The sequence below is a fragment of the Dipodomys merriami genome, unplaced genomic scaffold, assembly GCF_024711535.1.
Source record: "Dipodomys merriami isolate MVZ:Mamm:240054 unplaced genomic scaffold, mDipMer1.0.p SCAF_63, whole genome shotgun sequence".
In the NCBI taxonomy this organism is placed as follows: Eukaryota; Metazoa; Chordata; class Mammalia; order Rodentia; family Heteromyidae; genus Dipodomys; species Dipodomys merriami.
This window is the reverse complement of record NW_027206213.1, coordinates 7,341,512-7,574,146: the sequence shown is the minus strand read 5'-3', so window position 1 is coordinate 7,574,146 and position 232,635 is coordinate 7,341,512. Positions and strand designations below refer to the sequence as shown.

Sequence of the window (232,635 nt, the reverse complement as noted above, 5' to 3'; positions counted from 1 at the left end):
CTACTTAGGAGGCTGATGCAAGGAGGATCATTTGAATCCATAAGTTTGAGGCCAGTCTAAGCAACATAATAAGAATTCATCTTGAAATGGAGAGGCAGACAGACAGACAGACAGACAGATGGAGAACAGGAAGGAGGAGGGAAGAGAGGAGAGAAAGGAAATTAGGGAAGGAGATAAGTTTCCTGTCCTTGTCCAGAATATGATAGTACATATCAAACCACTGTAGTATTTATGATACATTTATGAACTTTGTCAGGGGCTATGACAAATAAAAAAACAGAAAATATAGCTTTTGACTCAGAGGCTTAGCATATTGTCATGTATATGGGCTATAATTCATTAATGTTTATTGATGATTGGGATAATATGTGCTATAACTAGAATGTGTGACTAATACCTATTGGGAACTAATGACATGCTTTAAGGAGAGGAAGCCCCATATTCTGGAACCATACTGCTAAGAAGAAGAATAGTAGCTTAACCAAAGGGAAGGAGTTGATAATAAAAGATCAGCAGACATAAGGCAAGGCAGATGTTGTGTGTGTAGTGTGTGGTGGGCAAAAGTGAGCTAAAGCTCTAGACCTGGCAGTTGCTACGGGGAAGAGTTGAGTAGCATCCCATTTATATGTATCTGTACATATATCTATATCCACATATATGTCACATCTTGTCTCTTCATTTGTCTATGGACACTTCCGTTGCTTCCATCTTGTGAATAATGCTGCTAGGAATATTAAAAGTTGTTGCTGTTGTTGTTACGGGGCTTGAACTCAGGGCCTGGGCACTGTTCCTGAGCTTTTCTGCTCAAGGCTAGCTCTCTACCACTATGAGCCACAGCTCTACTTCTGGTTTTCTGGTGGTTAATCAGAGATGAAAGTTGCCCAGACCTTTCTGCCTAGGCTAATTTTTTTTTTTTTTATTTTTGGTCATGGGGCTTGAACTCTGGGCCTTGGCACTGTTCCTCAGCTCTTCAGCTCAAGGCAAGAGCTCTACCACTTGAGTCACAGTGCCACTTCTGGTTTTCTGGTGATTAATGGAGATAAGAGTCTCATGGAAAGCCAGTGGCTTACGCCTGTAATCCTAGCTACTTAGGAGGTTAAGATCTGGGTATCACAATTCAAAGCCAGCTTGGGCAGGAAAGTCTGTGAGACTCATCTCCAATTAACCACCAGAAAACTGGACCAAAAAAAAAAAAAGTCTCAAGGACTTTCCTGCCTGGGCTGGCTTTGAACCATGATCCTCAGATCTCAGCCTCCTGAGTAGCTAGGATTACAGGCATGAGCCAGCAGCACCTGACATTAAAAGTTTCTGATCTAAGAAAGTTCAGACTTATCTAGATAACCATTTATAGCTGTGGGTTGAAATATAATTTAGTTGCCTAGATCCTTGGTATTTATGGAACCAAGTTATTTTGTCATACAGGGAGGAAGTACTACTTAAATGATGTGTTTGTGTCAAGGGAAAGCCAATTTCCTGGTGACTGAGAGTACTGAACATAACAGAGGTAAAGGGTGGAGAAACTGACTACTAGTACCTGTACAGGCTCACGGACTTGGACTTCTGGATTGTTCACATAACTGTAATGTGAATCTTAGTGTAGTGAACAGAACAATCTGATGATTTTTTTCCCTTATAAACAAAAGCTCCAAGTGTCAATACCAAGTTACATGTGTCTACACTGTTTTAAGTAGCACTTCCCCTTACCCCTCCTTGCCCCTTTACTTTAGAGTTTAGTTACTGAAGAGTAGAAACTAGGAAGTCAGTTGAGATGAATCTAGTGGTAATTCAGGTATGAAGAATGTGGATCAGCAGGTGGGAGATGACAAAATTGCAATGAGAATATGAAGTACACATTCTCATTGTGAATGTGAAATACACACCACACTTTTTTGTTAGAGGTAGGAATAATGAAAGGAGGACAGAAAGGTTTGGGTATGTGATTAACAGAGATAGCAAATTCCAGTGAAATGACTGGATAAAAAATTGTCATAAGTATGGGGTGGGAATGGGGCTTAGTGGTAGAGTGCTTGCCTAGCATGCATGAGGCCCTGGGTCCAATTCCTCAGTATCACATAAACTGAAAGAGCCAGAGTGGCACTGTGGCTCAAATGGTAGAGTGTTACCCTTGAGCAAAAGCAGCTCAGAGACTGTGCTCAGGCCCTGAGTTCAGGCCCCAGGACTGGCAAAAAAAATGTGATGGAATGGCACTGTGGTTCAAGTGGTAGAGCACTCACCTTGAGTTGAAGAGCTCAGGGACAGCTCCCAGGCCCAAAGTTAAAAAGAAAGAAAGAAAGAAAGAAAAAAGCCTACAAAAAATGTGATATTAGCTCTGTTTATTTTGAAGTGTTGTTAAAAGGTTCAACTAAAGATGCTTAGTAAAGTCTAGGCATGATGATGTATACCTTGAATCCTAGCACTTAAGAGGCTGAGATGGGAGGATCTCCAGTTCAAGGCCACTCTCGAGTATGTAGTGAGACCTTCTTCACCCCCCATCCCCGACAGTCTTGGGGCTTGAACTCAGGGCCTGAGCACTGTCTCTGAGCTACTTTTGCTCAAGGCTAGCACTCTACCAGTTGAGCCATAGCACCACTTCTGGCTTTTTCTGTTTATGTGGTACTGAGGAATTGAACCCAGGGCTTCATGCATGCTAGTCAAGCACTCTACTAGACCACATTCCCAGCCCATAGTGAGACCTTTTTAAATGCTCATTCTGACTTCATAAACAAATCAAAATCAAAACAATAAGGTAGGATTTTCCCTCTATCAAACTGTCAGATATTGGAAATATGATACTTTTAAAGGATAAAGAGGTGTGTAAAAGGTATTCTCATGAGCTAGAAGTATATAACTGGAGGATAACTTATCAAAATTAAAAGTATACATACCAGTCAGGGGCTGGTAGCTCACACTTATAATCCTAGCTACTCATGAGACTAAGATCTGATGATTGTGGTTTAAAGCCACCTGGGCAGGAAAATCTATGAGACTCATTGCTCCAATTAGCCTCCAAAAAGCCAGAAGCAGAGCTATGGCAAAAATGGTAGAGTGCTAGCCTGAAGTTAACTAAAACCCCAAAATGAAACAAAACAAAAAAACCCCAAGCAACTCAGGAACAGAGCCCAAGGCCCTGAGTTCAAGTCCCAGGACCCATACACACACATACACACACACACCAAGTGTACACACGCTTAGGCCCAGTAATCCCTCTGCCTGGGATTTCCCCCATGATATACTTTCATACTTTATGACTGTGTCAGCTGCCTGCTTCCTCCATAGCAAGGCTCTGGAGGAACAACAAGAGGGAACATGTGGGCTTGCACACTAGTAAAACGGTGGGTGTTTGGGGGTAGCCTCACCCTGAAATGACACCTTCACTGCTGCAGTGTTTTGTTCATTAAAAGTGAGTTCCTAGGTTGGCCCACATTCAGAGAGGGACCATGCATGGGCATCAAATCCAAGAGTCAGGGAAAGGGGAGGCCAGCCAAGAAGCACCTCCCATGGAGATTCATGTGGGCACTGCCCAGGTGACTGGGAAAGATAAATATGAACCCTTGCCTAGAGAACTTGGCTTTCACAGAGGTCAGGAGAGCTTGTGAGACACTGTCTGTCTCAGATACCCTTTTATCAAAGCTACTGAAATGTCTACTATACGGTACTAACAGAGGGAAGCTTGACTCTGAGATGTGAAGGAGACATGAAGGAGGTTTTCCAGAGAAAGGATTTGAGTAAGTGTTGGTGATGGAGACAAAGCAGGGAAAAGCCCACCAGGTAGATGGATCTGAAAGTGAAAAGGTCCAGGTGTGCTGGGGAGCAGCAGCTGTCTGCTGGGCAGGGTGCAAGCGGTAGAGTGGCTGTAGATGTGAGGCTGGAAAGCTAGGATGGACCAAATTCCCAGGGAGCCTTGCCAAAAGGTGTTCATGAGGGGCCATTGAAGGATGTAAACTAAGACAATTCTGTTAGGTGTGTTGGAGATTGCGGGGCCAGAGGACCACTAGGAAGACTGAACAAGATCTAAGAAGTAACACATGAATAGTTGAAGTCAAATGAGATGGAACAGAGCAGAGAAGACTGAAATACACAAGAGGGACTCGATGGGGTAAGCAAGATTGCACTACTGCACATCTAAAAAAATATGCTGGGTATAGTGGTGTGCACACCTGTAATCCTAGTTATAAGAGGTGTTGAAATAGGAATATTACCATCAGTGACTGAGGGAAAACCACAAGAGCCTGCATGGAAAATTGAAAGCAAACAGGGCTGGAGGCATAGCTCAAGTGGTAGAGCACTTGTTTAGCGAGTACAAGGCCCTGAGCACAAACCTCAGCACTACCAAAAGAGTGAGGTGGCGCTGGTGGCTCATGCCTGTAATCCTAGCTACTCAGGAGGCTGAGATCTGAGGATCCTGGCTCAAACCCAGCCCAGGCAGGAAAGTCCATGAGACTCTGATCTCCAATTAACCAGCAAAAAGCCCGAAGTAGAGATGGGGCTCAAGTGGTAGAGTACCAGCCTTGGGTGAGAGAGCCAAATAGGAGCATGAGTCCAAGTTCAAGCCTCAGTACTGGCGCGCGTGCGTGCCCGCACACATACACACACGGAGTAGGTTGGGAAGTGATGGAAAAAATGTGCCTCTCACATCTCCTGCCAGAGGGTATTACTGAAGGAGGACAAGGGCTGCTGTGCTCTGAGTCCTATACTGAATTTGTGCCAAGGTCACTTCCAGGTCATCTTATCCTTTGACTGAGGATTGTATGGATACTACAACCCCCTTTCTGAAAAACAGGACTATACTGGTGGGCAGCACTCATTCTAGGAGTCACCTTTGGCTTGGTGGGAAAGTGCATCCTCCGTGGGGGAGGGAGGGTAAAAGAACATTATATGCTTGGCGATGTTCTAAGGTTTATTTGTATGGATTCAATGAACCACCTATGTGTTTGGGTGTCAGACTCTGCTAGTTGTTTCCGATATCCATGCTTCCTTACTTTATGGGTAATAGAATTCCCAATGTTAGCTGTGCCCATCACTGACCAAAATGAGAACCACATTTCCAAGACTTCTTAACTGATATTGCCACGTGTTAAGTTCTGGCCAGTGAGATTTAAGGAGAAATATTGTGCTGGAGGTGTGTGTGTGTGTGTGTGTGTGTGTGTGTGTGTGTGTGTGTGTGTGTGTGTGTGATGTTGGGGTATACTCTTCTCCAGTCCTTTCTCCTTGCTGCTGGTTAAGTGAGAAATATTGTGCTGGAGGTGTGTGTGTGTGTGTGTGTGTGTGTGTGTGTGTGTGTGTGTGTGTGTGTGTGTGTGTGTGTGTGTGTGTGTGTGTGTGTGTGTGTGTGTGTGTGTGTGTGTGTGTGTGTGTGTGTGTGTGTGTGTGATGTTGGGGTATACTCTTCTCCAGTCCTTTCTCCTTGCTGCTGGTTAAGTGAGGACACCCTGACTGGAAGCAGGAAGAGCACGATGCACTCTGATGGAGTCTTGTGTTCAGGATTGTTGTTAGGAGCCCAGATCCCTAATGACTATATGTCTCCCATACTTGCCACAGGCTGTCAATTTTTATGTGGGATAGTAAAGCTATCTCATTTCTCTATTCCTACTCTCAATGGTATTACTTGGTTATGTAGGGGAAAAGTAACCCTCATGGGCTCTTAGTTGGAATGGAGCCCATAAGGAAAAACACTGGGACAAAGTTTATTAATGTATATTTCATGTTTTTTTGGGTTTTTTTTTTTTGGGTCCTGTCGTGGGGCCTGAACTCTGGGCCTGGGTGCTGTCCCTCAGCTCTTCAGCTCAAGGCTAGCGCTCTACCACTTGAGCCACAGTGCCACTTCCGGCTTTTTTTTTCTGTTTATGTGGTGCTGAGGAATCGAACCCAGGGCCTTAGGCATGCAAGGGGAGCACTCTACCACTGAGCCACCTTCCCAGCCCCTAATGTATATTTCATAGATGTCTGGAAGATACCTAGAGAATGAATAGCTATGAAACCCTACTTCAACAAATCGCATCTTCAACAAATCACAGAGAAGTGAAATGATGAAAAGGACTCAATCTCTTGGACTGGCAACTTGTAGAAAGTCAAGTAAAAGGCAGATAAAGGCTGATTAGTAAAGCTTGTGATGCAAGTTCCTCAGTGCTGTTTCCAGGCTTGTAAAGACTCAGTTCATCTGAGTGCTCAGCCTTTGTTCTCCCTGGTGGGAGGGCGACAGGATACCTTTGTCTTCATAAATCCATGCCCTGTTTTGGGGAAATAAGCTTTCCTGTATTTTTTTTCCAACCCTGGGGCTTGAACTCAGGGCCTGAACACTGTCCCTATGCTTCTTTTGCTCAAGGCTAGTGCTCACTTGAGCCACAATGCCACTCTGGTTTTCTTTTTTTTTTTTTTTTTTAGTGTGAAAACACCGTACAGAGGGGTTACAATTATATGAGCAAGGTAATGAGTACATTTCTTTTTTTTTTTTTTTTTTGGGTCCGGTTGTGGGGCCTGAACTCTGGGCCTGAGCGCTGTCCCTCAGCTCTTCAGCTCAAGGCTAGCGCTCTACCATTTGAGCCACAGCTCCACTTCCGGCTTTTTTCTTTTTGCTTATGTGGTGCTGAGGAATCGAACCCAGGGCCTTGAGCATGCAAGGCAAGCGTTCTACCACTGAGCCACCTTCCCAGCCCATGAGTACATTTCTTATCAAGCATTGTTGCCTCCTCCTCTGTTTCCCCTTCCCATCCCTTCCCGTCTCTGCCCCCCTCCCCCCGCACCAAAGTTGTAAAGTTCATTTTTCGACATAACGTCTTGTACATCTCATTGTTGCAATGGGTCCACCTGTATCCCTATTTAAACAATTTTTTTTTTCCCTTCCTCTCCCCAAATTATACCAACATCAAATACAGTGAAAACAGGAGTTATACCATGGGGGAGGGACATACAAAGCAACAAAGAAATCATCTTATAAATATGTTAGAAACAATAGCAAGAAAGAAAAACCATTTGAGTCCTTATCTTGGGGTTTGTTTTGCCTAACATCAACTTATCTGACCATTTCTGCTGGTCTCAGACATATATTAAGTTGGTTGGAAATAAGAGCCTCATAGCCTTTCCTGCCTGGGCTGGCTTTGAACCATGATCATCAGATATCAGCCTCCCTAGGAGCTAGGATTATAGGTGTGAGCCACCAGCTGGCTCTGTGTCTGTTTTGTCTTTAGCTCTACAATTCTTCCTGTTTAGGGAGGTATATTCTGGTTTCCCAGTTAGTAGCAGTTGCATCTAGTTATTCAGGTAGGTGGTCGAGCCCAGAGAGAGCCAAGTACTGGACTTTAAAGCCTGCCACATGGTCTGAAGTTTAAATGGGAGACACTTAGCCATATTTACTTCCTTGATGGTGGTACAAAACTCTTCATGTTGGCTTTCTACATTCTCATTGCCTCATCTAAGTGTCCCCATTATTCTTGCCCATCTGCTTTGTGCAGACCCTATATCCCATACTATTTCTTTCCTACCTTGCACATGCCTCTCCGCATTGGGGACTGAACCCAGGACCCTGAACTTGAGCCTCTTCTTCAATCCCTTTGCTATTGTTTTTGAGGTAGTGTTTCACTCCCTTTTCCCAGACTGGCCTCAAATCTGTGATCCTCATGCCATGCAGCTGGGATCAGGGGTGCGTGCTCTTTCAATAAGGCATGTGGTCAGCCCTGCTATTTTTGAGATAGGGTCTTGCAATGTAGTGCAGCAAGCTGCAAACCTTTAGATCGTTATAGCCTCAGCTTCTGAAATGCTGGAATCGCCAGCAGGCACCAGGTGTAGGCTCAGTCATGTTTTTCTGAATTAGATAAAAAAAATGTTGCCCATTAATTGCCATTCCTTTAACCAGCTGCCCAGGTCTTAGGTGAAATAAAGCGTGCAGGGTGAAATGCGCATGAAAGGCTCCTTGGTTCATTTGGGAGTCAAAGCATAGATTTTTCCACAGTTGGTTTACATGGTTCTTTGGACGATTTTGGATTACAGCAGCTCTAACCATAAATGGAGAAAAACGTTCTTGACCCATTATCTTATTTCATGCACGGGTCCACACCGGTAGACAGAGCCAGGTAACGCCAACCTCCCATTGTCTGGTACCCATTTCCCTGCTCATAACCCCTGCCGTCCCGCCCCCAACACACTTCAAACATGGCCGGTGCCAAGTTGTGTAGGTGAAAGCCCGTGGACGGGGCTATTTACTACCCACTTACTGTAAAGTGCTAGAACTGCATCCCCATACCCGGTCCCCTCCGGGGTGAGTACTGTTCTTGACCTGCCCTGCCCGGAGCTGGGAAGCCAGGGCTCCGCGGCCCCGCGCCATCTTTCAGCCCAACCTGCACGGCGGCGGGAGCAGCAGCGTCCCGAGGGGCCGGCACCAGTGTCTGCGGCCAGCGCGGAGGTCCCTCGGCTGAGCCTTGTCCCCGGCCCTCCGTCCCCTCGGCCGGGCCCGGTCCCCGGTCCCTCCGTCCCCTCGGCCGGGCCCGGTCCCCGGTCCCTCCGTCCCCTCGGCCGGGCTCTGTCCCCGGTCCCTCCGGTCCTCCGTCCCCTCGGCCGGACCCCCTGTCCTCGGCCCTCCGTCCCCTAGGCCGGACCCCTGTCCCCGGCCCTCCGGTCCCTCGGCCGGGTTCTATCCCCGGCCCTCCGTCCCCTCGGCCGTACCCCTGTGCCCGGCCCTCCGTCCCCTCGGCCGAGCCTTGTTCCCGGTCCCTCCGTCCCCTCGGCCGGGCCCTGTCCCCGGTCCCTCCGTCCCCTCGGCCGGCCCCGTCCCCGGCGTCCCCTCGGCCGGGCCCTGTCCCAGTATCGGGAAGTCGGGCGGTAGGCCCGGTTCTCTCCGCGGCCCGGCTCCGCTGGGTCCCGCAGGGCTGGGCTGGGCCTGCGGCGGGGCGGGGCGGGGCGGGGCGGGGCGGAGGCCCGGGGGCGGGGATTTCTGGCACTTTCTGGGCGCTGCGAGCTGCTCCCAGGCGCGGAGGCCGGAAGCGCCCGCCCGGAGCCGCCGCGGCCCGTCCTTGTTCGGCGCGGAGGCCGCGCCGCCCGCGCCGCCATGGCCAAGTGGGGCCAGGGGGACCCGCGCTGGATCGTGGAGGAGCGGGAGGACGGGACCAACGTGAACAACTGGCACTGGTGCGGCGGGCGCGGGCGCGGCGGGGGCTGGGCCCCGGGCCCCGCGGGCCTCCGGTGCCCCTGGGGCCTCGCGGCGGCGGGGGGCTGGGTCCGCCCTGGGCGGGGGCCGCGGGGAACGGCTGCCCCCGGCCCGGGGCCCCCGCTCCGAGCTGCCCCAGCCTCCCGGGCTCCGCGCTCCTCTGAAAGTTGAGCTAGGCCCCACGAGTGACTTCTGACGCACCCTGTCGCTCCCCGCGGCCCGGGACCTGTGCCCCGCCTGGGGTCCCACACTCCTGGGTCCCGGGCTGGCGCAGGCGCGGGGGGCCGGGGTCAGTGGCTGGAGACGCAGGAATGGGGATCTCACCGCCCCATCAACCGGCCTTCTTTGTGACCGAACTCTTGCCCGTCCTTCTTGCGTTCTCCGCTGACTCGGGGAGACAGGTTCCCGGGGCCAGGTCCCCCCACGGCCAGCAAAGGGCTGCTGAGGAATCTGGAAAGGCAGCGCCGGGGCCGGGCCCTGCGGGGGGATGACATGGCTATCCTGGCCGGGCCCGGCCTGTGCACCCTGACTGATCTCTTAGGTCCGTTCCTGCCCCCCTTCCCAGGTGGGAATATGAATTAGGGAGAATGGTGTGGCCGAGTGACGATGTGGGAAGGCTTGCCAGGTGGGAGGGTCAGCATGATGGGGGCGCATTACCACTTTCCCGCAGCTCCTCAGCGTTGCCTACCCATTTTCTAGGGGTGATGAGGGTGGGAACCTCTCCCCCAAGTATCTTTTTTTTTTTTTTAATGGTGTCTTAAGGAACGGAGTAAGAGGACTAGAATATGCCTGAGAGAAGCCTAGTTGCCCAAGTGCCAGAGTGGTGGGGCTTTGGAGGCCACTTGAGAGCCCTGGGTCTGACCTGGCCCGGGCGCCCTCGCCGGGTAGGATACCAGCGGCGCTTTCCATTCACAACTGTGCTCTTGCTTTCCTGGACAGGACAGAGCGAGATGCCACCAGCTGGTCCAAGGGGAAGCTCCGAGAGCTGCTCGTGGGCATCGTGGTGGAGAATGAGGCCGGCAGGTGTGAGATTGGCGAGCTGAAGCAGGTGGAAGGCGAGGCATCTTGTAGCAGCCGCAAAGGAAAGCTGATTTTCTTCTATGAGTGGAACATTAAGCTGGGCTGGAAAGGTAACTGGGGACTCAGGGTACAGGCAGGGCTGTGAGAAGTCAGTCCATTCAGTCGGTGTTAGTGGTTCTTGACAAGCACTTGGAGCGGCTTAGTTTCAGAAGCTGAAGCTGTGCTTTCTCCCAGCACTCAAGCTCCACGGAGGTCAGAGCGCTCAGCTGGACCTTTTTCCATCACTACCTGTGGACTAGGGCAACCTGGAGCTGAAGCCTGGAGCTCTCTCTGTGCAGCCATCTCTCTCCAACCTGTACCTCATTGCTTCCTACTTCATTTTGCCTAAAGCGCTGATACTTGGTATACCATTTATGATTTCCTAACGACTTTTTCCCCCTACCTCCGTCTTCATCAGGGCAGGAATGAAAAAACAAGTATATACTTCAGTGATTATTCCGTATATGCACCGTTTTGCAACGGTCATGCAGTCGATTTTAGGGCATTTTATTACCCCAGAAAAAAGCCCTGTACTATTAGCAGTCACTTCCATTTTTCTCTTTCCCCAAATCCCTAGCAGCTATTCTTCATCTTTTTGTCTCTTTGGATTTGCCTCTGGGCATTTCATATAAATGAAATCCTGTATTATCTGGTGTTTGATGTCCGTCACTTCATTTTTCAAAGCATTTATGTAGCATATATATCACTTTATTTTGTAGCTGCTTGATATTGTATGGATATTTGTCTATTAATCCATCCATTGATGGACATTTCAGTTGTTAATAGTTTGGGGTCTTTTGCTAAATTCTGTAGTGATACAATTTATGTTCAGTAAATATTGTTAAATAACCAAGGGGCTAGTGACATGGGCAAAGAGAAGGAGGAAAAAGAGAGAGATCTGGTTGTGGAGGACTGTGCACTGTTAAAATTTGAGACTTAAGTTGGGCACTGGTGGTTCACGCCTGTAGTCCTACCTACTCAGAAGGCTGAGATCAGAGGATCGTGGTTTGAAGCCAGCTAGGCAGGGGTCTATGAGACTGTCATCTCCAATTAATCACCAGAAAACCAGAAGTGACCCTGTGGTTCAAAGTAGTAAAGTATTACCCTTGAGCAAAAAGGGCTCAGGGACAGTGCCTAGGCCCCAAGTTCAAGCCCCATAACTCCCACCCCCCCATGCATACACACACATGCACACACATACACACACACACAAATATTGGGACATCCCTGGAGTCTTTCTGGAGAGTTTGTCTTAGAAACTCAGTGAGCTGGCCTTTGCCTCTGCTCTTGGCTGTCTTGGTGTCAGGAGCCAGTCCAGAGTCCAGGAAACTATTCAGCAAGCATCAAAAACAGTCCCACAATGCTAGGCATCATGGCATAGGCCTATAATGCCTGTAATCCCAGCACTAGGGAAGCTGAGGCAGGAGGATTGTGAATTCAAGAGCAGTGTGGATTACAAAGCAAGATCCAGTCTCAGGAAAAAAAAATCCCACCCTTTTCTAGGGTCTCCCAGCTGATAGTTTGTCCTCAGTTACTCCTCTGGTAGCTACTGCTGGCTGGATTATATCAGGGTCTGCCTTTATTCTCCCCAGGACAGGGCTCCAGGAACTTCATGGACAATGTCTCTTCATCTCCCTTGGCTTAAAACAAACAGGTCCTTTCTGGGATGAAGAAATAGATTTCCAGACCAGGAGGGAAAGCGGGCACTGATAACTGCTGTGGCAGCAGCTTTGGGGACACCATTAAACAACTGGAAATATTTTTCTGAAGTGGCTGTCATGGAACTGGACCAGCTATTTGGTATTCTCAGTGTCCCTGAAGTTGCCAAGAACTTGAGGTCCAACAAACCCAGGCAGAGATAGAGACCAGACTGCATGAAGTTGTGGAAGCCGTGGCTGCCTAGGGCAGGGCTGAGAAGTGAAGACAGCAGGCAGGGTCCTGTCCTGAGGACTGTCCTCCTGTGCGCTTGCACCTCTTCCCGTCCGCATGTGTCATACCCCCTGGTTTGTAGGCATGTTAGGTCATAACTGAAGATGCGGTCTTCTTGCTCCATTTTCATTTTAACATTTCATCTCCTGTACCCACATGCTTCAGAAAAATCTTGTTGTTTGCATTCTGGGCCATAAACTCTGAGTCCAGGGAGAGCTCTTATCCCAGCAAGTTGAGAGGTGCTAACAAGTTTTGCTAGTGTTTGTTGATGAAGGACCTACTTAAAAGGGGATGGGAGGATCCACACTAAGGCTGAAGGGGAAGAGAAGCCCAAGCACCCATTTGTTCTCTGGAAGCTAGTCAGTCCTGTACTTTCTGTACTCAGGTCTCGCTTAGGGTCTCTAGTCATTCCAGTGAAGATGAATGTGTAATTTAAAGGTGCGTGGTAATTTAAAACAACAATTTCCTTCCACACCCTAGAGGAGCTGGGGCAGAAAAGCCCTTGAGATACTGTTTTCACTTAACTACCAAAATGCCATACTGTGAATGTGGTTTGAGTGGAAGAGCCTCAGCTGTGAGTAAGAAAGCTCATTGAGAACACAAAACCCAGAGTTCAAACCTTTGGTATTAGCCATGCATACACATACATACCATTTCTGATGGTCATGTGGAATATACTCCTTGACCTTTAGAGGGCAGGAGTGTAGCCTGCTGTTTCTCTTTGAACTTTTTCTACCTGTTTTGTGGCAGTAAAATGCCCCTAGATGGTGTCCAAATGTGTCTGATTTCTGAATCATATTCTGGTTGCTTGGTCCTGCCACTCAAACCCCGTACTCAATATATTGAATGTTTTTTCCAGATAAGTATAATAAAGGAGTGATGTGCTATTAGAACAACAGCAGAAGTCCTAGGCACAGTCTGAAGGCAAGCTATGAGGGCTTGTCCTGACCCCCTCCTGTTCCAGAGGTGCAGCACTCTAGTCCTGGAAGAAATACAACTGCATGGAGTCTACATGAACTTCCCTAAGCCATAGCCTCCCCTTTGCTTTCCATGATGAGAATTCATTGTCCCTTCTGTCCTCCCATCCCTTCTATGAGTTGTCCCCTTACATACCTTTCATCTTGGTTTGACCTGGCAGACAGCACTGTGGGACAAGATGAGAAACATGGGTTATAGACCAACTTCCCCTAGGGTTCTCACTTCCTAAGCTCTGTGTCTGGCTGCTCTTGCCTGACCTGTCTTGGCCAATCCCCTTGGATGTGGCCACTGCTCTGGGAGGGAGGTTTAATCCTGTGTGCACTATCCAGGGCATAATACCAATTTTTTTTTAATTGAACCCATTTTCACTTTAGGTACAACCAAAGAATCTAGTGCAAAGCACAAGGGATTGATTGAAATACCCAACCTTTCTGAAGAAAATGAAGTAGATGACACTGAGGTATTTGACGGAGTTTCTTTTTTTCTAATCAAGCTTCTGTGACAGATATTGGGTGTTTCTAAACTGTGTAATTCTGGTGTGGTAGTTATAAATTGTGGAGGGTTATTTGACAGGAAGGATCACTTTACTGTGAGGACAGCATGGTGTGTGGCTCCCCAGTGATGTGGGAAAAGGAGGAAGCCTTGGGCCAGAGTTGTCACCTGGGCAGGTGACTACACCCTCCATAGCTACCTCATTTGTAAAGTGAGGTCAGTTCATTCTTCGTGGTGGTCAGCAGGTTAAATGTTACCAGGTATGTGCTATTCAGTGCTCAGGCTGCTTGCAGGCCTTGCCAACTATGATTTTGTTTCTCTTCCCCTGTTTCCCCTTTAATGGTGACATTTCTCAGCTTTGGTATGTCTCATAGTAAATGTTGCTGTTTTCTGGCTCTTTTCAGCCACCTGGGAGATAGAACTGGTGTAATTCTTATGCCTGGCTTGCCTTTTCATGTAGAAAGCTTTGTTTGGGGGTGAGACCATTTGTACAGCTGTATTTTCCAGATCAAGGTGGTCTTTTGTGCATATATTTAACACAAAGGCTTCAAGATATAAGAACTTAATAGTAAGCAGTAGGTCTTGGGATTCACCTTTAAGTGAAGGTTATCTATCAAACTGCTGTAATGGTGGATCTATCTTACACCTTCAGACTGTGGTTGCTAAACTCAAGGACTGTGATTTCACTTTGCTAAATTCAGATCATCTGCTAAGAAGCTTATGAACAGCATATTAACCTAGTCTTTTAGAGTTTCCCCTCAGCTTTCTGGAACAGACTAGATGCAAATGAGATTTGAGTCAGGCTCAGCTCAATTAAATCACTGGGCCCCAGCAAATCTTCATTCTGACAATATCAGAATACTTGATTCTTCCCTCTCCCTCTGGCTCCTCCTTACTCTGTTCTTCTCTGTCCTTTCCCTTACTGAATTTTTAATTCTTGTGCCTACGAGGGACTCCAGGCTATAAAGGAATTTGATTTTCATAATTATGGTGGCTTTGGGGTTTTACAGTAGTGCTGTTCAGTATAAATATTTACAGGACTCATATTTGTTCCAGATTTTTTTGGGGGGCATCAGTCATGGGGCTTGAACTCTGGGCCTGGGCACTGTCCTCAGCTCTTCAGCTAGGCAAAAAAGTCCATGAGACTCTTATCTCCAATAAATAACTTAGTAAAAGCTGGAAGTGGCACTGTGGCTTAAGTGATTGAGTGCTAGCCTTGAGCAAAAGAAGCTCAGGGACAATGCCTAGGCCCTTAGTTCAAGTCTCAGGACCAGCCAAAAAGAAAAAAAGAAAAAAAAATTAACCCTTATGCTGGCTGCTGATGTTTTATACCTGTAATCCTAGCTACTCAGGAGGCTGAGATATAAGGATTGTGGTTCAAAGCCAGATCAAGCAGGAAAGTTCGTGAGACTCTTATCTCCAAGTAACCACCAGAAAATGAGAAGTGGAGCTGTAGTTCAAAGTGATAGAACACTAATATTGAGCAAAAGGGACAGTGCCCAGGACCTGAGTTCAGGCCCCATAATTTCCAAAAAGAATTTTTCTACTCTTGCATCCTTTACAATCACATTATGAAGAAACCTGTACATGTCCAATGCTATCTCCTCTTCTCTGCCATTTTCACATATCTCTATCCACAGGACCCAGTGTTGTAAGAGTACATGAAACCAGATTTTTCTTAGGTTTTTATTTTTCTGATTTGTAGGTGAACGTGAGTAAAAAGAAAGGAGATGGGGATTTACTGAAGGATCTTATGAAAACTGCAGGCACCGCCAAGGTCAGGGAGGCCCTGGGAGAGTACCTGAAGGCACTTAAGACGGGTAAAGAAGGCATCCTTGTGAATAAGAGGGTCCTTTTTCTGTTTACCCAAGTTATGCTTTGCACTGTGGTCTGGATTCACAGGTCTTTATACGGTAGAATAAATTGTAGTCTGGATGTCTAGAGCTAGTCATGTGATTAGTGATCTTCAGTATGTATACAACATGAACTATTTTGCTCTCAAGATGCTAAGTAGTTTTCTGGAATGAAATTTTTCAGTTGTTTGTGTAATTACTTGTTTAATGTCTGTCTTTTCTGCTAGACTATAATCTCCATGAGAACATGGAAGTTGTCTGTCTTATTCACTGCTGTATCTCCAGCATCTAGCACAATGCCTGGCACATAGTAGGTGCTTAATAAGTCTTTGTTGAATGAATGTATGAAAGTGACTGCAGGTATTACAGGTGTAGTTGAGATATACATCTAGATGATTCCGATACTGCATGGAAGCAAGGTTATTAGAGAATTAGAGAAGCTACCAGACAGGCACTATGTCCAGCAGGGCCCTTTCTGTGCACCTCATCCTTGTACCCTCTTGCTGAGTGTCTGGGTGCTGGCATAGAGTTTTGGGATTGCCACTCTTCCCACAGTGAGGCCACATGGTATGGATGGCATACAAAGACTAAGATTCTTTGTGAGGTATGGGGAAGCAGTAAGAGAGGGCCACAATGCTATTAGTTATTCATACAACATTGTTACTTGGAACTTCTGTAAACTTTACACTTTTCTTTTTTTTTAGTTGCATGATAGAAAGTGTAAGGTATTTGAAAAAAGAATAAAAGGCCTTTGTTACTGTGGAACATGGAATGATTTTGAAGTCCTCTAAATGCTAATAGAAATTCTTTAAACATTTTTATTAAATGCCAGTTCTTTATTTTCTTATGTGATTTTGTTTTCTACTTTATCCTCTGTGCTTCAGAGGAAATTGTTTTATTGTTTTAATAAAACCATTTTTTGCCTTTATAGAATTTACAACAGGAATGATTTTACCAACAAAAGCTGTGGCAAGTCAGGAACTGACAGTTAAAAGGAAACTGAGTGAGAACACCTTGCAGGTATGAGTTTTGGTGGCCAAAATAAGTCAGAGCTCTACACAGCCTTTCCATGAGCAACTGAAGGATAGTGAGGAAGGGTGTTAATCTGCACTTGCATCTTCTGTGAGCCTTTGAAATTTTCCATTTGGTTATAGAAATATCATGAGACATCTTTTGTATGTTGCTGGGAGTAAACCCAGGGCCTTGTGCATGTTAGCCCTACCACTGAGCTGTATGCCCAGCCTTAAACTTCCATTCTTTTATTTTGGGTCCAGTCGTGGGGCCTGAACTCTGGGCCTGGGCGCTGTCCCTCAGCTCTTCATCTCAAGGCTAGCGCTCTACCACTTGAACCACAGCGCCACTTCGGCTTTTTTCTTTTTGTTTATGTGGTGCTGAGGAATCGAACCCAGGGCCTCATGCATGCAAGGCAAACGCTCTACCACTTAGCCACCTTCCCAGCCCCAAGACTTCCATTCTTGATAGAAGGGAATGTATAAACAGGCCTTTTTTTTTTCCCCCCCGATACTAAATTTAACTCAAGACTGTCCTAAAGGCTGTGCATTTGGTAGGTAAGAATACAAATGGAATAACTTTCTCTCCTATCTTTGGGGAGATTTTAGATCTTATTATTGGGACTGAGGAACATGGGTATGTCTGTGTTTATAACGATAGCCTTCAGCAGTCATCTTCCATTATATCATCTGGCCATATTTACCATGTCCAAATAGGATTAAGGGTGCTCCATTGAGCCTGGTAATAGATCAGTTAATGAGCTCATAGGAACAAGAGCACTGTTGCTGAAGGATTAGAATAGCACTTTAGAGCTAAGTGGGAAGGCCTTTCACTCTTTTCTTGGGTGTGAAATAGTGTGGAATTTGTGGCATGTTTCGCTCAAAAGCATTTTATTGAGAAGACTTGACTTCATCCTAGCATTGTTCTCTTCTGGTATGCTTACTATCCTCTGGAACCTCTTCTTGAGGTTCAGGCCTCATCTCCAGTGGCTTTGGGTGTGAGGATTCCCACTGTGGCTGTACACATGACGGAGCTGTTTGACACAACAGTAGACCAGCTATATAGCATCTTCACTGTGAAAGATGTAAGTAACTTCCTGAGCTAATGTCCTAAATTCTCACCCTGGGAACAGATGTGTCATAAAGAACGGGCTGGATTTTGTTCTTTCTTTTTTTTGTTGGCCATGGGGCTTGAACTCAGGGTTTGGGTGCTATCTCTGAGCTTTTTCACTTAAGGCTAGTGCTCTACCACTTCAGCCACAGCACTACTTCTGGCTCTTTCTGAATAGCAATAAACTATAAATAAAGAGAGAAGAGTCTCCAATAAAGAGAGGAGTCTTGTGGACTTGTCTAGGCCTGGTTTCAAACGATGATCCTGAGATCTCAGATTCCTGAGTAGCTATGATTATAGGCATGAGCCACTGGCACCTGGCTGTTGTCTCTTTTGGTCATATTTTATGAGAACTCTGAGATGGTAGGGATATCAACCAACAAGGGCTTCTGGATAATTTGAGGGGAGAGATGAGTATTGTTTTCTCCTTGAGAACAAAAAGCTACATATTAAAACAAAAGCCTGAAACTCCATGATGTTCTATTACACATTTTATGTTTAGATTAAAAAGGTAATAGGGATGGGGATGTAGCTCAGTGGTAAAGCACATGCCTAGCATGACCAAGGCTGAATTTGAGCACACACTGTCTCTCTCTCTCTCTGATGAAATGTCTTCATTTTGTTTGGATAGCTGGTGCAGAAATTCTCCAAATCTCCTGCTGTATTGGAAGCTGAAAAGGGAGGGAGATTCCAAATGTTTGATGGGAATATCACTGGTGAATACATAGAATTGGTAAGTATCACAGGACAGGGTTAAAGTATAAACATGTAACTAACTCTTCTTTTGGTTAATAAAGTTTTTGTCAATGCTATTTTGAGTTCATAGATCAAAAAATACATGAAAACACCGCATAAGCAAAAAAGAAAAAAAGCCGGAAGTGGCTCTGTGACTCAAGTGGTAGAGCGCTAACCTTGAACTGAAGAGCTGAGGGACAGCGCCCAGGCCCAGAGTTCAGGCCCCATGACCGGATCCCAAAAAACAAACAAACAAAAAATATGTTACTCTGATAGAAATTGTGCAAATGAGTAGTATTTGAAGATGGGTCTTGCCAGATGCTGGTGGCTCACACCTCTAATCCTAGGTGTTCAGGAGGCTGAGATCTGAGGATTGAAGTTCAAAGGCAACCTAGGCAGAAAAGTACATGTGGCGCCGTGGCTCAAGTTGTTAGGGCACTAGCCTTGAGCTGAAGAGCTGAGGGACAGCGAGCGCCCAGGCCGAGTTCAGGCCCCACGACCGGACCAAAAAAAAAAAAAAAAAAGCTCAGGGACAGTGCCCAGACCCTGAGCTCAAGCCCCCAGCAGGACCAGCACATAGGACAGACAGAAGGAAGAAAAGGAAGGAAAGAAATGGGTCTAACCTCTTACCCATTTTAAATTCCAGGTTTAGCCTATCAAAATGTCCTGGTTCTGCTACTTAAATTATTCAAAGTGTTAGTGCCTCCCCTTGACACTGGCTTTCTGTTGTTGGTATTCTGTCCTTGGTATTAATGTTGTGAGTGAATATTTGGCAGTAAAGACTATGCTGTTCAAAGGATTCATTTCTTCTGTGTTTTCTGTGGGAAGTTTCATACTATGTTTTCAATGGAATTTCCCCTTTGCTTTCAGTTAACAAATAGAAAGATCATCATGAAATGGAGATGTAGGAACTGGCCAGAAGGTATGTGATGTGACCTTCGTGTATAGAGAACCAGTAACATAGAAGCTAGTATGGGTAAGTCTTCCTTTTCCTAATGTAATAATAAAGCTCCTGTTTTTTCTTCTAGAACACTATGCAACTGTTGCACTGAGTTTTGTGCCTACTCTAGGGCGGACGGAATTACAATTGGACTGTAAAGGAGTTCCTGTCTGTAAGGAAGAAAACATGCGATCCTGTTGGCAGAAGCAGCACTTTGAAGAAATAAAAGGTTTACTACAGCCGACCACCCTAAGTGGTTGAATTAGGTTTTATAACGGCATTGCTTTTTATAAGCTGTCATGTTTACCTCTTCCTTAAAAAACAAATCGCTGTAATTTATTTTATATTGGATGGAATCCATGAACCTATAATTAGACTCTGCATTGAGTTAAAAGTAGGAAAAACCTGAAATTAGGTATTAATCTCCCCTTCCTCCATAGATGTTCCTCTGAAAGTAGATCAAGTCTGTGTGTTCAGATAGTTGATGTGTCCCAAGCTAAAGCTTGTCCTAGTAAGCTTACTTTCAGCTGTACTTTAAATCTGAAGAAGACAAAAAAGAAATGGCATGTATTCTATTACTTTAGGGTTTTTAAGATGTAGCTCATAGGTATGTAGGTCTATTTGTGGCATGTTTCACTTGAAAAGATGTTAAAGTGAGGCTAGCTGGTTGTATTCTTATATTCCTCTGGTCCACTTTGGGATGGAGTGGATTGAGATGGGGTAAGTTGCTTTTTTTGGACTGCCACTAATTCTTGTACTGAACTAGACAACTGCTTATTCCCCTTCTTCAGTTAACTCATTACTTTAATCTGAGAAGACTGAAGCAACGTATGTAAACAAATGAAAAGTCATCACAATCAATTTAATTAAGTGCACAGAATAGCAGTCATGTCAATAAAAATAAAACAATTATTTTTACATCAAGTGTGCTTTATTTCCTCCACAGGTATTCTGTTAAATAAAGCACCATTTATATACTGCCAGGCCACAGCTAAAGAGGATTCTTTACAGAATCAAATTTCTTGTGGTTGTTCCGTATACAAGTAAACTTAATTTTGATAATAAGAACCACAGCGATTGGAGGCAATCTGCCTCTATTATAAGGTACAAAACTGGCACAGAGGACACCATATTATACACAGTAAAAATGCTGTAAGTTTAAATTACATTTTACAGGGCTAGGGAACCCTGTTTCTCCCAGACAGCCATATTAAACAAAAGCCACTACAGTGAACTCTTAATTACATAAAACATATTCATTATCTGATTGCCCTTTAGAAAGTTACTGAAGATGCAAGTTTTGTTTTTTTTTTTTTTTCATCTGGAGTTCTGCCTGACCAAGAATTAAGCCTATAATAAATCTATCTTGCCATTCAAGCAGAGAGCACTGGACAAACTGAAGCACAAAAACAAATAAGCAAAACTTATACAAACAGCATCAGGAGAAGGGACTTAAAAGTAGACATGCTACATCTAATGTCAAGAAGCAGCTTGGTTTCCTTTGCCAGATATCCTTGTGACCATATGGATTGTAGATTCAATGGTCCTACACAGGGTATCTAAAATGTCATGTTGCTGCATGTGACTAAAGTGTCCTCTGGAATGGCCACAACTGAGTGACAAAGCAGCTTCAGGGTCTGGGGAGGACAAAGCTTGACCATCACAGCTTCTCAAGTCAGCTAAGTCAGACAGAACAGCAGAGATGGAAGTAGAAGGGAACTCAGGTTCTTCTTCAGCTATGGTAGAATCCTTGGAACAGTGGAGGTCTTTAAATTCTTTACAATCTTCAAATCTACCATTGTTGGACTGTTCTTCTGTATGCTGTGACCTGATGTTTGCTATGTCTTCTGAAAACGAAGATGGAACTTCCATTCGGTATTCTTTAACAGAACTATTTTCAGGGGAAGGAAGATCTTGCTCAGTGCCTGGATCAATAATTGAAGAGTCTCTTGTCTCATTGTCTGAAGTGCTGGTTGGGGTCAGGACCTCCCTCGTTTCTGTTTTGATGTCGCTGATGCAGCTGTCTACAGTGTGTTCCTCATCACTGCTAACGCGCCTTCTTTTAACAGGAGTTGCCCCTTCATCATCTGTGAACACAAACATCCAAGTAGAAACTTCTCTCAAAGGGGCCATTTAATATCATACTGGAGGGTAGCAATGGAGAAGCCAAATCTTAAACTATATGTATGTGTGTGTGTATATTATATATATTATATATATATGTGTGTATACGCACACACACACACATACACACACACACACATATAAAATAAAGTCAGTTACACCAAATGTATTCTTTCATCTCTAACCCAAAGTAATATTAATCCGTAAGACTAACCTTTAGTTTTTCTTTCTTTGGCTTCTTGCTCTTGGAGTGAGTTTCTCTGTTGTAGACACATTCTACATTTGCTTAAAAGCTCTTGCAGAGTTGGGATTAGAGCTGGGTTTAATTGTTTGGGAGTGTGTACTGACAGGAGTAAAGCAAGTGCCCGTAGGTCCTACAAAAATCCAAATAGGAATATCATTTTAAAGCTAACATTTTGACAAAGCATTTCCGTTAAATGAACACATTTACTTTCCTCGGGGTCTGAACTAAGGGTCTTGTGCTTGTAGGACTTGTGCTTTTGATTCATTGCATCCCTCCCATCAGCTGAGGCACGAAAGCACTTCCACTTGAAACACAACTTGGAGTAAGAGTCTTGGATCTGTCTGCCCCAGCTGGCTTCTCAATATGATTCTCAGCTAGGATTTATAGGCATGAGCCACCAGCACTGGGCCCTGTTTTTTTTTTTTTTGGGGGGGTGTGGGGGGAAGTGTTGCTGTCAGTCATGGGGCTTGAACTTGGAGCCTGAGAGCTGTCCCTGAGATCTTTGGCTCAAGGCTAGCCCCCTACCACTTTGAGCCACACTGCCACTCTGGTTTTCTGGTAGTTAACTGGAGATGAGTCTGATGGACCTTCCTGCCATGGCTGGCTTTGAACCATGACCCTCATTCTTAGCTTCCTGAATAGCTAGGATTATAGGCATGAACCTCTTACCCCTGGCCACTGGTTTGTTTTGATAGGTACTGCTAACTTTTTGACCAACCTGGCCTATAAATTATCCTCCTATCTTTGCTTCCTAAGTAGATAGGAATATAGGTGTGGGCCACCATACCTGGCCTAATTCCCTAGTTTCTCTCATTTTTCTTGTCGGTCGTGGGGCTTGAACTCTGGGCCTGGGTACTGTCCCTAGGACTACATGCATGAGCCACTGACCCCCCCCCCCCCCCGGCCTAATTCCCTAGTTTCAACTGCCCTTGTAATCAGTAAGTCATTTGTCTATTTGTTCTGGTTATTAAGGAGCTACAGGCAACAACAAACATCACAAGTGTTCTAAACATACAAGTGAAAAAGGGAATGATTCTTACTGGCCTTCCTGCCCCTTAACATACTTAAAGCCATGATCTCAGATCTTCTAAGGTAATAGAAAATATGTGTTGTTGGACGTTGGTGTCTCATGCCTGTAACCTTTAGCTATTCAGGAGGCTGTGATTGGAGGATCAAGTTCAAAGCCAGCCCAGGCAGGAAAGTCTGTGAGACTCTTATCTCCAATTAACCAGAAAATGGGAAGTGGCACTGTGGCTCAAAGTGCTTAAGAGCTCACGGAGCGCTCAGGCCTAGAGTTCAAGCCCTATGACCAACAAAACAAGAAAAAAAGAATTAGTTATATACATGCAAGTCATATTAAAAACCTTTTTGAAAATTTGTTATTTTTTCATCCTATGTGACTTCCAAGAAAGTGAATGTAGCTCAAGTGGTAGAGTACCAGCCTTGAGCACAAAAGCCAAATGAAATTGCAAGGCCCCCAAGTTCAAGCCCCAGTACCCATATAAGAAACAAACAGCCAGGTCTGGTGGCTTATGCCTATAATGGTAGCTACTCAGGAGGCTGAGATCTGAGGATCATGACTCAAAATTCCATGAGACTCTTATCTCCAATAAATTCCCCAAAAAGCTGGAAGTGGAACTGTGGCTCAAGTGACAGTGCGATAGCCAAGGGACAGCGCCCAGGCCGTGAGTTCCAGCCCTAGACCAGCCAAACAAAACCTCCACAACGGTAAGCTGATGGCCCCGAGTTTTTTAGTAGTTACAGTCACAATAGTAAAATATAAGGGCCAAATATAGAGTTGGCTTAAGGAAACTTTAGAAGTTTCCTTGAATAGTTCTTACCCCATTTAAAGAAGCACTTGCTTTGGAAATTTCAACTCGGTTGGTAAAATCAGACTGTAGGTTTTGATACTGATTTATCAAGTTTGTAATAAGGGTACTGATCAAATTGGCACAGTTTGCTTCAGAAAACACTTGACTTTGAACCTGAAAAAGAAACATTTTTAAAAGAAGCTACCAACATAATAAAGATGAAAATGAGACATGATAGTTTCTGAAGTACCACATACCTTTAGAAGGAAATGTGTCATGAATGTGTAGACTATATTGTTGTTTAGGAAGGTTCTTTCATCCATTAGGATACATTTAATATATTCAGCGAAAACAGGATCTTCACACAAAAGTTTGATGCAGTTTTTTGACATGGCAGACTAAAATAAGGGAGAAGAAGCACTGGTAGTTGAGCCCTGAAGTAATCAGACTTAAAACATTTTGGATGTCAGGACATCCTGAAATCACTTTTTGAATAGCCACTTACAACTTAAAAAGTCTGTTCAACTTTTCTTACAATAATCACCATATATTAAATAGATGAATGCTAGGTGAAGATATGAATACCAAAAGTAGACAAATATATTAAAAAAATATGCAGCTCTGTTACCCAGCACTGAGTTACCTAGAACTAGAAAATAACAGTAACAAAATAGGTTGAGAATAGGGATCCAATTAATAGGAAACCAAACTGTAGAGAAAATTTAGGAACTGAAATATGTTCTATATATAGTTGTATTATTCTCTGACAATTATGATTTGGTGAATAACTACCCTCTATAAGTACTGAAATGTTAAACCGCAATAGCCTTTTCTGTGTATCTCAGATATTTCTGTGTTCGAATGGTCATAGCTCTTACACAGATATAATTCCCTGGAGTGCCTTTTCTAATTAGACTTTTTATGGAAAATGAAAATTAAAAATAGGGTAACTTTTAACTAGTACACATATGTGTATTTATTTATTTATTTATTTTTTTTGTCGGTCGTGGGGCTTGAACTCTGGGCCTGAGCGCTGTCCCTCAGCTCTTCAGCTCAAGGCGAGCGCTCTACCACTTGAGCTACAGCGCCACTTCCGGTTTTCTGGTGGTTTATTGGAGATAGGAGTCTCACAGTCTTTCCTGCCCGGGCTGGCTTTGAACCACGATCCTCAGATCTCAGCCTCCTGAGTAGCTAGGATTACAGGCGTGAGCCACCAGCGCCCGGCACATATGTGTATTTGTTATAGTACGCAAAAAATTTTTTCTTGTGGTACTGATACTGGGGCCTAAACTCAGGGCTAGCTGCTGTCCTTGGCTTTTTCACTCAAGGCTAGCACTCTACCACTTGAGTCACAGCTCCATTTCTGGCTTTTTGCTGGTTAACTGGAGATAAGTCTCATTGATTTTCCTGCCTGGGCTGGAATCCTTGGATCCCAGCCTCCTGAATAATTAGGATTACAGTTCTGAGCCACCAGTTACCAGCCTGCTATATAAGCTATTGTTAAAAAAAGGAAAAAAATGTTCAATGTCACTTGAGTACTAGGAGTATGGACCAGGACCCAAGTCTTCACATCCTTATTGCTATGAAAATCTGTAGTGTCTGTGTAAAGAATAGCAGCAGTAGAAAGGGAAAAGCAGAATTCCCCAATTTACTAAATAGACCACACAGTTCAAAAGTCAAACAGGAGCTGGGAATGTGGTTTAGTGGTAAAGTGCTTGCCTAGCATGCATAAAGCCCTGGTTTTGATTCCTTAGTACCACTAAACAGAAAAAGCTGAAAGTGGTGCTGGGGCTCAAGTGGTAGAGTGTTAGCCTTGAGCACAAAGAGGCTCAGGGATAGAGCCCAGGACCTGAGTTCAAACCCCAGGTCTGGAAAAAAAAATATCAACCAGTAACTCAGCCAAGTGAAATCAATGACTTTTAAAGATTCCTCCTGTAGAAAGCATTTCTTCAGGGCTGGGATTGTGGCTTAAGTGGTAGAGTATCTGCCTTACTGGCATGAGGCTCTGATTTCAAACCTTAGTACTGTCCACTCTCCGCCCCCCACACCAAAAAAAATTCCTCAGTGGATAAGAGATAATTATAAAAGGCCTCTGTTTGAGAAAAGGAGATAGAAAGCCACCATTACATTTAGTAAGAAGTAGATAAACTAGAATGTGGGTAAAGGTTTGTGCCCAAGAGTGGTTAACAAACTCATCTTTGTCTCTGGGGAAGAGGAACAGGCAGAAACCAATTAGTTTCATGTTTTAAAGGGTAAGTAGGATTCTTTTAGGTCAGACCCAAGGACTAAGCCAAGCCTTAAGAGTCCATTGCTTTTCTCCTCTCTTCCCATTCTTCCTAATTCTTTCTCTACAACAGCTAAGATGACTCTTAGAAACATGAATAGATCAGGTAGTTTTGCCTGTTCTCATTGAGACTGTTGATCAAACAGCCTGTGCACCTTAAAAAACTACACATCAGAGTTAAAGGACAACTAACATAGTAACTGCTAGACATTGTGGAATAGTAGTGTGTGAGACAGCTGGAAGCAGCATATGCTTTCTTTTTTTTTTTTTTTTTTTTGGGTCTGGTCATGGGGCCTGAACTCTGGGCCTGGGCTCTGTCCCTCAGCTCTTCAGCTCAAGGCTAGCGCTCTACCACTTGAGCCACAGCACCACTTCCGGTTTTTTTCTTTTTGCTTATGTGGTGCTGAGCAATTGAACCCAGGGCCTCATGCATGCAAGGCAAGTGCTCTACCACTGAGCCACCTTTCCAGCCCGCAGCATATGCTTTCTTTCTCTAGAATCTCTGTCTGGGAACTTTCCCCCAAAACTGTTGACACTAAATTATGTATGAGAAATTCAACTATAAACAACGTTTTGAAATATCTTCTGTGATACATATACATCTTAAGTAAAAGGACCCCTTTAACCAAAGAAATGAAAAGCCCAAGGTTTGGTACCTAATATTTCCATTAATTCTAAAATATATTCCATTTCTAGTAAGCCTGTTTTCAAACCACTGTCCCTAAAATTCTTGACTCACTTGGTCATATGAGATAAAGACCAAATCATTTAAAATTAATTTATTTTACCTGAGTCTGGCACAGCTCAGTCCAAAGTTTGGGAAACAGTGCAAGATGAAGTGGCAAGCCTTCATAGGCAACTAGGACACCTAATATTTGAAAAGAAATCAGGAGAGGTTATAATTATAAATTACATTATTAAGGTTCTAAACTTGGTACATTATCGTAGCTGCTTCTGGTTGTAACTATGCGGTCTATATTTTTAGATATAATTCCAGTGATTTAACCAGTGAAATTTAAAATGCAGTATTCTATATTGTTCTTCACTCCTTTAAAAACGTCGTTTCTCCAAAGACAGAAGGGGATTAATCACAGGACTTACATGTTCTAGGGAAGCGCTCTACCACTGAGCTGCATCCCTAACCCTGGAATCTCTATTGGATTTAGTCTCATTTTCTGCTTTCCAGACATCAAATATGCTAATGTTCCTCTTTCACCCTCATACCTCAATAAACTTCCTATCTTGCACATCTCTCCACCCCTGTTTAATCATGAAAGACGAATATAAGCTATCCTCCAATTAAAACTAAAAAGTGTAGGTAAACCAAGAGTTTAAAAACTTTGTCATATGATGTCTGCTTCAGATATTTATTTCCCAGGTTGTGGAGAAGCAGCATAGGCAATACTAAATGAATGTGGCTATCCTAAAGTAAAACTGTATATAAACATTGAAATTTGAATCTTGTACAGTTTCCCAAAATATTATTTTATTCAGGTTTTTTTTTTACTATTTAAAAACATGAAGCCTACTCTTAGTAAGTATACAAGAACACACAGTGGGTAGGTTAGACCTAGGATTTGATACAGTATTAAGATGGCAAATGGGATTCTGTGGATCCTTTTTTGGGATAGGTCCATGTATTTTTCTGTCAAAACTGTTCCCTTTGTAAAGACGCAAGGAAAATTTCAACTTTACCCTAACCTAATCTGGTTGGGGCTGGAAACTTACTCACCATAACATTATAATATATGTAAGTCTGAGATGGTATCAAACCAAGACTACAGGGAAAAGTTTCTTGCTCCATATTCCTGTATTATAATATTCCATAAAAACAAGAGAAGAGATTGGCAAACTATATAGAGCTTTTGGTCCAAGACTACCCCCATTATCTATTTTTCAGTGACCCACTGAGCCAAGAACAGCATAACTTTTTAATGACTAAAAAGACAACAACCAAACTCAACCTAGCAGAGCACCAGTCGCTCACACCTGTAATCCTATCTATTCAAAGAAGGCTTAGATCTGAAGATCGAGTTTGAAGCCAGCTCAGGCAGAAAAAAATCTGTGAGATCCTTATTCCAATTAACCAGAAAAATTCAGACTGGAGGTGTGGCCCAAATGGCAGAGTGCCAACAGTGGGTGTGAAAACGGAGAGGCCATGAGTTCAACCATCCGTATTGGAATGTATGAGCATACAAAAAAAGAAGCCAAAAGCTGGGGCCAGTGCCTCAGGCCTACTACTAACTACTCAGGAGGCTGAGATCTGAGGATCGCGGTTCAAAGCCAGCCGGGCAAAAATCTCTGTGAGACTCTTATCTCCAATAAACCACTAGAAAACTGGAAGTGGGGCTGTGACTCAAGCGGTAGAGCACTTGCCTTGAGCAAAAGAGTGCAGGGACAGTGCCCAGGCCCAGAGTTCAAGCTCCACAACCTACCAAAACAAAAATAAAAACAAAAAACCCCAAATAACACAACAGATATGGCCTAAAGTTGAAAATATTACTACTGTCCAATTCCTTACAGAACTAATCTGCCAGTCTTCTCAACTAGAGGCTGCTCCAACATAAATTCTGTTTCTTTGGTCAATGAATCCACAAACTGAAACGGTCTATTTCTAATTTCTATAACTACCAAAAGGAACTGCCATAACAAACAAAAACTCACGAAGGCCTTTTATGATCTAAAAAAACTAAGTGATTTCCTGATGTAAGTACGTCTTTTGTACAAATAAAGCATAAATCTCTACTAGAATCCAATGTGTTAGCTATGTCAGAAAATCACATTAGATTTTTCTCATCAACTTTGGGAGGGTATTTTATCCTCAATTTGTATCATTTATTTGAATGGGACAATAAGTTCAAAGAAAAATAATCTGCTGAAGTCCATCCCAAAATCAGTTCAGAAGTTTATCCCAGATTTATCTGATTCAAAAGTCTAGAATCTTTCCAGTAATTAGTGTTTGCCCAAACTTCAGTAATTCATGCATTATTTTGAAAATCTTCACATTACCTGTACTTCCATTACCTGTACTACTGTTTTCTTGATACTTTACTTACTTGAGAGGTTAGTGTCATGTTAGCCTTATTTATGTAATATAAACATCTAGAAAACCATTTTATTTGCTAATTTGTAATAGAAAAATCATACATATTGCTAATAAAAATATTTTGCTGGACCACCTCATATAGTTCACTAGAAAACACTGTATCATTCATGGGAAGCTGAAGACCTTTTCTTTTCTTTTTTTGGTCGGTCGTAGGGCTTGAATTCTGGGCCTGAGCGTTGTCTCTGTACTCTTCAGCTCAAGGCAAGCACTCTACTAGTTGAGCCACAGTGCCACTTCTGGTTTTCTGGTGGTTTACTGGAGATAAGAGTTTCACTGATTTGCTGGGAAGGTGGCTCAGTGGTAGAATGCCTGCCTCACATGCATGAGGCCCTGGGTTTGATTCTCAGCACCACATAAACAAACAAACAAACAAACAAAAAAGAGGTTCACTGATTTTCCTGCCTGGGCTGGCTTTGAACTTCGATCCTCAGATCTCTTCCTCCTGAGTAGCTTGGATTATAGGTGTGAACCACTAACACCTGGCTCTAAAGACCTTTTCATAGTCCTTCTTATTCCTTTCAAGCTATGCCACTCTCCTCTGGAGAGTTTTCTCTAGTATCTTCATAATCCAACTGTGGATGAGAAGCCCCTTAGTCTATGACTCAAACCAGAAACCAATGTCCTCTTAACTCCCACCAGACTCCTCTTTGAGTATTAGATGATGTAATCACTAGAGCTCTCAGACAAGCTTGTAGTTTTTACCTCCATAAACGAGAGTGGACACCTCTAAAATAAAACACATTAAAGCCAGCCAGGCAGGAAGTCAATGAGGCTCTTTATCTCCAATTAACCACAAGAAAACTGGAAGTGGTGCAGTGGCTCAAAATGGTAAAAGTGCTAGCCTTGAGCAAAAGAGATCAGGGACAAGCCAAGTCTGAGTTCAAGCCCCATGACTGGACAAAAACAAAACAAAACACCCAACAGCAACAAATAAACACACAGAATTTCATACCACTGATCTTTCTTTATCCTGTGATATCAGGCATCCTTTTTAAGGTCTGTATCCTGATAACATCCCACCCATGAAGGAACTAATAAAAAAAACCACCACAGAAACCATTCCAAATACATCCTTTCCTCACTACTAACTCATAAGCTCATACTGTAGAAGCTGCTGGATAATGTTATTAAAAGAAATGTTATATTAGCTGATTTTCTATCTGAACTATATTATGATTCTTTGTCTACTTTTTGTTTAAGGGAAGGAAATACTGGGTGAAGCTCAAAAACTCCCAATTACCAGGCAGAGGCTCTACAATTATTTTTTGGATAGGGTTTTACATTTTTTGTTAGTGGCAGCCTCAGACGGTGATGCATTGACCTATTCTTGCCATGTTGTTAGTATTACAGATGCAAACCATCATGCTCAACTTACTTGTTAAGACTCACAAATATTGCCAGGGTGGGCTTTAACTGCATTCCTCCTACTCTGCCCAAGTAGCTGATATTACAGCTAAGGGCTACCATGCCCAGCCTCTTTTGTGTACTCTTCTATAAAACTAGAAGTGTCTACCCCATCCACACATTATTCAGGGGAAAGTGGTGGCACTGACAGATAATAGAAAGCCCAAAAGTAATAGGACTGAATCATCAAGACAGCCTAGGAATACCAAATACTGAATCACCCTAAGTAACAAACCATTGCTTATCTGGCTTTTCTTATAGGTTCCTAAAATAGAATATGATGCTCCCTTTATAGAACATTCAGGTTCCTATGTCAGTTTTTCCTTTATGAATGAACTGACAACTCTGGAATTATAAATACGTATCTTAAATATGATTAATATGGATTTGCTCTTGGTGGACTATAGGGCTGGCTTCTGTGGATGTCTGAAATACACGTCCCTTGGAGCCTTTTAGGAAGTAATAAACCAGTTACATCTCTAGTCAACACCACTCTGATATCCCAGAGAAAGCTGACTTTTCTTTTTGGGTTAGTACTGGCGTTTGAACTCAGGGTCTTGCACTTTTGTTAGGCAGGTGCTTTACTACTTGAGCCATATCCTAAGCAAAAGTTTTGATGTTTACATAATGAAAATGTTCGATTTCTTATTGTTTCTAGTTTTTTTGTTTTTTTTTTTGGGTCCGGTCGTGGAGCCTGAACTCTGGGCCTGGGTGCTGTCCCTCAGCTCTTCAGCTCAAGGCTAGCGCTCTACCACTTGAGCCACAGCGCCACTTCCGGCTTTTTTCTTATGTGGTGCTGAGGAATCGAACCCAGGGCCTTGAGCATGCAAGGCAAGCGCTCTACCACAGAGCCACCTTCCCAGCCCCTTGTTTCTAGTTTTGTTTCTTCCTTGACACAGTGTTCCTTTGTATCTCAAGGTGTTATCCACATAATCTCATGGTTTTAATACTTCAACAGATTTCTCAATTAGATGTTTCACTGGAATTGATTTTGGTTAAAGGACTAATAAGTATCAGAGATTTGCTTTCCAATTCCCAGGAAGCTAACCAATTATCTCAATGTTCCACCTATTTTTTGATATAATTCTTATTAGAATTTACTTTTTTTTGGGGTCCAGTCATGGGGCCTGAACTCTGGGCCTGGGCGCTGTCCCTCAGCTCTTCAGCTCAAGGATAGCACTCTACCACTTGAGCCACAGTGCCACTTCCGGCTTTTTTCTTTTTGCTAATGTGGTGCTGAGGAATCGAACCCAGGGCCTCAGGCATGCAAGGCAAGCGCTCTACCACTGAGCCACCTTCCCAGCCCCTAGAATTTACTTTATATAAGGGAGAAAAAAATGCACTTACAATGAAAAAGTGATAAGAGAAACAGATCTGTGAGTAATACCTGTTTTTGTTTGTTTACAATTTTAGGGTTTGAATTCAAGGCTTTCTACCACTTGTTAGGCAGGCACTCTATGACTTAAGCCCTATCTGCTTTCTCCCTACCCTTGCTTTTTCCTTGGCTAGCTTCAAACCATGATTATCCTACATTTTCCTTCTGAGTAAGCTGGGATTATGGGCATGTGCTGTCATGCTTCACCCTTGTGAATGATATTTTGATGTGTATCTTTTTTGGATAGTGTTGTGAATTGTGTATATTAAAAAAACTAAACTTCTAGGGCTGGGAAGGTGGCTCAGTGGTAGAGTGCTTGCCTTGCATGCATGAGGCCCTGGGTTTGATTCCTCATCATCACATAAGCAGAAAAAGCCAGAAGTGGTACTGTGTCTTAAGTGGTAGAGCGCCAGCCTTGAGCTGTGAGGGACAGTGCCCAGGCACAGAGTTCAGGCCCATGACTGACAAAAAAACAAACACCCCCCCCCCCAAAGAAACAAAAACAAAAACTGGAATTTCTAGAGATCAGCAGTGAAATCTTTTCTATTTTTTGGCTAAACTCTGCTGTTCTTAAATATCAAAATACTGTGGTTCCACACATACATTGTACTTTCTGATAGTAGCAAGCAGCTATGCTCCCTTTCCTATTTCTTTGTTTCTTCTAACTCCATTCCTGACAGGCCTCTTTTTAAGGGACTCTACCTTTCCCTTTTGTTTACTATTTAGTACCTACAGCTCTGTTGCCCTCTGGAATTCTAATCTGTAATTACTATATAATTTCCCTTTATCTTGTAATAAATCTGTGTGTGTGTGTGTGTGTGTATGCGCGTCCGTCAGTACTAGACTTGAACTCAGGGCCTCACACTCACTTAGTTTTTTTCACTCAAGGCTGGTGCTTTACAACCTCAGCCACATGCACTTCTGGCTTTTGCTAGCTAGTTAGAGAGAATCTCACAGACTTTCTTGCCCAGGTTAGCAACCAAGATCCTCAGATCTGAGCCCCTTGAGTAGTTAGATTAGAAATGTCAGTGCTTGGCCTAATAAATCTTGAAAGGCTTGGTTGTCTATATAAAAACCATAAAGAATTTTTTTCCTAAGTAGAAACTACAAACATAGGTTCCAATATAATTCTACTTATGGTTAAAGTATTTTAATAACCTCATCTTTGAATTAATTAATTCAAGCAAGATTCAAAAGCATAAGGAAGTAGCCAATTTAAATTTACCCTACTTTTTCTTGAAGAAATCACACAAATCAAAACTAGAACTGGGTGCAAATGGATCACACCTGCAATCCTAACTATTCAGAAGGCTGAGATCCGAGGATTGTGCTTTGAAGCTAACCTGATTAAAAAAAAAATCTGAAATGCTAATCTACCACCAAAAAGCTATAACACAAGCTGCTGCTCAAGTGGTATGGTGCAAAGCTTGAGCTAAAAAGCTCAGGAATAGTGTCCAGGCCCAGAGTTCAAGCCCTAGGACTGGCACAAAACAAACAAAAAACACTTGTGGGTGGGGATAGGAGAAAGAAAATGAAGAAAAGAGTGACATTGTCCAAGAAGCATTATACTCATAACCTGACACCTGGAATTGCAACCCCTTTGTACAACTATTTAAAGTAGAACAAAAACAAAAATTCTTATCAATTCTCTGCTCACCACTGCAGTGTATCAATGTAGGCTTTATTTTTTTTCAAGTCTCCCCTTGGAAACAGTCATTTTAGTTCCAGGAGGGAGTTAATGTCAAAGTCTGGGACATAATCTTTCCATGTTTGGTAAAGTAGATAGGATAGCATTGCTTTTAGGTTATTTTCTAACTTCACATCTGAGGTGGTATGGTTTGGTTTATATCTAGTGCTAAACCACCCACCACATTTGGTTATTTACATATAGTTCCTTAATTATATTTCATGTTCCCAGCACTCACATATGGCAACACTCACGTACTGTGGTAGTGGTGCAGTGAGAGATAGTGTTGATACAGAGAATAGAGTCAATACTGCTACAAGATTACAAAAGTAATTTTAGTACAAAATATGCAAGTTAATTCGGTGTGATAGGTGTATGTTCTGCTTCTCCCCTCCATGTTTAATTACCCTTGTTCACAAAAAGGAAGAACATGAATTACCTGATCAAAGCTGTTCAAATAAGATTAAAATATCCTCCCATTAACTTTTGGCATACATTATGTGAACACAATTACCAGCAAGTCTGTACTACCTACCGGAACTCCTGAATGGCATCTCATACCTGAGTATTGTTACTGCTAGGTTTTAGGTTTTGCCAAGTGCACAACCGAGATGCATTTGCTGTTTCCTGAAACAGCAAATCTGAGGATATTCTTAATCCCCCTATCCTGGCATTTTAGCCATATATTATATATGCATAATTTGCTAATAATAACAGGTGGGAGGAACAGTTTTCAAATTTGAATTTGCTCTAATCACTTACCAATAAGATAGTTCTTGAAGATGTTTTCCCTGACAGCTGTTAACCACTGCCTTCCTCTTGGATAATGAAATCTACTTTACTCTATCAGGAATGGATCAAAATCTTTCCCGTAGAAGGAACTGGGAACTGGGATTGAGATGGAGTACAAAGAGGACTGCTAGGGTATAATACTATTCTATTTCTTGACCTATGTAGTAGTTTCATGAGTATGTTACAACTACAGAGAGTAGCTAGGCTCCTGGGCCATCCCTGATGAAGTGAGAAGGTAGAACATAGAGTCTCAGAACTTGGAAGTTGCGTGGATTAGGGACACTGCAGGGGAGGGGGATGTCCCTTCTAAAGACGTACTAGGTAGTGTAAAGTCACCCATTAGGAACGGTTCTCTTGATAATACCTCAGGCACATCCTTGGAAAATTCACTGAAGGGTTTTCTTTTTCCTACATTTCCCCTTCCAAATTTCTCTTCTTCTCACTCACCTATTTTAGAAGACTTACCTCCTAATTACTCACATATGCACCTCTGCTTCACACTGGTGAGCCCACTTGCTTGCTACTGGCACTGCCAGCTCCAAAGCACAGCTGGCACTATAGAGCTCATCTTACCCTCAAGGTCATGGCTGGGGAAGTCCATCTCTAAGCCTGTCTCCCTAAGCAGAGCAGTTTTCTGTTTGTTTTATTTTACAGTTCTGCTGGGCAGATGGTGGACATGGGCTTCTATGTGCAAATGGGATCAGCCCTATTCCACACTCCTTTTATAGGCCAGCTGAAACTCTGGGCAGGAATAGTCAATGGAAACCAGTAAGTTGGTGTTTTCTTAATAAAAATTAAATGTTCCCAAGAATACGAACTAATATTTTTAAACATTCACTTTAAAAAATAAAAAAAAGTATTGTCTCATATATTTTTTTCCCCTTCCTGAATGGCTAGGGTCTTCAAATAATTCAGTGGAATTTACTGCTCATCTTTTATACTTACTCAGCTTAACTAATGTTTCAGTAAATTTTTCACAGTTGATTGCAACTCGGCATAATAGATGGATGAACTGATGATAAGAAAAGAAGTAGTCTAGCAGCATACGATCATAAACGTCATCTTTGCCCTGAAGGTTAAAGATGATAAAATGGTTGCACTTAAATTGTATAATAAATTAAAGAGCATATTTTGTGCAAATGTAATAAGTTTAACTAAAAATGATTAAATATTTAAATTCTATAAGAATCTAGTTTTAAATTCTAAATTAGTAATGTTATTAAGATCTTAATTGTCATAAGTTTATTTTCAATGTGCAAATGCTATTAAAATGACCCATTATTTCTATATACTTTGATAGAATAAAATTACTGTAGGATTTTAACATGTGACACTTTGGTTCTATAGACATATCAAAAAGAATATGACTTTTGAAATAAATGTGAAGTTATTTGTGTAAGACTATAGAATCATTTTAAATATTTTATCTTATGAGAATCTCTCAAGTATACTTAAGATCTAAAGATGGAGAGAGAGTGTGAATGAAGTGTGAGTGAAGAAATACAAAAGGAAAAATTGTTAAAAAAAACCCATAAAAACCCTTTGTCAATGTATCTTGTTTCTATAATTTAGAATTGGCATTATTTTAGAATAAGCATTAGAGGACAGACTAAAATGATGATAAAACAATCAGTGATATTATATATTATGCATAGGTCAAGAAGAATGTGATTTAAGGGCAATAAAAGAGGTCTTGATTATATGGTGAAATTTAAAAAATAGTTAAGTACCTAACTTAACTTTTCAGATTTAGATATATGACCCAGTTATAATTTAGTCTAGTGACAAACACTAAGGCTTACTATTAAGCTATTTTTTTTCAGGGGAAGAAAAACTTATTCCTTAAGCTTATTGTTGATTTTGTAAATATTTAACCAGTATTTCAGAGCACTGAATGGAAAAAGTCCAATGAGTCCATTCTTAGGATCCACAAAATGATCACTTAAGTCTAATGTACTCATAACTGCCAGGGGGAAATTTCAAATTACTCTACTATAGAAACATGACTTTCCTGGCATCCCAACATACCTTACTGGTTTCCACCATTGTGGGCAAGAGGCACATATTGAGTTCAGGGCGCGGAGGCCGAATATTGCTTTTCCCTCCTATTAGCTTGATATTTTCTCGACAAGGGAAATAAGGTCCAAGAGACACTAAGACATTAAAAGTATACAATAAGAATAAATGGAAAAATAAATCTCCAAGATTCAGTGTGCAGAATGATTCATTGCCAACCATATTCAAAATATTGTGCTAGATGAATACGTACTTGGTATGTTACTGTGATGGTAAGTACAATGGTTGTGTTGTAGAAATGGAACCAGAGTATGAAGAAAATCATGGGGACTCAAAAGCACAAGTTCCTTGAGGACATCTGAAAATTAAAACACAACTGAGTATTAAAGTACTGGATTTAAAGCAACCTGTTATTTTCAAACTTCTAAGTCTTGATGAAATTGTAGTGTAGCAACCTTTGCAAACTGTCTTTCCCACAAAAAAATTAGTATCAGAATCCCAGATGGCAATTCTGTAGCTGTATTTACTTAGATCTTACTCACTAGCCTGTTGGAACGGTTCCTTTTTCTGAAACATAGACACTATCCAAAATTTTAACTGTTGTTGCTTGCTGAATCAAAGCAGCTGAATCTGAAACAGGTTCACTGCATTTCTTTTAAGGATTAACTTCATTATTCTGGGCTTGAGATATTGAACAACAACACTTGTCCTCATCTAAACTCTTTGGATGTATTTTCATGCAGGGAGTTTCAGATTTCAAGTAGAGACCCCCTCCAGAATAACAATGATGATGGGGAAGTAACTATACACAGAAGCCCAGTAACACTATCATGTTCTGTAAGATTCTAGTTCCTATTTACCACTATTTGTCACCCCAGATCCACTTCTTTTTCTTACCAAGGAGATTGAGTTCTACACTGATATGGTTCAAGACCTCAGGAGGGTTCCTCTGGAACAACCAATGGAACAATCACTATGCATCCTTTCAGAGTGATGTCAACACTTTCTGGCAGGTTAACAATCCAATTGTTAACCACAACATACATATCTATATGATTCAGCTTTGCTTTTATAGAATCAAGAGGATTTCAGAGCTACAAATTAGGTCATTAAAGGTCAAAGAGCTCAGATATATTGAGTAACCACATGAGTAATTACTGTTAGATGAAAAAAAATTTAATTTTCTTAAGACCTGACAATGTGAACTACACATAAAAGTATACTTGTATTCCAAACCCTATAGGAATACTATCACTTTTCAAAAACACAAACCTCACAGAAATAATTTCTGGGTTTTTGCACATGTGGTTATTTCAAATAACTTACCTATACAGGCATTTCTTAGCTCTGGGGGGCTATAGGAATTAAGAAGAGTTAACAGTTTATGGGCAAATTCAATTCGTTCCTGCCACTGGATTAACGCTTGTTTCACATCTGCAAATATAAAAGCATACATAAAATAGCTTTTGAGAGATGACAATTTCTCACAATTTTTTATTTTGTAAACTACAGAATACTAACTCTAAGTGACTCAAATTTAATCATATTAAAAACATGTTTGGTGAAAACTAAGTGATTATGCCCTCAGTGTCTTTGTGCACTAGTTATTTTCTGAGTTTTGCTTTATGCCTGGGCCATGATTATACTTGTGTTTCCACACATCACTGGAGATGACAGGTGGGCACCACAGCATGGAGCCATTGTGCTTCCCTAGTAGCCAGAATAACAGGTATGTGCCATGAACTTTTTGCTTGATCTGGCCTCAAACCAAGATCTCCTAATCCCGCTTTCCCATGTAGCTAGAACTACAGGCCTGCTGAGCCACTATGCGTGGCTAAGTTTGATAGATTTTCTTATTTTCTTCTTTCAGGTCTTAGGCTCTTGAGTAGCCAGGATTACAGACTTGAGCTACTGGTGTGCAACATAGAATTCTTAAAGTACATTGTCTAGTGATAAATATATGCCACTTATTTGTTGTTGCTGTTGCCCAAGTGGGTCTCCAACTCCTCAATCAAAGTAGTTTTCCTTGTCTCTCAAGGACTAGGGCAGAAAGCAGCATGTATCTGTCCCATGTTGGAACTACAGGTAGCAATTATGTTCCTCTTTTTTTAGGAATATATATGATATTCAGTGTTCATACTGTCTTATATAAATGTAAGAGTTGGGTTTTATAGTTAACTTTCCTTGAAACAAAATAATGGTCATTTGAGCCATGGAGGTTTCTAGGCCAGAAAACCTTCACGAAGGAAACTTAACTTTGGTTACTGTGCTTAGAATTGTTTATCTAGCTCCTAAATCTTAAACAGTTGTGGTATATTTGCCTGTTTTTCAGACAGATATAGAGAATTCACCAGAACATTCCGGGACAGGACAAAAATTTCCTGCTTAGCAAGCTTAAGCAACTTTCTGCACAGAATCTAGAAGACAATTTCTTTCCGGTTTGGCTCTCCTGCAATTGACATTTTTTTTTTTTTTTTGGTCGGTCATGAGGCCTGAACTCTGGGCCTGGGCGCTATCCCTCAGCTCTTCAGCTAAAGGCTAGCGCTTTACCACTTGATCCACAGCATCACTTCCCACTTTTTCTGCTTATGTGGTGCTGAACCCAGGGCCTTAGGCATGCAAGGCAAGCGCTCTACCACTAAGCCACCTTCCCAGCCCTTATCTCTCTCTCTCTCTCTCTCTCCCTCCCTTCCTTCCTCCCTCTCTCTCTCCCTCCCTCTTTCTTTTTCTTTTTTCTTCTTTTTGTCTGTTGTGGGGCTTGAACTCTGGGCCTGAGTACAGTCCCTGAGCTCTTCAGCTCAAGGCAAGCATTCTAGCTCCTAAGCCACAGTGCCACTTCCAGTCTTCTAGTGGTTTATTGGAAATCAGAGGCTCACAGACTTTTCTATCCAGGCTGGCTTTGAACCATGATCCTCAGATCTCAGCCTTCTGAGCAGCTAGGATTATAGGCGCCTGGCTTATCTTTCTTTCTTTAACAGTAGCATTAACAAAAGAAGTAGGAATGACCAAACCTTTTCTCTGAAGATATGGGCGTGTAGACTTCAAAACCGAAAGGAATATTGAAAGAAGTTCTACTAAGTCTCCAGTCACATGGCAAGCTGTAGCTTCATGATACATCATGTGCAATGTGTTGAAAGACTACAAGTGATTAAAAAAATTGAAACTTAATTTTGCTTTTACTTTATTAAGCCACAGAATGGTAATGCTCAACCTGAGAGCTATTTTTAGATGCAAACTGTAAGTCTGTGCACATATATGCAAAGCAAATGTTATCTAATTTCTAACCAAGTCAAAGCCTCCTATTCAGCTCTTTGAAAATATATGAAAAGTTCTCACCTTCAGAGCCCTGTTTGTTGTAAACATTTTAGTGTGCAGAGAATGTAACCTAGTGTGCAGAGACTGTAACCAGCTTTAAAAACAAATAAATAAGATCTATTTTAATTCCCATAACCTTAGAAATTACAAAGATTATGGAAAATAGGTAACTTTTAAATAATTTTCCCAGGCTTAGATAGAAAGACAATAGTGAAATGGCCACTAATCATACTCAAAAAATAGGTCTGAAATAGGTAAAAGAGCTCCAAAGATATGGATTAAATTCCTTAAAATGTATTGACTTGTCAAGTCTTCTAATACCTTTACCTATAACCTATACTATAATCTATATTAACAAAATCCTTACACATTTTTCCATTTTGCTATATTATAAAGCATCCCTCCTTCTAATCCTTGAGTCAGGTCAGTCTATTACACTATTCATAATTCAAAGTCCAAAATTCTGAGCTTAGAATCTGTGGCAGTGCATTATCTAAGTAACATATGGAGGCAATATTTAGCCTGTAAACTGTGAGACCAGGATCTGTGTATATATGTCTTGTCAGTGCCTAGAGAAAGTATGGCATAGAGTAGACATTCAAACATCTGTTAAATGAAAGACTTAAAATTCTCACTAATCTTTTCAGATGCTGTTTTTTTTTTTGGGGTGGGGTGGGGGTGGGGGTCCGGTCATGAGGCCTGAACTCTGGGCTTGAGCGCTGTCCCTCAACTCTTCAGCTCAAGGCTAGCGCTCTACCACTTGAGCCACAGCGCCACTTCTGGCTTTTTTCTTTTTGCTTATGTGGTGCTGAGGAATCGAACCCAGGGCCTCGGGCATGCAAGGCAAGCGCTCTACCACTGAGCCACCTTCCCAGCCCCCTAGATGTTTTTTCTTTTAACCTAAACGAAATAGCCATTCCTCAAACAGAACCAGTAGTTCCATACCTCTGTACTCATGTCATTGATCTGAATGTTCCCCCACTTAACCTTCAAAGCACAGTTCAAACATGCTTTGTTTCTACTCAATAATCTCATTAATTGAAAAAGTTATTCTACTTTATTCTTGCTATACTCTTGACACACATTGTTTTATCTTCATTAAGAGATTAAAGGTTATAATGTACCACTGGTGGCTTTCAAATCATCTCACCATCTGTGGATGTGGAATTATGGGAAGAAATGACAGCAGATTCTAACCATCGGTAACAACCTAAATAGCTTCCTTTGATGATGTTAATTTTATTTTCCCTACTCTGTCAAATCAGCCAACTATTGTGAAATAATGTGTGCCCTTGATTAAATCATGTGAATTTTATTTATGCTCTTACAAATAATAAAGCTGGTTTATTTCAAATGCCTTTTCTAAATACAAAACAAAGGAAAAGAAAGGATGCTCTAAAATTCTGATCTTATTGTTAAGCATAAACTAGCATTTATTAATCTAATTAAAATTTTGCCACATACAAAATAGACTACCATAAATTTTACACATTCATAAAACAAGTAAGTAGTTTTGGTGAGAACATTAAGATGAGAGAAATCCAGAATATGATAAAGTATTTACCTCAGTCATCAAGATCAACCCTCGGTTAAATATAACAAGAAGCCTGTCTTCATCAGATTCTAATAGTATTCTGAAGGCACTAGAAGAATACATATAAAGTCCAGTGTGAGAATTCTGAATCATAACAACACTTAGGTTGTGAAAAAAATTAAGAAGTAAAACTGTCATTTACTCTCCACTTTCCAACCAACATCAAAGCGACTACTACATTTGTTTCTTAGTGATACAGGGCAAGATGAGCATCCCAAATCTGAGTCTAAAATTTTAAACCCAAATATTAGAACATTACAAACTTCCAGATTACCAATACGCAAATGATAAAATATAGGCAAATATTCCAAAATATAAATTCAAAAATCTACAATCTGAAACACTACTGCTTCCCAGCACTTTGTATAAAGATTACTCAAACCTGTAAAGGAAATAATGTTAAATAGAAAATTTTGGTGGGCAAAGTAGTTCAAGTGGTAGAATACTTGAACCCCAGTACCAAAAAACAACAACGAAGTAAAAAAGGATAATTTCCAAATCTTCTAAGTAACTTAGGGAAACATTATGCCTATTAAGAGTTAATCAATTCTTAATTATTCACAGTGGCAGAAAAAGTGAAAATATTTTAAAAGTTTTAATACAAAAAATATTGATTTTTAGCTGGGTGCCAGTTGTTCACGCCTGTACTCAGGGGGCTGAGATAAGAGGATTATGATGCAAAGCCAGCCCTGGAAGTCTGTGAGACTTATCTCCAACTAACCACTAGAAAATCAGAAGTGGCGCTGTGGTTCAAATGGCGAACTAAGCCTTGAACTGAAGAGCTCAGGGACAGCACCTAGGCCCAGAGTTCAAGTTCTACAACTGACAAAATAAATAAATAAAATTAAAAAAGGGATTTTAAACAATAGGTCTATAGTCTAATTAAGTGCTAAATAAATAATATACTGAATTATCAAAGCATGCATTAACTAACATCAAGGGAAAATGACTATGAAAATAAGTTATTATTTATTACCACAGTATTTGTATTATTGTTAAGAAACCTTAATTCATTAAGTACCTAGAAGTATTATTATAAAACCCTTCTACATCTGTGGGAATCTTCCTCTTGTTTTTCAAAAAATAATTAAGAAAACTGGGGCTAAGTAAAGCCTGAGAAAACAATGTATTGAAAATTGATGCCAATAATTCCTTAGAGTCTTGGCAAAGGTATTTTTCTCAGACTGTGGAATAATGAACATTACAATACAAAAGCTTCTAAAGCAAATAATCTGAAACAATCTCAGGTGGATCAGTTTAAGATAGTACAGTGAAGTCTTTAGATCTCAACTACCTGAGTAGCTAGGATTACAGATATGAGCCACCAGCACCAGTCTGTTATTTATTTTTTTTAAAGAAGTTTAATAAATTAGCTTAACTTTATTTCTACAGACAAAGGGAATTGTTACCTATAGCAGCTTCATTCATTTATTTTATTCAGACACTGAGTTATTTCTGTAGCCCTGAACAACTAAGTATATGTATATTACCTCATTTTATTTATGTATTGTTTGTTTATTTATTTATGTTGTGGTCGTGGGGCTTGAACTCTGGGCTTGGGCGCTGTCCCTGTGCTCTTCAGCTCAAGGCGAGCTCTACCGCTTGAGCCACAGCACGCTTCCGGTTTTCTAGGGGGGGAGGGATGGGGATGGGTGGTGGTGGTTTATTGGAGATCAGAGTCTCACGAACTTTCCTGCCCAGGCTGGCTTTGAACCTCGATCCTCAGATCTCAGCCTCCTGAGTAGCTAGGATTACAGGCATGAGCCACCAGTGCCCGGCTTTATTTAGTTATTTTATTGTGAGAATACCATACAGAGGGGTTACAATTACATGGGCAAGATAACGAGTACATTTCTTATCAAGCATTATTGCTTCCTCTTTGTTTCCCCTTTACCTCATTTTTTAAAATGATTAATGCCCTAAAGTGTTTTTTATATCTACTAAGGGTCTTTTTTTCCCCCTTAAAAAAATTATCTTTAAGTAGCTGGACAAAGAAGTTCCCATTCTACAAAACAGTATATGAATACAAAGTGTCTGACAGCAGTGTCACCCATCTCTCATAACCTATCCCTTTTCTCACTCTTTTCTTTAATTGAGATTAGGTGATTACATAAATTTCACAGTATTACAGAATAGTGATAGAGTCACAAACACATTTTAACTTTCACAAGGCAAATTGTCATTATCATGGTCTATACAGTTTGTGAATTCTATGAGCTTTGATAATACAAGTTATTCTTTCCTATTACCTCATGTTTAGCTATGATCCCTAAGATTCTAAAAAATACACAAATCTATAGAAGAAATAGAAAATTTCAGCGCCTCAAACTCTTCCAACATAATCTAAGTACCTAATTTTTCACCAATAGTCTTAAAGAATTAGCTTTTGAGGGGGCTGGGAAGGTGGCTCAGTGGTAGAGCGCTTGCCTTGCATGCCTGAGGCCCTGGGTTTGATTCCTCAGCACCACATAAGCAAAAAGAAAAAAAAAAAGCCGCAAGTGGCGCTGTGGCTCAAGTGGTAGAGTGCTAGCCTTGAGCTGAAGAGCTGAGGGACAGCGCCCAGGCCCAGAGTTCAGGCCCTACGACCAGACCCCCCCCCCAAAAAAAAATTAGCTTTTGAGTATAAACAATATAATTTGTCTTTTACTGTCAAAAGGTTAAGTCTTCATTCATCCCCTTACCTAGTAAAATAAGCCAAAACTAACAAAAGAACACCACAAAACATCTTTTTACCTTATTAAAGTAGTCCAGCAGGAACGGCCATCTAAACAACGTAAGTAACAACTTATGGTTGTTTTCTTAAACTGTTTAATATCTTCTAATTCTTCTTCTCTCAGGTCAGGCCTCTGAGCTATAAATAGCTGCATCAAATTAAACAATTCTTCTACTGCCTAAAAAAACAGCAAATAAGAAACACAATGATCTTTTAAACCTGCATCACTTTAGAAGGTATGTTTCTCATTTCTAAATGGTCTATATGCTCATTAGCTAACTCAGAAAAAACCACACAATACATACTACTAAAAAATTGGTTCAGGAATGGTTATTAAAAAATTAGCAATAAATTCTATTTCAAAAACTGAGTATGTTATATACTAAAAGAAATGAATAAATTTTAAACATACTAGTTCAAAACGATTAAAACCTACTGATAAATAATATATATAAAACTCACTAAAGAACTATATTGTATGGCAGAAAATGGGGCTTAGTGGTAGAGTGCTTGCCTAGCATGCATGAAGCCCTGGGTTCATTTCCTCAGTACCACATAAACAGAAAAGGCTGGAAGTGGCACTGTGGCTCAAGTGGTAGAGTGCTAACTTTGAGCAAAAGTGGCTCAGGAACAGTGCCCAGAACCAGCATTTGAGCCCCAATATTGGAAAAAAAAACAAAACACACACACACACACACACACACAAAACTATTTTGTAACTCAGAGGCAAGCTACACTTTTTATCAATACTGGGGATTGAATTTAGAGCCAAGAACTCTACCACCACACTTTGTTCTTTTTGCTTTTTACTTTGTTTTCCGTCTAGACAGGGTAGTCTGCTAACTTTGCCCAGACTGGTTGATATCATGGTCCTCCTATTTCTTCCTCTAAGTACCTGGGATTATAGGCATGAACCATATCCACCCCCATTTCTTTAAAAAGAAGAAAGCATTACTTTGCAACAATAAATTAAGTGTTTACTTAAATTATACTGGAGATAATCAGAGATAATCCTGTATGGCAATATTTGGAATAATCTTTGTAGACTGAGGGTTAATTCAGGTATCTGATGGATAAAATGTGGGAATAATTTAGTAAAGTTACTAAGGTTTTAAAATTTTTCTTTTGTGCATGTTAGGTAAGGGTTATGCTTTTAATGTCAATGAAATTAAATCCCCGCTTTCTACTTTTCATGGCAAAATTCACTTAATTACTGTTTTTGGGACTATCTCCAAAGGTAAGTTGCACAATAAAAGGTATATTTCATTTGTCAATGGCAAGAAAAATAATAGAGATGACATGTTCTACCTCTACTAGTACTTGTCAAAGACAAACTTAACCTTGGATATAATATTTAGTTGTGAAATTAAATATTTACATGAACTATACTAGACTAGATCAATGGAAACATAACAAATTATGCTATAACTCCTTCAAAAGAAAGTTAGACCTATTCTCCCCCCCCGCCCTGTATTTTTATAACCATGAATTCAATTTCTTGGTTTTTTTTTTTGGTTAGTCCTTGGATTTGAACTCAGGGCCTAGGCCACTGTCCCTGATCTCTTTTGTTCAAGGCTCACCGCGCCCGGCATTCAATTTCTTCTTCTTCTTTTTTTTTTTTGTCAGTCGTGGGGCCTGAACTCTGGGCCTGGTGCTGTCCCTCAGCTCTTCAGCTCAAGGCTAGTGTTCTGCCATTTGAGCCGTAGCGCCACTTTTGGTTTTCTAGTGGTTAAATGGAGATAAGTCTCATGGATGTTCCTGCCCAAGGCTGGCTTTGAACCCTGATCCTCCGATCTCAGCCTCTTAGTAGCTAGAATTACAGGCATGAGCCACCAGCACCCAGCTGTATGTACTATTATTCTTTTTTTGGGGGGGGTTGGGGAGTGAGCCTGAACTCTGGGTCTGGGCACAGTACCTCAGCTCTTCAGCTTATAGCGAATGCTCCACCACTTGAACCACAGTGCCACTTTCGGCTATTTCTGCTTGTGTGCAGCTGAGGAATTGAACCCAGGGCCTCATGCATGCAAGGCAAGCACTGTACCACAGAGTCACCTTCCCAGCCCCCACCCTCCAATCTGTTACTGAATGCCCTGTCTTCCTTCCTTCCTTCCTCCAGTCTTCCTTGCCCCACACTTTCTTGTCCTTTCTTTTTAGGCATTCTAATTTCCTCATTTGGAAATTAAGTTTTTATTGTGGGCAAGGAAATCTTTGCAACGTAATAAGAAGGAACAGTGAAAATAATATCCAGAAATAGTAGCCTCAAATAAAGGGAAAATTTAATATGAAACCAACAAATCAAGCTTAAAAAGGACTCAGATTTAAACTATGCATCTTTGTAAATTAATGGATCTCTTAACCATTATAATCCACTCTCCTGTAAGTTTCAGAAAAAACAACTAGATTAAGATAAAATATTGTGCAGTCTAGAATAGTATGCAGATCTTGAAAACCAATTATCTAATTCTTAAATAGTGTTTACATGCCTAACGCTGCCTTTTTCAGTAGGCACCTATATTTTAAAGCCCCAAGAGAAATAAAATTTTATCTTTATGAGAAAATTAAGCCACATGCTTGTCAAATTTTATAACAATATATACCAACCTCACCTTATTCACAGACTTATTACACTGAGTTTTGACCAATGGTGGTAAAAGAGAAAAGTGAATTAAAAAAAGAAATTTCAAAAACAAAAAACTAAAATTCCTACAACTCTGTTGTCCCATGTTATCATTTGTCATTTTACATGTGATCTGTTTCCTTGCCCTTAATTTTGTGAAAACATGCCTCCCGAAAAGCATATGGTGTCACAAAAATCAATGTGCTTTACTGACATAAGGTAATAATTTTGGATTTGTTCAAAAGTGGCATGTGTATAGTGAAAGGTAGATGGCATTGTAGGAAAAATGAACTAAACATCAGTACTGAATTCTTCTGTGCCAGTCATGAGGTTTGAACTCAGGGACTGGGCGCTGTCCCTGACCTTTTTTCACTCAAGGCTAACACTCTATCATTTGAGCCACAGCTACTGTCAACTCTTTAATGGTTAACTGGAGATTAGAATCTCACAGACTTGTTCTGCCCATGCTGGCTCTGAACTGGGATCCTCAGATCTTGGCCTCTTGAATACCTAGGATTACAGGTGCGAGCCACAAGCGTCCAGTGGTACAGAACTCTTATATATGTTTAGAACATTTGTGTTTTTTCTCAGTGAGAATCTCTTTGAAACCATATACACAAAGATGCCAAGGGTAAAATTATATGTGGATGTTTGAGAATGCACATTTATGTTAAATCCTGAAGAAAGGATGATGGTCTGGGGTATATTTCAGTAGTAAAGTCTTTGATTAGCATATGCAAAGCCATGGGTTTGATCCCTAGGACTGAAAAGCAAAACAAAAGAAAAAAATCACCAAGAAAGAATGCTTAAAGTTAATTACTTTTAAGTTTTTAAGAATACAGATAAGAGTGTCATTTTTACTCACTCCAGGGTATTGGCTGGCATGTGGTGTAAGATTCTTAAAGGCCCACTGGATGTTCTGGTGAGAAGCCAGCTGTCGTGTGAATGCAGGAGATTGCTCACAGCAGAGCCTCAGAATGCCGTAGTAGGCAGGCAGCATCCCACGGTTAAAAAGCACCACATCCTGATCATCATGGTCAGCAAGGATGTAATTGAAGGCAATGTTCTTGGTTACCACTGGGTTTTGAACAATAAGGCGGATATTCTCTGGACAGTCAGCACACACATTGTACCAAAATGAAAGCAAAGCCTGTTTATTGTGATTTGTAGCTATTGCTGGCTCAGAAAGTTTAGGCTGGAAAAGGTTCCACAAATCCATGAAATATGTGGAAAACATCAGCTTCTCAGTTTTGGAAATTAAACAGTAAGTCATAAAGCTAAAATAGGGCACTAACTTTGTAGTGCCATGAACAGCAGCATCAACATAAAGTTTGGCTCTTGAGAGCAAACCAAGGAGTACGTTGTAGACCTGATGTAGGACTACTGTTGTGTCTGGACTGAGTGGAAGGTCACGGGTTGGGATGTGCAAAGACCTTGTTGACCGGAACATCTGGCGGAATGAATTGCTTGGTATAAGGGACACCAGAAGATAAGCTGCAGCTATAAAATGTAAAACAACACTGTCAGATTCTTATAAGATATAGACTGAAGAGCAGTCATTAATCACAAATTCACTCAGCCCTTTAATAATGAAAATGAAGAAAAATTAAGAGACATAACATCTCTTTAAATGTCTGCTTTAACTTGGCTCCACAGAAAGACTCCTAAGAGGTGATAGAAACACACCTTCCATTCTGCTGTTATATTTTAAATAGCAACCACAATCACATTAGCAGAACTAGTTTTCAAACTCTTGTTTAGCCTTCTCCCATGATATAGTCTTATTTAATAAAGAGAACTCAGCATTTAGAGGAAAGACCTACCCAAAGGTGCCTAATATGGTCAAACCAGTTAACTTATTTTATGGTCTCAATTTTCTTGTTACTTAAAAAAAAATAGTGGTAAATTACTTTGAAATAATATACTGATGTTTTAAAATTAGATATAAAGTATTTTTTTTCTTTTCCTTTCTGAAATAGTCTTGAATTTATTCCTGCCTCTGCATTCAAAGTGCTGGGACTACAGGAAAGCATCATCATACATAAAGAGCAAATCTTTATGTTTGAAGGCTAACCTGGAACATAATGAATTTCTCATTCAACATATCTAAAAACTGTCATTAAGCCTATGTTATAAATGTGAGAGGTTAATGAGTTTCTATTTAAGTCCACTTATCTGAGCACAACATGAAAGTAGACACTATAAATATCTCACTCAACTTTCACAATCATACTAGAGATAGGTGATGTTACAGTAGAAAAATCTGAATCTCAGATAACCAGTTAAAAGTCATACAGGTAAGAGAGGTAAAGGCTAGATTAGACCTTAAAAAAAACAATGATGAAAGCAATAATAATAGGAAAAAATAGTAACTATTAAAAATAAGAAATTGCTAATATTTCAGAACATATATTTTGACATAACTTTATATGGTAAGACACTGCTTTTATTACCTTATTTTTATTCAAACTAACAATGGTAAAACCACCTCAGATTACAGGGACATGATAAAAGTAGGATTCAAACCCAAGCTCAACTAACATTTGCAACTAAACCCTTTTAAAAGATTACAACAACAGGGGATGTATACACTTGTTGATTTTTTGATGGGGAGACAGCAGTACTGGAGTTCAATCTCAGGGTCTTTGCTAGGTACTACCTGAGACACACCCATTGTCCTAGATATGCTCTTAATTTGGTAATTTCTACTACATTATCACAGCAGATATTGAAATGATGCTTTGTGCATAATACCCCATTTTCAAAATAGTTCTTTATCAATAAGCTATTATAGTTAGTTTAACTTTTTAGACTCATTTTGGTATGTGTTCAGGTTTTGCATAAGCCTGGAATTGAACAAAGTGATTTGTGATTTCAAAAGGCACTAGGTTTAAATTTTACTTTTACATCAACATTTCATTGGGGTTGGAGGCAAGCCTCAGTTGGTAGAGCACTAGCCAATGAGCAAAAGCATCAGGTATCAAGTTCAAGTCCCAGTCTTGGACCAACAAAAAGAGAAAAACATTTTATTAAGAAAAAATTTGGTAGGGCCTAGGTTTAATTTGCAGCTCCCTCCCCCATCAAATAAAACACAATAAAGGAGGAAATGAAACCTTTACTGAGCCTGTGGGCCTATCCACTAATTTCTGTAATTAGCATTCTGCTTTGCTATGTATGTACTAAACAAAACTATCTTGTCATTTCTAGAAAAGTAGTTTGCTTTTAAATTTTTGCTAGTAAGGAAAAAAATGTACGTTTACCTTGGAAAACAAAGTTCATTTGGAAGAGTAGGCTATCTGATTATAAACTGCCTTTCTTTTTTTTTTTTTTTTTTTGGTCAGTCGTGGGGCCTGAACTCTGGGCCTGGGCGCTGTCCCTCAGCTCTTCAGCTCAAGGCGAGTGCTCTACCACTGGAGCCACAGTGCCACTTCTGGCTTTTTCTGCTTAGGTGGTGATAAGGAATCGAACCCAGGGCCTCATGCTTGCAAGGCATGCACTCTACCACTGAGCCACCTTCCTAGCCCATTCTTTCTTTTCTTTCTTTTTTTTTCCTTTTTTAGTACTGGGGATCGAACCCGGGACGCTGCACTTGCTAGGCAAGCGCTTTGCCACTGAGCTACATAGCAGCCCCAAACTGCCTTTCTATAATGTAAGATGCCCTGGGTCTTGTTTCATACTGTGCAACTTAGAACACATCTACTTCCATTGATACCTGGCAAGTATTTAAATACTTTAAGACACCTAGTGATTCCATTTTGATACCTTTCTCAAAACAGGCTTTTTTTTTTTTTTTGGTGCCAGTCCTGGGGCGTGAACGCAGGGCCTGGGCACTGTCCCTGAGCTCTTTGCTCAAGACTAGTGCTCTACCCCTTGAGCCTCTGCTCCACTTTTGGCTTTTTGCTAGTTAAATGCAGAATAAAGTCTTATTGACTTTCCTGCCCAAGCTACAATGCTTAGATCTTAGCCTTAAGTAGCTAAGACTGTATGAGCCAACAGTCATTTCTTACAAGCCAGACTATCAGTAGCTTTTCTTTAATATATGTTAATTTATTCTATGATATACTTATTCTATACCAAATGCACTTACTACAGAATCTTATTACCACAATGTACAAATAAGTACCTAACAATCTGTCTTGTTTTAAGGGACACCATCTCACTATTTTGCCCCAGGTGACTTTGAACTCGAGCTTAAGTGATCCTCCTGGCTCATTCTCAAAGGAGGTGCATACTAGCATGCCTGGCATGTGAGTCTTTAAAAAAATTAGCCCATGGAGCTGGGAATGTGGCTTAGTGGTAGATTGCTTGCCTAGCATGCATGAAGCCCTGGGTTCAATTCCTCAGTACCACATAAACAGAAAAAGCTGGAAGTGGTGCTGTGGCCCAAGTGGTAGAATGCTAGCCTTGAGCAAAAGAAAGCTCAGGGACAGTGCCTAGGCCCTGAGGTCAAGCCCCAGGACTGGCAAAAAAATGAAATAAATAAATACACACACTCACATAGAAAAAATATATATATACACACACATATATGTATATATTAGCCCTTTTAAAACTTTAGGAAACTGCTCAGGAGCCAAGTTTGCTACATACTATTAACTACCATCCATAAAGGTACACTATCAATTATATATGAGCTGGCCTGGACAATAATCTTCCTATCTGTTCATATCTCTGGTGATTAAAAAGCACATCTCTGTATCCAGCCATGGGATGGGATGAAACCTCATGAACTCGTAGGCTGGACTCCAATGGTGAATCCCCCTATCTCTACCTCCCATGCAGATAGGATTATAGGCTTAAACCAGTGGGTCCAACTCCCCATAGGTTCTTTTTTCATTATTTTGTGCTCAGGAGTCAAGACACAAATGCCAACCAACAGACATTTTAGGATATCTATCTATTTACCTACCTACCTGCATATCTACCTACCTACCTGCATATCTACCTACCTACCTACATATCTACCTACCTACATATCTACCTACCTACATATCTATCTATCTATCTATCTATCTATCTATCTATCTATCTATCTATCTATCTTCCATTACTGTAGGATTATTAAACTGATAAAAAAAAAAAAGCAGTAGCAAACTGCCTATGTATGTCTAGCATGCAATCTACTGTACCATGTATCTCTCAAACATTTTATTTCAGAATATACCCATTCTGAATTGTCTGAAAATGCCCATAAATCCCTCACCCAGTTGCCTCCATTTTTTTTTTTTTGGGTCCAGTCATGGGGCCTGAAACTCTGGGCCTGGGCGCTGTCCCTCAACTCTTCAGCTCAAGGCTAGCACTCTACCATTTTGAGCGTCAGCCCCACTTCCGGCTTTTTTCTTTTTGTTTATGTGGTGCTGAGGAATTGAATGCAGGGCCTCAGGTATACAAGGCAAGCGCTCTACCACTGAGCCACCTTCCCAGTCCTCCCTCCAATTTTTTTGTGCCAGCACTAGGACTTGAACTCAAGGCCTTTCACTCTCAATCAGCTTCCCTGCTCTCAACTGTCACTCTCTATTTTAATCATGCCAGTCAGTCTAGCATTTTGTTGGTTAATTAGAGATGCAGTCTTATGGATTTTTCTGTCCACGCTGGCTTTAAATAACTGTCTTTCAAGTCTTAGCATCCCAAATAGCTAAGATTATAGGCACCTGGACAGTTTCTTCATTTTTAACATTTACTTTTACTAAACAGTATATGTTAGAATAAAGGAACAATACTGGCACCGTAATACTAACTGAAGTCTAAACTTTAGTTTTCAATAGGTGAAGCACTCTTTGTATTATATACCCATGTCAAGCGTACATGCTAATTACTTGTCTGACATAGTGATATTAACCTTAACCACTTGCCCGAATTAGTTGTCAAATTTCTTTTCTTTTTTTTTTTTGGGGGGGGGGTCCGGTCATGGGCCTCAACTCTGGGCTTGGGCACTGTCCCTCAGCTCTTCAGCTCAAGGTTAGCACTCTACCACTTGAGCCATAGCGCCACTTCTGGCTTTTTTTCCCTGCTTATGTGGTGCTGAGGAATCGAACCCAGGGCCTCATGCATGCAAGGCAAGTGCTCTACCACTGAGCTACCTTCCCAGCCCCCAAATTTCTTTTGTCAGTCATGGGGCTTGAACTTTGGGCCTGGGCGCTGTCCCTCAGCTCTTCACCTCAAGGTAAGCGCTCTACCACTTGGGCCATAGCACCACTTCCGGTTTTTCAGGTGGTTCACTGAAGATAAGAGTCTCACAGACTTTCTTGCCCTGTCTGGCTTTGAACTGAGATCCCAGATCTCAGCCTCCTGAGTAGCTAGGATAGTTGTCAAATTTCTTAATTGTCAAGTTATTTCCCACATCTTCAGGCTCTACTCTTTGAAGTTAGCTTAGACTCATAGACTAAGCAGTTATGCTCAGCCTTTGGGATGTATTTATTGGGAATTTTGTCATGTGGATTTCTATCAGTGTGGACTTATAGATGTTTATTTTGTATTTCTGATTATAATAAAATATCATCTTTGTTTCTCAAATTGTCCCAGGTTTAGCAACTAGAAGCTTTCAAGTTAATTCTATATGTCCCTTTGAAATATCCCTATCAGATCATTCTGATTTTTTAATATATTTCTTCCCTTTATGGTTCTAACTCATCTTGTACATTTACTGCCTTAGCTCTAAAATCAGTCCTTTCTCTATGGAACTGTAAATTTTTTTAAAATTGGAGAATGGTATTTAGAAACATCTGGGTACTTGTGTTTGTCACTGATTTTAGTCAGACAGCTAGGAAACAAATTCATTTTTGTAAAATTGTCAAAAAATGCATTATACTTAGAGTCTCATATTTGCTAGGCAGATACTTTTACCATTTACCTATACCTGTCTTACTCTTTTGCCAGTTTTTATATTTTTATTTTTGTGCCCATCCTGGGGCTTGAACTCAAGGGCCTAGGCACTGTTTCTAAGCTTTGTTTGCTCAAGGCTAGCATTCTAACAATTGAGCTACAGCTCCATTCCTGCCTGTTTTTGTAATTTAGTGGAGATAATGAATCTTACCGAGGGCTGGGAAGGTGGATCAGTGGTAGAGTGCTTGCCTTGCATGCCTGAGGCCCTGGGTTTGATCAGCTCCACATAAGCAAAAAGAAAAAAGTCGGAAGTGGTGCTATGGCTCAAGTGGTAGAGTACTAACTAGCCTTGAGCTGAAGAGCTGAGGGATAGTGCTCAGGCTCAGAGTTCAGGCCCCACGACCGGACCAAAAAAAAAAAAAAAATCTTACTGACTCTTTCTGCCCAGGCTGGCTTCCAAACATGAAGCCAGAGATCTTAGCCTCCTGAGTAGCTAGGATTACAGGCATAAGCCACCAGCACTGGGCTGCCAATTATTTTGAAGGTCTTGTTTCCTTCCTGAGTTTGTGCCTAGGCATAATTCACTTATGTTAGGCTTCCTGTCACAGGTCACACCAAACATGTCTAGATCTCCACTTAGAAGTAGGTCTTGTAAACTTTTTCCCAGACTGGCCTGAGGTGATGCTCCTCCCAATCTTAGCCTCCCAAGTAGCTAGAATTACACATGTGAGAATTAACTACTTTGGTTTTAATTTTCTTTGAACTCTCAAAAGTAATATTTTACATTTTATGCTTATTTACAAGAAATTTCTTGCTCTGTAAAAAAAATCTACTATTGGTATTTGTCCATCTGTCTCCCAAGGTCTCTGTTTATTCTCTACTTACTTGTACATGAGATTGGTTTTATCTAATTCTTCTAATTCCAGTCAGTATTTTCTGCGTTAATTACTACTTTCAGCCTCCTGTCGTGGGCTTGACCTCAGGGCTTAGGCACTGTCCCTAAGCATTTGTGCTCAAGGCTAACACTCTACCATCCTCTGATCTCAGCCTACTAAGTAGGATTACATGTATGAGCCACTAGCACCCAGCAATTACATGTTATTCTTTTCCCCTTGGGTGCTGGTCCTGGGCTTGACAGAGTCTGTGCACAGTTCCTTTCCCTGAGCTTTTTTGCTCATGGCTAGCATTCTCCATTTCTGGCTTCTTGGGTTAATAGGATAAGTCTCATGGACTTTTCTGTCTTGGCTAGCTTTCAACTGTGATCCTTAGATCACAGCCTTGTGAACAGCTAGGAATATGGGCATAAGCCACCAATGCTGGCAAGGTTAGAAAGAAAGGCTGGGTAGAGGGTGGGAGGGAGGGAAGAAGGAAGGGAAGGGAAGAGAGAGAAAAAAAAGGGAAAGAGGAGACAGAAAGAGAAAGGAGAAAGAAAAGGGAAAAGAAAGGGAATAGTTAAGGGGTAAAGGGGGAAGGGGGAAAGGAAAGGGAAAAAGGGAAGGGGGAAAGGAAAGGGAAAAAGGATAATAAGAACAGACCAACAACAGCTGGGCAATGGTGGTGACTCAGCCTGTAATTCTAGCTACTTAGAAGGCTAATTGTAAGGATTGAGGTTCAAGGCCAGCCTGGGCAGAAAAATTTACAAGACACCCTTTCTCAGGGAAAAGCTGGATGGTGGCTGCAACATGCTTCTTATCCTAGCTACACAAAAAAATCAAACATAGGCAGATTAAGCCTGGGTACATGCCTGAGTAGAAAGTGTTAACTGTATTGTAAAAATAAGCAAGAATCATGGCTGGCAACATAGCTCAGCAATAGGGGTCTCTCTCTAGAAAACATGAGAATCTGAGTTCAAAGCCTCAGTATCACCAAAACAAACTACTAAATATTTATAAAACCCTGTCACAAGTTTCCAAATATTAGTAAACTTCGGTCTTTAAGACAAACTCTAAGAGCTTTGCATTATACAATGGCCATAACTTCACTTAAAAGGCAGAAAACAGAAAATGCTAAAAATTAGAACATCAATAAATGGTTTGCTAAATTCTAAACATTTGACTTACAAGTCCTGACTCTAGGATAATTGTGAGCCAAAAGAAAACGCTCAACCCAGTTTTCCATATTCTGTAGGACCCAGCTGTGTGCCAGTTTATTTCGGGGTGTCTGTACTGCCAACCAATCCAGACACTGAGAAGGATTGTATTCAATCACCTATAAATACAATGACAAGAACATAATACAATACAAGGTCAACTAATGAACAATTACTTTACATTCTTTTCTACATTCCACTAAATAGTTAAAGCTAAAATAATTTAAAAAAAACTAGGATTGTTAAGTTTTAGCTTTAATTTTAAGCTACTTTTATTAACAAGGCATGCTCAGAACAATTTATTTCATCACAAAATTTAAAACAAAGACTTTAACACATAGAACTCAGTGGCTTTTATGTATTGTTTAGAATTTAAAATATATTTATCTAGCTGTATATTTCAGTAGAACACTTGTTAGCACATGCAAGGCCCTGGGTCTGACCTCCAACACTACATACACAAAAAAGTACTTTGCATTTTCTAATTTTATTATTTTATTTAAACAGTATTAAGAATTGAATTCAGAGGTTTGTGCTTGCAATACACAACACTTTTTGTTCCTACTTGTCTAATATATTTTACCCTTACTTTTACTGTATATTTAGCCAATTACTATTATATAAGAATATGAAGTTGTTCTTTGCATTGGGAAAAGCGAATAGTAGGAACCTAGAGAAGTAGTTGGCAAACATGGCCTGTAGGTAAAATTCTGTGGCTACCTAGTTTGTCATTTTATGGGACAGCAGCCATGCCCACTCTTCCACTCATTTATTGTCTGTGGCAACTGTCAGGCTAAAAATAACCCATCTAAATCATTTCAAGAAGGATTATAGGGCCTACAAATCCTAAAGTTTTTTCCATTTGGCCTTTGGAGAAAAAGAATGCTGACTATTATTCTAGAGCTTTTCCAGAAGACACTAAGGAGCAATTCTAGAAGTGACTGATGCTTCCTCTATCATTTTTGTCAAAAGTTGAAAGCAATTTGTATTTCTAGGTTTTTAGTTGTTGTATGACATTGTTTTTGAGGGTAGAATATGAGATCTTCCCCTTGGCTAAAGCTGTTTGACTCTATAGGAAAAAAAATTAAAAACATCTGAAGGCTACCTAGAGAGAGGGGGAGGTCAAAGGGAGGGAGAGCTGAAAAATGCAGGGCAAAGGTAGATGAACATAGACATGGTAAGCAATGTTCATATTTGAAAACAGAATCGGTAACCTGAAGGGATAAGTAGGGTTGGGAGAGAAGGGGAAACTGATTAAGAAGCAATGAACTCATAATGACATGTTGAATTAAAACCCCTACAAATATTTAGAGATAATATATTTAAAGAGAGAGAGAGAGAGTGACAGAGTGGGGAGAGGAGGGCACACTAGCTTTTTCTCCCTGAATCTGACTAGAAGTTGTTTGGATCTATAACTTACTGAAACAATTTTAGGGTATCTAAATAAGGAGAACTGGTAGTAACTGTATAAAAAACTTGAAAAGATAAATATAAAAACTTGGTGCTTTAAAACTTACCTCCCATATCCTTTGCAGAATGTAAGATGCAAAGGGAGGCATGCCTGGAGGACCACCAGCAAATTCCATTAGCATAGTTAACAATTTAAAGAAAGGATTGGCAGCCTGTAAGACAAGCATTCATTGGTTTTTAGATCAAGCTGAATCAATGTCTTTCAGTAGAAAAGAACCACATCCTCTTGTACATATCACATTTAATCTACTATGAGGATGAGACAGCTGTCAGTAGTCATGCATACAAACTGTAAGTACCATAAAACAGTAGGATTAGCTTGGTGGTACAAAGTTAACTTGTATAACTAGTGCATGCAAAAAAAAAAGTCAATTGCAGGGCTGGGAAGGTGGCTCAGTGGTAGAGTGCTTGCCTTGCATGCATGAGACCCTGGGTTCGATTCCTCAGCATCACATAAGCTGAAGAGTTGAGGGACAGTGCCCAGGCCCAGAGTTCAGGCCCCATGACTGACCAAAAAAAAAAAAAAAAAAAAAGTCAATTGCAGGAGAGCCACATCTAGTATATTTTTGGGGATGTCAAATATAGTTGGAAAAGCTTTTTGTTTTTCTTTTCTGAAACTTGAACTCAGGGCCCGGGCGCTGTCCCTGAGCCTCTTGTGCTCAAGGCTTGCGCTCTACCATTTGAGCCAAGCACCACTTCCAGCTTTTTTGAGTAGTTTATTAGAGATAAGAGTCTCATGGGGATCTTTTGGCCTAGGCTGGCTTTGAACTGTGATCCTCAGACCTCAGCCTCCTGAATTCCTAGGGTTACAGGTATGTGCCAGTGGTGCCCGGCTAAACTTTTATTTTTAAGTGCACAAATAATCATCATATATATTTATGAGGTACATCACAATGTTCTGAAACATACGTACAAAGTGCAATGGCAAAATTCAGTTAACTGACATGCATTATCTCATCTACTTAACATTTTTAAGGTGAGAACACAAAATCTATTTTTTTTTCCTGGTGCCAGGATCTGAACTCAGGGCCTTATTAAGGCTAACTCCAGCCATGTCTCCAGCTCTGCTTTTTGCCAGTTATTTTAGAGAAGGGAATCTAGTGAACTTTCTGCTTGGACTGGCTTTGAACTACAAATCTCTGGACCTTTGCCTCCTGAGTAGCTAGGATTATAGGCATGAGACACTAATATCTGGTTTAAAATCTCTTTTTAGCAGTTTTCAAATACAGAGTATATTCTTGGAGAAGTTATGTTGTACATAGATCTCTCAAACTTATAATTGAAAAATTTTATCCTTTATCAACATATCCCCAAATTCCAAATTAATTTTATTTTTCTTAGGGGGCCCGGTCGTGGGGCCTGAACTCTGGGCCTGGACACTGTCCCTCAGCTCTTCAGCTCAAGGTGAGTGCTCTACCACTTGAGCCACAATGCCACTTCGGGCCTTTTTTTTTCTGCTTATGTGGTGATGAGGAATCGAACCCAGGGCCTCATGTATGCAAGGTAAGCACTCTACCTCTGAGCCACCTTCTCAGCCCTCCAAATAATTTTAACAAAGCAGTTCTAATGAAAAATCTAAATTAAAAATTTTCCAGAACAACTTTTGACAATGTTCTATATGATTGTTAAATTAAGTACTATTTCTTTTATAAACACACTCACATTGGCAGGGTATTCATGCCTATAATCCTAGTTACACAGGAGACTAAGATCTGAGGATCATAGTACAGGCAGTCTGGGCAGGGAAGTCCTTGAAACTTTTTTGGGGGGGGAATCCAGTTGTGGGGCCTGAGCTCTGGGCCTGGGCGCTGTCCCTCAGCATTTCAGCTCAAGGCTATCGCTCTACCACTTGAGCCACAGCACCACTTCCGGCTTTTTTCTTTTTGCTTATGTGGTGCTGAGGAATCGAACCCAGGGCCTCATGCATGCAAGGCAAGCACTCTACCACTGAGCCACCTTCCCAGCCCAACACTCAGTAGATACTATATTGTGTTTTCCATATATACAGAGATCTATCTTCTGTTTTTCCTAGTACATAGTTAGGATACAGGCTTGAAACCAAACAATTTCAAAAATTATGAGCCAGGCACTGGTGGCTCATGCCTGTAATCCTAGCTACTCAGGAGGCTGAGATCTGAGGATCATGGTTCAAAGCCAGCCTGGGCAGGAAAGTCTGTGAGACTCTTATCTCCAATTAACCACCAGAAAACTGGAAGACATGCTGTGGCCCAAGTGGTAGAGTGCTTGAGCTGAAGAGCTGAAGGACAGCGCCCAGGCCCACAGTTCAAGCCCCACAACCGAAAAAAGAAAAAAAAAAATAGTGTTACTCTGATTTACTGATTAGACATTTATATTTTAATGAACATTTAAAGTTAAGGCAGTTCATTTTTTACTTTTTTGCCAGTCCTGGGGCTTGAACTCAGAACCTAGGCACTATCCTTAGCCTGTTTTTGTTCAAGGCTAGTGCTCTTCCACTTGACCACAGTGCCATTTGTGGCATTTTCTGAGTAGTTTACTAGATCTAAGAGTCTCATGGACTCTACTGCCTGGGCTGGCTTTGAACCATGACCTCAGATCTCAGCCTCCTGAGTAGCAAGAACTATAGTCATCAGCTGGCAGTCCCCAGTGGTAATGCCACTTACGCATATTATTTACTTAAAATAGATAAATTACAGTGGGATGGGAAAAACCTGAAGAATCAGAAGGGCTCAAATGAAAGCACTGCCAGTGCTGATAGTCATTTGAAAAACATAATTAACAAATGTTTACATACCTCTGGAGTCAACTTTGCTATTGATGTGAAAAGCATAGATACAATCTAAGAAAGAAAAAGGACGATGTGATTTTTTTTAAAATTTTGAAGTAGGCTTTCTACCACAGGAGTCATGCTCCCACCCCTTTAAAACTTAATGAAATAGTTTAATTACCAAATCTTTTTAGCACTTACATGTTCGGCAAGTCGATTATTGTATCGACACAGGCTGAAAATTAGATTACAAGTTTGTCTTATATTGATGCCATCACGAATATGTTGAAATAAGAAGGGAAATCCCTGTTAAAAACAAAAGAAGTTCATTTAAAAACTTATTATTGTCATTATGATGATCAAATTGTTTAATATCAGAGAAGGTATTACCTTTCCTCCTGTTAATGATGCCATGTCAGTCTGTGATAATGTCAAATGCCTAAAAGAAAATATTAGTGGAAATAAATCTTTTCCATGTGCACTACTTTATAGCTATTTACATCATGACATGCATGAAAATTGTCCATTCTATAACTGTACAAATTTTTTTTGGAAAGCTCTTAGTACCTATACTTGTTTGCTAAATATCTCTTAATTTTACGAGATTCTTGGATTAGTAAGTGATGTCAAATCAACTTTATTTCCATTTGATTAAATCAAAAATTTTGGTATAATCAAAAATTTTGGTATAATCAAAAATTTTGGTATAATCAAAATGCTAGGGTGGGTTTAATTTTACTTAGGAAGTTGCTTTTCTGTTTTTTTTTTTTTTTTAAACAGGTCAATATTTAAAACCAAATGGGCTTTCAAGAAATACTAGTTTTACTTCCTAGTTTTAAGTTATTATCTATTTAACTTATTATAGAAAAATTCAGATATAGAGTAAATGTATCCAAACCAAAGATGGTCATTTTTACCACAGCCACTCAGAATGTACTATGCTGAGGCATAATCCAGATAATTTAGTATATACCCATAGATCTTATTACATATCTTAGGTAAGATTTAAAAACAACCACAGTGCCATATTCATGCCTAAAATTAACAATTTCTTAATATCTTACAAAATCCAGTGTACACATTTCATGTTTCTAAAAAATTCTATCATTTGTCTCAAACCAGACCTGAATAGTCTTTTGCTGTGAATAGTCTTTAGTTTGAGTGTCTATTAACTTTTAATCTATTGGTTTCCCTTCTCATATTTATCTTGAAATTTGCTGAAGAAAGTAGGTTGCTTGTTCTGTAGTTTTCCAGATTGCTAACTGTATGCGGGTGATGCTGTTTTTACATGTTCCTCTGTTCTGTATTTCCTGTAAACTACCAGGTAGATCTAGAGAATTCATCAGATCTAGCTTTGACTTTGTTGTTTTTATGTGCCAGTACTGGGGCTTGAACTCAGGGCCTGGGTGCTATCCCTGAGCTTTTTTGCTCGAGGCTAGCCCTCTACCACTTGAGTCACAGCTCCACTTCCAGCTTTTTGATGGTTAATTGGATCTAAGAGTTTCACATATCACAGGCTTTCCTGTCCCAGCTGGCTTCGAATCATGATCCTCAGATCTCAGCCTTGTGAGTAGCTAGGATAACAGGTGTAAGTCACTGGTACCCAGCTAAGTTTAACTTTTTAATAAAGTACATTTTGTAGGTGATAAGTGTGGATTTTCATCAGCAGGTACACAATGAGGGATTAATGTTTTTTTGTAACATTTTTCCACCAATGATCATTCAAGCTCACAGAATACCTACAGTCTAATTCCAACAATCCTTTCTCATTTATTAACTCAAATATCTTTATGATGACAAACTTTCCTTCATCCATCACTTGGTTGCCATGACCTTTAAGTTCTTCCAGGTAGAATAAATAAATCCTTCACTCATTTCGTTTATCAGTTTTCAAAATAAAGATTCGATTTTCCAATGTACTCCAAAAGTTGACAACGTATTTTTCAATTTTTCTTTTAGTTATCATTTAGAGCTTATTAATTTCATCATCTTGATGTGTTTCACATTTCATTGTAGTTATTCTTACTTGTGGTGTGCAAGTTGTCCAATCTATGACCAGCAGAAACTCCTTAAGTAAGCTGTTGAGTTCTTTTAACATGACCTAAATAGTTTTAGATAGCCTTTGTGCTTCCCAAAATAAAAAATTCAGATTCTCATTCATTTCTTGCCCCAAACCTGGGCACAAAATAATTTCAGAACAGTAATTCTATTAGTGACAATATGATTGCTGAAACATTTTAGGACGATTTATGTCTTTCCCAAACATCCACAGTTAATGTGTTCTAAGAATACTTTAATTCCTCTCCAGTACTGTATCACCTACTTAATATAGATTAAGGTTCAGTTATTTCATTATACTTATAAATTTTAGGAATTAAAAAATATATTTATTAATAATTATGCAGAACATTTACACGATTCCAAGGTTAAACTATAAAGCAAAGTAATTTTGTCAAACTTTCACTTTGTCCCATTTCACCTCATTTTCCCTCCCACTTCAATTGGAAACCATTTTTTAAAAGATATTTTTGATTTATAGTTAATTCGTGATAATTTTGGTAGTTACATCCTGTGAAGTGTTATAAACACAGAGAAAAAAAAGAAAGCAAATATTCCTCCTATGGGAAATACAGAATTATGTGCCTATGAGCCTTTTATCCACAACAATTCCATCAAGTAATAAACACATTACCGCACTTTACAGGTGTTTCTGTTTAAAGACACCTTATTTAATATATATTTTTTATGCATTAACATTGAACTTATGGCCAACAGCATTACAACTCATACCTGAATCTAACATGTTTATTTTCACCCTAACGCACATCACAGCCTTCCTTGAATTTAGGAATACTAGACAGCACTTCAATACTGTTTGGGGGGCTATTTTAAACAGTGAAATCACCAACAGAAAATATAAATATTTGAAAAATGTGGCATACATTATGGAAAATACAATTGGTTACAACATGAAATGTGAAACAAGATGGCACACTGTTGCCTTGATGGACTTTAGCTGGGGAAATATATATTAGGCAACTTAAATTCACCAATCTACATAAGCACATTATCTGAGAATAATTCTGAAAACTCCACAAATACTATTTTTGCAATTACAAAAAAACTTTAGTAAGTAGGTGAATTTTCAAATAGGAATGTATGAATAGTGATAAGCTGTGTACACATTCTCTCTCAGCTTTCCTTTTCCTTTTATCCTTTTTATTCTTTTGCAGTGGTATCAGAATTTGAAGTCAGGACCTTGTGATTGCTTGCTTGCTCAGCTGATGCACTACCACCTGAGCCACACCTCCAGCACTATTTTTTGTGCATTATTTTGGGAGTCTAGTGGATGTTTTACCCAGGCTGGCTTCAAACCTCAATGCTCCAGATCTCAGCCTCCTTTGTTAACATCACAGCCATGAGTCATTGACACCAAGCCTTAGACTTCCTTCTCTAACAAACTACCATGCTACAAATATTCTTCTCCACCTGATTTTTTAATGAAAAGGGGGACGGGAGGACACATGTGTATTATAAAGACTTCTCTGTGGTAGTACATATAAATTCCACATTTTGTTCATTTTTTTAAGCTACAGAGTACTCGAGTGGATACCTTGATTTTTCAATGTTGATCCCCCTTTGATGCACATTTGGCTGTTGCTATTTGAAATAATATTTCAATAAATAACTGTCTATCTTTCTGCACTTTGTTGCAGATCTCTAGAAGTATAGATGTTAGGTTAAAGAATGAATGTACAATGTACATGTAATTTTGCTAGACATTTTACTGTAATTTTTATCAATGACGATTTCTAACATGACTAAGAAATAAGAGTTTAGTAGAAAGTACTGAAATTTTTGAGCCACAAGAATTGATGAATAAGATATTATTATTTGAAAAAATTTGTAACAAAAACTCAAGTATAATAAAACAATTATGTAAAAAGAGTAAAACCAAACACACTTTAAGCATTTTGAATGTTGAAACATTTCACCTTTCTGAGCGAGACTGTTCAACCAAAAGAGCAACTAAAGCTATCATCTTTTCAAGGGCAGCTGGTCTGTATTTTTCTTCTGCCAGAGAGAGGATATCTTCTTCTTCTTCTTCTTCTTCTCCTTCTTCTTCTGACAGTACTTCAACTTGAGGCTAAGTGAAACAAATTTAATTTTAATGTGCTATTACTTTTAAATAAATTGTGGAACAATTGACTCATTTTGGTATACTTATTGAGGTGGCAAGAGTATGTATCATGAAAAACCACTATTCAAAGGTCTAACAAACAATATTCAGGACAATTTTAGAGTAAGCTGGCAGAAATGTACAGAAAAGTGATTCTTAACATTATTTACCTTAACTACATACTTCAATAATTTTTGTTTACATTTTAGCAAGACCCTGAGATCAATAAACAAGATAAATAATAAAAGTATGCACTGAGCATAAGTGGCTCATGGTTATAATCCTACCTATTCAGGAGGCTGAGGTCTGAGAATTGGAAGTTCAAATTCAGTCCAGGCAGACAAATCACATATCATACCAATAGCCAACAAAAAAACAGAATTAGAGATGTGGCTCAAATGGTAGAACACTGGCCATGAGTTGAAAAAGCTGAGTAAAGTGTTCAAGCCTGAGTTCAAGCCATAGTACCAAAAAAACCCCAAAGTTTAAGTATGATAAAATGACATTTCTTATTTAATAAAAATGCCAGTTACACAGAGAAGAAATCCTTATTTCTAGTTTCCAGCTAATGTAAACCGTAGGTTTTCAAACTCAGTTGGCTTCTAAAATGTTAAGATACTGGTAAGATTTTATCATCTAGAAAAGGAAGAGACCTAGGCATAGTGGCACATGACAATTATCATAGCATTTGGGAGGCTGAAATAAGAAAATTTGACTTTGAGGCCAGGATAGACAGAGAGATCTTAAAGACAAAATATAGAAAACAATGGTGTCTCCTGCCTATACTACTAGCTATTCAGGATGTGAATAACTGGAGGCTCTGTTACAACAGCCTTGTATAAAAGTTCTAAAGCAACAGCTGAATTTGGTAGCATATGCCTGTTATCATAGCTATGGAAAAATGTGTAACAGGAGATTAGAGGTTCAGGCTATCATGAATAAAAAGTGAGACTAAAGCAAAAGAGCCAGAGGCAAGGCTCAATCAGTAAAGCACCTGGCTAGCAATCTTTAAGTCCTTAGTTCTAACACTAATATTGCTCCCCACTCCCAAAAAAACTGAGGCCAAGAGAAAAAGAAAAAAAGTAAAATGGATAGCCATATACACTGGAATATATTAGTCCATGTATTTTAAGAAGCATGCCAGAATAATAGTTAAGAGAATATTAGGTCAATTATCACAGATTAAACCCTACTTAACTATGTGCTGTCTAAAACAAGTCAACTTCTCTAAGTACTTATCTGTAGAATACACTTATCTCTTAGGATTAAGAAAACAATTAAATATGCTGGGCACCAGAGGCTCATGCCTATAATCCTAGCTACTCAGGAGGCTGAGATCTGAGGATTATGATTCAAAGCCAGCCCAGAGAGACAAGTCCAAGAGACTCTTATCTCCAATTAACCACCAGAAAACCAGAAGTGGTGCTGTGGCTCAAGTGGTAGAGCAGAAGAGCTCAGGGACAGGACCCAGGCCCAGAGTTCAAGCCCCATGACTGGCAGGGGAAAAAAAAAAAGTATAAATAGATGTTGAAATCCAATGTAGTTGTCACAAATAATACGAAAGTTATATCATACTTTAATCAGCCATTTAAGATTTTTGGAAGACTCTGACAAACGTAGTAATAAAGAGCTTGAAAAAACATAAGCAGCAAAAATTTGCAAAATTACTTAATAGACTGCAAAGTTGGTGGTGGCTACTTCCATTAAATTTATTTGCTTTGGCACAGTACTTTCCCAGTGTAACGTTATACTCAAATTGTTAATTAGCTTACTGCATCCATTAAAATAACATTAACATCATTTGACAATCAGAGATCCTTACCATAATCTAATAAAAAGGATACAAGGGACTTTAAGGGTTTTTATTATCTTATGACTTTGCATAATGCAAACTATTGGAAATATGGTTTCCCTCTATATCTGATACAGAATTGTACTTACATTTTCAGGTCCTTTGGTTCCCATATAAAAATGTACCATTGTAGATATGGCTTGCAAGGAAAGCAAAAACTGGCTCTAAAAAACATTAATTTAAAATTTAAAATGATATCAAATACAAAAAAGTACATAATCCAAGAAATAAAAAAAGTAATCCTCACCTCTTCTTCACCCATTTTGGCAAATTCGTAAAGGAAGGCAAAATACTCTGTAAGATGTTTACTATGAGGTTTTACACCATGTTCCATAATTAATAACAGAGTTCTCACAAATCGAGTGACACAAGAACGACCACCAATATCTTCTACTGAGGCATCCATATCATCAGACCTGAAAAGAAAAATACATCTTAGAGATTGTACTAGATTTGAGAGCAAATATTGCCTGAAAAACATTTTTAAACCCCTAAATTTATTTTTCATTTATACCTATAATCGTATATATAGAGTATATCTACAGGTATATATTTTTATGTATGTGCCAGTCCTGGGGCTTGAACTCCAGATCTGGGTACGGTCTCTGAGCTTTATTGTTTAAGGCTACTAATCTACAACTTGCACTATAGTTCCATGGGCTTCCTGTCCCAGATGGCTTTGAAGTGCAATCCTTAGATCTCAGCCTCCTGAGTAGCTAGGATTATAGGTAGGAGTCACCAGTGCATGGCTATTTTTCCCATATTTTGGTGATAATTTATAGTAGCTGAAATGAATACTCTAATTATTGTGACTAAATCAATCCAAATAAAAGACGACCCTTAAAGTTATTTGTAGATGATTTTATAGATGTAGTTAATTAAAATATAAAACAAAAATAGTTATCTCTTCTTGATATATGTAACTTCAAATCATTTTTAAACCTAACAACATGAATATTAACAGTATTTAAAAATATTTTGTCAGGGGCTGGGAAGGTGGCTCAGTGGTAGAGTGCTTGCCTTGCATGCATGAAGCCCTGGGTTCAATTCCTCAGCAGCACATAAGCAGAAAAAAGCTGGAAGTGGCGCTGTGGCTTAAGTGGTAGAGTGCTAGCCTTGAAGAGCTCAGGGACAACACTAAGGCCCAGAGGTTCAGGCCCATGAATGACAAAAAAAAAAAAAAAAAGCATACCATCAGAGAAGTTAAAAAAGGAACTTCTTACCCATCTTCCATTCCTGGCTGCAGATAGAAATGAGCATGCACAGGTCTCAACCTCTGAATCACATGTATACATAAGCGTTGAAACATCTATAAAGGAAAAGATGTAATAATTAAAAAACATCACATGGCTAAAAAAATTAACATATTTGATGGATATAATGGTACATTCTGTAATTCAAATAAGCAAGTGGCAGAGTCAGGAGGATCACAAGTTTTTTAGCTTAGCTAGGTATCATACATAGTAAGATCCTGTCTGAAACAACACCACCACAACATTTTTGGAGAAAGATACAAAGTAGATTTGTAGTTGTGAAGGACTGCGAAGAAGATAAAATAAGAAATGATTGCTAATACAAATGCGAGTCATTTTGAGGATGAATATCTTTTTTTTTTTTTTTTTTTGGGTCCGGTTATGGGGCCTGAACTCTGGGCCTGGGCATTGTCCCTCAGCTCTTCAGCTCAAGGCTAGCGCTCTACCACTTGAGCCACAGCGCCACCTCCGGCTTTTTTCTTTTTGCTTATATGGTGTTAAGGAATTGAACCCAGGGCCTCAGGCATGCAAGGCAAGCGCTCTACCACTGAGCCATCTTCCCAGCCCTGAGGATGAATATTTTAAACCTCTGAATTCTATACTTTGAAAGATTTGGGTGAATTTTATTAAGAATATATTAGAATATATATTAGATTTTATAAAACTTAAGAGAAACAATTTGATAAAAACTTAGTTGAAACATAAAGTAGAAATACAAGCCTATGTAATTGTTATCTCATTTTTACAAATGTTGGTTAAATATTAAAATTGATGCTCTTGTTTTCTTTTTTTGGGGGGGGGGTCAGTTGGGGGCTTAAACTCTGGGCTTGGGCGCTGTCCCTCTGCTCTTCAGCTCAAGGGGAGAGCTCTACAACTTGAGCCACAGCGCCACTTCCGGGTTTTCTAGTGGTTTCTTGGAGATAAGAGTCTCACAGACTTTCCTGCCTGGGCTGGCTTTGAACTGTGATTCTCAGATCTCAGCCTCCAGAGTAACTAGGATTATAGGCGTAAGCCACTAGACTGAATGTAGAAATTCTTATGACCGTAACCTAATGCTTGTGCTGGATATCCAGCAGTCAGTATTAGTTCTTGTTTTCTTACAGTGGTTTTTATGGTTCTAAAGTCTGTGAGACTCTTGTCTTGAATTAACCACCAAAAAGCTGAAAGTAGCTAAAGTGGTAAAGCATTAGCCTTAAGCAAAAAAGCTCAGAGACAAGGCCCAGGCCTTGAGTTCAAGCCTCGGGACAGATGAGCTCACACCCTTGCCCACATACAGACCCATGTATGTGCTCTATTTCAGTAACTAAAAAATAACGTAAGTCAGATTAAGTTTTTGATTTTGTCATTAAATGACTATAAAGGCATGCTTAAAATTGCTTTGTGTAATTTTTTCTCGTAATTAAAGGAAAGCAAACTGATCCACGTGATAGATGTTATCAAAGAAATAAATTACACCCTCCTCATTTAACTTTCTAGGCCACTGAACAGTACTCTACTAGTCAAAATAGCTAGAACATGAAAAAAAAAATTGGGATTTATAGCTTATCTTGTTATAGCACAAAACGTCCATAATTTTTAATTGCTTGCTTAACAGTGACAGCTGATGTTAAAAGTGGCTGAGAAAAAAATAACAGCAAAATGACTTTTAAGGTAGGAAGCAGATCTTTTAAAATTATTTACTTAAATTAAAAACTGCTTATTTTTCTTTTCTTTTCATTTTTTGGGGTCCGGTCGTGGGCCTGAACTCTGGGCCTGGGCGTTGTCCCTCAGCTCTTCAGCTCAAGGCTAGTGCTCTACCACTTGAGCCACAGCGCCACTTCCAGCTTTTTTTGCTTATGTGGTGCTGAGGAATCGAACCCAGGGCCTGATGCGTGCAAGGCAAGTACTCTACCACTGAGCCACCTTCCCAGCCCCCCAAAACTGCTTATTTTTCTAAGGTTTTTCAATTACATGTTTTCCTTACCTGTCTCACAATTTGATTAGGACACTTAATTAGGATTTGCATTGGCCACCAGTCATCATCAGCCATGCGATCTAAAAACCACTGTAAGAAAACAAGAGCATCGATTTTAATATTTAACCAAAATTTGCTAAAATGAGATAACAATTACGTAGGCTAGTATTTCTATTTGATGTTTCAACTAGTTTTTATTAAACTGCTTCTCTAATTTTTACAGAATCTAAAATCTAAATAGGCACTGCCTCATTATACAACTTCCCAGTTGACATTTATGTTACAAGACAAAACCTACAGAACGACAGCCTGAGGAAGATGAAGAATCGCTTTTTACTTTGTCACACTGAGAAATCTTTTATTCCTGTGAGTTATATGATGAATATGACTCAACTTCCTTCTGCTTAAAAATAAAAAAAATTGTAACTCTGGAGAGAGTGAGAGAAAGGGTGACACTGTCCAAAAAAAATGTTCCCTTTACCTAACATGTAACTGAAACTCCTCTGTACATCACCTTTATAATAGCAATAAATAAACTTTAAAAATTATAACCTAATTATGGCTCTGAATCTTTCATATAGCCAAGGGTAAATTGAGAGACCTAGCAGTATAGGTTAAATAACAAGTTGAAGATATTATCAGACAAAGCCAGTAGTGGCAATTTCTTGAAAAGTAAATGACAAAAAAGCATGGAAGAAAAAAAAAAGGCAGACATGAAAGATTTAAGAAACAAATACAAACTGTGTATCATTTCTGAACACGAATTCAAGCCAATAGAAAAAGCATTTTTGCAACAGTGAAAACTTATTAAAAACTTATTTCTAGGCCTGGTGCAGTGCCTCACGCCTGTAGTCCTAGCTACTCAGGAGGCTGAGATCTGAGCATCAGGTTCAAAGCCATCCCAGGCAGGAAAGTCCGTGAGACTCTTTTTTTTTTTTGTCGGTCGTGGGGCTTGAACTCTGGGCCTTGGCGTTGTCCCTCAGCTCTTCAGCTCAAGGCGAGCGCTCTACCACTTTAGCTACAGCGCCACTTCCGGTTTTCTGGTGGTTTATTGGAGATGGGAGTCTCATGGTCTCTCCTGCCCGGGCTGGCTTTGAACTGCGATCCTCAGATCTCAGCCTCCTGAGTAGCTAGGATTACAGGCGTGAGCCACCAGCGCCCAGCTCCGTGAGACTCTTATCTCCAATAAATTACCAGAAAACTGGAAGTAGCACTATTGCTCAAGTGGTAGAGCATTTGCCTTGAGCTGAAGAGAACTGAGGGACAGTGCCCAGGCCCAGAGTTCAAGCCCCAGGACCAAGCTCCCTCGCCAAAAAAAAATTCATTTCTAGTTTTACTAGAAGTAAATGAAATTACGGTTAGATATTTTTCTGAAGTTCTCATTGCCTAAAAGCATATATATTTATGTTATGGATATAAAACATGACTTCTGGGTTTGCTTTAAAACAAACTGCACAAAAGGCAGAAAGAAATAGATAAAACAAGAATGAAAAAATACTGGCTTTAAATATTATACCTTTGTGTATAAAATTTCTTTTACTCCACTGTCATAAGGTAAAATAAAACTACCTTCTAAATAAGACATCATCAACTAATTTGGACACTATGCTACTACCATCTCTCACATTTGGAAAATCCTAAGACTTCCAAGCTCAGGACCTCTATAGTTGTTAAAAGTATTATTAAAATTAGTACATTAATACTATAATTGTCACTACCTGGATTACCTTTAGGAGTACATGTCTTAAAATGACAAATAAAAATTGACATATATTGATATATTGGAATACATGCAGTTTGTATGGTGGGAGAGGGATAGTATTTTCTGCTAACATTCAAATGTGGTAAATTAACATGAAATTAGGGATGATGAGGAATTGTTGGCAAAAGTATACAACGTTTCAGTTGTAACATGTATACAATCTTGAAGATCTCATATATAGCATTTAATAAAATGGTTTTGTTTTTGCTTTGGTGCCAGTCTGGGGACTTGAACTCGGGGCCTGGGTGCTGTCGCTGAGCTTTTCTGTTCAAAGTTACTGCTCTACCATCTGAGCCACAGCTCCACTTCTGGCTTTTTGCTTGTTAATTAAAGATAAGAGCTACACAGACTGTCCTGCCTAGGATGGCTTTGAACTGTGATTCTCAAATCTCAACCAACTGAGTAGCTAGGATTACAGGTGTAGGTCATCAATATCCAGGTATATAATACTCTATATAAGTATAGTTATTAAATCTCTTCACTTAGAGCTGGGAATGTGGCTTAGTGGTAGAGTGCTTGCCTCTCATGCATGAAGCCTTGGGTTCAATTCCTCAGTACCACATAAATAGAAAAAGCCAGAAGTGGTGCTGTGGCTCACATGGTAGAGTGTTAGCCTTGACCAAAAGAAGCTCATGGACAGTGCCCAGGCCCTGAGTTCAAGCCGAAGGACTGGCAAAAAACAACAACAAACAAAACACTCTTCACTTACACATACATACAACACAAGTAGTATCGAAGTGGTAGTAGATTTAACTGTGGTAAATATTTCAAAAATATGTATGTATACATACAAGTATCACATTGTACATCTTCAATACATACAATTTTCCTTTTTTATTTGTGATACTGAAGGTTGAGTTCAGGGTCTTATACTTGCTAGGTAGGTGCTCTACTGCTTAAGCCACAGCTCAGCTGTCTCTGCTTTATTTTTCAGATAGGACCTTGGCTTCCCCTGTCTAGGCCAGCCTGGACTGTGATCCTCCTACTGTACACCTACTACATAGTTGGGAAAACAGGTGTATGCCACGATGCCCAGATTTTTTTGTTGTTGTTGCATAGAGGTCTTACCCAGGCTAGTCTAGAACCTCAATCTGCTGTGTGTAGAATTACAAGTCTAAGTCACTATGCCCATCAGTATTGACTTTTGTACTCAAGACATTTCTCTTTATTTTTATTTATTTATTTTTAATTGTGAAAATACTGTACAGAGGAGTTACAATTACATGGGCAAGAAGACCTTTCTCTTCATGAGGAAGATGCCCTATTAGTTCAGCATATTCCAAGCATTACAATTTTCTGTCAACTATACCTTAATAAGGTTAGAGGGGGAAAAAAAAAATCAAAACAAAATTTAAAAAGTAGTTAAGAATTATTTTGGACTGGTAGAGTTAAGCATTTGTAATCCCCTGAGTAAAGTTAGTTAAGCGTAAGTAAGCCCTTGAGTAAAATCTTCAGCATAACAAAAATAAATGGGGAGACGGTGGGGGGGGGTAGAGAAGGGGAGAAACTTCCAGAATTTGAAAGTAATTAATATGTATAATAGATTTGATATATAAATATTAACTTCTTCAACAGACATAGGTGGCTCACGCCTATAATCCTAGTTACTCAAGAGGCTGATATCTGAGGATCACAGTTCAAAGCAGGAAAGTTCCTGTGAGACTCATTTTTTTGGGGGGGGAGGGGGGGAGGGTCGGTCATGGGGCTTGAACTCTGGGCTTGGGCAATGTCCTGGCGCTCTTCAGCTAAAGGTGAGCTCTACTGCTTGAACCACAGCACCACTTCCAACCAGACTCTTATCTCCAGTGAACAACCAGAAAACTGGAAGTACTGCTGAGGCTCAAAGTGGTAGAATGCTAGCCTTGAGCAAAAGAACTCAGAGACAGTGACCAGGCCTTGAGGTCAAGCCCCTTGACCAATAAAAATAAACAAACAAAAACACCCAAAAAACTAAAAACAATTTGAGCCAGATGACTATAATACTAGCTACTCTGGAGGCTGAAATCTGCTAACTGTAGTTCAAAGCTAGCCCAGACAGATAAGTCCTTGAGACTTTTATCTTCAGTTAACAGTGAAAAACTGAAAACAAAACTGTGGCTCAAGCTGTAAAATACTAGCTTTGAGCAAAACCAGCTCAGGGACAGCACTTTGGCCTTGAGTTCAAGGCCCAGGACCAGCACCAAAAAATAATTAACTTAAAAAATTGCTATAGTACCTTTTTTTGTTGCTGTTTTTTTGTTTTTGGGTCCGGTAGTGGGGCCTGAACTCTGGGCTTGGGCGCTGTCCCTCAGCTCTTCAGCTCAAGGCTAGCACTCTACCACTTGAGCCATAGCGCCACTTCTGGCTTTTTTTTTTCCTGCTTATGTGGTGCTGAGGAATCGAATCCAGGGCCTCAAACATGTGAGGCAAGCGCTCTACCACTGAGCCATCTTCCCAGCCCCCAAAATTGCTATAGTACCTTAACGAAGAAAAAACAGTAATACAATATAAAACAGAATCTCAAGCTATCAACCATTTTTTTTTTCCTTTGGTTGGTCGTGGGGCCTGAACTCGGGCTGAGCGCTGTCCCTCAGCAACTCAGCTCACGTCTAGCACTCTACCACTTGCGCCACAGCACCACTTCCAGCTTTTTCTGTTTATGTGGTGCTGGGATAGAACCCAGGGCCTCATGCATGCAAGGCAAGCGCTCTACCTACCACTGAGCCATCTTCCCAGTCCAATTAAACCATTTTTTTGAATTAGTTACCTTACCTCACAAGCTGCTTGGCTATTATTAAACTGTTTGGTCAATAATTCAATCCACTGAAGCATTGTAGGCTAAAAAAGGAAAAGCAGTCAGTCAAGATGCAGGGATTTTTGAGCCAATGATAATAAAACCCAAGAGATAACATAGATAATACATAACACAAAAACAGAAGAAAACACATACCTTCTCTTTTGAATGAATAAATGTCTCTAGGACAAAGGAAGTGCTTAACTGTAAGAAAAGATACAACAAGTAAGTAAGATTCAATATTTTAAAGTTAAAAATCTGACAAAGTTATGTAAGTTTATATATTACCTTTGCTGTCATTAGGGATACAGCTTTAGGATCAGGTAATGTACTTGGAATACAACTACACAACTGCCACATAAACCTACAATTTAAAAAGAGTAACTTAAAATTCATAAAGAATTTAAAATATTACTAAAATATACTAAATTTAACTAACTTACCCAAAATATGTGTGTTCAAAAATGTTTTTGTCTTGAAGAAACTGCATATTATCATGCCAAATCCACTGAAGAAAAGAAATGTTAAGATTAGCTATCAGAAAGCAATTTCGTATTTTACCACTATCTCATTTTTGTTTTTGTTGGTCACAGAGCTTGAAACCAGGGCCTGGGTGTTGTCTCTGAGCTTTTCCCTCAAGGCTTTGAGCCACAGCATTACTTCTAGTTTTCTGGTAGTTTACTGGACATAGGAATCTCACAGACTTTTCCCCCCTGGTTGGTTTTGAACCATGATCCTCAGATCTCAGCCTCCTGAGTAGCTAGGATTACAGGTATGTGCCACCAGTGCCTGGCTTTCCCAATACTTTTATTGGATAAAGAGATACACTATAAAAAGCTGAACAAGAAGCAACCAAAAAATATATTCACTTAAAATTCATGCTTATCTGTCCTCCAAGTATAAGGAATATAAAAGCAGTTACTAAACCTTTTGCATTTTTTATTATTTCATATATTGCTATTATCTGGCAATTTCCAAGTGATTCCGAGTTTTTTTTTTGGTCCGGTCGTGGAGCCTGAACTCTGGGCCTGGGTGCTATCCCTCAGCTCTTCAGCTCAAGGCTAGCGCTCTACCACTTGAGCCACAGTGCCACTTTAGTGTATATGTTTGGAATTAGAGATAATGGTTTCATTTCTTCAATTTATGTTTCCAATACTACAATTAATTCTTCACTAAAAGTTTTCAATTACCTCTACCTGCTTATCCCAGAGCACTAGAGTAGAATTGAGTTTTATAATTGTGTATGTAGGGTAATACTTGGGAGATTACAAGCTTAGTCACTGATTGGTCTATTTCAGAATTCTTGAGTATTTAAAAATTCTGGCTTCCATGCCAGGTGCTGGTGGCTCATGCCTGTTTTCCTAGCTACTCAGGAGGCTGAGATCTGAGGATCATGGTTCAAAGCCAGACCAAGCAGAAAAAGTCCATGAGATTCATCTCCAATAAACCACCAGAAAATCAGAAGTGGCACTATGGCTTAAGCGGTACATTAGCCTTGAGTGGAGGGACAGTACCCAGGTCTGGAGTTTAAGCCCCATGACTGATTAAAAAAAAAAAAATCTAGCTTCCAGACTGATGGCATTCTGCCCATTTCATTCCATATCAAAGGAGTCCTAGTATAAATTTCTTCCTACCAGTTATAAGCTGAGTTCTGGATTTGGTATCCAATTTTTTTTTTTTTGGGGTCCAGTCGTGGGGCCTGAACTCTGGGCCTGGGCGCTGTCCCTCAGCTCTTCAGCTCAAGGCTAGTGCTCTACCACTTGAGCTACAGTGCCACTGCCGGCTTTTTTCTTTTTGCTTATGTGGTGCTGAGGAATCGAACCCAGGGCCTCAGGCATGCATGACAAGCGCTCTACCACTGAGCCACCTTCCCAGTCCCATGGTATCCAAATTTTTATTTCCTTTACTCCATGAAAGTCTCCCTCTTGACTACTATTATCTGTTCCAGCACCTAAAGACTGGTAAGTCTCTTGGTCTTTACCATAGTTAGTGCTTTTAGTTCTACCATAGAAACATTTTTTTAAGTATGGTCCTTTTTACATTTTAAGAGCACAATTATATTTTTGTCAGTTGTGGGACTCGAAAGCACCTGGGCACTGAGTTTTTTTGCTCAAGGTTACCACTTTACCACAGGGCCACTAACACAATGTATTTTGACATCTTCTCTAGCTGCGTTTATTTATTTATTTGCAGTGGTGAGGACCAAACTCGGGGCCTTAAATTTGCTAGACAATAACTCTTCCACTAAGTTAAATGCCCAACTCTCTTAGCTATATTTTCTATAACTGTTTAACTTGGGTCACTTTTCCTTCAACTTGCTAAGTATCACTGCCAGACACTAAAACATCAACAATCCTATCTTTCTTAGGACAGGAGAAATTAAAAAAAATTCTTTTTAGAAAACTGCTAGTTTGCCCTAACTGCCTTATACTCAGAACTCATGGGCACTGTTCTTCGAGATGTTTTCTGCTCTACCAGTTTTATTCTGAATTCCACTTCAAGTTTTAGGGTGGTTATTCAGATATCAGAGTCTCATGGACTCCTTGCTCAGACTGCCCTGAATAGAGATCCTCAGATCTCAGCCTCCTGAATAGCTAGGATTATAAGTGTGAGTCACCAGAGCCCAACCTCAAGCAAATCTTGAACAAGTTACAATTCTCTTTTCAGCCTGATCTATATGCCGACATGTCTTAAATACTTGGTAGCTATCTATTTTTTAATGATTTAAATTGCAACTTTATTTTAAATGTAGTTACAAATTCTATACAATGAAGAAAAAGAGAATATTGTAAGTCCATCATCCAATCCAAAAAACAATACTACAAAGCACACAAAATTACTTGTGAACTTAATCTAATTTGATCAATCCATCCAGCTTCCTTAATTTTTTCACTGTTATTTTCCATATACATTACTCTACCCATTTCTCATTCACATGTCTTATGTTGTTATTTATGAATTGTAAATACTCTCTAGATTTAGCTGGGCCTATAAATCTTAATGTTGTATAACCAGTTCTTATGTTGTAGTATTCCTTACATAAATACTTAATGTGTTTTAAACTGTTACTAAAGTCAAATTAACATATACCTCCAGTAACTCTGATGAAACATCAAATTTATATTCTCTACCATTTTCTTCTTCTGGTTCCATGCGTTTGTAAAACAGCATATATGCACTATGTGTCTTTAAAGACAAGAAAAAAAAAGTATTATTTTCATTTTGATAAGATATATTCTAAAGTTAGACCACATACAAGAAAGAACACAATATAAATTACATAATTAAACAATTACCTTTTCAAAGGAGAAATCCATGAATTTATCTGTGACAGAATCGTAAGTCTTCGTCTGTTTAAAACATAGAAAATTTCTTCTTTAACGAAATGGATTTATTCAGCTGTATTTACACATAAAATTACTTCGTCAATATTATTTGTATTTCAAAGTAATGTTGTGGGTTGGGAAGGTGGCTCAGTGGTAAGAGTGCTTGCCTTACATGCATGAGACCCTGGGCTCGATTCCTCAGCACCACATAAGCAGAAAAAGCTGGAAGTAGCGCTGTGGCTGAAGTGGTAGAGTGCTAGCCTTGAGCTGAAGAGCTGAGGGATAGCACTCAGGCCCAGATTCCAAGCCCTATGACTGACTAAAAAAATAAATTAATAAATAAAATAATAAAATAAAAATAAAAAGTCAAAGTAATGTTGTAAAATCCAAATAACATTGCACTCATAAAAATCCCATGTACTGCTGGGTACTAGTGGCTCACACCTGTAATCCTAGATACTCGGGAGGCTGAGATCTGAGGATTGATGTTCAAAGCCTGCCTGGGCAGGACATCTGTGAGACTTATCTCCAATTAAACAAGAAAGTCAGATGTGGAACTATGGCTCAAGTAGAGTGCTAGCTCTGATTTAAAAAAAAAAAAAAAAAAAGCCAAAGGACAGTGCCAAAGCCTTAAGTTTCAATTTAAAAAAATCAGTGAGAATTCTATCCCAATAAAGCTGCTTTGTGAAATAAACAAAGAAATGCAAAAAGAATTATTTGAAAGTTAATGATGATTAAGAGACAGAAGTACAAGTTTTTTTGAAAACAAAGGCTCAAAAACATGTAAAAGGATAAGACCTGCAATGGGAAAACTGCCTTTCAAAAGAAAGGCCTTAGCTGGGCACCAATGGCTCATGCCTTAAATCTTAGCTACTCAGGAGGCTCAGATCTGAGGATCATGATTCAAAGCCAACCCGGATAGAAAGTCTGTGAGACTCTTATCTCAAACTATTCAGAAAAAGCTGGGAGTGGAGCTGTGGCTCACTGGTAGAGTGCTCACCTTGAGTTGATAAGCTCAGGAACCAGTGCCCAGACCCAGAGTTCAAGTCCAACAACCGACCGACCGACCGACCAACAGACAGACACCCGCACACCCACACCCACACCCACAGAGTCTTTCAATAAAATCTAGAAGCTGGGTGCTGGTGGCTCACATCTGCAATCTTATCTATTCAGGAGGCTGAGATCTGAGGATCACAGTTCAAAGCCATCCCAGGCAGCAAAATCTGTGAGACTCTTATCTCCAATAAACTACCAGAAAACCGGAAGTGGCACTGTGGCTCAAGTGGTACAGTGCTAGCCTTGAGCTGAAGAGCTGAGGGACAGTGCCCAAGCCCAGAGTTCAAGTCTCACAATTGACAAAAAAAAACAAAAACACAACAACAAAAAAAAGAAAAAGAAAAACAAAAACAAAAAAACCACACAAAAAACTAGACTAATTCTAGAGAATTTTTAAAATAATAAGCATGGTTCTCAAATTTAATTTTATTATCAAAGATTCTTTGAGAAATGGAGATTATTAACTGATCAAAACCAACAGGATTTCATGCTAGTTTATGTGTGTTTTCTTTATTTTGTAGTGCTAAAGTTAATTCATCCCAAGGCTCTGTACAGTTTGGTAATTAAGCATACCTCATTCTAATACTTTTTAAAAAGTTAAAAAAAAATACTGTATCAGGATAAATGAAAAGGAAAATGTCTTTTTCTATGTCCTATTGCAAATTATCTAACAAAGATGTTCTTTTGCTACCCAATAAATAGTAATCAGGTTGTTGCTACTTTACAAAAGGCACTAAAGGAATAAAATACTTCTTAGTATCTAGTGTATACTGTGAACACACTAAACTTTCAGAGTCCAGAGTGCTAACCATTACACACTAAACTTTCAAAACTTTACAACTAAACTTTAAATTTAATAATAGTGATTCTAAGAATATTACTCTATTATTAGATTTTATGATATCCAGAAATAATGATACTTACTGTCATCTCACCACCAAAACATTCAGAAGCAAGTTGTGCGGAATCAAAAGGTTTTACCTCAGCATCATTAAAAAGATACCTAAAATAGAGCACATAATACCAACCAATCACAAATATACTGAATATTTCATTATTGTGTTTATTATTTTCAAAATTCTTAGATTGTATACCACAAAGTTACAAATACTGAGCCATTAATTTCTAATAAGCTGTTTTCTACAGCTGTAATTTACAAGGAATCAAAAATATAATTCAGTAACCATTGCAACCACTTTAAATCTCACAGGTCCCTGGGATGGAGATGCATGTCTCTGTGCCTAGTATATTCAAGGCCTTAAGTTCCACCCTCAGAATGGTAAAAGAAAAATAAATCTGACAGATCCATGTCCATCTACAATCTAACAGCAAAAATCAAGAATAAAAACTTTGCTTAGATATGTAACTTGTAAAAGTACTAGGGAAAAATTAAGATACATAAGGATTTTCAAAGATTCAAGTTATACTTATAAATTATATACAAAAGATATGAAAAGTAAAAGATACCATATAGATAACCACTGAAGTCAAAATTAAGAGCTGAATGAAATTATTCTGCTAACTGGAATTCAATGTATAACTGTATTTTATTCAAAGCAATATTCTCAATACTTAGAAAAGTGTCTAAGCACACTTAGTACCTAGACTGAGATGCTTTCTAAGGTATCTGAAAATCACTGCAGCTATTAGAGACTGATTTAGCAACTGTTAACCTGATAAATAATGATAAAAACAAAATGTGTGGGCTGGGAAGTTGGCTCAGTGGTAGAATGCTTGCCTTGCATGCCTGAGGCCCTGGGTTCAATTCCTCAGCACCACATAAGCAAAAAGAAAAAACCTGGAAGTGGTGCTGTGACTCAAGTGGTAGAGCAATAGTCTTGAGCTGAAGAGCTGAGGGACAGCGCCCAGGCCCAGAGTACAGGCCCCACGACCGGACCCAAAAACAAAACAAAACAAAACAAAACAAAACAAAACAAAACAAAAACCCCAAAATGTGTGTAGAAGGAAAAAGGCAAAATGAACAGAAGACTGCATGCAAGTAAATCTAAATAGCATATAAAAGACTTCATGACTACTCTACTAAAGGTAATTAAGGAAACAGTTTCTGAGTGAATGATGGTTTAGCCTTCATGTTTTAAGAACAATGGATTTATGTTTTGCAAAGTCACTCTGATTTTAATATTCTCATTTTCTAATACTATAATTTTATCAAGAGAAAACTATCATAAATTTACATCTAGAAGAAAAAAAGATTTTTATAAATACACTAAAAATACCTAAAACTCACCACTTGTTGTTTTTATATGCATGTGGATTGACTATATCTCTAATGAAGCTGTAATAGTGTCCACCGTCTGCCGTTCCTGTGTGAACTGTCACTCCTATTAAGTCATACTCATAGCTCTCTGTGTCTTTTGACTGATCACTGACTTCCTTAAAACCTGCAATGATCACATAAAATAATGGCAGTAATTTTGAAAATCATACAACAGTGACGTCTTATAATCACTTTTGATACAAATGAAATAGGCACACATATATGAAATAAGTATAAATATTGGCTAGGCCACAGTCAACTATTTCAAGGAACATAATAAACAAGTAACTGGGTATTATCATTTTATCACAGATAACTCTCATATATAAATATAAAATATCTTTGTTAAATCCAGCTACCCTTTTGAAATAATTTCAAATGCTTCATTCAACTGTATCTTCATTATGAGCAAATATAAGAAATACCTAAAAAAGGCAAATTATTGTCTTTCAGTATCATGTTAAGGAAAATGGAACATTGATAGCATGCTTCCACATTAGGAGATTTCTGTAGATAGAAATAAGACACAATTCCCATCCACAAAGATTTAAAATCAAAAGATAATAACATACACAGAAGAAATTAGTATAAGAAGTTTGAAGGATATAAATGATTATGATCTCTATTTTCAAACTACAGAATAGAAAAAGGAGAGTAAGGAGTAAGGCATAACAGATGTGTCTAAATGCACAATCAGAATTCCAAAGTAAAGTTATACTTAGGCAAAGAGAAGATAAGCTGGGTGCTGGCGGCTCATGTCTGTAAGGATAGCTTCTCAGGAGGCTGAGATCTGAGGATTGTGGTTCAAAGCCAGCCCAGGGGGAAAAAAAATCTACGAGACTCTTATCTCCAATTAACCACCAAAAAAATGGAAGCAGATCTGTGGCTCAAGTGATAGAGTGCTAGACTTGCACACAAAAGCTCAGGGATAGTGCCGAAGCCTGGAGTTCAGGCCCCAGGATGGGCACCAAAAAAAAAAAAAAGAAAGAAAGAGATAAATGAAGATTCTATTTTATTTTAGGCCTATTTTTACTGGAACAGTTCCTTAACACACTTGTAACTTGTGTTCAATTCAAGAATCACTCACCTAGATCTAAGCTGAACAAGGGTAGCAAACATGTTTATTTTATTCATCATTATGTCTAGAAAAATACTTAGAGCATGGGTCTTAGAAGATATTAAATATTTACTAGTTAAATCAATGTGCTACATTATTTTTACTAATATTTTCCATTCTAAAATTTTATTAACTATATAGAGAATGACATATTTATGATTTCCCTATTAGTGGAGGTTTATAATAAATGCAGACAAGAGAAGGAAAAATTACCTTCTTTCCTGTCACTCTTTCCCATAAGAAAATCTTCTGTATATGGTGTCATATCCAAACGTAAGGGGAAGGAAAAGTGTGTATTCACTTTCTCTTTCATCATCGTGACCATATTAAATGTATACCTCATAGTATTGAAACTCAGAATTCGAGGTAATTTCTTAAAACATGCCCTGAGAGGTAAACAACAACAAAGAAACTTTTAAAATACTTGTTTGTTCATAAAATGTTTCAACAGCAAAGGTTCCCTTCAAGTTGATTCAGGTTCCATGCAAAGCCCACCAAGATGAGACTGATTGAAATACAATGCAAACACATGTGGAGATGTAACAATGACCACTCCTGTGTATAACTAATATAATATTGCCTCTATACCACCCCAGGAAAAAACCACACTAAGGACACAGAGGACATCAGTCATTGCAGTGAGTTTGATAGTATGCCCAGTAATCTCAGCACATGGAAGTGTGAGCCTATGTCAGCCTAGGCTACATAATGAGATCCCATGTAAAAAATAAAAATTATATATATCCCCTACAGAACTGCAAACTTTCAGAAAGGTAACAATCTATTTACTCTAACTCAATTCTCATCAGAAAAATTTGTCATCTTTCAATAATACATTAAAAAGCTGTATTTCCATTTGACTATATCCATGCATAGTTTTTTTCTCATAGAAACCAACTTGATTTACTGACAAAAAAAATTCCTTTCAAATGCATACTAACCTAAAATAATGAAGACTCTTAAGCAATTTTAATATTGTATACTGGTTTTTCATTCTCTGCCTTCAAACATGCTCAGTTCTCTTAAGAAAATTCTTTAATCATAAAGTCCCTTTTTGCTTCCAACTTACTGTTTTTTAATGCTCAACTTCTAAAATGGTCACTTACTGATTGCCATGTTCCCTTAAAGAGCGGCTTCTATTCTTTTAAGCTGAAAAAAAACATACCACTAAAATATCTTCTTCAAAGAAGACATTTTTTTGGTGCTGTATTGGAGCTTGAAGTAAGGGTCTAGTGTTGTGCTTTAGCTTTTTCACCCAAGGCTAGTGCTTTGCCACTTGAACTTTAACCCATAGCCCCACTTGAAGATTCTTGGTAGTTACTTGGAAATAAGTCTCATGAGCTGGGTGCTGGTGGCTCACACATCTGTAATCCTAGCTAGTCAGTAGGTTGAAATCTGAGGATCGTCGTTTTAAGTCAGTCCAGGCAGAATAGTTCATGTGAGACTGTTTCCTCTAATTAACCACTCAAAAACCAGAATGACATTATGGTTCTAGTGGTACAATGCTAGCCTTGAGCACGAAAAGGCTCAGGGAAAGCACACCAGACCCTGAGTTCAAGCCCCACAACTGACCCCCACCCCCCGCCCGAAAAAAACGTCTCATGGATTTTCTTGCCAGAGCTGGCTTCCATTAGGATTCTCAAATCTCAGCCTCCTGAGTAGTTAGGATTACAAGGCAGGTGTGAGTCACCAGGGCCCAGCTTCAAAATTGATTATTCAGTCTTTCTTCCTCATGGCGTTCCCCTCCCCGCCCCCACTTTCATCTCTGGGAAGGATGTCACGTTGAGTATCTTCTTGTAGAAATTCTCTTTCTAATTTGTAGATTACCATATCCTCATTTCCTTTATTCCCTTCCTTATGTCATGTTTTCATCTGAACTTTTAGGTTAGTATCAATTTTAGTTCTTTTGCAAGTTATATTCCTTCTCAGAAATATATTTTCATGACTCCAATGAATTGATAGCTGCATGTCAACCATGTGATGCAACACACATATATTACTAGTATTATTTTCCATTATTAGTTTATGTAAATACTCTACTTCAGAGATTTCTAACCCTGGATTTCTTTTAAGTTCAAAGTCATTTCTGTTTCTTTGCCCTTGCTCCTAATAAATAATTGCATAAGCTGGGTACTGGTGGCTCACATCTGTAATCTTAACTACAGAAGGCTGAGATCTGAGGACTGTGGTTCAAAGTCAACCTGGAAGAAAAATTTGTGAGACTCTTATCTCCAATAAACTATTCAAAAAAAAGCCGGAACTGGCACCATGGCAAGTAGTAGAGTGCTAGCTAGCCTGGAGCAAAAGCAGCGAAGGGATAGCACCAAGGTCCTGGGTTCAATCCCCAAGATCAGCTGAAAATAATAATTCCATAAGATGGTCCTTACGTCCTAGTGATTATTCAATGTATCTGTAGAACAAAAATCAAGAATCATAACCGGATATATTGATGCACCTGTGACACTAATACCTGGAAAGGCTGAAGCAGGAAGATCACATGTTTGAGGCAAACCTGAGCATCACAGCAAGACCCATCTTTAACAAAGAAACTTAAAAACAAACAAAAACCTTTCCCTATAGAGGTAGAGGTAAGCAATCAGGAAGACCTTAAATAGGCCAAAAAGAAAAATATGAAAAAGTATGCTTTTAAAAGTACAGTGAGGAGCTGGGAATGTGGCTTAGTGGTAAAGTGCTTAGCTAGCATGTATGAGGCCCTGGGTTTGATTCCTCAGTAGCACATAAAACAAACAAAAATTTAAAAAGCCTTGATATCAACCAATCTATTAATTTTGTATCATTTGATATATATAATTCTTTTTTACTCATAAAAACATTCTGTAAAAAAATGAGATTTAACATTAATGATTTTATCAATGTAAATGTGAGTCATAAAACAACTGTAATATATGAAAATTTAAAAAGTCTCATGAATTAGTAATGAAAAGAGCTATTTACATTTGAGGATAGCTTAACTACTAATTTTCAAAAAGGTGTCCAACAAACTTAAATAAAGAAAAGTATTTATAGGAAGTGGAGGTATGGCTCAAGTGGTAGAGCACCAGCCTTCAGCAGAAAAAGCCAAGGTGGAGTAGAGGCCATCAGTCCGTGCTACATTATATTACCAGCACAGACACTCATGCACACCCATGATTAACTTATCAAAATATAAACATACCAAGTGGCTATTGTGGCTTCTAGTCCTCACTACTCAGAGGAAGCTGAGGTCTAGAGGATTGCAGTTTGAAGACAGTCTAGGCAAAAAAGTCCAAAACAGTCTGGCTTTTTTGACAGGCTGAAAGTGGGGCTCAAATGGTAGAGTGCCAGCCAAGCAAGCATGCAAGCTGTGTCAGAGCATGAGGCTCCCAAAAAAAGCCCAAATGCAAATACCCCTAAATGCAATTAATACATATGGTACAAGGGAAAGAAAAAACATCTGGAATGTAGAATAAAATCAACACAATATTCTTCAACTCAAAAGTTAACTTTTAAGTCTAACTCCAACCCAGATCTCCTTCTAAGCCCCAATCATCATAATACACTGTCTGCAGAACAAGTCTTAAAGAGCTCAGGGCTGGAAATGTGGCTTAGTGGTAGAGTGCTTGCCTTGAATGAAGATGGGTTCAACTCCTCAGTACCACATAAACAGAAAAAGATGGAAGTGATGCTGTAACTCAAGTGGTAGAGTGCTAGCCTTGAGCAAAAGAAGCTCAGGGATGGTGTCCAGACCCTGAGTTCAAGTCCCAGGACTGGCAAAAAAGAAAAAAAGAGCTCTAATCTATCTAGATTATTTCCCTGAAATCTGCTCATCTTGCATCTTTTACTTAAGAGATCAGCATTTGGGTACTGTCTATACTTTCTGTATCCCCATTTTCACCTAGCAGATGGGAATAACACTATTATCTACCACAAGGGAATGTCATGACGACAAACTTGAATTAAATTACAGCAAATTCAGAGAGCTAGGCTTGCTATATATGAAGTCCTATGTAAAAGAGAAGTATTTGTTATCCAAAAATAAATCATCAAAGCTAGACATCTGAGATTCAATATAGAGCAATAAATACACTGTCCTTTTTTCTATCACTTCTTTAACAAAGTCTTACAAGCTAGAGATTCCCACTTTCTTTTTCTTCTTCTTCTTTTTGGTCGCCACAGCACCATTTCCAAGATTTCCACTTTCTAAGTCTATTTATGTGTAAAAATGTAACACGATGAAATAAATGAAAAACTGCTACATACGATTGAGCTCCAAACAGCAGTTTTTTACAGCAAAGACATATTTAATACTCCTATTATTGCTTAAATACAATTTTCCTAAAAGTTTAATCCTTAGTTTCCTTTCACTTCCATTGGATGACTTTTCAAAATGATAAAAATTACATTTCAAAAAACATACCTTTTCTCAGCTCGGACTTTCTTCCCACAGTGAGAACAAGTATACATGTTGTCACCTTCTAAAGTGTCTTTAATAGTAACTTCATCAAGAGATTCCTATGTATTAAAATGGCATTGAAAAGTTCACATTACTTATAATATCTTAATAACAAAAAGTAATTTGGTCAAAAGCACAGAGAAAACTATTTTTTTTAATGTAAAATCTAAAGTTTAGCAAAAAATTGTTTTCTACTTATGTGCATTTTAATAAAAAATTCAAATATTTTTACCTTGGTGGAGGCAATAACAGAGTTTGAACTCAGGGCCTTAAATATATGAAACAAATATTCTACCACCTCAGTTAACACTACCCACCTCCAGCATTTTTTGGCTTTTATTACTTTTCAGGTAAGGTCTCATGTTTATGTATGGAATGGTCTTGGACCAGAATCATTGTGCCTATGGCATCCAATATGGCTGGGATGACAAGCACCTATCACCACGCTATACTATTTGTTGAGATGTCAAACTGGCATCATCCTGAACCCTACACCTCCTGAGTCAAGAAAACACAGCAGCTAAATATTTACATTTTGATTGGGGAAAATCTGGTTTGGGGAGGGGAGCAATCTTTTTTATTTCAGTAGCAGAGCAAGAACAAAACACATAAAACAGTTAATTATCTTCAATCACACTATATATAAATAGCTTAAATCACTGGTGGCTCGTACCTATAATCCTAGCTACTCAGGAAGTTGAGATCTGAGGATCGAGGTTCAAAGTCAGTCTGGGCAGAAAAGTCCCCATGAGACTCTTATCTCCAATTAATTACACAAAAAAACCCAGAAGTATCACTGTGGCTCAAAGTGGTAGAACAGAGCCTTCAGCAAAAAAAGTGCAGGACAGAGCCCAGACCCTGAGTTCAAGCCCCATAACCAAAAACAAAACAAAACAAAACACCTAAAACATGTACAGCTAGGCACCAAAGGCTTCATGCCTATAATCCTAAGTACTCAGGAGGCTGAGATCTGAGGATTATGGTTTGAAGTTAGCCCAGGAAAGTCTGTGAGATTCCTATCTTCAATAAACCACTAGAAAACTGGAAGTAGAGCTGTGTGTCAAGTTGTAAGAGTACTAACCTTGGGGGGAAAAGCAGCTCAGAGTAGCACCCAGGCTCTTGAGTTCAAGCCCCAGGTTGGAGACAGACAGACAGACAGACACACACACACATACTGCGCCATCCCCACCCCCAGTACTGTATTACTCACATAAATATTTTTCATATCGGCCACCTGGCACCTCACAGTATAAAACTCTTCAGCAGTTTGACTAACATGTTCACAATCCTGATGAATCAATAAGCAAATATTAGTATTTATTGTAATAAAACATATTAAGACCTCCCAAAAGGAAAAAAAAAACAAATACAATACTTACTAAGGACACAACATTGTTGGTAATTACACCTCCAAATAAACTTTTCACGGTATTTTTCTTTAATATAAAACAAACAAAAGTCAGTAAATGGAGACAAACTTGTACAAACATCAAAGAAGCTTTCCAACATTCAGATACTAACCAGTTCTGGAGACATTTCTTCAATTTTAGTGATCAGATCAGTAAAAAATTCTGTCATATCCTTCTGCTCTCCAGTATTCAGAGGCTGTTTATCCATTGTGTATGTTTTACAAAACGGCCGAGGATTATATGCTTTGCATTCACTCTCCTATAATGAAAAAAGGGGATTCTATGAAATAAATATTAAAAAACAAAACAACCAAACAGTGAAAACAGCTGAGTGCCACAAGCTCATAACTGTTATCCTAGCTACTCAGGAGGATGATATCTGGAGATCACAGTTTGAGGCCAGCCCAGACAGAAAAGACCAAGAGATTTCATTTATAAGAAAAAATAACCAGCAGAAAACACTGGAGATGTCACTCAAAAGGTGTCAGCTGAGCAAGTATGAGAACCCTGAGTTCAAACTCCAGTACTAACAAGAAAGAAAAATAAGGCCAGGTATTCATGGCTCACAGCTGTAACCCTAGAGACCCAGGAGGCTGAGATCTGAGGATCCCAGTTAAAAACCAGGCAAGGCAAGAAAGTCCATGAGTTTTTTGTTTGTTTTTTTTTTAAATCTCCAATTAACCACCAGAAAACTAGAAGTGGAGGTGTGGCTCTAAATGGGAGAGGTCAGTGACAGTGCCCAGGCCTTGAATTGAAGCCTTACAACCACCTTAAGGCAAGGCCTTAAGTAAACAAACAAACAAAACCAACTCCCAGGTGTTAGTAGTAAATCTACATAGGAAGTTCCCCTCCCCCCTCTAGTCATTTTTTTGAGATGGGGCTCAGTACATAGCCTACATAGGCCTACATGGCCTCAAACTCAATCCTTTTGCCGCAGCATCCTGAACTCTGGGATTACAGGCTTGTACACCACACCAAGCTGAGCAAATAAGGGGAAGGGGGTGACCAGCAGCCTACTCACTTTGAATTCAAGACTTCCCACTTGCTAAGTGGGCATTCAATCAACTGCTTGAGCCACATCTCCACCCATTTTGCTCTGCTTATTTTATAGATTAGGTTTTGCTTTTGCTTGAACCAGCTAAGACAGTAATCTATTAATGCTTCCCATAGAATCTGCAATGATAGGTGCATGCTACTATTCTTATGTTTATCTGGTGAGATGGGACCTCTCAAACTATTTCTCAGTTGGGGCTGGGAAGGTGGCTCAGTGGTAGTGCACTTGCCTTGCATGCATGAGGCTCTGGGTTCGATTCCTCAGCACCACATAAGCAAAAAGAAAAAACCTGTAAGTGGCGTTGTGGCTCAAGTGGTAGAGTACTAGCCTTGAGCTGAAGAGCTGAGGGACAGTGCCCAGGCCTAGAGTTCAGGCCCCATGACTGGACCCCTCCCCCCAAAAAAACAAAAAAACCTATTTCTCAGGACTGGCCTTGAACTGAATGTAATCTTTCTTGTTAATCTCCACCAATACAGTAGCTAGAATTACAAAAGTGAACCAATGGTGGTTGAGCCTAAGGATAGTTTTTTTTAATGCTTTATTTCATCCTTTGGGTTTTCATACCATTTTCATTTTAATGGACTTCATGTAAGAAGATGCTTACAACATCAAGAAACAGTAAGATCGGTAACTTTTGCAGTAACAATACATTTTTCAAAAGTTTAAACCGTCTTTAAATAGTTCTTTTTTTTCTTTTTTTTAATTTTTATTTTTTATTGTGAAAATACTGTACAAAGGGGTTACAATTACATGGGCAAGATAATGAGTACATTTCTTATCATAAATAGCTCTATATAAAGTAACTAAAACTAGTACTGGTTGCTCACACCTGTAATCCTAGCTACTCAAGAGGGTGAGTTGAAAATCATGGTCTGAAGCCAGCCTGGGCAGAAAATACTTTTTTTTTTTTTGGGTCCGGTTGTGGGGCCTGAACTCGGCCTGGGAGCTGTCCCTCAGATCTTCAGCTCAAGGCTACCACTCTACCACTTGAGCCACAGCGCCACTTCCGGGTGTTTTCTTTTTGCTTATGTGGTGCTAAGGAATCGAACCCAGGGCCTCATGCATGCAAGGCAAGCGCTCTACCACTGAGCCACCTTCCCAGCCCCAGAAAAATATTTTAGAATCTTATTTCTAATTAACCAGTAAAATGCCAGATTGTAGTTGTAGCTCATGTGGTAAAGTACCAGTTGTGAGCAAAACAGGTGAGTGAGTGGGAGGTAACAAGTTCAAGGCCTAGTCTTCCTCTGCACATCTGCATACAGACACCAAAGTAGTTACAGATCTCCAGGCACTGGTGCCTGTAATCCTAGCTACTCAGGAGGCTGAGACTTGAGGATTGTGGTTCAAAGCCAGCTTGGGCAGAAAAGTCCCCGTGAGACTCTTATTTCCAATTAACCACTATCCTAGGCCCTGAGTTCAAGCCTCAAAACCAGGGGGGACAAAAGTAATATAAATGGTAGCTTGCTATGTACTGGTGGCTAATGGCTATAATCCTGGAAGATCTAGGACTGCAGTTCAAAAGCTAGCCCAGGCAGGAAAGTACCTAGACTCTTAACTCCAATCAACTACCAAAAACTTGGAGCTGTGGCTCAAGTGGTAGAATGCCAGGCTCTGAGGTTAAACCCTAGTATGGCATGCATACACCCCAAACAAAAAACAAACATTAGCTTTCAGTTTTTCAGTTCAGATGAAAATTAGATTCTCTCTTAAAATTTAGAGTTTCTCTCTTAAAAATCAGATTAGGGTTGGAGGTATGGTTCAAGTGGTAGAATACTTGCCTTTACAAGTAAGAGGCCCTGAGTTCAAATCCCATGATCACTTCTAGTGCCCTCTTAAAAAACCACTTACAAATGAAATTAAAATCAGAATCAGGGGATAACAAACAAATCTTTAAAATTATTTTAAAAACATTTATCAGACCCTACTTAATATTTGAAATTGGTAATAATAGAAATACAGTAACATAATTTTTTTTTGGTCAGTCCTGAGACTTGAATTCTGGGCCTGGGTGCTGTCTCTCAGCTCTTCAGCTCAAGGCTAGTACCCTGCCACTTGAGCCACAGCACCACTTCTGGTTTTCTGAGTGGTTTATTGGAGATAAGAATCTCACAGAGTTCCCTGCTCAGACTGGCTCTGAACTGCAATCCTCAGATCTCAGCCTCCTGAGTAGCTTGGATTACAAGCATGAGGCACTGACCCTCGGCAAGTAACATAATTTTTGACCTCAAGATTATAACCAGGAAGGCAAGTAACCTCAATAGAGAAAACAGGAATGACAGAGAAGCAAAGAGACTTAGAAACATTTGCAGTAGTAGTCTGATAGAGGGGGCAATAAAGCAAGAATGTCAGTAGTATGAAAATGAAGAAAAAGTGCCATAAGTACAATGGTGGCATAAATAACTGTACCAAGAGAAATAGCAAAAAAGAAAAAAGTGATGGGTTCCAAAGGACTTACTGATGCTCCTGGGTAAAAGTGGAAAGGTTGAGGAATAGATGAGAATAAAGGTAGAGGTAAAATTATGCACAACATATACTATGCAGATGTCATGAATAGTACTCTATTCATAATAAAGACCCAATGAAATGCCTTAAGCAGGAGATCAATATTGTAAGAGTTTCTATCTTCTTCTTTTTTTTTTTTTTTGTCAGTCATGGGGCCTGAACTCTGGGCCTGGGCACTGTCCCTCAGCAATTCAGCTCAAGGCTAGCACTCTACCACTTGAGCCACAGCATCACTTCTGGCCATTTCTGCTTATGTGGTGCTGAGGAATCGAACCCACACAAGGCAAGCACTCTACTACTGAGTCACCTTCCCAGCCCCAGATTTTCTATCTTCTTAAAATTGATTGTGTTGATAGTTTGAAGAATGAGAATTATGAGGGACAAAGATCAAAGTATTATCAAAGAGTAAGTTAACAGAATATAGATAACTGGGATAGACCAGTAAGGCCTTATGACATAACTAGGTGCTGGTGGCTCATGACTATAATCCTAGTTACTCAGGAGGCTGAAATACAGAGATTCAAAGACAGCCTGAGCAGAAAAGTCTGGGTATCTAAAATAATAAGAAAATACCAGTGCTGGAGACATGGCTGAAGCAGAAGAAGACAGGTAATTAAAAAGCTCAATTTAAAAACAATAGTACAAACCCCTGCTTTCACTATATATGTTGGTATATGTGGAGGGGAAGGGAAAAAACAAATTGTTAAAACAGGAATACAGGAGGACCCATTGCTACAATGAGATGCACAAGTCGTTATGTTGAAAAATGAACTCTACAACGTTGGTGGGGGGGTTCGGGGGGAGGATACGAAGGGATGGGAAGGGGAAACAAAGCAGGAGGCTACAATGCTTGATAAGAAATGTGCTCATTATCTTACCCATGTAATTGTAACCCCTCTGTACAGTATTTTCACAATAAAAATATATTTAAAAAAAATACCACTAGTACATCAAGCTGTAAGAAAGCCAGTACATGTGACAGTTCTTAGTTTTGTTAAAGGGTATATATAATTAGTATCCTTTCCACGACTCTCAAACATACCATTAAATATGTAAACATTTTCTGAAGCTCCAGAAGAGTAGTTTTGTGCTTCATATCTTCTGAATACTAAAAATCAAGAGAAAACTTTCTGTCAGAACATATATACAGTGGTAAAATGGAAATTCTAGCAAACAAAATCTTGCGATGTGCTTAAAACTATTTTATTTTTATCTCTAGATAGGAAATATATCTTTACATTTTATTCTTTTTTTTTTTTTTTTTTTTTTTTTTTGTCGGTCGTGGGGCTTGAACTCTGGGCCTGGGCGTTGTCCCTCAGCTCTTCAGCTCAAGGTGAGCGCTCTACCACTTGAGCTACAGCGCCACTTCCGGTTTTCTGGTGGTTTACTGGAGATAGGAGTCTCACGGTCTTTCTTGCCCGGGCTGGCTTTGAACCGCGATCCTCAGATCTCAGCCTCCTGAGTAGCTAGGATTACAGGCGTGAGCCACCAGCGCCTGGCTACATTTTATTCTTTTAGAAATTATAGGATTAAAAATTCAAATAGTTTTTCTTTATGATAATAAATATAGTGACCTCTATTACTTTAGGAAACTATAGAAAACTTAAAAAAATCATTTTCTATATCAACACTCATTTGGTATAATATTGACAAGAACGAAAAACATCCAAGTATGTAATACATCACTTCCTACAAAATGCATCCAATAAAAAAAAACACACTTGAGTGCTGAAGTATGGTACCAATGGTAGAGTGCTTGCTTAGCAAGCAGAAGGTATGAGTTTAAATGCCAGTATCATCAAAAAACTAAAACACAAAGAAACATACATGGAAAAAATTCATTTGAGACACCTATTATTTCATCCTCATACAATCCTATTTCTAGCCAGTTGTGAAATAGTACATTCTTGGCACTGAAGACAAATAACAGCTATGATGTTTGAAAATCGTCTATTAAAATGCAGTAACTCTGACTGAGGAACTTGGATAAATATACCGGAGACTTAATGGAATATTAAACCTCCTAACTGCCAGCAGTATGTATACCAGTTATCTATTCCAATCTTGTAGGGAGTACAAATAACATGCATGGTCTGCTGTTCAGTAACTTGTAATCAAATAAGTTCACAAAATAAAAACAAATAGAGATCGGCTTATCAAATACAACATATACATAACATATAACATACATACATATAACATATAACATACACATAACATATAATATACATAACATATAACATACATACACATAACATATATAACATATAGAAAATGTACATCCTCAAAAAATTAAACAGAAGCCAAGCACTGATAGTTTATGCATGTAATCCTAGCTAATCAGGAAACAGACCTGAGACTCCTGATTCAAATCCAGCCAGTGAAGGACAGCTCATGAGACTCTTATCTCCAACTAACATCAAAAAGCCAAAAGTAGAGCTGTGGCTCAAGCAGCAGAGCCCACGCTTTGAGCAAAAAAGCTAAGGGATATAGCTGAGGCCCTAAGTTCAAGCCTCAGTACCAGCATGTTCATGCACATGTACAGACAGACACATAGACAAGCATTAGACTTAGGGGTATATGCCCCAAAGAAGTAAATGTAAAGACTAAAGCATGTATTTATACATCCATGTTCAAAACAGCACTACATTATTCAGAAAAGTCAGAAGAACAACCCATGTGTTTCAAAAGATGAATTAACAAAATGTAGCATGTTTTTGTTTTTTTGGGTCTGGTCGTGGGGCCTGAACTCTGGGCCTGGGCGCTGTCCCTCAGATCTTCAGCTCAAGGCTAGCGCTCTACCACTTGAGCCACAACGCCACTTACGGGTTTTTTCTTTTTGCTTATGTGGTGCTGAGGAATTGAACCCAGGGCCTCATGCATGCAAGGCAAGTGCTCTACCACTGAGCCACCTTCCCAGCCCTGTAGCATGTATTTGACACATATATATGTAGAATTATTATTCAGCTATAAGAAGGAAATTCTAATGCATGGTATGATACAGGGAAACCCTAAAAGCATTATATTAAACAAAAATGCCACTCATAACTAGTCACAGGGTATTGTTCTATAATTAAAATTTTATTACAAATAAAATAATTACTGTATATACTGAGTATTTATGGCCCTCTAGTGGTTTTCTTTCAGAAATATTGCAATATTATCTAAAATATAAAATTAAAATAATCAAATTACCTATTTTATGTAATTAAACTTTCTCATATTTACTCACATATTTCTTTTTCAAAACAATATTTTAAATGTCAAATTAGGACATAAACAAAAATTCTAAATTCGCTCTAGAATTATAGTTTCAATTTGTGTGTGTGCGCCAGTACTGGGGCTTGAACTCAGGGCCTAAGCATTGTCCTGAGCTTTCTTTTTTTTTTTTTTTAATTTTTAGTCAGCTGTGGGGCCTGAACTCTGTGCCTGCGCGCTGTCCCTTAGCTCTTCAGCTCAAGGTGAGTGCTCTACCACTTGAGCCACAGCACCACTTCCGGTTTTCTAGTGGTTTATTGCAGATAAGAGTCTCATGGACTTTCCTGCCCGGCCTGGCTTTGAACTGCAATCCTCAGATCTCAGCCTCCTGAGTAGCTAGGATTACAGGCGTGAGCCACTGGTGCCCGGCCACAGTTTCAATTTTTAAGGTGAAGAAAACTCTACCTTAGCAGTAAAGACAGCCTGTCTTGCTTCAGGAATCATATACAGTTGTTGAATGGTGGAAGCCAAGTAACAAGTAGCTCCAAGGTTAGTCAGGCCAACAAATCTACATTCTGCACGAACATCCTCATGAGGCCAATAGTCCCACTTATAAGGTGCATGGGCTGCTGAAGAAAGAGGGAGAAAAAGATGCCCCCAAACAAATTATTAAGCAATGTATTTAGCTTTAAATTAACAAATATACCTCCAGTAACCAATACATATACAGCATTATACATAGTAACTTTTATAATCAGGTAAGAATATATTTTTATAAATTCAAAGAACTATCAACCTTGGAAGTATTAATTTAGTAGCAATTTTTTTTAACCAAATGATGGGTAAAATTACTTGGTAGTATTAATAATTGGCAAATGCATTACTATTAAGATTATCATAATACTGGTATTGATAATATTTATTGGCAGTAAATAATTTATTATTTGGTAATAACATTTTACTACCTTGCCAAAATGAATCATTAAACTATTCATTACTACTGAATTTATTACTACTGATTACTACTAAATCACTTTACAAAAAAGCCAACGTATTCAGAGTATCTATTAAAAGGTTTTCATTTTATTAAAAGCTAGTGTTTACTCTTTAAATATCCTATCAACAGTGGTTAATAATGTTAAAGTCAATAAAAAGTGGATACTTTAAAAAAGTATTGCTGGGCTAGGAAGGTGGCTCAGCGGTAGAGCGCTTGCCTTGCATGCCTGAGGCCCTGGGTTCGATTCCTCAGCACCACATAAGCAAAAAAGAAAAAAGCCGGAAGTGGAGCTGTGGCTCAAGTGGTAGAGTGCTAGCCTTGAGCTGAAGAGCTGAGGGACAGCACCCAGGCCCAGAGTTCAGGCCCACGACCAGACCCAAAAAATAAATAAATAAAAAATAAAAAAGTATTGCTTAAAAAGCAGTAACACCCAAAATCTCCTTTCTGTATTCAAATTTGTAAAAAAAAAAAAAAAAAGAAAGACAAAAGAATACTTACACTGCATGTGTTGTGCCATAACCCAGTTGTGTATTAGCCTGTAGTTTTCAACAGAACCCTTCACCATTTCTACTAATAAATCATAAGCAGCTGCTCTCGAAGAATGTGATTTGCATTTTGGCTGTTGTCTATCTTTGAGACTGGGCAATAAAAACAAGAGATTGAAGATATCTCTTAAAAACTCCTAGAAAGAAAAAAGAAGAAATTCGGGTATGTTATTTAAACTGGATGTTAATTACATTTGCTAATAATGTACAACATAAAACAGAACTATAATTTGCTAAGACTATTCAAAAAGTTAAAGCAGCATCAACACCATTATAAGTCTAACCAATGTTCTTTTCAGCTAAAGATAATGGAACCGAACAGCTCATTTTTACAGATTATCCATGTACAATGTTATTTTTTTTCTACTGAATTACGTGATAAAAAGGTTTTGGCAAAGTCTTGTTACTCCTTCTCTTGACTGTCTACAAGTCCTACAAGTGCTTCTGCATTTATTTAGTGGCAATAAGAGCAAAAGTAACAAACCATTCACAATGACCACTGTTAAATGCTAGGAAACTGCTGAAAGAAAAAGCAAAGCAATTAAAATCTTGCCAGTCATAAAGTTCATAGGTGCCAGAGTCAATATTTCAAATCACCACACTTTTATTTAACTTCTGTAACAGTGAAATTCAAAGTGAACTAAAAGATTTACTGTGAGATTTAAATACTTTTTAAAAAATTATTATTAGCTTGGAGTTTGAAGGCAGGTGCTTCCAGCCCTTTCTGTGTTAGTTATTTTATTTTTGTCAGTTGTGGGGCCTCAACTCTGGGCCTGGGCACTATCCCTCAACTCTTCAGCTCAAGGCTAGCTTCATTCAGCCTAAAGTAGTTGCTGGAGGTACAAAAGCTCCTCGAGTACTGTGTAGAAAACCGATCATGTAGTAAAGCTGATATATACTCACCCTTAGTAACACTGCCCCTCATTGTGATCTGGAAACTTGTGTGGTAAACAGTTCCTTATACTGATATAAAACTTAAGTAACAAAAGTGGCTTATTGTGCCTAACTGAATGCAGTTTATGCCAAACATGTTTTTCTTTTGAAATGTAGTATTTATTGATTGTAGTCAATTATATGGGCATATGTACCTGTAAACCGAACCTATGACAAAAAACTGGACTCTAGACTCGAGTGTTTACCTAGTGAACAACACTCACATACTTATCTACACTAACTGTTGAGAGATTTAAGCATGCCTTTCACAACTTCATTAGGAGAAGACACTAGGAAATTTAGTTTCCTTTGTACCTTTTTCTATTATTTCATTGCAACAAATATCAGCCATGAGTACACCTATATGCTGAGTCCTGGGAGCAGAAAGAACCAATCATTAAACCCGGAAGTTGCCTAAGGAACTGAGAACAAAAAGAAGCCCTCGGAGTCTATCTTCTATAAAAGGCAATTTAAAATACCTTGCCATTATGGACCTTTATCCTTCCATCTCACTATTGTCAAAGAACATTATAACTCAGATCTCAGCTAGGATTATAAGCGTGAACCACCAGGCCTGGCTAAGAAAAGTTTGAATAATAAATAATGCAAGTAATTAGGGGATTATTTCATGTAACTGAACCAATGATGGTAGGACTTTTACTTTAGAATTTGAAAATGCGAAAATTAAGGAGACACAAAAGCAACACATTTACTTTCTTTGGAAAATAAAGTCAGCATTCAAATAAAGTTAGAATTGGCTAAGAGCTAAGCTAATAATGAACCATCATTGCCAATTAGTTTAGATTTATAAACTAAATGAGCTAAACAGCCTCAGTATTTTGGCAAAGACCTTTTATCAGAAATACTAGATTGGTAAAGCATGCTAAAATGAAGGGTATGTGTGTGTGTGTGCATGCGTGTGTGTGCGTGCGTGCGTGTGTGCCTAGGGCTTGAACTACAGGCCTGGATTGTGAACCTTTAGATTTTTACTCAAGTTTGGCACTCTAGTACTTGAGCCACAGCTCCACTTCTGGCATTTTGTTGGTTAGTTGGAGGCAAGACTATTCCTGGGCTGGCTCTGAACCATGATCTTCAGATCTCATCCTCCTTAAGCAAGGTAGGATTATAGGTATGACAAAGGTACCCATGGAATCAAAACAATTAAAATACATTTAATAGTCCCAAAACTTCTACAAAAGTATTACCTTATGGCTCAAGCACATAATATGAAACACAAAGTAAAAAAGGCTGGTGTGGTTGTGTATACTTGATATCCCAGCTCTGGTAGGAAGTGTAAATAGGAGGATCAAGACCCAAGGTAAAAAGTAGAACTCTATCTCAAAAATGAACACAAGGCTGAACGCTAATTGCTCACACCTAGCTACATGGGAAGGTGAAAATAGGAGGGTCACAGTTAGACTAATCCAGGCAGAAAAGCTGATGAGACCCCTTCTCAACCCACATGTGGGTATAATGTAATGCACCTGTCATTCCAAGCTATAAGTAAGGCTGAGATTAAGAGGATAGTGGTGCCAGGCCAGTTTAAATAAAAAGCCACAGAAACTCTGTAAGAAGGGAAGATGGATGCAGTGGTATCCAACTGGAATGGAAGGAAGCAACAATAGGAAGCTTAAAAGTATGTGGTGTTCATGGCTAAGGTGCAGGTGGGAGAAAGGGCAGAAGTGTTGGCCCAGTGGTATTGCACGAGACTAGCAAGTACAAGATCTTAAACTTAAACATAGTGATAAAAAAAAAGGGGGGGAGGAGTGGAGAGGAGGAAAGAAAGGGGATAAAAAAGAAAAGGAAAAGGAAAAGGGAAAGGGAAAGGAAAGGGAAAGCAAGGAGAAAAATCAGAAGAAAAAAAAGCAAGGAGAAAAAGCCAAAAGGACTGGAGATGTGGCTCAAGAACACCTCTCTGGCAAGTGCAAAGTCCAGAGATCTTAGTACCAACGCAAAGCTAGTAAATAAATAATCTTGTGTGTATAGTCTATGCTCGTATAATCATTGTATTATTCCTTTGGCTACTTTTTTTTTTTTTGAGCCAGTACCCAGAACCTGATCATTGTTCCTTATGGGTTTTGTTTTTGTTTTTCATTGCTCAAGGCAGATGCTCTACCATTTGAGCCACAGCTTCACTTTCAGATTTTTTGGTGGCTAACTGGAAATAGTCACAAAGACTTTCCTACATTAGCTGACTTTCAAACCAGGATGCTCTGATCTCTGTCCCCCAAGTAATGAGTATTACAGGCAGGAACCACCAGTGCCTGGCTTGGCTAATGGTTGTTTTTTTTTTTTAAATCAAAGAAACACTGTTGTTGTTGTTGTTTTAAAATTTGTTATGACAGGAATAAGTGTTCCCAAAGCAGAGGCCAAGTTCCTCCTTAATGGGCTATGGCCCCACCAGGACCTGAGGCAGGAACAACAGTACCTAGGGACCAAAGGCTGTCACCGTCAAAGGGGGGCTTGGGAATGGCCACAACCGAAAATTATTCGCAAATTTTTTAACACAACCAGTAACCTTGCGATAACAAACTCCAAACCACAATTAATTACCTTAATTAATTACCTTAATGAGGGAAATGACAAAAATGCTATCAGCAGGGCAACAAGATAACTACACATTTGTTTAGTATGGTTATTATTTCAAATACTCAACACACTTAAATAAACCTTTAAATATAAAATTTACAACCCAGCCAGGCACTGGTGGCTCACGCCTGTAATCCTAGCTACTCAGAAGGCTGCGATCTGAGGATCACGGTTCAAACCCAGCCCAGGCAGAAAACTCCATGACTCTTATCTCCAATAAACTACTCGAAAAAGCCAGAAGTGGCACTGTGGCTCAAGTGGTAGAGTGCTAAAGTTGAGCAAAAGCAGCTCTGGGACAGCGCTCAGGCCCAGAGTCCAAGCCCCAGGCCAGACAAAACAAAAATCAACTTACAATCCTAGAGCTACTTATTATTTCCATTATATGGTATTAATTCACACTTTAAAGATAGTTAAGATACTGAATCTTACAAAAACTATACCATTAAAGAAGAGGTCATCTTTTCTTTATTTCTGTCCCAGTCCTGGGGCTCTTGAACTCAGGGCATGGACACCATTCCTAACGTTTTGTGCTCAAGGCTAGCCCTCTACCATTTGAGCCACAGCTCTATTATGAACTTTTTGGTAGCTTATTGGAGACAAGGGACTCCTATAAAGTACCAAAAAGACTTGCCTGTCTGTACTGGCTTCCAATTGTTATCCTTAGATCTCAGCTCCTGAATAGCTAGGATTATAGGCATGAGCCACTAGTGTTCAGCAGAGGTGAACTTTTGGTATTACAGTAATAGAAATTAAAACTTGTTTTTATATTTTGAAATGAGTCAAAAGTTTTCTATTCACAGGGTTCAAATTATTGAAATTTCTCCAGTTCTGCCAACATTAAATTCAAGCACAATTTAAATGTTTCAAAACCATAATGTTTCAATCATTTTTCACACAGGCAGTGGATGTTTTAAGACATACCTGTCCTTCCCTTGAAAATTTAAAAGGAGGTTTGTGTTTAATAACACTTGTTGCAAGCCGCAGAAGTCCGGTAAGCCCATCATCTTCTATATTACCATCTTGATGATCAAGGATCTCCCTACTACAAAATAACAAGAACACAAGCAAAACAAAATGGTTATATCATTTATCTTTCCTTAATAATATAACTTCCAATTTCATATCAAATTTTACCTTCGAATACAGTCAGCCAAATGTCTTGCCAAAGCATCTAAGTCGAGGAGTGTTGTCTTAATACAAAAAGAAAATACAAAATTCAAATATAGTTTTTTTTATATTTAGTGTTACAGTATTTCTTATAAAATCATTTGACTAGGGGTAAGGGGAATTTGAGTCCTCTAAACTTATTAATTCAATGATCAACTTAATACAACTATTTTTAAACATGGTATAACATAAAATTATGAGTCCTATAAAAGTCAATTAATGTTGGTAATAATTTAGGATAAAAGAATATATTGAGAAGATACTAGAGTCTGATATTTTATTTAATACATTTACTAAAATGTAATTTATATAAAAGGGAATGCAAGTTACTAGTTGTGGTGCGGGGATTGAACCCAGGGAGTTCAATGTGTTGTACCACTGAAATACATCTCCAACCCTAAAGGACTGTTTTCATTACCATCCTTTTCTTTTGTTTTGAGAACCTGTCTCAGTGCTATCCTGTTACTCCCTATGTAGAGTAGGTTGTCCTTAAACATAAGGTCTCCCTAACTCTGCCTCCTAAATGCCTAGCACCACCTTTAAACTGGCTTTCATAATGTTACCCTGGAAAGTTTACTTCAAAAGCTTTAATTTTCATAATTTTCATAACTGAAGAGCACAATCAAAATAGCCTTCACAAATAATAGTACACTCAACAACCCCCCCCTCCCCCCGAACAACAAAAACAGTAACAACAAACAAAAACCACAGCCAGATCTCTAAGGAAAAGTACTTTGCCAATAGTGATTAGAATCATACTTTTGTATAAACATGCAAACCTGGGCTTAAAAGGGGGAAAAAAATGTGTTTATCTGGTAAGGTAACTGTATTTTAATAAACAGTAATTAAGTAAATAAAAAGGAGATTTTAACAATTAATATGTAAACTTAAAGCTAGACAGCACAAAAACTTTAAGATTTGTGTGTGTGTGTGTGTGTGTGTGCACGCGCGCGCATGCACGTATGCACACACACACTGCTCCTAGTGCTAACTCAGGGCCTGAATGCTGACCTTGAGCTTTTTTGATCAAGGTTAGTGCTCTATCTCTTGAACCACAGCACCAATTTTGGCTTTTTCAGTGGTTAAAGAGTCTCATGAACTTTCCTGCCTGGGCTGGCTTCAAACTGCAATCTTTATATTTCAGCTTCCTGAGTAGATAAGATTACAGTCAACTGGTGCCTGGCCAAAGATTTTTTTTTTTGGGGGGGTGGGGGGGTGGGGAGGGTCCGGTCGTGGCGCCTGAACTCTGGGCCTGGGCCCTGTCCCTCAGCTCTTCAGCTCAAAGCTAGCACTCTACCACTTGAGCCATAGCGCCACTTACGGGTTTTTTCTTTTTGCTTATGTGGTGCCGAGGAATCAAACCCAGGGCCTCATGCATGCAAGGCAAGTGCTCTACCACTGAGCCACCTTCCCAGCCCTGGCCAAAAGATTTTTAATGTCAAATTTGTACATTATGAAGTGACTAATTATAAAATTTTTTAATGTGTTCCCTATTTAAACAGACCCTCATCATATACTCTAATTTTTTTGAAATTACCACTGATATATTACACCCTAAGTTAATATAAAGAAAGAAAATTAAAAAGTCTATGTTACAAGTTTATCTTTAGTGATCAGAACTAGTGTTTCTTTAGCTTAAAATAATTTCAATTTTCTTTTACACATTCAAGACTCCAAATCCATATGCTCTTATAAAGAACTATATATTTAAACTTCAATCTAAATTTTACTTTTCAAATAAGGTTTTATAATCATAAATCTAGTTGACAGTTAAGGTAAAAGTAAAAATAGAAAGAGCACACCAGAAAAGTACAAATAAAACAAAAAATATGACAGTACCAACTAATTATAAATTAGTAAGTCTTTTTAACTCTAAGGACTAATCATAAACTGTGTAAAATTTATGTATATTAACAAGTTAGTGTATAATTTTGAACATACCTGACTAGCATCCTTTATATGTATGTTATCAACTAATTTGCACAGCAACCAAAAATATTCTTTGCATCCAGGTTTTAACATTGGTTCTTCCTCATAATCATCTATCTATTAAAAAAATATACTTTGTTACAACATTTTAAAATAAACTTAAGTAACACATTAAACAACTTCAAAAATCTAACAAAAATGAGTATAATTCTACTTTGTATAAAATCAGAATAGTTGTGTACATCAATGAGTAAAAGCAAGACGACTAGAAAAGGTTTCAAAATTACTTATACTTGGAAGGATACAAGTAAAAAGGGAGATCATGCAAAGCCAATAACACACAGTATTTTTTAATGGTTTCTGGATTTATCATGTGGTATATACCTTTACAAGGACAATATACACAATGGGCAAACAAAATATTCGTAACTCATAAGTATCTTTAAAAAGTGATATAAATGAATGGAAAAGAGCTCCACTTATGGTATTTTTACACCATCATAAACTCATTAACCAAAGGCACTATTTTTGAAACATCTTACTAGTGCATGCACACAGACTTGAAATAAACACACACTGATTCTTTTACTAGTTGTATAATGGACACCATATGTCACAATGTTGTCACTTTAAGAACTATGACTATTATCTTCTAGGGTAGAACTATAGGGAATAATCTCAAGGATACAGTACAAAATTAAATATGGAGGAAAAAAATTACAAAAATAGAAATCACTGCTAAACACAGTAAAACCTTACCCTGATAGGTTTGAGTGCTTGAGCATCAGGAAGAAATTTCAACAATGTTGAGGCAGCCAAAAGAAGAAAAGAGCGATGGATTGAGTCTCCTCCATCTAGGCCTGACAAAGATAACTTATAGAGACCATTGCAAGATTCATGACGAACTGCAGTCTAAGTGAGAAAAAGCAAGTTCCACAGTCAGTCTGAGTTAGTATAAAAAAAGCTTGCACTGGGCTAGGGATGCAATTAAGAGGTAAAGCACTTGCTTAGCATGTACAACACTATGGGTTTGATCACTATCAGAAGAAGAAGAAAAGCTAATTTAGTTATGTTAGCACAAATGAATGTAAACTGACTTCTTCAGCTGTTTTTCTTTAAAAAGAAACATTTTAAGTGCTTTAAAAATACATACAAAAAATACACACAAATGCAAAAATTCACAGTAGAGTTAGAAGTGTGATTCTCTTACTCTCTTTTCTATTTTTGGTCAGTTGTGAACTGAACTCTGGGCCTGGGCACCGTCCCTCAACTCTTCAGCTCAAGGCTAGCACTCTACCACTTGAGCCACAGTGCCACTTCCAGCTTTTTTTTTTCTTTTTGCTTATGTGGTGCTGAGGAATCGAACCCAGGGCCTTATGCATGCAAGGCAAGCACTCTACCAATGAGTCACCTTCCCAGCCCTCTTACTCTCTTCTCTCTCTCTCATGCCAGGCCTGGGGCTTGAACTCAGACTTTGGGCACTGTCCCTAAGCTTTTTTGCTCAAGGCTAGTGCTCTACCACTTGAGGCAAAGCTCTACTTCCAGCCTTTTGCTGGTTAATTAATGAAAAGAGTCTCATTGTCCTTCCTGCCTGGACTCATTTCAAACCATGATTTGCCAGAGCTTAGCCTCTAGGACTACAGGCTTAAGCCACAAGCATCTAGCTTTTTTTTTTTTTTTTTTTTTTTTTTTTAAAGTTAAGGTATCTATCTTGAAGTAGCTGTACAAAGGGGTTACCATTCAACATGCCCATTCACCTTCTTTAGCTAAAAGTTTTAATGCTGGCTATAAAAACTAGGAAGTTGTGTATTCAGGGAAACATGCTTAGCACAGAGCTACATTCCCAGATACAGCAATGTATTTTACACATAAAATTCTCATGTCTATACCAATGTAAAAACACTATGATCATATAATGTGTATCACAAAATATGCTATAATACACACATTTATTTTTCCAGAAAGTCCTAAGTATGGCCACAAAAACAGATAACCACACAAACATAAAACAAAACTATGAAAAGGGATGAAAGAAAGGATATTCATACCAAGAAATAAGTAACAAGACGAACTACTGAGAAAAGAAAGCAACAGATAGAGTTAGTCTGGTTAAATATAAGCGCATATGGGGCTGGGAAGGTGGCTCAGTGGTAGAGCGCGTGCCTTGCATGCCTGAGGCCCTGGGTTTTATTCCTCAGCACCACATAAGCAAAAAGAAAAAACCCAGAAGTGGCGCTATGGCCAAGTGGTAGCTAGCCTTGAGCTAAAGAGCTGAGGGACAGCGCCCAAGCTCAGAGTTCAGGCCCCACGACTAGACCCAAAAAAAAAAAAAAATATATATATATATATATATATATATATATATATATATATATATATAAGCACATATGAATTACCATGGTACAACTCCTTTGTATAATACATGAAAAAAAGACAGGAAAGTAAAAACAGGTTATTTCAAGGGGACTGGTAGAGGCAAGAGTGGGGGGGACTAAGAGAGTGGGTGAACAGGGCAAATATGGTCTTATGTGCATGTATATATAACAAGGAAGGGCAGGTGATGCTGGCTTACACCTATAATCCTAGCTACTCAGGAGGCTGAGATCTAAGGATCTCAATTTGAATCCAACCAAGGCAGAAGTCTGAGAGACTCTTATCTTTAATTAACCAACAAAAAAGAAACTGGATGTGTAGTTGAGGTAGAAGAACACTAGACATAAGGGAAAATGCAGAATGAGTGTGGAGCCCTGAGTTCAAGTCTTGATTCCAGTACAAGAAAACAGGAGAGAGAAGAAGGGTGAGAGAAGAAAGGGAGAGGAAGAAGGAGAAAAGGGGACGGGAGGGGAAGGGAGAGAAAGGGAGGAGAGGAGAGGAGGTGGGGAGGAGAGGGGAGGGGAAGAGAAGAATGGAGAAGAGAGGAGGAGAGGGGAGGGGAGGGGGAGAAAGAAAAGGAAAGAGGGAAGATGAGGGAAAAGGGAAGGGGAAAGGAAAGAGGAAGACTAGACCTTGTTAAAACTATTTTAAGGGTGAAAAAGAATGAGCAAGAGAAGGGTGAGTTTGAGGTTCATTGTATCTATGTGAAGGATATAAAAACTCCCTTGTACAACTAACATATTTAATACACAGTAAGAGCTGGGGGGTATAACTCAAGTGGTATATTGCCTGCCTAGCAAGCATGAAGCCTTTAGTTCAAACCTTAATTCTCCAGAAAAGAAAATGTTTACAAAAAAAAGGTGGGGGGGTTGAGACATCAAACTCAGGGTTTAGTTCAGGCTAGGTTAGCATTTTACCGCTGAACTCTACTCCTAGCCCCTGGGGGGGGGGGGGGGAGAACCAAAAAACTCAGTGTTTACTGCAGGCTAGATATATATTTTTACTACTGAGCTATATTACCAGCTCCTGGAAAAGGCAATTAAAAATAAATCTAAAGCATTTGTCTTTCAGAAAAGGACAAATACAAGTAATTTAACATTTATATTTCTGCAATATTACACCTTACACCAAATGTGATAGACTGAAAAGAACTAGATAATGTGAAATATTTATAGAATTATGAATATTCACTCCCATTTGGTCTTTTTAAGTTAACAATGCTAAAAGTATGAAAAGGTATGAAGAGTAAAAGCACTAACCTTCAATCTGTATCTTACCTCAGGAATAAGGAGAGTCAGTTTTTTCAGCCAATCTTGTAAATAATCACTATCAGCAAGGCTAGATTTCACTAAAGAACAGCAATGGGCCCAGCTGACCAGGAGCCACATTGAATAATGTGAAACTAAAGATACAAAGAAAAAACAAAAACAAAAACAAAAAACAATGACTATATAGTATGGGCTAAGAAGAAGGTACAATGCTTATCATTATAAAACACACAACCAGTGGGGCACTGGTAGCTCATGTCTGTAATCCTAACTACTCAATAGGCTGAGATATAAGGATAATGGTTTGAAGATGGCCCAGGCAGAAAATTCCATTAAACTCTTATCTACAATTAACCACCCAAAATGCCAGAAGTATAGATGTAGCTCAATTGTAGAGTACTAACCTTAAGCAAATAGCTCAGAGACAGTGCCCAGGCTCTGGGTTTTAGCCCCAAGACTGGCACTTAATACATACATAAATATGTATTTAAAAATATACGTAAGTCCCGCCGGGCGCTGGTGGCTCACGCCTGTAATCCTAGCTACTCAGGAGGCTGAGATCTGAGGATCTCGGTTCAAAGCCAGCCCGGGCAGGAGAGACCGTGAGACTCCTATCTCCAATAAACCACCAGAAAGCTGGAAGTGGTGCTGTAGCTCAAGTGGTAGAGCGCTAGCCTTGAGCTGAAGAGCTGAGGGACAGCACCCAGGGCCCAGAGTTCAAGCCCCACGGCCGGAAAAAAAAAAATATATATATATAAGTCCTATCTATTATTACCACTTTTTTTATTAAAAATAAATTTTGGGAAACCCTTACCTTCATGCCTGGATCTGTGATCAGTCTGAGCTTTCAAAACTCTGTGAAGTAAAAACATACCACCAAGACAAATTAAATCAACAATAATGACAACTAATAAATTAAACTTATGGAGAGAACAAGAATGGTTGTTTCCATAAATAAAATGAATAAATACAACATAAAAGTGAATACACAAAAGGACTCATCAGTTAAGAGATGTATAATACAGGCATAGGCTATCTTGGTTTAGAGTTTAAACTTGAAAAAAGTCATGGGGACATTACCTTGCCCATGTAAATTTGTAACCCCTCTGTATGGTAGTTTCACAAAGGAAAAAAAAAAAAAAAAAAAAACAAAAAGGAAAAAAAGTCATGGGGACTCAGTATTGGTGGCTCATGCCTGTTATCCTATCTACTCAGGAGGCTGAGAACTGAGGATTACAGTTTGAAGCTAGCCTGGATAGGAAAGTCCATGAGATTCTTATCTTCAATTGACTAGTAAAAAAAAGCCAGAAATAGAGTTGTGGCTCAAGTGGTAGACTGCCAGCCTTGAGCAAAAGAAGCTCAGTAATAGTGGCCATGCCCTGAGTTCAAGTCCCATGACCAGCACAAAGTCATGAAGATAGGCGTGGTGGTACATGTCTGTAATCCCAACTTCTCCCAAGGCAGAACAAGTTAAGTCCAAATTTTGAAGCTGGCCCAGAAAAGAAGTTACTGAGACTCCATCTCCACAAAGTAGCCACCATGAAAGGCTAGCACCAATCAAAAATAAGATATCTGAGAAATAATTTAAAAAGCGCTAGGGTTAGGAGTATTGGCTTATCAAGTATAAGGTCCCAAGTTCATATCCCAGTACCACCCCCCCCCAAAAAAACCCACCTTTGTTGGCATAAAATATCCTTCTATATTTATAATGCCAATTTTTTTTACTTTTATTTTTTTATTGTGAAAATACCATATAGGGGCTAGGAAGGTGGCTCAGTGGTAGAGCACTTGCCTTGCATGCATGAGGCTCTGGGTTCGATTCCTCAGCACCACATAAGCAAAAAGAAAAAAGCCGGAAGTGGCGCTGTGGCTCAATAGGTAGAGCACTAGCCTTGAGCTGAAGAGCTGAGGGACAGCGCCCAGGCCCAGAGTTCAGGCCCCATGAACAGAACCCCCCACCCAGAAAATATAAAAAAAGAAAAAAGAAAATACCATACAGAGGGGTTACAATTATATGGGGAAGATAATGAGTACATCAAGCATTGTTGCCTCCTCCTTTGTTTCCCCTTCCCATCCCTTCCCATTACTACCCTCCTCCCATAATGCCAATTTTTTAACAGGAATAGTAAAAGAAATTTTTTGTAAGACAGAAATGCATAGCTGTATATTACTTCTACTTTTCCTCAGAGGAGTATGAGGAAAAAAGTATTTTTCCATTATACTTTAAATAACTTCAATGAAAGATTACTTCAACTTAGAAAACTAAATAAGAAATTTTTTCATTTTCATAAACCAAGATGTAAGGATTATCTGCCTCACAAATAATCCACTAATCTGCAGAGTTTCTATTTTGTAGCAATTAAAAATGTAGCTATCAAAATTCCAAAAGTCAGATGGACTCAATTGTGCTAGCCAATAATCTCAGTACTCAGTCAATCGGGGGAAGGAGGCTCTTAAATTTGAGGCCAACCTAGATTATATAGTGAGATCCTGTCTCAAAACCAAACAAAATTCATTTTATTGGTTTAAAGTAATAAAAAGTAGCTCAAGTACACAAAGCATTTGGCCACATTTCATGGTTCCTTTTTGTATAATGGTACAATATAATTAACTTTACCAAAAGAAACATATACTCACATACCTTTTAAACTTAGTGTTGAATCATTAGAATATTTTTAATAACACAGGCAAAAGATTCAATGTAGCTACTTTAGGGGAAGACATGAAAACATTATGCCACTGAGTAGGACCTCAGACAGCAAAAGAAATTGAGAAAGGTGAACTAATATTGCCAAGATTGTAATGTTTACATTAGTTTTATGAATCATTTTGGTACAATAGCCAAGTTTAGCCAAATAAAAATATAGAATATGCTGGGCAACCGTGGCTCACACCTCTAATCCTAGCTACTCAGGAGGCTGAGATCTGAGGATCACGGTTCAAAGCCAGCTTGGGTAGAAAAGTTCCCATGAGACTTTTATCTCCAATTAACCACTCAAAAACTAGAAGTGGCACTGTGGCTTCAGTGGTAGATAGCTAGCCTTGAGCACAAAAAGGCTTAGGGATAGTGCCTAGGCCCTGAGTTTAAGCCCCACAACCAACAAAAAAGAAAAAAAGTACAGAAAACATGGAATTAATTTGTAACAGACTAATGTAATTTATTCTACTATGTAAGTTGACAGTAAGCCCAAGTCAAGTATCGATCAGATACTATTTTATATAACAGTATTATTAGCATTTTCTACATTTTACAGACTTATTATTTGTTGTCCTGTTTACTGTGCTGGTACCAGTGCTTAAACTCAAGTCCTGATACTCTTGTTTGGCATTTTGTGTCCAAGGCTAGCACTCTACCACGTTAGCCACATCGCCACTTCTAGCTTTTTGGTGTTTAATTTAGAATGAGAGTCTCACAGTCTTTCTTACCCCGAGTGGCTTTGAACCTCAGCCCTCAAATTTCACCCTTCTGAGTAGCTAAGATTACAGGAATATGCTACCAAGGCCCAGTCATTTTTTATATTTTAAACTACAAACTGGCCCAAATAAATGGCATCATATGATGTTTAAACTTTTCTTAAACATATGAGGTTAAAGGGGTGTCAAGTAACAAGATGTCAACTAATAAATATGAACAGTAATAGGAAGATAACATTTACAAATACATTTTAATATTTAAAAAACAAATCAACGGTAAAAGCTAATATCGTAAATGAATATTGTAAAAGAGTTTTGTGAGAAGCAGATAATTCAGTTTTAAAACATCTTCTTCCCCAGCCAGGCACTTGTGGCTTACCCCTGTAATCCTAGCTACTCAGGAAGCTAAGATTAAACCTCGGTTCAAAGCCAGTCCAGGCAAGAAAGTCTTTGAGACTTTTATCTCTAATAAACTACTCAGAAAATGCTGGAATGGCGCTGTGGCTGAAATGGTAAGAGTGTTATCCTTTGGACAGCACCCAGGCCCAGATTTTAAGCCTCAGGACCAGCAAAAATAAATTAAAAAAAAAAAAAAAACTGGCTTGGAAAAAGAAGAATTAGCTCACACTATTCAAGATGCTAGTATCATGAATAAGCTGAGAAAACTGTCTCTGTTGAGGAAAGGAAGTATGACAACTAAAGGAAATATGTGACCTTAGATTAAAAAAAAAAGTTATAAGTAATATCAATAGGGTCTCATGTCAGTAGCTACTTGGAAGGCTGAGACTGGGAGATACATGCATCAAAAATAGCCTAGGCAGATAAGCCCAAGAGACTCTATCTATCTAGAAAAAATGCTGGATGCACACGCCTTATGATTCTAGCAATGACAAGAAGCCCAAATTAGGGGCATTGCAATACAACTGTGTGCCTGGGTAGGAAATGATGCCCTATCTCATGCCAGTGGCTCACGCCTGTAATCCTAGCTACTCAGGAGGCTGAGATCTGAGGATCTCGGTTCAAAGCCAGCCTGGGCAGGAAAGTCCATGAAACTCTTATCTCCAATAAACCACCAGAAAAACTGGAAGTAGCACTGTAGCTCAAGTGCTAGTGCGCTAGCCTTGAGCTGAAGAGCTGAGGGACAGTGCTCAGGCCCAGAGTTCAAGCCCCATGACAGACAAAACAAAACAAAACAAACAAACAAAATGGTGAAAAACAAGGCTGGAGGTATGTCTTAAGTAGTTTAAAACTAGCTGAGTTTACTAAGTACAAGGCTCTGAGCTCAAATCCCAGTACTGCCAGATTAAAAAATAAAAAATAAGATTCTAACACTTGTTATGGCTAAAAGTCTATTATTTAAAAAAAAAGATTAATGGGACAATTTAGGTGAAGAGCATTTATCTCATAATATATCAATATCAGATTATGTAAATTAAGTTTTTTTCTCTGAGGAAAATACAGAAGACTGATAAGACGGGTTGAAGGTGGCTATCTAAACTGCCTAAGTACAGAAATGTCCAATGAAACCCCTCCTGTATAATTAATCTACACCAATACAGTCTTAAAATGAAGTATATTTACTCTAGTTATTAACAAAATGGCCTAGACCCAAATCAAAGTATTTTTAAGTCTGAAACATATTCTCTTCAGATTCAGAAAAAGACATACTACAACACAATTCATGAATGCATGATATATTTTGGCAAGCTGTTAACGATATATAAAAATCGAGAGGAAAGGTTTGATAGTCATGCAATCTTAATATTTAGGTTAAATTACAAATTTTCAAAATTAAATTTCAAAACACCATATTCTTACTATAACATTTACATATAAACATAAAAAATGCATACCTAGGAGCCAGATTATCATATGTATAAGCAACAGACATAAGTCGCTGAATCAAACTGGTTCCTTGGACAAGAACAAGAAACACCTTTAAGATAAAAACATTAAAAATAATTTTAAATATAGCAAAACACAAACTGAACCTTTAATATCTATTTTTTGAGAGTTTCACAATGTATCAGAGACTGGCCTTTAGCTCATCATCCTCCTACCTTAGCCTCCCAGACACTGGGATTGCAGGTGTATACCACCATGCCTGGCTAGAAAGTATATTTTTAACACAAAATTCCATATTTTTTTACAGCATAAAGAATATCCACACAATTATTTGAAAATACTTTCAAAATATCAAACATTTAGAAAATCAGAATTTTGTAACCATACTAAGAGTAGCAATTTAAAATTAAAATACTGAAAAATTTAAAATGGAAGCAAAAATTATTCTTTTCTTTTAATCCAAAGATTCACTGTTAACTGAACTGGCTGAAAATGATTATACATTACATGTTAGTGGTTTGAGAGGATAAATGAAAAGTTAAACATTTTTTAAACTCTTTTTTTTTGGGGGGGGGGTGGTAGATCTGAGATTGGAATTCAAACCTGTTACTTTCCCTCACTGGCTAGTGATCTACCAGCTCAGTCAGGACACCAACTCTTCCCTGCAACCATCTCTTTTATTTTCTAATTTTTTTTAAAGTCTTGAAATAAGAAAACATAATCTTAAGCAGTAACAGAGATCTCATTTGTTTTAAAATACCCACACACTTTTTTTTTTTTTTAATATTATGTCAGGCACCAGTGGTTCACACCTGTAATAACCCTAGCTACTCAGGAGGCTAAGTATCTAAGCATGGTGGTTCCTAGCCAGTCGGGGCAGGAAAGTTCATGAGACTTATTTCCAATAAACTACAAAAAGGGCCAGAAGTGGAGCTGCGGTAGTGGAAGAGTACTAGCCCTGAGCTTTCTTGCTCAAAGCTAGCACCCTCCTGCTTGAGCCATAGCTCTACTTACAGCTTTTTCTAAAGTTGGAGGAGTCTCATGGACTTTCCTGCTGGACTGGCTTTGAACCAAAATCCTCAGATCTCAGCCCCTGAGTAGCTAGGATTACAGGCGTGAGCCACCAGTGCCTCACTAATAAATTTTTTAGAGCTGACTTCCATGTCTAATTCTTCATCCATATATTGGAACAAAAGTAATTCCCTAACAATAATATTATTGAACTCCTTCCTTGGGAGTTGTTAGACCCGTGGAGCACAGCTGCAGAAAGCAATGTTGACACAAGAATACACCGTGTTAAATGAGTAAAAGAAGGGAGTACCAACCAAACTGAAGCTAGAAAGTCTCACAAAACGCCAATGTTTAGGATGAGATTTGAAAGCAACATCCCAAAAGGCTATTACGGAGATCAAATGGACTAAGGTGTGACAATAAATATTTAATGAATTAGCATTCTTCCTTACTATCTATAGTATATCAAAGATAAGAATGAAGAAAACCCTTTGAGGAGGGCAAAGCCAAACAAAACATGGAACCAGCAGGTGGCTTGAGATAGGAAATCATACAATTAGGACCAGGAAATATGCTCAACTTATCCACCTCTCAGAAGGTGTGTTCCCAAAGGCCAGAAGGAAGCCAAAGGCAACAGTCTTTATTTTAAAATATCAAGGAGTGTCAATTTAAGTAATAGTATAACACTGGACAAAACAGAAAGGAAAAAGGATTTCTGACCTGGAAAGTGATTGAAAGAAAAACTGGGAGCTGGGTATATATCTCAAGTGGTAGAGCACTTGATATCATGTGCTGAATTCAATCCATCATCAACACACACACACACACACACACACACACACACACACACACACACGAGAGGGGAGGGGAGAGAAGGGGAGAGGAGGGGAGATCACAGAATGAAACAATAGCTATGAAGCTGAAGACCTGGCATGAGGGAAAAATAGAACTGGACACAGCCCTCAACCTCTATTCATTCTAAGGGAAGTAGCACTGGGAGTTAAGTGGACTGCCCAACAGAACCAAAAGAAACACTATAGAAGAAAAGATAATCAGTTTCAGTAATGTTTCAGTCAGAAGAATATACCCATCAGAAAGGAGTATACAACATTTACCTATTAGACTCCCAAAGAACTATGGAAGCATGAAAACTGTCAGTTAATAGCTACTATTTATGGGCAAGATCTTGAAAGGGTACATTATGTTTCAGAATGTAAGAAAATTATGTCATAAAGGAGAGAAAAATTAAGCTTAATAAAAATGTCTGTAATGACCAATAATTGAGAGGTGGAAATAGGAGGATTACTAGCCTGAGGCCAGCCTGGCTAGTGTATCTCAAAATAAAAATAAAAAGATAAAGTCTATAATGATCAAATGAAAGCTGTTTAATATTATTAAAGAGGCGTTAAGAGCGAAACAAAAAGGACAGCATGAGTCAATTTTATAGATTAGCATAAGATTATTATTTGAAGCCAGAATAACAGCAGAAATCAGTAAAAGTTATCTGGAAAACAGAGAATAAAGGTAGGATGATCACCATAGCCTCAGACTTGTGGATATTGAGGGATATAAAATTTATGTAAATAGCTTCCAAGCTACAAGGCTCAAACATGCTAAACATTCCTAAAACCACCAGATTTCACAGCAGGTGTGGCACTACCAGCTTCCCAAAGAAACAGAAAGTCAAAGATTCTTTGTATACCCAATAACATTGTGACAGGATGTAGGATGACTAGGGTGTCAAACCAAGTGAGATTATGAAATTACAAGGAAGAATGTACTGAGGCTTGAATGTGTTGGGCCCAATTGGAAATCTAAAAGAATGACATTATCAAAAATTAAAAGAGAAAGTGTTTGAGCTGGGATGTAGCTCAGTGACCAAGCCCTTGCCTGACAAGTGCAACAACCTGGGTTCAATCCCCAGTACCAAAAAACAAAAGACCAAACAAACAAACACAAAAAAAACAGATAAAGTGCTGCTGGTAGCTCAAACCTATAATCCTACCTATTTAGGAGGCTGAGATTTGAGGATAATGATTTGAAGCCAACCCAGATAGAAAAGTTCTGAGACATTTTGAGACTCTAATTTCCAATTAAGCACCCAAAAGCAGAAAATAGGTTCAAGTGATAGAGCTCCCACGTTGAGCAAAAGCAAAGGGGACAGCACCCAGATGCTGATTTTTAGTCCTAAATACCAGCACCAGAAAGGAAAAAGTGGGCAAAGTGAAACAATTATAAGCTGTACCTTTCATTAAGATAAACTTTGAACTAAAAAAAATTTAGATGACTTAGTCGCTAGGTTTAGTGTTATGAAAGGCTATACCTCCCCCTGATTCCCCACCAAGGTTTTGAATTCTTTTTTTTTTTGGGGGGGGGAGGGGGGCGGTCAGTGGTAGGGCTTGAACTTGGGGCCTGGGAGCTGTCCCTGAACGCTTTTGCTCAAGGTTAGCACTCCACCACTTTGAGCTACAGCGCCACTTCTGTTTTTCTGTTGGCTAATTGGAATTAAGTCTCATGGACTTTCCTGCCAGGACTAGCTTTGAACAGTGAATCTCACCCTCCTGAGTAACTAGGATTCTAGGTTAAGATACCAGCACCCGGCCTTTTTGCATGCTTCCCTCCCCCCACCAAGGAGTTGTACAAAGGGGATTCAATTTCATTAGTGTAATTATGACAAAGATGCTTCTTGGGCATTTTCACTCCTTCCTTCGTTTCCCATGAATACAATAACTACATTTTCTTACCCTTCTTTCCTCTATTCCTGTGCTCCCATTTGCTTCCCCCCCTCAACCCATACAAATTAAAACAAAACAAAAACAATGTAGAAAAAAATGTTTCTATTTCTTGGATTTATTGTGATAAATAGTACTTTAGATGTCCAGAGGAGTTACATATGTGGATTCCTCCCTTTCATATAACCTCCTTTAGTCAGTTTGTATGTAAATACATGAAAACTCCTGTATAAGTTATTATGTCTAGTTGTATTTTAGATCTATCTTCTACAAACAAGAAAGTGTGCTGGTTGCCTGCTTGAAGAAATAAAAGAGGAGGGATTCAATTTCCTGTGTTGAAATAATAATGAGGTTTCTATTCTCCTGAGTGGGCTCTGATAAACTAAGTATATCAATTTCTAAGTTCAATATATAAACATAAAGTTAGATAATAGTGAAATGGTACATCATGCTTTCATCTCAAATGATGAAGAAAAAAGCACTACCCATCCATCATGATTACCAGTTTAAAATACAGCTTCATTTCAGTTGCTAAGACATGTCATAGTAGAGTATTTCTTATGCAATCAACCATATATTTACTTTTTGAAAACAAAAACACTTTCTCTAAACACAGATGGAATCCATTACTACAATTTAATGTTATCTTCCATATTTTACCTCTGTTAATCGTGGTATATGGAGACCCTTGGCATGATCACCAGCAGCCTTCCTCGATTTGCCAGGCCAGGTTCTTTTCCTATGGCTTTCAGCTATACCAGACCAGGCAAATACATCATGATAAGCTAAATCCAAATCAGATGGATCTACTGCAAACTGGCAGATTAATTTCAGCAAGCAAGCAAGACAGTCTAGCTGCCACTGTGGATAAGAAAAAAATGTCATGTCTCCATTTTCATTAATGAATTAACTATGCAATTTCCAGAATAAAAATCAAAAGAAAAATGATTATTGCTACTAATATGGTATATTAGAAACTCTGCCACTCAAATATTATAGTCACTACCAAATATTGTATTTTTTAAAATCCAGATGCTAAAATAGTAAATACAATGAAATAGAAATGACCCATTAATTTTCACTAAATTGTAATAAAATTGTATTTATTAGATACCTACAGTATTTTTATGGAAAAGTATGACAGTGTTATAATTCAAAAATTACTTTAAATACTTACAAAGAAATAACTTACTCATCAACCAAATATATTTAGAGACAAAGTATTACATATTGATTTTTCACACTTGTAGCATTTACTTTTTACTTTATTCTAAGACCAAAACAATCTTCAATAATTCAAGAAAGGGCTGGGAAGCTGGCTCAGTGGTAGAGTGCTTGCCTTGCATTCATGAGGCCCTGGGTTCAATTCCTCAGCACCACATAAGCAGAAAAAGTCAGAAGTGGTGCTGTGGCTCAATTGGTAGACCACTAGTCTTGAGCCGAAGAGCTGAGAGAGTTCAGGCCCCAGGACCAGCAATTAAAAAAAAAAAAAATCAAGAAAATGGGGCTGGGAAGGTTGCTCAGTGGTAGAGTGCTTCCTTGCATGCCTGAGGCCCTGGGTTCGATTCCTCAGCACCACATAAGCAAAAAGAAAAAAGCCGGAAGTGGCACTGTGGCTCAAGGGGTAGAGTGCTAGCCTTGAGCTGAAGAGCTGAGGGACAGCGCCCAGGCCCAGAGTTTAGGCCCCACGACCGGATCCAAAAAAAAAAAAAAAAAAAAAAATCAAGAAAATAACTATTGTTCACTTACCATACACATACTTATAAGAAATATTTCCAAAGGAAAAAAGCTAAGTATTTGGTACAAAAACTCAAATATACAAGGATGTAAAGCTCTTAAATCAAGACACTTTCTTGAAATAAATTATTCAAAATGTCAATTATGTATAAGAACAGTTACAGGGCTTTCATTCATACCATAATCCTTGCCCTCTTGTTTTCCTGCTCCAATATCAAGTAATACTCATAAATTCATTTACCAGGAAAGAGTGTCTTTCTCTCATTAATAGCATAGTATTTTTTAAAATTTTATTATCTTTAAGTTGTTGTACAAAGGTGTTTAAATTCAGCATGTCAGTTTATTAGATTCTAATATATCTTTTTGTATGTTTATGTGCTGGTCCTGAGGCTTGAACTCAGGGTCTGGGCACTGTCCCGGGGCTTTTTTATGCTCACTGGGGCTTTTTTATGCTCACTGCTAGCACAGCTCTACTTCCAGCATTTTTGGTAGTCAATTGGAGATAAGAGGCTCATGAGCATTTCTGCCAGGACTGGTTTGGAAACACCCAATCCTCGGCTTTTAACCTCCTAAGTAGCTAGAATTACAGGTGTAAGCCACAGGTGCCAAGCTGAGTATAATGCATCTTAATCAATGTCACCCTTCCCATCATTCTCCCCAACTCTACCCATCTACCTAAGTTTCTTGATTTCATTTTCACATATATATGATGATTATTACAACTGTATTCACCCACTCTTCCTCTCTCCATTCATTTGTCCTCCTGTTTGACCTCTTGTAGTCCCACTATCATGTTTTAGTTTCCTGCTATTCATTGTTAAACTATAGTTATTCAAACACAAAATGTTAACAGACCCCCATATCTCAACCACTAATGGGGATGTATCCCAGATATGTAAAAGGCATAAGGATTAGTCATCTGGGCCACCCAGAATGTAAACTACTGATGCTAGCTGAAAAGTAATTAAAGCATAAAGAGCTGTAATCATGGCTCAGTAATAGATTAAATTCAAACTCCAGAGCTGAAAAATTTTAAAAAAAGGAACTTTTGTACATTATGGAATGAAAAAGAAAATCTTTGTAAATCACTTGTTAAGGAATAGTATTCAAAATATACAAGGAACTTATACAACTCAATAAAAATGCAACCCAATTAAAAATGGGCAATTGGTCAAATACCAGTGTCTCGTGCCTGTAATCCTGGATACTCAGGAGCCTGAGATCCGAGGATTGAAGTTCTAATCAAGCTAAGGCAGGAAAGTCTATTTGATTCTTATCTCCAACTAGCCACCAAAAAGCCAGAAGTGAAGCTGTGGCTCAAGTGGTACTTTATCCTTGAGCAAAAAAGCTTAGGGACAGAGTCCAGGCCCTAAGTCCAAGCCCCAAGACCAGAAAAAAGGGAAATTGCTAGGCATCACAGGCTCATGACTATAATCCTAGCTACTAAGGAGGTTGAGATCTGAGGATTGCAATTCAAATCCAGTCCAAGCAGGAAAGTCTGTGATACTCTTTTTTTTTTTTTGGGTCCAGTCGTGGGGCTTGAATTCTGCGCCTGGGCACTGTCCCTCAGCAATTTAGCTCAAGGCTAACTCTCTAACACTTGAACCACAGCGCCACTTCCAGCTTTTTTCTTTTTGCTTATGTGGTGCTGAGGAACTGAACCCAGGGCCTCATGCATGCAAGGCAAGCTCTCTACCACTGAGCCACCTTCCCAGAGTTCAGGCCCCACGGACCCCCAAAAAAATGTTTCAGCCAATAAAACATATGAACATATATATACACATGTACTTGAACACACAATGGTCAACAGCAAAGATGTTCAAGATCATTAAGAAAATGAAAGCTTTCACCAGGCATTAGTGGTCTACATCTGTAATCATAGCTACTCAGGAGGCTGAGACTTGAGGATCACAATTTGATGTCAGCCTGGGCAGGAAAGTACATGAAACTCATTTCCAACAGAAAAAGCCAGAAGTGGTGCTGTGGCTCAAGTGGTAGGAACATCAGCCTTGAGCACAAAAATGCTCAGAAATAGTGATCAGACCCTGAGGATGGGGGGAAGGAGAATGATAACAAATGTTGGCCAAGTATGCTCCTCCCACATATCTGCTTATAAGAATTGAGAAACTGGGTTGTAGGCCTGATTAAAGTGATAGGACATCTGCTTATCAAGTGTGAGGCTCTAGGTTCAAATGCCAGAAGAGCTCCCACAAAAGAGAAAAGTCCTAAAATTTTTCATGTATGCAAATGTTCTAAAATTTGAAATAACCCAAATTATGCTAAGTGAAAAAAGGCAGTCAGTTATAGTTTAGAAAATATTCCAAACAGGTAAATCCATGGATAAGAAAAGTAGATTTAACTGGTTTTGAACAAGGCTGAAAATGAGGAGTAGGGTTTTGTTCTTCAGGGATTTTTTGTTTTTTTGGTTTGTTTTTGTGTATGTGTGCTGGGGCCTGGGCTGAATTCAGGGCCTGGGCCTTTTGCTCAAGGCTAGCACTAGCACTTGAGCTGTAGCTTCACTTCTAGCTTTTTAGTGGTTAATTGGAGAAAAGTCTAATGGACTTTCCTGTTTGGGCTGGCTTTGACTCTTCATACTCAAATCTCAGCCTCCTCAGTAGCTAGGATTATAGTACCATGCTAGGTATGGGATTCTTACTGAGGTGATAACATTGTCCTGAAATGAGATGATGAAAATTGCACAACTTTATGAATTTATAAAATTACTGAAATGTTCATATTAATTGAGAAAATTTCATGGTAAATTAGTTATATCTTAAAAAGAATGGAACAGAGAAATTAACAATAAGATGCAAAAAAAAAAAACCCTCTAGAAGTTTCAAATATTTGACAAAGAAATCTAATAATTGTTGTGTAAGTATTCCTTTATAAGTTACTGCTGTTCAAAACCAGATCTCAAACCAGATATCTGACACTTCTGTTCTTTGGCTGATGTTGTATCACCTGAGCTATACCTCCAACCCTAAAATGTTTTCTTAAAGTATTTTCTTGCTTTTTGGGGGGTTGGTCGTGGGGCTTGAATTCTGGGCCTGACTGCCATCAGTGAGCTCTTCAGCTCAAGGCTAGCGCTCTACCACTTGAGCCACAGTGCCACTTCCAGTTTTCTGGTGATGTTAATTAGAGATAAGAGTCTCATGTACTTTCCTGCCTGGGCTGGTTTTGAACTGTAATCCTCAGACAGCAGCCTCCTGAGTAGCTAGGGTTACCAGCATGAGCCACCGGCACCCGGATCTTTTCTTGCATTGTTGACAGCAGCATTTGATACCAAAGCATTAAAGATTCCCATAATTCAAAGTAACTCTAAAATCCAAGTACTAAGAAATTATTACTTGAATAGTTGATAATGCCAATCTGCTTTATATTTAGCTCAACAAATTGGACTGAGCAGTTTTATATAGTTGTTCTAATGTTCCATATGCAATTTTGTTTTCTGAATACTGAAGAACAGTATTTCTTCAAATTAATACTGATAAAGTACCAGTTTGTTTGAGGACAATACTTGTGTCAAATATTGTAATAAAATTATACATATATGTGTGTAAATATACGCAATATCTAATTTTACAAAAATTTTAAGGTCTTATCTTCAAAGAAACTTAAGACCACACAAATATTAACATACAATTCTATCAATCTGAAGGAAGAATGTTTATAAATTAGTCACAGTTCAGAGTAATGAACTTTAGCCTTTAAGCATTTGTAATACTTTAGCCAGATGCCAATGGTTCACACCTGTAATCACAGCTATTTAGGAGGCTGAGATTGCAGATTTGGATTGGAGGTCAGGCCCAGCAAACACTTGAGACCTCTTCTCAACAAATATCCACGCACAGTAGCATGCAACTGTACACTAGGCTAAGACTGAGTGGGTCACAGGTCCAGGCCAACACAAGCAGAATCTTCAAGATAGTATCTCAATTGATAAAGAGGGTCATATTTTCAGGAGCCTTAGCTACAATGAGAATATATACAGGCAAAAGACTGTCTAAGTGCACACCCAGGCAAGAAGCAAGACTCTATTCAAGCAAGGTTCACAGTAAGCATATCTAATAAGCATAAGGCTAAATACAAATCCCTGTATCACAAGCAAAACAAAAGACACAAGAACTTTTGTTCCATTATAAATTTATGAAATTCTGTGGTTTTTACTACATGCCTCAATCTCCTTTATTACAATGATTTAGCCAAAACTACACTTTGCTAAAATGAAAATGCTCAAATGAGGTAACTAGTAAACTAGTAAAAACAGTGAATTTTCACTTACCACAGTCCAAGATTCCTGATCTTTAGGCTCTAAAATTGCAGAGTTAAAAATTTCTAGTAATTGTTGAAGCCCCCCAGCAGCAACAAACTGTAAGGAATTATAACAAAATTATTAAGAAAAGCTATTATATTAATGTTATTATAACTTGGGTACTGATACAGTTAAGTGAATAGTCATAAAATATGGTATATTTCTATTTATTTGGATGGGGGAGTACTAGTACTCAGGCTTGAACTTACGTTACGGCCTCAAGAGCTTGCTTGGCTTATTACCTGAAGTATATCTCCAGTCCAAGATTTTGCACTTGGACTGGCTTTGAACCCAAGATTATAGGCATGAATCAAATGTGTTCTGCTTAGGATATTACTTTCTTTCAATCATCAAGGTAACTCTTACATAAAATAGTAACATAAAGCTTACTCCCAAAAATAATTTAAAAATATTCTTCTAAGGCTATAGACATGTATTTGTATCTCATTAGCCATTTAATACTACACTGAAATGTGTAATGCAGTATTTCAAAGAGGAATGAAGAGTATTAGTGTTAAAAACAGGAACACTAAGGTATTAATAAGGTGCTAGACATCCTGTCTAGCACCCACCTCATTTTTCTTATGAATGTTTTTTTAATCAATGTTTCTCCTGAAAGAATTAAAAAAAAAAAGAAAAACCAGATGTATTTTCGTGATTAGAGCAAAGAATAATTTTTGAACTATGTTTTAATAGTAATTTCATTTAAAGTAATTGCTTATAGAAGCCAGTTTGGGAAAAATGTGGATACTTTATTTTTACCAATATATCACATAAAGCATGACCATACCTTGCAACTCCAGGAATTTTTACTATTTTCCACCTGATCCTCACTTGAATCATCAGAATCTGGATAAAGGTCACTGTAACTTCCCTGATGGAAAGACAAAAAAAAAAAAATAACAAGTGTGGATAGTAAAAGAAAAAAAATTATTCTAGAATGAAAAGATAATACACTCTAGCTTTCTGAAGATAATACAAAAACTTAATAATAGTGGAACTGAAATTACCGTTGACTCTCTCCTGATTCTTCTGTTAGGTTTTCCCAGGGCTTCGATAATTTCCAGTGCATATAAGAGTTTATGAGCACTTTTAATTTTGAGAAGTTCCTTCCAATTAAGTCCATCATTACTCTTAAATTAAAAAAAGAAAAACAGGTTTCTCAAGCCAAATTACTAAGGCAATGCAAGAGAGAACATACAGAAAGAAATTGGAAATTAACACAGAAATAACATAAACATATAAAGACTATACTTAGCACTAACAGCAGCCTTAAGATGCAATGTTTTTATTTGTCCATTTATTTATGTAGATGCTAGTACCTGGGATTGAACTCAGGTGTGGAAGCTATCTCTTAACTCAAGGCTGGTTCTCTACCACTTCAGTCACCTCTACTTCCAACTTTTTGTTGGTTAACTGGAGATAAAAATCACAGACTTTTCTACTCTGGCTGGCTTTGAATTCAGATCCTCAGATCTCAGCTGTTTGAGTAGAATTAAGACTACAGGTATAAACCACTAGCATCCCAGCTAAAAATACTTATTAAATTTTAAACCAATGCTTAAACCAATAAAATGCAGAAACAGCAGAATGCTAAAATAATTTCTACTTTCAATTTATGAAATGTTATTTTTCATGACGTACTTCTTTCAAATGTTATAAGTAGAGCTACTACTAAATTGCTAGTGCTCAACCACTTTAGTCACAGTACCACTTACAGTGTTTTGATATTTAATTGGAGATACAAGTCTTAAAAGCTTTCCTGCCCAGGCTGGCTTTAAACTAACATTCTCAGATCTCAGCCTCCTGAGTAGCTAGAATTACAAGCCTGAACCACAGATTACAGCCCAGATTACAGCCCCCATCATTTTAGCTTCCAAACAAAACATCAGCGATATAATATCTCTAAAATAGTGCAATAGGGTCCCAAATAAAGATAACATGTAGCATAACACTAGAATACTTGTTTTCCATTTATTCCACAAGACTCTACTAGCTATGCACAAAGAATCCCCTCATTAGATAGAGCATTTATTAATAATTTAAAAAACATCTTTACAAAGGGAACAAAATTTACAATATGTGATGGGATTGTATTAGGGTGACACTAAGTTCTAATTAGTAATTGACTAATTTTCCCATACTTTTTTTTTTTTTGGGTCCGGTCATGGGGCCTGAACCCTGGGCCTGGGCGCTGTCCCTCAGCTCTTCAGCTCAAGGCTAGCACTCTACCACTTGAGCCACAGAGCCACTTCCGGCTTTTTTTCTTTTCTTTTCTTTTCTTTTTTTTGGTCCAGTCGTGGGGCCTGAACTCTGGGCCTGGGCACTGTCCCTCAGCTCTTCAGCTCAAGGCTAGCACTCTACCACTTGAGCCACAGCACCACTTCCGGCTTTTTTCTTTTTGCTTATGTGGTGCTTAGGAATTGAACCCAGGGTCTCATGCATGCAAGGCAAGCGCTCTACCACTGATTCACCTTCCCAGCCCCTTCCATACTTCTTTTAGTCAGCTTGTATATGTATCTAATAAGCATTCCACCAAAGTTTGTTTTTAGCTAATACTACTTTGTGTGTCAAAAAATATATCCAAAACATTTAATTAAGCTGGGTGCTGGTGGGTCACACCTGTAACCCTAACTACTCAGGAGGCTGAGATCTAAGGATCTCAGTTCAAATCCAGCTGAGCCAGGAAAGTTCATGAAACCCTTATTGCCAATTACATTTTTTTAAAAAAAGGCCAGAAGTAAAGCTGTGGTTCAGTGGTAGATTATTAGCCTTGAGCACAAAAGCTCCAGGACAGTGCCTAGGCCTTAAGTTCAAGCCCCAGGACTAGCACCAAAAATAAAAAAAACAAATCCTTTGTAATGCAATTAACTTATGTGACCCAAGTTCACTAAGTAAGGAAACTACAACAAACAAGATGGTCATTACATTCAAATTCACGAATACTATGAGTCAACAAATGATCTCATATACTGCCCGTAGGAACGTAAAATAATAACTTTCTTCCAAACATTAGAAAAAGTTTTGCAAGCTCACCTGTTCATCTGAGATATTTTGGAATGCCATCAGCATATTTGGACACGTAGGAAGAAGCATCAGCAGCTCCCAGACACGCCTAGATAGATTTTCTGCATGAAGATGAAGTTCCTCACATCTCAAGCTCTACACAAATAAGAACAATTGCTTTATCAATACAGATCATGAAAAAAATTAAACTTAACTTCTGCATAAAAATCATTATCAAATTGTTAATTTCTAGCCCAACATTTTAAATATCTGAAATTTGCTACATGTTAAATAAAATGCATTCAAGTAAATGAAGTCATATCAAAACAGCACTTTTTCAATATCTTATGAGTGTTTAGAACAGTATTCCACAAAGGTTAACCACTTTCCTCAGAAAAGTTTTCAAACAAGTGAAATCATCTATTTCATAAGGCCATTCACCTATTTCTAGAATTTCTAGACCATCACCTATTTCTTCTTTGTAGATCACTAGTATAACCCACAAACGATATGTGGGTAAATTAAATTTCTTGACCTGGATTTGTGAGCTAAGATTAGATGAAAACAAACAATTTTAAAGAACCACTTGTTGTCATTAAAACCAGTAAGTCAGTAAGTAGGTAAGCCAGGTGGTAAAACAAAATTTAAAAAAAAAAAAAAGGTTTCAGAAGTCACATACGAAAAAAACAAAGAAGTGTCCTTCCTTGCCCAAAGGGGTAACAAATAGCAAAAGATAACATTTACAGTTAACAGTTTTGGTATTTCCCAATGAGCATAAATTTATTATTATATTACTGTTAGTACTGAAATAATGATATTTTAGTATAATACACACTAAAAGATGCTAATGTAGCCAGGCGCAGGTGGCTCACACTTGTAATCCTAGCTACTCAGGAGGCTGAGATCTGAAGATCATGGTTCAAAGCCAGCCCGGGCAGGGAAGTTCGAGAGACTCTTATCTCCAATTAACTACCAGAAAACCAAAAGTGGTGCTATGGCTCAAGTGGTAGAGCCTTGATCTGAAGAGCTCAGTGACAGTACCCAGAGTTTAAGCCCCATGACTGGCAAAAAAAAGATACGAAAGAATTATTAATATCTATAAAGAGCAACTAAGTTATTTTGGCATAATATTTTTATAAAGATAGTGTACAGTCATCCCTCTGTTAACTGTGGAGACTATACATAGATACCAAAGTCTACAAGTGCTCAAGTCCCTTAATATAAAAGCATGTAACAAAGCTAGACATGGCAGCACACACCTAATAATCCCATCACTTAGCAGTTTGAAGCAGGAGGACCTTGAGTTCAAGGCCAGCCAGGGCTACACAGCAAAACCCTGTCTCCAAATATAAAACAAAAATAGTATAGCATAAAATCTCTATACATTCTCCCATACACATTGAATCATTACAATATATAATACAATATAAATACTTTTTTGTTTTTTTGGTCAGTTGTGGGGCTTGAACTCTGAGCCTGGGAACTGTCCCTCAGCTCTTCAACTCAAGGCAAGTACTCTACCACTTGGGCCATAACACTATTTCCTGTTTTCTGGTGGTTTACTGGAGATAAGAGTCTCATGGACTTTCTTGCCCAGGCTGGCTTTGAACCTTGATCCTCAGATCTCAGCCTCCTGAGTAGCGAGGATTATAGGTGTGAGCCACCAGCGCCCAGCCAATATAAGTATCTTTACACTACATAATGCTTAGAGGTTCAGTGACAGGGCAAAAAATCTATGCGTTCAACACAGATCCTATATACTTTTTCAAATATTTCCACTTGTTAGTTGGGTCAATCTGTGAATGTAGAAGCTTTTATGTAGGACTAGCTACACATGAAAGGCAAGAAAATTTTAGACCAGGAGTTTTAAGGTGAATTTGACCTTTCACAGGCCTGATAAAACTCAAGCAATACCTGAGTATTACTCTTTGGACTTGTGAAAGTTCCTCCCTAAAACAAGTCTACCCCTTTGTTAACAGATTTCTTTAAAAACATTTTAAAAAGAAAGTGAGACTGAACTCCAAACCAGAAAAGATTCTGAAGGAATGCATAATTAGGTTGTGCATTCACTGAAAGGCCTTACAGTATGATTACACACATTAAGTGTCCTGTAAATAGATAGATCCTTCTGCATGAAATGTTTTTCTTCAGGTTTAGGCTGTAATCGAATTATCACAAAGGCTTATTACCCGGTCCTATTACTTTGGGTCTTTATTTTCTCTAATGAATCTTCCCTGTTAACACCACCTAAGGTTTATCTCTTCAAAGCTACTACAAAAAAATCTCATACTCTCACCAATTCACATAATGTCCTCTGAAGTACTGAGATAATCTATACAACTTTTCATTCTGTTACAACATCTGAATTACTCTATCTACACTGATGTTTTACAAATGTATCATTTGCCTTTCTGTAAATCTGTAATACCTTATCTTTACTCCTACCAACAGTAGGTATATTCTGGAATTCTCAGCTTGAGAAAAAGTCTCATATTATGCTTATGCTAGCTTCAAACCGTAATCCTCTGGAACTCAGATTCTCATGTAGCTAGAATTATAGACATGAAGACTTGTGTCAACCTTATGTATTATAAAATACATAGAATTTAGTATTTGTGGCATAAAAAACATCAGGAAACAAGACAAGTGCCACTTATAGGTTATTCCACATGAACAAAAGGACAATTTCTTAAAAATGTATTCCAAGAGAAACAAGTGGATAAGAGGACTCAGTAACTACATTCATGATCAAACAAATCAAGAGAAACATGGAAGATTAGTGAACATTTTAAAAGAGCAGTACCATAACAAGGAAAATTATAGATGCACAACAATACTTAGTAGTCTCACAACAATACTTAGTAGTAGATTGTCATTTATTAGTTAAGAAATGAGAAAGAACAAGATCTTAGGATAAGTCATTTTCAAAATGCCAGCACGGAGGCTTACACGTATAATCTCAGCTACTTGGGAGGCTGAGATCTGAGGACCATGATTTGAAGCCAACCCGTACAAAAAAGTCCTTGAAACTCTTTTTTTTTTTTTTTTTTTTTGGGGGGGGTCCGGTCGTGGGGCCTGAACTCTGGGCCTGGGCACTGTCCCTCAGCTCTTCAGCTCAAGGCTAGCGCTCTACCACTTGAGCCACAGCACCACTTCCGCCTTTTTCTGTTTATGTGGTGCTGAGGAATAGAACCCAGGGCTTCATGCATGCAAGGCAAGCGCTCTACAACTGAGCCACCTTCCCAGCCCCCCTTGAAACTCGTATCTCAATTAACCTGCAAAAAAGAGGGAATAGGTGAGGTCCAATTAGCAGAGGGCCAGTCTTGAGAGAAAAAACTAAGGAAGAGCTTGAGGCTCTTCCCAGTATAAGAACAAAAAGAAAAAAAAGTCAGTGACTCACACCTGTAATCCTAGCTACCTCAAGAGGCTGAGATCTAAGAATTGTGGTTTGAAGCCAGCCCATACAGAAAAGTCCATGAAACTCTTATCTCCAATAAACAACTCAGAAAATACTGGAAGTGGTGCTGTGGCTCAAGTAGAACACTAGCTTTAAGTGAAAAGACTCTTTGGAACAGTGCTTGGGCCCTGAATTCAAGCCCCAGGACTGGCCAAAAAAAAAAAAGAAAAAGAAAAAGAAAAAAGGAAGTAATTTCTAGCCTGGTATGTTGAAATATGCCAGTAAACCTAGCATTTGTAAGGGCTAGGCAAGAAGGTTATAAATTCATGAAAAGCCTGAGCAAAAAAGTGAGATCTCATTTCAAAACAAAAATTTAACAACCACCAAAAAACGAAACAAAAATACTAACTCACAAGCCTACTTCAGAGAACCTTTTCTGAGATGAATTAATATTCCTCGAGCATCCATACTTTATCCCAAATGGAATTCACCTAACGTTATTCATTCAGAAAACCAATACCAGCTGGGTGAGCACTGTTGCCTGATGTCTACTAGCTACTCAGAGGCTGAGATCTGAGAATCACAATTCAAAGACAGACCAAGGAAGAAAGTCCATGAGACTCTTATTCTCCAATTAACCATCAGAAAACCAGAAGTACATCTATGGCTCAAAGAAGTACAGCATTAGCTTTAAGCAAAAGAATCTCAGGGTCAGTAGTCAGGCCTTGAGTTTAAGCCCCATGACCATTCCATTCCTATGTTTTCCATCTTGAATCCTCATTTCTCCTCTACCTCTCAATCTACCACCAATTAACTTTGTTTTTGCCTGCTTTTCACGTATTTCCACTGCCACCATCCAATTCTTGGGCACGGTCAACTCATTCCTGTACTTACTAATGAAATTTGTTACTACCTTTGATACTGTTGCAAGCAAATTAATGAAAACTCAGAACATGTGAATCTACCTCTGCTTAAGATCCTTTCATTTTAGTTAAAAGTAAAATGGAGAACTGCTGTAGGACCCACAAGTCAAATATATTTCACTTTGCTTATCTTTTCAATCTCATCCTTCTCATTCTATTCATTTCCAATTATCCATATTTTTCTAATTATCTTAATATTACCTCCCCCCCAACCCCCCCCCAAGTTCTGGGGCTTGAACTCAGGGCCTAGATGCTACCTCTGACCTTTTTGATTTAAAGCTAGTACTCTATGACTTGAGCCAAAGACCCACTTTCAGCTTTTTTGGTGCTTAATTGGAGATAGTCTTACAGAATTTCCTGCAAGAGCTGGCTTTCAAATGCAATCTCCTGATCTCAGTCTCCTGAGCAGGTAGAATGTAGTTATAAGCAATAGGTACCCAGTTCATAACACCTTTATATATTATAGTATTTAAGAATAAAATTGCTGCTGGATATGGTGGTATATGCACTCAGAAAGCTGAGTCAGGAGGATCATAAGCTCACTACTAGCACTGGCTTACATAGTAAAACCTTAATTAAACAAAACATTAGAATGCGATATACAGATCACTTCTCCTTTTCAATTAGCTCAGGCTACAGAGTCTCATAGAAACCTTCTCACATCAAAAAATTCACAAATTATTTCTTATATCTATCTATACTGTTCTAACAATATTATGACAGGTTTCAGTTTAGCATCTATTTCTATACTGAACTGCCACACAGTTAGTTTACTTGAAACAGTTAAGAATTTCCATTATCAATGTCTCCCACACAGGATTTGACAAAGGGTAAAAATGGAACTATTTTGACCATCCTGTAAACAATACTTTTTAAAAATGGCATTTAAAAAAAATGAAACAACTAACTCCAGTCTGCCAAAGATCAAGTGGGACAGGACCATATGCTGAGTTAAAGCCTCAAAATGGGCACATGCATGCGCACATGTACACACATGTATACACACACACACACACACACACACACACACACACACACACACACACACACACACAAACACACACACACACACACACTTACAAACAGTATTCCTGAATCACATTAAACACTTAAAAGTTAACCGATAATTAATCTGGTTCCTAGACTTCCTCTTTAAGATGTTCCTAAGAACATTATTTTTCTCTCAACCTAAAGATGAGACAAGATTTGTAGAAAAGAAATCTAATAGAGTCACCTCACTATCATCCACTGCCACTTTTCCTGAGGGCGGTTTGAATGTTGCAAGCATTTCTAGCAAATCAAATAGAGTAGTTAAGTGAGGCTCTTGTAAAAGCAAAAGCATTGGAATGTTGTCCTTCTGAGGGGGTGGCAAGCAAGATGCAGGTAGTTGAACACCTTCCCCTTTTCTTTCTCTTCTTGGTGCACCCAAAGATACAAACACCATCTAAAAAAAAAAGAGGAGAAATAGGGGGAAAAGTTACACTTATCAAGTTTTTCTTCAATAAATCAACTAAATAACCTTCCTTAAAATTTTAATGTAAGGGGCTAGGGATGTGACTTAATGGTAGAGTACTTGCTTAGCATATATAAAGCTCTAGGTTCAATTCCTCAGTAACACATAAACAGAAAAATCTGGAAGTGGCGCTGTGGCTCAAGTGGTAGATTGCTAGCCTTGAGCAAAAGAAGCTCAGGAATAGTGCCTACGCCCTGAGTTCAAGCCCTAGGACTAGAAAAAAAATTAATACAAGTAGTAAGAACTACATTTAAAATAAAAGACTTTTGACTATTAAATTATGGACAGATAATTGAAATTAAATTACAATTTATTTATGTACCTGCATATCCTTAAAACCAAGCTCATGAAGTGCTTTTTCATCATAATCTGTTGTTAACTCATGTCCAGATGAAATCATCCTGACAGGTCCCATGAGGCCACCTTAAAAATAGAAAAAGTAAATTTTTTATAAGTTAATTTATTTGATAAAAAGAAAAGATAGAGTGAATAAACCCCATGTATATTAACCATAAGGATAGTTCTTGAAGAGTATTATACTTGAGGCAAGTGGATATAGTACTACCATATACATATATTTTATAATTACCTTTTTTCTGCAGATTAGTAAGAAAATTAGAAAAAAATGAATATGTTCTAGAAAGATTTTGTTTTTTCATCAATTTCCCTTTGTTAGAATTGCTGTGTAACTATTCCTTTACCATTATTTCTAAGTCCCACTTTTTACTTACTAAAATAACCAAATATATCATTGCTGATCTTAGCAGTATTAAAATATTAGTGACCTGGGGCTGGGAAGATGGCTCGGGGTAGAGTGCTTGCCTTGCATGCGTGAGGCCCTGGGTTTGATTCCTCAGCACCACATAAGCAGAAAAACTCGGAAGTAGCATTGCGGCACAAGTGGTAGAGTGCTAGCCTTGAGCTGAAGAGCTCAGGGACAGCGCCCAGCCCCAGAGTTCAGGTCCCACAACCAACAGAAAAACAAACAAACAATAAAATATTAATGATCACCGGGCGCTGGTGGATCACACCTGTAATCCTAGCTACTCAGGAGGCTAAGATCTGAGAATCGTGGTTCAAAGCCAGCCCAGGCAGGAAAAGTCCATAAAACTCTTATCTCCAATAAACCACCGGAAAAAACCGGAAGTGGCACTGTAGCTCAAGTGGTAGAGCGCTAGCCTTGAGCTGAAGAGCTGAGGGACAGTGCTCTGGCGCAGAGTTCAAGCCTCACAACCGACCAAAAAATAAATAAATAAAAATAAAAAAATAAAATAAAATATTAATGATCAGGGCTGGGAACACTGCTTAGTGGAAGAGTGCTTGCCTAGCATGCATGAAGCCCTGGGTTCGATTCCTCAGTATCACATAAACAGAAAAAGCTGGAAGTGGAGTTGTGGTTCAACTGGTAGAATGCTAGTCTTGAGCAAAAGAAGTCCAGGGGCAGTGCCCAGGCCTTGAGTTCAAGCTCTAGGACTGGCAAAAGATCATCATCATCATCATCATCATCATCATCATCATCATCATCATCATCATCAATCAGTAATATAAGTTGGGTACCAGTAGCTCATATGCATAATCCTATCTACTTGGAAGGGTGAGACTACCTATTTTAGACCAGCCCAGGCAGAAAAGTTCACAAGTCCCTCTTCTCAACCTTAGCAGGCACACTGCCATACCTGTTATTGGGAGGCTGAGACTGGGAGGACCTTAATGGAGGTAACCTGAATATACTGGCACTCCTTGTCAGTAAAGCAACTATGAAAGCCTAAAATAAGCTACTGTGGTCCAGGTACTCATTGCAGGAAAGAACACTCATCTTAAAATAACCAACAAAGAACAGGGTGGGACATGTGGCTCAGTAGCAGATCACCTGCCTAACCAGTATAAAGCCCTGAGTTCAACCCCCAGTACTACAAGATAACAACAGTAATAGCAATACCAAGTTGGTTTGTTTGAGTCAGTAAGTTGCTCTCAAAAAATCAACTCAGAAGCCAGGCACTGGTGGCTCATGTCTGTAATACTAGCTACTCAGGAGGTTGAGATCTGAGGATTGTGGTTCAAAGCCAGGCCGGGCAGGAAAGTCCATGAGACTTATCTCCAATTAACCACCAGAAAACTGGAAAGGCCCTGTGGCTCAAGTAGTAGAGTGCTCGCCTTGAGCTGCAGAGCTCAGGAACAGCACCCAGGCCCAAAATTCAAGCCCCATGACTGATCCCCCCTCCCCCAAAATCAACTCAGATTGGTGGTTTACTTTTAACTTTGAATTCCATTTCTTCTAAGACAGATCTATAGTTTATGTTCATGACAAGTATCATAGTCTGAATAATATCCGTGTGCCCCCAAACCTGATGTATTGAAATTCTGGATTTGAACTCAGGATCTTGTTCTTTACTTATATTTGGATGGGGTTGGACTTTATACTTGAACTAGGCTGGACTACATTTCTCTTACTTATTCTTCCTGTTATCACTGAGATGACAAGCATACACCACTGTTTCTAGCCACTGGACAAGATAACACTCTCGAAAACCTTTTTTTTTTTTGGCCTGACAAACCCAAACCTCAAACTGCAATTCCTTGTGGATGTCTCCCAAGCAACCAGGATTACAAAATTATGGTACCACATATGGCCATATGTTTTAACCTTTAACCATCAAGGTTATAACATTTGGAGGAGTCTTTGGAAGTATACAAGGTCATGAAGGTACTACCCTAATGAATGGGATTAGTGTCCATATCAAAGAGACTCTAGGGGATTGATTATGCTTGCTCCTTTCTGAATTTATGTGAGGTCATATTCAGAAGTCATCATCTATGAAAAAAACAAACCTTCAATAATCCTCTTCTATATCCTTCATCTTAGATGTCTCAGCCTCCACAACTATAAGAACTAAATTTCTATTGTGTATAAAATACTCAGTTTATGAGATTTTGCTATAGCAACCTGGATGATTATAATAATATTGTTGATGTTCATTACAATGGATGAACCAGATTATATAATAAATCATAGCACTTTCTATCATTTAATACTTTTAAAAAGGTATTTTTCTTTTTGTGATATTTAGGGCCTCATACTTGCTAGAAAGGCACTCTAACACTTAAGCCACAACCCCAATGTTTTGTTTTTTTTTTTAAAAACATAATTGTGATTCCTTGACAGTTCTAGAAAGACTGTGAGAAAAAGCCTTAATGTACCCAAGTGCAGAGGTGTGTAGTCCATAATCTTACCTACTCAGGAAGCAGAGATCAGGACTGTGCTTCAGTGCCAGTCCAGGAAAAAAGTGTGTGAGACATCATCTCAATCATTAAAAAGTTGAGTATGATAGTATGAGTCTGTTATCACAGCTGTGTGGGAATTGTAAATAGGAGGATCGTGACCCAGGCTGACTGAGGCACAGAGGCAAAACCCTATTCTCATAAACAACCACAGTAGAAATGACTGGAGACATGGCTCAAGTGGTAGAATATTTGCCTGGGTCAGCTTTGAGCTTTGATTCACAGATCTCAGCTTTCAGAGTAGCTAAAATTGTATATAGGCAAGATTCTTATCAGAAATCTTGGCAGCAATATAATGGTAATATTTGCAAAATCTTAAAGAAAGAAAAACAAAAGTTGTGGTCTATACCTCTAGATATAGTAAAAGTACTCTTCAAAAAAAAAGGCAAGGAGCTGGGAAGGTGGCTCAGTGGTAGAGTGCTTGCCTTGTATGCATGTAGCCCTGTGTTTCATTACTCAGCACCACATAAGCAGAAAAAGCTGGAAGTGGTGCTGTGGCTCAAGGGGTAGAGTGCTAGCCTTGAGCTGAATTGCTGAGGAACAGCGCCCAGGTCCAGAGTTCAGGCCCATGACATACATACATACATACATACATACATACATACATACATACATACAGGCAAGCTGGGTGCGGCCCATGACATACATACATACATACATACATACATACATACATACATACATACATACATACATACAGGCAAGCTGGGTGCTGGTGGCTCACACCTGTAAGCCTAGCTACCTCAGGAGGCTGAGATCTAAGGATCCTGCCAGCCCAGGCAGGAAAGTCCGTAAGACTCTCCAATTAAGCACCAGAAAACCAGAAGTGGGGCTGTGGCTCAAGTGGTAGAGTTCTAGCCTTGAGCTGAAGGACAGCACCCAGGCCCAGAGTTCAGGCCCCATGACCAGACTGCCACCCCCCCACCCCCAAAAAGGTAGATCAAGCCAGGTACCAGTGGTTTACGCCTGTAATTATAGCTACTCAGGAGGCTGAGATCTGAGGATCATGGTTCAAAGCCAGCCCAGGCAGAAAATTAAATGAGACTCTTATGTCCAGTTAACCACCAGAAGACCAGTAGTGGCGATGTGGCTCAAGTGGTAGCGCACTTGCCTTGAGCTGAAGAGGTGAAGGACAGCACCCAGGCCCAGAGTTCAAGCCCCATGACCAACCAAAAAAGAAAGAGAGAGAGAGAGAGAGAGAGAGAGAGAGAGAGAGAGAGAGAGAGAGAGAGAGAGAAACAGAGAAACAGAGAAACAGAGAAACAGAGAAAGAGAGAAACAGAGAGAGAGAGAGAAAGAGAGAGGAAAGGAGGGAGGGAAGGAAGAAAGCAAGGAACGAAGGAAAGAGTTACATAGATGCAAGCCATATTAATCATAGAAAAGTACTGGATACTAAATGAGTTATTAGCTCAACCATCAATATAAAAGTATTATACTGTTAAAAGGGAAAACATAAAAAAGAAAAGTTCTATAACCACACGAAAACATTTTTCCAGACTGAAAGACATACACATGTGCCACACTGAAAGGTCCAAGTAATACCTGATTATTAAAGGACCCACAATTATTTAAAATAGATTTGTATTTGGGGCCAGACTGTAAAAAGTCTTAGCATTATGGACAAGATTAATTACAGGATATAAGAGAAAATATAAAAACAATTGAAAATAGCCTGGCTTCCTGAGTCTTAAAAGCAACATTGAAGCTGGGTGCTGGTGGCTCTCCTGTAATCCTAGCTATTCAGGAGGCTGAGATCTGAGGATCACAGTTCAAAGCCAGCCCGGGGCACGAAAGTCTGTGACACTCTTATCTCCAATAAACCATTAGAAAACCAGAAGTGGCGCTGTGGCTCAAATGGTAGGGCACTCGCCTTGAGCTGAAGAGCACAGGGACAGCGCCCGAGCCCAGAATTTAAGTCCCACGACTGACCAAAAAAAAAAAAAAAAAAAAAAAAAAGCTACAGTGACCAATTCTTTTGAAATTGTGAAACAAAGGACAGGCGCTAGTGGCTCAAGCCTGTAATCCTAGATACTCAGGAGGCTGAGATTTGAAGATTGTGGTATTGTGGTTCAAAACCAGCCAGGGCAGGAAAGTCTGCAAGACTCTGATCTCCAATAGAACACCAGAAACTGGAAGTGGCGCTGTGACTCAAGTGGTAGAGCATAGCCTTGAGCTGAGGGACAGTGCCCAGGCCCAGAGTTCAAGCCCCATGACGAACAAAAAAAAAAAAAAAAAGTCTGAAACAAAATTACTTCCAACCTAGAAGTTTATTACTTTTTTTCCTGTTATTGTAAAGGTGATATACAGAGAGGTTATAGTTACATAAGTCAGGAAATGCATACAATGCAGAGTTTGTTCCTTTTTTTTTTGTCTGTTGTAGGGCTTAAACCCAGGGCCTGGTTGCTATCCCTGAGCTCTTTTTTGCTCAAGGTTAGCACTCTACCACTTTGAGCCACAGCTCTACTTTTGGTTTTCTGGCACTGCATTATATTATAGGAGATGAAAATGGAAAAAAAAAAAAAGTGAAAAAAATGATACTAGAAACAAGATATCACTGCTGTGTGCTAGACTCAAGAGTAAAATCAGTAAGAATATGTATTTTTAAAGACATAAGGATTTTCATCATTAAAAACCCTGCTGCCATCACAGTAGGTTTTTTTTCTTTAAGAAAAGCATGGACAATTAACTTGGTTCAGATTGTCTATACCAAGAAAATTCTTTTTTTCTTTTTCTTTATTTTGGTTTGTTTTTTCAGTATGGGAGTTTGAACTCAACGCCTCAGACTTGTTAGGCAGGCAGCACTACTATCTGAGCCATATTTCTAGTCTTACCAGGACTGTTTTAATAAGAGTTATTAAGCCAGGTGCCAGTGGTTCATGCCTTTAATTCTAGCCACTCTGAGGACGGAGATTTGAAGACAGCCCAGACAGGAAAGTCTCTGAGATTCTTATCTCCAATAAAACTATCAAAAAGCCAGAAACAGAGTTATGCCTCAAATGGTAAGAGTGCTAGCCTTGAGTGAAAAAAGCTAAGGACAGCACCTAGGACCTGAGTTCAAGCCCCAGGACTCCACTGAAGTAAACAAAAAATTCAAATTAAAAAAAAAAAAAAAAGAGCTATTCAAGTTTTTGTTCATATCTTCATATCCTACTGTGTTTGAAAGAGAAAACATTTATCCTGTAGAAAAAAAGTCTGTTTTGACTTTACAGCTACTATTTATCATGAAGGAGAGAAGAAGGGAAGGGGGAAGAAGGGAAGGGGGAGGAAGAGAAGGGGAAGGAATGGAGGCAGGGAAGGAGAAAGGAAGGGAAAGTAGGAAAGGAGGGACCTTCTGACACTATTACTGTTGAATATTCCAGAGTTATATCAGTATTACAACCCCAAGGAACATCTTGAATTATACTTGAAAGCTTTCCCATTGATACCATCAGATGAGGCTTTATAAACCGGTAAGGCAAGTTTACAAGCTTTTCATCTCCTGTTACACTTCTCTTTACCTCAATCTACTAAGAATATAGTTGCCAATAATAAATCCAAAACTCAAGGTAATGTTTAGGGGCAAGGAAAAGGCTGTTACTAGGGAAAAACATCCACATAGCTTTTTACTAGTTTCTAGTTCTTAATCTGGGTTGAAAGAACTTGAGCTTTCATTTTACTATTATTCACTCTATGCATTTCTCTTTAGGTTAAACACACTTCAATATAACAGAATCAGATAACTTTTGACCAGAAATTCTGCACCTAACAGATTCACTGTAGCACTATTTAAAACAGAAAAAAAAATGTTTGTCAAATATGATGGCACACCACAGTAATCCAGTCACTCAAGAGGGAGAGGCAGAAGGACTAAAATGCAAGTTCAAGGCCACTCTAGATGACTTAGTGAAACTTTTCTGAAGAAATAAAACTTTAAAAAAACTGGAGTTGTAGCTCAGTGGTAAAGCACTTACCTAGGATACACAGGCCCTGGGTTCAATGCCCAGTACCTCAAAAAAGAAAAGAAAAGAAGAATGGAAGTAAGCTAAATGTTCATTAATAAGGAAGAGGTAAAAAAAAAAAAAAAAATCAGTCTGCCCTGTGAATGAAATAACTTTCTGTAACTAAGCTAGAATGTTTTCTAACAAAATGTTAAACACTAAAAGCAAAGACTAAAATATGAATATGCTGCTACTATTTTTTGTGTGTGGGTATGGGTGTGTGGTTTTTTTCCCTCATGTCTGGCATTCTACCACTTGAGCCACATTTCCCCTTTTGGCATTTGCTAGTTATTTGGAGATTAAGAGACATGGATTTGTTACCCACAACTAGTTCAACTAGTTCTGAACCACAATTCTCAGATCTGTCTCCTAAGTAGCTAATATTCGAGTTGTGAGGCTACTAGTTTTGTCCATACAGGTATGGACATGCATGCATGCCATAAATGTATGTTCTCATATCTTGGTATCTCTTGAATATTATTTATATGTATATATATATGAGAATAATGTATTGCAAGAAAAGGGAAATCGTTTAGAGATGGGAATAAAGTAAAATTTACATATACTAAAAGATGCATACAAGCAACTTAACAGAATCTTGAGAAGAATATTTTAGATGGTGTGTGTGTGTGTGTGTGTGTGTGTGTGTGTGTGTGTGTGTGTGTACTCAAGGCTAGAGCTCTACCACTTGAGCCACAGTTCCACTTTCCAGCTGTGTGTGTATATGTGTGTGTGTGTGTGTGACAGAGAGACAGAGACAGAGAGGAGTCTCAGACTTTCCTCCTTGAGCTAGCTTTATATGAGAATAATGTATTGCAAGAAAAGGGAAATCGTTTAGAGATGGGAATAAAGTAAAATTTACATATACTAAAAGATGCATACAAGCAACGTGTGTGTGTGTGTGTGTGTGTGTGTGTGTGTGTGTGTGTGTGTGTGCGCGCGCGCACGCGCGCGCACCAGTCCTGGAGTTTGAACTTAGGGCCTTGCCACTGTCCCTGAACATTTTTGCTCAAGGTAAGTGCTCTACTACTTGAGTCACAGCCTTACTTCTTGATTTTTGATGGCTGACTGGAGGTAAGCCTCATAGACATTGTTGGTTGGCTTTAACCCTGATCCTCTCATCTCAGCCTCCCCAGTAACTAGGATTACAGGCATGAGTCACTGGCACCTAACAAGATTTTAAGATCTTTCTGTATGCACATATACATATACATATATATGTATATATATATGTATATATATATATACACATATATATATACACACACATACATACATACATAGAGAGAGGGGGGAGGGGAAATTCCTTATCTAAATATGTTCAGGCTGAGAAACCCTTACCTAAACATTAACATTTTATTTCTTTATTTCAGGTTTGGAAATATTTCAAAGACTAGCTGAGCATTCTTAATGGAAAAATCCAAACTCCCTTCCCCCCCCCTCTTGTGGGGCTTGAATTCTGGGCCTAGGTGCTATCCCTGAGCTCTTCAGCTCAAGGCTAGTATGCTACCACTTGAGCCATATCACCAAATCCGGGTTTCTGGTGGTTAACTAAAGATACGAGTCTCATGGACTTTCTGCCTAGGCTGGCTTTGAACGGTGATCCTCAGATCTGAGCCTCCTCAGTAGCTAGGATTATAGGCGTGAGCCACTTGCCCCCCCCCCACACCCCCCGGCCCAAAACCTTCTGCACACATCACATAGGCACCCAATTTAAGAACATTTCAGATTTTTCTATTAGAGATGTTCAATTTGTATTCAATCAACCTATTATTAAATCCACTAAAATTTTTAAACATAAAGTAACAGTTTTCAAGTTGTTTCTTTCAGGGTTATTTCTCTTATCTTATGCAATGACACTAAGTTTCCACTGGCAGAAAGAAATACAAGTGGAAAAATCAAATATATATTTTATGACCACATGAAAAAATAAACTCCCTAACAGTGTACTGCTTATATATGAAGTGAAAAAAGGAACTAAAATAACTAACCCAAACTTAAGTAAAAGTGGTAAGTAATATATGAAACCTAAATTTACAAAAGAACTCAAAATGCTTATCAAATTTTAAAACATTTTAAATGGTAATATCAAAAGATTAAATAAAACCTTAAACTGCTTTTTTGAAATGTAACTCCTTTGTATACTACTTAAAGGTAATAAAAATAATTTTTTGAGAAAAAATGCTTGTAAACAACCCATGCAACCTTTTAGCAATTTTTCTATATAAAAATGAATAGTACCAGACTAGGCAAATATTGTAGATAAAAGAGTTAGTTTCTTAAATTGTTGCTTTGATGTCAGTGTTTTATCTTCTTCAAAAATTCTTATTGAAACTTAATCCTTTAGGCAAAATCACTGGAAAGTGGAACTTCTTGCACACTGTTTAGGTCTTGGGGGTTGCAGCTCATGAACACATTATTGTTTATATAAAAGATTTTGACAGAGGTATTTTCTTTCTTTTTGACTATCCACCTTTTGCAAAAGGAGCAGCAACTTCCAATGTGATATCTTGGTAGCAGAAAGCAGCCTTCCCAGACTCTAGGCACCTTGATCTTATACTTCCCAGTCTCCAAACCATTAAAAATAAATTTCAGGTGTTTATAAAAATACCCCATTCTAAGGAATTTGATTAGAACAGAAAAAAAATGGCTGAAACAGCTGCTAAACAAAAAAATAAAAATTTAAACAGTTGGACTTACCAGGAAACTCTGCCTTTCTGCTGCTTTGACCAAACTCTTGAAGTTGAGCTTGTTGATTTATTTGTTCTTTCTGTAAATTTTCATACCAATGAGTTACTTCAGCCCTAAGATCTGCTACCTGGTCACTAGGATACATTTCAATAGTCATCTGAAATATGAGATGCAATTGATTTAAAAATATTAAAACTAAATTAAAATTTCAAAACAAAAAAGCCCAACCACCAAATATCTGAAGTTGGAGATATTAAAAATTTGGAAATGAATACTCCAATCACCTTATCAGGAAGTCCAGCTGGCTGGCATACAACCCTTAAGGGCAAAGACTGTTTGTCACTTAGCGCTTTCAAATGACTACTAATACCGGTGCCTTCTATTTGCCACTGTCTCAGATGATATGCAAACCTAAAACAAGAGAAAAACACAAATAAAATGCTATCGAAAATCACTTTAATGCTACAGCAGTTTTTAAAAGCTTTATAAGCTAGAAATGTTCCAATTTACTACCAATTTACAACATAAGCACTGTATTTTTATTTAGATTCATTATGTTGAAAAAACAAATACATAAACAACAGAGAGCGATTTAAGAAATAGTCTCCAAAAAAAATTACCAGAAGGAAAATCCTACTAAGAAATGTTAAGGGGAGAAATAGGAAGGGGTGATATTGAGATAGAAATACACTTTAGCAAGAAAATGAATAAAATTTAAAGTTTGAGATCTGATTTCATTACTGGTAAAATTATAAAATGAACAAGGAAAATGTATTTCAAAGAAAAGAGGCATAAAGCATGATACTTGCTAATTTTTTTTTACTCTGCCATTGCTCTTAAAAAGGGGAAGTTGAGGGAATAAATGGGCTTTCCTATAACTAATCCAATATTCAGGTCCTATTATTAAGCAAAAATTGGTTATTTCAAGGCTAGAGTTGTTCTGGAATGTTTTAGGTCAATAATTTATTCTTTTTAAAAAATAATTTATTCTTGTTGAAAGCAGCAGGAAGACTATCACCAACATCATAGGACATTTAGCAGCATCTTTGTTTTCTACTCTTCAGACATTAGTAAACTCTCCTGCTCCAAAGTTGTGGTAACAGAAACTGGCTCCAGACATTAAAAAAAAGCTGAGCAACTGTAATCTTCACTACTCTGGGAGCTGATACATGAGGATCACAGTTTGAAGTCAGCCCAGGCAGAAATAGCCCTGGGAGATTCTTATCTCCAATTAACCACTCAAAAACCAGAAATGTAGCTAAGGCTCAAACGGTACTCTCCTTGAGCAAAAAGAGCTCAGGGATAGCACCTAGGCCCTGAGTTTAAGACCCAGGAAGGATTACCAAAAAAAAAAAAAAAAAAAAAAGCCCAGCATCAAGCCTATGCTTCCAATCCTAGCTACTCAGGAAGCTGAGAGCGGAGGATAAAGGTGCAAAGCCAACCAGGGCAGAAAAGTCTGTGAAATTCATCACCATTAAACTCAAAAAAAGTGGAAGCTCCAGTCATAGTCAACTAGCCTTGAACAAAATAGCCCAGGGACTGTGCCCAGGCCCTGAGTTTAAGCCTTAGGACCATAACATGGAGGGAGGAGGGGGAGGGAGGGGGGAGGACCATAACATGGAGGGGGGGGGAGGGGGGGGAGAGAGAGAGAGAGAGAGAGAGAGTGGGAGAAGGGAGAGAGACAGAGAGGAGGAGGAAGAAAGAGCGAAAGAGAGGGAAAGAGGGGGGAAGGGGAGAGGGGGAGAGAGAGAGAGAGAGAGACAGAGAGAGAGAGAGAGAGAGAGAGACAGAGAGAGAGAGAGAGAGAGAGAGAGAGAGAGAAAATGACTTGAGTATAAAATGGGGACCGGGGCTGGGAAGGTGGCTCAGTGGTAGAGCACTTGCCTTGCATGCCTGAGGCCCTGGGTTCGATTCCTCAGCACCACATAAGCAAAAAGAAAAAAGCCGGAAGTGGCGCTGTGGCTCAAGTGGTAGAGCGCTAGCCTTGTGCTGAAGAGCTGAGGGACAGTGCCCAGGCCCAGAGGTCAGGCTCCACGACCGGACCCAAAATAAAATAAAATAAAATGCGGACTGTCTGGGGAGGCGAGGGACCCATAAAGAGGAAAAAAAAAAAAAAATGATGAGAAAAGTGAGTATAATCAAAGTACTTTACACTGTATGTCAGGGAAAATAGGTTAAGAAAAAAATAGTTTAAAAAGGGGGAGAAAGAAGCCAGATGAAAGTGGCTCACAACTGTAATCCAAGCTACTCAGGTGACAGAGATCTGAGGATAATGGTTTGAAGCCAGCCTTGGCAGGAAAGTCTATGAAACTGAACTACAAAAAAAAAAAAAAAAACAGAAGCAGAGCTGTGGCTGAAGGGGTAGAACACCAATCCTGAGCAAAGGAAGCTCAGGACAGAGCCCAAGCCCTGAATTCAAGTACCAGGAATGGTGCACACACACATAAAAGAGGAAGTTAAGATAAGATAATACAAAGAATAGCAGAGTGGTGAATTTGAACACAGTACATATATGTATGGAAATATCACAATGAAACAACCTCTGATAAAATTAACATATGCTAATAGAAAAGCTTTTTTTTTTTTTTTTGGGTCCGGTAGTGGGGCCTGAACTCTGGGCCTGGGCGCTGTCCCTCAGCTCTTCAGCTCAAGGCTAACGCTCTACCACGTGAGCCACAGCGCCACTTCCGGCTTTTTTTCTTTTTGCTTATGTGGTGCTAAGAAATCGAACCCATGGCCTTGAGCATGCAAGGCAAGAACTCTACCACTGAGCCACCTTCTAAGGCCCTAGAAAAGCTTGTAAAAATAGTTTAAGAAATTATTCACTCTTGGAAGTGGCGCTATGGCTTAAGCGGTAGAGCACTCGCCTAGAGCTGAAGAGCTGAGAGACAGTGCTCAGGCCCAGAGTTCAAGCCTGATAGCTGACAAAAACAAAAACAAAACAAAACAAAACTACTGCCAGGTGCTGGTGGCTCAAGCCTGTAATCCTCCCTACTCAGGAGGCTGAGATCTGAGAATCATGCTTCAAGGCCAGCTCAGGCAGGAAAGTCTGTGAGACTCTTATCTCCAATTAACCACCAGAAAACCGGAAGTACTGCTGTGGCTCAAGTGGCAGAGCACTTGGCTTGAGCTGAAGAGCTCAGAGATAGTGCCTAGGCCAGAGTTCAAGCCCCACGACAGACCAAAAAAAAAAAAAAAAAAAAAAAAAAAAATATATATATATATATATAATATTTTCAGTGCATGAATGATAGGCAATTTTAAATGAGTAACATAAAGGATATTAAGCAAATATCATACAATGATACTGGAAAAAATTTACATGAACGTGCCACTTCTTTCTTTTAAACAACTACTGAGGTGTTTTAAACTACTCAATTTTATTTATTTAATTTATTTTTTTGGGGGGTCCGGTTGTCGGCCAGGCGCTGTCCCTCAGCTCTTCAGCTCAAGGCTAGCCCTCTACCACTTGAGCCACAGCTCAAGCCACACTTCCGTCTTTATTCTTTTTGCTTATGTGGTGCTGAGGAATTGAACCCAGGGCCTCAGGCATGCAAGGCAAGCGCTCTACCACTGAGCCACCTTCCCAGCCCCAATTTTATTTATTTTCTAGTTCCACTTGTATTATATAAATTGGATACCTATGTTATCTTTTAACCTAAAACATGAACAAAGACAAAGGAAAAGATATAAAACTTCTTCATATAGAATATGGTGGCATGAGCTTGTAATCCAAGCCATTGGGGTGATATATATATATATATATATATATATATATATATATATATACACGTATATATATATACACGTATATATACATATATATACACGTATATATACATACATATGTGTATACATACACACACAGAAGAGAATCTGGGTTAGAGGCATGACTCAAGTGATAGAACACTTGACTTGGAAGCTTACAGCCCTACGGTTAAAACCCATTATCACCAAAAGAAAAAAAGAGTGCTCTGATTCATTAAACTAATAAAAGGCATTATTAAATCCTTGGGGGAAAAATGTTTTATGTTTATGCCAGTCCTAGGGCTTGAATTCAGGCTTTGTGCACTATCACTGAGCCTTTTTTTTTTTTCCCCAATGCTAGCATTCCACAAATTGAGCCACAGATCCATTTCCAGCTTTTATTTGATTAAATTGGAGATAAAGAACCACGGGGACTTTGCTGCCTGAACTGGCTTGAATGGAGATCCTCAGATCTCAGCATCTTAAAGCAGGTTAGAATTACAGATGTGAACCACCAGGGTCTGGCCAACTGTAGTTTTAAAAGTATTTATATACTTATTACAATGCTAACTATTAGTAATAATACACTGTACAAGGCTTTAGGGCTTGGACCAACAGGCTCTATTGATTTGATTTTTGATATACAAAAACCTTTAGAAGAAATGGTAAATGGTTAACAATAACTAGTTCTTATAGAAAGAGAGCAATCACAGAAAATGTAAACTGTCTATCTTAATGGAATATCTGACTATCATATTTATTGTTTTACAAATTTGAGTAAGAGAACACATTTTACTAAAGTGATCAAAGTATGAGACACTGATGTTTCTGTGAAAAATATTAACAGTTTTCTTACACAATCTTTAAAAATCACAAGGTATAATTTAAACAGAATTTCTACAAATCAAATCATAGTTGAAATAAAGAATTATTCAATGTTCAAGTGTTTCAAATTATGAAGGCATGTTATTTATAAGGAATGTGTAAGATATTCTTTTTCAGTGCTTCTGATATTTCAAGTAAAAAGTTAATATAAAGTGCATGACTTTTAGTATCAATCTAAGATCTGAAGTTGAAAGAAGTTATTAATTTTAACAATTTTTCAACACAGTTCTTAGTACTTTCACATTTACTCATAATTAATGACTTTTAACAAACAGAATTTCTTAATTAAAACTATCTACTCACCTTTTATTTTAGTTGAAATATTCATAAATGTTAATTTGCTTTATTTCTGTATTACAGAGTATGTCTAAATTAATTATACAGATATTCATTAACAGAATTTTTTTGGTCATGTTTCCATGGTAAATGGAAATTCAAAATTAAAATACTGTCTCCTAGTCCAGGGAGAAAAAAAAAACAGCAAATGAAACAAATGACTCAACCTGATTCAACTATGAAAGATTTATTTGATGTTGTTGGTGAGTTTTAGTGCAACTTGTTTTGGTAATGGTGTTCCTGCTTTTTCAAATCATAATTCATATCTTCTTAGAGAAGGAATGCTGTGCAGAAATTCTTATTCATGCGTATCTTTTCAGATTCTAATAATTGTTAAAGTTGGACAATATATATTAGGAAACTATGCTGCCTATTTATAGTGAAATGGTTCATATTCTGAATTAAAAATTACTTTAATTATTAATCCTTTAGCATTGGTAATTATGCTTTCTTCCTAAATGTAATAAAAACTTTAATAATGGAAATTCATTCTAATAAGATGGCATAAAAAATTACCTTCTCCTAAATGCTTCCAAATGTGTCTTCAGCATAAGCAATCCTCTTTCTATAACTGTGAGACTTGAGTGTGATTCTTGTTCAAGACTGCTAGAAGCTATCATAAGACTTTCCATGCACTTACTAATGAATTCTTGCTCCTTCTCCAAACCTGTTTTACCTGAAACCCAAACATGAAGCACGTATGTTATTATACTCTAATTTAAGGAAAATAAAATGAAGTACACGTTAGGAAAATATCTTCACATAAAATTCCAAAAAACTCACCATTAATGTAATAGGAGTTAATATACTGAATGGCTGCTCGACTGACATCACCAGACTGTGCTCTTAAAGCAATGCCCCAAAATTGATCCATACCACATAGCTAGGAAAGAAAAATATGATATCATCTCTAAATTGTGTTTGTTAAATGATGCAACTGATCAGCAGACTACAATATCAAACTGAAAAGCCACCAAGAAAAAATTAAAAACCATCAAAAAAGGGCAATTTCTGTTTTATAGAGCTATTAAAGATAAATAAAAGCCTTGAAAATTTCCTCAGTTGGTGAATAATTTTATAACCAATTACCTTGGCTCAAATAAATTCTTTATAAAGTAATTAAACAATACAAGATATTTAGCTCACAAATTATAACTATGAAGTAAAAAATTCTCAAGTCTCCAAATATACTACAAAGATATTAAACCAAGATAAAAATTAGTAAAATTATGCTTGTATGTTTTATCCAGGTTGTATTCACAAGAAATTTAAAGGGTATACTAATCAAATTCTCATGCAAATTTGTGATGTTAACTATAAGATGATAAAAGAAATGGTTTCCATATCAATACAAAAAGTCAGGATTCAAAGCTCTCAAAAGACAAGCAGACTAAAGAAAGATAACCTCCACACTAGGTGAATTGACAGCTTTTTGTCTCCTAAAAAAGTATTCCATCTCTTTACTAAAACATATTAACTCTTAGGCAAATCAAATTGGTCTAGTTTCTGAAACTAACACAGCAAAACTTAGTCATACTGAAGAGGTAACAGAAAAAAAAAAAAAAGAAAAAGAAGAAAAAAGAAACAAAAACAAGCTTGTAATCACTATACAAATAAAAAATAAAGGAAGATGTCCAAAAAGAATACCAGATACCATACCAAGTAACATTATCTTCATCTTTATACTCTTAACACAACACAAACTTCTAAAGAAAACAATGAGGGGCTGTGAAGGTGGTTCAGTGGTAGAGCGCTTGCCTTGCATGCATGAGGCCCTGGGTTCAATTCCTCAGCACTACATAAGCAGAAAAAGCTGGAAGTGGTGCTGTGGCTCAAGTGGTAGAGCAGATCCTTGAGTTAAGGAGTTGAGGGACAGTGCCCAGGCCCAGAGTTTAGGCTCCACAACAGACCAAAACACAGGAAACAATGAAAAATATGGAAGGACAATATAAAAATTAAAGCTACAAAGTAAAATTACAATAAGGCAAGCTTGCAAGTAAAGGTATTAGAAGAGTGAAAAACAATGCATTCAACAACATCTATTAGATAAATTAGAAAAGTGTAATAATCCTAAACCTAAAATAAGACCACTGGAACATTATGCCTCATGGTTACAAACAGCATAGGCAGCCGTGCACGGGTGGCTCATGCCTGTAATCCTAGCTATTCAGGAAGCTGAGATTTGAGGATCACAGTTCAAAGCCAGCCGGGGCAAGAAAGCCCATGAGACTCTTATCTCCAATTAACCACCAGAAAACCAGAAGTAGTGCTGTGGCTCAAGTGGTAGAGCTCTAGCCGTGAGCTGAAGAGCTAAGGGACAACGTCCAGACCCAGGGTATAAGCCCCATGACCAACAAAAAAGACAACAACAAAAAAAACAAAAACAAAAATAACACAGCATAGGCAAAATATTCTAGAAGGTAAGTTACTAACAGGAACTCTGGAAGTATATGTCCCAAGAGGAACTAAAAGCTTGCCTATAACGAAGAGAATTAAAAAAAACTCAAGATTTGATACAAGCCTTCCATATCACATAAAATACTTGATTATAGAAGACTCAAAGAATACCCTTATGACCCTTTTTTATGCATCAAACAAATTTTCAGTAAGTATAAGTCATTTTTAAGAACTGAAAATAACCACGAAATCTGCTTTATATAGCTATTAAAAACTAAAAGAAGGGGCTGGGAAGGTGGCTCAGTGGTAGAGCACTTGCCGTGCATGTATGAGGCCCTGGGTTCGATTCCTCCGCACCACATAAGCAAAAAGAAAAAAAGCTGGAAGTGGCACTGTAGCTCAAGTGGTAGAGCGCTAGCCTTGAGCTGAAGAGCTGAGGGACAGTGCCCAGGCCCAGAGTTCAGGCCCCACAATCGGACCCCTCCTCCCCCCAAAAAACTAAAAGATAAAACTTGTCAAAACTCAGAATAAAATTATATTTGATAATAAATTAGAAACTTAGCAGAAATGTAATATAATAATTTAATATGAGGCAAATTACACAATGACTTCATAAAAAAGTAAGTATAAAGCCATACCTCAGAGTTTGAACCACCATCGTAGGCACTGGTAGCCAATCTAGCCAAGTTACACAAATGCTGAAACAGGTTTAAACCAGTCATGCTAATCGTTTCAGGTTTTAGCTGGGGCATCTTGAGGGGAAAATATTAATGAAAGTTTAGCTGATATTTAACAGATGTTATTTTATTAGTTACAAGTTGACAAAATTTAATTTTGTTGAAAATATTACAGAAGGAACATTATCAACTCCGATTATTTTTTTTGAGGCTAAATTTATTGATTCTTTACTTTGTAGCATTCTATTAACCATTTATCTATACTGTCACAGTCATTCTTCTTTTTCAGAGGAAGGAATTGAAGTCTATTAACTCTGTGGTTAGGACATACATGTATCAGTGTACTAGGTGAGGCTAAGTGGCCCTCAGAGTCCCATTCACATGCTGTACAAGCTTACTAGAAAGGTAATTTGGTAATCTAATTTAAGGAAAATTCCACTATCAGCTCAGATTTCTAGTGATCATTCCAAATTTAAATATTTAATTTTTTGAAAGTTCTTTTCAGGCATAACTGAAACCTGTCTGATATGCATCTCAATTTTCAAGATACGCACAAATCAAAAAAACCCAAATCAAAAAAAGTGAACAGCCAGGAACTAGTGGTTCACACCTTTAATTCTAGGTACTTAGGAGGCTGAGATCTGAGGACTATGGTTTGAAGCCAGCCCAGGAAGGGAAGTCTGACATTTTTATCTTCAATTAACCACTTAATAGTCGGAATGGAGCTATGGCTCAGGGAGTAGAGTGCTAGCCCAGAGTGAAAACTCTGGGACCAGGCCCAGCCCTGACTTTATGCCCAAGTACCTGTACACACACAAAAAATGTGAACAAAAACATTCTGTCAACTAACTACATATGACTATAAATATTCCTAAGGTAAAAAGCTAAGTATATTGTTTATGTTATACTAAGGACTTGAAATTTAAGATGATTTTAGCTCTATTTGTAACTTGGCCTTGGATCTAATCTAATAAGAGGTTTCAGTGATATATTCTAAAATTCACTTTCATATATTCTACCACACAGATAATATGAGGAATTGTACCAGCTTTCATAATCTCAATAATAAGCAGGGGAGGAAGAGCCCTGCCAAGCATAGGATGTAATCACAATTACTTGGGAGGTAGAAACTAATAAGATCACAGTTTGAAGTCAACCTGGATCAAAGAGATAGCAATTCACTTTCACCATCTTACCCAACAAGCTAGGCCTAGTGGTATACAACTCTGGGAGGCATAAATAGAAAGACTATCTGATGTTGGCCCCAGGTAAAAACCACAAGATCTACCTGAAAAAATAACTAAGAGAAACAAAAATCAACAACAAAACAAATAAAAAGAGAGGAGGCTAAAAGACTTGTTCAAGTAATGGAGTTGCTGACTAGCAAACACCAAGTCCTGAGTACTGGGCCTAGTACATTCTTCCCAGCAAACAGACATTAGGAAAACTACCACTTGAAGTAAATATGGTTTCAAAAGAACTAGATAATCTTTAATATTAAATCTAAGAACTGATTTGTATTTGCTCTGAAATTTAGAAACTATAACTATTTAACTAAGGAAAAGTCACAAAATTCAGCTTTTCTACTTATGGTTTTAGATACTTTAGAATTGGACAACGATATTCATGATTTGAAAAATTAAATATGCTGGGCGCTGGTGGCTCATGCCTGTAATCCTAGCAACTCAGGAGGCTGAGATCTGAGGATTGAGGTTCAAAGCCAGCCCAGGCAGGAAAGTCCGTGAGACTCTTATCTCCAATAAACCACTTGAAAACCGGAAGTGGTGCTGTGGCTCAAGTGGTAGAGAGCTCGCCTTGAGCTGAAGAGCACTGGGACAGTGCCCAGGCCCAGAGTTCAAGCCCCATGACTGACTTAAAAAAAAATTAAATATTAAAAAAAAAACATTTACTAGTGAGGTCCTAAAATATTACTCTAATCATCATTAAGGTACTTTTACTAAAGAATGTAACAGCCAAATGGCAGTGGCTCATGTCTATAATCCTAGCTACTAAGGAGGCTGAGATCTGAGGATCATGGTTCAAAGCCAGCCTGGGCAATAAAGTCCCAGAGTCCCTTATTTCCAATTAACCACCAGAAAACAGGAAGTGGTGCTGTGGCTCAAGTAGTAGAATTCTGGCCTTAAGCTGAAGTGTTGAGGGACAGCACCAAGACCCAAAGTTCAAGCCCCACAACCAACCAAAAAAAAAAAAAAAAAAAAGAAAAGAATGAAACATGGCCAGGTGCTGGTGGCTCAGGCCTGTCTATAATTCTAGCTGCTCAGGAGGCTGAGTTTGAAGAATCACTATTCAAAGCCAGCCCAGGTAAAAAAAAGTCTATGAGATTCTTATCTCTAATTAATCACAGAAAAGACTGGAAATGCCACAGTGGCTCAAGTGGTAGAGTGCCAGCCTTGAGCAAAAGGAGCTCAGGGACAGTGCCCAGGCTGAGTTCAAGCTACAGAACTGGCAAAAAAAAAAAAAAAAGAATCAAACATATATAAATAAACTAAGTATCCATTTAGTTAAAATACACTGTAAAGGACAGCAGTAAAATCTGAGCAGCAAAAATTTATGTAAAAATTGCTAAAAACTAGGTTATTGGTCTTATTCTTCTGGGGGAAGTACTGCTAGGCAGGCACTCTATGGTACTAAGTCTTTATTTCAAGCCCAGATTTATCTACCTTTATAAAAAGTACACTGACAAATTAAAAATAAAACCCAGTGCTGGTGGCTCATGCCTGTAATCCTAGGAGGCAGTGCCCTGAGAATTGGTGTTCAAAGCCAGCCCAAGCCACAAGTAGCAAGCCTTGAGCAAAAAAGCTCACAGACAGTGAACTAGGTCCTGAGTTCAAGCTCTAGTACTAGCACCAAAAAGAGGAAAAATATATAGTTCATATATCAAAATATTATCTTAAAAAAGCAGCCAGGAAAAAAAAATTACCTTCTCCAAGAAGAGATGTTTGTAGGTTTCCATTCCCATGGCATGTTGATCTTTACTTCGAACTTGATTTAAAAACCAATGGAGTGCATCATCATAGCACTCAGAATCTTCCACTAAACAATGCCATAAAATGTCAACTTGTTCTAAACTTAATCCTAGATTAAAAACATTAATGTTATATTTGAGTAACTATAAAAAAGATCCAGTTATTTAACTCCTCTTAGACAGTGTATATATACATAGGTATTTCATTTATATATCCCAGGAAAATTTTCTCTGCCTTCTTTTCTAAATAGCTTTGAATTAGGACACATACAGTATTTTGGTTCTCATTCAATATATTATTATACCAACAGCCAGAAATAAAAATAACTGATAGCGTTTTATAGAAAGGACTTTATAAGAAATTTCACTAATATATGCTTACAAGATAAAAATGTTACTTAAAAATAAAGGTAAGTCACCTAAAAACATGCAACCTATGAAGTAATCCAGAAGAGTCAGTAGGTCTAAAAATTCTCCCTAAAATAGTAAGATATTATAATAAAAATTACTAGAAGTAATCTTAAAATTTTAAGTAGTTCAAAGGCTTAGTGATAATACACAAAGAGAACACAATATGCAAAGGCAATTCTCTGAACATAGGAAATAAAATTATTCCAAAATTATTATAAAACATCTTATAAAAACAGTGATTATATTTAAGATATCAATAGGAATCTCACCTATAACAGTGTCTGAAAATTTACTTAAATTTTAAGGCATGAGTAAATCTATTAGCTAACATTAGTTATGGAGGTATGTGTTCATTGTTATATTACACACATATCAAAAGAGATCTTTAAGAATAAATTAAAAATCTTACTGAAATGATCAGGTGATCCCAGAGTTGAAAATACACAAGTCAGGAATTGAAGTCGAACTTGAACTTCAGCACTATGGCTGTACCTATAAGAGGTAATTAAAATAATTATATGGAAAAACTCATTTAATAATTTTCAGATATATATTAATCCTAACATACCAAAAAAGCAAAAATCTGTAAGAAATCATAAGTACTAATTATTTCAATTACCTAACTTTGGTTATGCAAAAAAATTGCATAAAGCTTTAAAGTTTGCTAGTTAAAAGATTAGAGAACTCTGTACCATAACAGAACACTTTCAAATTTGGTATTACATACATAAACGGGTTGCAGGCATAGCTCACATGGTAAATTGCTTCCCTAAACAGCATAAGGCCCTGGATTAAATTTCCAGTATCACATCAAAAAGAGAGGAAAAAGGAAGGAGATTTGCAAAAAAGTGGGAGAGAAGAGGGGGGAGAAAAAGGCAGGGTAAAGGAGAAAGAAGGGGAAAAAAAGAGGCTGAAGCCAGGTGCTGGTGTCTCACACCTGTAATCCTAATTACTCAGATGGATGAGATCTGATGATCACATTTTCAAGCCAGTGCACACAGAAAAGTCTGTGAGACTCATCTCCAGTTAACCATAGAGTTGTGGCTAAAAGTGGTAGGACACTACCCTTGAGTGAAAAAGCTCAGGGACAGCACCCAGGCTCTGAGTTCAAGCCCCACAACTTACCAAAAAATAAAAAATAAAAATAAAAAAGGAGGAGGAAGAGGAGGAGAGGGAAATGGAGGTAAGGAAAGGAAGTAGGGAATAATAGAAAAAGGAAAGAGTAGGGAAAGCGAAGGAAAGAGGAAAAAGAAAACAAAGTAATAATATCATTTTAAATTTTTATAATAAAAGCTGGGCACTAGGGCTGGAAAGGTGGCTTAATGGTAGAGTGCTTGCCCTGCATGCATGAGGCCTTGGGTTTGACTCCTCAGCACCACATAAGCAGAAAAAGCTGGAAGTGGCACTGTGGCTCAAGTGGTAGACTGCTAGCTTGGAGGTGAAGAGTTCAGGGACAGTGTCCAGGCCGGCCCAGAGTTCAGGCCCCACGAATCACAAAAATAAATAAAAGCTGCGTGCTGGTGGTTCACGCCTGTAATCCTAGCTACTCAGAAGATTGAGATTGGAGGCTCTTGGTTCAAAGCCAGCCTGGACAGTGTAAAGTCCCTGAGACTTTATGTCCAATTAACCAGTAGAAAACCAGAAGTGGTAGTGTGGCTCAGAGTGAAAGAGCACTAGTGTTGAGCAAAAGAGCTCAGGGAATATGCCCAAGACCGGAGTTTAAGCTCTGCAGCCCCAAAAAAATTTAAAAAAAAAAAAAAATTATTTTTTTGGTTGGTTGTGGGGCTTGAACTCTGGACCTGGACACTGTCCTTCAGCTCTTCAGCTCAAGGCAAGCACTCTACCACTTGAGCCACAGCGCCACTTCTGACTTTTTTCTATTTTTTTTTATTGTAAAAATACCATACAGAGGGGTTACAATTACATGAGCAAGGTAATGAGTACATTTCTTATCAAGCATTGTTGCCTCCTCCTTTGTTTCCCCTTACCATCCCTTTTTACCCTCCCATTCCCTCCACCCCTGACTATTTCTATTTCTGTGGTGCTGAGGAATTGAATTCAGGGTCTCATGGATGCGAGGCAAGCACTCTACCATTAAGCCATCTTCCCAGTCGCTTAAAATTTTTTAATAGGACATAAATTAGAAATTTAAAGGATCACATCTCAGTCAGGACCAGTGACTCATGTCTATACTATCAGCTAGTTGAGAGGCTAAAACAAGGAGGATCATAGTTCAAGGCTAACCCAAGCTTTACTTCATAAGATTTCTATCACAACAACTAGTTGCAGTGTCACCTGTCATTCCAGTTAGCAGAACTAAGGTTAGGAGGAGACCCAGATCAGGTGGGATATTCAAGTCTGCAAGATTTCATCTCAATGGAAGACACTGCATTAGAGCACTCCCTCCTGTCATCCTAGCTATGATGGGAAGCTAAAATAGGAGGTTGAACAGTCCAGGTTTTGGCCTAAACAAGAAGACTCTTTCTGACAAATAATCGATGCACCACTTCTGGGCATTTCCTGAGAATTTCACAAACCAGAAAATCGCAAAGACACTTGTACATCCATATTTATTGCTGCAGTAATCACAATATCCAAACTATGCAAACAGATCAGATGCACTGCAAATGTACCTATACAGAATACAATTTAAATGGCGCTGTGGCTCAAGTGGTAGAGCACTAGCCTTGAGCTGAAGAGCTGAGGGACAGCACTCAGGCCCAGAGTTCAGGCCCCACGACCAGACAACCCCCCCCCCCAAAAAAAGAAAAGAAACTTCAGAAAACATTTTGGGGCTGGGAAGGTGGCTCAGTGGTAGAGCGCTTGCCTTGCATGTATGAGGCCCTGGGTTCGATTCCTCAGCACCACATAAGCAAAAAGGAAAAAGCCCGAAGTGGCGCTGTGGCTCAAGTGGTAGAGCACTAGCCTTGAGCTGAAGAGCTGAGGGACAGCGCCCAGGCCCAGAGTTCAGGCCCCATGACTGGACCCCCCCCAAAAAAAAATGCAATTTTACATAACCCTAAGAAAGAATAATATTATGTCATTTGCAGGGAAATGAATCGACCTGAACAAATCATGTTAGGTAAGGTAAGCCAAGCTCAGAGTGATAAATGAAGCATGTTTTCTCTCATATGTAGAAACTAAATCTAAAAATACACTGGGACATAATTAAATTATATACAACACTAGACACATACAGTGAGGAAAGGAGGATACTCAGGAAAGAAACATAAAGGTTCAATGCCTACGTGCCTCTGACATACAAAACACTATTAAAAAGCACTCCAAGAAATGTAAACAAGAGAATTTTTTTGTTTTTGTTAGTTGTGGGGCTTGAAACCTGGGTACAGGCCCTAAGCTCTTTTGCTCAGGGCTAGCATTCTATCTCTGAGCCACAGCGTTACTTTTGGTTTTGTGGTGTTACACAAATGATAGTCTCATGGACATTCCGGTCTGGGCTGGCTTTGAACCACAATCCTCAGGATCTTCAGCCTCCTGAGTAGCTAGGATCACAGGTGTGAGCTACCAGCACCCAGCTTCCATTTTTTTCTTTGTTGCTATTTCTGTTTCTTTTCTTTTTGTCTTGTTTAATCTGTCTTTTGGAGAGGTAAACAAATGTGGCAGTGGTAGTCACTAGATATTATGTTGAAAATGAACTATACAACTTTGTAGGTCAGGGGCTAGGATGTGGCTTAGTGGTACAGTGCCTTGCCTAGCACACATGAAGTCCTGGGTTCAATTCTCCAGTACCACATAAACAAAAAGCCAGAAGTGGTGCTGTGGCTCAAGTGGTAGACTGTACCCTAGAGCAAAAAGAAGCCCAGGGACAGTGCCCAAGCCCTGAGTTCAAGCCCCCAGGACTGGCTAAAAAAAAAGACAACTTGTGGGTGGGGATCGAAAGAAAAACGAGGAGTGAGGGAAAGGGTAAAAAATACTGTCCATAAAGAAATGAACTCATGGGCTGGGAAGGTGGCCGAGTGGTAGAGTGCTTGCCTTTCATGCATGAAGCCCTGAGTTTGATTCCTCAGCACCACATAAGCAGAAAAAACCGGAAGCGGTGCTGTGGCTCAAGTGGTAGAGCGCTAGCCTTGAGCTGAAAAGCTAAGGACAGCGCCCAGGCCCAGCATTCAGGCTCCATGACCGGCAAAAAGAAAAAAAAAAAAAAAAAAAAAAAAAAAAAGAAATGAACTCATTATATGACTTATGTAACTGGTACTATTACATCCCTTAAACAAAAAATATCAATACCATTTCCCTAAACAAGTTCTTAAAGAATATATCTGATAAGAAAACTGACATTCATAATTTATGACAAATTAAATGATTGATATAGGGTTGTTATAAAAGTCTGTTAAACAGGTGAGTTTACAAAATTCTTTGAGAACCATTTGTGGCCATTTTATAAAGAACTAAAAAAAAATAATTTTTTGAGGGGGATCAAGTCGTGGGGCCTGAACTCTAAAAAAAAAAATAATTTTTTTTGGGGGGGTCCAGTCGTGGGGCCTGAACTCTGGGCCCGGGCACTGTCCCTCAGCTCTTCAGCTCAAGGCGAGTACTCTACCACTTGAGCCACTTCCGGCCTTTTTTTCCCCTGCTTATGTGGTGCTGAGGAATCGAACCCAGAGCCTCATGTATGCAAGGCAAGCGCTCTACCACTGAGCCACCTTCCCAGCCCTAAAAAATTTTTTATCCTTTTTTTTTTTGTATTGTGAAAATACTGTACCGAGGGGTTACAATTACATAGGCAAGGTAATGAGTACATTTCTTATCAAGCATTGTTGCCTCCTCCTTTGTTTCCCCTTCCCATCTCTCCTCCCCCCCTTGGCCAATGTTGTAAAGTTCATTTTTTGACATAACGTCTTATACATCTCATTGTTGCAATGGGTCCACTGTATCCCTATTTAAACTATTTGTTTTTTCCCTTTCCCTCCCCAAATTATACCAACATCAAATACAGTGAAAACAGGGGTTATACCCTGTGGGAGGGACATAGAAAGCAACAAAAAAATCATGTTATAAATACATTAGAAACAATAGCAAGAAAGAAAAAACACTTGAATCCTTATCTTGGGGTTCATTTTGCCTAACATCAACTTATCTGACCGTTTCTGCTTGTCTCAGACATATACTAGTTATTGCAAATAAGGGAAACCATGGGACCTGTTTCTTTGGGCCTGTCTTACTTCACTTAATATAATTTTTTCCAAGTCTTTCCATTTCCTAACAAATGGGGCAATGTTATTCTTTCTGATGAAGGCATAGAATTCCATTGTGTATATATACTACATTTTCTTGATCCATTCATCTACTTTACTGCATTGTTGCCAGGAGTGTAAACTTGTTCAACCACTTTGGAAAGTAGTGTGGAGGTTCCTCAAAAGACTATACATAGAGCTCCCCTATGACCCAGCAATCCCACTTTTGGGCATTTACCCAAATGATCACAAACAAGACCATACTAAAGCTACCAGCACAACTATGTTTATTGCAGCATTATTTACCACAGCTAAGATATGTAATAAAGAACTAAAATTTTAAGAGGCAGTTGTGTTAGTATAAGATGGGTCTGAAGAGGTAGACAAGAGCCAGATTGTGGCCAGTCAGAATATCAGAAAGAAGCTAATATACTTTCATATGGAAAGTCAATGAAAGGATTTGGGAATGGTGGTAGGAGATAAATAACAATCAGGGCTGCATCTGAATTCCTTTAGCAATCCAATGAATCATGCACTAAAAGATCAGTGCCTGTGAAACAGTATGTTCTAGTTTCAACAAGTCTCTGAGCATCTTAGCCAATGACAATAACCAATCATAAGTTCTAATATCTGTTCCAGATCATAATTCAAGTTGAGGCTGCAATACTAACTTTTTATTTTGTGTGTGTCCCAATCCTAGAGCTTGAACTTCAGGACTGGGAGCTATCCCTGAGCTTTGTTTTTTTTTTGTTGTTGTTGTTGTTGGTTGTGGGGCCTGAACTCAGGGCCTGGGCGCTGTCCCCCAGCTCTTCAGCTGTAGACCAGCGCTCTACCACTTGAGCCTCAGCCCCACTTCTGGCTTTTTCTGCTTATGTGGTGCTAAGGAATCGAACCGAGGGCCTCATGCATGCAAGGCAAGCATTCTACCACTGAGCCACCTTTCCAGCCCCCCTGAGCTTAGTTTTGCTCTAGATTAGCACTCTACCAACTTGGGCCAAGGGACCACTTCAAGGCTTTTGATGATTAGAGACAAAGAGACTCATGGACTTTTCAGCCCTAGCTGGCTTCAAAACAGGATCCTCAGATCTTGACCTCTTGAGTAATTAAGATTACAGGTATGAGCCACAGTTGTGCCACTGAATCATTCAAACTCTGAAGGGAGCAGACAGTCCCGTGCATACTGTCAAAGGTATAACTCAATTTCTTATAAATATCCAGTAAGTGTAAAATTTTAAGTGTCCCAAAACTAGCTCCCCAAAAGTTACACTATCAGGGGAAAGCCAATCCCATTTAAATTATGTGAGAGGTACTTACAGTGCATGTTTTTGTCTTCCTTCTCTTACAGCTTGAATGTAGTATACCAGATTATCAAAGAAAAGCTTCATCATGTTCAGTTCTTTTTCTGCCCACCTGGCCCAATTAAAGAAAAAATAATTATAAAAAGGGCAGAAGTGTTAGGTGTTAGTAGTTCATAACTGTAATCCTCACTACTCAGGAACCTAAGATCAAAGCCAGCCCAGACAGAGAAGTCCATGAGATTTATCTCCAATTAACCACCAGAAAAATGGAAGTAAGGCTGTGCTTCAAAGTAGTAGAGCACTAGCCTTGAGCATAAAAGCTCAGAGATTAGTGCCTAAACCCTAAGCTGAAGCCTCCAAAACCAATCAAATAAAAAAAGGACAGAGGTGAATGATCAAAATGTATTCTTGGACAGAAAAAGATTTAAAAATTTCAAGTGTAAAAATTTTATGAAAAATGACCAGCAGCTGGCACCAGTGGCTCACACATGTAATCCTAGCTACTCAGGAGGCTGAGATCTGAGGATCACGGTTCAAAGCCAGCCCTGGCAATGAACCACTCAGAAAACTGTAAGTGGTGCTGTAGCACAAGTGGTAGAGCGCTTGCCTTGAGCTGAAGAGCTGAGGGAACAGTGCCCAGGCCCAAAGTTCAAGCCCCACAACTGACAAAAAAAAAGACTAGCATTATTTATACTTACATAGTGAAAAGACATAAAACAATATTCCTTAATTTTTACGAATTTAAAGTATATTTTAAATTCAAAATATTCAATACATATGAAAAGGATAAAATGTTTCATAGAGTTTGCTATTACATCAGTTAATATTAAAAAGAATATATCATTCCATAAAAATAATCCACAGGTCTTTGTTGGTCATATCACAGCTTTTAACACTACACTTGGTATATGAAAAACACATGTTTATTGGATGAATCTTTAATTTGCCAACTACTTATTAATAATACCTTTACTTATTTAAAAATTTTTTGAGATAAGGTCTTATATGACCCAGAGGTTAGCCTTCAGCCCATAATTCTGCTGCCTCTGGCTATTAGAAGCGTGAGCCACTATGCCCAGGGGACAAAGCTCATAACTGTTTTTAAAATCAAAGAAATGCCAGTGTATGTTCCAAAATCATTTAGACCATTAGAATAAAAGTAATCATATATACATCAAAAGATCCCAGGGTCTCACTTCCATGATTAACAAAATGTATGTCATTCAGCAGTTAACAGATCTGCTAAAAATCTAAACAAGTAGGAAATTTCCCAAATTGTTAGTATAAATTACTAATGAATTCACTATAGTTCTATTCTTAGCATAGAAGACACTTTTCTGTCCCATCAATGAAAGACAAAGAAAACATTCAATAAGACTTAGGTTTAAAACCAGCTCCCAACCACCTACAACATAGCTTCAGTCAAGTAACCTGACCTCTTAACACTTGATAAAAGATAGAGGTAAAATTTTCTGATTTTAAAATGCAGGCCACTAAAGAGTTTACAGTATAATGTTTACCAAATGTTGAGGGCTATTAAGCCTAACAAATTCACAATAAAAAAAATATTTAGGGCTAAGAATGTGGCTTAGTGGTAGAGTACTTGCCTACCATGCATGAAACCCTGGGTTCAATTCCTTAGTATCACATAAACAGAAAAAGCCAGAAGTGGTGTTGTGGCTCAAGTGGTAGAGTGCTAGCCTTCAGCTCATGTACAGTGACCAGGCCCTGAGTTCAAGCCCCAGGACTGGCAAGGAAAAAAAAAAAAAAGAAGACATTTGTAGCTGGATTGTAGCTCAGTGGCACAGCGTTTGCCTAGTAAGTACAACATCCTAGGTTCAATCCCCAGTACCATTTAAAAACAGAAGTTATAAAACAAAACAATTATTACAAATTTTTTGTTATTATTCATGATAACCACAGTTCAGAGTTCTCTTACAGCAAACCAATGTTTTCGTGAGAATTCCTAACATTCATTATAAATTTTCTATAAATGTAAATAAAGGAGCAAAAGAATAGTGCCAACATTATTCTTTTTTAAAAAAATTCTTGGGGCTGGGAAAGTGGCTCAGTGGTAGAGCGCTTGCCTTGCACACATGAGGCTGTGGGTTCGATTCCTCAGCACCACGTAAGTAGAAAAAGAAAAGCTGGACGTGGTGCTATGGCTTAAGTGGTAGTGCACTAGTCGTGAGCTGAAGAGCTGAGGGATAGCACCCAGGCCCAGAGCTCAGGCCCCATGACTAGACCAAAAAAAAAAAAAAAAATCTTAATGTTATTCTAGAACTAATTCTTTCAGTTGAGAAAAATTAAAAGCATGAAAGTGCTTATTTTGGATCTTATTAAGGAGGCTTCCATTGTTGTGACATACAATAGAAAATTTCCCTAAAATCCATAGTAGTAATTGCTATAGTATTATTCTTATACTAAAACACAAAACAAAAAAAGGAACAAATAATCCTCAGATTGTTCTACTGAAAGGGATCTTTATCTTGAAAGGATTAAATGGCAGAGAAATCTAAGCACATGTTTAAATCAGCAGGGTATAGTGAAGCATTGTTACAATCCCAGCACTCAAGAAGCTAAGGTAGGAAGGATCTTGAGCCTAGCTGGGCTACCCAAGGGAAAACAAAAAGCAATAAAACATTTTGCCGGGCACTGGTGGCTCCTGACTCCAATCCTGGCTACTCAGGAGGCTGAGATCTGAGGAGAGCCAGCCCTGGAAGTAAAGTCTGTAAGATTCTTACATCACCAGATAACTGGAAATGGGTGTGTGGCTTAAGGTTGTAGAGCACTAGTCTTGAACAAAAGAATCCAAGGGAAGCTCCCAGGCCTGGAGTTCAAGCCCCATGACCACCACCAACAACAACAAATTAATAATTTAAACATTAAAATAACTGAAACTCAAAATTTTGGAGTAAAAAAACTTAAAATATTTTTGTTTTTTTAACTTACATTGTAATCCAATGGGTATCATAACTGCTCCCAAATTGCTGAAAGGTACCAAACAGTTTTGGAAGAAGACGAAGGGAAATTACTACTGATCTGAAAAAGCAAAACATAGATTCTAATGGAATAAAATAATTTTAATTAGTAGTTGACCTAGCTTTTGAAAATTTTGTTATTATTAAGGTGCTGTACAGAGAGGTTGTCATTTCACAGTTCAGATAATGAATACATTTCTCTTGGACAACATCACCTCTTCTTGCTTTCTTCCATAATATAAGTTATTGTGGATATATATATATATATATGATTAAAGGTAAGAGCTTATTCATCATTATTGAATACATGTGTGGATCATTTTGTCTAATTCAGACTACATTATTTTAAGAAAACTGTTCTACAAAACACAGTATTTGCCAGGCATTGGTGGCTCATACCTTTAATACCAGCTACTCAGGAGGCTGAGATCTGAGGATCATAGTTCAAAGGCAGCCCCAGCAGGAAGTCCTTGAGACTTTTATCTTGACTTAATCACCAGAAAACTGAAAGTGGTGCAGTGGCTCTTTTTTGTGTGCCAGCCTGGGTTTGACCTAAGGGTCTGGGTGCTGTGTCTAAGTTTTTGGTTTCAGGCTAGTGCTCTCCCACTTTGAACCACAGTGCCACTTCCAGTTTTCTGGTGGTTAATTGGAGATAAGCATCTCACAGATTTTCCTGCCCATGCTAGGTTTGAACTGCCATGTTCAGATCTCAGCCTTCTGAGTAGCTTAGATTATAAGTATGAGTCACCAGTGCCCTGGCTTAGTTTTTTCAGAAAGAAACTCATTACTTCTTTGCTTCACAGAAAGTAAATAGTCCATATTAGCATAGACACCAATAAAAAAAATTATGTCAATGATTACCTCTCATCAAAAAGTATTCACTAAAAAGTGTATATAATATGCAGGGAAATGATAAATTATACAAGACTCTAGGCATTCACAAACAGTGAGACCAAAGGAGGATGTTCCTGAGACGAACACAAAGGCATGAGGTTTATATGCATCTAATCATATAATTTTTATAAAAATGAACTCCAGCACTGGGTGTCCGTGCCTCACATCTGTAATCCTAGCTACTCAGGAGGCTGAGATCTGAGGATTTCGGTTCAAAACAAGCCCAGGCAGGAAAGCCCATGAGATTCTTTGCCAGTCATGGTGCCTGAACTCTGGCCTGGGTGCTGTCCCTCAGCTCTTCAGCTCAAGGCTAGTGCTCTACCACTTGAGCCACAGTGCCACTTCCAGCTTTTTCTGCTTAGGTGGTGCTGAGGAATCGAACCCAAGGCCTCATGCATGCAAGGCAAGCACTCTACCACTGAGCCACCTTCCCAGCCCCGCCCATGAGATTCTTCTTTTTTTTTTTCCTTTGGGTCCGGTTGTGGGGCCTGAACTCTGGTCCTGGGCACTGTCCCTCAGCTCTTCAGCTCAAGGCTAGCACTCTACCACTTGAGCAACAGCACCACTTCTGGCTTTTTTTCTTTCTGCTTATATGGTGCTGAGGAATGAACCCAGGGCCTCAGGCATGCAAGGCAAGCGCTCTACCACTGAGCCACCTTCCCAGTCCCCGCCCATGAGATTCTTATGTCCAATTAACAACCAGAAAACAAGAAGTGTCACTGTGGCTCAAGTGGTATGGCATTCACATTAAGCTGAAGAGCTCAGGGACAGCACCCAGGCCCAGAGCTTTCAAGCCCTACAACCAACCAAAAGTAAGTAAATTAAACTCCAGGAAAGGGAAAAGATTCAAACTACAATCCTCTGATCTGTTTCTCAAGTAAACTAGTATTACAGGCTTCAGTCACTATATGAGGTTGAAAACAATGATTCTTCTGGTTCTGAGGTGATATTTCATTGTTTTTATTTACATTGGCCTAATGATAACTAGTGATAAGGAGCATTTTCTTAAACTTGTTGGACCTTCGCTTTTGTTTTTATTTTGGAGGTGGAAGAACTGGAGGATTTGAACAAAGAGCCTCAGGCTTGCTAGGCTGAAGTTATACTGCTGAATGACTGAATCCTCTCTACCCAGCCTGGTCTCAAACTTCAATAATCCTGTTCTTAATTTTCCCAGTACCTAAGAATTATAGGAGTGAGCCACCCATGCCAGAATTGTATACCTTCTTTTGAGACATCTCTATTTAGATACTCTAATGTTACTCATGTGGTTTTTTTGCTATTCAATTTTTTTAGTTCCTTCTATTTTCTGTCATCAATGTCTGGTCAGATACACAGTCTACAAACATTTTCTCCTTTTTGTCTATTTCATTGCATAGCCCCAGATAGCCTCAAACACTGGACCCTCTTAATTCATCCTCCCAGCATTTGGCTCATCATTTATTGAAGTATGAGTGACATATGAGAACTATACACATTTCATGTATATAGTTAATACTACAGAAGCTGAGACAAAAGTTTCACCCACACGGAGACACAATATTGGTTCTAAAGTGTCCATTTTAAAGTTTCATTCACTTCAGATTTAACTTTCTTTATATATAGCACAGGACAGGTTCAAGGCATATAACTGCAATTTAAACACAAAGTCATCACAACTATATTCCCAGCATCAAAAAATATTATTATTCCTTTGTTCAGTGTTGGAGATCTTAAGGATTCTGAAAAATGATGAAAAAAAACCACCACCAAGAAAATATTGACAACTGTAAGTCGTTTTAACCTTAGTATAAAAACCATAAATATTTAAAACATTAACAAAGGCACATTAAAATATAAAAACAAGATACCTAATCAGAAAGAATTATGTCATAAGAACTATGACAACTATATAAACATTTTTAAAATTTCCTCTTTACCTGTTGTTTGCTAAATTTTCAAGGCAACCTTCAATGAATCTCATTCGAATCTGTCTATCCGTAAACCAACATACTAAAGAACAAAGAAGTTTCTCTGCTTCATTTATGAGTCCTTCAGAAAGATTAACCTGAAAAAAATGTATATACATAGGTTATTATTTATTCCAATCGTTTTGCTGTAATTTTGTGCAATTCTGGATTTATTACATTACTTACTGCATCATCATCTTGCACTATATCCCACAACAAAGTGTTTCCTTTCTTGCAAACATTATCCAAATTAATATCTGTCACAGCATTACTGTTAAATTGATGTTTATGAACAGCAGGTCCTGATGGGGCAAAACATAGCACACTATAGAGGAATACAGCTGAATGAAAGTTAGAATTAGAGCACTAATAAAGTGAACAAATCAAAAGAGAAGTTTAAAAATAAAGCTTCTCCTTAAAAAAAAAAAAAAACTTCTCCTAGAACACAAAATTGTAGGATTCAAGCAATTATTTAATTTATGAAAGATTTTTAGTGTTAGTAAAGTAAATATTTCCATTATTTATAAATATGACTAATATTTTTCACTTATTAAGAGAACTGCATGTAAATGTCGGATACTCAATTCAAGCATAAAGAAGGTAATTTGCTAGAAATAATTCCTTAACCAATTTATATTTGCCTAGATATTCTTTTCCGTCTGGTCTTTTATTACCCTAGATTAGCATGAAGCAAACAATTTTTATTGGGTATGACTTATCCAAAATATTCAAATTCAATTAAAAAATTCTATTATAAAAAATCAGATTTTGGGGCTGGGAAGGTGGCTCAGTGGTAGAGCACTTGCCTTGCATGCCTGAGGCCCTGGGTTCGATTCCTCAGCATCACATAAGCAAAAAGAAAAAAGCCGCAAGTGGCACTGTGGCTCAAGTGGTAGAGCGCTAGCCTTGAGCTGAAGAGCTGAGGGACAGCGCCTAGGCCCAGAGTTCAGGCCTCATGACTGGACCCAAAAAAAAAAAAATCATATTTTTAAGTACTTGAATATGTGTGATACAATAATCAGAAATACACTGTTGTCGGGGTTGGGAGTGTGGCTTAGTGGTAGAGTGCTTGCCTGAAATTCACTGTTGTTTTGGTTTGTTTTGGTCAGTTGTGGGGGCCTAAATTCTGGGCCTGGGTGCTGTCCCTCAGCTCTTCAGCTCAAGGCTAGCACTCTGCCACCTGCCACAGCACCACTTCCTGCTTTTTCTGCTGAGGAATTAAATCCAGGGCCTCATCAATGCAAGGAAAGCACTCTACCACTGAGCCAACTTCCCAGTCCCCACTGTTTTGTTTTTAAACAGCTTTTCCATGTCCCTGAGCTCTTTCACTCAAGGCTAGTGCTCCACCATTGAGCCACAGCACCACTTCAAGTTTTCTGGTGGTTAATTAGTCTCAGGCACTTTCTTGCCCAGGCTGGCTTTGAACCATGATCCTAAGATCTCAGCCTCCTGAGTATGATTACAGGTGTGAGCCCAGCACCTGGCACCTTCAGACTCTTTTTAAGTGCTAGAGTATAGATATGCACCCCCACAGCTGACTCTATTGCTTTTTAACCTTTTTAATTCTCCATTTGTCTGTGTGTGATTATGTTCTACTAAGATCAATTTTGATTGATTAGAATAATCTTTTATCAGCCGGGCGCTGGTGGCTCACGCCTGTAATCCTAGCTACTCAGGAGGCTGAGATCTGAGGATTGCGGTTCAAAGCCAGCCCGGGCAAGAGAGACCGTGAGACTCCTATCTCCAATAAACCACCAGAAAACCGGAAGTGGCACTGTAGCTCAAGTGGTAGAGCACTCGCCTTGAGCTGAAGAGCTGAGGGACAGTGCCCAGGCCCAGAGTTCAAGCCCCACAGCCGACAAAAAAAAAAAAAAAAAAAAAAAAGAATAATCTTTTATCCAACATTTTCATCACCAAAAAGGAAAGAACTTACTCTTTAGCAGCGTTAATCTCCTTATTTTTTCCAATTCTTTTTATCATCAGGTAAGTACAAATCTACTTTGTTTATATAGATTTGCCCAATGTACACATTTCATATGTACAGATCATACAAAATGATGATGTATGCTCAATTACATTTAGGTTCTAAGATTTCTGAGAATAAAATAGAATGTAGCTAAGTATTTTCTAAAATATCTATGTAATTTTCTTACTTATTAATTTTCATTCTTTCCCAGCTGAACATCTCTGATTTTTATAAAAACAGAGGCCATATGCAGACACAAATGGCTCATGCCTGCAATCCTAGCTACTTAGAAGGCTGAGATCTGAGGACAGCATGATCAAGAAAAGACCACTGCGAGACTCTTATCTCTACTTAAATCACCCAAAAAAGCTGGAGGAAGAGATGTGAGTCAAGTAGGAGATGTTGGCCTTGAGCAAAAAATGCTGAAGAACAGTTCCAGGACCTGTGTTGAAGCCCCAGTATTGGCACCTTCCACACACACAAAAAAATTCCTTACATTCATGATTGAATATTTATAATAATTTCATTGTCTTGGAAAGCAAATTGTCATGTATTAAGTCATTTTGTCTATAGAAATTCACTAATACTACTGACTGTAAATTCTTTTAAACAATTTAATAAATTGTCTGTTTTCAAGAACATAATAGTTTACCATAAAATCTTACCTTGACTAAGATGTTCATGGTAAATAGATGCCAAATTGGGAAGATGTTGTTGGAGATGAGATGTTAGTTCTGCATGTGAATTAATTTGAACTAATTCTTCTTCACATCCAGATTCTTCACCATCAAAGTCAGCCATGTTTTTTTCTGATTTTGCACTGACCTGCGAACTACTGCAACTAACATCATCTGCACTTAACATATCATCAACCATATGCCTGTAACAGAGAAATCACAAACTTTAGGGAGGGACTTTATTCTCTTAAAATATTTGGCACAAATTACAACAAAATCAGAAACACAACTATGCTATTCAATTCTAGAAGAGGTGCAAGGAATCAAAAGTTTTCTAACATGGGATCCTGACAGCTTCAACACAAAACTACAAAGAAGGCTAAGTACTATGAAGGAACATACTTGCAGTCCTAGCTACTCAGAAAGCAGAGGTAAAATAACTATAGATCAGGGCTGGAAGGTGGCTTAGTGGTAGAGTGCTTGCCTAAGATGTATGAATCCCTGGGTTCGATTCCTCAGTACCACATAAACAGAAAAGGCTTGAAGTGGTGCTGTGGCTCAAGTGGTAGAGTGCTAGCCCTGAGCAAAAGAAGCTCAGGAACAGCACCTAAGCCCTGGGTTCAAGCCCTAGGACTGGCAAAAAAAAAAAAAAAAAAAAAAGACTATAGATCAAAGCTGTCTTAGGCAAAATCACAAGACTTTGAGAAAAACAAACTGAAAAAGCAAACGGACGAGGTGCATGATTCAAGTGGTAGAGTGCTCGTCTAAAATCCAATCTCCACTAGTCACCCTCCCATTCCAAGAAAAAAAGAAAAACCTACCAAGAGTAGAATGCTACTGGCTCATGCCTGAAATCCTAGCTACTCACGAAGCTGAGATCTGAGGATCATGGCTCAAAGCAGAAAATAAGTTAGAATCTTAACTCCAATTAACCACCAAAAAGTCAGAAGTAGAACTCTGGCTCAAGTGGTAGAGCACTAGACTTCAGCAAAAAAAGCTGAGGGACAGCAGTTCTAACCCCAAGTCTAGCACAAAAATAAAAAAGCTGCAAAATTCTAAATGTTACAATTTTACAATTTTATAATATACACCCATATTACATTTTACTAGATAGACAGCAAGACAGCTAGATATAAAGTCTTTCAAATTGTCTAATGAGTTATACACATACACACATAACTAGTTCTAAGAAAACTTTTAGGTAAGGTCAATATACTGGTAGCTATTATTCTATAAACTCAAAGTTACAATATAAAACCATTCAGTTTGCTTTCATTCATTTAATTTATTCATAAAACTATAAAACCAAATAAATTTCTGTAATTACAGAAAAATATTCCAATTTAAGGCTACAATAGCACTTAATATTAATTTGGAAGTACTGAAAGTGATGTGACGCAAATCAGCATGTACAAAACCTTGGATTTAATATGCAGAAATTGTCTCCCAATGAATTTTCTTTAACTTAAGAAAGGTATACTAAGCAATAAAATCATTTCTAAAACACACTTCACTGTGTACTCTAAAGGATATAGTGACAAGTAGTAACAAAATAACATAAAATTTTAGCGTTGATTTAGAGACGTACAAGCAACAATATGCACAGAAAACAGAAAGGGCTTTAAAAAAATTAAATCATTACGTCTTACAGAGTAGACCTATAAAATCTAATGGTATTCTTTTTACTTGAGTATCAAGACTAAAGGACATACTGTGATTTTCTGAACTGAATATATCACAACTAAGTTAAACAATGAAGTTAATTGCTTTGGAATACTGTAATTGATAAAGAATTCTGGGATCAATTTTTAATGTAACACCCATAATATCAGACATTAAACAATCAGGGCTGATTTCCAAATGTCCCTACTGGTAACTAAAATGTCTTCAAAGATAATTTTTGAGCTGAATATACAGCTCAATGGTAGAACATTTACTTAGCATGCACAAGGGTCCTGATTCAATCTCCAGACCCACCAAAAACTAGTAATAGTAAAAAATTATGTAGACATATTTGTTGTTACAAGTAAAGGAATGCTGCTAGCATCTAGAGATTGATAAGAGGTAAGTATACTGTTAAACATGCTATAGCGCACAAAGCAACAGCCTCATTGCTGTGGATTCAAGACCAAAAATTATCTGGTCCAATATTGTCAAGATTAAGAAACACTGCCTTTGACATAATGGAGAATAAAAGAGGAAACTGAGCACTGCTGTCTTACGCCTGTAATCCAAGCAACTCAAGAGGCTCAGATCTGAGGATCATGATTCAAAGACAGCTCAGGAAGAAAAGTCTATCAGACTCTCATTTCTAATTAACTACCAAAAAGCTAAAAGTGGAGTTGTGGTTCAAGTAGTAGAGCACTAGCCTTTAGCAAAAAAAAAGCCCAGCCCCTGAGTTCAAGCCTCAGAACCAGCACCAAAATAAAAAATAAGAATACATGTTTTACAAAAAGAGAAAATAAAATAATACATATGGATTTACTGCTCATGAAAGCTACTAAATGGAATTTTGGAAAGTCTGGCAAACTATACTTTTGTGAAATTCATCCTGATAAAATCATACATTCAGCTGGGTGCCAGTGGCTCACCCCTGTAATCCTAGCTACTAAGGAGGCTGAGATCTGAGGATCACAATTCAAAGCCAGCCCAGGCAAGAAAGACTTCTATCTCCAGAAAAACAGAAGTGGCGCTGTGGTTCAAGCGCTAGAACACCCGCCTTGAGCTGAAGAGCACAGTGACAGCGCCCAAGCCCAGAGCTCAAGCTCCACAACTGACAAAAAAAAAAACCATAAGTTCATATTTCACCTTTAATTCACATATTACTTCTAATGGCAACAATAAACAGTAGTAACGTTTAATGAGCATTTATTTCCACAATTACATTAGCTTATAAAATCCTTATAATAAAATTCATGAGATAGGTACTATGGTTATCATTTTGTAGGTTACAAAGTTAAAAGTAACTAATTTAAGTACTTTGTCCAATATAATATCAGAGGAATAGAAGCACTTATTGTAAAATACTATGTGTGGATTTTACAAATAATAAAAAGAAACTGTTCATACACATTAATATCCTAAAATTAAGTGATGTAAAATTTCCCTTTCATCACCAAGATTAGATGTTTCCACAAGTGATTTTACATCTGCTTTCAGAAAATTATTGGAGTTGAAGATTTAAAACTATGCTGTGCAAAATAACAGCCACTAAGCATATGTAGCAATTACACATTTAAAGTCACTGGTCTAACAAAATAGGAGATATGCTATAAATATAAATTATACAACTAATGGGGGATAGGAATACAGGTCAATAATACATTACTTGCCTACCTAATATATAAAAGTCCATAGAGCGGGGAGGTAGAAGAAGGAAGAGGAGAGAGGGAAAGGGGGAGAGGAGGGGGAGGGAAGTAGAAAGAGATTTTAGTTTCTTTTTTTGGAGGGGGTGCCTAGGGCTTGAACTCAGGGCCTGGGTACTATGCCTGAGATTTTATTTTCTTTTTTTGGTCAGATCTATTGTTCTACTACTTTAGCATAGTTCCAGTTCCAGTTTTTTTGGTATTTAATTGGAGATAAGCGTCTCATGGATTTTCCTGCTTGAGATGGTTTCAAACTGCAATCCTCAGATTTCAGCCTCCTGAGTGGGTATATAGCTGTAAGCTAATAGTACCTGGTCTAATTTTCAGCTCTAAAAACAGACTCAAAACACACACATGGAAGCTGGGCGCTGGTGGCTCACACCTGTAATCCTAGCTACTCAGGAGGCTGAGCTCTGAGGACTGTGGTTCAAAGCCAGTCCATCCAGGAAAGTCTGTAAGACTCTTGTTTCCAATTAACGACCAGAAAACCAGAAGTGGTGCTGTGGCTCAAGTTGTAAAGTGCTCACCTTAAGCTGAAGAGCTCAGGGACAGTATCCATGTCCAGAGTTTAAGCCCCATGACAGACCCAAAAAAAAGCAAAAAGAAAACCACACATGGGGAATACTGAGACTGGTCTTTATTAAGGAAGAAAATGAAAAACAAAAAAAAACACTGGGTATAGCTAAGGGCAGATAGCTCATGCCTGTAATTCTAGCTACTCAGGAGGCTGAAATCTAAGAATCATGGTTCAAACCAGCCAGGGCAGTCCCTGCAACTCTTATCTCCAAGTAACCACAAAAACCCCTGAAGTAGAGCTGTAGTTTAAGTACTAATCTTAATCCAAAAAAGCTGAGGACCGGTGTCCAGGCCCTGCTGCCTTCAAAACAAAAATTGATTTTTATGGAAATGGACTTTATTTTCCCTCTGCAGTGCTGAGGATTTAACTCAGGAACCTTGTAACCAAGTAATCTACATTGAGACAATAGTGAGAGCTTAATTTTGCTTTTTTTACATGTCCCCACACTACAAAGCTTAATATTACCTATGTTTGAGTTGCATTTATCTCTTTGCATTATTATTATTGAATAGCATTAATCAAAAGTAAATAGACTTAAGAAGTAGCTATAATACTTTCCCAAATGAAATATAGGGTAAATATTTTATTTTTAAACAGGCTTACCCATCATGGTGGTGGTGGTGGTGGTGGTGGTGATGGTGATGGTGGTGGTGATGCTGTGGGCCAATAAACTGGCGACAATTAAATAATTCATTCCCAATAGTCTCCCCAAGGAAATCCCCAGTTCGTGTGATACAAGACTCCTGAGAACCTTGTGCTATGTGAGCAGCATTCATTTCCCCTGAAATATCATGTTCTGTGTCTTCAGAATGAGCACAGGCATCAAGCATTCGTATCCGGTTATCTACTGATGGCAAAGACTCAGTGTTAAAAACTAAGTCCTTTCCCGTTCCATTGCTTGTCCCATTTCTTTCAGATGGACCTTGGGATTCCCCTAAGCAAATGCCTGATTGACTTTCTAACTTTCTGTTTCGAAGCTCTGTTCCACAACTGCTTTTGGGAGGACTATGGCCACGATCATCATCTTCATCTTCTTCTTTAAGAGCTTCAATATCTGCAATATCTTCTGACTGTACCTCACTTCCAGGGCTCCCAGCTGACTGGCTTGCATGGCTAGAATTGACCTCATTGCTAGATCCATCACTATGTCCACTACTGCTACCAGGACCACTGCTTCCATCTTCACCACTGTTGGCAGTTTCATCAGAACTTCCTTGCATGGATTCCTGTATTCATAAACAAATACATTGAAAATTTTAAATTAGAAAGAAAAACATAATTGATATGGACATATTGTGCTTTTCTAAACAGCTCTCCTATATAGTAATGTCCTTCTTTGAACAATACAAAATGGAACTAAAACTTCAATGTCCAAAGCACCCAAAGGGAAGACTCCACAAGGATTATGTTTATATTCCCAATACAAATAATAAACAAGATGGAAATATTTCAAATCCTGTTAATAGGGCAAAATCTATTTACATACCTCTGTGTCTGAAAGTCGCTGCTGCACATGCTTGGTTCTATTAATAAGCTGCTCATCCATTTCAATGTCACTACCTCCACTTTGATGTGTATCACTATTATCACTGCTTTGAGGACTTGCTGCAGGTGACCCTATACAAAGTAAGTTTTAAATTTTTTAATTCTAATTTATATTAATGTTTGCCTAGTAGACAAGGTTTTGGATAGGTCAGATGGTTCTAATGGGGAATGAATTTAGGGCCTCACACTTTGTAAATACAACTTCAGCCACACTCCCAAATCTTGTGCTTTTTAGCATCTTGGCTTTTCTCCAGTCCACACTGGACTGAGATTATACTACTTCCACTTCCTGAGTAACAGGGATTACAGAAATGTACCACCAGGCCTGCCTTGTTTTTGAAATAGGGTCCCTCTAACTTTTGCACCAGTTGACCTAAAACCAAAATCTCTACACCCTAGTAGCTAGAATTACAGGTGTGTGCCACTACATTTAGCCCCATTTGCTAATTATTTCTTAAAAGGATGGAGGTGCTGGTCACTGGGAAGGAATGATACGTAGTTCACTTGTCTAGCAAGCTGGAGGCTCAGTATTTAATCCTTCCAACAAGGAGGGAAAGGAGGAATAAAAGAGGTAAAATGTTTAACTGGTTTAAGATTTGTGTCTAGGCTGCAAAGTGAAATATATGACTCTAATACTAACATATTACTATATAAAAGTAATTACCCAAAGATCACCAAAATTATGTCACTGTTCATGCATATCTAAGACACAACTTACAAGGAGATGGGGCTGCTCTTCTGAGTTCTTCCTCCTCTGAAGAAAAAGTAAAAAACAGGAAGGAAACATTCTAAGTCACTGAGCTTCTTTGGACCAGTGTAATAAAACACAGTAAACATAAAAACATAGTAAACATAAAACACAGTAAGCAAGACACAATGGGAAAACCTTAAAGTTGTGAGAGCTAACTCAAAAAACCCTAGAATAGTATGTAGTGTCAGTAGACATAAGCTGGGTTCAAGTATGTCACAGTTTAGAAAAGTCCTTGGAGTTGGGGTGAGTGACTCATTGTCTGTAATCCTAGTGAGACTGTATCTGAGAATTTTAGTTCTATGTCAGAGGCAGAAAATTTTGAGAGACACTAAGCTCCAATAATCAGCAAAAAGTCAGAGTGGAAGTATGGCTCAAGTGGTAGAGTACCAGCCTTGAATAAAAAAGTCAACAGAGAGTATAAAGCCCTAGTGCAGGCCCAATTACCAGCCTAAGAAAAAAAAAAGGATACACAGAAAGCATATGACATGTTAAAAAAAATGTTCTAATCTTTAAAATATCTAGCCGGGTGCTGGTGGCTCACACCTGTAATCCTAGCTACTCAGGAGGCTGAGATCTTAAAATCCTGGTTCAAAGTCAGTCCGGGCACGAAAGCCCTGAGACTCTTATCTCCAATAACCACTCAGAAAACCAGAAGTGGTGCTATGGCTCAAATCATAGAGCACTAGCCTTGAGCTGAAGAGTTGAGAGACAGCACCCAGCCCAAAGTTCAAGCCCCATGACAGACAAAAAAAAAAATCTCTACAGGGCTGGAAATGTGGCTTAGTGGTAGAGTGCTTGTCTAGCATGCATGAAGCCCTGGGTTCAATTCCTCAGTACCACATAATCAGAAAAGACCAGAAGTAGTGCTATGGCTCAAGAGGTAGAGTGCTAACCTTGAGAAAAAGAAGCTCCGGGACAATGTTGAGGCCCTGAGTTCAAGCCCCAGGACTGGCAAAAAGAAAAATCTCTACAGAAAGATGTTTTTGTTGTTGTGTTTGGTTTTGTCAGTCTTAGTTAGAGCTTAAACTCAGGGTTTGGACACTGTTGCTGAGCTTTTTTTTTTTTTTTTGGGGGGGGGGAGTCTGGTTGTGGGGCCTGAACTCTGGGCCTGGGTGCTGTCCCTCAGCTCTTCAGCTCAAGGCTAGTGCTCTACCACTTGAGCCACAGAGCCACTTCTGGCTTTTTTTCTTTTATCTTATGTGGTGCTGAGGAATCGAACCCCAGGGCCTCATGCATGCAAGGCAAGCGCTCTACCACTGAGCCACCTTCCCAGACCCCAATGTTGCTGAGCTTTTGAGCTCAAGGCAATCACTAGTAACACTTTGAACCACAGTTCCACTTTCAGTTTTTGGGTGGTTAATTGTATATGTAAAAGCTTCACACAGGGAAGTGGTGCTGTAGCTCCAGTGGTAGAGCGCTCGCCTTGAGCTGAAGAGCTGAGGGACAGCGCCCAGGCCCAGAGTTCAAGCCCCATGACCAACAAAAAAAAAAAAAAAAAAAAAAAAAAAAAAAAGCTTCACACAGGCTTTCTTGCCTAGAGTTCCTAGGATCTCAGCCCCCTGAACAGCTAAGATTACAGGTGTGAGCTGCCAGTGCAAAGCCTTCATCCCACCCCACCCCCAATTCCTGGGGCTTGAACTCTGGGCCTGGGCACTCTCCCTGAGCCTCTGTGCTCAAGGCCAGCACTCTACCACTTGAGCCACATTGCCACTTCTGGTTTTTCTGAGTAGTTTATTGGAGATGAGAGTCTCATGGCCTTTCCTGCCTCAGCTGGCTTTGAACAGCAATCCTCAGATCTCAGCCTCCTAAGTAGCTAGGATTACAGGCAAGAGCCACTGGCGCCTGGCCACAACTGTATTTTTGTCAATACCCAACTTTCAGGACTCTGGAAACATAACATAGGAGAGTCCCAGAAAGGGAAGAAGTGTGAGCCAGAAAAATTATTTGAAGTAATGGCTAACACTGACACATGGCTGCAGACTGTTTTGTAGAAGAAAAGAAAAGATTGAAGCTTTATTATCATCCTTTACCTGAAGGGTAAACCAAAACCAGTAACAAACAACATTTTTACTTCCATATATAGTCTATATTACATTAGAAACAAAACTTTAGACAGTGTAAGTTGAGTGACTCTTATCTGAAAAGCTTAGTCCTCATATTGCATATTGGATCTTTTCTACTACTGGCATCATATCTTCCTTCAAAAGTTGTAAATTTTGGGTTTGAAACAGGGAGTACAGGTCCTGAGGATTAAACTCAGGGCCTGAGTGATATTTCTGACCTGTTAGGCTGAAGACTAAAAATGCTCTACACTTGAGCCATAGCTCCATTTCCAAGGGGAAGGGGGTGGTTAATTGGAAATAGTAGTCTCACTGACTTTCCTACCCAGGCTGGCTTCAGCTGCCTTAATAGCTAGGATGACAGGTGTGAGCCATCAATACCCAACTAAAAGCTGTGAATTTTTGATAATTTTGAACTTAGGATTTTCAGATAGGAATGATCAACCTATACTAGCAGAAAATACTTTCAATTCTCAGTCATAGTCTCAAACTTTAAACAATTTCAAAATTTAAAAATGCATTTTACTAACCTTTCTTATTTCCAATGGGAATATTAGTGTTCAATAAAGATGCAAAAGAACTCTGTTTGGAGAGTTGAGCCTTAGCTGCCAATGCATTATTCCACAATGCTTTAATTAACATGGACGCCAAGTACAATGTCTTAAAAAGAGAAATTAAAAAATGGAAGTTCTTAATCAACACTGTTGTAAATACTAATATAATTGAAATAATTAAATAAGCTACTAGTGAAGTTATCTCAGTAGCAAGGTAAACTGTTATTTAACAAGAAAAAAATTGTCATTATTTCTATGCAGATTACCTGTTCAGTATGAACACTTGGCTCAAGAGCGGAGACCAAATTAAGGAGATGTCTAAGTGGTACAGGATCCAAATTTTTGATAAGTGATGGAAATAAATCATGAATATACCGACTACAATGTTTCAACTACAAAATAAGAGAAAATAGTTTTGGTGATTACTCACATTTAAATTATCTGTAAATTATTTAAAAGTTACACAGTCTATAGTCAAGAAACTGGCCAATATGCTAATTTTTATTTTATTGGTAAAATACTAATTTTAAATACCATAAATGGTAGTACAAATCAGCAAAAATAAATTATACTATTATCTTATCCAACTACAATTTTAAAAAATATTATTATTATCTTTTTAAGTAGTTGTACAAAGGAGTTGCCATTCAACAAAGTAACTTATGCATACAATGCGTTACCCTGCAAACTTAATTTCTTGCCTGCAAAAAGCCTACTGAGTAAATTTGCAGAATCCACATAGAATGATGATAGGTAAAACTTATATACAAATATTAATATTAAAAGCAGTTAAAGGGGCTGGGATGTAGCTCAGTGGCAAAGCACTTGCCTAGCAAGTGCAACGTCCTGGGTTCGATCCCCAGTACCAAAAAAAAAAAAAATAAAATAAAATAAAAGCAGTTAAAGAACTGGGGTTTGGTGCATTGATAAATCCCTTATATCGAGTATCAGAGGTCCTGATCTGCATTTGATCCCAGCACTGAGAGAAAAAATAAAATTCTTTGAAGGCTAAGAGAAGCCAGTGCCAGTGGCTCACATACTAGTAACTCAGGAGGCTGAGATCTAAGGATCAAGTTCCAAAGCCAGCATAGGTAGAAAAGTTGGAAAGACTCTTATCTCCAATTAACTACTAAAAAAAGCTAGAAGTAGAGCTGTGGCTCAAGTGGGTAGGACACTAGCCTTGAGACAATGCTAGCATTGTAAGAAAGAAAGCTCAGGGAGCTGGGAATGTGGCTTAGCAGTAGAGTGCTTGCCTAGCATGCACAAAGTCCTGGGTTCGATTCCTCAGCACCACATAAACAGAAAAAGCCAGAAATGCTGCTATGGCTCAAGTGGCAGAGTGCTAGAACAAAACAACAGCTCAGGGACAGTGCTCAGACCCTATGTTCAAGCTCCAGGACTGGCAAAATAAAAAAGAAAAGAAAAAAGAAAAAAAAAGTTGGTAAAGTAACAGGATACAAAAATCAACCCATATGAATCAGCAGCATTTCTGTATACCAGTGTGCAGAGAGTAAACTCAGGAAAATGATTCCATTTGTAATAGCCTCAAAAAAAAAAGGAGTAAGCCTAACCAAGGCAGTGAAAGATTTCTATAGCAAAAACTATAAAAATCTGAAGAAATCAAACATGACAGAAGGAAATGGAACCTCCTGTGTTCAATGATAAGTAGAACTAATATGAAAATGCTAACAACTGCCAAAAGTAATCTGCAAATTCAATGGAATCCCTAGCAAAACCCCAAAGATGTTAATCACTAAGATTTAAATTTTTAAAAATTCATATGGAACAAGACAATTTTAGACCAAAAAAGTAATGCTTAAAGTATCACAATTACAGGCCTCAAACTTTACTACAGAGCTCTAAGAAAAAAAGCTTAGTACTAACATAAAAATAGGCCCAAAGGCCAATGGAATAGACTGGAAAACAAAGAAATAAACCTATATATTTACAGTTATCTAGTATATGACAAGAGAGCCAAAAATATATCTTGGAAAAAAATAGCCTCTTCAATAACTGCTGTTAAGAAAACTGAACATCCTTACAGAAAACTAAAACTGGATCCCTGTTTGTCACTTTGCACCAATATCAACTTAAAGACCTCAATGTCAGACCTGAAAGCTGGAATCCAAAGGTCTAATTCATCTTAATAATAAAGTACTATTTATCCAAATGAATGCCAGGAAATAGAAACATGTTTTGAAAAGGAGGGAAAACTGGAGGAGGCACATGAATGGAGGAAGAGTGAGCAAATGCAGTCATTATAGCCAATGTACATTATGTAAAAACTGAATCACTTGAGGGTAAGGAAGGGAAGAGAAAAATGGGGAGAATGAAGGAAGAGGTGACATTTGTCAAGAGGGTCTGTACTAATAGCCTAACTTATGGAACTGTAACTTCTCTGTACAACTACTGAATAATAATAATAATAACAATAATGATGATGATGATGATGATTTGTTTCCTGAGAATATTAGGACTGATTTCCCTCTGTTCCTTCAGTAATATAGTAAGACATGGTCCATTCAGACTTCCTATTACATTCCCCGATTTTTCATATCTTAATTTACCTCATAGAGAAGTGAAGCCCTTTGAAAAGGTAACAGTAAAAAGAAACTGTTAATATTACCTGTGCTGCAGCCCAAATACAGTCAATATGCTGAGTGCTCAACCGCCCTTCTGCTGCCAAGAAATTCAAAATCACTTGGCACTGTTTGATAATCTGGAAAAGGAAAACAATATAATTTTCAAAAGTATTCCTTTCTACAAAATACATAAAGAATAGAAAATCATCAACAAACCTCAATATGTAAATTTGGTCCAAATATATGCTCCACTACATTGTTGCTAATAAGCCAGTCTGCAAGTTCTTTTGCAATGGACCTAGAGTCAAATGAAAAAAAAAATAACATATTAAAAGGAAAAAAATTAGCTTCCCCTGTGTAAAAGGCAGATCCAGCTGAGCTGAACACCTACATTTGTTTTCATACAAATAATAAAAGTGATTATATACAATTTTTCAGACTATAAAGCGTTAACTAAAATGACCTACAAACATTCCCTAAATTTTTAAGTCAGTAACAAGTAACTGTAAAGATAACGCCTAGCATCAAGTACCCAGGTGAGACTAGCAATTCTAAACTTTGCCTCCCCCTTTAAAATTTCCATAATCACAAAAGAAGCTTAGAGACACTGCCCAGGCCCTGAGTTCAAGCCTCAGGACCAGCACCTAAAATACAGAATAAAAATAAAAACATAGAAAAAATTCCACAGTGGCACAGAAGCATTCAGGACTTTCTACAGGCTATAATGCAAAAGAGAAAGTAGGTAGCTAAAAGGGTGATTCCAGGGAAGATTATACCCAAAGCAAATAGTATAGGAGAGTAGGTAGAGAGAAATATTAAAACAAACTACTAATGCTTTTTTTTTTTTTTTTGCTTTTGTCAGTTGTGGGCTTTGAACTCTGGGCCTGGGAGCTGTCCCTTAGCTCTTCAGCTCAAGGCAAGCACTCTACCAATTGAGCCACATGACCACCTCTGGTTTTCTGGTGGTTAATTGGAGATAAGAGTTTCACAGACTTTCCTGCCCAGCTGACTTTGAACTGTGATCCTCAGATCTCAGCCTCCTGAGTAGCTAGGATTTCAGGCATGAGCCATTGGCAGCTGGCCAATACCCAACTGTCAGGACTCTGGAAACATAACATAGGAGAGTCCCAGAAAGGGGAGAAGTATGAGCCAGAAAAATTATTTGAAGTAATGGCTAACACCTGACACATGTGAGAAAAACATTCATCTACACATCAACAAAACACAACAAATTCTAACTAGACCACAGAGATCACATCATATGCATATGTTCAAAAGCAGTAAAAGAAAAACTAAGAAATCAAGGACAGTAGCTGACTTTTTAAAAATCAGAAACAAGTAACAGCTGTATTAGAGCAAAAGACTTTTCTATCTAATTAGCATGAAATCAGCACTAACTTGAAATGCATATTATAACATGTAAAGCAATTAACCAGCAAAAAGCTGAATGTATAGCTGTGGCTCAAGTGGTAAGGAACTAGCCTTGAGCAAAAAGAAAAGCTCAGGGACAATTCCCAAGCCCGGAGTTCTAACCCTAGGACCAGCACATAATGATGCAATAGCAGCAGATGAAGCAAAATTAAACAACAACAACAAAAAAAATCCCAGGGCTTGTGTGGCAGCAGTAGACTGTCAGTGTAGTCAAGAACAAGGCTCTCAGATGAAAGCCCCAATACAAAAAAGAAAAAGATCAAATTGTTATAAACATATTGACAAAAGTCCCAAAGCTGGCTGGTCAGTGCCTCACACCTATAATCCTACCTACTAGGAGGCTGAGATCTGAGGATCATGGTTCAAAGCCAGCCTGGGCAGAAAAGTCAGTGAGACTCTTATCTTTAATTAACCACCAGAAAACCAGAAGTGGCGCTGTGGCTCAAGTGGCAGAGCACTCACCTTGAGCTTAAGAGCTGAAGGTTAGCGTCCAGGCTCAGAGTTCAAGACCCACAACCAATAACAACAAACAAAAAAAGAAGAGTCCCAAAATATATAATGCAAAAACTAACAAAATCAAATGAGAAATAGACAGATCAATTGCAATAGTCAATTTTTACTTGCAGAAGTTATACTCTATGGAGTCACTGAATAATAATGAACTCAATCCTGGGAAAATATAATAACTATACTCTTAAACACTACAAATAAGTCATATATTGACTGCATTTTATAAAATAGGAGAATTAGGTTAACTTGCTTGGCCACCTGTCCTAACAAATAGTAGATTTGGAATTCAAACCACTCTTTATCCTTTGTATGAGCTCTGAAATAAAATGAAAATGTGATCTTGTTCAACTTCAGCTTACAATGTAAATGTTGGGAGAAGTGAAATTTTCACTGTTCTGTGCATGAGTAGGGCTATGAAATTGCCACGAGTATTGGCTGTGCAGTTATGTATGAATTAGAGTACATAGACGAATTCTTAAATACCAAACCAAGGAATAATGGTAATAAACTGTATTTAGAAACCTTGATGTCTTACTTTCAATATACAGAACCATTAGACAAAGAATAGAAAGAACATGGGAGAGAACATTACAGATCAATGAAAACTAATAGACAACCATAGAATAACCCTTAGAAACAAAAGAATAATCTTTTTTTTTTTAAGGTCCATAACCAAGACCCGAACTTGGTACCTGATGCTTTCACTCACTGGCGGTACTCTACCAACAAACCATGCCTCCAACCCCAGAATAATCTTAATACATACAAGGTTCTATGGTAGAAGCCACATGGCTAGAACATAAAACACAACATATAACCCAGTTAAAAACAGGAACTTATTCCTAGTCCTTTGTCAACTGTTTTGAAACCACAAAGATTTCATCCTGTAATGTGTGGTACTACTGTGATGAAAATTCCAAGCTTTTTTTCATTGCTCAACATAGAGGACTTCATTCTTAATTAGATCATGACTGGAGAACCCTCAGCTGGGCACCATGGGGCATGCATGTAATCTTAACTACTCAGGAGGCTGAGATCTGAAAGTCTGAGATCTGCACAGCTCTGTGAGGTCAGAGGTTACATTTCAAGTTTGTGCAGGAGGGTGCAATGACATTGAAACAGATTTTTTTTAAGGATACCTATACTCCTCTGGGACATAGAGTGATTCATACGACTAGCATTCTTTCCATGTTTATTAAAACTCCAGATCTTTAAAAAAAAGACTTCAATTAAGCATTAAATGTGATAAGTCTGTAAATGTAGTCATAGTTAATACTAAAAAAGTTTAAGCTGGGTCCTCATGGTTCACTCCTATAATCCTAGCTACTCAGGAGGCTGAGATTGAGGATCACAGTTCAAAGCCTGCCCAGGCAGGAAAGTCAGTGAGATTCTTATCTCCAATTAACCACCAGAAAACCGGAAATGGCACCACGGCTCAATTGGTAAAGTGCTAGTCTTGAGCTGAAAAGCTAAGGGGCAGCACCCAAGACAGAGGAGAAAGCCCCAAGACCAACAAAAACCAACACACACACACACACACACACACACACACACACACACACACACACACACACACACACACACACACACACACACACACACACACACACACACACACACACACACACACACACACACACACACACACACACACACACACACACACACACACACACACACACACGGAATGGTGGCTCAAGTGATAGAGCACTAGCCTTGACCAAAAACCCCCAGGGACAACACCCAGGGCCTGAGGTTAGGTCACAGGACCAGCTGGCTTGTACCCTGCACACATGCACACTCAAAACATACACACTCAAAACATACACACACACACACACACACACACAGCTGTAAGTGGAACTATAACCTAAATGGTAGCATTCCACCCTAGAGCAAAAAAAGTCAATTGATAATACAAGGCCCTGAGTTCAGTATTGACACAGAGAGAGAACTTTTTTTTTTTTTTTGGGGGGGGGGGCGGTCTAGTCGTGGGGCCTCAACTCTGGGCCTGGACGCTGTCCCTCAGCTCTTCAGCTCAAGGCTAGCGCTCTACCACTAGAGCCACAGCGCCACTTTCGGCTTTTTTTTTATTTTTACTTATGTGGTGTTGAGGAATCGAATCCAGGACCTCATGCATGCAAGGCAAAAGAATCGAACCCAGGGCCTCATGCATGCAAGGCAAGTGCTCTACCACTGAGCCACCTTTCCAGCCTTGAAAAGGGGAGGGGGGGTAGGAGGAGAGCACCAGCCCAGAGAATACTAACCCTCTCTTTTAAGCATGTGAAACACCAATTTGCAACCCAAAATATACTCCAGCAGAACTAAGGTATCAATCTGATTGTGACCTTGTATATTCCAGAACATGGAAAATTAATTTCTGTTGTATATAAACCAACCAAATTATAACACTTTCTTGTACAAACTTGTAGTAAGATGGTGTGCTTTCTGAAACCAATCACTACAGTATTTACTACTAAATTATCTTGTGTAACAGTATCCTTTAGCAAATAACACTTTACGGTGGTATGTTTATAAAAACATAGAAATCAAGCTGGGAACTAGTGGCTCATTGTCTGGAATCCTAGCTATTCAGAAGGCTGATCTGAAGATAGTGGGTTCAAAGCCAGCCAGCCAGAAAAGTCTGTGAGACTCTTATCTCTAATTAACTACCAAAAGGCTGAAAGTGGAGTTGAGGCTCCACAACACCTAAGCCTTGAGTTCAAGCCCCAGGATCAGCATTAATTTTTTTTTTTAATTACACAAATCTCTCAATATATTATGTTGTATAATTAAAGCAATAAGAGAAAAGGATTTCTAAAAATATTCTGAAATCTAATTGTCAATTATATATTAAACATATTAAAATGTCATATGCATGTATAAATTAATGCTCCTACTTACGTTTCTGTGTCTGATACCAATGATTCATTATTGCACACATCATTGAAGGTGTGAAGTTGATTCTAAGAATAGAAGGAAAAAAAAACTATCAACACTTTTCTCATTAATTTTTCTGTATATGTTTGCATATGACAAGAAATACTAACCTGCTTACTTCTATAGGTCAAAACAGACCAGATTAAAATTGTAACATAAAACGCATAAAATTAAACAGTTCTCACCAAGTGCAATGATCACAATAAAAAAACTAAAATTTATTCCACAAGTAATAATTATGCCTTATTACACTAAACACTACAAAAAAAAAACCTAAATAAGGGGGAGAGACAAAAAATCCAATGTAGGTAGAATTGTGTCATAAAAGACCAAGTTTCAGGAAAAGCTCCCTAGATAAAATCTAACATTTATCTGGCCAGTAAATCTAACATTTATCTGCCAATAGCTCACACTTACAATCTTAGCTACTCAGGAACTGAGATCTGAGGATTTAGGTTCAGAGCCAGCCAGGTCATACAAAACCAAGAGACTCTCATCTCCATTGAACAAGCAAAAAGCCACAAGTGGAGGCATGGCTAAAGTGGTAGAGTGCCAGCTGTGAACTGCTGAGTAAGAACACAGGACCTGAGTTCAAGCCCTACTAACAATAATAATAAAAAAAATCAACAATTTGAGTAATAGTAAGGATTTTCTTCTAATTCAGGTTTCACAAATATTTGCTATGAATACAGAGAAGACATACTATTTCCTAATAATTTCAAAGTATCATAGTTTAGGACACAACTAAGTTCTTTTAAATTATTTTTTGGAGGGGATTGCTTGAGCACTAAAACATGGAAAATGAAATCTTTATATTGTATGGATATATATATAAAATAGTATACATCTATATGCATGTGTTTATAAAATACAATATATGCCTATGTTCTTGTGGGTATATAAATATATATGCATATGTTTTTGTGGGTATATACATACATATATATGTATTTCTACCATAATTGAAATATATATGTACATAAACAGGTTAATAGATATATGTGTGTGTGTGTGTGTGCGCGCGCGCGCGCACACACGCACACCTGTAAGTGATGAAACTGTATTTCAAACACTTAAAATTTGGGTGATTATATTAAAAAAAATTATCTTGGGACTATATGAAGCTACTCATACCTGGAAAATAGGACTGCTCTGAATTAAGAAGCTTAACATACAGGTAACTATTTAAAACTTAGTAACAAATGTAAGGGTATTTAAAATTTAAAACTTAGTAACAAATGTAAGGGTATCTAAAATACCCTTACATTTGTTACTAAGTTTTAAATTTTAAAATTATTAGTATAATTTTATATTAGCCACATATTAAAATGATTAATTTTTTTAATATACCAGGTTAAATTATTATAAATAAAAAAGAAAAGGCCCAGCACTGATGACTCATGCCTATAATCCTAACAAAACAACTTGGTATTGGTACAAAATAGACCCAAAGATCAATGGAACAGATTAGAAGACCCAGAAATAAAATCATACACTTACAGTTATCTGATATATTTGATAAGGGAGCTAAAGACATACAATGAAAAAAAAAATCTTCAATAATTGGTGTTGGGAAAACTGGGCAACCCATATGCAGAAAACTAAAAATGGACCCCTGTTTGCAATCATGCACTATTATCAATTTAAAGTGGATCAAAGACTTCAAAGTCAGATCCAAAACTTTGAAACCACTGCAAGAGAGAAGAGGAGAAACATTATTAACTTACAGGTGTAAGTAGTTGAACAGAGTCCCAGGGACACAACAGACAGGAGAGAGACTTGATAAATGGGATTACATCCAAAAGTTTCCACACATCTAAGGACAGTTACTAAACTAGAAAGACAGCCAACCAACTAGGGAAAAATTCCTACCAGCAAAGTATCAGATAAAGGCCTAATATCAAATAAACACAAGGGCCGGGCGCTGGTGGCTCACGCCTGTAATCCTAGCTACTCAGGAGGCTGAGATCTGAGGATCGCGGTTCAAAGCCAGCCCGGGCAGGAGAGACCGTGAGACTCCTATCTCCAATAAACCACCAGAAAACTGGAAGTGGTGCTGTAGCTCAAGTGGTAGAGCGCTCGCCTTGAGCTGAAGAGCTGAGGGACAGCGCCCAGGCCCAGAGTTCAAGCCCCACGACCGACAAAAAAAAAATAAATAAATAAACACAAGGAACTCAAGAAAATAACCCTAAACCTAATAAATCAATCACTAAATGGGCAAAGTAGCTAAGGAAAGACTTCTCAGAAGAAGAGGTAAGAATTGCAAAGAAACACGTGAAGAAATGCTCATCATCCCTGTCCATAAAGGAAATGAAAATCAAAACAACTTTGAGATTTCATCTCATCCCAGTAAGACTGGCCAACACTGTGAGTTTGAACAACTAATGTTGGCTGGGATGTGGAGAAAAAAGGAACCCTACTGCATTATTGGTAGGAATGTAAACTAGTACCACCACTTTGGACAGCAGGCTGGAGGTTCCTAAAGAAAATAAACATAGCACAGCCAGGCGCCAGTGGCTCAAGCTTATAATCCTAGCCACTCAGGAGGCTGAGATTTCAAGATTGCTGTTCAAAGCCAGGAAAGTCAGGCAGCAAAGTCCATGAGACCAGAAAACCCGAAGTGGCACTGTGGCTCCAGTGGTAGAGCCCTACCCTTGAGCTGAAGAGCTGAGGGATAGCGCCCAGGCCCAGAGTTCAAGTCCCATGACCAAACAAAAAAAAAGACAGAAAAGAAACATAGACCTTCTCTACCAACCAGCAATATCACAACTGTACATCTACCCTGAACATAATAAACCATGATATGATAAAGACACTTGTACATCCATGTTCGCTGCCACACTATTCACAATAGCCAAAGATATGATACCCACTACAGATGAATGGATCCAAAAAATGTGGTACCTATATACAACGGAATTTTACACAGACATTATAAAGAATAAAATAATGTCATTTGCAGGGAAATGGATGTAACTGAACAAATCATGTTTAAGTGAGGTAGGCCAACCTCAAGAGAGAGAAATGGCGCATTGTCTCTCTCATATGTAGAAATTAAGACCTCACTGGGATATGGTAAGTTATCCAGTATTCACTCACACAGTGAAACCAAAAGAGGATACTCTTACACAAAGATTCAATGCCTAAATGAATATGAATATAAAATAATATACATACTGAAACAAAGATATGGAAACAAGAGTTTTTTTTAAGTTTTGGTGCTTCTTTACCTTATATATGGTATTATTTATCTTATATACTTAAGTGTACATCTTCAGAAGGAATGGGGGGAGGGTACAGAACTCAAGGGAAAAGGGGTGGAAAAGTGTAGCAGTGGAGCTCACTGGACATAGATGAAAGGACTATACAATTCATAGGTGGACATGGGGGAGGGACTGGGAGAAAATGAGGGAGCAAAAGACAATGCATGAAAGGAAATGTACTCATTACCTGACTCAAGTTAATTTTAATACTTCAGTACATCAACTCTAAAATAACAATAAATTATTAATAATAAAAAATGAACACCAGGTATAGGAGTGTGATAGAAGGGGTGAAATTGACTGGAATAGTATAAACATGTGTGGAGATGTAACAATAAAATCCCTCTCTGTATAACTGATATAAGCCAAGAAAAAAGAAAAAAAGAGCCAGGCACTAGTGGCTCAAACTGTAATCCTAGCTACACTTTATCTCCAATTAAGCAGGAAGCGGAACTGTGGTTCAAACAGAACAACAGCATTAAGCAAAACAGAGACCTAGCTTTGAGCAAAACAGAGCCCAGGGATAGTACCTAGGCCCAGGGGAGGGATGAAGAGATGGAGAAGGGGAAGGGAGGAAGAGAGGGAGAGAGAGAAGGGAAGAAGGGAGGAAGAGGGGGGGAAGGGAGAAAGGGAGGAAGGAGGGAAGAGGGAGGAGAAGGGAGGACAGAGGAGGGAGGACAAAGAAATAAATATAACTTACTGTTATCTGACTCAATCCAGCCAACCTCATAGTCAAAGTAGGTGACATGAAGTACTTAAATGCAAGATCCAGGCTTTCTTTATCAAAGCATAATGTTGTATCCAACGGTTCTTTCACTGTGCTCCACATTAAATCAGCCATGTTACGTGCTGCACTCTGTCTTAACTCTTGATCAGAGAGCTTACATAAATACCTAAATAATTAAAAAATAGAAAATACACAAAAATTCACAAAACATTTAAACACCACCTACTAGTTTACCAACATTCCTTTACTTCATACCTCCATAATGTTATACAATAGAACTAGCATACTTAAACATAGTCCCAATTTACACTATTCCTTTCCTTTTGTTTTTAGGTCTGAGACCAGACTCAAACTTAATACTTGACACTTTCACTCACTGGCTGACATTCTACCAACTGAGTCACACCTCCACCCCTCTCTGCTCCCCCCCCCCCTTTAAACTATTTCTAAGTAATATTTAAAGGACTGTGACCTATGGCAGTCTTTTCTTTTTTTCCCTAAGAGTCTAACTTGAATGAGCAAGTATAAAGAAACCTCCAGTAGAGCTGTATTACAGTCTGTCATATATATAGTTCGTGTTAATTTTAGCAAACTTCATTATCACAGCACATTTCCTCCCCTTAACATAACCAAAAATTAGCAATGTATACATTATACATTTTTTTGAACTCTAAACCTACAAAAATCTGGGGTTAAGTTTATGTGTTTCTCTCAGGTCTTGACTCACAAGTCATTTCTCTGGCTTTATTTAATTGCTTTGTTATTCAACTTTTTGACATTAGTGTTCTTTGTTAGGGTCTATAATATGCTGCAAAATGGTCACCTATTCATTCACTATTATAACCAGAAGCCTATCAAATATTTTATTACTCTTTCCATCAAGAATTATCAATGCACTGGGCAATGGTGGCTCACACCTGTACTTGTAGCTTCTCAGGAGGCTGAGACCTGAGGACTGCAGTTTAAAACCAGCCCAAGTGAGAAGATCAGATCTTATCTCCAATTAACCACCAAAAAAACCAGAAGTGGCACTGTGGCTCAAGTGGTAGAGCCCTAGCCTTGAGCCCAGAATTCAAGTCCCAGGACCGACCAAAAAACAAAACAAAAAAATCAGTGCAGGCCAGGTGGCTCATGCCTGTAATACTCACTACTCAAGAGGCAGAGATCTAAGAATTGCTATTTAAAGCTAGCCAGGACAGAAAACTCCAATCAACTAACAAAAACTGGAAGTGGAGGTATGGTTCAAGGTAAGGAATGCCAGCCTAAGATTAAGGGACAGTGCCCAGGCACTTAGTTCAAACCCTAGTACTGGCACACAGATACACAGACACAAACTTAAATATTAAACTTAAACTCATATATGCATAAGAAATGCTGTTAACTAATATAATCTGTTAACTAATATAATCTGTGTTTTAAATTTAGTCATATTAAATAATTAGAATAAACATTATAATCTTACCTGATAACATAAGTTCTAAAAGGTATGATGTGCTGCATTACAGCAGGGATATGTAGCCATATTCTAATCTATAAAGAAACAAAGATGGCATTAATGTGTAATAACTATGGAAAACACCTTGTTCACTAAATCATTCAGTAAACTGCTTCTTCTAAAGCTATATACATTTTATTATCAAGTTTCAAAGTCATCTCCAATTATCCAACAACTGGAAGAGGCCAGGAACCAGTGGCTCACACCTGTAATCCCAGCTACTAAGGAGGCTGAGATCTGAGGATTGTAGTTCAAAGACAGCCCAGGAAAAAAAAGTCTATGAGACTCTTATTTCCAATAAATTACTCTGAGAAAGCTGGAAGTGGGGTTGTGACTCAAGTGGTAGAGCACTAGCCTTGAGCAAAAGAAGCTCAGGGACAGTGCTGCCCAAGCTCAGAATTCAAGTCCCAGAATGAGGGGTAGGGATGCTAGAAATATAGCTGTGGCTCAAGTAGTAGAGGGTTAACCTTGAGCAAAAGGGCTCAGGGAAAGCACCTAAGCCCTGAGTTCAAGACCCAGAATCAGCAGCAGCAAAAAAAAAAAAAGGTAATGGCTACCCTATATCAACTTTACAAATTCACAAATTTAGCCAGGCACTGATCCGTGCACGCCTTATAATCCTAGGTACTCAGGAGGCGGAGATCTGATGATAACAGTTCAAAGCCATCCCAGGCAGGAAAAGTCCAGAAAACCCTTATCTCCATCCAATTAACCATCAGAAAACCAGAAGTGGCACTTAGGCTCAAAGTGGTGGAGCACTATCCTTGAGCAAAAGAGTTCAGAGATAGAGCCTAGGCCCCACGTTCAAGTCCCATGACCACCACCGACAACAACAAAAAGACAGAAAGAAAATTCACCAGGGCTGGAAATGCCGCTCAGTGGTAGAGTGCTTGCCTCACATGCATGAGGCCCTGAGTTCAATTTCTCAGCACCACATACACAGAAAAGACCAGAAGTGGCACTGTGGTTCAAGTGGTAGAATGCTAGCCTTGAGCAAAAGCAGCTCAGGGAACACCCAGGCCCTGAGTTCAAGCCCCAGGACAAAAGAAAAGAAAAAAGAAAATTCAAAACTTTTATTTAAATTCTCATTTTTGCAATCTTTAAAAAAAAATGGTATATTCAATTTTTTCAAATCATGATCTTTAAAATTCTGTGTTTTCTAGATACAAAGTCCATATTAAAATGCTAGACATCACTCCCAAGATTAATTCCCAACAATACTTACATTAGACACAACTGTAATAAATGCATGTGCTATAAGAAATGGCAAAGTTTCAGGGGTTCCATATTCAAAGCAATCCTTCATGAGAGAAAGGCCATTTTTCCCACAGAACAAACAGACATACCGAAGCAAATGCAAAGGTACTTCTACATCCTAAAAATTAAAATATATCATTATCATAAAACTTACCAAGAACAACTTTCACTTACTAGCAAACACTAAAAAAAAAACTTATCAGACATTAAAAGACTCAAACATCATAGAAATAGAAAACATAAAATTTTACATAAACCTTAGAATGAAAAAAAAACACTTACATTCATATCACAGAATGCCCCTAATATGTTACTTTCTTGAGTTGATATATCCTAATTTCAAAAAAAGTAAATAAAATTAGGCCACAACTAGTAAATCACAATATAAGTCTAAAAACAATACAATGTTCTAAAATACTGATCTTAAAAAAATGTAAATAAACACATTTATCTGTAATTACTTTTCCTCAACAGTGATATTGCTAGTTAAAACTAATGTACATCAGCTCTAAGGTATACTTTAGGCAGTCTTCAAAGAAATTTTTCTATAGCATTAGCTACATTATTTTTGTTTTTGTCACGGTTTTTGTTTTACATTGCTTTACACATGCCAGACATTCTCTCATTGAACTCTTTAGTATCCAGCACTCAATTTTATTGTTTGTAGGTCATGGGCTTGAAGTCTGGTCCTGGGCACTGCCCCTGAGCTCTATGCTCAAGGCTAGTACTCGACCATTTCGAGACACAATTAGTTACACTTCTGGTTTTCAACTGAGATAAGAGTCTCATGGACTTCCCTGCCCAGCCTGACTATTATGAACCATGATCCTCAGATCCCAGCCTCATAAGTAACTAGTACTACAAGCCTGAGCCACTGGCACCCAGCTTCCAGCATTCAATTTTTGAGAATCTCATTATGTTAGTCAAGGCTGGCCTTGAACTCAGGATGCTACTTTCAGTTCCAGAAAAACAGGATTAATGCCAGGCACTACTATACCTGACTAATTTTTTTCTCTTAAATGAAAAACAATTGATCCTCTTTTGTAAAATCAGGTAAAACTGAAATATTAAGATTAGCTTAGGAAGCAGAGCTTTGGCGCAAGTGATACGAGCACTAGCCTTGCGCACAAAGACTCAGGGACAGCACCAGGGCCCTGAGTTCAAGCCCTACCATCAACAACAACAAAAAAATTAGCTTGGTGTTTGTTAGAGCGCTTGCCTAGCATTTTCTTGTTCTGGATTTTGATCCCCATCACAGCAATCAAGTCAAGCAATCAACCAAGCAATAAGTAAATCAGGTAATCGTTACAAAAATATAGCATGGTTAAGTAATTTTTGAAACTGTACACTGGAATTCTCTAGAAGAATACTTAAGAGTCCCACAACATGCTTTCCATACACAAGATTTAAACGAAAACCACATTCACACATTGATGATGAGTGTGTAACAGGTATGATGATTTTGGAAAAGCAAATCACATCTAATCAGTATTTAAATGCATACTGTCTCTTTTGGGTATTTTTCCTAAGTGCTAGATAATGATGTTCACTGAAATGATTTATAATCCACCTTAAAGTTAAAACATTTGCTATCCATCAATCTGATTCATGATTAAATTTTATGCAGCCATTTAAAAATGGAAATATTCTTAAAATTTGGTAACAGATGTGGTAACAATTGCACAACTCAAACCGACTAATAATAAATTAAGCTGGGCACTGGTGGCTCACACCTGTAATCCTAGCTACTCAGGAGGCTGAGATCTGAGGATCATGGGTCAAAGCCAGCTCGGGCAGGAAAATCTGTGAGACTCTTATCTCCAATTAACCACCAGAAAACCGGAAGTGGTGCTGTGGCTATAAAACTTTTATCTCCTGTTAACCACCAAAAAAGTTCAAGGACAATACCTAAGACCTGAGTTCAAGCCCCAGTACGAGCATGCACGTGCACACACAAATGCAAACACACATACACACACACACACACTTAATATAAACTGGCCTTGAACTCACAATCCTGGTGTCTTTACCTCCTAAATGCTGGGATTACATGTGCACACCAACACTAGGATTTGCTGCTTTTCTATCCAACTGATACTTTTTCTTTTGTAATGCAAGTCCAGTTTGTTTTAACCCCCAGCATCCTGAATGCTAGGCAAATAGTCTCTCACCCACCTTCATCCCAGCCCATATTCACCCATCTTTACTCTGACTCTCAGAGCTAGACTGTTTTCTTTTTGCCTTTTTCTGTCAAGTGAGTTTATTTCTGTCTTTAGTATCCAATTGTCTTTCCTTTTTTCCTTTCCTCCCTTCCCTTCTTTTTTCCCTTCCTTTTTTAGGTTTATTGAGACAGGTCTACATAGCCCAGATGGCAGTACTTGAGTTTAAAATCAAGTTCTCAAGCTTGTTAAGTGTCATCAAGTAGCTCTACCACTGCTGCTTCGAACCATACCTACAGCCCTGTTTGTCGCTGATTATACTTGAGATGGGGTCGTGGGCTTTTCTGCTTAAGCTGGTCTCAAATCTGGATCTTCCTGCCATAGCCTCCTCAGCACTACGATCTCAGGTATGAACCACCAACTATCCCCTGCTTGATGATGCCTCCAGATCCAATCCTCAGTAACCCTGAGACAGAATTCCTCCCTTCCTTTTGTTCTCACAGCCCTGTGTCCATTACGAACTACGGTAACACTACATTATTACTTATGTGTCTGCTTTGCACCAGGCTATGATCTCTTTCAGGCCAGGGGCTGGGTTTCCTTCATATTTGTGTCTGTGGCCTGGCAAGCAATCCAGACTCACTAAATATTTGCTAAAAGAATGAATAATGCCAGTGTCTCACATCTGTAATCCTAGTTACTCAGGAGGCTGAGATCTGAGGATTAAAATTCAAAACCAGTCTGGACAGGAAAGTCCATAGACTCTTATCTTCAATTAACCACCATAAACCCCAAGTGGCTCTGTGGCTCAAGTGGTAGAGTGATTGCCTTAAGCTGAAGAACTCAGGACAGTGCCCAGGCCCAGAGTTCAAGCCCCAGGACCAAAAAAAAGTAGTATATTGAGTAATTCTACAAAAAAAAAAATTCACCAAGAATAGATTCATGAAGCTGGGCACTGGTGGCTCATGCCTGTAATCCTAGCTACTCAGGAGGCTGAGATATGAGGATCGTAGTTCAAAGCCAGCCAGGGCAAGAAAGTCCGTGAAACATCTCCAATAAATCACCAGAAAACTGGAAGTGGCGCTGTGGCTCAAGTGGTAGAGCGCTAGCCTTGAGCTAAAGAGCTGAGGGACAGTGCCCAGGCCCAGAATTCAAGCCCCACGACGGACCAAAAAAAAAAACAAAACAAAACAAAAAGAATAGATTCATGAACATAGGATTTTTAGTCTTTTTCTATATTATGTAAATAAAATATGAAATACATACTTTTAAGTCAGTGGTCTCAAATTAGCAGTAATAGAAGCATAAATGGAAATAGACTAAAAACCACTAATTTGTCAGACTTTAAAAGGAATTTTTGTCTTTGTTTTAAAGTCTTGCTATATTAAAAACTATGTTAAAGACTCATCTTCCTTTCTATGCCTCCATCAGAAAGAATGACATTGCCCCATTTGTTAGGAAATGGAAAGGCTTGGAAAAAAATTAAGTGAAGTACGCCAGGCCCAAAGAAACATAGGTCCTATGATTTCCCTTATTTGCAATATCTAGTATATGTCTGAGTCAAGCAGAAAAGGTCAGATAAGTTGATGTTAGGGAAATGAACCCTAAGATATATATTCAAATTTTTTTTTCTTTCATGCGATTGTTTCTAACACATTTATAAGATTATTTCTTTGTTGCTTTGTATGTCCCTCCCCCATGGTATAACCCCTGCTTTCACTGTATTTGATGTCAGTATAATTTGTGGAGGGGAAGGGAAAAAACAAATCGTTTAAATAGGGATACAGGTGGACCCATTGCATCAATGAGATGTACAAGTCGTTATGTCGAAAACGAACTTTACAACTTTGGTGTGAGATGGGGGGGGGGGGGGGGGGGGGCCGAGGGGAGGATGGGAAGGGATGGGAAGGAGGAGGCTACAATGCTTGATAAGAAATGTACTCATTATCTTGCCCATGTAATTGTAACCCCTCTATACAGTATTTTCACAATAATAAAAAAAAAAAGACTCATCTTCCTACTTCAGGCTCCTGAGTGCTGGGATTAGAGATATTGCACAGCCACAACTAGCCTTACAGAGATGAGTTTTCCAAAATTTTTAAAAAGGCATGAATTAGGTGCAAGTACTGACACATTCCTGTAATCTCAGCATTCAGGAAGCTGAGAGAGGAAGAGAATATATGTGAAGCTACCCTGGGCTAACATAGCAAGAGTCTCAAAAAAGATCTGTCTCAAGAAAGGAAAGAAAGGGAGGGAGGTTAATGAGGAGGTAGCAATAAAAAAAGTCAGTATGGTTTAGAACGATGTAAACAGTTTATATATACACAGAATATAATGGTTTCTCTCCTTTCTACATATTTTCTACATTGTTTAAGATAAGGTGTCCTTCAACCTGTAACTCAGCAACTTGACGAATAGCATGTGCCATGAAACCCAGTTTCTACAGTTCATGTACTCTTTTCCTTTCTAGCTAGGAAGAACTTAAAATCTATGGCAATATCTCATGTCACAGAATTACAAATATCTATTTAGAATAAAGAATATGAGAGTCCTCTCACCAATATTATTTATAACCAATCACTACTTTTTTGGGAGTGGGGCCCTGAAAAGTTTGTATTTATCTGGAAAAAAAATCTTCATGTTTAAATATATGGTTTAGCATTTGGCAACAATGAGGAAGTCGGCTTTCCTTTGGGTTACCCAATCTGTATTTGGGCCAAGGGACATTTTAGAATGGTTCTACTACTTCTCCTAATACCTCACTTGGGATTCTTCACATAGACTTGATTCTTTCCTATAATAGCATGAGATTCTGTATACATTTCCACATATGTGTAGAGTTACAATGTTCTGTATTAACTAATCCTTACAATTTTTATCTTCTTTCATTAATAATACCAAACACTGATGCACAATGTGCATGCAATATACTTCTGCACTGAACTCACTGGTACTATTAGAGATAGACAAGCTTCCAGTCATAGCTTCTTTCAAGAACCCAAAGGTAGGGCTGGGAAGGTGGCTCAGTGGTAGAGCACTTGCCTTGCATGCCTGAGGCCCTGGGTTCGATTCCTCAGCACCACATAAGCAAAAAGATAAAAGCCGGAAGTGGCACTGTGGCTCAAGTGGTAGCGCACTAGCCTTGAGCTGAAGAGCTGAGGGACAGCGCCCAGGCCCAGAGTTCAGGCCCCACGACTGGACCCAAAAAAAAAAAAAAATGAACCCAAAGGTATTACTGCCAATTGTAATTCTGGCAAAGCCTTCATCCAAACATCAGGTGAACTGGAGGAATGGCCTAAGTGGTACAGAACCAGCGTTGTGCAAAAAAGAGACAGCACCGAGAGCCTGAGTTCAAGCCCCACTCCTGGCACAAAAAGCAGGTAAAGGCTTTCCACATTGTATTCATCTGCCATCACCTTAATAGAGTCTATTCATATCAAAAACACGGAGTGGCACGAAGGCCAGCAGCAAACCAATACAACAGGCTGGAGCATAATTTTCAAGGCCAACTTTTCAAACCATATTTATGTAGTTCATGTGCATATGCTGTGCAGACTAGTATATCCCCCTCCCCTTTTTTTTTGTTGGTTATGAAGCTTGAACTCTGGGCCTAGGCACTGTCCCTGAGCTCTTCAGCTCAACGTTAGTGCTCTACCACCTGAGCCACTTCACCCACTTCTGGGTTTTTCTGTGTATGTGGTGCTGAGGAATCGAACCCAGGGCCTCATGCATACGAGGCAAGCACTCCACCACAGAGCCACCTTCCCAGCCCATAGTATATCCCCTTCTATATGAGCATACACAAAACAACAAATGATATCTATGCTAGTTTACAAACTCCCTTTCTGAATATGGCGATGTTGTATTTATTCTTGTCTCAGATAACAAATTGCTTCAAAACATAGCAGTCAATTTTTCAATCTAACTTCTAAATTTCATTTGGTATCTGTTTTCCCACATTGTATCTTTTAAAGTAGGCCTTATTACTAACAACATTAACAAAAGTTGTAAAACAAAGACCCAAATTAATCACAAAATCCTTTAAAATATCAACAATTTTTAGCAGAGCATGATGGTATATACCTTCAGACCCAGCAACTTTGGAGGCTGAGCCAGGAGGATCTCATGATATCACAAGTTAGAGAAAAGCAAACATAGTAAGCCTCTGCCTCTCTGTCTCTGTCTCTGACTCATATACACATATTGTGAACTTTGACATGGATGACAGGAGAGAGGAAGAAAGGAAAATGAAGAAGGGAGTCCAAGTTTCCTTCTAATTCAGTACTGGAAAAATACAGGGATTAATCCAATAGGAGAAAGAAGCAGTTCAGCAATTTTAAGACTTAGATTTTAAAACTCTTCAGAGTAACATGCTATGAATACTTGCCCAAGAATTTTAAACTCTTTAAAGATTAAAGTCACTCTTCCTTAAAATGAGGGCACTGACTAGGTTTTAAAGTCTCAGCTATTAAAACACCAACCCATGAGTTTTCAATGTTTTCCTTCTATTCAAGATTTCCCTATGTGATACTTCTTAAAAGTACACTGACAAGCCAGGTGCTAGTGGATCACCCATATAATCTTAGCTACTCAGGAGGCTAAGGTCTCAAGACTGCACCTCAATGCCATACAGGGCAGGAAAGTCTGTAAGACTTTTATCTCGAATTAACCACCAGAAAACCACAAGTGGAGCAGTAGCTCAGGTGGCAGAGAGTTAGCCTTGAGCAAAAGAGCTCAGGAACAATGCTCAAGCCCTGAATTCAAGCTCCACCACCAACCAAAGAGAAAGTACTCTGAAAAAAGTAAGTCACCAGGTGCTGGTGGCTCACAACTATAAACTTAGCTACTCAAGAGGGTAGGATCTGATGACTGAGATTCAAAGCAGGTTCAGGAAGGAAAATCTGTGAAACTCTCACCTCCAATTAATCACCAAAAAAGATCAAAGTGAAGCTGCAGTTCAAGAGGTAGAGCACTAGCCTTGAGCAGCTTAGAGATAGTGCCCAGGCCTTGAGTTTAAACCCCAAGGACTGGCAGAAAAAAAAAAGAAAAAAAAACTACACCTTGTGAAACCACTGCTCTCAACAAAGCAATCAATCACACAAATGACATTGTCTAGAATGACATTGTCTAAAATTTTTTTTTTGGGGGGGGAGGGGTCTGGTCGTGGGCCTGACCTCTGGGCCTGGGCACTGTCCCTTAGCTCTTTAGCTCAAGGTTAGCACTCTGCCACAGGGCCACTTCCGGGTTTTTTTCTTTTTGCTTATGTGGTGCTGAGGGGCCTCAGGGCCTCGTGCATGCAAGACAAGCGCTCTACCACTGAGCCACCTTCCCAGCCCCAAATGAAATACTCTTTACCTGACTTATGTAACTGTAACTCCTCTGTATATCACATTTATAATAATTTTTAAAAACCAAACTGTTTTCTTTTTATATTGCTGGTCCTGTGGCTTGAACTCTGGGCCTGGAAGCTGTCCCTAGGCTCCTTTTTACTCAAAGCTAACACTCTAGCCCTTAAACCACAGTGCCATTTCTGGCTTTTTCAGTAATTGGAGAGAAAAGTCTCATGGACTTTCCTTCCTGGTCTGGCTTCAACCTACGATCCTCAGATCTCAGCCTCCTAAGTAGCTAGGATTACAGATGTGAGCCAGCTTAAACTTCTTTTTCAGTATAACTATGACTACATTTACAGACATCACTTTTGGACATTTTAGAAACAAAATTGCAGTATAGTACTAATTACAATTCTATTATTAAGGATTTTTTTTAATGCTCATCCTGAGGCTTGAACTGATCAGGGCCTAGACACTGTCATGAAATTTTCTGGTAATCAGAGACCAGAATTTGACAGACTTTCCTGCCCTGGTTAGTTCTGAGCCTCAATCTCAGCCTTGTGAGTAACTAGAATAACAAGTGTAAGTCACCAGTGCCCGACTCATTAGCAATTTTGGGAGGGGGGGGGGAGGGAGGTGCGCAGGCACGTGTACTGATCCTAAGGCTTGAACTCAGGGCCTGGACATTGTCCCTGAGCTTTCTTTTGTTCAAGGATAGCTCTCTAACACTTGAGCCACAGCACCACTTCTGGCTTTTTAGTTGGAAATTAGAGTCTCACAGACTTTCCTGCCCAGGCTAGCTTTGAAAAAGAATTCTCATATCTCACCTCTGAGCTACTGCCATACAGCTTTTGGAACAAGTTTGTTTTTTTTTTTAAAAGTCAGTCGTGGGCCTGAACTCTGGGCCTGGGCGCTGTCCCTCAGCTCTTCAGCTCAGGCTAGTGCTCTACCACTTGAGCCACAGAACAACTTCCGGCTTTTTCTGCTTATGTGGTGCTGAGGAATTGAACCCAGGGCCCCATGCATGCAAGGCAAGCACTCTACCACTGATCCTCTTTGCCAGCCCTGGAACAAATTTTTAACTGGAGAAAAATTATTTCTACGTGAATGTAATATATAGAGATTCCTAACCAGATTATTTCTAGCATATTCTAGTAACAAATGAAGATATTAAAGTATGTTCTTTTTTCTTTTTTTGTTGTTGTTGGTAATGGGGCCTGAACTCTGAGCCTGGGCACTGGCCCTCAGCTCTTCAGCTCAAGGCTAGTGCTTTACCACTTGAGTCATAGCACCAATTCTGGCCTTTTCTGCTTTGTGGTGCTGAAGAATCAAACCCAGGGCCTCATGCATGCAAGGCAAGCACTCTACCACTGAGCCACCTTCCCAGCCTCTTAAAGTATGTTCTTAAGATTTGTTTTTATGGGTTAGATGATAGATCTTCATTGTTGAAAAAAGATTCTTTTTTAAAATGGTTAACAACTTTTGGGAGGATTTAAAATCAGAGCCTTGTTCTTCTTGGGCAAGTATAATACTGCTTTTTCACACTGGTTATATTTGAGATAGCATCTCACTTCCTACTCAGGTTCATGCTTGCACTGCAGTCCACCTATTTATACTTCCTACATATCAGGGACAACATGCATGTGCCACAGTTGCCTATTAGTTAAAAAGAGGACTCATTTCTTGTTTTTGCACAGGCTGGACTCAAACCTTGATCTTCCCTGTCTCAGTCTCCCAAAAAGCTAGCATTACAGATGTGAGCCACTGGCACCTGGTTTGTAACATATTTTTAATAAGCTTCTACCAGCAAAGTTAACAGACTAAGAATTCTAGAAGAGCACAATTTACCCAGGCACCAGCAACTCTTGCCTGTAATCCAAGCCACTCAGGAAGCTACTCAGAAGGCTGAGAATTGAGGATTGAGGTGCAAAGCCAGCCCAAGCAGTTCGTGAGACTCTTATCGCAAATTAACTACAAAAGAGAAAAAAAAGAAAAGACTGGGTGCTGGTGGCTCACGCCTGTAATCCTCGCTACTCAGGAGGCTGACATCTGAGGATTGCAGGCTGGAAGCCAGCCTGGGCAGAAAAGTCTGTGAAACTCATATCTCCAATAAACTACTCAGAAAAATCCAGAAAGTAGAGCTATGGCTCAAGTGGTAGAATGCTAGCCTTGAGCAAAAGAAGATCAGAGACAGCACCCAGGCTCTGCGTTCAAACCCTAGGACATGGAGGGGAGCCAAAAGTAGAGCTGTGGTTAGAGTAGAAAATGCAGGCCCTGAGCAAAAAAGCTCGGGTACAGCATCCAAGCCCTGACAAGTACAAAAGAGGTAAGGGAAAGGAGAAAGAGGGCAAGCATGCACAATCTGGTTTAAAATACTGCTAAGAGAACTCTCTAAAGGACAAAATATCTATTTCCTGGGCCATTTTGTAGTTAGCCTAAATTCAATGTGAAAATATTACAAAAAAGAAATTACTGGATGCCAGGTACCACTGGCTCACGCCTATAATCCTAGCTACTCAGGAAGCTGAGATCTGAGAGCTGTGGTTCAAAGCCAGCCCAGGCAGGAACATCCATGAGACTCTTTTCTCCAATTAACCACCAGAAAATTGGAAGTGGCGCTGTGGTTCAAGTGGTAGAGTGCTAGCCTTGAGCTGAAGAGCTCAGGGCCAGCGCCCAGAGTTTAAGCCCCATGACCAACTGGAAAAAAAAAGGAAAAAGAAATTACTGGAAGATTACAATGAAAGAATTATTTTCTAATTTTTTAAAAAAAGCAAAGAAAAGTTCAGAGAAGTACGAAAGTTTTAAAACAAATAAGCATAGCTAGAGGAGAGCTCCTGCCTAGCAAGTATAAGGCCCTGTGCTAAGATGCCAATACCAAAAAACTAAATAAAACGAATTAATCTAAAAAGCAGGCAAGTATTGTTTAAAAAAAGAAAAGGTACACTCTCTAAAAGTCACATATTTTCTTATCCCAGTGTCACAGGAAACAGAAAGCCAAAAATATAAAATAAAACTTTAGTATGTTCACAAATAAAATAAAATTTTTAAAAAAAACTTTAGCTGTATTTCCATCCAGAGATGGAATCTATTGCACTACCCCCTTTGACTCTTATGAACTGCTTCACAAGGCAGCAAATTCACACGTGAAAAATTCATTTTATGACATTTCAGCAGCTGGATTTAAAGAAGCCTTACTAAAGCTTCTACTTTTGGCTTCTCTGAACACTAATAAAATCTGTTTGTAATCTGACAGAAATCAAATTCATGTTCTCATGGAAAATCAAAAGCTATAAGGAGAAAATACAAGTAGCTTCATTCACCACCAACCATTAAATACCAAACAGGTGAGACTTGTTCAACTCACCCAACCAAATCTCAAACCAAGTGCTGTATAAACGCATATAAAACTACCAAAGTAAATGCCCAATATGAAAAGATAACTGTTTCATTAAATCACTAACACAATACCATGGAACTATCTTAATTCGTTGTTTCTAGAAAGAAATTCCTATCTGAATAAGTCTTAGGTAAACTACCAAATGCTTGAAAATCATTATAAAAATCACTAGGAGAATACTATTACTTAATATCACTATCATTTAAGAACGATAGTGGTGCCGTGCACCGGTGGCTCATGCCTGTAATTGTAGTTACTCAGTAGCCTGAGATCTGAGGATCATGGTTCAAAACCATCCTGGGTAGGAAAGTTCTTGAGTCTCTTATCTCAATAAACCACTCAGAAAACCAGAAATGGCACTGTGACTCAAGTGGTAGAGCACTTGCCTTGAGCTGAAGAGCTGAGAGACAGTGCCCAGGTCCAGAGTTCAAGCCCTCCTACCACCACCAACAAAAAAAAAAGAATGATAGTGATTATCACTATCACAGTCTGTCATATGTGTTTTGTTTTGGGGGTTCTTCTTGGGTTAGAGACCAAGATTTGAACTCAGTACCTGACAATTTCACTCTCCCCCTCCCCCCCCATCATCTATGTTTCTATGAATGAAATTGATTCTATGTGCCTTTTTTACCACAATCACTCTGTGTGTCTGTCTGTCTGTGCACAGATGCATACCAGCACTAGGGCTTGAACTCAGCCTGGGTGCTATCCCTTAGCTTTTCCATGCAAGGCTGGTGCAGAGTATCTTTGACTTTCCTGCCTGAGATGGCTGAGCCATTGCTGTCCAGCTTAATCAACAATTTTTTAAAGATGGTGAACTATGAAAGGAATGATACTTATCAAGAAACTGAAATGTACAACTACTTAGAGATAATAAAATTAAAGAGAAAAAAGCATTCTTGAAAGAGTCACAGTAAGGACAATATAGGTCTACAGTATCAAAATGTTTAAGTCAATCACTAATAATTTCATGAGTTCAATTTATAAATAGGGTTGAGCAAAATTTCAAAATAGGTTAATATATAATATTCTGGAGAAAACTGAAACCATCATGGCAACACTAGTAACTAGTATATTTTTCCATCAACAGTAAGTTCACTCATAAGAAATAGACTGCCAACCTAAAGCTTACTAATACTAAAAATTCACAATACCTATTTTTACATACCTCTATAGTAGGATGAGTATTATGTTTATAAGCAGTATATAAGGGAAACTGAATTTGAAAAATTTTTGCTACACATAGTAAGAGTTTTTCCTTCTCATCTGTACTCCATAAACTAAAGGGATCAGAGCTCTTTGAAGATTCCTCCTCAGTCAGATTACAAATTCTTGTAGAGTTTGGTTTCTTTTCTATTGACTTTTGTCTTTCTGTACTTCCTTCATTACACTCTCTATCTATAGTCAGTGGTTCTTCCGCTTGATTACTCTCATCTTGCCACGTGGAATCTATGTTAATAGTAGTACAATGTTTACAAAGCTGGTCCCGGAGCACTTGAACTTGGGCAATCACTAAGTTAATAAGTGCACACACTACTTGGTTAAAAATCTCCAAATGCTTATATTCCTTGAAGCAGCATAGACATTGCCTATAAGAGAAAAAAAATTCAATAAATAAATGCTTCCTAGAGGCAACAATTATTTTTAATATACTTTTTTAAAAGCAAATATTAAAACTTATTTTCTTCTTTTTGAGAAGCTTTGGTTTTATAATATAGGGCTCCAACCCAGGGCCTTCATCATGCTATCAGAGCTATATTCTTAGCCCTTTATCTAAATTTTTTTTTCTCATTTCTGCTGAAGTAGCACCATAATTGCTCAAAAAGATAACATCACACCTACAAATGGAACTTAAGTTAAAGTCACCATGTGAAGATTAGTACTATCATCTTTAGTTTTATGTATGTATCTATCCTTCTTACACAAGGAATTTATTTAGGCAAAACAATTATGGGCTATTCCTTTGCTTCTTCACTGAATTCTGAACACATATTCAATGAGTATTTTGAAAGCTAGTTATAGCTGGGCACCAGTGGCTCACACCTGTAATCCTAGCTACTCAGGAAGCTGAGATCTGACTATCACAGTTCAAAGCCAGCCAGGGCAGGAAAGTCCATGAGACTCTAATCTCCAATTAACCAACAGAAAACCAGAAGTGGCACTGTGGCTCAAGTGGTAGAGCGCCTTGAGCTCATAGAGCTGAAGGATAGCGCCCAGGCCCAGAGTTCAAGCCCCACGACCGACAAAAAGCAAAAAACTTATGAACAACCCAAGCCAGAATAATCCAGTTATAACAATCCCAAACTCTCATCTCATAACTTTAAGGTTAACAAATGTATATTACTGTTAAGATACAATTTTTTAAGCTATGCACCAGCAGCTTACACCTGTAATCCTCACTATTCAGGAGGCTGAGATCTAAAGATCACAGTTTGAAGCCATGTCATCAAAAAAAAAGCTGGATATGGAGCTGTGGTTAGAATGGTAGAGCACTAGCCTTGAGCATAAAAATTAAGGGGCAGCACCTAGACTGAGTTCATGCCCCAGGACAAGCACCTTAAAAAGAAAAAAAAATATATATATATATATCTATACACACACACTCACCCAAACAACTTTTACCCAGGCACAGTGATACATGTCTGTAATTGCAGCCCTTGAAGAATAACACTGAAATACTACTGGTTTGAGGCCTGCTTAGGGTACTACATGGTGAGACATATTTTGTTCAAAATAGAATACTTTTAATTTGGCCCACAGAAATTTGTAACATATTATGCCTGTTTTCTCAGCCACAAAATGAAAGGGTTATTTCTTTGAAGGCCTTCATCAGCTTTAAAATTCCTTAATATAAAAACTTCTACAAAAAGAAAAAGGTTCCAAAAGCAATTCAGATGAACAGTCTGTTTATGCAATGTTTAGGGAAAATCAGCTTTAAGGATAAGTCATGAACTTCAGCATTTTATTATTTTACATTTTTATTATTATCTTTAATATGTTGAATTAAAAGCCCTTTCATAGAAAGGGCTAGTCTTACGGTTTGAATCCAAGGGCTTATGCACTGTCCCTGAGTATTTTTTTAAGTGGGGCAAATATATTTCATTTTATTTTAAAACAGTAAGATATCAAGTAAGTACAACAAAACTTGGCAAACACCTTTAATTTGTAAAATTTTCTATTTCCTAAAACTATTCTCTTATCTGGAGTAATAAACCAAGCATAATTACACCTTGTAAATATGACAAATAGATCTTTTTTGTTATTTTTACTTCAAGCTTTAAAACTTCACAATCCTTACACAAGCACTAATACATTTCTATTGATATTGAGAGAAGACTGAGAAGTGTCTGGTAACTCCTGCCATGAGCTGTGCCTCATCTATTCTTACTACATTATATGGTCCTTTCGTAAGGAATATTTTCTCTGCCAATAACAGGTTCTTGTTGATTTTCAGATTCAATTAGAAGACCTAATTTGAGACTGGTAGATATTGAGGAAGGACAAGAGCAAGCAACTAAAGGGTAGGACACATATTTAACAGAATTCTACCAGGGAAGTTCCAAACATCCAAAAAGATAGGCCTATTCAGACAAGAAGCCTTTAGAACACCAAACAAACCAGACCAGAAAAGAACATCCCATTACCACATTGTAATCCACACAGGATCAATAGAGAACAAGGAAAAGATTCTAAAAGCTGTCAGAGTAACTACAGATTTCTTAGCTGAGACCACGAAAGCATGAAGAGCCTGGAATGATGTAGGCCAAACACTAAAGGCAAACAACTACCAACCAAGAATACTATACCCAACAAAGCTCTCCTTCACAACTAAAGGACAAATAAAAACATTCCATAATGAAGAAAAATTAAAACAATTTATTGCCACCAAACCAGTACTACAGAAGATAATTAAAAGATATTCTTGAGCATTTTTACTTAAGGCTAGCACTCATCACTTGAGTCAGAGCTCCACTTCAGGTCCTTTTGGGTGGCTGAGTGGAGGTAAGAATCTTATGGCTGGTGCTGATGGCTCATGCCTATAAGCCTAGCTATTTAGAAGGCTGAGATCTGAGGACTGTGGTTCAAAGCCAGCCCGGGCAGTAAAGTCCCTGAGACTCTTAGCTCCAATTAACTACCAGAAAAGCAAGAAGGGGAGCTGTGGCTCAAGGAAGTAGAGTGCTAATCTTGACCAAAGAGATCAAGGACAGCACTCAGGCCCTGACCGCCCCCACCCCCCAAAAAAGAAAAATGCTGGGGTTGGAGGGGAGAGGAAGGAAGAAGAAACCCTTTCACATTGTTGATGGGAATATAAATTAGTACAACCACTCTAGAGGGCAGTCTGGAGAGTACTCAAAAAACTAAACATAAAAATACCCTATGGGGCTGGGAAGGTGGCTCAGTGGTAGAGCGCTTGCCCTGCATGCATGAGGCCCTGGGTTCGATTCCCCAGCACCACATAAGCAAAGAGAAAAAAAAGCCAAAAGTGGCCCTGTGGCTCAAGTGGTAGAGTGGTAGCCTTGAGCTGAAAAGCTGAGGGACAGTGCCCATGCCCAGAGTTCAGGCCCCACAACCGGACCCCCCCCCAAAAAAAAATACCCTATGATCCAGAGATACTACTCTAGGGCATCTACCAAGGGCATTACAGGATGCTGTAAATATATTTGCACACCCATGTTCATTGTTGTGCTATTCACAATAGCCAAGTCATGAAAACAGCCTAGAAACCCTACAACAAATTAGTGGATCAATATATACAATGGAATTTTACGCATCTATCAGAAAGAATAACATATCATTTGCAGGGAAATGGGTCAGACTTAGGAAAAATGTTAAGTGAAGTCAGGGTCATAGAGACAAGCAGTGCCTATTTCTCTCATACATGAAAATTAGATCTAATATACAAACACAACCAGCACCAGCTCATACTTATAATCCTAGCTACTTAGGAGGCTGAGATGTGAGGATTGATTTCAGCCCAGGCAGGAAATTAAGTGAAACTTTTACCACCAATTAACTACAAAAAAAAGCTAGTAAGTAATACTGTAGCTCAGGCAGTAATTTTGAGCAATGAAGCTCAAGGACAGGCCCAGGCCCTGAGTTCAAGCTCCAAGGTCAGACCCAAAACTTAAATAAAATACAAACATACATGATAATATACACAGGGTATTATGCATATACACACAGACTGACTACAAAATGTCATACTTAAGGAAGGAGTCCAATTGTGAAACTCCTCTGAACAATTAATGAATTCTCGTAACAAAATATATACCATGAAGCAGAAACATGGTGAAGAACAATGGGGGGGGGTACACAAAGGAGGAAGGGTAAGCAAATGCAGTCATTAGTCATTATATTCAATGTACACTATGTAAAAAATGAACTATGTAAATTGAATGTAAAGATGGGAAGGGGGGAAAATGAGAGAGAATAATGGAAGGGGTGACATTGATCAAGATGTCCTGTACTTATAACTTGACTTATGAAATTGAAACTTTATTGTACAACTACTTAGTTTAAAAAAAAAAAGCTCCAAACATCTCTGAACATAAGGGTGAAACATGGGGCAAAAAACAGGACTCAGTGAGAATATATTTTGATGTCCAACAACCAGATTAACATTTCTCATGGCCAAACACTAAAGGATGTATACCTTAGAGAATACAAATATTCTAAGAGAAAAGCCAGTTTATCCTCACATACAAAGTAGACCAACATTGAGAGATGTTCTACCCACAGAGAACAGCCAATCCACTTTTTAGTTGCTCTCCCTGTCTTTCCTTCCAGCTCCTTCCCTTTCTCCCCCTTCCTATGTCTCCTCCCTTCCCTTTTTCTCATATACCCCTACTGGGGCTAGAACTCAAGACCTGGGCACTGACATTTAGCTTTTAACTCAAGGCTAGAGCTCTACCACTTGAGCCACAGCTCCACTTTCCGTGTGCGTGTGTGTGTGCGTGTGTGTGTGCGTGTGTGTGTGTGTGTGTTTTTAGCTTTTAACTCAAGGCTAGAGCTCTACCACTTGAGCCACAGCTCCACTTTCCAGCTGTGTGTGTGTGTGTGTGTGTGTGTGTGTGTGTGTGTGTGTGTGTGTGTGTGTGTGTGTGTGTGTGTGTGTGTGTGTGTGTGTGTGTGTGTGTGTGTGTGTGTGTGTGTGTGTGTGTGTGTGTGTGTGTGTGTGTGTGTGTGTGTGTGTGTGTGTGTGTGTGTGAGACAAGAGAGACAGAGACAGAGAGGAGTCTCAGACTTTCCTCCTTGAGCTAGCTTCTTTTTTTTTTTTTTTTTGGTCCGGTTGTGGGGCCTGAACTCTGGGCCTGAGCACTGTCCCTCAGCTCTTCAGCTCAAGGCCAGTGCTCTACCACTTGAGCCACAGCGCCACTTCCGGCTTTTTTCTTTTTGCTTATGTGGTGCTGAGGAATCGAACCCAGGGCCTCAGGCATGCAAGGCAAGCGCTCTACCACTGAGCCAACTTCCCAGCCCCTTGAGCTAGCTTCTAAACAAAGATCCTTAGATCTCAGCCTCCTGAGTAACTAGGATTAAAGGTATAAGCCACCAGTAGCACCCAGCTTAATGGTTCACTCAACCATAAAAGAATAGCCGAAGATAACAAGAATTTTCAAAAAACCTGCTCTACAAAGACAGATAAAAACAACAGCAAAATGATTGGTAGAACTGAATTCATAAAATGCAAAAAAGGGAAAAAAGGTCTTAAATCCAACTTATGCTGAGTAGACAAGAATGAAATGATAATGAAAACAAATATGGATTACAAAATACAATCCTGTCAGAGCAAGACTTATAGCAAAGTAATAATAACAGTTCCTAAAAGACAAAACAGAAAGGAAGTGGTGCTGTGGCTCAAGCAGTACAAGTACTCGCCTTGAGCTGAAGAGCACAGGTAAAGTGCCCAGGCCTAGAGTTCAAGCCCCATGACTGACAAAAAAAAGGAAAAAAAAAAAAAAAAAAAGCAACAGAAAGTATAAAGTGAGAAAATTACCAAATAAAAATGTTCAGTCAGGCACTGGTGGCTCATACCTGTAATCCTGGCTACTCAGGAGGCTGAGATCTAAGGATCATGGTTCAAAGCCAGCCCAGACAGGAAAGTCCAAGAGACTCTTATCTCCAATAAACCAACAGAAAACCGGAAGTGGCTCTGTGGCTCAAGCAGTAGAGCCCTAGCCTTGAGCTGAAGAGCTGAGGAACAGTGCCCAGACCCAGAGTTCAAGCTCCATGACCGACAAAAACAAAACAGCCAATACTTCCACAAATCAGTATTAGTACCTACAATGCAATAGAGTGCTATACTTCACAGTGATGATAGAAAACCATTTTCCACATAAAATTCAGTATCCAAAAAAAAGCTTTTCATTCATGTGTAGAAAAAAAATTTAGCCCTATAAAGTATAAAAAGTACATTTTGCCTATGTATTTTTTCTTAGAAGTCTTTCTCACCAAGCACTGGTGACTCACACTTACAATCCGAACTACTCAGGAGGCTGATATCTTAGAATCTTAGCTGGAGGCCAACCTAGATAGACTGGAGATTCTTATCTTCAATTAGCCAGGAAAATGCCAGAAGTGGAGTTGTAACCCAAATGGTAGAGCACTGGATTTGGGTAAAAAAGCCAAGGAGAAGTACCAAATTGAGTTCAAGTTCCAGTACTAACTACCTGCTTGCCACAAAAAAAAGAAAAAAGGGGGAAAAAATGTTCTTAACAAGTATATGAATCAAAAAAACTGACAGGCGTCGGTGGCTCACGCCTCTAATCCTAGCAACTTAGCAGGCTGAGATCTGAAGATCGAGGTTCAAAGCCAGCCCAGGCAGGAGAGTCTGTGAGACTCTTATCTCCAATAGAAAACCCGAAGTGGCGCTGTGGCTCAAGCAGCAGAGCGCTTGCCTTGAGCTGAAGAGTGAGTGCAGGGACAGCACCCAAGCCCCACAACGGACCAAAAAAAAAAAAAAAAAAAGACTAAAAACTGGAATTACACTGTACATTCAATATACAAGAAAAGTAATTTTAAGATGAGATCAGAGGGGTAGGAAATTGGCTTAGGGGTAGAGTGCTAGTCTGGCACACATGAAGCCCCAGCTCAGTACCACATGAACAGAAAAAGCTGGAAGTGGTTCTGTGGCTCAAATGATAAGAGTGCTAGCCTTGAGCAAAGAAGCTCAGGGACAGGGCCCAGTCCCTGAAATTAAGCCCCAGGACAGGCAAAAATAAATAAATAAAATCAGAAAAGGAAATAAATGTTTAGCAATCCTTGAGAGCAATCAATACAGACTGAAGCAGGAAAAAAATGAAAAAACACGACATAAGTCTGTGGGAGAAAAATAACATCAAACTAAAAAGGGTTAGAGAGTTGGGGAAAAAATTAGTGATCCATACAAGGAAAATAATTCACATGAAGCTGAGCATCGGTGGCTCAAGTCTGTAATCCTAGCAACTCAAGAGGCTGAGATCTGAGAATCATGGCTCAAAGCCAGCCTGGGCAGGAACGTCTGTGAGACTCTTATCTCCAACAAACTACCAGAACAACAGTAAGTGGTGCTGTGTCAAGTGGTAGAGCGCTCGCCTTGAGATGAAGAGCTGAGGGACAGCACCCAGGCCCAGAGTTCAAGCCCCACAACTGACAAAAATTAATTAATTAATCATAGCTACTTTATCATTTACATTTTAACAGTATAGATTGCTTGTATTCACCAATATCATTCATACCCTTATACCAGACTTTACTGCCTTTATAGTTCTTACAACTATTACTTTCTAGCCTTATTAAAATTTTATTATCCACCTGAGGGCTTACATTTTAAAACATAAAGTTTGTTTTTTTTTTCTCAGTTGTGAAGCTTTAACTCTGGGCCTGGGCACTGTCCCTGAGCTCTTCAGCTCAAGGCTAGTGCTCTACCACTTGGGCCACAGCACCACTTTCGGTTTTCTGGTGGTTTACTGGGGATGAGAGTCTCACAAATTTTCCTGTTAGGGCTGGCTTTGAACTGTGATCCTCATATATCAACCTCCTGAGTAGCTAGGATTACAGGCATGAGCCACCAGCGCCAGGCTCCAAGTGACTTTTTTTTGAATGCAGTCACACCTGTAAACCTAGCTACTTGGGAGGCAGAGGTTGGAAGGCTCACAGTTCAAAGTAAAGTTTTTAAGACCCAAAGCTGGGCACAGTGGAATCCTAAAGCTACACGGAAGGACTGGAAGGATCACAGTGCCAGTCCAAGCCAACAATCCTTGAGGTTCCATCTCCAAAGAAAGAACTGGGACACATTGGCAAGTACTTGACATCAAAGCAATAATAGGAAGACTAAGAGGCAGATTGCCAGACAAAAAGGAGATCCTAAATCAAAAATGTCCTTGAGCCAGGTGCCAGTGGCTCACATCTGTAATCTTACTAAGAAGACTTAGAGGTGAGGACTGTGGTTTGAAGCCAGCCTAGGGAGGAAAATCTGTGATACTCTTATATCCAATTAATCAACAAAAAGGCAAAAGTGGATCTGTGTCTCAAGTGGTAGAGCATTAGCCTTGAGCATAAAAGCTCTGGGACAGGGCCTAGGACGGTAGCTCAGTGGTAGAGTAACTGCCTTGCAAGCATGAGGCCCTGAGTTTGATTCCCCAACACCACATAAGCAGAAAAAGCCAGAACAGGCCCACAACCGGCCAAAAAAATAGCTCAGAGGTAACACCCATAACACACACACACACACACACACACACACACACACACACACACACACACACACACACACACACACACACACACACACACACACACACACACACACACACACACACACACACACACACACACACACACACACACACACACACACACACACACACACACACACACACACACCTTGATGCCAAAATAAAACAAAACCTTATTTTTTGTATATGTGGAGCACATACCTAAACCTATTCAAAAGCAATTAGCTTCTAAACTCTGTTTTTAAAAGTAAGTTACTGGGGGCTGGGAAGGTGGCTCAGTGGTAGAGCGCTTGCCTTGCATGCTGAGGCCCTGGGTTCGATTCCTCAGCACCACATAAGCAAAAAGAAAAAAAGCTGGAAGTGGCGCTGTGGCTCAAGTGGTAAAGCACTAGCCTTGAGCTGAAGAGCTGAGGGACAGCGCCCAGGCCCAGAGTTCAGGCCCCACGACCGGACCCCCCCCCAAAAAAAAAAAAAAGAAAAAGAAAACCAGAAGTGGCGCTGTAGCTCAAGTGGTAGAGTGCTCGCCTGGAGCTGAAGAGGCGCTGTGGCTCAAGTGGTAGAGCACTAGCCTTGAGCTGAAAAGCTGAGAGACAGCCCCAGGCCCAGAGTTCAGGCCCCACGACCGGACCCCCCCCCCCAAAAAAAAGAAAAAGAAAAAGAAAACCAGAAGTGGCGCTGTAGCTCAAGTGGTAGAGTGCTCGCCTGGAGCTGAAGAGCTGAGGGACAGCATCCAGGCCCAGAGTTCAAGCCCCAGGAACAAAAAAAAAAAAGAGATGCTAAAACTGATGATATACCAGTGTATTTTCTTAGCATATAATAATAGTACAATGTTTTAAATGTACAATACTACATTATAGTCATTCTATAGGTATATACAGTATACCTTGACAAGCGCATTCATTCTGTTAGATTTCTTTTAACAACATACCAGTTTTAGATAATTAAAACCTACAAGCTTTTCTTAAACAATGTGTAATTTTACAGATGAAGGAAAAAATTCTTTTAAAAAGTATACTACTAGCCGGGCGCCTGTAATCCTAGCTCCTCAGGAGGCTGAGATCCCAGGATCTCGGTTCAAAGCCAGCCTGGGCAGGAAAGTCCGTGACACTCCTATCTCCAATAAAACCCCTAGAAAACTAGAAGTGGCACTGTGGCTCAAGCTGTAGAACGCTTGCCTTGAGCTAAAGAGCTGAGGGACAGCGCCCAAGCCCAGAGTTCAAGCCCCACCACTGACAAAAAAAAAAAAAAAGTACACTACTATAGAGCAACTGATATTTGAAATTAACTATTCTTGCTAAACTCTATGATTAGCTAGCCTGCTATAATGTGTACCTCAGGACATTCTCTTGTGCCACCATATTCAATATGTTCACTGATCATTGTACATAATACTGTGGGCAACAGTGGATAACATTCTTACTCATAAAAATTTTAGAAAGATTATTTAAATTGGATAGGCACTTAAGTGAAGATTCTTAGTGTGAGGATAAAGATGATTTTAAGTACAGATAAACATCCACTTAAAGCCAAAGGTATCTAATGCAACAATGCAACATCCAAGAAGAGAACTTGATGACAAACAAAGGCAATTCAAAATATAACTCATAAAGTTAATCTTCAAAATACAGAAAAATGCATACCTCTGTGTCCAGGAATTGATATAAGCAAAAATTTTGAGAGTATGTTCCTTCCTAAGCTGCAGTCCATCACCACCTTCTATATCTGATACTGAAATAAAGAAAAATAATTATGAATAATGCTAAACCAATGTTAAAGCCAATACAAAAACAAAAACCTCAATTTGCAATTTTTTTTGTGTTTTTTTTTGTGTGCCAGTCCTGGAGCTTGAACTCAGGCCTGGGCACTGTCCCTGATATTATTTTGCTCAGGGCTTGTGCTCTACCACTTAGACACAGCTCCATTTCTGGCTTTTTTGGTACTTAGTGAGAGGTAAGAATCTTAGGGACTTTCATGCCCTGACTGGCTTCATACCCTGATCTTCAGATCTCAGCCTTTCCTGTATACCTAGAATTTACAGGTATGAGTCACCAGTACCCATCACAAATACACTTAAGTCAATCAATCTTGTGTTACTGATGAATCTGAGTTTAAAAACAGATTCCTAACATTAGATGCATGAAGAAGGTAACATTTGCTGGTTTCTTATCTCAAATCCAAATCTACTCTTCTGTTTTATGCTTTGTGGTATAGGTGCTGGGACCTCTGAAAGCTATACTTTTATATCCAGCTGGCTTCCTGTTAAGATCTTCCTGATGCCTATGAGACGCTAGAACTAAAGGAGAGAAAGAGAGCTTGTAGCTTGAGATACAGAAAAACAACAATAGCACTGGTTCCATCTGCAAAGTTTCTCTTAGAATTCAAACAACCAGTCTTGAGGTCCCTCTACCAGCAGTACCAGTGGTAGCTCAGCAGCATCCCTTCCTTAAACCCTAGATCTCTCCACAAGGCCTCCCTTAAATTATTAGATTCTGACAACCCAATTTTAATGTCTATTTTCCCCTTCATAGGGAAAATAAGTTGTTTCCTAAAGACGCCAGTTTGGTCAAGGTTGCTTCTTTCTCTTAAAAATCCAGTATCCCACCGGGCGCTGGTGGCTCACGCCTGTAATCCTAGCTACTGAAGAGGCTGAGATCTGAGGATCACGGTTCAAAGCCACTCCAGACTCCTATCTCCAATAAACCACTAGAAAACCGGAAGTGGCACTGCGGTAGAGTGCTCTCACCTTGAGCTGAAGAGCTGAGGGATAGTGCCCAAGCCCAGAGTTCAAGCCCCATGACCAGCAAAAAAAAAAAAAAAAAAAACCCCAACATCCCACTATTAAACTCTCTCCTCAACTTTCTGACTGATCTCCACTGAATTTCAAAAACGGTATGTTTCACTATGAAAAGATCCTAAACTGGACACCGAAACTGTATTTTAAAAGTAGCTTGCTGGAAGCTGGGGTCTGGTAGCTCATACCTATAATCCTAGCTACTCAGCAGGCTGAGATCTGAGGATCATGCTTCAGAGCCAGCCCAGGCAGGAAAATCTATGAGACTATTATCTCCAATTAACCACCATGAAACCAGAAGTGGTGCTGTGACTCAAGTGGTAGAGTGCTCGCCTTGGGCTGAAGAGCTCAGGGACAGCACCCAGGCTCAGAGTTCAAGCCTCATGACCAAAAAAAAAAAAGTGGTTTGCTGGGGACAAGGCTAAATGGTAGAGCACTTGCATATTAGCATGTACAAGACTGTTCAATCCTTGATATTACAAAATAAAATCAAAAAGTGAATCTGGATGCCAGACACTGGTGGCTCTGTGAGTCTCAGAGCTGAGGGTCCCATTTGGAAACCAGCTCAGGCAGACAAATCCAAGACACTCTTCAAAAAACTAGCAAAATGCTTAAGTGGTATGGCTCAAGTGATACAGTGCCAAGGTTGAACAAAAGAGCCAAGTATGGTCATAAGGCCCTAAGTTCAAGCCCCACTATTGGCAAATAAATAGTACAGTTGGACTAATGTCCAACTAATATCTTCTAGTGTAAAATGTTATATTATACAAAAGATTGGGGACAGTAAGCCTTTTTTTTTTTTTTTTGCCAGTCCTGGGACTTGAACTCTTTCAATCTTTGGCAAGTTTCATTAAACTATTTTCCTGTGTACACATACTATACTTTGATCATATGCATGGGCCCCATCCAACTTCTTTCCCCTTCCCACTGGTTCTCTCCCCTCAAAAAAAAAAAAACCAGGCCCCTTTTTACATTCATGTGATACATGTGTGTATGTCTAGTCTGTGCATGAGAGAACAAGGAATATTTAAGTCTGGATTATTTAACAGTTTCATCCTTTTTCCTGAAAATAACATATTTCCATATTTTTTTTCAATTTTTTTATGGGACTTGGGTGTGAATTCAGTGTCTAGAGTAAGGGCTATACCAACTGCAGCCATATTTCCCAGGCCAATTTCATTCTTTTTAGCTGATTAATACTACATTGTATATATTCTATATTGTCTTTATCCATTCACCAGTTGATGGGCACAAACTGACTCCACAATTTGGCTACTGTGAATAGTGCTGAAATAAACATCAGTGTGCAGATAATATCTCTATTATATACTGACTTACAAGGTTACTTCCAATATAGGCCCAGGAGTGATAATGCCAAAATCATAAAGTAGTTCTATTTTTAGTTTTTGAGGATCCTTCATGCTAATTTCCACCTAAACACATTATTTACATTCCTACCAACAAACACTGTATAAGGGTTCCTTTATTACACACATCTTAACTAGCAGTTCTTGATCCTCTTTCTTTTTTGCTAGCCATTCTAAGTGGGGCAAGATATCTCAATTCATTTATTTGTATTTCCTTCACAACTAATGAAGTTGAACATTTCTTCATACTTTATTCGTTGCCAGTGCTGGAGTTTGAACTTAGGCCTTTGTGCAACTCTTTCTCTGCTTTTTCTCTCCTGGCCGGCACTCTACTGATTAAATCATGCATACACTTCAGGCTTTTTGGTGGGTGGCTAATTGCATACCAGTCTTCTGATCCATCTGTCCAGGTTGGCTTTGAACTTAAGACCATCAGAATTCAGCTTACTGAGTTGCCAGGACTACAGGCATGAGCCACTGGTGTCCAGCTCCAATTAAATAGCTGCATGTGAAACTGTGACAAGTGGTAGAGCACTAGTCTTGAGCAAAAAAGCTCAAGGACAACATCCAGGCCCTGAAGTTCAAGCCCCAAGATGACACATGCATGTGGACACAAATGTGCAAGTGAGCCGGGCGCTGGTGGCTCACGCCTGTAATCCTAGCTACTCAGGAGGCTGAGATCTGAGGATCGCAGTTCAAAGCCAGCCCGGGCAGGAGAGACCGTGAGACTCCTATCTCCAATAAACCACCAGAAAACCGGAAGTGGTGCTGTAGCTCAAGTGGTAGAGCGCTCGCCTTGAGCTGAAGAGCTGAGGGACAGCACCCAGGCCCAGAGTTCAAGTCCCACGACCGACCAAAAAAAAAAAAAAAAAAAATGTGCAAGTGCTCACACTCACACAAATGTTGCTTGTGTCTTCATCTTCAAGTGTTTTCCCTATGTTTTTCTGTAGCAGTTCCAAAGTCCCATGTCTTACAGAAACGTCTTTGAGAAATTTTCAATTGATTCTTGCATAAGATGAGAAATTGTGATCTAGTTTCATACTTATGCATGTAGATGTGCAGTTCTCCCAATACCATTTATTGAAGCCGGGCGCAGGTGGCTCATGCCTGTAATCCTAGCTACTCAGGAGGCTGAGATCTGAGGATCACGGTTCAAAGCCAGCTGGGGCAGAAAAGTCCATGAGACTCATCTCCAATTAACCACCAGAAAAATCAAAAGTGGCACTGTGGCTCAAGCGGTAGAGCGCTCGCCTTGAGCTGAAAAGCGCAGGGATAGTGCCCAAGCCCAGAATTCAAGCCCCACAACTGACCAAAAAAAAAAAAAATATATATATATATATATAAAGCTCTCTTTAATATGTATCACAAGCTTTGTCAAAGATTCTATGGTTGTAGTTATATAGGTTTATTTCTGGGCTTTCTAATCTACTCCATGGGTCTACACGTCTGTGTTAGTACTTTAGTACCAGCACCTTGGTAGTATAATTTGAGATAGATACTATGAAACCTCTAGCATTGGCTTTTTGCTCAGAATTGTTTTGGTTATTCATTTTTTCAGTGCTTCCAGACATATTTTAGGATAGGTTTTTCTATTTTTTGTGAATAATGTCATTGAGATTTTGATATTGATTGCTTTGGGTCTATTGATCACTTTCATGGTATAATCATTTAACAATACTCAATACTAAGGACTTCTGATGAACATGGTTGGTCTTTTTTTTGGGGGGGTGAGGGTCCAGTCATGGGCCTAAACTCTGGGCCTGGGCGCTGTCCCTCAGCTCTTCAGCTCAAGGCTAGTGCTCTACCACTTGAGCCACAGAGCCACTTCTGGATATTTTTTTTTCTGCTGAGGAATCAAACCCAGGGCCTCATGTATGCAAGGCAAGCGCTCTACCACTGAGCCACCTTCCCAGCCCCACATAGTTGGTCTTATGATCTAGTATCTTCTTAATTTCTTTCTTTGGCATTTAAGACTTTTCTTGCGGTCTTTCAAGTCCTTTAATTTATTCCTAGGTTGTTTTGGTGTTTCGTTTTGTTTTTGGTGTGCCTGTTCTAGGGCTTGAACTCGGCCTGGGCACTGTCCCTGAGCTTTTGTGCTCAAGGCTAGTGCTCTACCACTTGAGCCACAGCTATACTTTTAGCTGTTAATAGGAGGTAAGAATCTCAAGGACTTTCCTGCCTAGAACCACAATCCTCAGATTTCAGCCTTCTCAAATATGAGCCATTGGCACCCAACCCTATCATTTTAAAAAAGCTATCGTGAATAGAATTTATTCTTTCTCAGCAAGTTCATTACAGAAAGCTATTGACTTTTATATGTTTAACTAGGTTTTTGTGCTTTGTGCTGGTCCTGAAGCTTGAATTCAAAGCCTGGGAGCTGTTCCTAAGCTTTTTTGCTCAAGGCTAACACTCTTACTATTTGAGCCACAACTTCACTTCCAACTTTTTGGAAGTTAATTGGATATGAGTTTCATGGATTTTGGCTGGGAAGGTGGCTCAGTGGTAGGGTGCTTGCCTTCAATGCATGAGGCCCTGGGTTCGATTTCTCAGTACCATATAAGCAGAAAAAGCCAAAGCGGCATTGTGGCTCAAGTGAGCTGAACAGCATCCAGGCCCAGAGTTCAGGCCTCACGAGGGACAAAAAAAAAATTCATGGACTTTCTTACCTGGGCTGGCTTCCAACTGTGATCCTCAAATCTCCGCCTCCTGAGTTGCTAGGATTACGGGCTTGAGTCACTAGCACCCAACACTGTTCAGCCTGCATCTGCTACTTTGCTGTAATTTCTACCAGGTCGAATAGATTTTTTTTTGTTTTCTTTGGGGGCCAGTTATGAAGCTTAAGGTCAGAGTCTCACACACTCACTTACTCACTTATTAAGGCTGGCACTCTACCACAAAACCACACCTGTACTCCCAGCTTTTCGCTTATCAGTTGGAGGTAAAAGTCTCAGAGACTTTCTGCCTTGCTGGCTTGGAACTGCAATCTTCAGATCTCAGCTTTTTGAATAGCTAGAGATACTAACTTGAGCTAACCCTATCTGCATATCCAAGAGTTTGTTGGGGGCTGTTTTGGTTTTTTTTTTTTTTTTTTTTTTTGGTTGTAGGGCTTTAACTCTGGGCTTGGGTACTGTCCTTGAGCTCTTCAGCTCAAAACTAATGCTCAATCACTTTGAGCCATAACACCACTTCCGGTTTTCTTGGTTAATTGGAGATAAAAGTCTCAAGGACTTTCCTGCCCTGGCTGGCTTTGCACTGTGATCCTCAGATTTCAGCCTCCTGAGAAGCTAGGATTACAGGCATGAGATAACAGTGCCCGACTTATCCAAGGGTTTTAAATGGAGTCTTTTAATATCTGCAAAGAGTAATGGTTTGTCTTCTTCCTTTTCTTATATTTATAATTATTGCAATACAAAGGAATTTCAACCTAGCATGTCAGTTTATATGTACAATGTATCTGTGTGAATCTGAGTGTGTGTGTGTGTGTGTGTGCGCGCCTGCGCGTGCGTGCGCGAGCTGGCACTCTATCACTTGAGCCACAGACTCTACTTTTGACTTTTTTTGTGGCTAACTGGAGGAAAAACTCTCATGGACTTTCTACCTGGGCTAGACAAGAACTGTGATTCTCAGATCTCCTGAGTAGCTAGGATTACAGGAATGGTCCACAAGTACCTAGCTAGTACAGGAATGATCCACAAGTACCTAGCTAGTAACAATGAATCTTGATCAATGTCACCCCTTCCATCTTTCTCCCCCATCCTGCCCAGCTCCAGGATGTTTTCCTTCGAAACAGTTTTGAACTATGGGGCTCAAATTGGCCACCACCCCACAAACCTCCTGAATCAGACTCCCAAATGCTGAGATTACCAATGTGTATCACCATTTCTGGCCAGCAAACATTTCAGTTATGGCCAGAAAGTTATGTATTTTAGGTTTCACAAGCATACAGTCTCTTATAACTATTCTAGTCTGCTGTAATATCTAGAAAGCAAACATAGTCAACACACACAAATGAGCATGTCTATATTACAAAATTAAGCAGCTGGTTAGTTTAGCTGAGAAACCATAGTTTATCAATTTTATGCTACAGTAAAACAACAATAACAAGAAAGTACATAATTCTGTATTTAAATCTTTACTGTGCATAGAAATAATTATTTCCTGAACACCAGATCACACCAGTAATTCTAACTGAAACTAGAAGTAGAGGTGTGGCTCAGTGGTAGAGGACCAGTCTTGAGCAAAAAAGTCAAGTGAGAGCATGAAATACTGAATTCAAACACACGCAAACATGTACACACACACACACACGTGTGTGCGCGTGCACATACAACAGTCATTTATGCATTTACTATTATCTACTGCATACTTTGTACTTAGTAGTACATATATGATAATAAATGAAAAGGCAACAGTCTCTACCTCACAGAACTTAAGTACAATAAAAATGGACAAAAAGAGATAAATAAATATAAAATACGTACACTGTGCCAAGAAAAAATGAAAATAATATAGGATAAACCACTACCACATAATGGTGACTCAGGAAGACTTGAAAGAATATTCTAAGCAAATATGGAAAGGTTAAGAAGTCACACATAAGGACCTGTTATATACCTAGCTACTCAGAAGGCTGAGATCTGAATATCACAATTCAAAGACAGATCTCAGCCTCCTGAGTAGCTAGGATTACAGGTGTGAGCCACCTGCACCCGGCTTCAATAAATGGTATTGGGAGAACTGCACATCTACATGCATAAGTATGAAACTAGATCACAATTTCTCATCTTATGCAAGAATCAATTGAAAATTTCTCAAAGACGTTTCTGTAAGACATGGGACTTTGGAACTGCTACAGAAAAACATAGGGAAAACACTTGAAGATGAAGACACAAGCAACATTTGTGTGAGTGTGAGCACTTGCACATTAGTGTCCACATGCATGTGTCATCTTGGCAACGAATAAAGTATGAAGAAATGTTCAACTTCATTAGTTGTGAAGGAAATACAAATAAATGAATTGAGATATCTTGTCCCACTTAGAATGGCTAGCAACAAAGCAAGAGGATCAAGAACTGCTAGTTAAGATGTGTGTAATAAAGGAACCCTTATACAGTGTTTGTTGGTAGGAATGTAAATAATGTGTTTAGGTGGAAATTAGCATGAAGGATCCTCAAAAACTAAAAATAGAACTACTTTATGATTTTGGCATTATCACTTCTGGGCATATATTAGAAGTAACCTTGTATGTCATCTTGGGGCTTGAACCTGAGGGCCTGGATGTTGTCCTTGAGCTTTTTTGCTCAAGACTAGTGCTCTACCACTTGTCACAGTTACACTTGCAGCTATTTAATTGGAGCTGGACACCAGTGGCTCATGCCTGTAGTCCTGGCAACTCAGTAAGCTGAATTCTGATGGTCTTAAGTTCAAAGCCAACCTGGACAGATGGATCAGAAGACTAGTATGCAATTAGCCACCCACCAAAAAGCCTGAAGTGTATGCATGATTTAATCAGTAGAGTGCCGGCCAGGAGAGAAAAAGACAGCCCAGGCAGTAAAGTCCATGAGATTCCAATAAACTACCAAGAAACCTGAAGTGGAGCTGTGGCTCAAGTGGTAGAGTGCTAGCCTTGAGCAAAAAGGAGTTCAGGAACAGTACCCAGACTCCATCACCATCACCATCACCATCCTCCTCCTCCTCATCATCATAATACAGGAAATTTCCAACAATGTTACATGGAACAAGCTAAATATTACATGGGTAAGGGAGGAGGATTTTTTTTCTTCCTTTGACAGTACTGGAGTTTGAACTCAGGTCTTTGTGCTTATTGCAGATGTGCTACTTTGTGTATATAACATATATGTATTAAGTATATCATATATATCTATATGTGCATATCATATATGTATATCATATATACATGCCATTATATGTGTGTGTGTGTGTGTGTGTGTGTGTGTGTGTGTGTGTGTGTGTGTATGAATTGAGTTGGGGTGAGGATCTAGTATTAGGATCTAGTAGCAGGGAATCTACCTAGCAAGACACAAGTCCTGAAATTCAAACAAAAAAGGCACTCACTGGTGGCTCATGCCTGTAATAATAGCTACTCAGGAAGTTGAGATCTGAGGATCAATCTTGGAACATACCAGCCCAAACAGAAAGTCTGTGAGACTCTTCTGTGGCTCAAGTGGTAGAGCACTAACCTTGATAAAAAGCAGCTCAGAGGTAACACATAGATCCTGTGTTCAAACCCCAGGACCAGTACCACAAAAAAAAAAAAAAACCACAGAAAAAAATCCATAAAGAATACACACCACAAAAACAATCAGTATTTCAAATTTCAAGAATCAATCCAACCTGTAAACTAATGTATACAAAAAATGCTTTATAACTAATGTATAATGGGCTAAGCATGTACCTTCATGACAATATGCTTTACATATCTGAGGCCATGATTCAAGCACCACCACCAAAGGAAAAAAAAAAAGACCTATATTCTCATAGCATTTAAAGAACTCAAAAAATGTATAGTTTCCTAAGTTCAAATTCTAATACAGTCACTAAAAATCAAATGCTCACGGGCGCCAGTGGCTCATGTCTGTAATCCTAGCTATTCAAGAGGCTAAGATCTAAGGATCACAGTTCAAAGCCAGCCCAGGCAGCAAAATCTGTGAGACTGTTATCTCCAATTAAGCACAAGAAAACCAGAAGGGGCACTACATGGTTCCAGTGGTAGAGCACTAGACTTGAGGAAAAAGATCTCAGGGACAGTGCCCAGATGCTCCACAACCCATACACATACATACATACATATACATACATGCATACATACATACATACACAGACACACAATATTAAGTGCTCTTAGCTGGGCACTAGTGGTCAGGCCTGTAACCCTAAGACGTTGCACATGCTAGACAAGCATTCTACCAGAGCTACAATTCCTAGCCCACATAAATGGCTTAATAGGTTGATGTACATTTAAAGCCATTTTTACTCTCAGGAAATTTTACCTTACAAGTCAACTAATTAACCTCAACCTAACACTAAAATATTCATTTCAAAGCATATATAGAAGACTGGAGGTTTGTCTCAAATGGTACAGCAAAATCTGTGAGTAGAAAAAAGAGCAAGAAGTCGGGCGCCGGTGGCTCACGCCTGTAATCCTAGCTACTCAACAGGCTGAGAGCTGAGGATCACAGTTCAAAGCCAGCCAGAGCAGGAAAGTCCAATTAACTACCAGAAAACCAGAAGTGGTGCTGTGGCTCAAGTGGTAGAGAGCTTGCCTTGAGCTGAAGAGCTGAGGGACAGTGCCCACGCCCAGAGTTCAAGCCCCACAACCAACCAAAAAAAAAAACAAGAGCACTTACTTAGGAGGCTGAGATCTAAGGCTCACCATTCAACACCAGTTCACGCAGGTAAGTTCACAAAACTCTTCTCTCCAATTAACCACCAAAAAGCTGTAAGTGGTCATATGGGTCAAATGGTAGATAGAACACCAGCCTTGAGCAAAAAACTAAGGGAAATACCAGGGAGCGAGCATACACATGCATACACACACACACACATACAGAGCCTGGTCTACATGCTGATCTGCTGCTTTAAAAAAAATTAATGTGTGTTAATTTTACTTGTTCTCTTGGTTAATCAAACAGTGGGAGATGAATTGTAAGCACGTTATTCTGGGAACTGGAACTCAGGACTTACGCACTGCTGCCCCTTAGCTTTGTCGCTAAAGGCTGACACTCTACCTCTTGAGCCACAACTCCATTTCTGGCTTTTTGCTGGTTAAATGGAGGAAAGAATCTCAGAAGCTTTTCTGCCCGAAATGGCTTCAGTGATACTCAGATCTCAATCTCCTCACTAGCTAAGATTATAGGCATAAGCCACAGGAACCTCGTTTAATTCTAATTAAGACTGAATCTTAGGCTGGGAAGGCGGCTCAGTGGTAGAGTGTTTGCCTTGCATGCATGAGGCCCTGGGTTCAATTCCTAAGCACCACATAAGCAGAAAAAGCTGGAAGTGGCACTGTGGCACTGTGGCTCAAGTGGTAAGAGTGCTAGCCTTGAGCTGAAGAGCTAAGGGACAGCGCCCAGGCCCAGAGTTCAGGCCTGTGACTGACAAAAAAAAAAAAAAAAAAAAAGACTGAACCTTTGTACAGGGGAGGAAAAGGATAGACAACCAATAATGATTGAGTGAGATTACAAGAAATATACATAACCTACTTGAACACAACAGGTTTTTTTTATCAACCTAAAACTATCATGTTCATTCTCATGCTGCATCCATCACAGCCATAAATACTTTTTTTTTTTTTTGAGGGGGGTCCAGTTGTGGGTCCTGAACTCTGGGCCTGGGCGCTGTCCCTCAGCTCTTCAGCTAAAGGCTAGTGCTCTACCACTTGAGCCACAGCGCCACTTCCAGCTTTTTTTTCTTTTTGCTTATGTGGTGCTAAGGAATCGAACCCAGGGCCTCATGCATGTAAGGCAAGCACTCTACCACTGAGCCACCTTCCCAGCCCCACAGCCATAAACATTAGTATGGTAAGATACAGTAATACCTTCTGCTCTCAAGAGAAAGAATTTTATGTTTGGACTAGGTGCTGGTGGTTTCCACCTACAATCCTTACTAAAAGAGACTGAGATATGAGGATCTTGATCCAAAGCCAAGGCAGTAAAGACCATGGGACTTTCATCTCCAATAAACTACTCAAAAAAATCCAGAAGTGGCAAAGTGGCTCAAGTGGCAGAGTATTAGCCTTAAGCAAAAAGAAACTTGAGCATAAAGAAACTCAGGGACAAAGAGCAGACTGAGTTCAAGCCCCAGGGACGGACACACACAGGGAAACACACACACAAATAATCTTATGTAAGGGTACAGACACAGCACAGAGGAAAAAATGAGAATAACTTTAAAACTACAAAGATTTTTTAAAAATTAATTGGTAAATATCCTGGTGTAAATTTCATTCAAAATTTGTGATTTTTTTTTAAAGAAAAAAAACAAAGTATCTCTAGTAGGATACTAGTTGTTTAGGAAGCAATTTTTTTTTTGGGGGGTGGGGCCTGAACTCTGGACCTGGACACTGTCCCTTAGCTCCTTAGCTCAAGGCTAGCGCTCTACCACTTGAGCCACAGTGCCACTTCCAGCTTTTTTTCTTTTTGCTTATGTGGTGCTAAGGAATCGAACCCAGGGCCTCAGGCATGCAAGGCAAGAGCTCTACCACTGAGCCACCTTCCCAGCCCCTAGGAAGCAAATTTTTAAACATTTAGCAGCTAAGTATTTTAGACACCATTGTCTAATACCACTGTTCCAGGAATTTCCCAGACAACATTGACTAGTAGCTTAATGATCTATATGCCATCTTTTTTTAAAAGAATTGAAACTTTAGTTTCTTTACATATTATGGCTACAATTTTCCTACTTAAATTTAAAATAACTTTAAAATCACCAAAAATTTAATTATTTTCCTTATATTAAACAACAAAGCTATCCCAAGTCAAAATCACACAACTTAACATCTAAGATACATATGTCTTTAATAAGGACCTATGTTTACCATATCCTAAACCATCTATACCAAAAATTATCTCAAAATACCAATAATCTTAAAATTCTAGAAAAAATTAAGATACAGGGGTTGGGAAGGTGGCTCAGTGGTAGAGTGCTTGCCTTGCATGCCTGAGGCCCTGGGTTCGATTCCTCAGCACCACATAAGCAAAAAGAAAAAAGCCAGAAGTGGTGCTGTGGCTCAAATGGTAGAGCTCTAGCCTTGAGCTGAGGGACAGCGCCCAGGCCCAGAGTTCAGGAGCCACGACCGGACCCCCCCCCCAAAAAAAAAAGAAAAAGGAAAAATTAAGATACAAATACTGGAAATTATGGGTTGAATATGTGCAACTGTCTACTTGTACCTGTAATGAAGTATATGTACGCCTGAAAGTAAATTAGGGCAGGGTCGTAGTGGCTCAAACCTGTAATTCCCGCTACTTAGGAGGCTGAGATCTAAGGACTCTGGATAGGAGGCAGAAAAAGTCTGTGACACTCTTATCTCCAATTACGCAGCAAAAAGCCAGAATTGGAAGTGTGGCTGAAAGAGTAGAGCCCCAACCTTAAGGGAAAAAGCTAAGCGATAGTGTGAGGCCCTGAGTTCAAACCCAGTATCTGAACAAATAATAAAAAGTAAATTAGAACCCTTCCTCTATTACTTTTAGACATTAAAGTAAAACTATAACGTAAAAGCCAAACAGGACTACACATTTTATAAATCAGTTGAGTATTCGAAAACAGGTTGCTCGGAAGTTGGTCCAAATTTCACACACAAGTTCAAAACCCACATAAACTTCGTAAATGAGAATTATGTCATCAAGTTTTTGCCAATTATCTTCTCATCTAGTTCACCTCTTCCAGCCTAGTCCTTTGGGCCTAGTCAACTTCCAATACAATTCGTTTCTGTAGGCAGAAATACCATCTTGTAAAGGCCAAGAATAAAAATCAGTAAAATATGGCCAGAAAAGATCAGCATATGCTCAATAATAAAAAGTACAAGGCCTTTTATTCCAGGAGACCGGCCATGAACTACGCCAGGAGAATATCTGATCCACAGCTCTCCTTCAACAGAATTTGCCATTAAAACGACGCACGTTCCGCCAAGAAATTTCATTATCTATTTTTTTTTTAATAAAGGTGGGAAGGTTTCAATCATCGCTATCCCGGTTCATTTTCAGCTATTTAAGGACTGGCAGATGGGTTTCATACACCCACACACCCTCAAGGGAGGGAAAAGCCACCACCCTCTTCCCAAGGAGTTTAATGAAAATGAGCAGGTAAAAAAAAAAAAAAAAGGCCTCGGCTGCACGCTGGAAATCAAAGAGGGCGGCCAGACCGCTCCGGCCTCGGAGCACAGCCCGGTCCTGCGACGCTACCTTCCCGACAGGGCAGTGGGGGCGAAGAGCTCGTTAGTGCCGACGTTAATTGACACCTGTAATGAGGAAACTTTCCGAGAGCTCCTAGGCCCGGCCGGGCCCGAGCTCCGCGGCGGCCGCCACTCGGGCGCCCAGGTAACCAGGCCGGCCTGGGCCTCAGGCGCCGCGACGGCCGCACCATCACGCACCTTCCCGAGGCGCTAGGCCAGCACGCCGCCGCCCGCCGCGATCGTCGCCTCCCGCAGGCCTCAGCAGCCTGGGAAGGCCAGAACGCGGCGCGGGGACCCCAAACCGGGCCCCCCAACAGGCCGCCACCCCGGCTACTTACTTTCATTTAACACCTCCACCAGGTCTGCGCAGTTCTCACACATCGTTCGGCCGCCGCCCCCCCCTCCCCCGCTTAGGTTCGCACTGACTGAGCCCGGCCGGCGGGGGGGAGGGGAGAGAGGCGGAGGAGGGGGCCGGCCGGCCGGCGGGGCGGGGAGGCGACGAGGGCGGGCGGCGGCGGGGACGGGGCGGGGAGCCGGAGGATGGGGGGGGAGGGGGGCCGGCGGTCCCCGGAGCGGGCGGGGGAGCGGAGGGGGGCGAGGGGTGGTGCGCAGGCCGGAGGGGCGCGGAGGCGCCGGCGGCGAGGAAGGGGGGGAGGGAAGGACGGGGGAGGGGAGAGGAAGGGGGCGGGTGGGAGAGAAGCAGCAGAGTCACTTCACCACCGACCAGACGCCGCGGCCACCGCCGCTGCCGCCGCCATTTTAATACAGCGCTCGGGCTGCGCTCGGCTCTTTCCGCCCAGGCTAGGGAGCCGACGCGAGGCGCCTCGCGCTCTCATTCCCCCTCCCCCTCTCTCCTCTCTCTCGCTCGCTGTCTCTCCCTGGCTCGCTCGCTCGCTCCCTCTCTCCCTCTCCTCTCTGGCTCTCTCTCTCTCTCCTCCCGCCCTCCCACCGCTCGCTGCGCACACACGCCGTACGCCGTACGCCGCGCACCCCGCCGAGGCCGGCCCGCCGCCCTCCCTTTCCTCTTCCGTCCGGCCTCCCCGCCCTCGGTCCACCCCCTCTGCGTGCTCGCCCTCCCCACCCCGCCCGGATCTCTGTCGGCGGCCGGAAGGGAAACGCGAAGCCAGCGCGGCCGCGGGGGGAGCCCGGGTGAGTGGAAGATGGCGGCGGCGGCAGCGAGCGGGGCGCGGGGGCGCGGCGTCGCCCACCGCCGCCCGGCCGCGGCCGGTCACCCGCGCCGCTCCGCCCCACCCCCCGCCGCCACGCTTCGACATTTTATCCGGGGTGGGGAGGGTAGGGGGAGCCGGGGATGGTTTCCGCCCGGATTCGGGCGCTTGGAGGGTGGGGAAAGCGCTGGGAGCCGACGCTCCAGGCCGGGGTGCTGGCACACAGCCCGCACCCCACGGGGTTCCGAGAGAATGGAACAGCCCTGCCTGAACCTGCGCGCCTTCCAACGCTGTGCGCCTTCTGTGGCCCGGAGCTGAAAGACACCTTGACGGCAGTGGGAATGGCGAGGTGACGGCCCCTGGCCCCTCGCGTACAGGCCTGGGGGCCCCTCCTGGGGACCAGCAGCAGCCGCCGCTGCACCCCTCCTCACCCGTAACGGCGTGCTCCCCGCCGCGCCGGCTCGAGCGCGTAACCGGGGCTTGCCGTGGAGACCCGGTGATGAGGGGTAACGAGGGGAAGGAAATTTCCTCCCCCTTGGCTGAGTTCTGTTCGCAACGAGTGGGCCGATGTAGTGAGACGGCGGCGTCCCGGTGAGGCTGGCAGCAGCGGGCCCCGCGCAGCTGCGGAGGGACGCCCTGTAGTACCTACGGCTCACGGCCGCGACCTCACACCCTGCTCTCCACACGCACACCTTGCCCTGCTCCCGTGCGCCTCGGTTTTCGGTCGAAGCTGCTACGACGTCTCTGGCCGATCTGTTTTTGAAAGTTACTCCCTCAGGCGGTCGCTTACGGCTGTTTTGTCACCCTCCGTTTTCCCTCTTTTGAACACGGAAAATCGGGTCTCTGCAGACTTGATTTTGGATTCCGTAAGCTGGCGTTGTTCAGCCAACATCCATTCAGCCTTTTCATGACACAGAGCCCAAATTTCTAAAGTCAGCATCACTGGGAACTTGATCTCAGGAAGGAATGTCACAAGCAATATGTATGATTTGTTTAAAATCGACAGTCTTAGTTATCTGGTTTCTCTAGGGTTGGTCATACAATTGAGTTCCCGCCCACTAAATGTAAGTAGAAATTTGAGGTCTTTGGGGAAGAATTGCCTTCTAATAAAAGGGACAACTTCAACAGACATGTGTTTTAATACTTTTTTTTCTGGGGCTGGGAATGTGGCTCAGTGGTAGAGTGTTTGCTTACATGCATGAGGCCCTGGGTTCGATTCCTCAGCACCACCTAGGCAGAAAAAGCCGGAAATGGCGCTGTGGTTCAAGTGGTACAGTTCTAGCCTTGAGATGAAGAGCTGAGGGACAGCACCCAGGCCCAGAGTTCACGCCCCACGACCAACAAAAATACACTCACACACACGTGTGTGTGTGTGTTTTCTGCCTTGGCCTGGCACTGGTTGTTCACTCCTGTATTCCTAGCTCCTCAGGAGGCTAAAATCCATTTTGTAGGTTTGTTTCTTAACAAGGAAGCCACAAGTGGGGTAGAACCTAACCTGATACAAAATAATAAAATGTGAGTCCCTGATGCCTCCTTGAGCTAAGCGTCTATTCCCAGACTGCTTATGTGAGAAAAAGATTTTTCTGATGCTTGTGACCCCAGCCTATACTACATAGCAAGACCTTGTTGCAAGAGAAGAAGAAAAAGTTATGTTTTTCCCCCAGCTCCTAAGGCTTGAACTCTGGACCTGGGTGCTGTCACTGTGCTTTTGTGCTTAAGGCTAGAACTCCTACCACTTGAGCTACAGCTCCAGTTACAGCTTTTTGTGATTAATTGGAGATAAGAGTCACATGAACTTTCCTAGCTGGGCTGCCTTTGAGCTGTGATCCACAGATCTTAGCCTCCTGAGTAGCTAGGATTATAGGGTATGAGCACCCAGCACACTGCTACAGATATATCAATAATTGCACGAATCCAGAAGGACAGAAAAGTCCATGAGACTCTTGGCTCCAATTAGCCAGCAAAAAGCCAGAGGAGAAGGTATGATTCAAGTGGTAGAGCATAGTCCTTGAGGGGGGGAAAAAAGCCAAATGAGAGCCCAAGGCCCTGAATTTAAGCCCTAGTAACAGCACCCAAAAAAACAAAAGTACCTCAAGTATACTTTTTTTTTTAAAGACTAAGGATAGATTCAGGGACTAATTTGTGCTAGGCTTAAACTCTATACTTTCTCTTTTTTTTTTTTTTTTTTGGTCAGTGTGGGGCTTCAACTTGGCCTGGGCGCTGTCCCTCAGCTCTTCAGTTTAAGGCCAGTGCTCTACCCGCTTGAGCCACAACGCCACTTCCAGTTTTCTAGTAGTTTATTGGAGATAAAAGTCTCATGGGGGCTGGGAAGGTGGCTCAGTGGTAGAGCGCTTGCCTTGCATGAGGCCCTGGGTTCGATTCCTCAGCACCACATAAGCAGAAAAAAAATTCCAGGAGTAGAGAGCTGAGGGACAGCGCCCAGGCCAAGTTGAAGCCCCACACTGACCCAGAGTTCAGGCCCCATGACCGGATTCCCCCCCCCCAAAAAAAAAAAGTCTCATGGACTTTCCTGCCCAGGCTGGCTTTGAACCTTGATCCTCAGATCTCAGCCTCTTGAGTAGCTAGGATTACCGGCAGGAGCCATCGGCGACTGGCTTAACTCTATACTTTTTAATTAAGACCTTAGTAGCTGGAAAATGGTGGCTCACTACTATAATCCTAGCTACCCAAGAGCCTGAGATCTGAGGATCACAATCTGAAGCCAGCCGATCAGGAAAGTCTGTGCTACCATTAAGAGAAAGTAGAGCTGTGGCTCAAGTGGTAGAGTACAGCCTTGAGAAAAAAAAGCCTGGGGCAGTGCTAAGACCCTGAGGTCAAGCAAAAAAAAAAAAAAAAAGACTGTCAGGTATGGTGTCCCAGGCCTGTAATCCCAACACTCAGGAGAAAAAAAAGGCAGTGGATCTCAAATTTGAGTCCTAGTCTATATATCAAATTCCAGACTAGCCTGGGCTACCTAGTGAGACCCCATGTCAATAAACCAAAAAAATAAACTTAGTATTATACTTGGCTCAAAACTCATTCCAAGTGGGCCTGGTCATATGCCCAAATGTTAGAACCAAGTATACATGAGGATCTTGGGATTTATCCCCAGCACTACAAGAAATAAAATGCTTTGAGAATCCAGATAATTGTCATAAATAATCATTGCTCTTCAGTTATCTAAACCAGTGTTCAAAAAACTTTTTTTTCTTTGCTGGGTGGGGGGTGGGGGGGGGTGTTTGTGCTACTCTTGGGGCTTGAATTTAGGGCCTGAGCATTGTCCCCGAGCATTTTTGACCTGGGTACTCTGCCACCTGAGCCACAGCTTTTTTTTTTTTTTTTAATGATTAATTGGAGACAAGAGTCACAGATTTTGCTGCCCAAACTGGCTTCCAACTACAATCCTCAGTTGTCAGCCTCCTAAGTAGGATTATAGATGTGAGCCACTGTCATCCAGCTTCGACAAACTTTTTGAATTCAAGATATCTCATTCTTGCTTAGCTCTTTTGCTCAAAGCTGGTATCCTACCAACCTAAGCAGCATCCCCACTTCCAGCTTTTTGTTTGGGCTTACTTCATCCTCAGATCTCAATCTCTTGATTATCTAGGCTTATAGTGAGCCACCAGTGCCCAGCTTGACTTTTTCTTTTCTTCTTTTTTTTGTTATTGTTGTTGTTTGTGGGACTTGAACTCAAAGCCTGGGAACTGTCCCTGAGCTCTTTGTTCAAGGTTAGTGCTCTGCCAGTTTGAGCCACAGCACCACTTCTGGTTTTCTGGTAGTTAATTTAACATAAGAGTCACACTGACTTTCCTGCCCAGATTGGCTTTGAACCACAATCCTTGAATCTCAGCCTCCTGAATAGCTAGCACCTAGATTAACATTTCCATACAGTGTAATTTATGCAGTTGAGAAGCTGAGATAAGCGGATCATGAGTTTACATGGTTTACATAATGAGACCATCTTAAAAAAGGGACAGAAGTCAGACGCCGGTGGCTCACACATATGTAATCCTAGCTACTCAGGAGGCTGAGATCCGAAAAGCGCAGTTCAAAGCCAACCCAGGCAGGAAAGTCTGTAAGACTCTTATCTCCAGTTAACCACCAGAAAACCAGAAGTGGTGCTGTGGCTCAAGTGGTAGAGAGCTAGCCTTGAGCTGAAGAGCTCGGGGACAGTGCCCAGGCCTAGAGTTCTAGCCCCTTGACCAAAAAAGGGGGGAAGGAGAAAAATTCTGGCCCCAGTGACTTATACCTGTAATCCTTGCTATTCAGGAGACTTAGATACAGAAGATCACAGAAAATTCTGAGCACCAATGGTTATGCCTATAATCCTAGCAACTGAAGAGGCTGAGATCCAAAGGATCACAGAAGATATCCAGAGAACTCTGTGAGACTCCCATCTCCAAAATAACCAGCAAGAAGCAGTTCTAGAAGTAAAGCTCAAGCAGTAGAGCATCAGCTAAGCAAGGGAAACTAGATCTTTTGTTTTTGTTGGTCATGGGGCTTGAACTCTGGCCCTGGGCACTGTCCCTGAGCTCTTCAGCTCAAGGCTAATTCACTACCACTTGAGCCGCAACACCACTTCCAAAACTGGACCTTTTATCACAACTGTTGAACTGAATACAAAAGTCACTGTATTTAATAATGAAAGCATATTCTAGTAACTGTGACCACTGAATTACGTCACAAAACATTGTTTTCCTTTTTTTTTTTTTTTAAGACAACCATTTTAAAAACTTAAACTATGGGCTGGGAAGGTGGCTCAGTGGTAGAGCACTTGCCTTGCAAGCATGAGGCCCTGGGTTCAATTCCTCAGCACCACATAAGCAAAAAGAACAGAAGTGGCTCTGTGGCTCAAGTGGTAGAGTGCTTGTCTTGAGCTGAAGAGCTGAGGGACAGTGCCCAGGCCCAGAGTTCAGGCCCCATGACCGGACCAAGAAAAAATAACAATAAAAACTTAAACTGTACAAGGCACAGAGATCCATCCCTAGCACAACCTCAAGCTCCAAAAATGTAAAAACCATTTATGACCTACAAGTAACAGGATAGTCTTAACTTGTGAACTACAAATTACCAAACTATTATTTATTTCAGCTGCTTGTTAAGGGAAAGGCACAGAAGTAAAGTGAGGTTACCTGACTCTTACTTGTTTTTGTGCTGGTACCAGGGCTTGAACTCAAGGCCTAGACACACCACCTTTTAGCTTTTTTGCTAAAGGCTAGCATACTACCACTTGAACCGTGGTTCCACTTCCAGCTTTATTTTTTGGTGCTTAATTGAAGATAAAGAGTCTCAGAGCCAGGTGCTGGTGGCTCATGCCTGTAACCCTAGTTATTCAGGAGGCTGAGATCTGAGGATTGCAGTTTGAAGCTAGCCCAGGCAGGAAAGTCCATAAGACTCTTACCTCCATTTAGCCACCAGAAAACCGGAAGCAGTGCTGGGCTCAAACTGTAGAGTGCTAGCCTTGCGCTGAACGGCTCAGGGACAGTGCCCAGGCCCAGAGTTCAAACCTCATATCTAACAACAACAAAAAAAAAAGTCTCACAGACTTTTCTATGAACCACAACCCTCAGATCTGCACCTTCTGAATAGCTAGGATAATAAGCATGTTCCTACATCCAGCCTGACTCCTATTTCTAGACTTTTCACAATATTGTGCCTCTTGAAACTTTTTTATTTTCTTGAATAACGGATCCGAATTCTGGTGAAATTCTTAAGTCCTTTTAAATCTACTTATTTCGAACCACAAATCAACAATTGCCTTTGCTAGCTTGAAGAATGACTTTTCGATATTTTATATGCATGTCACCATCTAGTGGTAGAGTTGTGCTTTACAAAATTATACATTCTGGGATTGTGTGGATTTAGCTCAGTGGAAGAGCACTTGCCTGGCAATTGCAAGGCCCTGTGTTTGGTCCTTAGCTCTGGAGAAAAAAAATTAAACATTCTACTATGAATTTTGTAGTTTTCCATTTTACAGTATATTTGTACTATAGTTGGGGGGGAAAGGCCCATATAAAACTACCTTTTGGGGAAGTGGCGCTGTAGCTCAAGTGGTAGAGCGCTCGCCTTGAGCTGAAGAGCTAAGGGACAACGCCCAGGCCCAGAGTTCAAGCCCCACGACCGACAAAAAAAAAAAAAAAAAAAAACTACCTTTTGGGCTAGGAAGGTGGCTCAGTGGTAGAGTGCTTGCATGAGGCCCTGGGTTCAATTCCTCAGCACCACATAAGCAAAAAGAAAAAAGCCGGAAGTGGCACTGTGGCTCAAGTGGTAGAGTACTAGCCTTGAGCTGAAGAGCTGAGGGACAGCGCCCAGGCCCAGAGTTCAGGCCCCACGACCGGACCCAAAAAACTACCTTTCTCGGGCTGGGAAGGTGGCTCAGTGGTAGGGTGCTTGCCTTGTATGCATGAGGCCCTGGGTTTGATTCCTCAGCACCACATAAGCAGAAAAAGCTGGAAGTGGCGCTGTGGCTCACGTGGTGGAGCACTATCCTTGAACTGAAGAGCTGGGGACAGAGTTCAGGCCCCAGGACTGACAAAAAAAAAACTACCTTTTTCAAAAAGTTAGCATTTTTCTGGAAATTACTTGCCCATAGCATTCTGGTTGTCATTGAACACAAGACACTTTACCCATGATATTTTTATTATTTCTGGAATGTACAACTCAATCCTGGTGTTAATATTGGAGACCAAAGTTATTATGGAATTTTCTCTTACACCATGCTCTCTAGGTACTATTCTGTGAAGGTAAGGTTATTATGAGGCAGATGTGCTTCATTCTTGCCATACCACCCATAAGCTCAGAAAATTGCTGTTCTTAAATTATTAGAAAGGTTATTTTCTAGTAATTACTAGAAAGACTGACCCTAAACTTTTCTGCTTAAGGCTAATGCTCTACTACTGGAGCCACAGTTCTACTCCTAGTTTTTTGCTGTTGATAATACAGTCTCACAGCCTTTCCTGCTTGAGCTGGCTTTGAACTATGATCCTCATATTTCATTCTTTTTAGAAGCTAGAATTGCAAGCATGAGCTACCAGCACCCAGCAAGCATATTTTAACTTCCTATTTGTTTTTTCTTGTCAGCCACGAGGTTGAACTCTGGATCTGGGTGTCA

General features: G+C 39.4%; 2 protein-coding genes across 5 annotated transcripts; one reads left to right on the top strand and one right to left on the bottom strand.

Moving 5' to 3' along the window:
• Positions 1-8,971: 8,971 nt before the first annotated feature.
• Positions 8,972-20,161, top strand: LOC138815269 (activator of 90 kDa heat shock protein ATPase homolog 2). 2 transcript variants are annotated; one of them, XM_070004568.1, is made up of 9 exons: positions 8,972-9,117; positions 10,076-10,266; positions 13,477-13,562; positions 15,300-15,414; positions 16,379-16,467; positions 17,432-17,542; positions 18,200-18,301; positions 19,174-19,225; positions 19,332-20,161. In XM_070004568.1, the coding sequence occupies exons 1-9, from the start codon at positions 9,038-9,040 to the stop codon at positions 19,502-19,504; spliced, it is 999 nt and encodes a 332-aa protein (XP_069860669.1). In that variant the 5' UTR covers positions 8,972-9,037; the 3' UTR covers positions 19,505-20,161. The 2 variants fall into 2 exon arrangements, with proteins under 2 accessions (XP_069860669.1, XP_069860668.1); XM_070004567.1 differs by having other exon boundaries at positions 8,973-9,117; positions 17,426-17,542.
• Positions 20,075-224,858, bottom strand: LOC138815268 (ubiquitin carboxyl-terminal hydrolase 34). Of its 3 annotated transcripts, none has more exons than XM_070004564.1 (80): positions 224,697-224,858; positions 210,932-211,019; positions 200,747-201,167; positions 188,975-189,025; positions 188,661-188,810; positions 187,403-187,470; positions 185,914-186,106; positions 181,915-181,976; positions 177,286-177,367; positions 177,114-177,206; positions 174,754-174,879; positions 174,464-174,593; positions 171,841-171,876; positions 171,064-171,194; positions 170,181-170,803; positions 165,624-165,838; positions 163,179-163,294; positions 162,963-163,090; positions 160,124-160,213; positions 157,188-157,283; positions 151,088-151,170; positions 150,223-150,377; positions 147,243-147,356; positions 144,991-145,090; positions 144,724-144,883; positions 139,524-139,650; positions 139,249-139,396; positions 129,615-129,715; positions 129,014-129,223; positions 123,490-123,615; positions 121,464-121,586; positions 121,244-121,327; positions 120,424-120,510; positions 115,065-115,265; positions 110,670-110,752; positions 106,217-106,257; positions 105,412-105,536; positions 102,521-102,673; positions 101,774-101,878; positions 99,800-99,855; positions 99,587-99,707; positions 95,097-95,280; positions 94,067-94,230; positions 91,446-91,511; positions 86,960-87,106; positions 86,818-86,874; positions 86,649-86,726; positions 85,403-85,497; positions 81,220-81,392; positions 79,860-80,013; positions 78,536-78,614; positions 76,523-76,576; positions 76,317-76,412; positions 73,670-73,734; positions 73,515-73,590; positions 73,383-73,430; positions 73,205-73,270; positions 68,701-68,781; positions 66,708-66,793; positions 65,732-65,900; positions 65,574-65,648; positions 63,448-63,599; positions 59,843-59,891; positions 59,654-59,758; positions 59,480-59,524; positions 56,754-56,858; positions 55,208-55,355; positions 47,191-47,825; positions 43,729-43,886; positions 40,966-41,044; positions 39,098-39,224; positions 37,413-37,520; positions 36,340-36,444; positions 36,099-36,223; positions 35,016-35,139; positions 26,495-26,574; positions 23,680-23,820; positions 23,453-23,596; positions 21,582-21,741; positions 20,075-21,330 (listed from the first exon to the last, which is right to left on the bottom strand). In XM_070004564.1, exons 1-80 carry the CDS (start codon positions 224,737-224,739, stop codon positions 20,723-20,725), a joined length of 10,656 nt encoding a protein of 3,551 aa, XP_069860665.1. In that variant the 5' UTR covers positions 224,740-224,858; the 3' UTR covers positions 20,075-20,722. The 3 variants fall into 3 exon arrangements, with proteins under 3 accessions (XP_069860665.1, XP_069860666.1, XP_069860667.1); XM_070004565.1 differs by having other exon boundaries at positions 94,067-94,227; positions 224,697-224,857; XM_070004566.1 differs by lacking the exons at positions 200,747-201,167; positions 224,697-224,858.
• Positions 224,859-232,635: the final 7,777 nt, after the last annotated feature.

Bases quoted from the DNA above. Each gene is read 5' to 3' on its own strand.
- LOC138815269 (XM_070004567.1), top strand. From the start codon at position 9,038: ATGGCCAAGTGGGGCCAGGGGGACCCGCGCTGGATCGTGGAGGAGCGG. The intron at 17,543-18,199 runs GTAAGTAACTTC...TTGTTTGGATAG, and splicing joins GCATCTTCACTGTGAAAGAT to CTGGTGCAGAAATTCTCCAA. The intron at 18,302-19,173 runs GTAAGTATCACA...CTTTGCTTTCAG, and splicing joins CTGGTGAATACATAGAATTG to TTAACAAATAGAAAGATCAT.
- LOC138815268 (XM_070004564.1), bottom strand. From the start codon at position 224,739: ATGTGTGAGAACTGCGCAGACCTGGTGGAGGTGTTAAATGAAA. The intron at 110,753-115,064 runs GTAAAATATGGA...TTTATCTTAAAG, and splicing joins ATATACCACGATTAACAGAG to GTGTTTCTTGTTCTTGTCCA. The intron at 106,258-110,669 runs GTATGCATTTTT...TTTACTTCACAG, and splicing joins TATGATAATCTGGCTCCTAG to AGTTTTGAAAGCTCAGACTG.